Source organism: Drosophila melanogaster, chromosome 3R, assembly GCF_000001215.4.
Source record: "Drosophila melanogaster chromosome 3R".
Taxonomy (NCBI): domain Eukaryota; kingdom Metazoa; phylum Arthropoda; class Insecta; order Diptera; family Drosophilidae; genus Drosophila; species Drosophila melanogaster.
The window spans coordinates 6,239,358-6,473,550 of NT_033777.3; the positions used below are offsets into that span (position 1 = coordinate 6,239,358).

The 234,193-nt window shown below is 42.3% G+C and overlaps 40 protein-coding genes, 1 long non-coding RNA gene and 2 other non-coding genes across 81 annotated transcripts, besides 8 other annotated features; 33 read left to right on the forward strand and 10 right to left on the reverse strand.

Annotated features, from left to right (window-relative positions):
* Positions 1 to 9,636: 9,636 nt before the first annotated feature.
* Osi7 (Osiris 7) lies at positions 9,637 to 12,326 on the forward strand. The gene has a single exon (NM_141369.3). It carries the CDS (start codon positions 9,850 to 9,852, stop codon positions 10,714 to 10,716), a length of 867 nt encoding a protein of 288 aa, NP_649626.1. The 5' UTR covers positions 9,637 to 9,849; the 3' UTR covers positions 10,717 to 12,326.
* Positions 12,327 to 14,763: 2,437 nt separating this feature from the next.
* Positions 14,764 to 14,903: a mobile genetic element.
* Positions 14,904 to 14,993: a mobile genetic element.
* An 824-nt stretch (positions 14,994 to 15,817) lies between these two features.
* On the forward strand, positions 15,818 to 17,245 carry Osi8 (Osiris 8). Its single transcript, NM_141370.2, has 2 exons — positions 15,818 to 16,385; positions 16,679 to 17,245. The coding sequence occupies exons 1-2, from the start codon at positions 15,918 to 15,920 to the stop codon at positions 17,033 to 17,035; spliced, it is 825 nt and encodes a 274-aa protein (NP_649627.1). The 5' UTR covers positions 15,818 to 15,917; the 3' UTR covers positions 17,036 to 17,245.
* A 3,608-nt stretch (positions 17,246 to 20,853) lies between these two features.
* Positions 20,854 to 22,748, forward strand: Osi9 (Osiris 9). The gene is made up of 3 exons (NM_141371.3): positions 20,854 to 21,190; positions 21,253 to 21,508; positions 21,982 to 22,748. The coding sequence occupies exons 1-3, from the start codon at positions 21,056 to 21,058 to the stop codon at positions 22,290 to 22,292; spliced, it is 702 nt and encodes a 233-aa protein (NP_649628.2). The 5' UTR covers positions 20,854 to 21,055; the 3' UTR covers positions 22,293 to 22,748.
* A 1,852-nt stretch (positions 22,749 to 24,600) lies between these two features.
* Positions 24,601 to 26,108, forward strand: Osi10a (Osiris 10a). The gene is made up of 2 exons (NM_001382153.1): positions 24,601 to 25,078; positions 25,448 to 26,108. Exons 1-2 carry the CDS (start codon positions 24,619 to 24,621, stop codon positions 26,041 to 26,043), a joined length of 1,056 nt encoding a protein of 351 aa, NP_001368940.1. The 5' UTR covers positions 24,601 to 24,618; the 3' UTR covers positions 26,044 to 26,108.
* Positions 26,109 to 26,832: 724 nt separating this feature from the next.
* Osi10b (Osiris 10b) lies at positions 26,833 to 28,100 on the forward strand. Its single transcript, NM_001382154.1, has 3 exons — positions 26,833 to 27,300; positions 27,538 to 27,689; positions 27,754 to 28,100. The coding sequence occupies exons 1-3, from the start codon at positions 26,883 to 26,885 to the stop codon at positions 28,036 to 28,038; spliced, it is 855 nt and encodes a 284-aa protein (NP_001368993.1). The 5' UTR covers positions 26,833 to 26,882; the 3' UTR covers positions 28,039 to 28,100.
* Positions 28,101 to 28,233: 133 nt separating this feature from the next.
* Osi11 (Osiris 11) lies at positions 28,234 to 29,400 on the reverse strand. The gene has a single exon (NM_141373.2). The coding sequence runs from the start codon at positions 29,329 to 29,331 to the stop codon at positions 28,423 to 28,425; it is 909 nt and encodes a 302-aa protein (NP_649630.1). The 5' UTR covers positions 29,332 to 29,400; the 3' UTR covers positions 28,234 to 28,422.
* Positions 29,401 to 39,173: 9,773 nt separating this feature from the next.
* On the forward strand, positions 39,174 to 43,138 carry Osi12 (Osiris 12). The gene is made up of 2 exons (NM_141374.1): positions 39,174 to 39,824; positions 42,035 to 43,138. The coding sequence occupies exons 1-2, from the start codon at positions 39,350 to 39,352 to the stop codon at positions 42,445 to 42,447; spliced, it is 888 nt and encodes a 295-aa protein (NP_649631.1). The 5' UTR covers positions 39,174 to 39,349; the 3' UTR covers positions 42,448 to 43,138.
* Positions 43,139 to 44,209: 1,071 nt separating this feature from the next.
* Positions 44,210 to 44,412: a mobile genetic element.
* Positions 44,413 to 45,104: 692 nt separating this feature from the next.
* Positions 45,105 to 45,843, reverse strand: CG15597 (uncharacterized protein). Its single transcript, NM_141375.3, has 2 exons — positions 45,798 to 45,843; positions 45,105 to 45,737 (listed from the first exon to the last, which is right to left on the reverse strand). The coding sequence occupies exons 1-2, from the start codon at positions 45,801 to 45,803 to the stop codon at positions 45,294 to 45,296; spliced, it is 450 nt and encodes a 149-aa protein (NP_649632.2). The 5' UTR covers positions 45,804 to 45,843; the 3' UTR covers positions 45,105 to 45,293.
* Positions 45,844 to 48,375: 2,532 nt separating this feature from the next.
* On the forward strand, positions 48,376 to 50,467 carry CG15594 (uncharacterized protein). The gene is made up of 2 exons (NM_169132.2): positions 48,376 to 49,107; positions 49,746 to 50,467. Exons 1-2 carry the CDS (start codon positions 48,510 to 48,512, stop codon positions 50,117 to 50,119), a joined length of 972 nt encoding a protein of 323 aa, NP_731062.1. The 5' UTR covers positions 48,376 to 48,509; the 3' UTR covers positions 50,120 to 50,467.
* Positions 50,468 to 52,379: 1,912 nt separating this feature from the next.
* Osi13 (Osiris 13) lies at positions 52,380 to 54,132 on the forward strand. Its single transcript, NM_141377.2, has 2 exons — positions 52,380 to 52,815; positions 53,051 to 54,132. Exons 1-2 carry the CDS (start codon positions 52,545 to 52,547, stop codon positions 53,410 to 53,412), a joined length of 633 nt encoding a protein of 210 aa, NP_649634.1. The 5' UTR covers positions 52,380 to 52,544; the 3' UTR covers positions 53,413 to 54,132.
* A 5,638-nt stretch (positions 54,133 to 59,770) lies between these two features.
* On the forward strand, positions 59,771 to 61,381 carry Osi14 (Osiris 14). The gene is made up of 3 exons (NM_141378.3): positions 59,771 to 60,135; positions 60,602 to 60,807; positions 60,862 to 61,381. Exons 1-3 carry the CDS (start codon positions 59,894 to 59,896, stop codon positions 61,218 to 61,220), a joined length of 807 nt encoding a protein of 268 aa, NP_649635.1. The 5' UTR covers positions 59,771 to 59,893; the 3' UTR covers positions 61,221 to 61,381.
* Positions 61,382 to 62,446: 1,065 nt separating this feature from the next.
* On the forward strand, positions 62,447 to 64,296 carry Osi15 (Osiris 15). The gene is made up of 3 exons (NM_141379.2): positions 62,447 to 62,874; positions 63,435 to 63,587; positions 63,646 to 64,296. Exons 1-3 carry the CDS (start codon positions 62,556 to 62,558, stop codon positions 63,816 to 63,818), a joined length of 645 nt encoding a protein of 214 aa, NP_649636.1. The 5' UTR covers positions 62,447 to 62,555; the 3' UTR covers positions 63,819 to 64,296.
* Positions 64,297 to 64,680: 384 nt separating this feature from the next.
* On the forward strand, positions 64,681 to 65,148 carry CG46396 (uncharacterized protein). Its single transcript, NM_001382135.1, has one exon. The coding sequence runs from the start codon at positions 64,685 to 64,687 to the stop codon at positions 64,994 to 64,996; it is 312 nt and encodes a 103-aa protein (NP_001368994.1). The 5' UTR covers positions 64,681 to 64,684; the 3' UTR covers positions 64,997 to 65,148.
* A 741-nt stretch (positions 65,149 to 65,889) lies between these two features.
* Osi16 (Osiris 16) lies at positions 65,890 to 67,009 on the forward strand. Its single transcript, NM_169133.2, has 2 exons — positions 65,890 to 66,228; positions 66,288 to 67,009. The coding sequence occupies exons 1-2, from the start codon at positions 65,913 to 65,915 to the stop codon at positions 66,806 to 66,808; spliced, it is 837 nt and encodes a 278-aa protein (NP_731065.1). The 5' UTR covers positions 65,890 to 65,912; the 3' UTR covers positions 66,809 to 67,009.
* A 517-nt stretch (positions 67,010 to 67,526) lies between these two features.
* Positions 67,527 to 69,673, forward strand: CG46026 (uncharacterized protein). The gene is made up of 2 exons (NM_001316567.1): positions 67,527 to 67,566; positions 67,623 to 69,673. The coding sequence occupies exons 1-2, from the start codon at positions 67,548 to 67,550 to the stop codon at positions 69,602 to 69,604; spliced, it is 2,001 nt and encodes a 666-aa protein (NP_001303496.1). The 5' UTR covers positions 67,527 to 67,547; the 3' UTR covers positions 69,605 to 69,673.
* Positions 69,674 to 70,618: 945 nt separating this feature from the next.
* CG31560 (uncharacterized protein) lies at positions 70,619 to 71,641 on the forward strand. Its single transcript, NM_169135.2, has 2 exons — positions 70,619 to 70,657; positions 70,713 to 71,641. Exons 1-2 carry the CDS (start codon positions 70,639 to 70,641, stop codon positions 71,531 to 71,533), a joined length of 840 nt encoding a protein of 279 aa, NP_731067.1. The 5' UTR covers positions 70,619 to 70,638; the 3' UTR covers positions 71,534 to 71,641.
* Positions 71,642 to 72,414: 773 nt separating this feature from the next.
* Positions 72,415 to 87,951, forward strand: Osi17 (Osiris 17). 4 transcript variants are annotated; one of them, NM_001275379.1, is made up of 10 exons: positions 72,415 to 72,716; positions 75,528 to 77,184; positions 78,417 to 78,650; positions 78,807 to 79,063; positions 81,171 to 81,349; positions 81,490 to 81,795; positions 82,453 to 82,642; positions 84,450 to 84,560; positions 84,637 to 84,815; positions 87,299 to 87,951. In NM_001275379.1, exons 2-10 carry the CDS (start codon positions 76,530 to 76,532, stop codon positions 87,438 to 87,440), a joined length of 2,253 nt encoding a protein of 750 aa, NP_001262308.1. In that variant the 5' UTR covers positions 72,415 to 72,716; positions 75,528 to 76,529; the 3' UTR covers positions 87,441 to 87,951. The 4 variants fall into 4 exon arrangements, with proteins under 4 accessions (NP_001262308.1, NP_001262306.1, NP_001262307.1 ...); NM_001275377.1 differs by lacking the exon at positions 81,490 to 81,795; NM_001275378.1 differs by lacking the exon at positions 72,415 to 72,716 and having other exon boundaries at positions 75,939 to 77,184.
* Positions 87,952 to 90,890: 2,939 nt separating this feature from the next.
* Osi18 (Osiris 18) lies at positions 90,891 to 92,452 on the forward strand. The gene is made up of 2 exons (NM_141382.3): positions 90,891 to 91,435; positions 91,728 to 92,452. The coding sequence occupies exons 1-2, from the start codon at positions 90,994 to 90,996 to the stop codon at positions 92,204 to 92,206; spliced, it is 921 nt and encodes a 306-aa protein (NP_649639.1). The 5' UTR covers positions 90,891 to 90,993; the 3' UTR covers positions 92,207 to 92,452.
* Positions 92,453 to 96,004: 3,552 nt separating this feature from the next.
* Osi19 (Osiris 19) lies at positions 96,005 to 97,839 on the forward strand. 2 transcript variants are annotated; one of them, NM_141383.2, is made up of 4 exons: positions 96,005 to 96,286; positions 96,565 to 96,841; positions 96,923 to 97,104; positions 97,443 to 97,839. In NM_141383.2, exons 1-4 carry the CDS (start codon positions 96,086 to 96,088, stop codon positions 97,581 to 97,583), a joined length of 801 nt encoding a protein of 266 aa, NP_649640.1. In that variant the 5' UTR covers positions 96,005 to 96,085; the 3' UTR covers positions 97,584 to 97,839. The 2 variants fall into 2 exon arrangements, with proteins under 2 accessions (NP_649640.1, NP_001163529.1); NM_001170058.2 differs by having other exon boundaries at positions 96,565 to 96,814.
* A 2,898-nt stretch (positions 97,840 to 100,737) lies between these two features.
* On the forward strand, positions 100,738 to 102,067 carry Osi20 (Osiris 20). The gene is made up of 2 exons (NM_141384.4): positions 100,738 to 101,233; positions 101,300 to 102,067. Exons 1-2 carry the CDS (start codon positions 100,831 to 100,833, stop codon positions 101,737 to 101,739), a joined length of 843 nt encoding a protein of 280 aa, NP_649641.1. The 5' UTR covers positions 100,738 to 100,830; the 3' UTR covers positions 101,740 to 102,067.
* A 543-nt stretch (positions 102,068 to 102,610) lies between these two features.
* On the forward strand, positions 102,611 to 103,516 carry CG17917 (uncharacterized protein). Its single transcript, NM_141385.2, has 2 exons — positions 102,611 to 102,778; positions 102,979 to 103,516. The coding sequence occupies exons 1-2, from the start codon at positions 102,644 to 102,646 to the stop codon at positions 103,477 to 103,479; spliced, it is 636 nt and encodes a 211-aa protein (NP_649642.1). The 5' UTR covers positions 102,611 to 102,643; the 3' UTR covers positions 103,480 to 103,516.
* A 128-nt stretch (positions 103,517 to 103,644) lies between these two features.
* CG10298 (uncharacterized protein) lies at positions 103,645 to 104,442 on the forward strand. Its single transcript, NM_141386.2, has 2 exons — positions 103,645 to 103,793; positions 103,847 to 104,442. Exons 1-2 carry the CDS (start codon positions 103,713 to 103,715, stop codon positions 104,327 to 104,329), a joined length of 564 nt encoding a protein of 187 aa, NP_649643.1. The 5' UTR covers positions 103,645 to 103,712; the 3' UTR covers positions 104,330 to 104,442.
* Positions 104,443 to 104,671: 229 nt separating this feature from the next.
* CG17919 (uncharacterized protein) lies at positions 104,672 to 105,730 on the forward strand. The gene is made up of 2 exons (NM_141387.4): positions 104,672 to 104,892; positions 105,174 to 105,730. Exons 1-2 carry the CDS (start codon positions 104,764 to 104,766, stop codon positions 105,651 to 105,653), a joined length of 609 nt encoding a protein of 202 aa, NP_649644.1. The 5' UTR covers positions 104,672 to 104,763; the 3' UTR covers positions 105,654 to 105,730.
* Positions 105,643 to 106,554, reverse strand: SmD2 (Small ribonucleoprotein particle protein SmD2). The gene is made up of 2 exons (NM_141388.4): positions 106,414 to 106,554; positions 105,643 to 106,279 (listed from the first exon to the last, which is right to left on the reverse strand). Coding segments are annotated over exons 1-2 (360 nt in total). The 5' UTR covers positions 106,416 to 106,554; the 3' UTR covers positions 105,643 to 105,921.
* Positions 106,555 to 106,753: 199 nt separating this feature from the next.
* On the forward strand, positions 106,754 to 108,162 carry CG18048 (uncharacterized protein). Its single transcript, NM_141389.4, has one exon. The coding sequence runs from the start codon at positions 106,836 to 106,838 to the stop codon at positions 108,159 to 108,161; it is 1,326 nt and encodes a 441-aa protein (NP_649646.3). The 5' UTR covers positions 106,754 to 106,835; the 3' UTR covers position 108,162.
* A 1,723-nt stretch (positions 108,163 to 109,885) lies between these two features.
* On the forward strand, positions 109,886 to 111,155 carry Hr83 (Hormone receptor 83; the record flags this gene model as incomplete). Its single annotated transcript, NM_141390.1, has 2 exons — positions 109,886 to 110,510; positions 110,944 to 111,155. 2 exons carry the CDS (start codon positions 109,886 to 109,888, stop codon positions 111,153 to 111,155), a joined length of 837 nt encoding a protein of 278 aa, NP_649647.1.
* A 383-nt stretch (positions 111,156 to 111,538) lies between these two features.
* Positions 111,539 to 122,257, forward strand: Pak (p21-activated kinase). Of its 9 annotated transcripts, none has more exons than NM_001275384.1 (8): positions 111,539 to 111,994; positions 115,557 to 115,823; positions 115,909 to 116,063; positions 117,076 to 117,241; positions 117,393 to 117,983; positions 118,926 to 119,665; positions 119,735 to 119,953; positions 120,025 to 122,257. In NM_001275384.1, the coding sequence occupies exons 2-8, from the start codon at positions 115,664 to 115,666 to the stop codon at positions 120,106 to 120,108; spliced, it is 2,115 nt and encodes a 704-aa protein (NP_001262313.1). In that variant the 5' UTR covers positions 111,539 to 111,994; positions 115,557 to 115,663; the 3' UTR covers positions 120,109 to 122,257. The 9 variants fall into 9 exon arrangements, with proteins under 9 accessions (NP_001262313.1, NP_731073.1, NP_731074.1 ...); NM_169136.3 differs by having other exon boundaries at positions 120,025 to 120,891; NM_169137.3 differs by having other exon boundaries at positions 111,539 to 111,597; positions 120,025 to 120,891.
* A 57-nt stretch (positions 122,258 to 122,314) lies between these two features.
* On the reverse strand, positions 122,315 to 128,931 carry CG42724 (uncharacterized protein). Of its 7 annotated transcripts, NM_001202257.3 has the most exons (10): positions 128,541 to 128,832; positions 126,991 to 128,474; positions 126,597 to 126,930; positions 125,647 to 125,797; positions 125,199 to 125,368; positions 124,805 to 125,081; positions 123,481 to 123,873; positions 123,042 to 123,406; positions 122,648 to 122,977; positions 122,315 to 122,554 (listed from the first exon to the last, which is right to left on the reverse strand). In NM_001202257.3, exons 1-5 carry the CDS (start codon positions 128,726 to 128,728, stop codon positions 125,234 to 125,236), a joined length of 2,292 nt encoding a protein of 763 aa, NP_001189186.1. In that variant the 5' UTR covers positions 128,729 to 128,832; the 3' UTR covers positions 122,315 to 122,554; positions 122,648 to 122,977; positions 123,042 to 123,406; positions 123,481 to 123,873; positions 124,805 to 125,081; positions 125,199 to 125,233. The 7 variants fall into 7 exon arrangements, with proteins under 7 accessions (NP_001189186.1, NP_001287193.1, NP_001189184.1 ...); NM_001300264.1 differs by having other exon boundaries at positions 124,805 to 125,368; NM_001202255.1 differs by lacking the exons at positions 124,805 to 125,081; positions 125,199 to 125,368 and having other exon boundaries at positions 128,541 to 128,931.
* Positions 126,072 to 126,315: a mobile genetic element.
* Positions 128,932 to 129,607: 676 nt separating the features above from the next.
* Positions 129,608 to 131,758, forward strand: CG10286 (uncharacterized protein). Its single transcript, NM_141392.3, has one exon. It carries the CDS (start codon positions 129,660 to 129,662, stop codon positions 131,535 to 131,537), a length of 1,878 nt encoding a protein of 625 aa, NP_649649.1. The 5' UTR covers positions 129,608 to 129,659; the 3' UTR covers positions 131,538 to 131,758.
* On the reverse strand, positions 131,669 to 136,687 carry CRAT (Carnitine O-Acetyl-Transferase). Of its 4 annotated transcripts, none has more exons than NM_001316490.1 (5): positions 136,526 to 136,687; positions 133,945 to 134,023; positions 132,813 to 133,879; positions 132,501 to 132,749; positions 131,669 to 132,441 (listed from the first exon to the last, which is right to left on the reverse strand). In NM_001316490.1, the coding sequence occupies exons 2-5, from the start codon at positions 133,981 to 133,983 to the stop codon at positions 131,880 to 131,882; spliced, it is 1,917 nt and encodes a 638-aa protein (NP_001303419.1). In that variant the 5' UTR covers positions 133,984 to 134,023; positions 136,526 to 136,687; the 3' UTR covers positions 131,669 to 131,879. The 4 variants fall into 4 exon arrangements, with proteins under 4 accessions (NP_001303419.1, NP_649650.2, NP_001287195.1 ...); NM_141393.2 differs by lacking the exon at positions 136,526 to 136,687 and adding an exon at positions 134,457 to 134,668; NM_001300266.1 differs by lacking the exon at positions 136,526 to 136,687 and adding an exon at positions 134,457 to 134,555.
* Positions 135,118 to 137,991, forward strand: CG42564 (uncharacterized protein). Its single transcript, NM_141394.3, has 3 exons — positions 135,118 to 135,343; positions 135,663 to 136,057; positions 137,026 to 137,991. Exons 1-3 carry the CDS (start codon positions 135,122 to 135,124, stop codon positions 137,909 to 137,911), a joined length of 1,503 nt encoding a protein of 500 aa, NP_649651.2. The 5' UTR covers positions 135,118 to 135,121; the 3' UTR covers positions 137,912 to 137,991.
* snoRNA:83E4-5 lies at positions 136,002 to 136,141 on the forward strand. The gene has a single exon (NR_048331.1). It is a non-coding gene; the product is annotated as a snoRNA:83E4-5 (small nucleolar RNA).
* On the reverse strand, positions 137,992 to 140,971 carry CG1024 (uncharacterized protein). Of its 3 annotated transcripts, none has more exons than NM_001144542.2 (3): positions 140,661 to 140,850; positions 139,113 to 140,597; positions 137,992 to 138,822 (listed from the first exon to the last, which is right to left on the reverse strand). In NM_001144542.2, exons 1-2 carry the CDS (start codon positions 140,805 to 140,807, stop codon positions 139,113 to 139,115), a joined length of 1,632 nt encoding a protein of 543 aa, NP_001138014.2. In that variant the 5' UTR covers positions 140,808 to 140,850; the 3' UTR covers positions 137,992 to 138,822. The 3 variants fall into 3 exon arrangements, with proteins under 3 accessions (NP_001138014.2, NP_001262315.1, NP_649652.4); NM_001275386.1 differs by having other exon boundaries at positions 139,049 to 140,597; NM_141395.5 differs by lacking the exon at positions 137,992 to 138,822 and having other exon boundaries at positions 139,039 to 140,597; positions 140,661 to 140,971.
* On the forward strand, positions 138,440 to 138,876 carry CG42537 (uncharacterized protein). The gene is made up of 2 exons (NM_001170059.1): positions 138,440 to 138,547; positions 138,609 to 138,876. The coding sequence occupies exons 1-2, from the start codon at positions 138,463 to 138,465 to the stop codon at positions 138,794 to 138,796; spliced, it is 273 nt and encodes a 90-aa protein (NP_001163530.1). The 5' UTR covers positions 138,440 to 138,462; the 3' UTR covers positions 138,797 to 138,876.
* Positions 140,972 to 141,109: 138 nt separating the features above from the next.
* TfIIFalpha (Transcription factor IIFalpha) lies at positions 141,110 to 143,247 on the forward strand. The gene is made up of 4 exons (NM_079522.4): positions 141,110 to 141,262; positions 141,329 to 142,248; positions 142,325 to 142,912; positions 142,971 to 143,247. Exons 1-4 carry the CDS (start codon positions 141,239 to 141,241, stop codon positions 143,170 to 143,172), a joined length of 1,734 nt encoding a protein of 577 aa, NP_524246.1. The 5' UTR covers positions 141,110 to 141,238; the 3' UTR covers positions 143,173 to 143,247.
* A 309-nt stretch (positions 143,248 to 143,556) lies between these two features.
* gzl (godzilla E3 ubiquitin protein ligase) lies at positions 143,557 to 148,947 on the forward strand. Of its 4 annotated transcripts, NM_001104225.2 has the most exons (10): positions 143,557 to 143,611; positions 143,692 to 143,903; positions 145,624 to 145,901; positions 146,002 to 146,174; positions 146,234 to 146,325; positions 146,391 to 146,584; positions 146,646 to 146,841; positions 146,979 to 147,332; positions 147,397 to 147,544; positions 147,613 to 148,947. In NM_001104225.2, exons 3-10 carry the CDS (start codon positions 145,791 to 145,793, stop codon positions 147,953 to 147,955), a joined length of 1,611 nt encoding a protein of 536 aa, NP_001097695.1. In that variant the 5' UTR covers positions 143,557 to 143,611; positions 143,692 to 143,903; positions 145,624 to 145,790; the 3' UTR covers positions 147,956 to 148,947. The 4 variants fall into 4 exon arrangements, with proteins under 4 accessions (NP_001097695.1, NP_731079.1, NP_649653.1 ...); NM_169139.2 differs by having other exon boundaries at positions 143,557 to 144,164; NM_141396.4 differs by having other exon boundaries at positions 143,557 to 143,903; positions 147,613 to 148,432.
* Positions 148,948 to 149,102: 155 nt separating this feature from the next.
* Positions 149,103 to 149,178: a mobile genetic element.
* A 626-nt stretch (positions 149,179 to 149,804) lies between these two features.
* Positions 149,805 to 166,538, reverse strand: Dmtn (Dementin). 5 transcript variants are annotated; one of them, NM_001144544.3, is made up of 12 exons: positions 166,385 to 166,538; positions 166,021 to 166,303; positions 154,375 to 154,554; positions 153,523 to 153,602; positions 151,948 to 152,631; positions 151,804 to 151,868; positions 151,231 to 151,736; positions 151,032 to 151,152; positions 150,845 to 150,949; positions 150,654 to 150,767; positions 150,401 to 150,576; positions 149,805 to 150,328 (listed from the first exon to the last, which is right to left on the reverse strand). In NM_001144544.3, exons 5-12 carry the CDS (start codon positions 152,234 to 152,236, stop codon positions 150,202 to 150,204), a joined length of 1,503 nt encoding a protein of 500 aa, NP_001138016.1. In that variant the 5' UTR covers positions 152,237 to 152,631; positions 153,523 to 153,602; positions 154,375 to 154,554; positions 166,021 to 166,303; positions 166,385 to 166,538; the 3' UTR covers positions 149,805 to 150,201. The 5 variants fall into 5 exon arrangements, with proteins under 5 accessions (NP_001138016.1, NP_649654.3, NP_001163531.1 ...); NM_141397.5 differs by lacking the exon at positions 166,021 to 166,303 and having other exon boundaries at positions 151,948 to 153,385; NM_001170060.2 differs by lacking the exon at positions 153,523 to 153,602 and having other exon boundaries at positions 166,021 to 166,126; positions 166,192 to 166,538.
* Positions 158,422 to 158,517: a mobile genetic element.
* A 959-nt stretch (positions 166,539 to 167,497) lies between the features above and the next one.
* On the forward strand, positions 167,498 to 209,917 carry gpp (grappa). 5 transcript variants are annotated; one of them, NM_141398.4, is made up of 10 exons: positions 167,500 to 167,734; positions 168,121 to 168,417; positions 197,368 to 198,577; positions 198,823 to 199,406; positions 199,475 to 199,650; positions 200,230 to 203,868; positions 204,082 to 204,294; positions 204,465 to 204,953; positions 206,178 to 206,715; positions 207,103 to 209,917. In NM_141398.4, the coding sequence occupies exons 3-9, from the start codon at positions 198,299 to 198,301 to the stop codon at positions 206,342 to 206,344; spliced, it is 5,547 nt and encodes a 1,848-aa protein (NP_649655.1). In that variant the 5' UTR covers positions 167,500 to 167,734; positions 168,121 to 168,417; positions 197,368 to 198,298; the 3' UTR covers positions 206,345 to 206,715; positions 207,103 to 209,917. The 5 variants fall into 5 exon arrangements, with proteins under 5 accessions (NP_001262316.1, NP_649655.1, NP_731085.2 ...); NM_169144.2 differs by lacking the exon at positions 206,178 to 206,715 and having other exon boundaries at positions 207,103 to 208,650; NM_169143.2 differs by lacking the exon at positions 207,103 to 209,917 and having other exon boundaries at positions 206,178 to 206,639.
* Positions 169,621 to 170,221, reverse strand: lncRNA:CR44017 (long non-coding RNA:CR44017). The gene has a single exon (NR_073986.1). It is a non-coding gene; the product is annotated as a long non-coding RNA:CR44017 (long non-coding RNA).
* Positions 177,457 to 179,707: a mobile genetic element.
* Positions 209,918 to 210,586: 669 nt separating the features above from the next.
* Positions 210,587 to 217,319, reverse strand: CG9727 (uncharacterized protein). Of its 3 annotated transcripts, NM_001275389.1 has the most exons (5): positions 217,241 to 217,319; positions 215,901 to 217,150; positions 215,595 to 215,837; positions 214,947 to 215,382; positions 210,587 to 214,891 (listed from the first exon to the last, which is right to left on the reverse strand). In NM_001275389.1, exons 2-5 carry the CDS (start codon positions 216,662 to 216,664, stop codon positions 212,492 to 212,494), a joined length of 3,843 nt encoding a protein of 1,280 aa, NP_001262318.1. In that variant the 5' UTR covers positions 216,665 to 217,150; positions 217,241 to 217,319; the 3' UTR covers positions 210,587 to 212,491. The 3 variants fall into 2 exon arrangements, with proteins under 3 accessions (NP_001262318.1, NP_649656.1, NP_001262317.1); NM_141399.3 differs by lacking the exon at positions 217,241 to 217,319 and having other exon boundaries at positions 212,196 to 214,891; positions 215,901 to 217,116.
* On the reverse strand, positions 212,194 to 212,252 carry mir-9375 (mir-9375 stem loop). Its single transcript, NR_144674.1, has one exon. It is a non-coding gene; the product is annotated as a mir-9375 precursor RNA (primary transcript).
* A 411-nt stretch (positions 217,320 to 217,730) lies between the features above and the next one.
* Positions 217,731 to 219,465, forward strand: Zif (Zinc-finger protein). Of its 3 annotated transcripts, none has more exons than NM_001275390.1 (5): positions 217,731 to 217,799; positions 217,860 to 218,073; positions 218,136 to 218,752; positions 218,810 to 218,944; positions 219,046 to 219,465. In NM_001275390.1, exons 2-5 carry the CDS (start codon positions 217,930 to 217,932, stop codon positions 219,314 to 219,316), a joined length of 1,167 nt encoding a protein of 388 aa, NP_001262319.1. In that variant the 5' UTR covers positions 217,731 to 217,799; positions 217,860 to 217,929; the 3' UTR covers positions 219,317 to 219,465. The 3 variants fall into 3 exon arrangements, with proteins under 3 accessions (NP_001262319.1, NP_001189188.1, NP_649657.1); NM_001202259.2 differs by having other exon boundaries at positions 217,921 to 218,073; NM_141400.4 differs by having other exon boundaries at positions 217,783 to 218,073.
* A 2,117-nt stretch (positions 219,466 to 221,582) lies between these two features.
* Positions 221,583 to 221,925: a mobile genetic element.
* A 7,154-nt stretch (positions 221,926 to 229,079) lies between these two features.
* Positions 229,080 to 231,659, forward strand: Neurochondrin. Its single transcript, NM_141401.2, has one exon. The coding sequence runs from the start codon at positions 229,316 to 229,318 to the stop codon at positions 231,485 to 231,487; it is 2,172 nt and encodes a 723-aa protein (NP_649658.1). The 5' UTR covers positions 229,080 to 229,315; the 3' UTR covers positions 231,488 to 231,659.
* The last annotated feature ends 2,534 nt before the right edge of the window (positions 231,660 to 234,193 follow it).

Genomic DNA, 234,193 nt, shown 5'->3' on the forward strand with positions numbered 1-234,193 from the left:
CCGCTCAACATATTTAGATCGATATTATTGTCACATTTTTACTTTATAGTAAATTTTAAATGCTCGAACGTTGCGAAGCTTAACATTAAAAAGGCCAAAATTTTAACATTTAATAAATAAAAATCTGTGAATAAAGAAAATCCATTTACATTTTTTAGTTATTTTGTCGGCCAAAAATGTATGTTTTTCATAATTAAAAAAGTTGTGGTTGTTTATTTTTTTTTTTTTTTTTGAGGGGGAATATGGCGAGAAACACATCAGACCCAAAATTCAGTGCGAGCTCAGAAAAGCAGCAGGCATGCTGGGCGTGTATTGCCTATTTTTCTATAATCCACTAACAGGTGCCATTGACAGAGCCTTTTACAATCTGAAAACCAGGTAGGCACTCGTCGGTTGGTGGTCCATGTGGTCTAATCCAACTGCCCAGGCACCGAGAGCTTTTCCGGTTTTGTGGTTGGCACTTTAAATTGGGGTTCGGTGGTTGGTGGTCCGTGGTCCATCGGTGTGGGTCAATGTACACTTTACGGATTTGGTTCCCATTTCACCAAACCACTGAGATTCGGAGATGGTAATCGGCGGCCAGGTGGGAAGGTAGGAAGGTGGGCCAGGTGCTGTGTGTGAAAGTGTTGCAACTGGGCAGTTACACTTGCAGTGGGCTGGTCATGTTCATAATTTAGAGCGGCTGATTCAAGCCGGCTGACATTGAATAATACAATCGTCGAAGATTGGACTGCGGATCTGGGCCTGGGCCAAAAGCCAGAAAAAGTGTTGTTCCCAAGTGGCATTTACAACTTTTCGCACAATGCCGCGGCTGATGTGTGAAAGTTGTCGGCCTGCTGCTTTATTGTCAACATATCGGCGAACGGGGGAACAAAACTCGTTTAATGGAGAGCCGCTCGTTTTGGGCCAACAAAAGAACGAAACGCTGACAACGAAAGTGAAATGCTTCCCCGCTCGATCATAATTACGATAATGACAAATTTTCGTAATGAAACGAAACTGAAGTGCCTTGAAAGTGAAACCTGAGCAATTAATGCTGCCCCTGCCACGCCCCCATTTCTTTTTTAAATTTTTCCTCGAGCTTTCGTTTTCATTCCGCGATCTTTCGGCTATTACACAATGCAGGCGTGGCTGGATATTTGCATTTCATGATTCGGCGGTTTTTGGCCCACCTATACCTGTACCACATATATTTTGTTGACGGGAAAGAAGCTGAAGCCGAATCCTGAGCCAAAGCCAAATGGCAGCCGCAGATGAAAACTGATTATGAAGTGGAAACTCTCACTTTTACGATTATTTTTCTTATGGCTTTCGGTTGTCATGATCTCCATCATCTTTCTTCGGTTTGTTTGCCCATTGTTTTGTCTCTTCGGTCTTCTGTCCCAAGATGATTTGACTTTCAGCCGCTAGAAAAGCGGCATAAAAGTCAATTTTATGCTCACTTTTTGATGCTGATTGGCCAATGCGATCGTGCCGCGGCATCATATGCGGGCCTGTGATTTGGAGCAACACTAAATATCTCAATTAGAAGTTATTGTAGGATTGGAAATGACCTGATGTGGGTCAGACCTTTCTCCACTTGGCTCGAGACCCAAATTCATTTCTCGGCCAGCACAGATGCGCTGCCATTGATATGGAGGTGGGACCCATTCGTCGCAGCCATTCTGACCCATGCCATTCATTCAGCAAAACATCTAATCCAACCCTCTGACAATTGATTAAAATCGAAGTGGCTTTGGTTTTTTGGGCTATGGCCAACTCTGTCGCTTCGACAGACTCTTGCCTGTGGCTGCCACGCGCTCAAAGTCCAGTCCGAACTATTTTTATTTCGATACCGGTTGTCAGTTGCTGTTGTTGCACTCCGGTCGACTCATTCTGTTTTCAATTTCAAACTTTTTTGGGCTGCAGTCACACGTGGAAAAATTCATCATCAATTGAATTCAGCCTTTTCAAATTATTAAATTATATTTGTCTATAGTTACATGGCTCTGTTGTTAATTATGCTTTCTTTCACGAACTTATAAATTACGAGATCCATTTATATGTCATCTATATGTATGTTGCTAGTCAGCCAAATAGCTTTTTTACTGTACAGCACATGACATATTGTTTTAATGGATTTTTGAAATTATTTATTTATTTAGTTTAATAATTAGATTCCAAATAAATTTAATTAATTTTTAATAAAGAGAGATTAGAAAATACGTTGGGAAATAAAATACTCTTTAAGTTATCATAAACGTATTCTTTTCTTTCTCTGCATTTAAGCAAGTCGAAGAAAGTGCCGGTGACTTTGGGTTTGGCTCTGCTCGACTTTGGTTGTTTTTTTGCTATTTTTGTAGTATTTTATTTTTTAGTGCTGGCCATATCCGTTTCTGGCTCGATTTATGCCTTGCGATAAAGTCAAACCGCCGGGCAGACAAAGCGGGGACTTGCTCAGTTACATCGACGTATCGATGACGAGCATCGAATTCGATGGGGCAGCTGCGAGCGCCTTGGGTGAGGTGCGTTATAAATCGGAAAGATTAAAAAAGTAAGAAGAAAAAAGTTTCACTTTCTCAAGAGTTTACAGTTACTCATACAAAAATATGGAAGCTATTGGTGAGCAGAGTTATTGCTCTTTGGCCCGGCCACGATTGGCAGCCGTCTGGCAAAGTGGCCAAAAGGAAATGGCTGTACTAGGCTCAAGAAGAAGCCTGCAGGCCAAATTGAAACCTTATAAAAGACTCTTTGTCAGGGGGTTCTCTCCAATGGGTGAATATGGCTCTGGATTGAAATTAAAATGTTTATTAAATGGATTTTAATTTTACGTATGGCAGAAAAAGAAAAAAAAACCATTAACACTATGCTGGTGAAAATTAAATGCACTACTCTTTAAACTTATTTTATTATTATTATTATTATTCTTATTATTATTATTATTATTATTATTATTATTATTATTATTATTACTATTATTATTATTATCATTATTATTATTATTATTATTATTATTATTATTAATATTATTATTATTATTATTATTATTATTATTATTATTATTATTATTATTATTATTATTATTATTATTATTATTATTATTATTACTATTATTATTATTATCATTATTATTATTATTATTATTATTATTATTATTATTATTATTAATATTATTATTATTATTATTATTATTATTATTATTATTATTATTATTATTATTATTATTATTATTATTATTATTATTATTATTATTATTATTATTGTAGTGTAAACAGGTTTTTATCAACTGAGAATTCATATTTTAAGCATTTAAGAAAATTTACCTCCAAGTTTATTGCAGCTGAAGAGGGGGTTATTGATAAATTTAATACACCACTTTTATATTTGAAATTACGCATATTAAGTGCACATTTGGCAATTGCGTACAACACCTACTTTATTAGGCGGCCAAACACCATACAAAGAAATTCCATTACGCATACGCCGCATAGTCCCGCGTTTATTCAGTTCGTCTATCTGAATGTCAGCCGATGCCATTTAAATTTCAGGCACACTCTTCTTAATGGACAATGACCGCAGTACATTCATACATTCAAACATTCGCTGTTTGACATTGATAGAGCGTCGATTGGATGCAGCAGGTGCAGAAGAGAGTGCGGATGAGCTTTTACCACATCCGCCGCACTGGACACATAATGATTAATGGCCGGCGGAAAGTATTGGCTTAGGTCAGGTGTGAAATTTTCCAGTGTCAGTAGGGGGCTCGAATCATAATCCATTAAGTGGCCCGTGTCAACGCCTCGGAACTGAGGATCTTGCGAGCGAATTTCACTAATTACACCGGAGAAAAAGAAACGATGGCCGTAACAATAAGCAATAACAAACAAACTCGGACAAAGTGTAATTTTGGATGTTGGACCAGCAGCTGTCTAACTCTAATGGGATTTTCGGAGTATTTCGCATTTTGGATGGGGCAGGCTTAATTCGCATTCGCACTTGTGGCCATGGACATAAATACTCGCGTTCGTACAGAGAGTGAGTTTTGTGGCCGTAGCAAAAAACTTTCACTCATGTTGATTTCGAGCGGCTCTGGTTTGGGTTGTTATTGTTGCTCCTGCCAAAAAGCATGCCCATTTCATTATTAATATCGTCATTGCAAAAGCTGTGCCGCAGTCGTGACGAAAAGCCATCAAGTGGTCTGGACATTGACACTTGACTCAGAGCCGAGAGCTCAGAAACTGTTACCCAGTACATTAATGTGGTTAATAATATTTTCGTTAGTGTAGGCTTTCAAGAGGATTAGGCTTTAATTGTCGATTTAATTGGCCATATCGCACTTGACTGAGCAATCAGTTTGCTTCACTGCGCTGGGCGCCACTTTTTGTGTTTTTGTGGTAGTGCGATAGCAGGTCAACCGGAGATACAGTTTTATCGATCGAAGGGTCTTTGATTTCGCGGTATTTTCAGGCTCGGCGTGTCATTACCGTCATTATGATTCCTCTTGGTAGTTTCTGACCGAAATACCATTGAAAGCAAAAGAAGAAAGTTTCTCAGTGCCAGCGAACACATATTGTCTTCTTTATTCACTTGCCAGCATTTCCTCCGCATTCATTGCGAACCAGTCGGTTATGCGCCTTTTTATTTGCCTTAATTTAATTAACAGCGTCGTTTTAAGTAGCCATAAAAAAGTAGTGGAAGAAACAAAAGCGGTACAAGAATAATCATCATCACCAGACCAATGATCATACACGCGCCGGTCACAGAAGTTTCACTTTAAAGAATGCAACGATCGCATCATTCGATCGGTCGCTTCGATCGCAAAGGTTGCCCCTAAGGCCACGAAACTGAAATCGTTGCATTATTTATGCCGCAAAGTGGGGCACAGCAACAAGGGCGTAACTGCTTTCCTGTTGTGGCGGCAACTGCGTGAAAGTTGCGGAAGCTGGAAGTTGTGGGCACCGAAAGAAGCAAGTTTAAGACACATAATGTATCCTCGAGAAAAAGCGAAAGGGCTTGGAGACGGACACACGTGCGCCGCACAGATCGGGCAATAAAAATTGCAATTTCGGCAAGTTTCTCAGGCCAGGAGGAGAAACCCTTTCTCTTTCGAAAGAAAGCGACGGCGGTGCCCCGTTTGCTGCATGTGTGTTCGCAAACAAATTTTAGCGCTCAACTGCACTCGAGGGCCATAAAAGTTTTTCACACGTTATATAATTTTTAACTCCGCCGGCGACTCCTGCTTTCCTTGCATTTCCAACTTTGTGGCATCATTTGCTTACACTGTGGCATCAATTATTCAATAAAAGCGGCATTTAACGGCAAAGAAATTACATAAAAACGAAACGAAAAAAACGCTAATAATTTATTAACTAAATGCTGCAATAAACAAGATATTAACCACACTACGAACATATGCCTGAATGTATCTGATACTTTACCATCTTCTAACATAGATTTATGAAGTTAGGGAAAGTGGAGTAAGATAAAAACTATTACATGCTTTTGGGACAATAATCTTTTAACATTAAGTGAATTAAGTTAACGCACATATAAAATTCAAGCCTTCCAATATAGACAATATGCCCGAAGCCTGTGTGTGACTGTCTCCGAGACATCCGTGCTCCGATTTCGCAATGGATGCCATCGACGACAGCGTCATCGCGCATCGGAATTGGCCTTACCGTTTTGATTATGCCCGCTGAATTAGATAATTTCGAGTGTGGGCCATATCCATAAATGTTTTATTTTTGGCTTGTGTTTTTCGATTTTCAGGCGGCTAGCTAGATGCATATTAGCGCTCCACGGAAAGTGAAAGTGATGAGGCCGATTCCGAGAGCGATTCGTGCATTTATAATTTGTATCTCCAGCGGCGGTTGCCAGGTGGGCCGGCTCAGCGGTTATGCTAATGGGCGTGGCAGGTTTTTCTGCTAAATGATTACAGCACAGACCGCTAATTTGCCTCCGCCTGCTTGAACTGACCTTTCCCCGCGATATGGGGGTCGAATCCGCTGTTCCCATGACATGCGCATGGGCAGCCGAGCCAATTCCCCATTGTTCCAGCTGACAGTGGGCCATAAAAGCAGTCATAAGCGAGGAAGCATGAGCATGCATCTCTGGATATATGGTCGGGTATTGCGACTATGTCGTAAACATGGCCCCTGAAAATTCTCACATTTACACGGCCCTAAACAGCTAAAGAAAGTCAATTACCACTGTATTTGAATGCTACCCGCAGTTGGATACCCAACTCATGTTTATGGAGTTAGTTAAGTGTGTTTGTGTGAAAATTAAAAGCTGTCAATTACTTTGCTAAGTACAACGTTATATATGCAAAACAACCTACAACCTCGTGAGTCATTCAACTGAAGAAATCTATATGGTGGATAAATTTGTTTGCCTTAATAATAATAATATTAATTTTGACGATATCGATTGAGAATAAAAAATGCACATTATAATATGTAATATATACAAAATATTTTCATAATTTACTTATTTCGGTTAGCAAACCCCTGCTTGTATTCATTTGAATTAATCCCTTTTGAAGAGCAACTACATGAGGGTTCGAAAGACGGCTGTCAACTTTTTGCCCAAGCATTTTTGATTTGAACTGGGCCCAAGAAATGACGCCCACTTGACTCTTTGTTGCCGCTCTGTAAGTTAAAAATGAAGATATTAAGTGGCAGTTGCAGTTTGTTTTGCGGTTTCACTCCGTGATTGACTGCAGTGCCATCAGTATTATCATTGGCATTGTGGGAGTTGGTTGCTATTTTTTGTCTCGGTGTATGTCAACACCCACTCGACGGTAATGGCAATGGTAATGGTAATGGCCATGGCAATGGTAATGGCAATTGGTAGTGCTAGGTCCGGCACTCACTTCGTCATCCGTTCATTCATGCAGTTTTGATTTTGTGACTTTGTGAGTTTGTTGGCTTGCATTTTCCAGATGCAGAGCTGCACGCGCGGCGACAGTGATTGTTGTTGTCTATAATGGAAAAGGAAATTTTAACGTGAACTTTCTTTTTTTGTGTACTGCTGCAGTGTCAGTCACAATGGTAACTGCATTATAAATAATATATATATAGCTACATTTATATATTCAAGCTCTGAACTGCTCTGCAGCTCTTTCGACAAAGTCAGATTTCGGCGTTTAAGGTCTGGTGCCGAAACCCGTTGAATTGTTAGGAGCTTGCTCTCCAATTTTACAAGCCATGTGCAAAAGGTAACCTGTTGATATGGCCCGCCACAACAATAGAACATAAAGTGGTTCGCATAGCTTATTCAATCCCAATCCGCTGCACTGTTGGTTTTGGCCTGGGAGGCTGGTGGCCATTCATGTGGGCGGGACGTGGATTCGAGGTCTGCGGGGCCAATGCAGTGAAAGTGTCGTTTTTCATGTTTTCAGCGAGGCAGCAACTCCCAAAGCAGCGAATATAAAAATGTAATCAAATGTCAAATAATTTAACATTTGGCGCCTAGACACATTTGCAAATTAACCAAATTTTCTTGGAAAACCCAACTTATTTTAGCATGCTGTTAGTAATGAAATATGTTCTTTTAAAAGTTATTATTATAGAGTTGGCAGTGGACGGCAAATGTTCTTTTCTGACACATAAATTCTGCCGGCAAAATCCGCTTTAATTTTAAAACTCTAAAAAAAATATTTGTTGAAAATGATTTTTAAAAAATTTTCCTGTGTAAAATAAAATAACAATTGATTTTAATTGATGGGATAGAGAATATTTTGGCATAATTATTGAATTTTTTCTTTTAGTGTCAGAGTCAGAGATTCACGTAATGCGCGGCGATTCCCTCCCAGCATCAGATGCATACGCGATTCGCTTTCACTGGGACACGTCGGTCTGAGCTGAGCTTTGTCTGATCTGGAAAAGCGTTTTCACACCGGTCGCCCGCCGAAGCTGGGGCCCAATTCATAAGCCCATTTTCATTGCATTTTCACACATTCATAACTCTTTAATTAACTATTTTCAACACTTTCGTGGGGTCCGTGGCAATCGCATCCTGCTCGCGGTCATTTGCCGAGATCCGATGCGATCCAGAGGTCCACTTGTATTCGCATTCAGCATTTCGCCTTTGCACACTACAAACTCTCTCGCCCGGGGATGAGAAGATGACTTTCATTTGGCCGGACTCCTGGTCACTGTCTATTTGCGTACTTTTACCTTTCCCAGCCAGTTAGTTAGTCACTTTGGTCAGTTACTTGGTTAGTTTGTGACAGCTATGGGTCGAGCTACTGGTGTTTGCCCGTTGATATCTCAGTCTGCTGGACGCCATCGGTGTGCTTTTCCAGTTGGCCATGGCAACTGTTTGTTTGGGCCGCATCTATTTGACAACGCATATAATTTGCGCATCCGTCGCCAAGAAGGGCAGACCGCCGCATACCACGCATATTTCTCGCAGATGTATCCGCGACTTTCCCTTTTCTGAATGGGGTTATGATTATTATTATTGGCACTGTCACTGCCATTAGTTTCTGTTCCCTGACTTGGTGTTGGCATAGATTCTCTGCCTTCAGAACGTGATCGGCTTCTATTTGGAATATCTTATGACCACAAAAAGAGAAAAATCACACATATCAATATGTCACTGTCATTTTTATTTTAACAAGTCATTTTTCAGCGAACTTGAAAATGATTCCACAATCTAAAAGATTAGCTTAAAGGTGTAAGCGATATTAAATATCAGATAAAGCTCTACTTATTCAAAATAAAAATTATTTTATTGGTTTTTATATTATGTCCGATACGTGTTAGGCAAACTGCTGATAATAATGCAAAATACTTGGTTATATATTCTATAAAATTATCATTGAATTTATTAAGACCAACTATGAATTAGTTAAAAAATTATTAAATAAAGATCACTGTTGCTAAATACGGTTTGTTTTAACAAAAGAATAGAAAAAAATAATTCGATAGTTTAAATAAAGTGATATATTTTAATAAACTTGGTATATTCAAATTGAAATTTTTTGTTAATTTAATAATCTATTTTCAAATTAAAATTGTATGACAATATTATAAAATTAAATTATGAGAGTCGACTAAAATTTAAATATATTGATTTCTAACTGGCAGTAAATTGGAAATGCAAATTAGCCGTTCTGTTCCCCTCAGCCGCACGCTTCCAGCGCTCTACTGGGCTTGAAAGGAAAATGCTTTTACTTACTTTTACAAAATCTCATTTTCAATTAAAGCCCAGACAATTAAGATTACGACTACGATTTTCGGCACTTTTGGCCCGCTCTCTGCAGTCCGGGTAAAAGTAGCTGGTTTTTTGTTCGCTGGTTTCCCACCGGCAGGAGGCTGCGTCTGTTGACAATGTTACATGAACTTCGGGCGAAAGCAGCGCAGCGGCAGCGACAACTTACAAATTACAGTAACAATGCTTTTCCAGCTGCTGGGGTACCGCTGCAGCGCGGCCAACGCTAACGGCGACGTCGATGCCGACTGCGCATTACCGTTGGCCGGCCAAACGAAAGACTTAAGCGAGAAACTTGCACGACTAGTTTAGGGGAACCGCTTCTGGGGGCCAGGGGGCAGGTGGGTCGGAGAAATGCTTTCGCAGCAGATGAGCATGCCGATGCCGAAGTCACTGCCACTGCCGCCGTATATAAATTGTCGTGTGCGGTGGAAAATTGTATCATTCAATCCTTAACCGTCTGAGCAGCTATACGGCAGCAGCAGTCAGCCTAGACCGAAATACACAAAAATACAGTTTTCCATTTAAGAGAAAGTGCGTTCGCCGCCGAACTACGTGAAAGTGTAGTGTGGATCAACAAAAGGATTATTCAAAGAACCCAAATCGTTAAACGTGCAAGAACAAAAACCAACCAAACAAAAACGCATAATGGCAAGCCATAAAGTTACTTTCGGTGTCTTGTGTCTGGTCGCCTTGAGCGCCGCCCTTCCGGCTGAGGAGACGCGCGGCCACGCCCGCAACGCCATCGGCGGCGAGAACGACATTATGGATAGCATCTACAGCGACTGCCTGCGCAAGGACTCCGTCTCGTGTGTCAAGTACAAGCTGTTCAGCTTCGTGGACAAGGTGCTCGGTGCCCGCGACCAGTTCGCCCTGACCGAAGGTGTGACCGTGGTCCGCTCGCCAGACGCTCCCCAACAGGAGGCCGCCCGCTCCATCTCCGGCGATGAGTCGTTCGAGTCCCTGGCCCTGAACCGCATCAGCAGCTTCCTGAACTCACACACCATCAAGGTGGAGCTTAAGGGAGCCGACATTGTGCAGGCTGTTAGCTCCACCGGCCGTGCCCTCGAGGATGCCTCCGAGTCTCTGTTCGGCTCCAACGACCCCAACGCTCCCGAGGAGAGCCGTGGCAAGAAGAAGAAGGCCGCCAAGATCCTGGGACCCATCCTCGCCCTGGTTGCCCTGAAGGCCGCTGCTCTGCTGCCCCTGCTGTTGGGCGCCATCGCCCTGATCGCCGGAAAGGCCCTGCTGATTGGTAAGATCGCCCTGGTGCTGTCAGCCGTGATTGGCCTGAAGAAGCTGCTGTCGCAGGAGAAGCACGTGACCTACGAGGTGGTCGCCCACCCACACCACAGCAGCAGCCACTCGACAAGCCACGACTCGTACGGCAGTGGCTACAGCGCCGATGCCGGAGCCTCCTCTGCCTCGTACGGCAGCAGCGGTCACGGTGGCTGGGGACGCTCCATTGACGCCCAGGACCTGGCCTATGGTGCCCAGAAGCCCGTGCAGGCCTAAGATAACACTGGATCATACCACACAATCACTCAAGAAGCAAAATCAGAAACGCGAAATCACACGACTTGAGCTGCAGAGCTCGCCCGCGACTCTCGAAGAGAAACACACATTATTTATCGTTCGTTTTAATTAATTTATTAATTTAATTTATTTTATTTATTTCTCCAAGCAATGAAAACGAAAAAGAATGAACCACACACACGCAAGATAATGTTAAACCGGACAACACCAGTATCAGAACCATATATGTTAGTTTTTAAACTAATGACGCTAAAGTTAAGTTTGTAAAAAGAGCGGCCAGCGAGAGTTACCCCACAAGTTGCAAATACTCAGCCTTAAGTCTAAGCTCGCACAGCACTTCCAGCACTACCCATCAGCCAATCGATCACCCAACTGCTCTATATCAAGTGCACTCTCATCTGTCAGTTTCTACACCTATACCTCTATCTACATCTACATCTCCATCTGTTTCTGTTTCTGTTTCTGTCTCTCTATTTCTGTGCTTTCATCTAAAACTGCATACTGCCTATACCAAAACTTTGCCGATTGCCATGCAATCGCAGAAAAGTACAAATCCTAACTCTATAATCTATATCTGTACGCTATATCCCTTTCTGTTCTACTATGTTCTTCACATGCAATTCTAGTCTTATAATACAACAACACCAGCAACAACGAGCATGCCTACTATTAGCTTTAACTTACTAGCTCTAACACTATCACTATCTATCAATCTAGCTATCTATCTAACCACTGTCTATCATCTGAGAAACTTCCACATCTTCCTTCAATTTCTCGCCTTTAGCTGAGTCATAGTTTTGGTCATTCGCATGCCATCACTTGCCATAGGTTTTCGAACACACATCGCCGCACCAAACTGCGCTCATTTTCCGGCTCTAACTCAGGGCCACTGCTTCCTCAGTCGACACTCGACACTCGACTTCCACTACGACTCTTCAACTTTCTCATTTCTCCTATCCGCCATCTCTTTCTGCTGCCTTTGCATCTGTCACTTTCTAGCGCTCTACTTTCCCAAAAAAATAAATAAACCCCACTGCCACTCACACATGCACACGCCCAGTGATTCCGCGTAATGTAAAAATATTTTTTTTTAATATTTTAACTCCTTAAGCGTACTTTATGCATCCGAGCGACTCGAACGGCTTGTCGGCCCGATTGGCGTCGGGCTCACCTGCTCTGTGGACCTAAACAGATTTTTAATTATCAACTTAAAAATGCCTCGTTTATGACATTCGGAGAGCCCCCTAGCCAGCGGCTGAAAGTTTCGAGTCGCCAGCACGTCGTCTACTTTAATTTAAGCAAAGTCGTACGGCGATTTCACAACTTTTAACTCTATAACTCTATAATTCCGGCAACAGTAGTAAGATGATGATGATGAAGACGAAGAAGAAGCGTGAAGCTGCAGATGTGGGCAACTCACACAGATCACAAAACTCACTCACAAAAGAATGTAAATTCCATAGATTACAATCCCACTTTCTGTCACATATGCATGTCATTAAACACAACAAAATGATGAAAACAAAACACAAAAAAAAGTTGAAAAACACAGCAAGGAAGATTAATAAATAAAAAATCAAATCAAAATCAAGACCAGTCTCTATAATTTATGGCATACCACGGGGTGAAAGCGAAACGACAAAACCGAAAGCGCTATGCATAAATCCAAAGACGAAAACTGGCCGTTGACAACTCCATCTTGGGCCGAAATGCTTTCATTTCAAGTGAAATTGATTTGCGACCCAGTTGGTCCGGCGAATCTTAAAGATCTGCCCGTTAATTGGTGTAAATAATTATGACTCGAGTCTGGCCAAGACAGGTTAACGAAAACCCAATAAACCTCGCTGCTTTCGGACGGCCCCAGAAAAAAAAACAGTAACAAAAACAGAAACAGAAACAGAAAAGCCAGTTCAACATCGGCCACCGACAGTGAAAGTAAACAGTTAGGAAACCGAAACAGCAACCGACAAGACCCCGAAAACAACCGCGATTGCAATGAAAAGTCTTTGAAATCGCGGCACATGGCCAAGACCAAAAGCGCTTTTCAAGCCGCTCTAAATGTGGCTTTTTCCACCGCAGCCTAGCGAATGCCCGCGAAAACAAAAGACAGGTTAATGCGCATTAATGTTAACAACTCATTTGAGCAGCTGCCAAGCTTGAGCAAACATTGACTGACCACTGTCAGTCTTTTTCTTCTATTTATTGTGGCGAACGAAGAGCTCACTTAATCAACAGAAAATTACAAAAATTTCGGAATACGCTTCGCGTAAATTTATCTCAAAGAGACCGCTTTGATGCCCCCAATCGTGAGTTGGAGCTTAAAAACACCCATACGAGCGATTGTCCGGGATTATGCCTGCTTTTCAGCTTAGCGATGATAATAATACATTTTAGGCAAATGCATACAAAATATCACTTTCCATTAGCATTTTGCGCTTCCACTGCCTACTGTATATAGCCGTTATGTCCCCCAAGACTTACAATCAGTTTACGAAATTGTTAACGTTCTTCGGCTTTTGCCCAGCCTATTTTCGGTTCTGATAGATTTCGTTTACTGCTGCTGAACATGGTAGTATATGCAAATCGACTACCAAAATGAAAGCCCGAATCGGTGATTTGGAGCGAGCAACGGTTGTGCCGCTAGAGAAATTCCGCCTCAGCTGCGACCAAACTGGTGCAGCATCAGCTGCATCTCATCGGCTGCAATTTCACATTCTGAAAACCAGATAAAAACCACAAAATTTGCAATAATTCATAAGAAGAGATAATGGTGATGGTGGGTGGGGAGGGAAGGGGGGGACTTTGGTGGAGAATCGTGCAGAGTGCCCAATTTGAAAGCAATTTCACTGTCAACTGGATGGGGGCAGTGGGGGTTAAAGCCAAGTGGAAGAAATCGGCTGGGCTGGAGGGGATGGGGATGCCTGCAAGGGCGTCGTCGCAGCGCAAAATGTGTGCAAAATGCTCAGCGAAATGAAAACGAGTTTAGGCTCCGAAAGCAGGTCACCAGAACGTACACAACGACAAGGGGCGGTCCCGAGCCAAAGTTGATTGTCGGCCTTGCAGCACTGCGCTTTCCAGCAAGACGCAGCCAGAAACCAGAAAGCCGGCAAAAATCGGCTAAAAGGAAAATGTACGAAGTGAAGAGTCAAAGTGCCTGCCTGACTAATAATATTATTAGGCGCTTGGCATTACTACCACTGCTATAATTTTCCGCTCCAGCACGTTTTTCCCACACTCTATACTCGACAGTCAGACAAAGCACGCATATGAATTTATGATTACACCAATTGCTGGTGGAGTTTTGCTCGGCGGGCAGTTTGATTAATCAACTGAGCGCATTTCCGAGCTTTCATTGCTTTTGATTAATTCAAAGTTAATTGCCCACGAGCACCGCAACAGTTTTGGTCACTCGAGCGTTTTCAGCACGCCTAATTTGCAGTCGCTTCTACTAGAGTCGTTTGTGGTCAATTTAAATTACGCTATCCAGTTAACAACAATCGATCGTAATTGTCCAACAGCCGTCGCATCCCCATCGCCCCAGCGATTATGTTGAACATTGCGTGAGGACTTTGATTAGCAGTTCAATTTGCATTGCAGGTGAGGAACGACTAATTGCTTTCATCGCTGCGCTCTAGAGCGCTCGAGCAGCAAGTGGTTGAGTCGCGTTGTAAACCGCTGATGCCTAAAGTTGAGGTCAACATTTGGGTCCCTTCAGTAAAATTGTGGTCACAACAAATAACTGAATATTATTATGATAGTATTTTTTACGAATTTACACATATTTGCAAAATGCAAATGCAATGCAATGCGTCAAAGAACTGATTGGCATTTTTATTTGACACTCACGCTTTTGGTCATGCGAAACATTTTTAAATTTGTTTTAAATAAACATTACAAAAAGTATAGCTTGTTTGCTATAAAAAATAGTATTATATAAATCGGGTATTTAACAGAAGACAAACGAGGGACCTCATTCTTTGAACTTCTATACGAGAGTCAGTATGTAAGTATGTAACAGGTAAAAGGATTTATAAGTAAAATAAATATTGTTTAATTATATTTTATAAAAAAATTGCGTTTAATTAAGCAAAAAACCCTTAATTTTGACCTTTAAAGTCAAAAATTCAACTTATTTCACGGTGTGTAAACAGTTTCTTGACAAACTGTATATTGTAGATCAGGATCAATAGCCTAGTCCCAATAAGAGCTTTGATCTCAGGAATTATAAAAGCTAGAAAGTTAAGATTAAGCATGCATGCTCTGGAAGGCTGTGGCGGGATTTAATGGGATCTGTGACGGGCTCTGGAGGAGCCTGGGGCGATCAGGCTGAATTAAGAGAGAGATAAATAGCAATAATGACGACACTTTAACATCTCCCACTTCTTTAGCACATTTTTTACAACCTCTACCACTTAATAATTATTTGGCTGCTGCCAATTATTATTTCTTTGTGCCGATTTGACACCTGCTTGCTAATTTTTATCACTTCAATTATTTCAAACGCCACCTGTCGGCCAATTCAGCAAGCCAGATGTAATTAAATATTATGCTCTTCTCTGCTTTCGTTCAGTGCAATCAAGTTCGTGTCTTGACTCTTTCGTTTAAGGAGAAGCAGTTTTTTCTCCAGCACCTAAAAGTAAGCAATAGAAATATGGTTTGTCAAAGTGTACAAGAAAAAAGAAAAGTTATCGCGAAAATTGGGTGACGACAGTGAATCTGCCCCAAAATATTTGCAAAAAACCGAAAATGCATATGTTAACGGTCTAGTAAGTCGGGCGCAGAGACAGAGAAGAATGGCAATGGCAACGGCAGTCACGCACGAGCTCAATAGCTTAGAACGGGCTAAAAAGTGGGAATATAATTGCCAACGAAACTGCATTTCGGCGGCTTCGCAGCGAAATCACGAAAGCGCAGCCCCGCTCGCCAACAGCATCTGGCTAATTGCCGTGATATTTAGACTAAGACAAAGCGTGTGTTTTTGTGTTTTTTAATTTCAGGCAGCCGGCCGACATGCGATTTATCCGCCACAGGTATAAAATGCATAAGACCAACCGGCCAGCACTCAGTTGAGCACCCAAAGAGCAGCGCCCGGCGTCATCTCCCCAGTGTATGCCTCAGCTCAAGGATCGCCCAAGGATCCTTATCTCGTCCAGCGTCCAACAGCAATACCCAGCACAGTCATGATCAAGTACGTGTGGCATGTGGCTGCTCTGATGATCGTCTTCTGTTGGCTCTCCAGTGCCCGCAGTGCCAGCTACCAGCATCAGAACCCGAACAGTCTGAGCTCGGCCCCCAGGCCCCAAGTCCAAAACAGTAACCCCGGAATGGGGTCTACGGGCTTGTGGAAGGACATGTCAATGGTCTACCGCATATACCAGCAGTGCTCGGGCGATAACATGTCCGTTTGCCTAAAGGTCAAACTGCTAACCGGCTTGGAGAAGGCCTTTCGATCGGCAAAGTCTCTCTCGCTCATGGAGGGCATTCAGTTCGTCAGTTCTGGTGGAGAAAGTGAGGAGACCAAAAGAGCGCCCATTAGCGAAAAGGATATTGAAGCCGTCTTGCCGAGAAGTGTGGACGCCAAGGAGCAGGTCCTAAACAACATGATCCTGAAGCGGGTGGGCAACTTCCTACAGGATCACACGCTACAGGTGAGTGTAGTTTGAGACAGTGTGAAGTTATACAAGGATGTAACAAAGAAATATTTTTGATTAATAAAGGGATACTTTTCAAATTTTAAACTAACAAAAATACTTATGAACTAAATACTTTATTTGACTTTTGTTTATTTAGAGAAATTAGAGAAATTGTAATTGCCTTCCGAGTAATTCATAATCACAAAATATGTATAATATATTAAAGTCTATCATTCATATTTTAAGCTTCTTTGTAAGAGTCTTAGTGTTTCTGTTTTATTTAAAATTTGTTTTAAATTTAACTTCAGGTGAAATTCGATAACGAGGCAAATTCGGTGGAGGGTCGCAAGAAAAAGGAGAAGAAGGGCAACGGCGCAATGATCATGATTCCCCTTCTGCTTGGCGGCACCATTGTGCCCCTGGCCTACGGAGCCTTGGCCATGTTGGCGGGAAAGGCGCTGATTGTGTCCAAGCTGGCCCTGGTGCTGGCCTCGATCATCGGAATCAAGAAGCTGCTGAGTGGAGGCGGCGGCGGGAAGGAGTCCTCCCACGAGGTGGTCGTCTCCTCAGGAGGACATTCCGGCTGGGGTCGGGAGCTGGACACCGCCTACAGCGGCTGGAAGCCGGCGGCCAAGGAGTCGGCGGGCAGCGCCAAGAGCCTGTGAGCTCGCATTTGCATTTGGAAACAGAAGTATCTCCTAGAAGGGAGATTCTCGGGAGATTATCGTGGAGAGTGAACCAAAGAATCGAGCGCCGCAAGAACTGTCTGACTAATGTCTAGTTTAATTCGCCTTATCGATCCTTAATTTAACGAACTAAATGTGTGTGTTAGGTTTAAGTAAGCCCTAATTAAATATAGTAAATTCTGCTACCCGAAATTCGCATGAAGATGAGTTTTTTATGGTTTCGTGGCCGCTCCCCAAACATGAATTTATGATGACAATTAAGTTTCATTGAAACGGGCTTACGTGCGTGCCAAAAATGGCTGACGAAGCTGCTTCGCTTTCTACCAAACTCAATGTCAGATGTACGATATAAGGTTGCAACAGCAGTTGATTTTCGATTGGATTTTATATGTAAGTATACCTAAAAAGAAATTAACTAAGTAAATATTAATAAATAAATGTACTTTTAAAGACTTATAACAATTTTCTTTAGACACTATTCTTCGCTTCTCTATTATTGGACAAATATGTTTTGTTTGCTAACATTGGTGAAAGATGATTAACATATTTGAATACGTAGTTTTCCACTTGGATTCCTTCAAATAATTTCCCTGTAAATTCCACAATGCAAAGTTGACTTAAACTGCACATGCAGTTTTCTGTTTTCTGTTGGCCTGCATTTGCTGAATGCAATATTCATAGATAGAAAATTGCGCGCCACTTTCCTGGCTTCTTGGCTCATATGTTTTCCCTCCCTGTCCATTGTTGTGGCTACCTTTTTTGGTATGCGACAATTTCACTTTTGGGCCACTACACGAAATATTAATGAGCTGCTGCCGCTCAGTGTAGAACATTGAACCTGGCCAACGACGTTCCCAAGCCCCTCGCTCACTTATTCAGTTTGTTAGTTGTGGGCGCCCTTTGCTGGCGCACCACTGACGTCATGGGGGGACTTTCATTAATTGAAAATTACCCAAGCGCACCAGAGGCAGAGGCATGTAAACAGCGCCGGGCTGCAAACTAGAGCCGGAGCTGAGCTGGGCTGAACGGAGCTGCCTTAACCCGGAATTCCATTCCAGCCAAGCGGAATGAAAGTGAAACTTTGAAAAGGTGTCAATTTTGGAGATGCCACTGAAAAGGTTTGGGGCGGCTAAGCGGGTGGGGCCGCAATTGAGGATTGTTTGCTTTGAATGTGCGATGCTTTAAGGCGGTTTTATCTCTAGAGCGAATATTTCGCATGCTTATTTGGGTCAGCCAGCGAAATGGCCAACTATGAACGAAGGAGCCATCAGAAGATAGCTTGCGAATTAATTGAGCGCACTCTATTGAAATGACTGGGCTAAACTGAAATATTAATACAACTAGTTGTATTAATATGAAATAAACTGCAATTACTAATACGTTTTAAGAGTATTTAAGAGCTTTTCTCCTCAATAAAACCATAACTTAAATTTTAATGTTGTTTCTATATTGCATCACTCAATGTTTAAAGTGGCGCAGTTGAAGTTGTATAAGATGTTAGCAATTAAATTACTTTTTCACTTTCGTTGCGCACGCACAATGCTAATAACTTGCATCATATTGACTCTTTAACACTCTAACTGGGACACAAAAGACGTACTTCACTGGGTTAAATATTTTGATAATTTTTATGTATATTATAAATATTAAGTGTGAAAGACAGAATAAACAATTTTTTCCATATTTCTCCAATTAGCTTGTGTGTAATAATGTAAGAAATAAACTATTAAATGGTTGTTTTCAGTCCGAAGCTTATGAAATATAAAAAAAATATATATTAAAGGTTTTCTATCAAAGATTTTTCATGTAAAGATAAATATTTAGAAGCATATTTATGCATATTATATCACGTTATTATTATCATTATAGATAAATCTAAAGGATGGACTGAATTTGAAAAGGGCCATTGCAGAAAGGGCATTAGATGAGACACATCACACATCGTGACAGTGGCTGGCATATCCAAATCCAAATCTACATCCACATCCATCCATATGTTCACGTGCACGGCATTTACATATTCCATCAACGGATTTTGGGCTCATGTTGCCGCTTTGGATAATCGTCTGCGAAATGTCGAGTGGCTTTGCATCTAGATGCGAGCTGTGTGTTTTGTGTCTGTGAGGTTGTTTTCGGCAGCATGCAAATTTGCGGCGTAGCTTTCTTTCGGGGCACTTGCTCGTCTAATGCGTGAATTACCGGCTAACGATGAGCGATGGACGCTGGACGATGGACGATGGACGATGGACGGCGGAGCGATGGGGCGGCAGGCAGACGTGTGGCAATTTTTGAGTGCTGCAAATTAAAGCGACATAATGCCAATGAAACTCTAGTGCGACAGTCGCTGTGCATCCGTCGACGGCGATCGGATTGGCATACAAAAGTGCAGATACATTATGCGAGATGCCCGCTGGGGGCACAAACAAACACATAAATAAAAAGCAAAATTAAAGTGAAATTTCCTCCACCGTGCCGCGGCAGCGCCAGCAAACTAGTTAATTTTCTATTTTACTCCAATTCGAGTTGCGGTTGCTTTCGACCATCGCCGGCCATCTTAAATGGCGCTCTTGATTAACCACCCACCGCCCACTCCCGCCGGACTACCACTCGTGTGTGTGTGTGTGCGGTCTGTGTGTAGGCAACTGCAATTTGAAATGAAACCGCTGCTGCCGGCACTTTCTGCTGCACTCGAGATTTACACAGTGCTGAAAGTGTGCCATCATCAGGTGGCGCCTCAAAGGTGCATCAAATACGTTAGCCACGTATTACAGCTTGTTACATTTTACCTGGGTCTGCTGTGTAATCAAATAGTCCAGAACTAAATAACAACTCACAGTCCTTCAACCAAATAAATATGCAAAAGATTTGTAAAAAGTGGAAATACAGGCAAGCGTCTAGTTGGGAAACAAGCGGCTTTCAAGAGCGTATTCTCCCTTTTGCAGTGAGTTAGAAACCTCACATGATTTCAAAGGTGTTGCAAACGTATTGTGTGCAAAAACACAACATAAAAGTAAATATGTAATGGAAAATTCTGTTTATTTTGAGCCTTTTAGCTAAGCTGATCCCAGTTGGAAGGGTTAATTAAATTGAATTTAAGCTGCCAGTTATAATAGCATATGCCGTATTCTAACTCTGCAGTGACCTGCAAAGAAAAATCGCTCCTTTTAAAATGTATTTTGAAAAGCTGGCTGACTTAATCCAGGTAAGGTACAGTTGCACCCTTGTTTACGAAAAGTATTGTTCTAAGCATTACCACATAGGATTAAGATTCTTATAATTCCAAATTTTATTCTTATAAATTTAATTCACAAAGCTTTCCCTTAAAGCGACACGTAATGCAAGAAAAATCAATATTTAAGGGCTGGCCGATCTGTCTATTGGCCCCCTGAACAATTGGCCTTCTCCTTGTGGCAGGCAAACAGCTAACTGCCGCCGAAGTGTGTTGACAAACAACAACTGCCAATCCGACGAACTCTGCCAGCGTAAACGGCGACCGCGCCACCGCGTCCACTTCGGCGCACCTGTCCAGTTGTCGCTGCAGCGCCTTGTATGGCCGGCCACCAAGACTGTGCGACTCCGAGTGCGACTTCGGCTGCAACCTGGCCAGGTTCGTGGTCGGGTTGTTTATTTAAATTCTAAGCTCGGCTACTGTGTGCGATGGGCCAAGCGGGGCAGTCGGGGGGCTCAGACCACTTGCGGAGCGCTAAAGCGTCAACGTTGTCGTTGTCGTCGCTGCTGGCCAACGCTGCCGCCGCTCTGCTGGCCGGGAATAAAACTCGATCCGCGTGCGTCTTCTAGCCACAGTTTACCGGTTGCCTTCTGACCGACAGATCGAACACGCCAATCGAGCGCAGTGCACTCAATCAAGTGAACACACACACACGCATCCCCGAATCGCCAGGAAGTGGCAGGATATCAAATCAGCGCAGCAGTGTCGAGTGTTTGTGCGAAGCATTCAAAAAAAAAATAATACAAAAAAGGAAATACCCATCACGAGCCATGTTCAAGTTCGTGTGCCTTTTTGCGCTGATTGCCTCCACGGCGGCGGCTACCTCGGAAGCGGACAGCTTGCTGACCAGCGCTTTGAAGATGGTCAAGGACTGTGGCGAACGGTCCATGGTCTTGTGCATGAAGGTAAAGCATTTAGTTGCCAGTAGCCCGAGAGAAACCTATCCTAATTCATGATCCACCCAAAGGAGCGAGCCCTGCACTACTTCGATGCCGAGAACGGGGATGTGCGGCTCACCGAGGGCATTGCCCTGGTCAAGACCGATGAGATCCCGGTGGGTCGATCCCTCAACGAGATGCAACTGCCCGAGGAGGTTGAGGCCCGGGAGGCCGAGGTGGACTCCCTGCTGGTGGAGCGCGTTGCCCGCTTCTTCGGCACCCACACGCTGCAGTTCAAGGTGCCCAAAGACTCCATCCAGGACATGCAGCGCGCCCTCGAGGAATGTGAGTATCTGGCTAGTACCCATCGAATCCCACATAAATTACAGTTCTGGTCTGGCCAAGACATTGCCTATTTGGGTTACTAATGCAAGCGACCAGTTCGGGCAGATGGCTCTGGCACAAATCCTGTTTTCACTGTTAAGTCTCCGCCATATCGAGGTCATCCTGTGATGCAGCCAGATGCCCACATAGGCACATGGCCACATGGCCACATAGCGGTGCATTGGCAGCTGGTTATCCAGATAGTTGGCTATTAATTGCACTTTAGTCAGGCAGTTAGCAAGGCTTACTTTCTTTTTGTGCGCAGCGGCTGCAATTTCCGATTTCCAATTTCTATGCGCAGCCACATAGAAAGCGGTCGATCCTGTTCGCTTGCTAATTATCTGTGCTCCAGTTGCTAATGAGCGGACAGCTCCGCTCCAGCGAAAGTAATGCAAATCATATAACTAACTACCAAATCGTTTCTCCCCCTGCAGCTCGCGGCAAGAAGAAGGAGAAGAAGAAGTACCTGATGCCCCTGCTAATGCTCTTCAAGCTGAAGATGGCCGCCCTGCTGCCCCTGGCCATTGGCTTCCTGGCCCTGATCTCCTTCAAGGCCCTGGTCATCGGCAAGATCGCCCTGCTGCTCTCCGGCATCATTGGGCTGAAGAAACTGCTCGAGTCGAAGAAGGAGAACTACGAGGTCGTTGCGCACCCGCACTACGAGCACGAGCACAGCTACGGCCGCTCGCTGCCATCTGATGACTCCCAGGCCCAGCAGCTGGCCTATGCGGCGTATAAGCAATAAGCTGCATGCCAAATATTCTGAATGCTGAATGCTGAGGCAACCGTAATCAGTGCAATACTCGGAGGGCCGTCTAATTTATCTATTTATTTAATTTATTTGTATAGCATAGTTCATGCCAGGCTTACACACTTAAGGCGCCATCAAGAGAAATAGAAGGAAAGGTAAATCCCGAACCCACACAAATAGGTCTAAGGAATCAGCAGCTAGGGACTGCCGCCAGAGGGGAACACCTGGCGTCGTTTAATCTATTCTTAAAAATGACTGCCACTGTCGTATTAATACTCAGAGCTTTATTATTTAAAACTCTACGCTTAACTTAACTTAACTCAACTGAACTCTTAACCAAACTATTAAACTAAACTGCCTAACTCTGAACTGCCGCTAGGCGCAGAAAAAGCCCCCCTGGCCAAGCCCTCCCCCACACAAAACAATAAAAGAAATGCCGCATTTATTCCGAACATGTGTATTGCTGTCTTACTGTTTCAATCGAATATCGCTCATACGCAGCGAATTGCTTTCACTCTTTCACCGGCTAAGGCGAACTAGGCCAGCAATATCAATTGCATGGGCGACACACAAAATCACGGAGCAAGATCGCCGGATTTCACTTGAGCCAGCTAGTCAGCCAGTCAGCCAGGCGTAAAGCGCAGCAGAAGCCTCTTCCTCGGTCTCGGTCAGTTATATATAAACACATATGTATATCCAATGTCGCTCCAGAAACTGGCTCACATCTCGGCATCTCGGGAAAATCTAATGAATGTTGCGACCTGCTTTTTTGTTTTTTTTTTTTTTTTTTCGCACACGCAGTGCAACACGTACGCCCCAAACAAATTAGGTGTGTGGATGAGAGCATGGATTCCAGTTCCAGCTGGGAGCACGCCCCGCGGCTGCAATTTATGGCCGTGGCCTGGCATCGCCATTCGGCATATAAATGGCCAAAGCCGACAAAACCCAAGGCTCAAAATGGCCAAAAGGCCAGGCCGCCGCCTCGTACGTCTTTTATTTTTTGTTGCTAACTATTTGTAAACAACTGCAGGCAACTGGCAGTGAATTTCAAGTATTGGCGGTGAAAGTGTTTATTAATACAATTTCTTTTCTGTCGCTGCGCTTTGCAATAGGAAATTTATTAGCTGTCGGCCATTGCCCGCGACCTGGCAATAAAAGAAAACAAACTTTTGTAAAATTACCAAAGTTTTCGGCGACAACCGCACAGGCTAAACCGTAATTCCAATGCCAAAAATCCTTAAAATTGGCCTCGAATGATCGAATAACTTGGGAGGAGTCTAAACTTCTCGAAACTTTATCTTCTCGCCTGTCTACTCAGTTTTGTCAGGGGAATTGGGGTGTTCTTGAGTTCGCCAAAGGTCTTGGGGTGCTAAGTTATCAGAGACTTTCATAGGGGGATATTCAAATTTCTCCCACAGCATTGACTAGGAAAATACTCACCTGTTTTTGCTGGTATTGCAGTCAAGTCTCTCTTGACGTGCTGGCATCACCAAACCAAAGTCTTAACTCTTACTGGCTTCGCCTAAAAGTTTGCTAGGACTTAACTCTCGAACTCAGGGGATTATTCCACTGATTTGTATGCCGTTTAGCTTCATTGTGAAACTGGTTATTATGGTAAAGGAAACGTACATCTTTGTTCTACAAGTAATAATGTAACGTTCTGAAACTTTTTCGATGTTTAAAAAATACATGTAAATAATATTAAAACGAGAATAGTTATGGAACTAAAAAATGTATCATTATAAACCTTTTTGGGTTCGGGTTTTCCTTAACACCCAAACCAAGTTGATTTCCCAAACGTAAATCGGTTTCCCTCCTTTCCGCTTGTTTGTTTTCTTAATTGACTTGTGGCAATTTTCAAGTTTTTCTCTGTAAACGATTGAACATTACTGGTAATTCCCTAAGCGACTCCGTTCATTTAATGGACCGGCATTAGCAATGGTAATTGTAAATATTCCGCGTGGTCCGAGCGGTGGCGCCTCCAAGTATTTCATAATTCCTGTGGAAATACAATAACTGCTTGCATAATGGGGGAGATGTGCGAAAAATTGGCCACCAGTCGCTGCAGCTTTGGGTCGTGTGCACTGACCATGACCATGCCGGCTTAAATAAGAAGCGGCCCAAGACGAAGAGCCCCTGGTTGGCGTTGATGTACAACAATTTCCGTTATTGGGCCATGTGCAAAAAACAGCGCGTTAACTGAATGAGAGCAGATTTAGCCAAAAGACCAGTCGGTTATTGTATAACAAGATTTGGCGGATATAAAACAGAAGGGTCAGTTGGCCAGCGGGCTCAGTTGAGATCAAAACACTCGACCATTATGTCGCCACTGGATATCGTTTTGCTCCTGGTCAGTTTCCATCAAGTGATTGGCAGTGACTTTTCCGCCATGAGTTTGGAGTTCAAGCAGTGTGTTCGTGGATCACAGAAACCGAAGATCGGTGAATGTTTAGGAAGATCCGCTCTGAACTTCATCCAGAAATTAGATGAGAGCGATAACGTAAAGTTCGTGGAGGATTTTGTGACAGTGAAAAGTGAAACAGCTGCAGTCAGATCTCTATCAAATGTGCTCGACACGGATCCAGTGGACTTCCGCGGTATCCTCGAGAATGCTGGCGCAGTGATGGGTCAACGGAGTATGGAGTGGCATATGGACGGCCTTTATCCTGGACTTATGTTCAAAATAGGTCCCACAGCGGATGCGAATAGTGTGGCCGAGTTCGTCCTCGATGGAGCGGCGCAGGGAGAGCGACAATTTGGATTCGAGGATCCCTCAACCGGTATGCTTTCAAAATCGGTGCAGATAATATTATTAATAGAAACCAAACTTAAGCGAAATATATATTGAAATATTTATTTATTTGAACACTGTATGCTTAACTTATAAAACTAAGCTGAAGTATGGGTATCAGCCATAGCTTTTGGCTGCATATAAATTGATATTGAAATTGATATCAATTTATCAAATTTAAATATTTGACGAAATTTGAGTGTATTTCAAGGTGAAGTTTGCAAAATGTTCAGAACATTTCTTTCAAGTGTTAGTCCAACATTTTTTGTTGTGCTTGGTGAAGAAAAACGTATGCGAGCCAAAGACATTATTAATATACATATATATTTTTTACAAATATTTATTAATACATTTTCAGGTCGCGTCTTGACCAAGCAGTATTTACTGCCCTTTCTTCTGGGCTTAAAGTTCAATCTGGTGGCCCTAGTACCCCTGATATTTGCTGGCATATGTCTGCTGCTCAAAAAGTCATTATTTTTGGTCAAGCTGGCCATATATGTGAGCAGCTTCTTGGGACTGGGTGGAATCGTTGGTGGACTTGGAGGATTGGGTGGTGGTTTTGGAGGTGCCAGCTTTGGCGCTGCAAACTTTGGTTTGGGTGGCTTTAGTGGCCACCGTCCAATCGGCCAATTTCCCGGAAAGACTACGGTATTTGGCAAAGGCCAGGATGAGTTCCACCACCAGTACGATGTGCACGAGACGTCGCCTTATCGTCGAAGTGAACGAAAAGTTCGATTCGAGCAGCCTCGAATGGCGGAAACGCCGGGCCAAGCACCTCCAGTCAACCCCAAACCGCCCACCCAAGACCGTTTCTACGACTTTGAAAACCAACGCAGGCCAAGTAACAAACTATTGGCATCCAGTGTGGAGCAGGAGGGCGAACTTCTGTTGAGAAACTTCCAGGACCCCCACCGAATGGAGGGCTGGCAGGCGGTGGACGTGAGATCGCTATGAGCACATAGTTTACACTTTACAAAAATTTGTGTATATAAAATCATAGTGCGTTGTGTAGGGTATTTAAAATGTATCTATCTATTAGATAAAATATAATTATCCTTAACTAACTTCCCCCACAGACGATTCTTAATTAATAATATATTTAAAAAACGTTGAGATCCCCGACTATCAAACAGCAAATATTTCAATATTAATCGATAGAAATTAAAAAAAAAAGTCAGGAAAATGACATGCGCTTCAGAAGGACGGACAGTCAGACAAACGGACACGGAATGGGATAGAAAAAGGTTCCTTTTACCGTTACATACTTTTTAACGAATCTAGCAAGCCTTTTTACTCTATCACTAAAAGGTATAAAAAGTAATATAGTTTTTGTATATGTATCACGAATTATTCACCACTCCATTTTTTAGGTTTAGTTACCCACTAAATATTATGATTTTCTTGACGAGCATAATCACGTAACTATGTACATTTATTTGTACTAAGGAACCAACAGACATGATTCACAATATTTTATTGATTATTCATAAATACATATTTTTTCTAGTGCATCCAAACTGTAATTAGCGATATGTAACGAGGGCTTTCCAAAAACGAAAGGTAACTTAACAAAAATTTCGGTTTCAGTTTTCGTTGGGTCAGGGTTCAGCAAGCAAACTTCTGAAAACATTTCTATTTGATTCGTATCAAAAGAGCATTTTCGTGCTTTGACAAGCCCGTTAATTGTTACCCCCAAAAATGATTTAGGCACTATAAGTAACAGAGCAGAGCAATTGTCTGGTTTATTTGTGGTTCAAGAAGCGCTGAAAGAGGTTTCCTTATAGTAAATAAATATGTGGCGCGTCGTTTTACTACAGTGCTTTGTGTTTGGTAGTTCAGTTCTGTCTTTGAGTCACAAAGGAAACGAAACTTCTGCTAACGCGTCTACATCCCCATGGAGTCCTAGAAGTCTAGGCAGAATTATAGCCCACTGCATGGGTGGCGCGGATGCTTGGCAGTGTCTAGGCTCTGAGAGCGAGCAATTGCTGGATGGTGCAACCAGGGATAACAGTACCTGGCAGATCACCGATTACCTAAGCATCGAACCCAAGGTTGGGATCAGCAAGCCGGAGACGAGGCGTATGGATATGGGTTTACCCGGGAAACTGTTGGAGCTGGTCCAGGGAAGAGCACTGCGTCTTCAGCTGCCGCGCCAGTTGACCATTTCAAATGCCATCGATGACTTTGGCAGCGAGCTGGGCCTCGATCAAGGTACTTATGCGAGCGTAGATGATAAAGTCGATAAGTTAATAGGAGGATTTGGTAGTTTCGAAGTGCATGCAACATCCTACGATAAAGATAAAGATAAGCAAAAGAAAAAGAAAAAGTCTAAGAAAAAGAAAAAGAAGAAGTCTAAGAAGAAGAAGCCTAAAAAACAGAAAAAATCAAAGAAAAAAAAGAAGAAAGACAAGTATAAAAAGAAAAATAAAAAATGCTCCAAAAAAACAGGTCGCAAAAAGAAGGACAAAGACAAGAACATGGCGATGATGGGCGGCATGATCATGATGGCCACTCTGGCCCAAATGTTCCTCGGCAAGGTCATCCTCATCGCCGGCTCGGCCTTTATTATGGCCAAGATTGCCTTGGTCATATCATTGCTGGTGAGTAGAATCTGTCCCTTGAACAGTTCCGTCCAAATTGTTGGCGCTACGCTTCTCTTCGCAGGGCAGTCTAAAAAAGGGTTCGACTGGTCACAGTGGTAGTGGAGGAGGTAGTGGCACGGAGCACGTGGTGGTTCACTCCAGCCACGAGAGCGGCTGGCACCGCAGCATGCCCACCCACGACACATACTCGCAGTTGGATCAGGTAGAGGAACCACCGTTGGGCAGCCATATGGAGTACTACCAGGCCTACCAGATGGAGCCACTAAAGCGCCGCCTGCATCAGGCGGCGGCTTACCCAGATCAGCCACGTCCAGAGGCCACAAAATCGACTCGGGGCTTTATTTAGATATTAAAATCAAACTCCTTGCGTGTCCATATAATCGAACACAATTATCATACATAGAAATCACTAGCCAATAAAACAATAAGGATATACAAAAAAAAGAGGGAAAAACTTAATATAAAAATATTTCAATTTTTTCAAAATTTTGGGCGTGGCAGTTTTGTGCGGCTTCACCCTTGGCCGAAAATAAAAACCAATGAAATTAAAATTCGTTTCTTTTTAATGCTCGATCTGTGGTAACATAATAACTACGATAACTAAACTTAAACTGGAGGGCTGTCGAGTGTAAATACAAATTCATATAGATTGGGCTAAGTGGAGCTTTTTGGAATCATTCGATCTTTGGTAGTAGAGCTGCTGACCCCGGAAGGAACTCCGCGGCTCCCTTTATCGGGATCCCTTGGCGACGGGCGAAGGGGATGCGGCCACGTGGGGCATCCAGGCCTGGTAAGCCTTGTCCTGCATCATCATCTCGTCGTCGATGCTGCGGTGGTAGGATCCTCCGTCATGGCCACCCGTATCGTACTCACCCTGGTGGCTGGACGAGTATGTGTGGCTCTGCTGCACCTGCGGATGCTTGACGATCTCGTAGGTGGTCTTCTCGCCGCCGTCGTGACCCACAAGTTTTTTCAGACCGATTATAGCACTGATGATCAGCGCAATCTTGCCCACAATAAGCGCCTTTCCCGCTACAATGGCAATGGAGTGGTATGCCATCTTTAGAATAGCGGTCTTTAACAGAACGGCGGCAATGAAGGGTCCCAGATACTTTTTGTCATCCTTCTTTTTGCGACCCTCGCTTTCGCTGGCTGGCATAAAGTAGCCGACCACGTGCAGCAGCCAATCCTGGACATTCCGCTCACCAAACCGCAGCAACCGTGGTAGGTTGACCTGCAGCTGGTGACTATGGACAAAGTTGAGGAACCGCTCCAGCAGCAGGGCGTCCAGACTCTTCCCCGACAAGTGCTCGAGATCGCGATTGCTGAGCTGGCTCTCGAGCAGGCTAGAGCGTCCACTCCGCGTGTCCTGGGTAAAGGATTCCCGCCGCACCAAGCTAACGCCATCCACAATCCCCAGTTGAGGGACCTTCAGAGCCCGTCCCAGCAGGCGAACTCCCTGTATCTTGCAGCACCAGAAAACGTCCTCGCTATATGCACACTGCCCATAGATATGACGCACTGTCCGCAGCAGTCCACTCTCAGTAGAGTTCTGATTATAGTTCGACGGTGCTTCCATGGCCCAGGCCTGAAAGGCCGCCAGCAGCAGGGCGATGAGCAGACCCAGACGCGATTCCATTCTGTGCGTATCTCCAATCCTTGTGATCTCACTCTCGTAGTTATCTCTATGCCGTTTGCTGCAGCTGCTAGGAAATCTCTTGGCCAACTGATCTTGTGCGCCAGATCGTCCACCAAATTTATACACTTTACCTTGCCACAATTAGCCAGGCAGCGTTGCAGTCGGTGTTTCTTTTGCTGCCAACACCAGTACACTGAAAAGTATCTTAACTCTATAAAAATATTCAATTAATTTCATGAAGTGATTTCATAAAATGATCGTATTGAAAAATTAGCTTAGGCAATAAAGGTAAAAAATAATAATTTCTAGATTATATTATTCTATCAACATCAAGGTAAACGCCAAATATTTTGTAAACCAATAATTTCGAAGTCCTACTAGTATATGCAAACGCATGCTAGGTGCCGTTGGTGAGCAATCTCAATCTGATAGCTGGGCCATGCCACCTATTTCTGCTCTATTTTTAGAATTTTTACATAATTTCGTGGTGTTTTTCTCCCAGTACAACAAAGCTGTTGGCTATTCAGAGCGTAGTATGCATGATGAGTGCATGCGGCAGTTGAAAACTACCAGCAAGCTGCAGCACTAAAGCAAAGCTTCGCTGCAGATTTAGTGCAACCGTCAGGCTGGATGCAGGGGGCCAATTTCATTGCTCATTGCCGTAATTAGCAGATCTGGGCAATTATTCCAGTCTTTATATCGGCGGCCCGGCTTAATAATATTTTACACCAGATCCGACGCCCACTTTCATCGGCACAAGCTGTGAAACCGAGGCGAGAGCCGAGATCTTCTCCAGTCTTGTGCTTTCGATTGCGCACGCGAAGATTTGGACATATTGTACATACATATTTAGTAGGCGAGCGCATCGAAACCGAAATGAATGCTGATTGGGTGGAAAATTATAGAATTACACACAGATGTGTCGCCATCAGCAGAAAAGTTAATGAAAGTGCCGGCTCGGAATTATTCTGACTGCAGTTGTAATGAACAAAATCGCTGGAAGAAAGCATGAAATTAGAGTGCCATGAAGGATATAAGATTGTAAGATATGCTCCGAATCGAATTTGTGTAGTTGTCTATTAAAAAGCATAAATTACAATATATTAGTTATGATACCGTGTCTTTTTAAAAATAAATTTAAATTTTAATGTTAATAATGAAAATAAAATAAAATAATTATTGATTTGCCTTGGCACAAATGTGTCAGGTGTATTAATACGAATTTGGACGAAAGGACTATATGCCATTGTGTGCCGAGTTTGCCACGTGAAAATATGGGTTAATTGTTTTAATAAATTAAGTTCAAATTACCTTATAGTCGTGGAAAATAACCTTTGCTTAATTCACGCTAAAACTTAATCCTTTTCTATTGACTTTTAGTCCTAAAGATTAAAAACGTTAGGTGATTGCACAATTCGCAACACAAGCAGACTGCAGGCTAAAGTCCAACTTTATCAACAAAGCCAACTTTATGCATACTTTCGGGCTGACGGAGAAAGGTGAAAGTTTGGCCAGTGAATTTCGCAAAGTGTAGCAACTGAAACAACAAACGTCGGAACACCTCCGCGGCGCTCATGCATAATTTATGCTAGGCGCTCCTCATTTATGACATATTAATTAAAAAAGCCGCGCTGACGAACATCTAATGGTGGGAAACACGTTGCAGATGGATAGTCGGACACGAAAAGTGTTTTTCTTTTTATTTTCCAGCGGGAAAGTGCATATCTCTGCATAAGTTTCGGCTTGTTCTACATAGCCAGCCGGAGGACAAACACTGCATTCTGCGAATGTGAATGCAAAAATGCAAAAAAAAACTTGCCGCTGCATAATCCGTCGGCGATAATATATGATAATGCACGTTTGGTTCACACGCAATCCGACTTTCGACGGACTATCCACTGCTAATAGGCCGAAAACTTCAGCAGCCCACAATTTGCAGTAATTGGCGTTTTGTGTTAACAGCGAGCAAAGCCAATAGAAGAGCTCACACCGAAAGAAATTACTTATTATATCAAGAGCATAGTAAAGCAGTGTACCAACTTGAACGTTCAGGGCTAAATGACTTTTAAACCGGAAGTTGGTTGGTCGCTTTCAGGGACTTTCAGCTCTAAGCCCAAAATTATTGTTAAATACATGCAAGATTATAGAAATATTATGTCTTATCTATCAATGGTCTCTTTAAATACAAAAAGGTGGTTTGAATAATTTTTATTCATAATTGAAGACCGAACATTATTTAATAATTCTTTCTAGAGTAAAAAATATATATATGCTTTCTTCTTATTTTAATAAATTACACTTTCCAATTTTATTTCATTTTCGGCTTAACAAGAATTTTTCCCTCGGTGCAAAGACGAATAACTCTGGCACCGAACTTGGCCAAGATCGTCACGATGCTTTTTCCCCTGTCCCGGGCGATTTATTTGGCCTTTGTCTCTGCGTTCGGCTCGAACTCAATAAGGCAGAATACACAATTCTGCGGCCATGTTGGCTGGGAACCTTTTCGCCACCGAACAATTGCATAAAAGAAAAGCTGTGGTTTTCCGCCGCTGCATTTTCACTTTCACTCTGCGTTGACATCGAAGTTCGCCCCCGCCAAGAAAACCAAGATAGCCAAGCCGAAGATGTGGGCACAGGTTGCGATGGCTGGAGGGCAGCGGCAACTTGCAGGTCGCAGTTCGCAACTTGAAACACGCTCCTCCTCTCCTCAATCAAATTAAGTGCCGCGGGCCAATTACGTTTCACTCTGACCCCCAACAACTGATGAACTGCACCGCAGTTGCCACAGCGTGGAAAGCCGGACCGTGACTATCGTATCCGATCGGACGGACCAACTGCCTGCTGTCTTGATGAATTTATTATCCGCTCGTCCAGAGCTCTTTCCACAAATTATACGTCTGTACGTTTGTTTGTTTTGGCCCTTCACAAGACCATTTTCACTCACCATTGCCCCGCTCAGCTCGACAGAACTCGGAGTCAATTCAATTTCATGTCTGATGATAATTCGCTGGCACGTCTCCTAGTAGGCGGCAAAAATATTCTGTGGCGAATTTCAATTTCATTCGCCCTGCGGCTAGCAAAAAGGAACTCTCTGGAAAATAACGCTTTGCCAGCAAAATTATTCACAAAAATAGGCCTGTCCCTGCTTTTAGGCACAGGAAAAAAATGTTTTCAACTTGGATCAATTAAATGTATAAAACTAAAACATCATTTATTACTTCCAATATTGGCTTTCCAAGTTTATAATGTACTCTTTTTTCAATGTGACAGCAAAGCTTAAATATAATCCATACAATACGTTTGACTATCTCTTGAGCCAAAAACAGTTTCATTTTTAAAATGAATCATAACCTTTTGATTGTGCTATCCCGTTACTATCAGTCTAAAAATAGCTTGTCGTCACCTCTAAATCTCATTCTCGCCTATATTTGTATTTGTGCCCTGATATTTCCTTTGAGTAATTCAATCTGCATTATAACATTTGAACGTCATTTTAGCAATGCTCTTAAGGATTTCAAAAATAACAAGCTTAATTATATCATCTTTCTGTGTTTCCCGTCTTGGTCTGTCCGTTTAAAAAACGTTTTACCGGTTGACCTTGTGTTTTAGCAGTGTGGTTCCCTAATTTCAGGCTTATAAATAGCAGACCCAAACTTGTACCTCCCTAATTTCATGTGCAGCTTAACGCAAAATTACCATATCTTTCGGCATTTTCCCAACAGTATATAAGCGCTAAACATAATTTTATAAAATAACGTATTTCATTGTAATTTGCCCGTGTGGTCCCTGATTTTTCAGTTAATAAGTTCCTTTTTCCTTTTGTGCGGTTCCGAAGACGCCAGTTCATAAATTCGTTTCCCGAGCCATGGACTCTGCGGTATAACTCACTCAATTTGGTAGCACCTCGAGAATAGTCAGCAGTGTTTTGGTAGTTTTGCCAGTGAATATTTGCGGTGAAATTCGGAGCCCGACGCAAGAGTCCCATATGAATGGCAAAGCAGAGTTCACAGCAATGTTAAATGCCAATCAAGAAGGCCAGGTATCGAGGCATCTAGGCATCTAGGTATCGACGATTGCAAATGGAAAAGTCGTCATCTGCTCATCAATCAAGCTGGCATTCAACAGGCCACAATAACCACTCTGACGTGGCCGGTGAAGAAAGTGCTGTGCGAGTCAAGTGATTTTACAGACATCCCCAAAAGCAGCCACATCACATTAAGCACTGGCGCATTTCGCAATTTCGTTTAGTTTGGCCACATTTTAGGTGAATTTAATGCTCTGGCAGTGTCGTTTTCATTGCCAATGCCGTCGACAATACCGGGCCACGGGCGAAGACTTTGAGCCATGACAGTCGGTTGTCCAAAACAAAATTTCATTTCATTGTGCACATTATTATAATTTTCTGGCCTCAGACAAACGGCGCCCGGGGCGGATACTTAATCCTGGGTGCAAATCTCACTTGAGGAATTTGAGCAAATAAATCACAATTTGAATACTCTTTTGGGGCGGGTGGGTCAAAAGGGATGGTCGAATTCGTTTTTTCTGTTTTTCCCTTGCGGTCCGCCAACAAATGACCAGGCTTAACCCCTTGCCAGGCGTACCTTTTTGCCACAAAAACGCTTTTCGACTCCGGTTCAACGGCCTGCATGGCCATCATGACCATCATGGCCATGGATGATGATAAATTGAGCGGCAGGCGAACGTGACAACGGCCGAAAAAGTGAAAGCCTCGGAAGCTGGGACGGTGAAAATGCTGGCCAAGGAATGGATGGTAGGTTTTCGCGCAACCTTTACCACCGCTTCGCTCCAGAGTTCACTGCACAGTTTGGTGCATGTAAACATGTCGAGTGAGATCGAGATGTAGTATAGTATGCCCGCCGCTTGTATCTGCGATTTGCAGCTTGGGAAGGCTGCGTCTCGGCTGGCGTTTTTATTTTATTATAGATACCTTTTTCGATTAGACGGAACTTTCACGGTTCACCACCGGCTTAGGGCGCCACTCGAACTTGACTCTTTAATTGTCAGCAGTCAGTCGCTGCGATTTGATGGCATCAATTAAAGACGGCTCATTGGGGTCGGCAGCTCGACCATTACGCACTTTCGCATTGTAATTGGCGACACCAGAGAATTTAATTGCCCTCGCACACACGAGTGTCCGGTGGCGAGATTCCCTGGTCATCGGTCAGCGGTCAGCGGCTGCGGATGGCGGACTGTGGTTGTCGGGGTCTTACTGTACGGTCAGCCCCTGCACTCGCCGATTGACCGATTAGGGTGAGAGGCGGCAAAGAAAGCGAAAAGCAACGCATAATAAATCCTAACGGTAGAAGTAATGAATAAATGCTTATCCACGATCCACTGAACTGCAGTAAATCTCTATTCAAAGCTGTATAAATTAATGTATTCGTGCATGCAGTCGAATGGCGCAATTATACTGGAGCAATCGGTAACGCCAAAAAGCAAAAAAACATTCCTTTTACAAACGGAAAAACTTTGATCCAAAACTAGGAATATTTTGTGAAAATACATTTTAGCCAATTAAAGAATAATTATATGAATTAAAGATATTTAAAGGGAATTTGGTTATTGCCGTATTTTCATTTTTATTTATTAGCTTATAATAACTATACAAATCAAAGCCTAAGCCATATTTATTGAAAAGCTGCACTCCCATTCAGCTTTTTATGAGTCAACTTAACTTTAACGCTTGTTTGTAAACTCTTAACTTATGGTAGAGCCTTGAAGCCTTACGGCTAACAATAAACAGATCAATTTTACGAGAAGGAAATTTATTTTAATAGGTAACCAACCAACTCACGATACATACGAAAGTGGGATGAATGCGGTCTTCTCGCATTAACTGGCTATCTGACCACGTGACACCCGGCGGATGAATGGCTGTGAAAAATGCTGCTGTGTTTTTCTTATAACTTGTAAAGTCAAGTCCACGGGCTGGCATATCGCTTAAGTAAAATGTTCGCAAATTAAATGAAAATCAGCGGAGGCAAAAAATTGGCTCGTGACCGTCGAGCCGGAGCGGATGTCCAAATGGCTGGCCAACTGGACAGGTGATGCTGCTGAAAGCCGGCGGCTTATCGCACCCGTCGTCGCTGATCCCGTATAAAAGTTAATTAGCGTGAGATTTGTGCGAGCATTTGGCGGTTAACTTTGATTAACGTCAATGCGGCGTCAAAACATGCTATAAAAACCAAAACCAACAGAAACATCTCCAACATGGCTAACAAGCAAACACAAAAAGCACACGTACACACATAAGCGCAGTAAACATTTTCTTTTCGCTTTCTTTCGTTGTGAAAATTGCAATTTTTATTGCACAAAATCCGAGAAGGCAAACAACCCCCACGGCATGAAATAGAAAGTCTGCATTGGCCAAGTGCGAGCCGTGTTCTTAACAGCAAAAACAAAAAGAAAAAAACATCAAGAAACAAATAAAATCGAAAGTTAAGTGGCCTCCCAACTTTAACCCGCCAGAGTTTTTCGCACTCCAAGAATTTAGAACGCTCTTTGGCCGGTTTTATCGTTGCGGTAGGTCGTTGCCTTTTTATATACTTTCTCCGGGAAATTTCACACACATTTAAGCCGCAACGACTTCTATGAACCGAATGCAGCTGGCTGCTGCGATTACTGCGGTTGTTGTTTATTAAAATGCTATTCTTCTCTTAATTTTCTTGTTGTGGCTGTCTTTTGCTTTTATTTGACTTGGACCCCACCGCAAAGTGGCACAGAAAAACTGTGAAAAATCTTTTGGCCAACCGGGAAAAGTGCTGGGCGTGGCGACGCTGCCAACTCAAAAACTTGCCGCAGGCCAAAGCAAGCAGACAAAGTTGAAGCCGTCGCCGATATTGCTGCTGCGATTACCGTTGCTACACGCAGACTTGACTTATTCTTTAAACATTTTAAAATTTGGCAAATTCTTGAATTTAAAGAAGCATAAACACCTAAAGCTTTGACCCGGCAAACTATAAAAATAAATTAATTTATCATAAAGAAAACAAAAATGTTATATTGCTTTATCAACAAAATAATCATTAATAATAGTTCATTATGGGTTAATGCTATTATTGTAAGCAAAAAATTCAATAAGATCCTTTTAATGTTATAATAAAGTAATGGAGAGATATCAAAGGTAGGTACAAATCCTTTAAATGTCTAATATCACAGAATGAACTTTTTTTTACAGAAAAGGCTAGCCGAATTTGTTGAGTGCACTTCAGCTGGCCTTGCCCGCGGAAAGACGTTGGCACGCATAGGAAGGAAGACAATTGGAATTGTTTCACATGCGCATGCGCAGCTCCGCAGATACTGGCATTTGATATGGATACGTGTATATATATGTGTCTGGCAAGGCACATTATACTGGAGCAGGCACAGATGCAGTTACTCGTGGGCCATGTTTTTTGGGCTGCAGCTGCTGTACCCGCATAATAAGATGAAAATCATATGTTTGGAAACTCCAGGGCTCGAATAATGTCCCAGGCTTGATGGACATTTTGACAGTTCGACTTAGCATGGAATACAAACAATGATGCCCATTAGTCACTTTGCTCGGCGAGTGGCATTTGGAAAGACTAGGAAAGGAATCCGATATGAAAGTGTCTAACGAACACAACCGAGGGGATCACATTCACGTCATGTAAACGTGTCGAACAATTTTCAATTTATTCATGTTTAGAGGCAAAGCGATTTATGTGTTCTTATGTAGACATTTCTTGATATTGAGAAATTTAATATGAAACAGCAATATAAACTTATTCAAAATATGAATGGAAAAATGGAACCACACAACTTTATGGTAACCGCATTACCATTAATTTTGCTTACTTTCTTGAGTTTTTTAAACAGAAATTCTCACAAAAACTTAAAATCCAACCTTTTATCTTAGCTTTCCAATCTTCTAAATAAAAGTATTGTTTTCGCTCATAACCCTTAAACAATTTGTTGCAAACATTTTAAGGGACACAAATTAAGTGGCCTCTGCGGCGAATATAATATGTACAATAATTTCAACAGAATTCAAAGGACAGCCGCTTTTCAGGTTCACTGCCTTTCAGGGAAATCCCATAAATTTCCACTTGGTTTGGGACATTTATGACGGCTCCCCGGCGGCCAGTGAACCCAAAACGCTTTGGTTCTTCATTGTTCATTGATCGATGCCAACGCGGAAACAAAGGTGTGTGCAAATAAATACTCTTACGCACCCGAAAGTACTAAATGCAAATCGATGAACTGCCCCTGGAAAAGCCCAGTACCTTTTCACGGACGCTGGGCAGTGAAAGTGGCGTGAAAAAGAGGCGGCGCCGACGAAATCAAAATCTAAGTGAGTGGCCCAGAAAAAACTCGGGTAGCTGGGCATAGACACCCATTCCGAAGTGCCGACATTTAAAGTGTGAAGCTGGGCCAGTGGCAAGTTGGCAGCAAGTAGCCGGCTTGGCTATTAGTGGGAAATGTTTGTGGCCGGCGGGCCATTAATTTGGCAGTTTATTAGTCGAAAATCGCTTTCCGACCCTCTGGGTCCGGCTCATACTCCTTTTAATGTGCGCCTGCCACATAAACCGATCGCCAAGCGAACGCCCCAAAAAAACAAGAATCCGGAAAATGCATTTTCTCCCATGCTTCTTGTGGTTTTTGGACTAAAAGTTTTGTTTTCATAGCAACAATCAAGCCGCAAAAAAAGCCACAATTATACGGCACAACTTTCCTTTCCCTACGCCAATTGCATGTGTGGAATCTCGTTCTATCAGATACAGATTAGTTTATTATTATATTTTGCTTACCAATTTGCCGTTCTAGTCAATGGACCAACACAATTACTTGCGATACTACCCACCTGAATGCCTTTGAATATCCCATGGACACCCTCGCTGCCATTTGCATTACATAAAAAATGGCCATTGGCCACCGTTTAAAGGCTGGCAATGACTTTCTTTACGGCCAAAACTCGTTCTTGAATGGCGAAAACTGCTAAAAGCCAAATTGAAATTAACGTGTCAACGACAACGGCAGCCAGTTGCAGAAATGGTCAAATGCCAAAAAAGCGAACTCCTACCAAAAACCACTAATGCAACTAATATGTTTGGCCATAAACAACGAAAGCTACGGCTGGAAAAACAAGTCGCAACCCGTTGGAAATGCCTTGGCCTCGCCTCCGCCTCGCTGCTGGGCGCCTTGGTTCATTGAGGAGTGCTGCTGCCAATGATCTTGACGGCAATGGCGATGCCAGACTGGCTGTTTTCGAGCCAAATTGGTTTAAGATACTTTTATATTTCGTTATTCATATAATGCTAGCACACAAAACTAATTTTTCACAGTAAGAGCGAGCCTTTATAGCTTAACCCCTATATACATTAACATACTTTTATATATAGCACATATTGTTTAAGAAATTAATTATTATATATTACATTATATAATAATAATATAATATATAATACATTATATATTTAAAATTTGTATCTCAGCTAATTACTGCAAAATAAATATATAAATAAATATCGAAATATAACGAAAACTCAAAGATGTTAAGTAAACACATAACACATTACCTTTAACGTTTATGGTCTGAAAATAATAGACATCAGATAATCGACACTATGAAGCTAAATTTACTTCGGGCTGTGGAAAACTCAAGTACCAGCACTGACGCACTCTTTTTTCCACCGCAATGGAAAACCGAGTGGGAAAAAGAGCCAGCACGAGCTGGGGGCCCGAAGTCGCCGACGAAGCCGAGGAAAATCAAATTGCGATCAACAGGCCGTTGAGCGAGCGCAGAAAGACAGAAAGAAAGAAAGAAAGGTCTATAAAAGAACAAAGCCCGCCAAGGCTCGGCATCAGTTTGATTCGAGCTAGCAGCCAGAGCAAGTGGCTCCCAGTGTCTCTAGACAAGGATTTGTGGCCGAAGGACTAACCACCCACCCACCTGTGTGTAGCACCTGTCGCGCGGTGTGCCGCGAGTGTTGTTGTTGACGTCGTTAGCCGGGAAAAGTGTGAAAAGTGCCTAAGAATGATATTCAAGCAGTGGCCCTGGCAGGCCCTCATCAGCCTACTCTCCGTGTTGTTCCTCGCCAGCAGTTGTGGGGCGGCCACCGAGCAGCTGGGCAGCCCGCCCGGTCCCAGCCCATCCCAGAGCGCCGGGGCACGGACCCTCCTCAGGGTCTACGACGAGTGCACCCGCGCCGAGGCCGGATTCGTGCCATGTCTGAAAAAGAAGGCCATATCCTTTATCGACCGCCTGGCCCCCATCGACGCCATCAACGTGGCCGAGGGCATCAAGCTGGTGCGCCTGGAAACAGCTCCCCGTCCGCCTGCCACGAGCGAGAACGAGCTGGAGTCCTCGCTGCCCCGATCCGGCAGCGACCGAGATGCCAAGCTCACCAACATGCTGATCGAGCGTCTCAGCTACTTCTTCAACGGTCACTCCCTGCAGGTCAGCTTCCCCAAGCTCACATCCGATGAGATTGGACGCGGACTAGAGGAAGGTGAGTGGACTGGGTGGGATTAAGGGTTACGTTGATGGTAAAAACCGAAAAACATACAAACAAAAACATTGGTTTTTAACCAATGAATCGGTTTCCATATAACACATTGACTGTCAGCATGAGGATTTTCGTTTAGAAAACAGTTAGTGATTACTAATTTAAAGTAGCTCAACTTTTATTATTTTACCACTGCCATCAATGGGGGAAATGTATTTTTTAGTAACAGCAAAAGACCTATTAACGTTGTTGACTTATTTTCTTCAATTAGTATCGCAAGAATGTTATTTTACCCTACTGGCTAAATAGCCAGTGATTACATCAGATCTCTTGCCTGCAATTAACCCAAGATTTCTTGGGTAAACAAATCGATCCACCGCACAGCGCCAATCATCACTTTCTGGGGGCAGTCTAATTGCGGTTACCGCTAATACCCCAGTATTCATTGCGCGTAACAGTGACATAATTTGACTCCGGCTATGACTCTGGCCATATCGCCGGCAATTTCCAGGTGCTTATTAGAGCCGAGAGAGCCGTGATAGTGGTCCAAAGCGTGTGTTTATCTCGGCTGGCAGTGACATTCGCAACTGCATCGTCAGCAACCGCTGGTTGGCCCACTTCCTGGCTTATCATTTCTGCATTGTATATAAACAGGGTGAGTGGGCCAGCCTGGGGGTGGGAGAAATGTATAGAAAGGCGGGGAGGAGGAAGAGGTCACATTGTACTGTCTCTGGGAAAATGCGCAATTGTTTTTAGTTTTCGTTATTTTATAACGCGCACACAAGAAAACCCGTTGAGCAACTCAGGACTGACCCAGAAACCTTAACAACGACATCAGCCAGACGGTGGCGACAACGTCGAATATAAAATGTCATGCCAGAATTTCGTGTTGTCCAAAAACAGCCGAAAAACATGACATGCGCTGTAGCTTTGCCACCACGAATCTAAGCCACTCTAGATTTAATTGTTAAGCCAAAATTTATACAAAAATTGTTAGAAAATCGAAAATTAAAAAGCACGTAAATCTTTATTTTACCTAAATGTTCGGTATTACAATAAAATTTAAAAATAATCTATAATATTGGAAGTAAGTGCAAATATCAATTAAAAACCTTGTTTTACTCGGCTATATAGATAATCCAGATTCAAAACCCAAAGTATAATTGCCTTATATTTACGAAAAATTATATTTGAAATTACTTAGCGAATCTCTAGTATACGTGTCCCCCAACGTTAAGGCAAAGTATCTAAGCCCTAAAAGCAAAGAGTAGAACGCTCTAAAAGCAAAAACTAAGCCATGTCTAGATGACATGACCATGTCAAATGCAATGAAAGTGGCGACCACGTTTCTCCGACGAGGCCACGAAAGGAAACTCCTCCAGTGGCATTGGAATTTCCATTTTGAATGCGGGCTGTCGTCAATTACAAATTACAAATTTGACACAAGCACTTAGGCAGCGTCCACATCAAGATCGCAATGCAGGCGATGCAAAAAAAAGTGAACTTACTTTCACGCCTCATGAAGTTTTTCTTTTACTTTCAAATCATTGATCAAGATTTTTAATCGATACGAGGAGCTAGAGTCAAGTTGGCCAACACTTTCTCAATGGCACAGCCATTTTTGGCTAATACTTGCTCGATCGACTGAGATGCCTGTTTAAATCTGGTTATGACTTTCCGATCATTGATCTTTTGGGCAGCATTAGTCGCCATTTTCATTTCAATTTCCATTTTTATGTCCATTTCCATTTCCATGTCCATGGACGTGCCCATGTCGAAATGCAATTTTACCAAACAACCAGCTAGCCAGCCAGCCAGGCAAGTGAAATCGCCCGCAGTGTCCCTAATGAAGGCAGCAAAATGAAAGCCACACACGGTGCTGGCAAATCGGAATGCCAGAGCCTCTTTCAAAAGGCGTCTGAGATTTCCATGGGAAAATATTCCCATGCAGCCTTTGGTTAATTGAGCTGGCACTTTCACCGTTTCTCCATATTTTGCAGTTGTGCCCTCCAAATACATATCAACTTGGAAAATCTTCTGAGATTCAGATACTCGAACTATTGTTTTTGCATGCATTTCCTGAGGGCATTGTTGGAGGATTTACTCATTTCTAAACAAGCGAAAATATTTCTTTAAGAAAATAACATTATTATTTAAAATACTAAATGAATGCAACCACAAATTAACGAATTATCTATGTACATCTTTTGCAGGTCGTGGTAAAATGAAGAAGATGATGGGCATGATGATGATGGGCATGGCCATGAAGATGATGGGCATGATTCCGATTGCCATGGGTGCGCTCTACATCCTGGCAGGCAAGGCACTGATTATCTCGAAGATCGCCCTGCTCCTAGCGGGCATCATCGGGCTGAAGAAGCTGATGTCCGGCAAGTCGTCAGGCGGCAGTTCTGGCTGGTCCTCCGGAGGCGGCGGAGGAGGCGGTGGCTGGTCATCCGGAGGCGGCGGTGGAGGAGGCGGTGGCTGGGACCGACGATCCCTGACCGAGGCCCAGGAGCTGGCCTACCGAGCCCACCACCAGGAGCAGGTGGCTCACGCACAGAGCCGCCCGCAGCTGCAGCATCTGCATCCGAAAGCAGCTGCGCCGCAAGTGACCAAATCGTAGGATGGAAATCCAGATAGACAGGAAAGAGCAAGAGGAGTGGAGGAGTGACCCCAAGTGTTACATAGCTGCATTTATCTTCTGGATAAATCACGGACGGCGGACGGATTGTAATTAGATATACACATAACTCTCTTTTTGCACTTGCACTGCTGGGCAGAAAAGATGACTTGATGCACTTCCAACGGTTCACTCGACGCACTGTGGCACCTATGGGTACATCGGATGAAATGTATCCAGAACGTGCGTTCCCACTGGGCACTGCGGATTTTTTTATAATGATTAGTATTTGCTTTAATCGATTACGTTTTGTTTAATGTATCGCTCTGCCCTGCTCTGTTCTTCCAGCCGGGTTTACTGTTGCTGAGCCCGGCATCTGTATCTTTTTTTTCAACCTGTATCTGTGTATCTGCAACTCACTGTGCTTCAATTCTTATGGCTAACTGCACTTGCTATTTTCAATTACCTCTCGTACTTCCGCTTCTGCAGCCCGTTTCCAAGTCCAACTCATTCCACTGGCGCACTTTGATTAACTCTAGCCTGTCTAACTGTACTTAGCCACTAGGTGTAATAATTTATTTAACTTTATTATTTATTTACCAGCCGTAAGTGTAAATCGCATGTAAGCAGCAAAGTTTTCAAAAAACAGAAAAGCAAAAAAAATGTATACAAATAAAATCACTGATACCAAGCGAAGGGCAGGTTTCTCTTGTGTTGAATGGCCGTGGGCGTGTGTGGGCCAGACTAAAGATACTTGGCCAATATCATAAGCTTCCTGTAACCATTTGCCGGAGACTACTTCCGCTTGCCTTGGACAAATCCCAATAAAACTTGACCAGCTCCAGCTTCCATTAATTCCACTTGTAGTGTCCCAGGGTGTTTGTCCCATATTCGGCAACCTTATGGCCCACGTTTATTGCCCTGGCCCAAACACACAAGACAAGACAACGGAAATTTAAGCGAAGAAGCAAGTTGGTCCACTGTTCACTTGTGTAAACATTTTCCAGACCATGAACACAAGGAGGAAAGTTGGTCTGTGCCAGTAAAAGAACGAGAATTTCCCCTTGACTTTAATCATAAATGAACGCACCAGGAATTTCTAGAGGGAACAATAATGAATTACGCAAAATGAATCATCATCCAATTAGTGGGGTCCTGAGTCGAGTAATATATGTTGCTTACATGTGAAAATCTGTGGGATTGGGCTACGTAAGTTAAAGCTTTTGGCCAAATCAACTTTAATTAAAGATTCAGCTTGTCATTGTATTTCAGCACTTAACGCGAAAGCTCGTTAAGGCATCCTTCATTCAAATTGCCCAACGGCTGACAGTATTGACAATCAATTCCGCATTTTACATAACAAAGTTATATATGTAGAAAAAACACACAATTAAAGAATAAAGTTAAACTGTCCCTTCTCCTATAACGACGCATTTAAAATGTATTTTTTACCTGTCAATACAAAGAGAGAGGCAAAACCAGAATTTAATTTAAATGAATGAGATCGATATTGAAAACTTATCAGTTTGTTCAATGAATAAATTGTCAAACCTCTTACAAAATAAACTAATTATAAGCGTATTGGGTTTCAATGCTAACACAAACATTATGGTAATTTATAAATACCTATATATTGAGTTATGAGAACAAAGATTAATTTTTCTTATAAGGTCCGTTTGTCTTATTACGCATATTTTAAATGAAAGAAAAATCGGTATTTTCCCTAAATTGTCTGTCTTAATATTCTCTCCCAGAATAGTTTTTTTTTTTTTTAAATTAATTTATTTATTAAGGCATTCGGGGAAATCTTGGACCGCCTTTGTGTCCTTCTTTTCCATTATTTCTGCCCAGTTGGGCGCGCCGGCTAACTATAGTTAGCTTTTTCTAGTTTACAATAATAATACAGTACATAACAAACACATATAACAAATAGGTTTTTTGATAAGCGTCAGCTTCTGCTGACCCTTGATTTCCTAATTTAGGTCACATAGCACCCTAGAAATCCGAGATACTTCCAAGAAAATTTCTCACCAGAATTGAAACACCTTCTCAATGGCCAGAAATTAATTAAATTAAATTAAATGAGCCAAATTTTACGTGGAATTCTTCATTTCGTAGCGTTTTTAAACTCTGAGATAAAGACCCAAACTTTAAAACCCTCCAATAGAAAAATTGGTCATCCCATTCCAATATGCCAATGGGTAGGAACTTGTATCTGTTGTGGAAAATTTTTTTATAACAATTTATATATCTTTTTTAAATATGAGCTGCTTAACGCTCAATGATAACGATTGCTAAGAAATTCACAAAATATTAAAATAAATAAGCAGTTGTTAATGCATATTATGAAATATACATAAAAAACAAAAAAACCGGATGGCCATAAAACCCATTTAATAGCTGCGATTAAATCTCAGCGTATGCATTATAATGGCTTCTTCTGAAGGTTAGAAGCCTTCCACTCACAATAAACACATCTAGTTTTAAAAGTCCGAATAAAAGTTAATTTACAAGTTCATATTGGAAAATAGCGATAACAAAGGCATTGTGCCTTACATACATTATGGTAATTAAAGAATGTGTTCCTTACTAATATAGAAGCATCGAGAATGGGAATAATTATTGTAAGGCTTACAAGGTTGAAAAAACGCTCTTTATTTATTTAAATTAAGATTTATTTTTTTTTGAGTTCGCCAAGCAGTCTGCGGATCATCTCAAACTAGTTTCGCTAACTTGGAAATAACTGGCATTAAAGAGATTCGGGTTACTTGGCTATGGAATGTTTTTTTTTCAGGTACATAAACGAGTTTATATCCGGACTACATCTAAAAGGAGAGTGGTTCATCTGCTCACTTCGTCTTCCACCATCCGGACTGACCACCGTAGCCACCAGCGTAACTGCCCCCGTAGCTGCCCGAGGTCCAGCCACCTCCACCGTATCCACCTCCGTAGCCGGATCCGGAATCGGTGATCACTTTAATAATTTTAACAGTGCTGCCACCTCCGTAGCCACCACCGTAGGCACCTCCGTAGCCACCTCCGTAGCCACCTCCATAGCCACCTGCGTATCCTCCGCGGTAGCCACCGCCAGCTCCGGAATCGGTTATCACTTTAATGACCTTCACGGTGCTCTCGCCTCCATACCCACCACCTCCGTAGCCGCCGCCGTAGCCACCACCGTATCCGCCGCCATAGCCACCGCCACCACCACCACCGCCTCCCTTGAGCAGACTGAGGAGACCGGCGTTGGCGGTTGCCAGGATGGCTGTCAGAGCCAGAAGACATACGAATACCTGGATGATATCAGTTTGTGTTAAATCCTTTCAAGAATGATTTTGTCGGGCAACACTTACTTTCATTGCGGACTGCGAACGCTCGAGAGGCACAAGTAGAACTAATGCCAAAAGCCAAGTTTGCTTTCGATTTAAAGCTGCCTGACTGACCAAACCCCATCAAAGGTGGCTTAGTGAGTGGCTATGTGTCGCACACGCTTCACTTCCCTCCAAAAACAAGGTCTTTTGACTCATTATAGTGACTCCGCAATTAAGCAAAAACTTGTGCAGCGCTCTGATAAAAGCCGGTGTGGCCGGGAAGATTCCCGAAATCAAATTTATGATTTCCATTAAAGCTGGGCGTAGGAAGAGATATGCGTTGAACTAGTTTTAATGCTGAGTTGACCAGGTTGCCGCCAATAGAACCGCAAATAAAATGCAAGCTGTGATACAAAATCAAATTCAAAGTGAAAACTAAAAAAAAAAACAAATATATATGAAATAAAAATGTTAAATAGTTGAAAGCAAAAAATGCAGAGCATAATTGAAATGCGATTTTATATATAACGAATTTAAAACTGTAATTGTTTTACATACACTTACATGTAACTAAATTAGATTTAGAAGATTTTTAGAAATAAGGTACAAAACCATATAGTTAATTGGAATAAAGAAATTTATAAGCAGATATTGAGTTGAGAATGAAAAAGAAAGATGGAACATGATCTCAGTGTACAAATCGTCCAAAGATGCAAGACTGTTTTTCCAGTTGTTAGCTAATCATAATCAATAGTCGAAAAAGCAGTCACATGCAAATTAGGCAAAATAAAAAATAAATGCTTTAAATGACTTTAGTTTGATCCACGCTTGATCATCTGTTGCCAGCATTCTCATAGCATACATGAGAAAACCAAACAATGTTGAATGAAATACGAGTTTCGGACGCGTGCAGACAATGAAAGAAATAAGCTACAGTCACTCTCTATTATATTCGTAAGCCATCCGAATGCGGTCCTTTGGCCACTGTCAATCATGGCTAGCCGTTAATGGCCAAGCTCTGAAAGACATTTCAATTGCCATTCAGACTAAGCCACAATTTGCGCCTGCAAATGGCCCATAAGCCCCCATTATCACATAGGCTCGTTCACATATTCAGTACCATAATTCTATCCCATACATCATTCTGAATGCGAATAATGGAAAAACAAAGCCGGAATGGAACTCAACCCAAGATGTGGCTGCATCTGGTTGAGGATTGCATTGAGATTTAGAGCCAAACTCTGGCTCTGGTTCGGAAATGACATCGCCTGTGCTTATTCACTGACGCCAATATGATTTTTTATTTAATTATATCTGCAAATTTAACCGTCGAAACTTGCAACACAGTAAAGGTTACAATTTTTGTATACATTTTCTTGATCAGTATTAACAGCCTAGTCATGTCCTTTTATTTGTTCACGCATGCACCTTTCTTAAAAACCATTTCATTACAGGTAGTAAACCATCGAAACGGTCCGAATCTGACAAGGTATACTATTTAAGATACTTATTTTCTCGCGAGTGTCTTTTCAAAGGTAAGCCCAAAAGTAAGCTTTACAGAAAGGTTTAAGGTAAACCGTTGAAAAATCGGCCACATACGTACCCAACATGTACAAAAGTTTAAAGGTGTCGCCTAATAGTATGTAACAGTAGAAGAAAAGCATTAAGTTAAGTGCAACGGTACAGAGATTGCTGCAAAAAGTCAACCTCTTCCGCCCACCGATTCACCTCTTAGTGCCCATCATCCACTTGAGGATGATTAAACGCACGGCGGCGAGGTGCATACCTCGCTGGCATCTGGTGGCAAGTTTGAAGGTGCAATTAGCACGCACGGACCTGCAATTACTCGAATTTACCCATTGGGTACACTTTCCCAGGGCCGGAAACCTATATAGAATAGTGCAACAAGTGCAAGGCCACCAGTTGGACTTGTGGATACGAACGTGCAACAGGGCATTAAGGTGGCAAGGTGGTGAAAAGTGAAAACATCCAAAACTCGCCTTTAAAGCATTTTTTTCTAATTAAAACCGACATGCCTGAATTGACTCAGAAGCACGTGTTGTGCTCCCTGGAGCGTTAATCTTTGATCTGCCAATGAGACGCCCGCTTTTCAACAGGGAAAATTTACATAAGTGGAAATTGGGAAGTGGTCGGTGGTCGATTCCCTCCACCCAATCCGGTTACGTCTGACGGATTACCATTCTGCATGTGTACACTCCAAAAAGCGTTCATCAACACAGCTTCAAATACTAATCAATCAACTTAGTAGCTATTTGTGAATAATTAATAAGGTGTGCAAATCTTACTTTAATACTTACATTACTTAATAGTAACAATATAGGTTAAATACAGGAACAATCACACCATAGGTTTTTGAGTTTTTCTATTAAATTTAATTTTCAAACCCATTTTAACTGCCCGTTTTCTCTTTGTGTGGGCCAGGTAAAAGTCTTGATTGTGAAAATCTATCTGGGGGATCAACTGGGCGCTTGACCGCAAGTAAGCAAAAGCCACAGCATTTTTCGGCGAAAGGCCGTAAAATCGCTAGACCAGAGAGCCCCATAAATTGTCGAATGGCCCGTAGAATTTGGTCTACAAAGATTTTGGAACACTCACCTCCTCACAGTTCAATTCTTGACGGCGTGCGGAGTGCGTGTGTGAAGTGGCAAGCCCAGCCGAAGGATCCGCAGGAAAATTGAATTAACAATGTGGCAGCGACAGGTGTTGGTGCTCGTCATTTGCGGGCTCATAACAATGGAGGTGGCGAGGTGCAGCGCCAGCCGCTTTAATGGCGCCACTTCCGCCGGCAACCAGAACCCGCAGCTAAAGCTGGAGATGAATGCTTGGCAGCCATTCACCCAGCACAACAATTGGCTCATCCTCCAGGCGACAGCACCCAGTTCCATGCAGCAGCCGGAGCGGGTGGAGATCCGAGAAAGGCGAAAGGAACCGGAACGACTTCCTGTCAATTTCTACGCCTACAACCATCGCTATAACGAGAGCTCCCCAACGCCGGTCGGAAATTACAAACCGAATCCTCCCATCGATCCATCCAGCTATGTTCTGGCCATCAGCCAGCAGATGCGGCGGGGCCAACTCCTTCGCCAGCTGGCAAAAGCGGAGGATGCCGAGCCGGAAGTTCACAAGGTGGCTGCGACTTTAACCCACCCGGTTAATGGTGATGACGATAATAATCAAGATGATGAAAACAGAATCCTTCCCGGGGGACCAGAGGATAGCGAACAGGGGTCACTTCGGGGTGTTGAATCCTACTTGGCGCCCTTTGAACGAGCCCTGGTGAAAGTGCGCAACTTCTGCGACGCCCTGAGAAGCGTGATTAGCGACGAGGCAGGTGGGTAAATTTAATGAAAACTTTATTAAATGTGGTCTAAACCCAGGAACAGTACATGAATTAAAGCGAATTTTCATTCCAAAAGTGTAGTGCGCAACAACATGAATATTAACTAAACCAAACTAAAATTGTTTTCCTAACGACTTCAAATAGTAAATAAACAGCTACCGAAACCTTAAAGGAATCTTGCACTTCCAAATTTATTCCTGGCTTTTCAGATGAGTTTCCAATTTTAAAAACTATTTTAAAAATTTCACTATTTTGAAAAAAGGGGGGTATAATATAGCCCTATCTGAAGGTTTTCAGCTTCATAAATATTCCAGAACAATAGTTGTATGGTTAGAAAAAACTGGACAAGCAACTGCGTTTAGCTTCAATAACCATATACAATATTTTAGAAAGTATGCACTAAAATATTTCAATATTATACAACTTAACGGGTTTTAAGTGCATTACTCATTATACTTGCTATACTTATTAATTGACTAAGTATAGGAGTTTTAAATTCAATGATTCTTGTTTATTTTCCAATCCAACCCATGCGGTCATGCAAGTGACAAGCGACCATAACCTCGGGGCGGCTGTGACTGACCATCTAATTACGTGGCTAACTATTGTTTCCGCTCACCCAATCGCAGATGAGACGGGCACAAATAAATTGGATGCCATCGCAAGAGAAGGAGCAGCAGCAGCAGCCGCAGACCCACCAGGTGCAACTTCAAAGGAGCTCCGGGTTCAAGGTCGCTTTCAACGCCTGGCATCTGCGGAATCCGAGGGCCGCAAGCTCAAGAAACTGAAGAAGAAGATCCAGAAGCTGTTTTTCCCCCTACTGATTGCCTACAAGCTCAAGTTCCTCACCCTCATCCCGGTCCTAATCGGCGGACTCACGCTGCTCGTGGGCACCACGGGCCTGGCCGGCTTTTTCTTCGCTCTCTTTACGGCTGTAATGAGCCTGAAGAGCTCCGGAGGTGGTGGCCACTCCAGCAAGTCCCTCGTCTTGAAGAAGCTCTGATGAGTGGCGCCTTAAAACCCAATCAGAATACCTATTTGCCTAGAGTTGGCCCACTGCTCGGCCAGCATTGATTTATCCGGTCGGTCGGTGGCTATAAACAAGTGACGTCGCCGACTTTCAGCGATAACAACGACGCGCCCGCAAATGAAATGAAGTATGTAAATAACAGCATTGTCATCCTAAAGCGAATTTTAAATACTCTGTCTTAAATACTGGTACCTTAGACGCAATCTTTAATATATATATTAACTATTAGCAGCTCCATGAGAAATTCGAGCTTTACGAAAACTAAAATTTCTTTTTTAGCCTTCTAATTTTTGGATACATTTTTCTTACGTTAAACATAACACGGTTTGGTTTAAGGTTTTTCTCTTCATAAAGTCAAATTATTAAATATTTTGCATAGATGGGCTCTTAATTATAAGTATATATTTATCTTGAAAAAATGATCTTGAAAAAAAACGTCTTTAATTATTTTTTACTAAGCAATGAGAACTATATTCTTCCTAAATTTTTACTATTTCGATTCACTCGCCTATTTATAAATTAATATGAAAAAATTGTTATAAGATTATATATTTCTAAGTTATTTTTTATAATATTCAGGACGTGCTTACCGTTAAATTATTATCATTTAAGTTCAGTGCAAAGTCTAAAAATAAATTTCAAATTAATTGTATGTGTACCCATGCTATTAAACATCAGGTTCATTCCATCTAGAACCCTTAAAGAAAGACGCATTAAACGGGGTTTCCAAATTCCCAATAATATCCGTGCAGCCTAGTGTAACTTTAAGCAGCAACCGGATGCCAAATAAAAGTACCGCTGACACTCGAGCTGCGATACATTCCGCAGACACTTTGCAGTTGGTAAGTCAGGGTTTTGGGCATGAAAAGTGACGACAGCAAACGCGTTAACGAATGTCGACTGCTGACTGCGCTTAGTTCCGAGACACGCGCTTGCATTTGAATGTCTTTGGACGCCCTCTGAATATATAGAGTCTATACTCGTATTGGAGTGTGTGCGACAGGGCCAGAGTTACACATGTGCGGGCCACCCAGATAAGTCCATTTGTCTCGTCTGGGCCACGCCTAATTCAGTTTGGGCGTTATTCAATTTCCCGGCCAACCTGTACTTCCATCTAGGCAACTTGTGTAACTTGTGTAATTGCAGAAGCTGTATTCGCTGCCACCCTAATATTGGTGAAATTTAATTAATCCTATTACATTACATTATATACATTGCAGACCATCAGCCAGCGGGCGTTGTCGGAAATTTACATAAAGACGGGCTCAAGGAAAGCCTTTAAATGGAATCCAAAATATTCTCAAGGCCTTCAATGTTAATGGCCATGTTATTTATGAATTTTTAATATAATTTTCATTGAGTCTGCTCTGGACACACAAATTTGATTGAATTTTGCGGCATCGGTAGGTTAATTTTAAATCGAAATATTAACATTAATTAATAAGGTAAACGATGTGTTTTTAAGTTTAGATAAATATAGAATTCCAAAAATAACTTTTAATTTCACATCTTATCCTAAACCAATTTAATGCAAGAGTGGGATTTTATAGGTAGCTATAAACATGTAGGTAGGCCACTAAATTAAAATGAACTCCTGCGTTTCGAACTTGTTTTTGACAAAGAAACGCAATTGCAGAGCATTTCCCCCAAAATGCCTTTCCATGCACCAACAGCATAGAAATGGAAAAACCTGGTTGCCGAACAAAAAGAGCAAGTGAACCGAAGCGCACCGAGAAAATGCCTTCCAACGATAATGAAGAGTTTTTACTTGTTGATGGTCGGAACAATTGACCCCCGACAAGAGCGGTGCACACAACCCAGTAACAAGCACAGTAAACACAGTTACAGTGAAACGTCGGCGGTGAGCCGTTCATTAAGGCAGGGAAAATTTAATGTGTCCGTTCACGCTCAAGTAAAACTGAATCGGCGGTGCAAAACAGAATCAGCGAAACCAAGTTAGAACACTTGGCAAAAATTAGAACCATAAATCAAGAGTTCGAGTATTTTCCTTAGAAGGTAAGATAATAGATGAAAAACGAATGAATCGTTGGCATTCTTAAAAAATAGAATTACAGAATACTTACAGAGGCTTAAAGCTTTTTTTAAGAGTAGTACCCTTTATGAAATCTGCTCATGATCGGCATATCTGATGTAATAGAATTTACATCTGCTGAATAAAATGTCTCATTATAGAAATTTTTGTGAACTTATGAATTTCTTTCAGTGCAATGGAGAAGCGATAGCGGTACAGAGTGGCCATCAATTGGCCAAGAATATACAGATACCCAATTGAATCGAAATGCAGCGAAGTGCAACGAAGAGAGTGCCCCATTAGCAGTAGTCTGCAGTGGGCGCCCACTTTTGATCAGTCGTCTGAGAACGGTGCAACGGTGTAAACATGTTCAAGTCATCGATTTCAATCGTCGTTCTGCACCTGCTCCTGCTGGTGTCCTTCGGAGGAGCTTACACCCTTCCGCCGGTGGTGCAGATGGGTGGTGCAATCGTGGCAGCCGTGGAGCAGGACGCCGAGCAGGAAGCTGCCGCCGAGGAGCGGCAGCGAGTCGAGCGTCATTGGCTATCGATGGCCGAAACGCAGTTGCACAGCCTGATCACAGACGATTTGAGCACAGAGGAGGTAAACAATATGCTGGAGACCTGGTCTACCGAAGGTGGGTTAAAGTCATCTTCCTCATATATAGAAAGTTCTTTCTTAGTCCACCTTAAAATTTTATTTGCGTTTTCCCTGACGTACACTTATCATTGATCTTCATATAACTGAAACACAAGGACCTTCATGTAAAGGGTCTATCATAACTGGCTTAGGCTTACATTTCCACTATAACAATACATTTATATTCTATATTATATTCATAAATGAACAATTTATTTGTTTTTATTTCGCAGGTCGCGGTAAGCACAAAAAGCAAAAAAAGCTCATGAAAATGGTGTATCCGCTTCTGGCTGCCGTAGCCGTTGCCAAAGTTGTTTTGCTACCCTTGATCCTGAAATGGCTTACGGCGCTTTCGACCTCGTCGTTTGTCATGGGCAAAATCGCTTTGGTCACATCCGGTATTTTGGCTCTGAAATGGATTTTGTCTGGAGGACATGCACACGATCGCCTGGAGATAATTCACTCTCATGCACCACTCGTTAAAGGATTACACGCCAGTGATTTATCCTCCAGCGGAAGCAGTTGGATGCCCATTCGACAGCCCTTTATACCATTGGTCTCCAAAGACCCTAACTTGTATAAGCCATTTTTATAGGTTAGTTTGAAACGAAAGTGAGCGTGGGGAAAAAAGAATCGTATTTAAAATACCAAAACTCAATACCTGCTACACGTTTCACAAGTGAAGGCCACTCTAAAATATACCGCAGCACTTGGTGCAGAAGAATTAATGTAAATAGCAAATGTTAATGTAGCGTTAATTTAAAATCATATGGTATTGACCATTACTACAAACATCAGTTTTCCGGTATAGTGTTGGCCAATTGACAAATAGGGCCACATAACTCCTAGCTTCATCAACGATTAATTAGCACATGACTCGCCTGACTTTGATGACGTTACGTAGCCGACCCGTTGACGAATTCAGCGGCGTGCACGCAGCGCAAAAATTAACAGCACTGCGGTTCCGTTATGCACAAAACGGTTTATTGCGCATGCGCACCGTTGGCCAGCCCTCAAATCCCATCAAAACCCAAACCATCGACCAGTGACCAGTGACCAGAGCCAAGCCAGCAATGTCGTTGCTTTGGCTGCGTTACTTCCGCAAGTGCCTGTTGCAATAAACGCCGACAATCGACTTATGTAAAGAGCACGACCGAAAACCAAAGTCAACAAACAGGTTGACACAACTCAATCATCAGGCTGCAGCCGGTGCAACAAAGAGCAACGATTCACGACTTGGGTGTCCCAAATTCCTTAACTGCAGGAGTGAAAGATAAAATATAGGCACCCTTATCCCTAAAAAAATACAACCAACAAATTAAAATATCACAATCATATTAAACGAAAATACTATATAAAAGCAATAAAATTACATATATTTTCATAAAATTAAACGAAATTAAAAAACGTGAGAGAACGCTATTGTCGAATTCTTAAATTGTTATATATCCCTTACTCCCAACTTTCTAAATCTTAAAGTTTCCGAGAACTCTTCGTTCATACAGACAAACAGATGGGAAAGAATATTTATATCTTAAACCTTATAACAAAATTAAAAGTTTGCACCAGCAAGACTTACTCATTTTCCAGTTATTCTTAAGAACACAAATACAATGCTAGTTAAATGTAATTATTAAATTATTAGTCAAGAACTATATCGAGTCAGTTTATTTGACACGTAATACTAAATTATAAAAGCCTAACAAAAATAATAATAAATGAATTATCATTTGCTTAAAACAAAAATAAGCAATAAGTGCTGATCCAAAAAGAGGACCCCATTACGTGCTAAGGCGTCGTGGTTGCCTGAATTGATGTTAGCAGCCTACGCAAATCGCGCCTCCGTTTCCACGCCCCAAGTGAAAGTTGTAGGGCGCCTAAAGCAAATAGACAATTGCAAGTGTGGCAGGGGCGGTCCACAGACACATCAGCAGTTGGAAGACACGAGATACAAGACAGCAGATACGCGACCCCGGTATGCGCATGCCTGTCGCGTATCTAACAGATCGATCAACAACAGGGCGTATCTTTCTTTCTAAGTGAGACGTTGAAAGTGAAGTTGAGACCGGAGAGCTGGGCAATTAAACTGGGGAAAGGCGGTGGTGGATGCGGAGGGGAAGGGAAAGGCGAAGGCGAAGGGAAGCCGTCGGGCGGTCTTTGTCATCGCATCTCTACCTTGGCTATTAACAACATTCTCAGCTTCGCTGACTGCGCAATGTTTGCGGCTCTCACGAGATTACTTAACCAGGCCATTTAGCATAGACACCGCTTCGTATTTGTTGTCTGCGCATTTGTGTCATCAATTTCACTTTCTTTCGGCCCAGCCAGATGGGTTAAACAAAGCGTTGATACTTAAGCCTGAGTTCGGACTAAAATTGATCCCACAGGCGCACTTTTTCATATTTTTTCAGCAGGAAAAAATGGGTAAAAAACGAAAAATAATGGCAGGCTTGGGAAGTCGAGATTTAAAATACCCCCGTGGTATTTAATTATTTATTTATCTTACCAAAGTTATGTCAGAGCTGCTTCTTACTGTGCAAGCTAAGTTAATCTTGTTACAAGCAAAAATTAATGCAGAAAATTGTATTTTGCTTACTTAGTCATTTAATGGTTGAGATATACAAATTTTACTTTAACTCAAGTTAAGGAATATTAAATTCATATATAATCAACTTTGTACGCCTAGTAAGTTTCATGCAAAAATTCGGCAAATAAAGTGAACAATTTAAAAAATTCTCTTTAGATGTCCAATCGTGCGATAAGCTAGACTAACCCTTGCAAGAGTATAAATAATATATATAAATGTCGCCGTCCCAAAATGGCAAGTGCCCTAGCTCTCGTGGCAAAGTGAATTGAATTTGTTTTGGCTTTGAACCGCAGTGTGCCCGCAGGTAATGGCTTTTTTTTTTAAATGAAAATAGCATAACTAGCGCCAAACCAAAGAAACCTTTAAGATAACAAAAAAAAAAAAAAAACAAAAAAAAACGTTTACGTTTATATATATGCCAGTATATGTATATGGATATATCCGCTCAATGCATGGAAAACGCTTTATGTTGGCGCTGCACTTTCTCAGTCGAGCGACAATGACAGCAACGACTACGCACAATATTGACATTTCATATTTGCGCAAATGAAAAGAAAATCAATTTCACCTGATGGCATTTCAGCGCTTAACCCAAAAAGCTTAAAAAGAAATAATTTGGTTGTGGTTCGGATACTTTTGCGTTTGAGAATAAAGATGAGAATAAATTATGTGTTTGCGGCGGATGACGAAATTCGTGTGGCTGTATCTGTGCTTGACAAAGATAAAAAAGCATCCCCAAGTTAAGAATTCCTTGAACTTGGGTACCAAGGGTAAGCTATACCAGCATTTTAAATCACTAGGAGTAGAAATCAATAAAAGACTTGCCAAGCCACGTTATAGAAACAATTACCCCTGAAAATACTTTCAAATGTTTAAGTAGCAGAAATGTTTAAGCTTCACTCCTTAAACGAAGAGCAAAGAGCTGAGTAAAAATGTATTAAAACACAACTCGTTCTTACACAAATTTCGTGTAGATACCCTTTCATATACTCGAGTTTTCCTGTTTGTCATATTAACGTTTATTTCAATTTATTTTAATTTTAAATTCCACCAAATCATTGGAAGAATGTTTTTGATTTCTTGAAGGCTTTCGGTACAGCGCTCATGTTCAAGGCTTAGAGTTCACACAGTACAACGGCTGCCAATTCCAACTATTTTGCCATTTTGGCATTTGACTCGAACGAAATAAATTTCTATCTCTTACCCAACACAAGATGCGTGTAATTTTCCGTGCTCCGCAGATTTACTTCTCCCCCATTGCGTTGGAATTCCAATAATGCCGCTGGCATTCCGATGGCGCTGATATTCGATGAAAACACACGCAAATGGGTCAGTAGAACGTACGCTGCCCAAAAATATAAAAACGAGCCTGCAAAGCCTCGAAATTCAAAGCGATTCGAGCAGGCTAATTTGAAAAGCAAACACACATGGGCCAAAAGAGAGCTCGACGGATAGCCGGATGGCCAACCTGCCACACCCACATGGCCGGGTGGGAGGAAAGCGGCTATCGATTTATGGCAACTTGTTGCCGGCTAATTGAGCGACTACCAGCAACAAATCTCAAACCGAAAAGCGCACAAATGAAACGGAGCTAATTGACTCTGTGTAAATAATAAATGCCCAACAGGCTGCTGTCAGAAAGGCATTAACAGGGGGGTAAGGTTTCGAAGAAAAAAAATCGTGGGAAATTTTATCAGACAGAAATATTAGTACACCTTATAAATATATTATGTACAATAAAATAATGTATTTCATAATTAATGCATTTAATCGCTAATTGGAGTTATGAATAACGGCAACAAAACGGAAAATACTTTCAAATAATACAAACATTTTACCCTATCTCACCATTATAAGATAGTATTAATATGGTAAAATTATATTAAAATTTCAATAATGAACATTTTTTTTATGTGCAACAGTGACAGTTCTTGGGTACAGTACAGTACCAAAAAACCGCAACGAAGAAAAGAGAAATTGTTTGTTGATTGGCATTTAGAAATTTTGTTTGATTTGACAGTTAGGCGGGTAATAAAACCCGACACATTATTGGCTGCGCGTTGGAGGTCCCCGGGCATTTATCCGCCGATCCATCCGGTTTAGCAGTGAGCACTGCAGATTGCAAAATTTTGGTTGGTTCGGTTTTACGCCGAAATTACATAACTTTCACTCACGAAAACGATGACGCGAATCGCATGAATCGTATGAATGAAGGCGAAAAAGTGGATCGTGTATGAGCCAAGCCAATGGCATGTGGTTTATGATCATCTTCATCACCATGAATGAAATGCCGCAGTGCAATCTGGACTCTGGGGAACTATGCAAATTGGCGCAGCAAGTGAATCATGAGGCAAAATATGCCCAATAAAACATGCCTAGCACACTTTCTTTTTTTATTTTGGCCGCTTTTGGCCGTTTTACGCGGCTAAAACAATAACCGAAAATAAAGGCGCGTCACTCATACGCATCGTGTGACAAGCCGACGCCCGCGGCTGGTATGCCCAGCAACAATCAGCCGGCAATAACAATAACAATAAGCAAGACAAACACCAACGGAAAAACAACAATAGCGCAGCAAAAAGGCGGCCAACAACATTGAGGGCAGGCAACATTTAGTGTCGCATTTCGTTGTAATATAAATGAAAGTGAGTGAGGCCGTTTCTTCCCCTCCGCTGACTGGACTGCCTTTAATAAGCTGCTGCGGGACAATAAAAATACAAAATTTTGTTGCTGCCAAAAATTGAAGTTGTTTCGATTTTATAGAGATCTTTTGGAAACGCAAGATTTTACGATGCAATGCCGGCAGAGAAACTCGGCTAGCAACATTAATGGACACAATGCAGGCCGCGATAGCAGAACGTGACTGGGAAAATCATCGATGGCTGGATGGCTTGATGTCTGAATGGATGAATCATAAAATTCACACTGCCATTTGATGGGCTTTGCTTTGTATAAATGTCTCAGGTCGCTAGAGAAACTATATCGTTTGGGGAATTGAGTGCAGATTTAGTCTTAGATATAATACATTTGCGTGTTGCTTGCAGAATTCCAAAGAAGGCAACTGTTCAAATTCTGCCTGTCCATTCTCACACTTCCTTTAGGTTTTCATTGGAAATTGTTTTTGAGATATAGATAGTGAATTAATACTGATATGCCTGAAGGCATGCAAATGAAATTATCCTTGTCAACTGGAAAAATCGAATTGAATTCTAAGAAGTGCAATTTTTTCCTTACCTTTTTTAATATCTTGTTTTATGTAAATATACTAATTTCACATTCCTACCTTGGTTGTTGTTCATTCTCAGAATATGTGTGTATGTGCTTTAAAAATTAGCTCCTTTACGAATCGATAACATACAAGATAAAGGAAATGCTGTGTTAAGCACCTGCACTAAGGTTATTTATCATTCTGTTAGTGCAAATTCCTTTCAGCTTGTTATATAAATTCTCAATGACCTCCTTCTCCATCCACACAGCCCTTTTAACTTTCAATTATTACAACATAGACACATTAGCCACACAGTCCAGTTCAATCATCGAAGTGCTAAACACTATTTCACCATATCCCAACAATAAAAAAACAACTACGGCAAATAAGACTGACCCATTTAATGCCGGAGAAAGAGAAAAACACATTTTTGCGTTCATAAATGGGCTGCGTGAAATATACGGCAACCGGATCGGTTAAGAAGCGTCAGTAAATTAGCAAATATGTGACTTGGCCATTGCGAGAGTCTGATGAAAGCTGGGCGCAAACGTGAAGCCGAGGGCTCAGACCACCGGTAAACACCAGGGCCCCAGCTTCATTGAAGGCGTGTCCGTGGGGACCCAAAGCACCACTTTTTGGTTTCAATAATCTGAGACTTTTTAGGATTCAAGACAGCCCAAGGAATGCAGTTATAAGTGATACCGTGGACCACCCCGGTTATGTAAGCCAGCTGATTTTTGTCGCTGTGCAGACCTAAGCCAATGGGCCGACTGTTTACTCCAGGGCGCCCCTTTTTGGCCAATGGCCAAGACCAAGACCAAGTCCAAGTACGAGTTTCTCTCTCCGCGACGCCAACGTTGACGGATGACGACGTCGCCGGAGCGGCGCTGCCGAAAAAAAGGCAGACCGAAATGAACATGTTCACTTAACAAACAAGTTGACTTTGTTTCCCCGCCGTTCTCTAGATTTATGCGGCTGCGTCTGTGACTCTTTTTTTGGGCCCTGTCTCCAATTCGGAGTTCGCTCTTTTCGCGTCTTGGCCATAACTTCCGCCGTCTCTCGCCGGGCTTTATTTAATTTACTTTTGAATTGTTTTGTAATGCGCACCGACTGCGACGCCGACCGAGAGGCCCAATATATAAGGCTAGATGTCCGGAGACGCATACATCAAACTCATCTCAGCGCTCCCTCAGAAAAGCAGCAGCCCGAAGCCCAGAATTGAAACCCCGGATCAGCTATATTAGCAAGGATTAACCGCGTCTAAATACCAATCGATCGAAAATGAAAGTGTTTGCCATCGCTTGTGTGACCCTCTTGGCGGCCAGCTGCGTCTTTGCCGCGCCCAGTGTTCAAGACAACCAGGTCGAGGGCGACAATACCCTGGGCCGGGCCGCCCGGTATCTGGGCGCCTGTCTGGAGAGCGACGACATGGCCACCTGCCTGGCCGTCAAGGGCATCACCGCACTCAACCGCGCCGCCAGGAGCAACAACATCGAGCTGGCCAGTGGAGTCACCTTCCAGAGGTGTGTGTTTTTTAACAGTGAAAGTGCCTGGTTCTTGAAACAAAAACCAAATCGAAAGCGAAACTGTAACCAAAAGAAGAACGTGCCCGAGATGAAATCTTCAATCCGTGTTAGTTAAAGTAGTGATTGCATCACAAAAGTTGACTAGGAAAGATACTTAAAATGAAATTATGATATCAAGATATGTAGGCAATTAAAAATAAGTTTAGAGAAATTAGTTATTAGATAGTTATATTCTGATACCCATTTTTTATGGTCTTTATAGATTTAAATGGTGAGCCAAGGCTAAGGCTAAAAACACTTCATAATTAATGTTAATTATTATTGGAATTCTTACATAATTCCAAAAATTATGACAGTAAATTTAAAAGTGGTATAATAAGACATTAGAGGCATTCGGCATATAAGTTGTCATAAAAGTTAAGTAAATGTGAAAATGTATTTATAACTTACAATATCATTTTAGGGATCCCGCCAGTCCCGTTTCCCGCACGGGAAAATCGATGAGCGAGCAGGATGTCTATGCCGAGCTGCCCCAGAATGCCGATGAGCGTACTGGTCGTCTAGTGGATCTGGCCGTCTCTAGTGCCGCCGACTTCCTAAGCACCCACAACCTGGAGTTCAAGCTGCCCGCCGAGACCACCCAGCAGGTGGCTCGTGCCCTCGATGAAGGTGGGTTTTGACTTGGGATACGATAAAACATGGTTACCTAACATCCAATCACAGGCCGTGGCAAGATCAAGAAGATGCTGGGACCCGTGGCTCTGGCCATTGGCGCCAAGCTGTTCGCCGTCATTCCCCTGGTGCTCGGGTTTCTGGCCCTGCTGACCTTCAAGGCCGTGATCGTGGCCAAGCTGGCCTTCTTCCTGGCCATTCTGGTCGGCGGATCCCGCCTGCTGGGCGGATTCGGCAACAAGTTCGGAGGTAACTCCTTTGCCGGAGCCTACAACTCGAACGCATGGTCCGCACCCGCCAGCGCCGGCTGGAGCTCGGGAGCCTCCTCGTCCTATCCCTATGCCCGCAGCATCAGCGAGGATGGGTCCGATGCCCAGCAATTGGCCTACGCCGGCCAGCAGCAGCAGTAGAAGCGGCTGGGAGACAGCTCAAACAGATGTGCCTTCGTTTTGAAACCTTTAGCCTGTAGTAATTTATTCGAAATGTAATTAACTAATTTATTGACACACCACGCACACATCACCCGCAAGTCAAGTCGAATGTATGAATAAAACCAAGAGTATTGCACCCGAAAAAAATATAATCCGCAAATCCACGCACGTGGACAGTGCTCACCTGTGCCCAGAGACTTTCCCAGTTTCCCAGGGCTTAATTGAAATGCTGACAGACCCCAAAACAAATATGTGGAACTTTGCTCGCTGGGCGGCAACAAGTTTGCGGCTGGCAATTAAAACTTGTGGCAGGTTCTGTTTCTGAACACAAAAAAAAACCCAAAAGAACACAGAAAATGTTGAGAAAAAGAGCTGATAAGCTGGGGATTTAGTTTTTGGCAAGTTGGTGGCCTGCTCATAATTGGAGTTTCTAGTGGCCATGTGACGGCCGTTCGGCATGTTAATTGTTTGCCAGAAACTTTCTACTTATGCTCATAAAAGTGTCACTTTGCGATTGAAAAGAGATATATGCGGCGATGTGCTACAATTCAGCTTTCTTTCACAGGCAGATTTAGAAGCAATTGAAATAGAAAACAAGCCACGAACGACAGTTGACAAAGGGAGAATGAAATCGAAAGCGTTGAAAGCGCCAGAGTAACTAACTGGGCCAAATTGTGCATTAAGTCACCACCGGCGGGGCATACCAAATACGTGTGGGTCTCGCAGATCCACCACTATATTCTCCGCTCCATCGTGAGCCCTGATGGAGCTAATGGAGAGGAACAACCGGCCAAGAATCTGGCGCAGGCAATCCCAACACGTAGCACCGGCGACTCCATTGAATGCCAATTAGGATACGGATAACGGTCGAGCACCCGAAATCGGGCCACTTGCTTATATAAAATATATGTATGGTATATACAAAAAAATAATATTCAGCCGGCCGACCACTGGCCACTTCCCTTTCGTTGACATCGCGACGTGCGTGGAAATATGGTCAAGAAACTGCCGGCCAGGTAGCATACGCATATGCTTTGCATAAATTGCTTTTGGATTTTTGGTATTGCCGTTCGGTATTGTTATTGTTATTGCAGCGGCGAGCGGTGCGTTTTGGATTTTTGGCCTGCCACGCGATTTCTAGCCACAAAATTGGTCAATCGACGTCAAATCGAAATGGTATAAAACGCGGGGGCAGTGCATTCAATTAATCACAAAGCGATTCCCGTTCACATCGGCAGCACTCACCAGCTCCAGGCAGCCGTCCCACGGATTATAACCTACCCAAAGTCAAGACACCCCCAAGTGCTAATAAAAATGTGCGCGAAATTCGTATGTGTAGTGCTGCTGGCCAGCCTTGTGTGCGGTTCCATGGCCCTTCCCTCCCAGGACAACACCGAGCGGGACCTGGTCAACATGCTGAACCGCTTAGACAGCGAGGAGTCCGTCGCGCTGTTCGGCGGTCTGAGGATCGACCGGTCGGAGTCGGGCCGTAGCTTCGGTGCATCCAAGGCCGTCGAGTCCTTCGAGGACCGCGCCGAGCGCTACCTGGAGACCCACGAGCTAAACCTCTCCTTCTCCGGCGATGAGCAGGACGAGAACTCCGAGAACGAGTACACCGGACGCGCCATGGATGGTGAGTGATCTTGGTTTCCTTTATTTGAAAAACAGAATATAGTTTAATCCAAAGAAAAAAAAGCTATTTAAGCTACTTGCTTTTAAAGTTTTCATATTGCGTTGAATATCTTAGATACTTAATATTAGGTCAGAATTTAAAAATTTGTATGTTTTTGAGAGACATAAATCGATAGAATGGTAGTAAATACGTGAGTTGATAGCCAAAGAATTTTGAAATAATTTTAAACGAGTTATAAGTTACATTTTTATTAATTACTACAAAAACAGAGGCATTCGTGCGCATACGAGAATAGCTTTGGTAAACCGTCCTGGCTCTCAAGTCGTTCCTGTTCTGTACGGTAAACGAACACTTCAAAGTCTACTTACTAAGGCTAAACGTACTAAGGTCCACTCTGCTGTGCAGAAAGCCAACTGCCAAAAGCAAAACTACTAGCATACTCAGTTGTGCTGACGGGAAGCGAAGTGAAAGCTTTACCTCGACTGCCAGGCCTTGAATACTTTTAGGAGCATGGCTAAAACCCCGATTTCTCTTTACTTTCTCCCTCCCGGAATAAACAGAGTCCCGCAGCAAGCGCATGAAGAAGATGCTGCTGCCCCTTCTTTTGGCCCTGAAGCTGAAGAAGGCCGTCGTTGTCAAGATTATGTTCACCATCATCAAGTTCATCTCGCTGAAGGCTCTGGCCATCTCCTTCCTGGCCCTCATCCTGGCTGGTGAGTTTACTTTTAATGATCTCAGGAATAGCACTTTTTACCCACGTTTCCCGCACAGGTGCCACCTTCTTCAAGGATCTGTTGGCCAAGAAGAAGGAACACATCACCACTGCCTACATCACCGGCAGCCCGCTGAACGCCGACATCGTGCACTCCGACTGGAGCCGCAATGGTCAGGCAGGTGCCGCCGATCTGGCCTACAACCACTATGGTCTGGCCCAGCCCTTCTAAGCCGGAAAACACCCACCGATCCATCCATCCCACTCTGTACTAGCCTCTATCTTTCACCTGCTATATCTTATCCTACCAAAGCGTCTCCCTTCTTCAACTTCCCCCCACTTCATCACCATTTCCACAACCTATCCCTCTAAGACTTTCCTGAAGAATGGCCTAATTCGTAGTCAATAATTATTTAGTTACATTTAGTTAGTTAGCTGCGACATACCAAAAAAAATCACAAAAAAAGAGAACTATTGAAACGGTCCCTCGACTCTTGGCTAGCCCAAAGGACAATGCTTAAGGATACTACGGCCAATCAATGATTGCGCCATAATTATTGCACATTTCCCCATCCACATGTCTCTTGGCGGTCGTACATGTCACTCAGGTTCATCGAAAGCAACGAAGATTATGCCTGCTAAAGAGCTTACTTACTAAGTATTTATTCGTACAACTTAAAGCAATTGAATAAAAATGATTCATCAAATGCAAAACCATAGAATCTTTAAACTTTTTGCCCGAGTCGGAAACTTTGGAAATGTACAGGTATTATACTTTTAAAAAGGCAATGACTTGTATAATTTCCGGCTCAAAGCTTCCTTATTGAGTCTCAAAGGTATTTTCTGAAAAATCACTAGGAAGAGTGTGAGCATCAAGCTGGAAAGTGAAATTAGTGGCTTTTACTTAAACACTTTCCTTGAACCTCTTGCAAAAACAAATCCATTGAAGACACATTTCCACTTAATTATATTAGCAAAGTTGAGTTTGGGCCCGTGGCTTTCTTTGCGTCAACTTCCTAATTGATGTTTAATCAAATGTCCCACTTGGCGTTGGTATAAAAACACCACTCATGCTGACCAAAAGTCAACAGAATCAATATGAACGGCTTAAGCAACAAACTCATTGGCTGTCAGATTAAATTCGCCTTGATTGTTGGCCTTTTGGTATCCTTGGCCTGGGCACTTCCTGTCGAGGATGATGGAAAACCCCTCATAACTGAAGATGATGCTGTGAACACCGAGCAGCCAATCGAAGCTGCCCCTGTGGTTGAGGAAGTGGAAAATGTTGGACAGCTCCGATTCCCGCCTTTCAATAACAATGGAACCAAATTGTTCGAAAGATTTGGAGAAAAATTCAGGAACAAGTGGACCACAACTACAACCACAACGACACAGAGTACATCAGGATAAGCTTCATAAGAAAAATTAAAAGGATCAACACACAAAAGATTGTCACATACTTCACATAAATATTTATTTAAATTCATTTTATTATGCCCGAAATAACTTGTCTTATCTTTACAATAAAAATACAACGTATAAAAGCATATAAGAGTATGTTGAAAACAATATTTTTGTCAACAAAAATGTTTTAATAAAATTAAAAACACTGTTTTTAAGTGAGCACTGTAGTAGTCTAGTAGATTGCATAATCGTTCCAAGCACCCACTATAAGCTCAGATTGGGAAATAAGACACCTGCTAGGCAAAAAGCGAAAATCAAAAGTCGACCAACCAATTGGTCATTAGCACTGCATGTAATCTGAATATTAAACAGGTCGTTCTCGGCGTGGAAAGATAAATTTCTTCATGGCCAATACGAGGAAAGAAAGTAGCGAAACGACGCTGGGTCAGACACAAATGAAAATGAAGTAATAATTAACAATGAGTTGTTAGTTAGTCCCAGTTAGGCAGGCAAAATGTTGGGTCTTAATTTATGAAGGTCCGAGGCACGCGACGTTTATCAGGCACTTGTAATTACCTGAACTCCCGAGTCTGGGAGAGTTTTCTTCTCGGACTCTTGGGGAATTCATTGGCTGGAACTTTTGGTGACAGAATTAGCCGGCCGTTTCGCAAGACCGACCTCCGCTGGCGCAGAGGAAAGCGAAAGTGCCGCCCAGTTGGACGCAGCTGACTGACGCTGGGAAGAATTTCGACCACAAATCGTTTGAGTAATTAGAAAAGCACAAGGGCCCCAATACGGACGGAGTACGGTTTGGTGAAAGGGAAATGCGAATGGAAACCGTGGCAGCGGGTATAAAAGCGAAGGCCTTCAAATCGAGATGATGCAGACTCACAAACAGTCTCCATTGCAGTAGATAGCGAAGATGTTGCTGACCAAGACCGTGAAATATCTTTTTTACTTGGCCTTATTCGCCTTCATGTGCAAATATGCCACGGCTGCCAGTGTCCAGCCCACCGAAGTGCCTGCAGTTGCTCCGGAAACCATTAGAATACCCCAAAGGGCAGAGAGCCTTCTCAGTGGCTGTGAAGCATCTTCCTTCAGTTGGATGTGCCTCAAGATCGAGTTTGTCAAGATCATGGAAAAGCTTGCCGAACAGGAGGAACTAAACGTTTTGCCAGGAATCAGCGTGGTCAAGGATGAGAACGCCACCGAACTCAAGACATCGGAGCTCATGGCAGGTATGTTCTTGAAAACACAAAAATAAAGACAAAAAATTTTAACTTTCGACAATATACAGAAGTTGCTCGCAGCTATCCCAGTGACCCGAGCACTCGCTTGAATGGCTATATAGTAGCCAAACTGGAAAACCTTCTGAGAACGCGGTTCCTACGATTTCGCCTGCTGGATGACAAGTCCCTCGTAGAAGGTCGCAAGCACAAGTTCGGCAAGAAAGGAGGCTTGGAGGCCCTAGTGGCGGCTGGAGTCATGATGAAGGGAATGCTTATGGCCATGGGCCTCGGGGCCATCGCTCTGATGGCCGGAAAGGCTCTGATGACAGCTTTAATGGCCTTGACCCTGTCTGGAGTCCTCGGTCTAAAGAGCTTGGCCGGTGGCGGGGGAAAGTCCACCACATACGAAATAGTGGCTAAACCAATTTACACCTCCAGCCACTCGCACTCGGTCACTCACGAAGATGGAGGTCACTCCCACAGTCCCCACTTTGCCGCAGGAGGTGGGGGTGGTGGTACTGCCAGTGGCTTTGGCTACGGAGGATATGCGAGGTCCCTGAAAGTGGATCAATCAGCGAACAAAATCTAATAATTTTAGAAAAGAACCGACAGTATCATTACCTAATAACTAATTAATTTATTGTACTTTAAGAAACACAATACTCAGCAAACTCAGCATTGTTTTTGTTTTATTGTGTGAACAGAACAGTTAAATAGACGTTGCCGATCTTCCAAATAATCATTAGTCAGATTTTATTTACTTTTAATATGCCCAAGGTTTTTATAAACGACTATTAAGCCCACAAACGTAAAAAAATGTTTTAATTTTTTATTTTGAAATAATAATAATAACTCCTAAGAAGACGAAAATATTCCACAACCAAAATTATTTGGGCACTTATACTCTCACTCCCACAAATTGCAAAACTCATTAACAACCTTAACTCTTGTGATACTTTTATAGTTCCCAATATCTTATCTACGTACTAACTGTCGGTAATCACGCCTAATTGTTTTTGCTGATCAAAAGTATTTACACAAATAATATTGCAAGCAAATGCAATTAATCAAATAGTTTTAACTCGGATTAGTGATTTGCACTACCAATATTAACTGATATTGGAAAACCCTAGAAGTTGAGATTTTATTCACACTTATATACCTAAAGTCTGCATTTTAAGAAAAAAAAGTTTGCTAATATTCCATACATCTATCAATTAGCAGAATTATAAGAAACAGAGTCCAATGACCAACTTTCCAATTTCAGCAAGTTTGCCCATATAAAACGAGAAATTTAGAAAGAGAACTACAGTTGACTTGGAATCACCATGTCGTCGTTTTGTTACGGTACGTAAAGAAATATATATTTTTGTGAGTGAAAAGTACAAAATCCTTTTTTTCAGAAAGTGCCGTGATAGTCTGCATATTAGGAATACATTTTTCTACGGCGGACATCGATCACGCAACTAAAACACTGATAGTTGGTTCCAGTAACCAATTATCAGAGAAAGAAATATTCCGTTCGGAATTGCCCATTCCCATCAAACTAAACTATGGGAATCAACAAATTTATAAAAATGATAGGCTCCCGATTGTAGCATTGGAAAAGCAAAGAGCTACAAACGATAATAAATTGTCGACTGGAGGAAACGTATTCAAGGAGGCAATTTACAAAGATTTTGATGAGCAACCTACCGACTTCGCTCTGAAAAGGTTTTGGGGAAAGTGGAGGAGAAGGAGAACGTCTACAAGGCTCCCAACAACTGTAACCTCAGATCCAGCATCAACAGGGTCCCCGACAACATCCACTACCATACCGACAACAACAGGATCCTCAACAACATCCACTGCCATACCGACATCAACAGGGTCCCCGACAACATCCACTGCCATACCGACAACAACAGGATCCCCAACAACATCCACTGCCATACCGACATCAACAGAACCCGCAACAACATCCACTGCCATACCGACATCAACAGGATCCCCAACGACATCCACTGCCATACCGACATCAACAGGATCCCCAACAACGTCCCCCGCTATCCCGACATCTACAACAACGACACAGACTCCAATTCCAACATCGACGACAACGACAACAGAGTCATCGACAACATCCACAGCGATTCCGCCCTCTACAACAACCACTACAGAGTCATCGACAACATCCACAGCAATTCCAACATCGACGACAACCACAACAGCGTCATCGACAACATCCACAGCAATTCCGTCCTCTACAACAACCACTACAGAGTCATCGACAACATCCACATCAATTCCGACCTCTACAACATCCACAACAGAGTCATCGACAACATCCACAGCAATTCCAACATCGACGACAACCACAACAGCGTCATCGACAACATCCACAGCAATTCCGCCCTCTACAACAACCACAACAGAGTCATCGACAACATCCACAGCACTTCCCACATCGACGACTACCACAACACAGTCCCCAACAACTTCAACTGCGATTCCAACAACTACAACAACCACAACAGAGTCACCGACAACATCCACAGCAGTTCCAACATCTAAAACTACCACAACAGAGACACCGACAACATCCACAGCAATTCCAACATCTACAACAACCACAACAGAGTCGTCGACAACATCCACGGCTATTCCGACCTCCACGACAACCACAACAGAGTCATCGACAACATCCACAGCAATTCCAACATCGACGACAACCACTACAGAGTCATCGACAACATCCACAGCAATTCCCACATCGACGACTACCACAACACAGTCCCCAACAACTTCAACTGCGATTCTTACAACTACAACAACCACAACAGAGTCACCGATAACATCCACAGCAGTTCCAACATCTACAACTACCACAACAGAGACACCGACAACATCCACAGCAATTCCAACATCTAGAACGACCACAACAGAGTCATCGACAACATCCACGCCAATTCCAACATCGACGACAACCACAACAGCGTCATCGACAACATCCACAGCGATTCCGCCCTCTACAACAACCACTACAGAGTCATCGACAACATCCACAGCAATTCCAATATCGACGACTACCACAACACAGTCCCCAACAACTTCAACTGCGATTCCAACAACTACAACAACCACAACAGAGTCATCGACAACATCCACAGCAATTCCAACATCGACGACAACCACAACAGCGTCATCGACAACATCCACAGCAATTCCCTCCTCTACAACAACCACTACAGAGTCATCGACAACATCCACAGCAATTCCGACCTCTACAACAACCACAACAGAGTCATCGACAACATCCACAGCAATTCCATCGTCGACAACACCTACAACCCTGTCTCCAACAACATCAACAGCAATTCCAACTTCTACAACACCCACAACTTAGGGTCCGACATCAGCCACAATGGAAATAACAGTAGAGTATTTTTAAATACAAAATCAAAAAAGAACCAATAAAATGAAACAATAATACACTTTCTATTGAATATCTATTAGTTATTGAATTTTGTTAATGAAACTATGATTATTATGAATTCATGAATTATTTTAAGAATAGTTTATTTGTGGTTTCTTACTTTATATAAAATTTACTTTATATTTAATTTTAAGTTATTAGTACTTTTAATTCAAATTATAACATAAACGTGTCGTATTAATTTCAGCGTTTGGAATCTGGGCCAACAAACAATCTTCAGAGTTCCAAAATTCATATATAAACATTCCCTCTTATAAATTAACGCAATCATTAAATGTAGTGTGTATCGCACCTTCCCAATCCTATCCTGCAATTATAGAAGGTTTAGCAAATACATAGAGAACTAGAAATATCACACATATTTTTGCATTAATTTGCCTTTTAAGGTGGGTTCCTTGCAAATCAGATACAAGCAATGAATTCATATCAATTAACCAAAGAATCTTACTGAACCACCAAAAAAACAGGAAACAGGTGTTGACATCTATGGAGTTTTTAAATGGACAGAATGAATCTATTAAAAAACCTATTTCTTACTTTTAGAATAAATTAATAACCAGCTAAAAAAAACTTTTGAAGAAATGGACGGATCCTTATAACAGATTATTTGTTGAACAAACATCACATAACATTCTGTTTTCCGAAAAGAGCTTCCATTCCTTTTAGAAATTTATTTTAAGAGCTTAGCTTTTAATGCAATAATTTAAAGAGAATTGAATTAATATTTTTAAAAATAGAATCGTATAATGTGCGGTTTAAATTTTGTGCCATTTATAGACAGAGATATCGCATAGTGAATTATACATGTATGTTCTAAGAAAAATTAGTATGTCAATTAGCCAAATTAGTAAGAATTGATTAACCAGTAACCTACTTTCCAATTCGAGGCAGACGTATAAAGACCGAAAAAAATCAAAAATATGTTCAGTTTGTTTAACGTCGCTATGAAGATAATTTTAAGTGGTAAGTAAAAATAATTAAACAGATAACATTTTTATATTTTACTACGTATTTTTAGTGGTAGCCGTTTTCGTATGCCTTACTAGGCAATGTTTTGGTCAATTGCACAGTGAGCAGTTACTGGCAGTGCTGAAAGCTAGCGGAGATGATCCCAAAGCTCCACTGATCGTGCTTTCAAATCCCACAGCAAGGCCAGCATTTGGGGAGTCAATCAAATCGGAACAGGATATGGAGACCACAGTAATTCCAGATTCTGCTACCACTATTTCACTAGCCAGTTTTACAACGGCTTCCACAGAGAAGCAAAATAAAAAAACACGACCTCCTCAGAAGCAGAAAGCTGGCCCAAATTATAAACCAAAACAGAGACTTTCAATGCAGGACCTATTGCTGATGCCCGGAATTTGGGAGAGCTCCCCAATTGTCGACCAGGGACCAATGAATACCCTAAACGCCCAACCAGTTTTCTACCCTGTTCCATTTTATATTCCGTATCCGATGCCCTTAATGCTGAATCCACAGATAGATCTGATGAGGAGACCGTCCAAGGATAAAGTGGATGACCAAATCGCAATGGGCTTCAATGGGATGATGGGCGAAAATCTACTTAGAAACTCTTTTCAGCAGGACAACGGGTCTGATTGGCACAAGATAATCGGGAATCGAGTGAAGCCGGTCAGCCAAGATGGCCCGAAAAAGTGGAGGGGAAAATGGCGAAAGACAACGACCACTACTACTACAACTTCCACAACTGAAGCTCCTATTACAATGTCAACTGAGCCAACAAGATTGCTGTCGGATAGCAGTAACCAAAATGATACTGTGCTAAAATTGATTGAAACCAATGAAAACAATGAGACAACTGCTGCCGCAAGCTAAATTAATAAAATAAAATAAACGAATAACATGAAGCAAAAGAGTCATACCTGTAAGTTTAATTTGTGTAAGAGTGGTTAAGACATTTTAAGAGTCTACTCAGTGTCTCGTATTTCCACTGTATTTAAATGGAAACATAATAAATAAAACCCGTGAAAAACAAAGGTTTTTAAAAGTGTATACATTATTAATTCAACAGAATTATTTACATGAATTAAGATTTAAGATGAATTAAGACCCATGCAGAGGGTATACTTTTTTTAGTCAGAAGTTGGCAACGCAGTGAAATTTGTCCGTCCGTGTCTAAGTTTTGAAGCGATCTGGATGAAACTTTTCCAAAAGTATCCTTTCTATTTCCAAATATAAAATCTTAAAAAATTTACCTTCGTTACTTTTGGTCACAATTTATTCGAATTCTTTGATTTATCAAAAATCTATCTAATATTATATAGCTGTCATAAGAACAACAGATGTATTAATTAAAAACATTATATTCTGTTCTTATTCGGTACACACCAGTTTATTAAATTATATAATTACTTCAAATTTCTTGTCAAATTAAAATTTTATAATCTTTTAAGCATTTTATGCCGACATAAAGGGGCTTAAAAGAAACAGAAAATTAATTTGTTATCCGGATTAGCCAGATTTTACTGCGACTCTTTGTCAATTCATTTAAAAAGTCAGCAGAGTTGTGGCATACTTTCAGGCGGACAGGTGTACTTACTTTCTCTCCATCTCTTTCCCAGCTTGAGAAAGGTAGTTCGTGTCTGTGTCTCGATTCATATGCACCTGTGTTGGTACGAATAAACTCACCTACCAACACCCAAAGTTGGCCGCATCTTTGGTGCGATGGAGCTGCCTCCACATTCAGTTGGTTATCCACGCTCGCCGGTCAGCCACGTTTATCGCGCCACACTGCTTGTTTTTTTATGGGCAGAAGCAAGCGTAAAAAGTGAAAGACACAACGGATTCTGGAAATCAAACTTAACAAATTTCTTCTTGTGAAAAGCGAGAGCGAAAGTGTCTGCCGGACAAATAACAAAACAACTCGCTAATTATGCACCACGCCATGTCAAGCAACTCCGAATCGCGCCCAAGAATTATGAGCCAATGGTGATGATCAGTGTTTGTCGCAGTTACTGTGCGTGTTAATTTCCGGGGAAGCACCGTCGTTGCAAGTGAGGTAAAGTAACGTGAGGTAAAGTCAGAAAGTCGCACATTGCCTCCGCATCGAATGGTCATGCAAATATCTGACCCAGTTTCAGTTGCATGAGTGACCAACAAAACAGAGGCCAACAGCTGGCAAGCCGGTTGCACTTATCAACCGAAAAAAATGGAAACCCGTTTTGCAGGCGAAATGCGATGCATGTCCGTGTGCATTTGGCCCAGTGGGTAAAAGTGAAATTCACTTCGGTCGCTTGGCTCTGCCAGCTGCCTTCGTTGGGTTCTTAAGCTTCTTAAAGACCTTTCGCCGCCCACCTCGAGTTATTAGCGCATGCCAGATGGGAATCTCAACGCGCTCTAATACCCATTAGAATCCCAATTAGTGCTTCGCTGTTGGGCTTGCGTGCTCGGCGGTTGTACGTTCTCAGAACGAAGCAAACCAAAAATAATAGAGTTATTTGCAGTGATAAACAAATTAGGAGCATGCCAGAAGAAAGTAAACAAATGGTCAGAGTAAAAAGGCAATCGCCAATTGTGGTGGTTCGCTCCAAATAATCACACTTAATTGAAAACGAAACCTTTCAGAATAATTTGCAGGCGATAAACCGCAGCCATATGTGGAAGGGGGCGGTGGGCTGGCATTAAGCCTTTTTATTCAGAGCTCAAATTCGTTTTAACTACACTTTTTATTGTCCCTGGGCCAATAAGTGCACTTTTGACCAATTTGTTGCTCTCCCCGACAGATGGATGGATCGTATAAAGTACGTTGAATCCGATCTATTTGGACTTAATAAGCCATTAGTGAGTCAAGTTGGTTAACCGCAACGAAAGTGAGTTTGCTATAGATTTCTCTGGAACGCAACCGAAGAAATGCAGACGGAGTTAAAAAACTTTTGAAAATATTTGCACGCTAGCACAAATCACACCACACACTTGGCGAACTAAGTTACAGGCACGCACAAAGTGAAATTAGCAATCTATTAGATTGCAATCCACATTCACTAGGCGTTCGACTGAAACCGAAAGTCTTTGAGGGGATTGGAACAATTTAATGAAATGCAAATACTTGAAGCTTTACATAACCGCTCGTCGAGCGGAACGATGTTCGGATGCGTGTGTCAGCCCGAGAAATTGTCACATAAAAATGCAATAAAATCTCGCGGAAATGCTGCGACTGATAGTGGCAAAACAAAAACAACTCGCAGGGAAAGCTTGTTACCTTCCGAAAACGTAATCTGCCAGGCCAGCCGAGAGCTGGCCATTTCCAAGTGTCATTAAAATAGATGTAATTGAATCATTATTAAAAAGAGCAGAAAGCACTCGAGTGAAAGCCAACAACAGAACGGCAGTCGTAAACAAATGTCTCTCGAGGGTTGCAAAAATCCCAAAAATTATGCCAACAGCGACAATCCGTTAATATTTAATTTAAACACAACCATTTCATCAAAAAGCAGACATAAAACGATGCCACATTAGCTCAACAAATATTACTTTCTTCATTAACTAACCATTTTCATTCTAATGTGTACTCAAAATATTAAATCGAAATAGACAACCTGCCCAAACTCAGCTACAGTTTGTATACTAAAGTCTTAAGCCATGCTTCTAAGCCGCTAACCTTTAAAGGCAACTAACGGTTGCAGCTGGGTCTTCGACTTGGCTTGAACCCGCAAAGAACTTACATCACATGGCTTTGTTTTTTTTTTCTTCTGGAGAGCGTGTTCTGCTGTCGCCGACTCCCTAAACTTGATTTAGCTGGCCATTATTTTTATAGCAATTGTGTACTCGCTGGCTTATGGCTATCTCTGTTGGCATGACATAAGCCGCCATGGCACTTTAATAAAATGCCTTTAATATGAAAAGCCATAACATCGCGAAGCGTTACATGAAACACATGTCGTTTATGCACATTACGCATACGAACCGTCTGCAGAAAGCAAGTAGCAGCTCGTTAAAAATAATAATAATAATAATAAGTGGTACTCCAGTATGCAGCTGTGCGCGTAATGCGGCCCAATTGATTGCATCGGAACATGATTATAAGCAGCTAAACCGTTCGACTTTCATGTCTAGGCCCAAATCAGCGACTATTTTCGGCTAATTATAATGCTGGGAAGGTCTCAGACGGGTTCAGAGCCAAAGTAAAGCAGTAATAATGCGGTCAGAGTGCCAAGCACTTCTATTGATATCTTGATCATAAATGACATATTGGCTGAAGCACTTTCAATGACTCGGGAACAACAAAAGTCAAAAGGCATACATACATCCATACAGATGTCACATGTATGCCACCACAAATCTTTTGTTGCTCTTCTCATCGGAAGTGTAATGGCGATTTTATTTGACAACTTGATTGCTTTCTTTTGCCGCCCAGAACGTCTTTTCAATTCTGTTCTATATTCAATCGCTGTGAACAAAAGTTAAGCTTTGTCGACGATTATTTTTCAGAACATTTTCATGTATTCGCTAATATTAGTAGGTCAACTTTTGACTCAATCACGTTAGATAAAAATGATAGAAAATATAAAAAGGAATCTTCTACAATTCTTGGGCTGCATAGTTTACAATCGCTTTTCTTAGATCTGTAATAACTTCATTCAGTGTATTTTTATCACTCGACCTTGACCCGTCATAGAAACTTTACGAAATTCAAAGAATATTGTAATTTGACACAATAAAAAAGAAACTTTTGCCGGTCATCGATTTACTAGTCTGACCGCTGCCTATTGACCCATTTTCTTGTATATATGGATTTTAAGTTGCCGGAATAAGTACTTGTTAAACATATTGGCCCCATAAAAACATATTGTAATAAACTTTGTCGTTGTAGGGAAACCCGTTCATTGGACACCAAATGGCCGTGAAAAGCGCCGACTAGGGAAGAGCGTCGCAAAAAGTACAAGGAAAATTAACATCAAACCAGCAGACAAACTGCACTCGAAGCAATCCGAAGCTAAATGGAAAATGGATAAACAAACATAGAGGAGCGAGTGTAGACGAAGCAACTTTCAGCAGCGGCAAGAAATACAGTTAAGGTTTTGCGCGGCGAAAGAATCTAGGAAGAGCGACGTGTGAATGCAGGAGAAGATACCATAAACCAGCTACAAGATACAACCGATAGCGCACTGCAAAAAGTCATCGACAACCGACCGAACCGTTGAGAAGAGCAAAAAACTAGAGAGCGACCGGTCTGCCTTAAGTCTGGCCGTGATCTTGGCCAACTGTTTGGGCCACGACGCGCTCAGTTGTTAACCAGACGCGCACGCATGCGCACACGAGTCGCGCGAACAGGTGATTTGCATATCCACGAGATACAAGTAACTTCCAGATACGAAACCGTTAGGCCGTAGGTGTGTCGCAGTGAAGTAATTGCAGGTAGCTAGATAGCCGACTAGAGCAAATAGAAAACGCGCTAAATGTGACAGCGAAATTCCAAACAAACCAGTCGAAAACAAACACATCGAAGAAAGTACATTAAAATCAATACAAAAAGAATTGAGCTGCTGAAAAAATCCGTCCGACAATCAATGGAATTGAGTTAGCGTGTTAAACCGAGTGCCTCATAAATTGATTTGTCGATTGGCTAATGGTTTCGCCAATAAAGCCGCCTATTGTGTACGCTAAAACGAAAGGTTCCCAAACACGTACCCCGGTGAAATCAGCTAAATAAACTGTTAGGTTGCACTTAAATTGCAGGGCCAAGGTGCACTTCGAATAGGAAAAGACATTGCAATTTCACTTGCAATTGCATTTGCAATTGCAGGTTGAAGGTGTGAAGAAGCCGTCAGCAGTGCTAACTGGCTAGGTGAAACCCAAATAAAACGAAACTGAAATGCCCAACACATACAGTGCTTTGCCCCATAATCGGAGCTCAGGTGAGAGCCAGCAACAGTGGACATCCTCCAGTAGAAATCGCACCTGCCATCCAGTGAGCATGGCCAGATCAACGAGTGGCCACTTGATTTTCCTCCTCTTGATCTGCCTAATAAACTCGGCCGCCAAAGCGGATGGAACGGCTCGGAATGGTCGTCTTGGCCGTCATCTCTCTACCACTCCTTTAAGCCATCCGACCGTGGAATCGCAGCCAACCGAGGAGCAAGAAATGTTTACCGAGTCACCAACGGAATCCCCAGAGGATGTCGAGCTTGCGACGACGACGGAACTACCGCCGGAAGAAGACTGGCAGCCTCTGATAAATGCCACCAAGTTTCCCACGAGGAAGCCGATGGACAAAATGGCTCCCAGTGATTCCCTGCTCCTTAGACTGGCCCGGCGATTCGCCAGTGGAAACGAGCTGTGGGACGGCCTTGTCCGCGATTGCTATCTAAAGCCAGATGTATCTTGCTTCCAAAAGAACGTCTTCAGCTACCTGGATAACGTTCTGGATGTGCAGGACGTGAATGTGACCCAAAGGCTCAAGTTCTTCAAGAATCAAGTGGACTACCAAGTGGACAAGGAGAAGGAGGAGCACTCGGAGGCACGTGCCGGTAAGTGTAAAGGAAATCTAAGTGCTTTTACGGGTTCGATTTTTTGCCTAGGGTCACAAGATCAAATTTAACTGATCAAAATATAAATACCAAAGTTTTATTGGATATGGAATGGATACAGTAGTTTCTACAGAGATGCTACGAATTGAAATGTTTGCTTTAAAGTTTTGCCATTTAAGTTGTTGGATAGTTAGAAATTACTAGTCTCAAAGTAAAACCGCATATAATGTTCCTCTATGCATTGCATATATTTAATTCAAGACAGTTAGCTGACAACGAATTCCTGGCTTTTAAATTAGGAATTTTTTAAGCTTTAGATAACAGCAACTTATGTAAGAGCCCTTGCCTATGCTCGCGTTAATGTGTGCGATCGGTTTTCACATCGATTCTTTTTCTCGTTTTGTATAGCTATGTATACCCGAGCACGTCCAAAAAAATGGCTCTGCCACTTCCAGTAACTTTCACTTGCCGCGTTTTGATTTGATTTTTTACGATTTTAGCTGCGCCAGAGAGCAGCAAAGTATCTGCTGCGGCAACGATCTCCCGTTTATGTGAGTCACGGCGCTTTGACTGCTCTCAATTATGCGGCTATTTACTAGGCATCACATCAGATGTTTTCTTTGGCTTATAGCATGGCCAGCATTATAAAAAGCGGCCATAAAGAGCCATCGGGTCGGCCAAGAATTATGTAAGCGGCTAGAAACCATTAGGAACTTGCTAAATTAGCTAGCAGTATCTCAAGTATCAAAGAATTAAAGCGGTAGAATTAAGATAGATTTAAAAATATTTAGCTTATTTTTAGTGTCGAGTATTGACTAATAATAAAATACAAGGCTTAGGATAAAAAAATATGGGCAGTACTCATTGATTTCTGCAGTTTTTTTGGATACTGGATAAATCTACCAAATTAGCTTATGAAGATGTTTCGGCAATTCACATTTAAGTCTAATTTTAGCTGCTTAAAGTCTGTTTAAATGTTAGCCCCCATGAAAAAGTTTTCAAAGCGGAAGCGCGCAACTTCCACTTTCGCATATATGTAAATAGAAAATTATATTTTAAGTACAACGGAAACTTTAGGATGTGCATATTGACTTCAAGTTGCGCTAGAACATCCTCATCCAGCATGCCGCCGAGTGGTGGAAATCGCTTTCAGGAAAACTTTCATTAACCCAAAAGCGTCACTCATAAATGTTTCACTCTTATAATTCTCTAATACCCCGATTCCCAAGCAGCCAGTGCGGAAACCCCGATCGAGGAAGTGACCAGCGCTCTATATGGCAAGAGCATCAAGTTTGCCATGACCCACGATCTAGAGGTGGACCTGCCTGAGGTTATGTTCAATGGCGCCACCTTTCGCATCTCGCCGCGAGCCATTGAAGGCAATGGAATCATCGCCAAGCTGGAGCTGATTCCCAAACAGGTAGTCAAAGCCCGACTGGCCGGGGCGATAATCCAGAAGAAGATACGTAAGTAATACTCGCAAATTGTTTCCCCATCACGCAGTTGCAGATGCATATGCTGAAGCAGATGCAGATGCGGTTCTGCAGTAGAGGCCGTTTTCACTCTCTGGCCAAACGGCATCCAATAGTCTGATTATTCGATTGCTACTTTCGTTTGTCCAGAAAAATTTCTACGCAGCAAACTGGTGCTGTCATTCCTCGCATTGCTGCTGATCATTAAAATCATCAAGATCAAGTTGTTCTGGCTCCTGCCAATCGTCATCGGAGTTGGTGCGGCCAAGAAGCTGCTGCTAAAGTTCCTGCTCTTCCTGTTCCCAGCGCTGTCGCATCTCTTCAAGCTCTGCTCGCACTACCAGCAATCCTATCACGCACCCGCCAAGTACCACCACCACCATCACCTTATCGATCATCATCACACGGTAAGCGTAAGTGGAAGATGATATTGCACAAATTGCAACTGGAAAGTTGACTGGCAAAATTAGGGACAAGAGAGAACCAAATGATAATTACTTAACTAAGTTTAAAATAGTAACACTTGCTTGCCAAAAATGTAGGTAAGTCTCGGATAAAACCATAGGATTTTTTAATAACTTAAGTATTTCTTAAAACATTCCTTTAGTTCCCAAGTTAGTTTGATTGCAGCTTAAAAGCCCGTAAAAAATCTTTTCATTTTAATTGGCAAAGTTTTTAAAATGAATTTTAATAGTTATTGGTAGTCGTTTTAGTCAACATTTATTGGTTGTTGTGTGTACATTTTACAACGCGAAAAGCGAATACATTGTGATGGCACTAAGATATGACATTCGGTTAAACAAAATTTCTTTGATTCTGCTAACTGGTTTGGGCCGGGCCGCTTATATTTCAGGCGTATTTTTGGAGAAATTTCATTAATAATCTCGATGAGATTCAGTGTTGTCTATAGGCTTGCCGGTCGGAAGTCTCTTTTGTTCGCGCCCCCGGAAATTCAATTAGAAAAGTCTAAAAGCGCGTCCTCCGCCGCCAGTTGAAAAGTATTTCCATTGAAGGTTTCCGACTCCAAGTTGGCATAGCACGTGCCCTGGAAATCTCGAAATGAGCTCACGATGACGCAGACAGCTCGCAGCTTGACATGTCGTCAAATCAAATCCGTATTTCAATTGGGCCGTTAGTGGGGAACAGAAATGGCTAAGGCAGTCGCCACCCGGTTTTCTCACGAAAGAGTGCACACGCGTAGATACTCGTATTTATGAGATACTTATGCTCGCATACGCAATCGAAAATGCCGCTAGGAGTTGAAATTTAACTGGGACCAGGGCCTGAGCTGTCGGGATAATCCGGGTCTCCATGTTTGCATACGGCAATCCTCTCTCGAGTCGGATATCCCCTTGAGTTTACTTCATAAAACGACCGCTTAGACAATTATAATCCTTTACACACGTCGTTTATTGGCGTTTACTACGACAGTTGGAGAAAGTGCAATTCCACGGGGAACAGCTCATCTTGTTCCCCAATGGAATATATGAATTTCTTAACATTTCAGGTGCTGAAAGAAGAAAGCATTGGCGGCAATAAAAAAAAATTTAATATCGATAGGGGAGTAGCTCATATGAATTCCAAGTGTGAGTTTACACCCGGGTGGCCAATGAAATGCGCATATTTTCCAGACAACATGCAGTCTTTAAAACTGCTCGCTGTTTGCCCTGTCTGCTTTCGCACTCTGTGTAAATTAAATTAAATCACAAAGTGAAAGACTTTCCAGCCATGAGGACCCAGAAACACCCACTTAACATGTCGTCTGTTTGTGAGCGTTTGTCAACTCTTTGCTGGGAGAAGTTTTCAGGCCGCACAGCATGAAATACGATTCGAACTTGGCGCACAATAAAAATCTAAAATAATAGCCAGAACTTGAACCTTGAGTCCAATTGCCAGGCAATGACACAGTCGCATACATATCTCCGCATTTTGTTCGTTATTTACGACATTCTGGCAGTCATTGAACCTACTTTCTGAGTTAAAGCCATCTCATTCCCAAGACAAAGTCGCCAAAATAATGCGTATTATTTGGTCGGTTCAAACATGACTATAAATAGCCAACAAGATTTCGAGATTGGGTGAAGCACTCGAAAGGGAAGCCCTCCAGAGCAATGAGAAAAGTTTCGCTGCCGAGTTTATTAAATGTCATGTCGAAGCCTTGTATAGTAGCACCGACTGTTTTATTACACATTATGAACGTTGAGACTCTCTTAGCAGCACTTGCAATACAAATTATAATCCAAATCTCGAATCTATAATATATATCCTTTTTATACTCCGTAGAACAACACAGCTAAAAGCTTTCGATTGTTATTCCTGATTAATTTATGATCAAACTAGATATATTAAGGAAAATTTGTAAATGGAAAAGGTAAAATAATAATTGATACTGGTTTCCGAAGAGGGTAAAAAATATAAATTACCAAGGGTATATTTTCCAGCAAAAGATAGTAAAGTCTACAATTTTAGCTATTAGCGTTTGATTAATATTTTTTATTTTTCTCTGATTCTCAGGTTGTTCCGCCATGGCACAGTGGTGAGCACCACTCGGTTCCGGAAATCATTTATACCCACCCGCCGAAGGGCCATCCGTCCGCCTATCTCCATGGCGCTCCGGTGCACGAGAGCTATGGACCCGGATTCGAGCACTTCGAGGGCGCCTGGGAGAACAGCGGTCCTGGCTTGGGATCCGAGTAAGTTCCGTTTCTCTAGACAGCACTCACGCTTTCCGCATCCGCATCCGTAACTGTTACTGTAACTGTCTGTGTCTCTGTCTTGTTTCTAAACCACTCTCGAACCACACACGCATGCGACATGCATCACCGAACCATAGATACATAGGCGATATAAATCGCGTTGCACAAATAGAAGAGAATGCCCATTTCTTTAAGCCCCACCCAGCGAATGACGCCGGGGTCCTGCATGCTTGGGGCCTTGGCACCACACAACAGGCACAACATCAGACGCACCAGCCTCATCAAAGATGGTCTGTCACCCAGCAGGCGAGACCACCCACCCAACTCAAACAGCAGCAGACGCAGCAGCAGCAACAGCTCAAGCTTCAGATGCAATTAAGTGCTCAGAAAGTACAAGCCTCTAGTCACAGTTTAAACCCATTTCAAAGTCAGGACAAACAAAGGTACATGCCACTCAGGGGCAACCGAAAACCAACAAACAAGTACACCCACGCACATGGAAACTCACTAGCACCGCCACAGAAAAACACTCAACGCACCACACACCCATAAATAACGCCTTAATATAGTCTACTAACCCTAAGGGAAGTCCTCGTATTTTCTGATGTCTTGCTTTACAACAGCCTGCACTGCAAACCAAAATCCCATGCTTATTTTGTTTGATATTTGCTTTTATGTAAGACTTAAATGCTTTTTATGCCATTTCTTGCTTTAGCCTCCATGAAAATATTATCTTTAATATTTATTAATACTTAACAATCAATTTGCCTGACCCTATATGAACTTCTATCGATTTTCTGGTAGCCTGTTACTTATGTTTAAAGACCCATTTCCGGTATCTGTTTGTTTTTTTACCACTCCATATGTCCTTCCTGTTCCCGCTTATCCAAATGTAATTAAAATTCTTTAATGAAAGCCAAACAACGCCCTCCGCTGGTTGGCAATTGTTGCTAAATAAAAAGAGCAGCGAAAAGGAAATTTCATTCAGAGCTCCAATGGCACTATTGCCCCACCGAGGCTGACCCACCCACCCACTTAGCCACTCACTCACCCACCTAGCCACACCTGCCAGCGGCACCTAATTTTCATCGCTTTTCCAGCTCAAGGCCGGCACACACGCAGCACCATCCGGTGTACGTCCCGGGACAGGGACACCATCCGCCGCAAAATGTTCCCGGACTCACGGCAGCCGCACAAATTGCCGCGCAGTACGATCCATCCCGCAACAATCAGCATCCGCAGCAGCCGCCGCAGCAGCCAAATCACGCTGTTCAGGAGCCACAACTTTCGGTGCGTATCACATTACAGACCATTAAGTATGTTTACTACTACATTCCCAGCAACCAAACGGAATTTGTATATGTGCATTTATTGTACATACATAAAAAATAGGACTCTGTGAAATCAGATATCCCACATATGGTTATTGGTGGTAGCAGGAGTTGCGTCATTTCCATTTAAAGCACACAAAACAAAGTCTAATAAAATGGGTTCAGATATACTCCAGAAATTTGCAGAAAGTAAATGGGTGAAAACCGATTCTCAGTTAAATACTGGAAACGATACCAAAAACAAAAGGATATTTTAAAAATTTTTTTATATCTCCGCATTTTGTTCGTTATTTACGACATTCTGGCAGTCATTGAACCTACTTTCTGAGTTAAAGCCATCTCATTCCCAAGACAAAGTCATTTTGTTAAACACAAGTTGGACTTTATGTACTAAAATTGGTATGCAATTTCCACATTTAGATTACTGAGACACCTGCATATTTTTTGGGATAAATATATATATAGCGAGGGAAACAATGTAGCAAACATTCCTAAGGAAAACACCTGGGAAATGTTATATATATTTATTGCTGACTGGTCGCCCGAGTACTGTAACTTTCCCAGCCAGCGCTTTTCCGAGAAGCCGGACTCCACCACCAACTACTCCTGGTCTGGTCCCATCATTAGAGGCTTCCATTTGCCGGTTGTACCTTTGCACAGCTAGACAACAACGCACTCAAGCAGGCTGCTGCATTTTCACTGGCAAACAATGGTCTGGCACATGGCTGTGTTTATTGACACTTTCCTCAAAAGTGCAAATTGTTTTCCTATGATGCAAATTGCCTTGTCCGCATGGCGGACGTGTGTGTATGTGTATGGTGACTCCTTCTCTCTTTCTTTGCCCAGCGACACCACTTCGCAGACTGCAAGCTGTAAACTGCAGGGCTTGCAAGCTGAATGGCTCGGCAAACAGTTTGGCCAGTCCAACAAACCTAAAAGCCGGCTTACTGACTGACTAACAGACTGACTGAGACACGTTGACGGTTTTCACTTTCAAGTGAGCAAAATGCCGGCCATTTGGGCCTGGCTTTCGGGCACTCGGCTTGTCAACGAAGCAATAATTAAAATGCACTTTGCCATTGCAATGCCCGGCAGAGTGCACAATGCTTTGACTTGCAAAACACCCCGCTGTTCAGCTCAATTAAATGAGCACACCTCGCCATAACCAAGTTCCGAATATGATGGGAATTACGAAGTTGTCGGGAAAGTGTGCCAGCGGGTTTAGTTTGGTCCGATGAGCTGTCCGCCACAGAAGGTTAGCAGCTCACGCAAACTCAGCCCTTTTCACACAAGCTGGCATTTGGTGCAACTTCCCACGTAATGTGTAAGCTACGTTTTCGACTTGGTCGCAAATCATGTTATTAAAGCTTATTTATATATGTAGTTTTGAACTTTTGATATAATTAGATTTCACGAAGAAGCTAATCCTACTGTTTTCGAATTACTTGGATAAAATTAAAATAAAATCAGTTTAAAACACTCTTCAAACTCCTACCTGGAAGAAGGAACATTAACCAACACTATAGTCTACAATCTTAAATTTAAATTATATATATTTCCGGTTTCTGTAATCACCATTATTTCATTGTAATATTCATCCAATTCTTTTTAATATTGTTTTTGACAAAGGGAAACCCCTTAATTATTTGGTCGATGAAGAACTTTCTAAAATGTTATATCCTGCAGCCGCTTTTATTATTATTACTATATTTTTTGGAGTGCATAGCTAAGAAATGTTTCTCCTCTTGTCCTCCATTTTTTTCCAGCCTGAAATAGCAGCCCAGCTGAAGGAGGCTATCCGCATTCAGACCGAGCAGCGGCTCATCCAGCAGCAGCAGAAGATACTGGAGCACCAGCCATTCGTGCAGGATGGACAGGTTTGCAATTTCCCACATTCGCCGCTCTCAGCTGCTACCATGATGAATAACTTGTGCGCTTTTTGTGACTTTCCAGCCGCTGTATCCGCTCAACTACGATCCGTTCTACAGTCCCATTCTGCTGAAAATCGACAAAATCATCGAGCAGCTCGGAGTAAAAAACGACCTCTGCAAGGAGCGAATTGTGTGCAGCATGTACAAGGATCCGGCCACCTACAGTCCGCACAGCAATTTCATTTCCGCGGAGCTCAGTCGGTAAGTCCTTCATGGCTATTATACCGGATATTAAACCAGATACCGGATAATAATGGAACGATCATTAAATATATAACATAGTAATAGGTCAGTGTAAAGGATTAACAAGAATGGTATTTAAGGCTTTGTAAACTGTAGTTATCATCAGATACTGAATATGGTAGTTAACACGAACTGAGAGCATAGTATAGTAGTGGTAAAAAGTATCTATTCAGTCTGCTAATCGAACGATCTCTCTTTTGGCCATAAACGCCCGTGTCAGGCCTTATGGCTTTATGTGAGCCGTGAACTTGTCATTTCCCACAAAACGTGTCATTCTGTGCTCTAATTGCTCCGCAGGCATTGCAAATTGTGATGTCAGGCAGTCAAAACTGAGATTCATTTTGCCGCGAAGCTGGCCAAGTTGAATTGCCATGCGTTTTCGCTGCGGGTAAGGGCTTAATGGCCCACCATCGTTGCCTTTCAATTAATAGGCAAGAGCGTGAAAAGAAAGTGGAACTTGGGGCTGTCGGAGTGCAGCTTGTCGTCGCAAGTTCGTGGCTGTCGCATCGCATCTCCTAATTGAACTGCACACTGCACATGGGCAGCCACGTGGAACTGCCTGCCACAGCCGCGTGCCAGCGTCACCATCGTCATCATTGGATGAAGTGAAGCGGAGTGGAGTGGCGTGGAGTTTGGGTGGCTTCCACCCACGTCGGTCACTCAGCGGGCACTCGAGCATATCGCAGACTAGATAAACTCCCATTTCGTATTCATCATATTTCTCATGGCTCATTATCTTTCGGGCCATGCCCATAGACTTTTTTTCCGCGCCGACAACAATGGGTGCAAAATTGTTAGGCCCGAGATAACAGCCTTGACAAAAATGCGAATGACAGCCCGGTGTCCCAGGAGGAATCATCCAGACGTAGTCCCTTATGTTCGTGTGATTTATGAGTCGGCGCGCCCAATGACAAGTCATTAATTGAGTTGCCCAAAGTGTGCTTAATTGCCTTATCGAGACGCCGTATGACAAAGGCTATGAGCTCAGGTTTTCGGTCATCGTAGTTGAATATTAATTAAAATAAATTGGCCTAATGAAAGCCAGTGTTTGTTTAGAGCGTCTCCCGTTTGCAGACATGCCCATCTATAATGACAACAATCATAATTATTCAACTAAAGCGTATTGCTTTCGCGAATTACAATTTAATCGGAAAAACGTAGAACTTATGAAAACAATTTCAGTGACAGTCGAAGGCAATGGTCCTTCTATTTTAATTAGACTTAGTAGTTGTTGTTCCATCAATAACGTAAGGCATTATAACAAAGGGGCCTAATTAAAAATAATACGACACCGGTATGCATATACAAATTTGAAGATGCTGTGAACAATAGAAAGTAATTTAGTTAATCATAACTCTACTGAAACAATGGAAATAAATCTGATCAGACAAGAAGACTATTTTAGGAATACCAAGCAACAAATTCAAACAAATTAAAAGTCCTCATGGATGGTACGCCAATTAAATTGAATTAAAAAACTGGACCTTTACCAGATCAAGTTACAGAAGTTTAGGTCCATTCTGGTCCAGTTTTATTCTGCTGTAGCTATTTACTTGCGTAGCAGAGGCGGAAGATACAGGACGACATACTGGAGCACATTAAAAGACAGACAACACATTCTGGCACCAGGTCACGTCCTCCCATTCTTGCTCGACGGCCAAAGAGCATAGGGAATCAGTTTTATCTTGGCTTATGTGAATGCGATTTTCCGGCCACCACCTTCTGGCATGGCTGACTAGTCTTATGAAATCCATTAGCAACACCCCGCCCACTCAATCAATTACCGCAGACGCCTCCAGTTTAAGAATTGCCGAGCAGCAGGATGAGGAATTGGTGTCGGTGGCTTTTGGCTGAAACACGATGTCTGGCACACAAAAGGCGCGTGTTTGTAAGCCCAAAAGTACGCAAAAGCGATTCGACCTGCTCCCATGAAAACTTTACTGTGATGGGCCAAAGTGGCAAAGTTAATTAGCCGACTTCCTGGCACCCAACAAAAAGGCATTCATGGGCTTTGGCATTGACTCTTAGGCATGCAGCTGGAGGTAACAAACTAAAAACACTCAAAGAATAGCCATAGCCACCTATTGTAGAATAGGTTTCAAAATCAGAAGTATTTCATTGCGCAGGTTATTAAAATTAAATAATAGTAAGTAGAAATTATGGCAAAATGTCGTATCGAATTAATCAACATTTTAAATAATATATCAGCTTTCCTTATTTATAACCTCTGAAGTACTATATGTAGTACGATATTTATCTTGGGATATAAAGGTATATTTTATAGCTTAAAGTATAGAAAATCCAAGTCCAGTCATCAAACTTAGTCATCTAATTTTCGAGTGTATATGAAAAGAAAGATGAGAAGAATCTGCAGAAAATACCATTTAATTAAACACGCGAAAGTTGTTGGGCAAAAGTTTATCATTTTGTGTCTGTTGCAGCGATACCAGCGAACTGGAGCCCGTAACGCATGCGAATGAGGCAGTGCGTCGCTTCTACCGGCTAATTCAGGCTGCCCGGGATGGCCAGGATCAAAAGGACTGCCAGAGCCTGTACCCACAGTGCAATATGCCGGCCAAGTGAGCCGGAGGTCGCCAATTTTCGGGAGAGAGAGAGAGAAAGAGAGACGTTAAACGTGAACGAGCAACTTTGAAGTCAAAATTTCCTTGTTAAAAACCGAACTGTAAATAAGATAAAACACGTAGTCTAAGCTTAATTTATTTGTTAGACTCTTATTTATTTATTTATTTATTTATTGTAGTTGAATGGTAAAAAACTAAATGTCAATTTGCGCTTCTTTGTCACCTAGTCGCTGCTTTAATATTCATTCTGATTTTGTTCAATTTTACATACAAATTATTCACTTCGATCGGCTGCGGTCAGTACACTTTTTAAATTTCCCACCCACTCGTGAATGGCACACGAATAATTCACAGATAATTTACTAAAAATACCATATAATGAAATCAGAATGTTTATTAATTGGCGGCCAGACGGATGCGGCTGCAAATTCAATTAGTCAATACGCAAAAATTGTTATTAGAGGAGTTTTTGTCGCCAGCACATAAAATGGAAAATAAATTGAAATTGTGTTAAATTTGTATCTTTCTAACTTTGGGCAGTCAGGTTGAAGCAAATAAAGGAATTAAGAGAGATTTAATAAATACACGAATATTTGTTCACGAAAATGCTGTCACAAATACGAGTAGAAAAATGGATTTTTTATATATTGAACATAAAAATAATTCTAGAAGCTAAACCACTCTTGTTGATTGAAAATTCAAGTTAAACATATGGTGCACTTAAATGTGCAACACGGTATAAACTAAAATATATTATAAAATAAATTCATTAAATCAACATTTAACTGATTTTCATTTTACTCACAAACATCAATTAAAAGTTTAAATACAGCCAAAATTCTATTAACTGTTTATTTATTGAAATACGATTCTTTTTAACCATCCGTAGCTCAATTATAACTCACGTGAGGCGTAGAGCAACTTGTAATCAATATTTTCGATACTTATTCGATTCATTAAAAAGTTATGAGCAATTTAAAAAGCCCAAGGTGGGTATCGCCATCTCCCTCGCAGGGTAATACAATAGGTACCTGATAGTCTCGTATACTTTTAAGCTCGAATTTAATTTCGACTTGCAATATAATTTCATTAATTAATTTCGTTTGCACCACGCACAACACAATCAATCATAAAAGCAAAGTCGAATTGATTTGGGACCTGGTGTAATTTGGCATAAATATTAATACTTCTTTGATTTAGGCCTCCTGGCTCTTGAATCAGTGCTGCTAATCCCAGGCTATGTGCATCAATATTTTAGAAGGTTATTTTCGAAGCCCACATGCTGGGAATCACTCACTCAGACCAGCAGTTTCGATAATAACATGTTTTCTTTGCATAAATCAAGGCGCTGTGAGCTCAGCAGGAATGGCGTCTAATTGTCGTCGCTGGCAAACAGTCGAAATGGAAGGGAACCCATTTGCATAAATAAATTTATTAGGCAGTGTATTGGCGTTAGGGGCGACTTTGATGTCTCCATGACAAGTACGAACTCATCTGAAATTAATATTTGTGTAAATTCCAGGCGCAATTAACACGCAAATGGCACAGCTTTCACTTATTTTTTAGCATAAGTATTCGGTATTGCCCAAGCAAAAAACAAAGCAAAATGAAAACCAACAAAAAAGGCACAAAAAATACAACAAAGAGCGGAAGCTTAAGTAAGACATTAAGATTCCTGGGCCCAGCCAACTGCACTGACATCAAAACACCGATTGCCAAATTGGCAGCTCATTAAATACCAAAGCAGCCCAAGTACTCCCCCCTGCTCAGCCCTTATAATTTTCTTGGGCTTGTCTAAATTTGGCTCACAATACATTTCCGCTATTCGAAAAATTTTTAATAAAATCAAGTTGCACACTGCAAACACGGTTAATTAATTCAAGTAACATGAGTATTGTTTTAAAAAAAGTTTACCTGCTTTAAGTTCAAGGAAAAATATAATTGGGATGGGAAAGAAGATCATTAAAGGGCCTATTTCCTTTTATTCCTTTATACTCGGTATTCTTGTTTATAATTATACTTACAATTTGAAAATTAGGTGGCACTTTAAATATCAAATAATGACTTATTACTAAAACTAATTTAGGGTTTCTATTGGAAGAAATTAAGCCAATTGGTGTTCACCAGGATATCCTTTTAAGCTCAAATACATATAACAAAAAATTGAGAATTGGTAATTTTCATCTGCAACTACTTTAAAACTACAGCCAGGAAATTATCAATGTTCCGATTGTTTCTCCGATTTACAACATTTACCTTGATCTATTGCAATATCGAACGTTTTAGAAATATATTCACCTAGATCTGAACGTTCAAGAGCATTATTATGTGAATGGGATCTTTCTTTTTCCCATAATTTTAATAATAATAATAATAATTCATCGCGTTATTTGTTGGTACATCAAAACTGCACTGTGAGAGCACTAACATTTAGCACAAATGACTTAAATCTAGAAACTGTGCATAAAAAGGTTAGTAATATTTTTTTAATTGCTTACCGCAGTCCCATTTACGGAGTCTCATGAAACTCTCCGCAGACCATAATGTTTTTTCATTAAGATGCAATTAACTTCAAGGTTCAGTTATTTGCAAATCAATTACAGAAAATCGGTGGTTAACGGCTATTCCATTTTGTGATTTTGGTTACCGATCTATTTTCACTCTATTTAAATCTTCCATACAATTTATTTCGTAATAACGCAGAAGTCATACAGCAGTTTTGATTTAATTTTTGATGCCCTACATCACAGGAGATCCATTAAACAATTAACTTCAAACATATCTCAGCATTCATTCAATTCATTCATTCATTCAATTCTATGCAAATGTTCTTACAATTGGAAGGTAAATATTAATACATATTAAAGAACGAATCAAAGCGACTCGATTCACAATGGAGAATGAAATGAAATGGTATTTCTTCAGCTTCCGTGGTCAGCAAGTGCATTTGACTGCCCCCCGTGGGTACAAACGAGTATCCAATCTGCTGGGTGAGTGGTATTTTAATTGGGTTTCCAGGCACGCACCTCGGATTGCTGGGCACTTGATTTTACGAGCGGATCCCCGGCCGTCGATGCAGAAGAAGCCATCAAATAACTTTCAATTATGTGCGGCCCATTATGGCGCGTATTATGCGGGAAATCGTCGCAATGAGGAATTCCTACTCCTCCCACAAAGAGAACAGCGTGCCCATAAAACGTTCGCCTGACCCAATAGACTAGAGTATCGAAATAGAATCAGAGGCCAGAAGCACAGCTAGGGCCATACCTGCACAAAGGTGAAACTCAGGTGGTCAACTTGCGCTTTCCATGACTTTGACAACAAAGCGAAATGGTCGCTAAAGCTGGAGCCCAAAGCGGTGGGCAGAAAAAGAGCTCCGTGCGTACCTGGCATACGCAATTCAATTAGCAAAGTACCGTCGTATAAAAACCAAGCGGTTCCCATGCGACATTTGCATAACCCGCTGAGTGGCCAACGCGTGCGCACCACCAAACCACCTGACCACCGGACCATCGAACCAGAGTGAGAGTTGAGGACTAACCGTCGTCGAAAGGATGAAGAGCACCGCCGCTTGTCTGATAGTCGCCCTTGCGGCGCTGTCCACCGCCCACTCGGCGCCCACCGAAGGTCAGGTGGCGCCCCAGTCCGCCACGCAACTAGCCCTGGACATGTACCATGGCTGCCTTAAGGACCTCAGTGTTTCCTGCGTGCGTCCCAAGGCCCTGCAGTGGTTCAACTCTGCCCTCCGGCAGCCGGAGGTGCGCATCACCGAGCGCCTGTCGATTGTCCGTACCGCGGAGAAGGTCGAGTCCCGATCCATGAACCCGGAGGAGCGCCTCTTCGACGACATCGACAGCTATCTGGGCAGCCACTCGCTGAGGATCCAGGCTCCGGAGTACTTCCGCACCTCGGAAGCCCGCTCCCTGGTGCCCGACTTCCTCATGTCGAATCCGCTTACTCAGGGAGGATTAGTTCCCCTGGCAGCTGCTAACGAAGGTAAGAACTCAAGATCTAAGTCAGATAAAAAAGTAATGATGACGATCCAAAACGAGCTTACGTTTTTTCAAAATAACATTCAATTCGCAACACAGTGTCAGAAACAAGTGTTGATACTAATTATTGAAATGCCACTCTTGTGTTTAATAGAAATCGTTAAACTAATTTGAATATGACAAATGGCATTATCAAAAATTTCAAAAATGTTTAGGGTTTATGCAAATCAGCATACAAATATTTGGATTTTTACCACTTGTGATAAATCTAATCTGTATTTTTCCTACTTTTCCAGGACGTGGCATGATCCGCAAGGCAGTTCTGCCCTTCCTTCTGGGCCTGAAACTGAAGACCACTGTGCTGGTGCCACTGGCCTTGGGACTCATTGCCCTAAAGACCTGGAAGGCCATGACCTTGGGCCTGCTCTCATTGGTGCTGTCTGGAGCCTTGGTTATTTTCAAGATTGCCAAGCCCAAGATTGTCAACTACGAGGTGGTGCACTATCCCCATCACGTGGATCATGTGGTGCCGCATCACATTGAGCACGTGGTGCCCCACCACATCGAGCACGTGGTGCCCCACCACATCGAGCACATAGTGCCGCATCACATCGATCATCATCTGGAGCACCACATCGATCACCACGTGGATCTGCCCGTGGAGCACATCGAGCACCTGGAGCACCCATCGCCCGCCTGGGATCCTCATGCCTGGGCCCGATCCTCGCAAGAGCCGCAGGATGCCCAGGACTTGGCCTACGCGGGTCAGAAGTGAACATGGGTCTAGAGACCAAAACCCCCCTTACGAAATTCGGCCAAACTGTAACCTTATTTATTTCGTTCTAAGTTAAGTAGCTGAAACACACCGCTCTCGGCGTATTGTTTATTTATTTATTTATTGAGAAGTGTACAAAGCAAAGACCACAAAAAGAACCAAACCCCCAAGGCGTTTTAAAAAGGTACTAAGTGGGAATTAGCTCTGGTGTCCCTTTGTGTAAATATTACTGCAATAAAAACATGCAAAAACGATGTGCCTAATTGAAAACTTTTTTGGAAGTACCAACCCCTCAGCGAAGTGGCTAATTATCCCCAAAACTTTTCTAATGCGAGGAGTTTCACTTTGGGGGTCTGTTGAATTAACCCAGGAGATTCCGGCAAATGAAATGCCACAGAATAATGAGTGCAACTTCTGGCCAAAGTGCCTGATAAAAATGCCAATGAGCACTTTTAGAAAACTCTGCAGAGTAAGGGGAAGCCACAGAGGAATCCTTAATGAAATGCACACATTTTTATATGCCACGTGGAAAAAGATGCTTTGTCCTAGAAATACACTGCGAAAAGAAAGTGTTTCTTTCCTTATTATGTAGCTTTGAAACGTGTACTATGATCAAGATAAGGAATGGATTGCGTTTCCCCATCCTAACGATAGGCTGAACCTTTTCATTAAGTTTTATTATCTGTTTTGATAGAAATGGAAATCCATCTCATTTGTGGGAATGTAAGTATTTCATTTTCTTTACATACTTTCAGGGGATTGGATGCCTGTCGCCACGGGGTACAAAATCAACCTGAAAGCCAAGTGGAACAATTTGTTTATTGCATTCTTTTCTTACTTGCTGCCATTCTGTCCATTCCGGAGGGAAAATCGATGGCCAGTGCTGCGGTCATATCAATTGCCAAGGTCCCCCGGCAAACCGAAGCTCCTCACCTGGCGCAGGTGGTTTGGAAAGCTGCCGCAAACATACATCTCCTGGCCAAAATGTCGGTGGCGATGGCGTGAAACAATGCAAAATGGTAGTGGCGTCAAGAAAAAAAAGGAAATTCGACGTTGAAAAAAACGAGAAATTGAAAAGCAATATCACCATTGAGCGACGACACTTCATTTATATTTAACGGCATGCACTTGGCCGCCATCGCTAGGCTATCGTTTCTACGCAACAATTTGGAATATGAAAAGTTTTCCAATTTCATTGGCTCGAAAAGAAATGCGACCGGAATGGCAAATTGTCCGCCAATGAGGTGGTGAAACTTTTGTCCGAGCCATTGCCACATCGAAAAACGAAAAAATGGCCGAGCGAGTTGCTATCAAATCAATTTTCATGGCGACAAACGCGTAATCAATGCACGAGATTCATATTTCAACCGTATTTCGAAATTCAACGCATGACTTGGATTAATCGCAACTGGGGATACGAGTATATCACATTCGCTTTCGTTGAGGAAAAACACTTTCTACTTCGTTGACATGTAGGTGGTAACTTTTTTGGCAGCCGACCAACCAAAGTCCATTGGGCTTGTCCGCCTCCATGTTTCTTCCCAAATTAATAATTATTATTATGAATTGAGTGCCGTAATTAGTTTGCGCACTTTGGCGTGAGTCGGCCGTATAAAATTATGTGTTGCGTTACATTAATTGCTAGTTTCTGGTGGTCAATAAACGATTTATGACCACTTGAGGTTCCTGGGATTACATCCTGTTGCGAGCAAATGGCTTTAATCCAATAAGAAGGGATGAATACAATGAATACCATGAATACTTCTCAAAGACCCTCAAGTCGATTGTCAGTTTTCAAGAGAGTCCGGAGAAAACACCTTTTTAATGAGAAAACTACGAAGGAGAACTTCTACTTTTTCCGCAACTTAATTGGCTCTATACCCTTTTCCCCTCAGAAGTTTTTCATAAACAATGGAAGTCAGTCTGCTTGCACTAGAGTTTCTAAAATTAGTTTACTTGAGCGAACAACATTGAATCTAGGATCCTAGCTAATTACCAAATGTCTGGCAGCAAGTTAAATTCAATCAGTTAATGGTAGAGTTCACTCCCCATCTTCGGTTTCCCAATGGCACTTCATAGTATAAGCGCAGACCGTTGAATGGCGTTCCTACACTTGGAGAAATTTGACAGATTGTGTTTTCCAAATAATATCTTAACTAAGGAATATAGCCTTTTGATTATTTTAATTTTGATTCCATACCTTAATGTGCCACTTGAAAACCATTTGATTCGTTTATAAATAATAAATAATAAATAATAAATAATAAATAATAAATGATAAATAATAAATAATAAATAATAAATAATAAATAATAAATAATAAATAATAAATAATAAATAATAAATAATAAATAATAAATAATAAATAATAAATAATAAATAATAAATAATAAATAATAAATAATAAATAATAAATAATAAATAATAAATAATAAATAATAAATAATAAATAATAAATAATAAATAATAAATAATAAATAATAAATAATAAATAATAAATAATAAATAATAAATAATAAATAATAAATAATAAATAATAAATAATAAATAATAAATAATAAATAATAAATAATAAATAATAAATAATAAATAATAAATAATAAATAATAAATAATAAATAATAAATAATAAATAATAAATAATAAATAATAAATAATAAATAATAAATAATAAATAATAAATAATAAATAATAAATAATAAATAATAAATAATAAATAATAAATAATAAATAATAAATAATAAATAATAAATAATAAATAATAAATAATAAATAATAAATAATAAATAATAAATAATAAATAATAAATAATAAATAATAAATAATAAATAATAAATAATAAATAATAAATAATAAATAATAAATAATAAATAATAAATAATAAATAATAAATAATAAATAATAAATAATAAATAATAAATAATAAATAATAAATAATAAATAATAAATAATAAATAATAAATAATAAATAATAAATAATAAATAATAAATAATAAATAATAAATAATAAATAATAAATAATAAATAATAAATAATAAATAATAAATAATAAATAATAAATAATAAATAATAAATAATAAATAATAAATAATAAATAATAAATAATAAATAATAAATAATAAATAATAAATAATAAATAATAAATAATAAATAATAAATAATAAATAATAAATAATAAATAATAAATAATAAATAATAATAATAAATAAATATACTTAATTAATTCACAGCAAGCATTTTCAAGGTCTTGTAAATTCTGAAATTGTTGAAAATTTTTGCAAACCAATATAAGGAATTGGTACTATAATGGGAAAAAATGTGTATTGTCTACGTTTAGTTCTTAATAAGATGCGATTCATTTATAGCTTACTAGCGTATATGTAATCAAAATTTCCTTTATAGATGATTTTCCACATGTCTTATACAATAATACAAAACCAGGACAACCAGAACAAACATTTTATATTTTGGAGAACATTTAATTTAAACCATTTTCGAAAATGAAGAGCAGCTTAAAAAGCATCGCAGGTACTTTAGATATAAATTATTTCAAGTGCATCCATTCACCCACATAAAAAACTGTCGGATGCGAGTGGCACGCGTTCGAAATAAAGCCGCATTAAGCATACGACACGTGGTGCGCCGAGGCACGCACACAGGCAAAAATAACAAACTTGGAGCAGCTCTGTCGCGTTCGCTTCATTCATGTCTTCTCCGGCCATTTCTTTTGCCCGGCCATTCGGCAGCGAACGAGTTAAAGATCCAGTGAGTATAAAAATCGTGAACAATAGAAAAACGATTATTAAACGCATTTGTGCCAGCGCAGAGGCCAGTTGTCCGTTGACCAGCGAACCTCGAATTAAAGAACTCGAACATCAAAATGGCCAAGTTGCTCCTTGTGATCGTTGGTGTGGCGGCCCTAGTGGCAGCGGGACAGGCGGCCGGTGGCTCCACCGAAAAGATGCAGAGGCTTATCGCCGAGGAGCAAAACAAGTGCGCCAGTGGCCAAGACTCGATGGCCTGCATCAAAGAGCGGGCCATGCGGTTTGTGGACAACGTGATGAGCAAAGACAGCTTCCAGGTGAGCTTATAACTACTTTGAATTGAGTTAATGAAGGGAGGGATAAATGAAAGAGGAGATAATCTCTTTGTTGTACCTAAAATTAATTAAAATTATTATTTAAATATTATACAATCGGTCCTTTTACTTCACACTTCACTAATTGAAATATTTACCTTAAGTTGGTGAAACACAAAATACTTATCATATTCTGCATGATTATGAGCATATTAGTTAGCATATATAACTTGAGATCGTCATTAAAACATGAATTCATTCTATGTACATCGCTTTAATAGGTTTCCAACCTGGAAGTCCGCTCCAATGGAGAGAAGACCACGCCTATCAACGAAGCTCGTGCCAGCAGTGCCGACGGATTTCTGGACGCCATTGAGAACTATATCCGTGGACACGACGTGAGCATGGACTTGCCCTTGGCCGATGCCAAGGTCACCGTCTCGGCCCGCAACCTGGTTAACAATCAGCTGAGCCTGAACCTCCAGCTGAACGGCGACGATGGCGATGAGGGCACCGATGTCGAAGCCAGGGGTAAGAAGGGCAACATCTTCAAGAAGGGTGGGTTCACTTTCCGCATGCCTTAACGCCACTCCAACTGGTTAGCACCTACTACAACTGGGAATTGTGTGAATTTTGCAGGCAAGAAACACCGTCTCCGCAAGCTGGCCATGCCCATCCTGGTGCTCATCCTGCTGAAGGCCATCACAGTGATCCCCATGGCCATTGGCATCCTGAAGATCAAGGCCTTCAACGCCCTGGCCCTGGGCTTCTTCTCCTTCATTGTCTCGGTTGGTTTGGCCATTTTCCAATTGTGCAAAAAGGTAAGCCGGCGGCCATACTAAAACGCATCTCCAATTGTCTTCCAGGCATTCGCTGGATGTGGTAATTAGTCAGCGTTTTGTGTGTTGGGATGATGTTGGGCGTGGAGTTCAAAGTTCGAATATCAATTTAGAGTCGTTTGTAGTGCATGTATGTATGTATAAGAAGTCGAGAGGGCGGCAGCAGCAGGGTAAGTCGAGCCAGAATCCTCGCCCACACTCTCCCGCTTCCCAACCAAACCACAAAACTGACTACCCAACCATCACTAGCATATCGAATATATACGTTCAACTCCGATCGGATTCTAGGTTTCTAATTCCACGCCTGTTTTGTCCCCCAGATTGCTCATGATCACCATCACACCGCCCACATCACCGCCCATGGTCCTTGGGACGGCCGCACCTTTAGCTCCGTTCCTGCCCCCGTTGTCGAGCAGCCCCAGAAGTTGGGGCAAGCCCTGGCTTACCAGGCCTACGCTTAGACCACAAGGATGAACCCCTGAGAGCCCAGAGGAGCAGTTTGGAGCCAGCTAGTGGGCTCAAAAGCACAGAATCATTTGTTAACTGTTAGGAATATTCGGTGACTTTGAGCCACTGTTTCACACTTCCAGTGCTGCCGCCCACTTCATTAGACTTTAATTATAATATTTATTAACTATTTATTGAAAACAAGACCTTAAGCAAGCAGAGAAGCAAACACCAAAATAAAGTAGACAAATAAATGCCTTGAATATGCTGAAATCGATATTGTTCATTGAAGCCAAAGGTCAACATCTCTAGGTCCAGATCACAGAGTTAGCCCACGACATCCGGCCAAAAGCAGCCTGGGGCTAAGACCGCACCGCTTGAATTCCTGAGCCAACAGGCCTAATTAACGTTTCCACCCCTCGGCGGCATTCTGAGCGTCTCGGCCAATTTCGCTTGGCATACAATATGTATGAGCCATCGCCGGAACAGCAATTGTGTCCTAATTAGCCATATTTAATCCGCAGCAAACGCCGACCCTCGGCGGCCAATCCAATTAAATATTCCACTCAAGTCGTGTTTGAGGCCCGGCTGGAAGAGTCGATTAAATTGATTAACTGCACATAATTTAAAAATTTAAATTTCCTCTTTTCACTTGCGCGAAAGTCGCCAGGCGTCGAAAAGTGAAAGTCTTCCCTACCACCCATAGCTCCAGAAAAAAGGGACCAAGTGCCAATGGATCAGGGCCATTTTCCGATAGAAAAGCGGCTCGCCGAAGCGTATTGTACGTCTTGCTGTAGACATGAATCGATGGGTGGCCCAAATGGAAAATAAAAACTCGCAATAAATCCCTGTCATGAAAGCAAGCCTCAGATTTGTCTACGCTCAAATGCACCGGGAAGCTCCTCCCGGAATTCACATGTGGAATTCTATTTGGACATTCTATTTGAATTCCACTAATTCGACTTTCTACATTAAAGGGCATACTACTATTTTGGATTTTAAATTTTAAAGTAACTATTAAGTGTACGCACTATAAATCAAACATACAAAAAAAAACGTTCTTACATTATTAAAATGTATATATATTGTATTTAATTCACATTATTTGCATTTAAACGAGTTTTCGTAATTTCTCTTCACTATTCAGCATTTTGTAAATGTTTTATATTTAAGTAAAGTCGAGCAATTTAAACTTTCAACTGTTTTTATTTAAACAGTTTATAAGTAAATTCGAATAATTCTACGTATACTTTATATTATGCATACATATCCTTAGGCCCAAATTGAATGCTGTCCGAGGGTCAAGCACCCATTTTCACTCCATGTGTGTTCTGCGTGCAACAAAGTGTGAAAATCGGCATAATATAGGCATTTTCGACCACTGGCCCCTCGCTGTTGGAAATTTTCACAGAATTTAAGCCAATTTAACAGGCGAGCGAACCGAACAAGGATTCTGGTGGTGGGGCAGACACCTGGACAGGTGGCGCCGCTTTCATAATCGCTCGACGCTGTTTTGGTCAGCACACCATCGTCATCATCATTATCATCATCATCATCATCGCCATATCATCATCATCAGCATCGAGTTGAAGCCAAGACACGAGCTCATGGCAATTCATCGTATCGTTTAAATCATTTGAACCTTTTTTTTTGGCACGATCCGAGAAAAAGTGTGGCGCTAGTGAAATAAACATTAGGCTGTCACAAATTTCTTTTATCGTAGGATACGAGTGTTACACATAAAAGTAACATGTTGCTGATAGAAATGCCGCAGAGACACCTTTTGAATTATTTAAACTGACCATTAGGTAATCTGTGATGATTTCAAAGATTTTGGCAGGCGAAAAAGACATAACATGTTGTGTAATAAATCTGGTGTTTTGAAAAATTGGTTCGTAAGTAGTGTTAATATCAAGACTTCCAAGGTACAAGAGTCGCTTCCCATCCTTTTTTTTATGGACACCTAAATTTCAAAATCCCCTTTTAACCTTTTTGTCAAATTTAATCTTCTTGGTAAGTATATTTATTGCCTAGCAGATTTCAATAAATGTCTGATATATAATTTAAATCATTTACATGCAAAATGGTGAACAGGAACCCCCATTTATGTGAATAACTTAAAAGTGTGCCACCTAAATATAATTGACACGAAAAAATCGAAAATCAATTTCGTAATCTGAAGAAAGGCGAACAAAATAATAATTGAAAGCCCTGCAAAATCAAAGTCTTAGTTCCGCGTACGAAACAAATCAAATCCAGTGGGAGTGGATATTGCAACCAAATCGTAGTTGAGTTCCGTACTGATTTCTTGTATCGAAATTTGACACAATACGCCGAAGTATGTACGTGTCTTCGATTTGGCTTTCTTGTGTTTGGCCGCGTAAGAGCAATGGGCCTGCATACTAATGGCCAACCAAAGTTATTTCCATCGAGGCGTCAATAATGCAACTTCGGCTGGTGGGAGGGCCAGGTGGGCTAGGTGTCTGAGGCCGATATGGAAAGCGAGAAAGCTCGAGGGGCAACCCAGTTAACGGAGGAGAGGCTACTGTCTTTCGACTGGGTATGAAAGGGCGTTAAGGGTATATACTAAATATGTTAGAAGATTAATACCATTGTCTGTTTCTTTAAGGTTATATTGTTAAGAAGCCATCTGGATTAAACGATTTGATAGCCTAACTATACCCCAATATCTTGCGGAGCTCATCCAAACCTTTAATGATTTCTTCTCCTTCTCCTACACTTCTTGTACAATATTCGCTTAAATGTCAGAATAGTTTTGAAATATTGTAGTTTCCTCTGCTTAGCTTATTTCAAATACGTAACACATCATAGGTTTACAGCTCAAGTACAGTACAAGTATGGTACAAGTCCTTCATAGATAGTTCAAAACCAACTTGTTGCATGGATTGGTGTGGCAAATGGGAGTACTTAGCATTCATGACACTCGCCCACAGCGTTCTTGTTTTCTTTTCACTTTTTTTGGTGAAAAACTTTGGCCACTTGCTTTCCGTGGACTTGGCCCGTGGCTCGACTTTCGTTGCTCGCAGTGGCGAGTGCGCCGCGTTGGACTGTCCAAAAACCGAGTTGTGCACTCCAAAAAACCAGCACGGGTCTCTTTGGCGCTTTGGGGGAGCGGCAGTATAAAACGCGAACCAAACGGCGAATCATCCAACATTGTCGCCGCATCGACTCCACAGTGAACACTACGCGCTCTGGTAGTGTCAGTAATATCTAGTTGTATCTTTTTCGATTGGAAACACAATGGCTTTCCGCTCCACGTCCTTGCTCGCGTTCGGTTGTGCGCTGCTGCTGGTGGCCTCCACATCCGTGTCCGGTGCTGCCATCGAGAACGCGGTGACCCCGCGGATCCACAGCTCCGACGAGCTGATCTCGACAATTGTGGATAAGTGCTTCCATGCCAATGCGATGCATTGCCTGAAGGAGAAGGTGCTCACCTACCTGGACACGGTAGCCAATGTGGAGGAGGAGGTCAGCGGACGCGCCCTGGGTGACGATGTAATCGACAAGGTCATTGTGGACCGCCTGGGCCGCATTCTGAACACCAACGAGATGAGGTTGCAGCTGCCACAGACCTTCTTCGCTGGTTCCGTGGTGACCTATCGCTCGGATCGCGGTTTTGATCTGGAGTTGCCCAAGGATGAGGGTCAGTAGTCATGCTAAAATCACCCTTTATATGTAATGCGATTGTAATTATAAGTAATTCCTTTAGGTCGCGCTGAGAAGAAGAACAAGGACAAGCTGTTCCTGCCCCTGCTGCTGCTGATGAAGTTCAAGCTGAAGGTGATCATGCCCATCTTGCTGGCTCTGATCGGTCTGAAGGCCACCAAGGCTCTGATTCTGTCCAAGATTGCCATCAAGCTGGTGCTGGGCTTCCTGATCTACAACCTTATCCAGAAGTTGGGAGGCATGAAGATGAACATGGTGCCCATGCCCGCCCCAGTTCCGGCCAGCGAATACGGAGTGCCCAGCACCACCGCCTCATCCTACGATCCCAGCAGCTGGGAGCCCATGAGCGGAGGTCCCTATGCCCGTTGGGACTCGCAGAACCTGGCCTACAGCTCGTACCATCCTAGCAGCTCGTCGTCCTACTCCTCGGGATCCTCGTCGGGATCCTCGGGTTCTTCGTCCAGCTACAGCTCGTCCTCCTAAACGGGGAAAGTCATTCGCCCAATTGTACATACCAAGGAATTTGCGATCCTTCCCAGGAAGGATGGCTGCGAGTCACACAGACCAAATGGAACCGGAACCTGCCCCAGGCCATAATTGTAGTTGTTAGGGTTAGGAACGCGAGAGTTTTAGCCATTCTTCAGCTCTAACCACATCCCCACTTAGCCTGATTTTACCATCTTCTTCATACCATCTTCTTTCTCATTGACTCTTCGTCCTTTTGCCTTCGTTTCTTTGTCACAAAACGACCAAAAACTGAATTTAATTAATATTTATTTAATTTATTAAAAATGCAAAAATTTAAAACATTCATCAACGTTTTTTGGTACGGAAATTGGTAAATTAAATAAGATATAATAACTTAATATTTATTATATTTTGTGCAAGGTCATTTGCAATCTGAGAATGATTCGATCTCGATCTAATTATGATTCGATCTTGGATAGATCGCGATCGTTGACAGCGGGCTTTTCTCTGGGTGTATATAATATAATAGAATTTTAAGTAAATTCATTGATGTGCCTTACTTATGAAGTGCTCTGGGCAATGGCAAGTAAATGAGGGGTCACGTAGCATAATAGTCAACTAAACGAGGTACTAACTGATTTTATAGTGTATGTTTACAGAACTCGCCAGCACGCAACTGCTGTGGGTGGTGGTAGTGAACCATTAATTGGCCTGAGACACGACAATTTGTTTTATGAAGTTGTAAGGAAGTTGCAAAGTACCTTAACTTAATGGAACTGACATCTGTGTTTGCTGCTTAATTGGCCAGGCAGAAAACATATGTTAGATGCAATGGGTATTTAAAGCCAGCAATCAGCCAATTTGAAGTCAGTGAAAGACTTGGTTCACAATGTTGGCTAGCATATGTATCCTACTTTTCATGCGATTCGCGCCAAGCTTGAGCCTCAAATCAACTAGAGGAGTTCATCAGTCGGATACGGAAGTGAGCAAGATCATGAGGTCCTTGGATGTGATACCAGATGTAATACACATCGGACCGCAGGAGTTTCTTAATGTGAGTAAAACACAAATAATGATCTCATAAAGAATTATTTAAGAGATAATATTCGGATATCTAAGAATTTGAATTCCAATTTAGTTTAACCAAAAAAATGTATGCTATGCCCAATTCAACAATTGTATTTCTAGGCAACTGTTCAAAATTAAATAATATACTTTTAATCATATTATGAAATTGAATTGCTCCCACAAAAGGTTACTTACCACGGGCATTTAGCAGCACATTGTGGAAAGGTACTGGAACCCATGCAAGTGCGTGATGAACCCTCCGTAAAGTGGCCCTCGGCACCGGAAAACTACTACGCCCTGCTGATGGTGGATCCGGACGTACCCAATGCTATAACACCCACGCACCGGGAGTTCCTACACTGGATGGTCCTCAACATACCCGGCAATCTGTTGGCCCTTGGGGACGTGCGCGTGGGATACATGGGTGCCACTCCGCTGAAGGGGACCGGAACCCATCGGTTCGTCTTCCTGCTCTACAAACAGAGGGACTACACCAAGTTTGACTTCCCGAAACTGCCGAAGCACTCGGTTAAGGGTCGCAGTGGCTTTGAAACCAAGCGGTTCGCAAAGAAATACAGATTTGGCCATCCGGTAGCTGGGAACTTCTTCACATCCCAATGGAGCCCCGATGTCCCATCCCTTATCAAAGCCATCTCGCACAATGCCCGTCAAGTAGCACACTTTTGAATTTAGAGTCCAGCTTCCAATAAAAATAATTCCAAATATATCTCAGAAGAAGCTATTGAAAGTATGTCCTTATAAGGATATTTAGGTCAGATTACAAGGACACCATTTTTGGAAATATTGGCTATCTATTGACTATCAGCCAGAAATGTTAGAATTAAAGTCGGCGTAGCCTTAAAATACGAAATTTTCTGGCACCTCAAATTTCATTTTAGTTGTTGCCCACTCAGCTAAAAATGTCCGATTCCACCGTGTGCTTCTCTAAGCACAAGATCGTGCCGGATATCCTGAAGACGTGTCCTGCCACTTTGCTTACGGTAAGCTAATACAAATAGCGCCTACAATCGTCCATGTCATTTTGTTGTTCCAGGTGACTTATGGTGGTGGACAGGTGGTGGATGTAGGCGGTGAATTGACACCCACGCAAGTGCAGAGCCAGCCAAAGGTGAAATGGGATGCAGATCCGAATGCCTTTTACACGCTCCTCCTGACCGATCCGGATGCGCCCAGTCGCAAGGAGCCCAAGTTCCGCGAGTGGCACCACTGGCTGGTGGTCAATATTCCAGGGAACCAAGTCGAGAACGGCGTAGTTTTGACCGAATATGTGGGTGCAGGTCCGCCGCAAGGCACGGGGCTTCATCGTTACGTCTTCCTGGTCTTCAAACAGCCCCAAAAGCTCACTTGCAACGAGCCCAAAATCCCAAAAACGAGCGGCGACAAGCGAGCCAATTTCAGCACCTCCAAGTTCATGAGCAAGTACAAGCTGGGAGATCCCATTGCCGGAAACTTTTTTCAGGCACAGTGGGACGACTATGTGCCCAAGTTATACAAGCAACTATCTGGCAAGAAGTAGTATCTTTCTCCTCATAATTAGGCTCCCAAATCCCTACAAAGCATGCTGTAAAGAAAAAGAATCATGTAAAAACAGATAAATTTCTAAATATCTATAATATATATTTAAAAAATATTTTTTTTCAAATCCAGTCCCTTTAATTACTCTATTACCAACTGGTATAATTTGCAAATAATATGAATAAATGTATAATAAATATAATGTATAATAATAATCTATAATCTCCGAAGCGAAACTTTAAACAAAGATAACTTTAATTATTGAGTATATTTTTTCCCAGCTGTTTACTAAACAAAAAGCTTCGAGCTTCGCTTTAAAAGTATGGCATCATGGCAAACTGGTTTCAGTTGCAGACCAACCTTATTCGAAAGCGGAGCTCCTATATATTGGTTTTCTCAAGATCTTATCGTCTACCGAATAATCTCTCCACAAAGATGCTGCGAGTGCTACTGCCATTGGTGGGCTGCCTACTGGCCGTTCAAGCTGGCTCCGTGGAGGAGGTTTTCAGATCCCACCAGGTGGTACCCGACGTTATTCCCGAGCCGCCGAACCAGTTGTTAAAGGTGGGGCCACTAACAAAAGCACACTAAAAAGATCCAAATATATAGAGGATATCTTTGTCTTAATAAATTGGATCCGAATAGTATGTACTCAACTACGTGCTTGCAGACCAGGTTAAAATATTTCAAACATTTAACACCCGAGCTTAATAGAAATCTAGATAAATATCTCGTCACAACTTTCTGATCAAAGGTCAGAAGGTAGCTAACTTAAAGTAAAGTAGCTGATAGATCGCAACAATGTAAAAATCAAGCAAATAACTGTGAAATCGTTCCTATTCAAGGTCACGTACAGCAACAACCTGGTGGCCAAGGATGGAGTGGAGCTAACGCCCACCCAGGTTAAGGATCAGCCAGTCGTGGAGTGGGACGCGCAGCCCGGGGAGTTCTACACGCTCATTATGACGGATCCCGATGCCCCCAGCCGAGCGGAGCCCAAGTTCCGCGAGTTCAAGCACTGGATTCTGGCCAACATCGCCGGCAACGACTTGGCAAGTGGTGAGCCCATCGCCGAGTACATTGGCTCCGGCCCGCCCCAGGGCACGGGTCTGCATCGCTACGTCTTCCTGCTGTACAAGCAGTCCGGCAAACTTGAGTTCGACGAGGAGCGCGTGAGCAAGAGATCCCGCAAGGATCGCCCCAAATTCAGTGCCGCCAAGTTTGCCATCAATCACGAGTTGGGCAATCCCATTGCTGGAACTTTCTACCAAGCCCAGTACGACGACTATGTTCCAAAACTGCACAAGCAACTTTCGGAGAATTGATTCCGTTTTAATCTTAAACAGATACTTTAGGAAAAATCGATTAAAAGATGTTAATCAAAATATAAGAAATTGCGATTACGGATTGTACTTTCGTTATACAAATTTATAATGGGATATGTTACTGGGATGGGATATTTTCCGTCGTAAATTATAGCTCACACTTTTAATTAATGGCACATTTTGGTCCACAGAACTTATTTGGTTGATTTACGGATTTATTAACTGAAGTTGATGGATATTGGTTGCTGTACGCTATCGCTATGGTAGACTACTTGCCGGCCGCCGTGGCCAGGGGATTCCTTAGGACCAGGATGACAGAATCGCCTCGCAGGAACATCTTCGATATGAACCGATCCTTGTTCACGGGCTTCACCTTCTTCTTGCCCTTACCGGTCCGCGGCAGCTCCGTCCACATCTCCTTCACGTTTTCCAGTACCATGTTGCAGTGCCGATCGAAGGCCTTTACCCTGCCCAGCAGCTTCTTGTTGTTGCGGCAGTTGATGAGCACCTGGGTGTTGTTCTTCACGGACTGCGTGAGCACGGACAGCGGGCCGGTGTTAAACTCCTCCTCCTCCTGCCGCGCCAGCTCCTCCGGGGTCAGCTCCGATTTCGGTTTCACAAGAGCCCTGCAGAGAACACAGTACATTAGTATTTCACCCACAACTCGAGCGTGGTGCTAACAATGCAAAATGCCGGCGCACATGCCGCTGCCAGTTACGCCATTTCCGATGGTTTGTCCCATCTGCCCCGGGATACTTACATAGCGGATTATAACTATGGCTTGTTAAATGATGTTGATAGTCTTCTTGTTTCGCTTCTCAGTTGGTTTTCTGCGTTTATTGTTGGCAAAAGTATTCAGCGCGGCTTCGTTTTTTTTGCAGTGTTACCAGCTCTGAGGACGTTTGCACTCGACCAGCCCTGAATTTCAAAGCTAACTATCGGCGTTTGGCATTCGCGTAAATTAAATAAACTATTATTTTGAAAAATCAAGCTCAATTTGAGTTTTTTATTAAAAAACTTATTAAAATATTCAATGTAAGAAGTGTAAACATATTTAAGACCATAGTTAAAACATTTTTGTGAAAAGTTGGTAATAGTGTTATCTAGTGTGCCAGCCTTGGTCACACTGCCTGGCACGAGTTCCGAATTGGGAGGAATTTATTTTGAAAATAAAAGTAACGAATGGAACCTGTGAAAGAGACGATGACCACTGTCAAGGCGGAGAAGCCGGTAACCACCACTTGCTCCTACTGGGTGTTACGCAAAAAGCGCCGCTGCAAGATGACTGCAAACAAGGGCAGTGAGTTTTGTGGAGCCCATGCCTCATCGGCAGCCACCACTGCAACTTGCGATGAAAAAGCTAGAGAAGATTCCTTCCAGGAACGTATTCCCTGCCCGCTTGATCACAAACATACCGTGTTTAAAAGAAAACTAGCCAAACACTTGACCATTTGCAATGCCAGGGATCAGGAAAGTTCACTGCCCTACATTGTAAAAGGAGTGAATTCTGGAGACAATCTTAAGGAAACAGACGAAGATTTGAACAAATTCAATCAAATAAAACTGCACGAACTGGCGGATGAAGAGTTCTACAGTCTGATCGACAAAGTTAAGAATCTGTATGACAAGCACATCAATTCCAGCATACAGGAACTGCAGCTGGAGCACGAATCCCTAAAGGAGGAACTTAGTCGCAAGGACTACGGCCAGGAAACGCTACGCCAGCTCACCCAGACCACTAGCTTGCTGGGCATCCTGGAACACGATCACCAGTTGATGGATCACACGAGCTATATAGAATTCGGAGCCGGAAAGGGACAATTGGCCTACTTTTTGGCCACCGTATTGCAGGAACAGAAGTTGAGTCACTCACAGGTGGTCCTCATCGATCGAATGTCCCTGCGGCACAAGAAGGACAACAAGTTGGCCAACAGGGAGGTGGTGCAACGTATCCGTGCTGATATCGCTGATCTTAAGCTTTCTGCTCTGCCGGAGCTAAAGAAAACCCAACGAACGGTGGCTTTTTCGAAGCACCTCTGTGGAGCAGCTACAGACTTGACCCTGAGATGTATACTCGGTGATGGAAATGCCAGCTCGGACTACGTTCTCATCGCCCTGTGTTGTCATCATCGCTGCTCCTGGCGCTCCTACGTGGGACGCAAGTTTCTTCAGGAAGCTGGAATTGGACCACGGGAGTTCGTTATCCTAACCAAAATGGTCAGTTGGGCAGTTTGTGGCACGGGCTTAAGCCGAGAGCGGCGTAAGGCCATGGAATCGGCTGACTTTCAGCTCACCGAGACGAACACGCAGCGTCTAACTCGCCAGGAGCGCGAACAAATTGGCCAACAGTGCAAGCGGGTTCTGGATTATGGACGACTGGAGCATCTACGATCCCACGGATATCAAGCAGAACTTAAGTTCTATGTTCCCAGGGATGTGACTTTGGAAAACGTGGTTCTGCTGGCCAGACCGACCAGCCCTAAGCTGGACCAAAATAAATGCTGTTGACTTAAGTAAAATGACTTTTCTCCTTCCTTAATTCATATCCTGCTCCTGGATTTAAATTTTTCATTATTTACTAAAAACTAGTGACGATCGCACCATCGCCATAAAAATGTTCTGATGTCATCTTTTGTGACGAAAAATATTTAACTAGGAAAATGCAATGTCATATTTTTATTTCGCTTTATTAAAATATTTATTAGCTAGGAAGACATTTTTATTGAAGCGGTCCGCATAGGTAATTTTTTTTAGTTGTAGAATTAATGTTTTTTATATCGAGCTATTTTGCACAATTTAAATGGTGTCATTACCATAAAATGTTCATGCAAAATTTATATATTGTTACAAAAAAGAGTTACGGAAATGTTGACAAATGACATAGCTTATTTTGAACTTATCTTTTACTATTTATTACATTTAAATTTACCAACATGAACAATATTTTGGAGAATCGGATTATTAGAAACCTATTTGAATTTAACTAAGCGTTTGTTAAATAGTCCCATATCCTTAAAGACTTTGATGTTCTTCAACATCATTGGAATGACCCTAATTTAATCTTTCATTTACTGATGGACTAAATCGAATATAGACTAGATTAGTAAAAAATGCCCAATGTCCTGTCATCCGAGCAACCTCTCTTTTTATGGGCTTGCTTTTAAGAAGATTTTTAGACCAACGTGAGCTAGTAACTGGCTAGGAATGAACCTATTGAAAGGAGTATGGAAGGAATTAGTCACTGACACTGACTAATACAAGTACTTGCATTACAGTACTTTCCAGGCCTGAAATGGTTGGCTAAGGCAAGTTTGAGATCATTCGATTGACTAATGCAATCTTCCACCCGCTCCCAATTGTTTATCAGTGTATATCACCGACGAAGAGATCTAAGCCGTTCTATGACTGAACTCATTATTTAATATATCCCTCTGTTTAAGATGTGATTCGCCTATTAACCTAGAATTAGGTAAAAGTTGCGACTTAAAACAAACGTCTAATTAAACAGTTCGAGAATTTCCGGAATAAGAACTTCTCTAAGCCCAACCCCCAAAGAACGTCTTCGCTGTTTGCCCGAAATGTCAGGACAAAAGGACCTCAACGCGGACACCTCGAGTGGCGAGCGCACGTCCAATCACAGAGCAAAACAATAATTGTTTACAAATTGTTAACACGGTCCGCAATAGTAGTAGATGATTGTCACTTTTGACGCGCCACGCCCCCTGCCAGGGGCGTCTCGGGCAAATAAAAATCCTCAAATCACGCTTTGGCACAAGGCCCTACTACACTGGGAGAAATCTATATCAAATTTTTTTGGATTTATATCTTAACTTGACTACGACTAAATATTTAAATACGAGATTGATATATAACAAAAACTTATCGTATACCGATACTGTTTAATTTTTATCAAACTATATATATTTCTTACACAAATATCTTAATTATTTTAAAAGGTTTCTGGTGCTTGCATTCTAGTTTTGAAAGTCCTAAGTTTGAATAAAATATATTTTAGTGATATTTCGCTTTTAGGAATTTGTTCTTTGGATCCCATTGAAATACAATTTCCATCTCTAGTTAGGAAACATATTTTTGCTCTGTGTAACTGGTTTGCATATCATTTGCGGGTGTAGCACATCCAGGTGGCATATAAAACCGCCAATATCCGGGATGAGCTGATTCAGTCCGCGGCGACTCTTTGGCTCATTGGCAAGCAGTGCCAACCGGTGACCATGTCGAACTTCAGTGCCTGCGCAGTGTGCGGCGATCAGAGCTCCGGGAAGCACTACGGCGTGTCCTGCTGCGATGGGTGCTCCTGCTTTTTCAAGCGGAGCGTGCGGCGCGGGAGCAGCTACGCCTGCATCGCTCTGGTCGGGAACTGTGTGGTGGACAAGGCGCGGCGGAACTGGTGTCCCTCCTGCCGCTTCCAGCGATGCCTGGCCGTGGGAATGAACGCTGCTGCGGTTCAGGAGGAGCGCGGTCCGCGCAACCAGCAGGTGGCTCTCTACCGCACTGGCCGGAGACAAGCTCCGCCATCTCAGGCGGCGCCATCCCCGACGCCCCACTCCCAGGCGCTGCACTTCCAGATCCTCGCCCAGATCCTTGTCACGTGCCTGCGCCAGGCGAAGGCCAACGAGCAGTTCGCTCTGTTGGATCGCTGCCAACAAGACGCCATCTTTCAGGTGGTGTGGAGCGAGATCTTCGTCCTGCGAGCGTCCCACTGGTCTCTGGACATCAGCGCCATGATCGACGGCTGCGGCGATGAGCAGCTCAAACGGCTCATTTGCGAGGCCCACCAGCTAAGGGCCGACGTCCTGGAACTCAACTTTATGGAGTCCCTAATCCTGTGCAGAAAAGGTAAAGCTCCGCCTGTGCGGTAAAAAGGCTTGTTAGGATTTAAAAATAAAAGCGGTTTGAAGCCATCTAACCAATTTTCAATGTTTTTACACATATTGACGTGATTTCTTAGACGAAAATTTAAATCCTATGTACGCTATGTATAGATTTTGCTATTTGATTCTGCATGAAAGAGTACACCCAAGCAGTTTTCTTAACCCCAGAAAAAACGTTTCCGTTTTGGGCTTAATAAATTCAAAAGAAAATTTTCCAGCATGTGCAGTTGGTTTGTTTGAACCAACCATAAAATTTGATTAGATTCAAGATTAGAGACAGATTTAAGACCTTTTACATCGTTTTAATTTAATTAAGAGTTTAATAGGAAGTCAAACCACCATTAGTATATCCCATTTTAATACTTTTAATTGCTTATATCGATTGCATGTTTTTACAGAATTGGCCATCAATGCGGAGTATGCCGTTATCCTGGGAAGCCACTCTAAAGCCGCCCTGATCTCCTTAGCCCGCTACACCCTGCAGCAATCCAACTACCTGCGGTTCGGACAACTGCTCCTTGGTCTGAGGCAGCTGTGCCTGAGGCGCTTCGACTGCGCGCTTTCTTGTATGTTTCGCAGCGTGGTCAGGGACATCTTAAAAACACTTTAGGCTCATATCTATCTTCATCTTTCAAAATTAAAGAAAAACCTAGTCTTAAAGAGGGTACTAGATAATGGCTGTTTTTCTGTTCGCCAGTTCAAACATCTAAAGTAACTTCGCTATCTGAAGTTTCAACCCATATCTAAAAATGCATTCATTTCTGTCAACAATCGTTCATGGAGGCATTTAGACACGCCCCAAACTTTATTGGCACTATGCAATTTGTTGGAAATAAAAATATTTGGAACAAAGAGATTATTATGAACTCAAAATTTGATGTGGTATTTTTTGAAAAACACTTTTTCAAAGGTCGCCAATCACAATACAAAAAACTCATCGATATGTTGTGAAAAGTCACGGAGCGAATATATTCGTTTCTGTTCGCTATCGATATATTGATATATTTTTGCCATCGCTACATTGTCTGCTGCGGCCGTCTTGTCGTCTTTCTGTAATTATTTTTCGTAGTTAACAAACCCCTGAATAATGTAAACCAATTAGTGGGTGATGCAAGGACCGAAAATGCGCGCGCGTTGCTAAAGAAGCTAGAAAGCGAGAAAGTTTGCGGAGCGCCATAAGATTGCTGCGCTTTAACTGCTGCTGGTGCCTCTCGTCCGTCGGCCATTTATGACACACACCAGAGAAAACTGGAAAACAATACAGTGTGTGTGCGGTTTGGAGTGTGTGCGAGTGCGGCCAAGTGTTGTGGGCTCGGAAAACTCCAAGAAGCCAGTGGAGAAGTGGTGTCCACGCGAATCCGTGAATCGCAAGCGTTTCTTCTTCGACTGCAAGCGGCGTACAGGGTGCACCGTGCAAAAGAAAGGCAGCCAAGGCATATTGTACTTGCAGTGAGTTCAAGTGGAGAGTGGTGGCCGAGTGGAGCGGGTAGAATGGTCTTGTGGAGAGCGGGGCGAGGGAGTTTCATTCATAAAAAGAGAGTGCACCGTTAGTCCAATTGGTCTGGCTTCCAATGCACAGACAAGCACACACACACCGCCTAAGGAGAGGTTGCACACATTGATTTTTCCAACTCACGTGTGTGTGTGTGCGTGTATGTGGATTAAAGGAAAACGTTTCAAGTGGTTTCCACGCCACATTATTTTGGATTAGCACATTGCTGCTCCCGAATTTCCAGCCCAAAAATAAAGCAACCAAATGTCAACAAGCTGGAATGCCCCAATGCCCCTTCCCCCGCTATTAACACACGTGACACGATACAAGACATTTACATAAAGCTCTAATAACTAACAACATTTCGCAGTCGATTTGGCATTTAACAGTTACCGCTCTAACGGCACATGTCCAGTGCGCCAGTGCACCACCCCCTTCCTTCGTTCAACGAAAAACATATTTGCTTAGCACGGTCACAGGTAAAAGCGGAAGGGACAGGGACGCGCGGAAGCGGTCGCGGTAGGGAACTGAAAAGAGGAATATAAAAGGCATAACATTTCCGCCTGCTGCTTTCGGCTGGCGTCCGCAACCAAAATAGACAACGTCGGAGCGGCTGAGAGTCTCCGTCGCCAGCAGTTATGCGTGGCAACTCGCTAAATATGCACCGACCATAATCATCGTATCATTTTTAATGCTTACATTTTGTATATTGATACTAAGATAACTTACTTAAAGTCTTCGGACAGCAGAAGGTGATCTTCGTCATGTTTTGGCTTCATATTTATACAGCAATCCTCGGAAAAATTGCGTAAAATGAATTCCATGAATAAATTCTTAAGTTTAGTTTTAATAGAAAGTTAACATAAAGCAGTCGTCAAAGTAATCAAGAAGCTTGATCACAAACTTTGGCTCCGCGTAAACGTGGCGAAGAAGTATGCATATGTTTGTGGCTTCTTTCAGCTCTTGGAGCGAGCGCCACGTTTGCGTCGCTGTTGTTGCAACATGCACCTAGGCCTGCGTCACTTTGAATGTCCTACCCTCCTCCCTTCCGCTCCCCTGCGTTTGACAACCCCTGTCGCTAATTTAAATGCCGCAAGTGTTGTCGAGTTTCCTGTGCCTACAATGTGTGTTTTTCTCATTAGGGAATAATTTTGCATGGGCCCCTGCAGAAAGAAAAACATTTTTTATCGATTTTACCTAAAGTTCGACCGTCAATGAAATCAAACACAATGCGGTACATCGTTAACCCAGTTCTGGGCGCCCACACGCTCCCGAAAAGTTTGTTCTTGCTTGATTTAAAAACGAATTTTCACCTATGTGTGTATGTTTGCATGCATATTATATGTACATACATATATACGTTTATAGATCTCTGGGCAAGCAGCCAGTAAACCAACGTATGCCCATAAAGCCTATAGTACAGATATACAGTTGCGGTCAAGAATATATCACACAGCAAGTTTACTACTTTCTATTTGTCGATACTCCTTTACTTTTTATCTTAAATTCAGTATGTATCGACATACATACATATGTAATTGAAATCAACGAGCGTATCTATTGAGTAAACAATCTACTTACATCGGTGAATTTAAAAACAATTAGCAAGAAAACATTGCACTTGATAAATTGGGGTAGAAAGGTAATGTCGGAATGAACCGCATGACACATAATGATTTGGGTATTTTATCCTATGATTCTCTTATATACTTATGTACACATATATGTACATATATTGGTCACTAAGAACCCTTTTTTCTGATGATTCAAAAGTTGGAGTTGATATCTTATTAGATCCCCGCTATGCTATTAAGTTGACCACAGCTGTTGGAACTGTATGTTAATGTTTGTCCAACGTTTTCACACTTCGCCACCCCCTCGTCCCAGACTCTCCGCCTCCCGTTAGCTGCATTGACTCTTGACGCCTGACGATGATAAATGAATCATAAAAGCAGCGCAGTCGACGTCGCCGGCAAAGCAGACAGGCGCCAAAGCCGCCTTGCTCTCCTCGCCACTCTGCGCTCCCACTCCTTTTCGCCCTCTCGCTCATATGTTTGGCTGCGATGCCGCCCACTCGAGTGTGTTTATGTTGTTGCTGTCCTCGCTGCTTAATTTCCTCATTTGTGTTGCTGTAATTCCCAATGCGTGAGCTGCTTTGTTTTTATTATGAGTGCAATCGAAGCCACTCTTGTTATCGCAACGAATTTTTTATGGCTCTCGATCGTTTACGTGGGCGAGAGCGGAGCAACTGAGGTAGAGAGGATACCCTTAAAGTGTGTTGTGTGAGAACAGTGGTTTGCGTCTAATGGAAACTGAAATTAAAATATAGTCCTTTAATGATTATTCCATTTTGGGTCATATTTTTTAACTCCATATGCTCTATAGGTGCTCCAATGAATATTTAAAATAAATGAACTAAAAGTGAATAGATGTGGGTATACAATTATGATCAATGCACACTTAACTTAAATAGGATAATATTTTAAGTTCCTCACATAGATGCGCAATAATTGCTGAATTGAAATGTATAGTCTCAACTAATTTATAAAATTAGCTTCGGAGAGTATACAAAATTCGAATACCCATATCAATCAGCTTTTAAGCAATGTAGGGGAGGCACTCTCGCGAGCTGGGGTGCTCGAGACAATCTCTTGGAGCGATGTATGTTGTTTGTTGCCTTTTGCAGCCTGCTCTAGTGGCAGTGACACTCGAAGGTGGGAGACACGCTGACGGAACAACTGAGCAGCGGGCCCACAGTCCGAATTAGTTCGCCGGACGGCCTATATTGATAAATTTATAACTGCGGCTATATGTCTCCTCTCCTGCTGCAGCCAACCAGTGTGTGTGTGTGTGTGTGTAGGTGTTGTGTTTTTGAACATATTCAAAAAGCAAAACAAAGTGCTTTCCGCGTGCCAAAAAATCTAGAGCACACAGTATTGACGTGATCTTCATGAAGATCGGTAAAAAAAAAATAATAATCAAAAGCCAAAAATGAATAACTTTGTGCAGAATGGTGTGAAACACACAACGCCAAAGTGTTCGAGAAAAATATATGCAAACAATCTATCTCTTGTAGTTGTATGACAAATTTGTGATTTTGTAGAAGCATATGACGCGATTGCAATACGTTGGGGAAAGAATACAGAACGAAATATATACTAAGATAAGCTGCGGAACACTTTTCGCGATAGATAACAGAAGGTTGGCACCCCTGGAATACTCCAAGCATTAAATCATTTCTGCACTGTTCCCAATTTCGAACTGTGTTGATGAAATCACCAGTTTCTAAATAATTTGCTTTAGAAAACATCTAGCACATATTACATTTAAAATTATATGTTCTTCTTGGAAAAAGCACTTATTTAAAAAATGTATAGTCTTTCTTAGTAATATAAGAATTGAAAATATATCAATGATACAAAATCGTTAAGATAGTTGTCTCATATTTAGTACATTTTAGTTAAGGCGAAATACTTAGTTATGGCCAACATACTGATCCCTTTCTCCCACTCTCGACAGCTGTTTTCTGGGCGTAGAACAGCTGTGCATAACGGGGCGCTAGACGAAGCGGAGGAGGAGGAAGCAGGAGCTAACCAGAAGAGCCAGAAGCACACAAAGACGAATCCATGTCCAGCGAGGAAGACAAACCGCCGGCGCCGCCTGTGCGTCTCACCAGCAACCGGGGCGGCAATGAACGATCGGGAGGAGGAGTGGGCGTCGGTGGCGGAGGACTGGGAGGTGGCGGTATGGGAGATGTACCGCCCGACATGCGTCCGCTGCCCAAGGGTGAGTACATTTCGATTAGTTGAGCACGGCATGTGAAGACCTCTGGTCCGCTTAACAATGTGCTTTTTTCTCTTCTCCCAAAAAGAACCCGACGACTCCGATCGGAAGAAGAAAACGCTGAAGAGCAAGATCAAAGGATCGAAGCCCTCGCACACGGACTCCAAGCCGAACATCTCCTATCCCACGAACTTTGAGCACACGGTCCATGTGGGATTCGATGCTGTCACCGGCGAGTTTACCGTGAGTTTTCTATTATGCTCGTCTATGGACACCTTCAGTCGCGTTTGCCTCGCCATTATGCCTACGGCTTTCTGTCTAAGAATAGCAAGTCGGAAATCTTCGGTTTTCACTGCTTATGTCCTCTATTTGATAAGCTTTTGTACACCAAATTTATATGCAAAAACACAGTCACCAAAGACTTAAAGTTTCGTTTGCAGATTACATATTACATTTTTGGGTGACGATAGTAATTGCATTACAATTTAATGTGTGGAGTTATTATAAACGCCACGATCTTGGACCATAAATTGAGCAATTATTAATATTCCAAATTTTAAATTCGATCCGAGATTGTAATCAAACCGGCGGCCTCGATCAGACCCCAAACACTGAACTGCATTTCGGGTTTCTAAATATTAAATTTAATCAAGTAAATATTGCTCACCAGGTCACCCAAAAATTTGTTAATATATTTTTAATTTGTTTTGGCGCTCACCATATATACATACATATAAAACACTGTACTTCTACATACATTCTGTTGTCTAAATCTATCTCTCGCGATTCTTGCTCTATATCAATTTCTATTATTATTCAAGCTGCCAATGAAAGTAAGTAAACTTCTCGACTAACTTCTCGGAACTTGCCTTCATTAGTTTCTCAATAAGGTCTCATTGTGCTCCTTTGTCTGTAGATTTTGTCGAGTCGGTGTTTGTTTCAAGTTCGATCGATATTACTTATAGTTTTGTTACCCTTTGTTTGTTACTATTGGTTCATTCTTATCTTCGTACTCTTACAAAACTCCTACACTAGACCATACGACATTGCACCAACACAGGCTGCCCGGAATTCGTAGCTGAAAGGCCTCTAGTCGCTGGCTCTTCATCATTCTCCGATCACAATAATTGGCCGTGCATCGATGTACCTAAAAGCCAAAAATATTTTTTTACCCCGCGCCTTCTAGATGTTCTCCCATCGCAGTAAATTGTTCTATTTAATTCCATCTAACAATCTAACCTGTTGCCTTTTTCAGGGCATGCCGGAGGCATGGGCGCGACTCCTGATGAACTCCAACATCAGCAAGCAGGAGCAGAAGAAGAATCCCCAGGCCGTGCTGGATGTGCTCAAGTGGTTCGACAACACTACCAAACAGAGGCCAAGTTCCAAGTACATGACAAATGCCATTACGACGCATTCAGGTTGGTCACTCAGTCAGATTTAAGATCTAGGATTGCAACATAACACAACATATTTTGTTAGTTGATTTGAGATTGCTTTAAGTTCCGCCATATTTAGAAAATTTATGAATATAGCTTATTTGTAATATTGAAACGCTCTCTCCTTTGCCAGGTTCATCGCTCAGCCGCGTCAGCAGCAGCAGTCCGAGCAGCACGCCAACAGACTCGGAGCTGCACGGCTCCAACAGCGGAGGTAACCTGATTGGCGTCCAGTTGGGCAGTATGACTCTGGGTCCCAACGCCAACAACGTGGCCGTTGCTGGGCAAATTCTGGGCAACCACTACCAACAGCAGCAGCAGCACCTCCTTCAGCAGCAGCAGCCACTTTTGCATCAGAACCACAACCAGCATCACATGGGCATAAGTCAATCGCACTCGTACAACTTTGTCGGACACACGGTCTCCTCATCCACATCGCAACATTCATCCGCTAACGAGGACGATATGCTGGGACCACAGCACCCGCAGCAACAGCCGCCACCTCCACCGGTGGCCTCTAGGCCTGAGCGCACGAAATCCATCTACACGCGGCCAATCGAGGATCTACAGCCAGCCATCATCCCAATGCCAGTGGCGCCAGCAACCACGCCTGCAACGCCGCTGCAAAATCATAGGACGCCAGGCGGAATATCAGCACCAGCGGCATCGCCAATGATGCACAACAATGCCACGACGACGCTGGACAAGAATAAAAACAATGCAAGTGAGTGCCGCTCTAGGATATGTGGATCATAGCTAGTTACATCTACCTTACAAAGAGCCATGGCAGCAAGTCATGCGAAAACTATTATCAGCAAAACTCTAGATCGACAAGTACAATTCTGAATCCAGTTATTAAAAATTCTGTACTCACGTGCAAAAAAATTTGTTGTCAAAAAAGAATTTCGTAGTCTCTTAAAAATGTTTTCAAAATACAGAAGATAATGTAAGTTGGTTAACAAGTAGTGCAATTAACCGAAGCTGATTAAATATTCAGTTTTTTTTTTCGATTACACTGTTAGTTTAAGATAACTTTTCTATATTGCTAACATCTAATTTGCTGCCGGGGCTCAAAGGTTGCGATGTGTCGTGATAGTTTTTCTATGTTGCTATATAATCAAACACTATAATCCTTTTGTGGTGCCGATTTAATGAATGTGTATTTTGGTATTTGTATCGCCTCTCTGTGTTCTGTTCTGTTTTGTTCCGCTTCTAATTGCTGCTAAAAAAAATAATTAAACAACTGCGACGACGCCAGCTCCAACGTCCCCAACAACCACAAAAACAACAGCAGAAACAGAAGGCACCGATGCAACATCAACTCTTTTATCAGCTACTAATCCTAGTTGTTCTACCACTCCTACTACTGATCCTGCTCCAGCTGCACCTCGTGGTAGTCTCGTCGAGACAGCAACAGCACACGCTACCACTGCAGCAGCGACAGTAGCCACATCAACAACGACTAATCACCATTCCTCTGCTTCCTCCTTTTCATCATTTCCTTCGTTCCACGACGACGATGGCACACACCACGCCTTGCCAACGATCCATTGTCCCACGCCGACGTCTTCCTCTCGCAACTCGACTGTTTCGTTTCCTGTTGCGGTTCCCCTACCGCCCATCGTTACGCCCGCATCGCCCACACCCGCCTCCATTGAATCACCAGATCTGTACACACCGGAACCCACGGTAGCCCAAGTGTCAGCCGGTGGCCCAAGTTCTCAAGTGGCTGGAAACCAAATCGCCGTGCCCCAGGCAGCTGTGGCTCCGGCTGCAACGCCCAACACGAGGGCAGCCAACGCCAAGAAGAAAAAGATGTCCGACGAGGAGATCTTGGAGAAACTGCGCACCATTGTCTCTGTGGGCGATCCAAATCGAAAGTACACCAAGATGGAGAAGATTGGCCAGGGTGCCTCTGGCACAGTGTATACTGCAATTGAATCCTCGACCGGCATGGAGGTGGCCATCAAGCAGATGAACCTGTCACAGCAGCCTAAAAAGGAGCTCATCATCAACGAGATCCTTGTGATGCGGGAGAACAAACACCCAAATGTAGTCAACTATCTTGACAGCTACCTCGTGTCTGAGGAACTGTGGGTGGTCATGGAGTACCTGCCCGGCGGCTCTCTTACCGACGTCGTCACCGAGACCTGCATGGACGAGGGCCAGATCGCAGCTGTTTGCCGAGAAGTGCTGCAAGCTCTGGAGTTCCTTCACGCCAACCAGGTTATCCATCGCGACATCAAGAGTGATAACATTCTGCTGGGCCTTGACGGCTCTGTCAAGCTGACTGACTTTGGTTTCTGTGCGCAAATATCGCCGGAGCAATCCAAACGCACAACGATGGTAGGCACACCCTACTGGATGGCTCCCGAGGTCGTCACCCGGAAACAGTACGGACCCAAGGTGAGCACTCTCACGAAACATTTGAATATTTAAATATTTCAACATTCTAACGATGCTTTTCCTATCCAGGTGGACCTTTGGTCTTTGGGCATTATGGCCATAGAAATGGTCGAGGGCGAACCGCCGTACCTAAACGAGAATCCGCTTAAAGCCTTGTACCTCATTGCCACCAATGGCAAGCCAGAGATTAAAGAAAAAGACAAGCTGTCCTCAGCATTTCAGGACTTCCTCGACCAGTGTCTGGAGGTGGAGGTGGATCGGCGAGCAAGCGCATTGGACTTGCTAAAGGTGAGTCTTTCAGTCCACGTGCCAAGGTGACTTCCAGCTTATGGGGTATCACTCAACTTACTCCATTGCAGCATCCCTTCCTAAAACTGGCCCGTCCATTGGCCAGTCTGACTCCCTTGATCATGGCCGCAAAGGAGGCTACCAAGGGCAACTGATTGACAACCAAGAAGAAACCGCTTATTTAACCACTACTGATGAATTACTACTGCAGAAAACAACAAGAACAACAACAACAATAACAACAACAACACCAACCACAATAGCAACAATAACTGTTATGCATACGAACAGATGATGAATTATTAATGATTATGAGTACTATTATTAATTATTTATATAAACGTATTATATGCGCATATTATTATATTATATCTATTCTAACGAGACAAACAGCAAAACTAAGAATAACTGCATATGGCAAAGAGACACGCGTAGTTCAATTTTCACAAATCGGTTTTCTGTTGATTAAATACAGTAAAAAAAATCACACGTTGCTTTGGCCACCACATCATCGAAACATGTTTTCAAAATTTGTTATACCAAAACATAAACTTAAATTTGTATAGATCCAAAATTTGTTTTGTGCATTTTGAATGCTTTTCAAATTATAAGCCTAAAGATCATGTAAAATGAGTATACAAAAAAAACACACACACTATAGTTGTCAACATTAAAACATTAGAATTTGTAACTCTTGCATTTAAAGGAAATGAAAATATACATACAAATTTTTACATTGTATAAAGCACTTCATTTGATTTACTTCGTCATTACATTACATTTCTATAAGAAAGCTTACAAAATAATGATATGAGAGTATGAACTTTGGAACGCTGTTACTAACCCTATGACTTGGAGTATTATCGCTGATTTTAGTAAAAGTTTCATTTAGTTCATAAACTGCTTTATTTAATAAAAATATATTTTTATATGATTTTAAAATTTGGTTTATTTTGCTCGATATTTTCGGTTCTCTCGCGTAGACTAAAATCCGAGTGGAATAAAACTCATCCTTCGCTGTAAACTGTAAACACACATCCTTTCTACATCCTTTACCTCCACCCCTTTTCGCTAATTTTTTTTTTTTTTTTGTCAAAAAGGAACATTTAATTGTAATAGAATATACAGTTTAGATTAGACACATATAGAATACACAAGGACACCTGTATTTTCCATATGACAGCAATTCAATGTGGTTTGCACGACAAAAGACAAGAACAAACTAGCAATATGTTAAAATTTAAATGTAACGAGAGAGAATTATAGGAAAACCACACTAACTGTTCAATAAATTCGTAGTACCCACTAAATATAACTAGAAAATAAATGAAAATGTGTAATAGTGCAACATTCGATCGTGAGCCATGATGAAATGAAAACCAGTTACTTTGTGCCTAACCGAAACAGAAAAATGAAATCAATAAGAGCAACAACAAGTAAATATTTACCAGATAGTAACTAGCAGTTGTAGTGTAACATAGAGAATCGAAATTCTAGATCGTAGACCAGTCAACTAAAACACCAGCTAAAATAGTTAGATGCTTGAGTGGGTGCGTGTATATTGATTGGACGGGTGCTGAATGGATGGGAAGAAATAAGATTGTCTACCTTCTTTACTTTCAATTATTAATAACAACATGACTTATCTTTTGTGAAAAAGTTTTTTTTTTGTTCAGTCACGTTTAATTTTAAATATTTTTCATATTAATTGGGCATTTCGAAGAATACAAATGCACAAAATTGTAATGCTTGAATCCTGAATTATTTAAACTTTTTTATATTAACATTACTCGCAATCTAAATTTGTTTGTCGATTTTGTAATCTAATGGTTAGAGGTGTTCAATTGAAACATTTTGTAACATCCAGAGCCTGCATGATAAATCATAAGCGGAAACTGTCTTGCTATTTACCGATCGTACCCATTATCGACGTGCTATTAGGTTAGTTGAGCTCGTCCTAATATGTTAAAACACCAAAAAAAAGGGATTTTTATACAAACGAGAGGAAAAAGATTTGTTTGGGAGACATTATTTTCAATATTAGTTCCTAATACTACAACAATTTCCATATGGATGGAAGGAAGTCTGGCTTTGAAACGAATAACATTACGGATTATTGTATTTGTATTTATTTTTAGGCATTAGAAAACTCGGCTACAGTGCAGCAAGAATGTGTATTAAACAATAACGGTCACGTTTAGGCGAACCGATGAATGGGTAAACAGAACATATAGAATTATATAGGATTGCAAAAACAAATGGTAAATTAAGATAAATACATAGATGAAATCACAACTCTATCATAACGTATGATCAATAAATATTTATGAATGAAAAATCGGTTATATGTCACTTTCAAATCGCTTTAATGTGTGTATTTTATTCAATTAAAATATTCGAAGATGCGGAACTTCGTCTTAGTATAATAATTTAATTGTTATGATTTAATTGATTAGTTTATTTAAAATGCCACTCTACTTGTTGCGGCGCGTTGACTCAGATGCTGTGGGTGGTGGCGGCGGGCCGCGTTTGTTGAGCTCCTCCAAAAAGCCGAGCACAATAGTGTTCCTCTCCTCCTCCATGTGATCGAGCACCAAATAGCTAGTAAGAATCACAAGATGAAACACAAAATGTAATTAGCAAAGCTCTAAAGTTATCGCAGTTTTGACAAATATTGAGTTTATTTCTATTTACCGCTTGTCGTTCTTCAAAATGTCCTGAATCTCTTTGAGATGGTTTGGATTTTCCTTGATGAGATCGCTGCTCTTGTGAGTAATAAATTTGCACTCTTGCAGGAGTTCCCGAAGAGAAGTCTTCGCTGTCATCGTTTTATCTTTGATGTAGTCCCGGAACTCGCGCTCGCCCTTGTCCGAATTGTATTTTAGGTATCGCGGATCTTCTTTGATCAGCTTCTTAATCTCTTTCCAAGTGCTAGTAAGCTGAAGAGTGCTAATCTCGTCGAGCATTTCGCGGAATCGCTCCCTCTTCTTCTTCATCAGATTGTCAATGTGCTCGTTGAATTTTCTGCAACGATATTAAATTTATTGAATATAAATAAATAGAATTTTTAACAATGTTAATGCCTTACCGCTCGCGATCCTCGCGATCAAGGCTTTCTATTAGTTCCCAGCGATGATCCTTCCGCAATTGTCGCTTGACCTCCTTCCACGTGAAGTCCGGCGTTCGCACCAGATCTGTCAGCAAAGCGGTAAAGTGACCAATGCACTCCTCGCGCATGTGATGCTCGCGCTCCTTGTCCCGATCCCTCAAATGACCGGCCAGGGTTCGCTGCACCTCCTTCTCTCGTTCCCTTATACTCTGCTCTACCCTTAGCTTCTTCTCGCGTTCCTTCTGCTTTTGCTCAGCCTCGTTCTCCCGTTGGCGAGCCACCTCGCTGTCGTCGCTGCCGGCTCGTTCTTCCCTTTCTGACTCTTCACGATGTTCACCCTCCTCCTATGAAAGGCAAAAAATTAAAATATGCTGATTAGAATACCGATCTAAAACGCTTAAAACGATTATAGACTCACTGGGGTGGTATCTCGTTTCTTGCTTTTCTCCGACTTGCTTTTTTCCTCCTTGTCTTTATCCTTTTCTTTGGATGACTTGTGCTCGCGGTCCTTGTCTTTCGAACGGCTGCGTCCTCGATCCTTCCGACCCTTGTCCTTTTCCTTGTCCTTCTCCTTCCGATCAGATTTAAGTTCGCGATGTCGCTCCCGTTCCCGTTGCTCACGCATCTCCCGCTCCTTTCGCTTCTCCTCCTTCATAATGTGCAGGTAATCCTCGAAGTACTCCTCCCGGTACATGGAGTCCACCATACGGTAGCGTGGATCCGACTCAAACTTCTTTTTGATGTCGTACCACCTGGTGTGGCGCTCGATGTCGTGACGCTCTCGCAGCATATCCAGAAAGTCCTTGCGGATCTAGAGTTTTAAAGTGTTTGTGAAAGTAATATTGACATGACAGCCATGCGGAAGAGAAGAGAAATGCGACAAACAGATCGAATTAGAGGGGTCTCGAATTGTTGCGGCTTCACTTAAAACTCTATGCTTAATTGCCTAACTTAAGACTTAGACTTATTTTTCTTAAGCTATAGAACATAGTTACACGATTTGTGCCTGAAAGAGAGCGGGTTTGGTTAGCGATTTCAGACTTAACTGGAAAAGAACGTTGGATTAATTCAAGTCCTGCTGGCGTAGAGAATTTGGGTCTGTCTCAAGCGACACACAGAAAACAAATTTGGACATCTTAAATCAAGTCGATTTCCTCCATTATCAGATATCCCTAACCTATCTGAGTGGATTACGGGTACAAGTTTTACGAATTTCATGTTTTGGCATCGACAAAAATCATCCAAAACTAATATCAAATTTCCAGCTTTTTTAGTTTCAGAGATCTCGTCGACGGACACGGCCAGATCGAATATTTGTTATGTTATCTTTTGCTACAAACATTTTTTATAGATGCAGAGGAGAAAGCAAAAATTATAACGAACGGACCACCTAACCCATTAATTTCTCTATACAAAAGCAGGCCTTGATGTTCAGACTTCAGCACGGCCGAAGGGTACAATAGTCAATAGATCTACAGTAAAAATATGGTAAATGGTAAGAATATGGGGCAGAGAGCCTTCCAGCGACTTGGGCCGCTGCCTAGACCTGCCAGAGCAAAGATCTGGATATTTTGGCTTTAGATAGCTTTAGAATATCGTTCGTCTTTGGTCTGTGCAGGTGGGGATGGGGCTGAGTTCGGTTCCTTCGGCTTGCCTCGGTCAGGTGACAAACTGCTGAGTGTGTACATTATTTGTAAACAAAACGAAAATAGTGGGTTAATTAAATTAAGTATTATTCATACTGTTTGCTTAGCGCCGCAGACACCTGCACACGAACTGCAGTCGCTCCGGATCTCTGGAACAATCCCTTTCTGCCTGCTTCCTGCTCGGCGACATCCCTCCGAGAGCCCATCGCGAACTTCAAACATCATCAATCATGATCCCAATGCCAATCACATCATCGCAACATCCTCTTCATCACATCACATCGCATAAAACATCCGAGAGGGGCGACGTGGGGCGTAGTTCGGGAAGTGGAAATCACACCAACGATTATCAGGTAATTTTCAGTTTGGCAACCTTTCGATAGTTTTGTTTATATTGGTTTTATAATTGTTTTTTTTTTTTCCAAATTTGTCTCTTATTGCAGAAAAACAAATTTAAATGTTTTTGCTTGTTATGTTTCAAGTAACTCACCACACAGATTGCAAACATGTGCGTGGTCAAGTAGATCAGTGGACGGCGATGGCAGACGGCGGGCGGAATAGACCGTCGAGAGTGTTGTACAGGTGGTTCTCGATGCTGTTGCTCTTGTGTATTTTGGTGTTTTGGGTGGTGCATTTGTGCTGTAACCTGCTAGCTAGTGGCTAAGGTATCGGGTGGCAAACCACCGGAACCCAACACATTGAGGGATAATGCATTCGGTCAGGGTTCGGATTCGGTTTCATTTTCAGTTTGGTTTGTTTCGGTTTCGATTCACACGTTGTTTATGGTTTAAGAGTTAACAGAAAATCAATCACATTATGTAAATACGTTTGGCATACGGGTAAGTTATTAAATATATATATAAAGATATGCATTTATGTTTAAACATCAAGATACGTAAGGTGATGGGGTAAGGGGCTCCAGCATACCCTAGGCCTACCTGCTCTTTCTTCAACAGCTTGTCCTCCTTTTCGCGGCGCCGCACCTCCACGATGTACTCGTTGAAGAGACTCTCTCGTTCGCGAACCTTCTCGATGGCCCGATACCGTTCATCCTTGGCGTTCCTCTGGCTAAACTCCGAGAATGAGGATCTGAAAGAGTTTGGAATTCAAAATATCAACGAGAACGTTTCATGAACAATATACGAATAAATATAGGATTACAATCCTACCCAGTAATAAAACATCATCTCGTTACTCATCTAGTGGGAAAATTATATTTCACTATTTTAGAAATAAAAAAATCAAAGCATTTTTTAAAAGTGGTGGGGTCACTTCTTCTTGAGGTTTCCGGGCGTTGGATCTTCTAAATCTTCTACATCTTCTAGAACATACTTGCGATGCGTTTACGTCTCTAAAATGGGACTCGGATCCCTCCGAATTTGTGTTCCACCTCGAAGGGATTACCGGACAAGAAGATATTGCCGTGCACTAAGTAAACAACCCGGTTTACCGCTTGCTGCTGATCTATAGGTCACAGCACCCTAGTTTTACGCACCCGTTACGCCGTAAATCAAAGATCGACATTACAGGCGATATGGGTACCAAACCACAGCCACCACGAAACTCCCGGTTGGTCGACAACCTTAATGAGTAGCAACTTGGAAAGCAAAATTAAACCTTTAGCTCCTACAAGGTCGGTTAGGGCCCCCTATGCGAAACACCAGACGTAATAAGCCAGGAAAAAGGAAGCCAAAGAAAACCTCTTCACATCCCAACGGCGGCGAAGTCAAGGGCAGCTCGTTTAGTGATCCTGTTCAAGAATAAATATACCTTATAGGGTCGGAAACGGTTACTTCTACTGTTACATACTATTCAACGAATCTAGTATACCCTTTCGGCACTCTTACGTAAAACCTAATAACCATAAATGATAGCCGGCAATACTCACTTTCCGTGCAGCCTGGCTTCTTCCATTAGGCTGCGGAAGTCCTCCCGCTTCTGGCGCATCTTGTTCCGCTTCTCCTTACGCTCCTCCTCGGCCCGATCCTTCACATACTTTTCAAATACCTGTTTGCGTTCCTTCGAAGTCAGCAGAAGATACCGCGGGTCGAACACGATCTTGTGAAGCTCCTTCTCCCAAGTGCTGAAAGCCGATACGTCCTTCTCTCGAAGCATTTCCTTGAATTGGGTGACGCGCATTTCTAGTGGTACTAAGGCCCGCTCCTTGGCCGCCCGCTGCTCAGCCTCTAGGGCGGCATCCTCTGCCCGCTTCGACTTGGAAACTAATGATACGAAAGGTGTGACAGGTATCCTTTATATGATCACAACCGCCCGTAACTTACTCATTCGAACTCGTTTGGTTGGCACCTCTTCCACACTAGACTCAGACTCTGTGCGTATCTTGATAACCTCGTCGTCGTCATCATCATCCGCATCCACCCTCTGCACCTGATCCAGTTGCTGGGCTTGAACTTGCGATTTAGCCTGCTCTTGATTTGCTTCCTCGCCGGACTTCTGTTCGGCTTCAGCCGACTTCTCTTGCGGAGTCTTCAGTTGCTCCGGACGTTCGTTTACCGCTTTGTCAACGTCCTCACGATTCAACAAGTCCTCGGGGCGATCCCAAACCGAAGTCCTAGTTGACGGATTGTAAAAGAAGACGCGGGAATCTCCAGTCCATACGACACACCATGGCGTTCCAGCGATGGGCGTACTTGTCACAGGTCGACTCTTGTCCGTTTGCTTGGCTGATGCCGCAGCCTTCTTCTGCTCCTCCTCCTTTTTTCGCTTCTCCTCCGCCGCCTTTTTAGCCTCTTTCTCCAAAGCAGCTGCCTGTGCAGCCTTAGTGTTTTCCGAATTGGCTTTCATTGCTGCAGCAGCAGCCGCAAAAGCAGCATGCGGATCAAATCCCGGCGGCCCTGATCCTGGTGGCATATGCATCATAGGGTTGGGTAGCAAGTGTGGTGGTAGTCCCGACGGAGCTGTTGCCACAGCGGGCGCAACGCCCGAGTGGGCAGCCATGCGAGCGGCCTCCATGTCCCTCAGCGCCTGCGGTTTCTCCCAGACACTCTCTCCTCGACCGGCGTGGAAATAGTACGGTCTTCCATCGGGAGCACGATGCTCTGACCACTCTGCTGCTCGCGCTATAACCGCCGGATCGATAACACCCGGCTTAATGATTAGCGACTTGGCTGGCTTGTCTTGCATGTGCTGCTGTTGCTGCCAAGGCGGAATGCCCACGCCCCAAGGTGCCCCAGCTGGTGCCGGTCCTCCAGGAAATCCGTAAGTTGGAGGTGGCATACAAAACGGCGGCTGTCCGAACCCAGGAGGCGCCTGCATTCCAGGTGGCTGGAACATTGGTGGTGGCTGTTGCCGTACATTGGGTGGTGGCTGGGAAAGCAGCGGTGCTGCCGCATTGGGTGGTGGCTGGCTCATCAGGTGCGGCGGAGGTTGTGAGGTAAGATGTGACGACACTGGCGGAATCTCGACCGACGTCTCGCCTGCCTTGGCTTCCGTTTTCGCGGCCTGGGCAGGTCGCTTGGCCATCTCCTCCACCTCTGCCTGGGTCATTATCTTGACAGCGGGGCCATCGGGTCGAGACCAAGTGGTTTCCCTAGTTACCGCATGGTAATAATATGAGCGACCGTCCTCCGCCTTGGTTTCCACCCAGATTTCCGGGGGTCCTGTGACTCCATTTGCTCCGGAAGGAGCTTGTTGCTGCGGCTGCTGTGGCTGTTGTTGTTGCTGCAGTTGTTGTTGCTGCAGCGCCTGCTGCTGGGCGGTGTGCTCCCCGATGGGACGACCACTAAACGCATTGAAGGGCTTGCTCCTGTAATTGGGTCAAGGTAAAACAACTTTATAGCATTAAAACACCGGATTTTCCATGACAACGCACCTATGGGCCTCGCTGGGTTTTTCCTTGAGTATAGCAACGCCATAATTTGGGGTCTCCTGGCTGGTACTACCACTACCACTGCCGTTTCCATTGAGACCCGCTTCTGGCGGAGATTCCGTTGCCTCCGTCTTGGTAATCGGCGAACTGGCGCCATCGCTATCCATGCTCTCCTCTAAGCTCGCATCCATGGCACACAAATCTAACTGTACGCAACCTCTTACTTTTCGTTTTAAAAACCCCTGAAAATTTTCTACACTTTTCTGCCGCTAGAGATGTGAATACAATCCAGTTTACTCGACTTATCGAATTATCGAATAAGAAAGGCTATGTGGCAGCACATGAATGTCGTTGCCAGTCCGCTACTAAGGGACGTTATTTTATCACGTTTACAAAGAGTTACATTTTGCTTAGCAATAAATATGAATATATCTGATCGTATTTTCAAAGTCTGCTTTATAATTAGCTCAGCATGACCCGATCGGGGCAAGAGTTCAAATCGAAGTGTTTCGGTACTATCTCTAATCTGTTAACGAGAACACTCGTTGCTAATAACTTCTCTCTCCCTTGCGCATCTAATCGTCACTCGCCTATTATGCCACTCTTTTTAGACCTGGGAGCACTCTCACGCTATTTTGTTACCATCTAGAGGAATCGCTTAACTCAACGATTCAACTACCAAATAATTAAACGGTCAGCAGAAAAAAAAATTTGTTATTATCATACACGTTTATTTTTCCAACAAAAGAAGAGATACATATATGTATAGGAATATAAAGAAATAAATTTGTAAGAAATAAATATTTATATAAATAAATTGGAAATTTCTTAAGACAACGTGCAGCAAAAGACTCATATACTGTTTTGTGCCACATATTTTTTAAATTATGAGGTGGAAATAAAAGACAATACATCCATGTAGCTATTGTAAAAGTTTTTTATGGAATACCTGTGCTCCTTAACGTGACCAGTGATCACTGAATGCGAAATGCATAAAATGAAATCGATAAGGGTAGGCAAATGTTCGATGCTGCCAACTATCTGGAAACATCGATAGCACAAAAAGCCGCCGCCTTTTGTTCCAGCCCCATTAGTAAACACGTGCAGTTGTGTTTTGTTGCAATGGGAAAAGTTCGAAAAGTAAAAACACGGACGCCATCCGGCGTGGACACCTCGGCGGAAATCGATGTGGAATCAGCGGGCGAAGCGGAGGGCTGCGGACCCATCGAGGCGATTTGCGTTCACCTGCAGCAGGCGAACGTGGAGGAGAAGCTGAACGGACTGCACTCATTCGCCGTGCTGGCGCTGCGAAAGGAGAAGGTTCCCGAAATACGCGACAGCGAGTTGGTCCGGATTGCGGCCCCCCTGCTGTGCGATAAGGAGAGCGCCATCCGGAATGCGGCGGCCGGTGCCTTTCGGAATTTGTCGGTGTTTGGCACGGAGGTGTGCGACTTCCTCGTTGAGAACGACATACTGACCGCCCTGCTGACTCTGGTCCGTAGCTATGATCTGACAAAAGGTGGATTCGAAAACGAGCTGCATGCGGACACCTTCCAGCAAGCAATCCATCTGCTCCGAAATCTGTGCGAGAGCTCGCCCACCGCCACAGAAGCACTAAATCAGGCCAACTTTCTTTCCAGCCTGCTGCTGGGCTTCGACTACAGAAAGTTCGGACTCGAAGTTGCCATTTCAGTGGCCCAACTCGTATTGGTGGTGTCTGAGAACAACTCCAGCTCGTGGAACGTCCTGGCCAGCAGTACAATACTACCTGAGCTTCTTGTGGCTCCCACAGAAAGTCACGCGCAGCTTTACCTGAACGCCTTAGCTGCTGGTATCCTATGCAATGTACCCGCATGCGCGGCCGCCCACACTCGGGAAATCCTGAACAGTCTGGACAAACTACTCTCCATAGATCCACAGGCCCAGCTGCAAAGCTGCAAAAGCGAAATTCTAAATGCAAAGTCGAAGAACGAGGCCCCCGTGCTGGAAATCTCCATGGAGACAGAGGATATGACGGAAACACAGAGTGCCAATCAGTCGAAACCTAACCAATGCGATGCCGAGGTAGCACTCAAGAACCTCGAGCACTTGCTAGATGCCCAGCGCCTGGTAGCGGAGATTATAACCAACCTGGGCTCCAGCGATGAACAGAGCAACTGGGATACAGATAGCGAGCATTCAGAGTCTGAGAGCGTGGCCGATTACGACATGGAGGACGAGACAGCTGACAGTGGATCGGGGGGACTGCCCGCCAACTTCTTGGAGACTATCAAACAAAACAAAGTGATCGAGAAACTATGGCAAAAGGCTCAACCACTGCAACCTGCTGTGGAAAATCTTGTGTCCCAGCAAGAGAATATCAAGGAGAAAGTGGAAAAATTAAGAGTATCATACTTGATTTGCCTCCAGAACCTATGCAATGTGCTGCCCCCTGAAGATTTGGGGGGCTGCAGCAACCTCTATAACATGTGGATGATCTTGGGTCAACAAGCATTTAGGGGAAGTGAAGATGTATCCGTTATGGAGGCCATTACGTCACTAATGCGCTCCTCGCTGAGTTTGCTCAAGTCTCGCAAGGATCTTTTCGGCCAGATGACCGAGAATGATCTCAACATGATTATCGAGGGCGCTAGCAAGTGCACAGATATAAATATTCGCGTTAACTGGAACCGCATGCTGGGTACGCTGGGTTCTCTGCTCTCAGAGCCCCTGGTTAAGGCAATAGTGCTCTTCCTATTGACTTACTGTGCCCAGGAAGATGACCTGTGGGCCCTGTCTGAAGGACTAGATGCACTAATGGACATTTTCGCAGTGGACGACTGGCCGCAGATCATCGCGGAGTTGGAGATGTGCGATCGTGTCCAGGCACTAGAGGAGTTGTTCAAGTCTAAACTGCGGCAGCAGCGACGGGAGCTAAAGGAGCGACGAGCCACAGTGCAAACAGTGAAGACTAATTTTTCACGCTTTGTTTTTTATCTTAATAAGAACTGTAAAAAATAAATTAACATGACCACTAATTAAAGCTATTGTCTAGTTTCAGAGAACAATACTTTTAGTTCTTAAGCATGCCAAAATATTTGTCGACGATAATAGAAACAGAAAAAATCTGTTAAATTTGTAACTTCCTAATTGTCATGTCTTTTGTATTTATTAATATTCGACTAACAAGTTTTCCACTTAAAAAAGCGTTAATAGATCGATTGATTCCATAGCTAAAATGTAAAGCATATTTAGTTTTCAAGTGCAGCAAGTGTTTGTCCATTCTAGTCCAAATCCTTTCATCTGTTAAATCAAGTCCTTCAAAGTTTGATCCCTGCTAAATTTTATTATTCTGGTACATTTTTACAACTTCGACTTAGTCTCAGGCGGGTTCTTCTCGAGAACATTCTTCATTTCGAAAAAGGATTGCTCGAGGGTCTTAACGAACTTCAAGTGATCCGTTATTGGGCAATGGCGCCAAGCGGATATGGCCAATATGATGTCATTATCCCGAGGATTATAGCAGCATGCATAACCATCGTCAGTCGCCGGGCCGTATCCCATGAAAGCATCGTATTTAGTGGCTACCTGTGAGGTGGACATGCGGAAGTGACTGGACTTAACAAAGCCCGGCGACTTGAAGAACTCGGGAATTGGCTTGCTGTGCTCCAGAGCCATCAGCTTCAGTCCAAGCAGGTGACGATCCACACCCTTTCCCTGAAGAGCCAGCTTAGCATACGTCTGATGAGACACTACTGCCTCACGAAGCTTGGCGGCGCGTTCCTGATCGGTAACGTTTGGGTCCTGCATAGCGCGGGAAAAGGCCAGGGATTCGTTGGAGCAAGAGCGTATAGTTTCGGTTCGTCCGCCGTCGAATATGCGCAAGTGCGCCGACTCATATTGCGCAGGTGGTTCCGAGTGCATTCTGCAAAACGTAAATGTATTCGGCTATATTGAAAATCTGTAGGAAGATCATCTAGTTACTTGTAGAAGGCGAGCTGCAGCGCCATCTGAACAAAGCTGTCCGGACCCAGACGCTGTTTCTTTATGAAATCCTTTCCAAAGCCGTTGAATTTCAGAACCTTCATTTGGAGAGCATCGGCAAGTTTATCCACGTTTTCCTGGGCGACGTTCAAAGATTTCTCTAGACTTTTATTGCTCGAAGAGAACTGTATTTTCTGTGCAGGAGCAAAGTCCTGTGAGCCAGATTGCCCGAAGCTAGGGTCTTCCTTCCTAAAATAATATAAATTATAAATATAAAGTTGTTTTTAACCACATGCGCCCTATTCAACTTACATCTTTTGCACCACGTAGTCCATCATCATCGCAATGGGCTGGCCCTCAGCCGGCGAGTGCTCATAAGTGAATCCGACGTTTCCATTGGGGTTTACCACCAGCTGAATAGTCTTGTCCATCCAACGGTTGCCGCTGTTTATCTTGCTGCCACTGCCATGGATCAGCGATAGGATAAGTTCGTCGGTCTCTTCGCCTTCCTTTAGGATAGTACCCTCATCGAGTGAGACGGTGAACAGAGCACCCTGAATGGTCTTGAGGGCATCCCGGTTGCCAGGAGTCTCAACCAGATATTCGTAGGCCTCCGCCCAATTGTCCCTGGAGTCGGTGGTCAGAATACCATAAGGAACTCCCACTTGCGTTTCCTTCAAGACGATATTCTCGAGTTGAGCAGCTAGACATGGTGCAGCAATGAGCTTTCCCTCCTTACTGTATATCTTCAGTTGGTAGAAGTGATTCTTGTAGATCACCACCACATAATCGGAGTCGGGATTGTACACGATCTCGTCGGTGCCCCTTCTGGGAATCCGACATGTGCCGAATACCTTGCCAAACTGGCTGTTGTCCAGCTCGTTCTTGCCCATTTTAACGATCGGAATTTTGTTGGCGTGCACCATGTCGTTGAATTCTCCCAGTCCATAGATAACCCTGGCGGTATAGTCCACGAAAGCACGTGAGTCCCTGAAGTTTTGCTTGGGAAAGGTCATGCCAGGACTCACGAACACGGTGACTGGATCTCGATAGGTCAAATAGGCAGCCTTCAGCCAGCGGTGGGCCAGCCAATTCTTCTCCTTGCTGCCGGTTTCTTCCAGGAGCAGCTGCAGTTCGCGTCCCTGCTTTTTTAAAAACTCGGAGGTGATTCCCTTTTGCCGTTGAAACTCCTCAGGCGTCAGGAGAGGTTCCACAGTGGTCATGAAGCGGTTCAGCGTTTCCTCCAGCGGCAGGACGTGGTACTTCAGCAGATTCGGCTGCTCCAAGGGAATGGTCTTCTGGACGGTGCTGTAGCTGCTAGCGGGCAGCACTTTCTTGGCGATCCCATTTGGAGACTGCTGGGCCAAGGAGTTCTTGGTCTGGAAATCGAATGGGATACAGATTACCGAACGGAGAATCACAAGCATTCCATATGGAGCACTACCAAATTCCACAAAAGCTTTCCATTGCCACGGAACTTCATCTCGGCTTCGGTTTTCTCGAGGATTCGCTCAGACGTTGGGCTGCAAAACGGAGAAATGGTATTCGAGTGTTACTTTAAAGTCCAACCACCGGTTGGTGTGCCTGTGGCACTGAATTAACCTTTGATATTTGTACATAATCTACTTCTAGCTATAAGGAGCGATAAACTAATGGCTCACGATTAGCAGCCAGCGGAGGAGGCAAGTGCAAGCAAAACGGCAGTTGCCAATCAACTGGCCATCGAAAGAGCAGTCCACGTAGGCAGAAGGGTGGGAGTGGAGTGGAGCCCAACTTAAATGCTATCAGCGACCGGTTTATTTACTTTCGCTCTCCCAAGAGTGCGTCTCTTAATATCCATACCATACCAGCGAAATACACGATGATTACCATCTAGATATATAACCACTTTTTATATAATCCTTAACTGGTTCGACTGTCCTTGCCCATCAGTTCAAATAAAGAATTTAAGTTTACCTCACTCTTGTTTTGCTCCGGTTAATTAACATCTATAGATTCTATATAAACATATATGTTTATATATGTTTGTATGTTCAAATCAAAACAAGAAACAGCTGTTGTCAAACAGCAACAAGTAAATAAGCACTCCCTGTTGTTGGTTTAACTGTGCTATCAATAATGGATAACAATCGATTAAAATCACAAGCAATTCCAAAACTTCTTTAAAGCTAATATTTAGAAAACAAGCAATACTATTAGTATGCAATATATGTTCATGATAAGCTAGCGTACGTTTTGTGAATAATATCGATGAATTCCCAGCTCTAGTATTCATAAAAAACTAGGGGGGTTCTTTGCAGAAAAATTACTTTAGTAAATTTTCGGCACGAATGATAATCTCAAAACGTTAATATTATTAAGTAGAATAACGTGAACTTTTAAGATTTCAATTTTTTTTTTTTGGAAATCCAAAATTAAGCTTTAAAAAACTTTGCCCAATAATTTGTTCCGGCTTTTTATGAGACGAACCAAACTATCAATATAATGTTTAATCTGCTAAAAATTCTACCATTGGTTTTGCTGTATCATTTGATCTTTGCAAATTGTGATTTCACAGTCCGAACCGTTTGATCTACGTTTTGAAAAACTAACGTTAATACGCCACGGTCTCTGGATGAAAAATGTTGGCCCTTGTCGTTTTTCTGATTGCCAGTTGTTTGACCATTCAAACGGCAGCCACTACGACACCAAGTCCAGCGGTCACCGAAGCTGGTCACCCATCTCCTGGAGGTTCGCAAGGTCAAGAGGAGCCAGGAAACAGCTCCTCAACGGAACTACCGGACTACTGCGATCCCTCCTTGTGCCACAAAGAACTCAAACATGTGGCTTGCAACGCATCAATCGTAAGTTACTAAACTAAAATGTGTGCCACGTGATAACAACCAACTAATTCAAATTAACAAAACAACATTTTTTGTTCGCATACACTATATAAGGTATAAATGGTTGAAAGAAAGCCAAATATAAATTAATTTAGGACTTTTTCAAATTTTCAATGTCATAAAATTTGTTGATAAAATTGATTAGTGACGAATATTAATTTCGAATTGATTGGCTTTTGAGAGGTATACCTTCGTTACAAAATGTCATACTAAAAGTTCTGGGTTATTTTTGTTTCCAAAATGCGTTACTATCCTAACTTGTTACCAATAATATCTTCAGGAACTGCACGACAAGTGCTCTCTGGACGCTGAGCTCATAGTGATAAGCCCAAAGGTGGAAAGATTCCTATTAAGGCGATTTAATGAGTTGAGGGATAGCGTGGCCAAAGGAGGGTTCAACGGACTGAGTCCTGCCAGTCGGATGGGCACCTTGAAGTGGAACCCGGAACTGGCCTACCTAGCTGAATTCAATGTGAGGGATTGTGTCCTGAGGCACGACGAGTGCCGGAACACGAAGTTCACGCAAAACGCTGGCCAGACGGTTGGGTATCGAGGCATTAAAGGAAAATTGCCAGAGTTGGAGGATATCCTTAGGGATATCATAGGGGTGTGGTTGCGGGAAAAATCCAGAACTTCGATGGTGAACATCATGAAGTATGTCGAGCAGGAATCTCAGTGAGTACCACTTAAGGAATATATAGGGTTGTTTACTCGGGCGTCCTTACGGGATTTGGTAAATATTTCAACCTGAAATGATTATTATTTATTTTTTAATATTTTGTAATCCTTTCTAAATCTTATCTAAATTTATAAAAAGACCGAAAAATTGTACCTGTTGTTATTAGGAGACAAAGTATCTGAATGTTATAATTCTGTCACTTTTCTTCTTAAATTAAAAATTAAATTTTTCAAAATTACTATAAACACCAATTGATTATATTTTGACAACATAAATGTTGATAATATAAATATTTTTTTTTGTTTCTAAAATAATATTAGGGCTTGCAAAATAATGGACGCGAGTGTGCGACAAATGCCTTTTGACAATTTTACATGAACTTTTAAAGGAGAGGAATCCATTTATTTTCATGACCACCCGCTGGAAAATTATAGTAATTTAGTCTTGATGTTGATTTCACTCACATTTTTTTTATTGATATTAATATTTGATATGATATAGTTTCTTTTAACAACACTCCGTTATGAAATTCTTCTTATGTTATATGCGGCCGTACGCTTCGCGATCTTCTCAAGAATAAAACGATTGCATGTGGATTCCATTGGGCTCTCTTCTCTGGCGAGGGATTGCATTCTGCCGGATGACTCTTGCAGATGATATTGATTGCAATTAATTAAGAGGGGACTTACCTTAGTTTATTTATCTTAGCTTATTCCATAATCCATATCCATAACGATTGTTTTTTATAAGCTTTAATAGAAGAACTCAACCCCATGAACTTATCTTTAGAAAGTTTTAATTATTTGTTGGTCCGAAAATTAAATATTTTATATAAAGATTCGCTTGTAAATTTCCAGGCTACATCTAAGAACATTCAATACATAAAATAAATGTGGGTTTCATGATTTATTACTATATGAAAAAACGGAATTAATCAACTTCAACTTGTGTTCCCATCTATCAGGTCGCCGAAGTACAACTTTTTACAGATCGTGCTGGAGAACGCTGAATCCGTGGGCTGTGCCATCGTTCAGCAGTCCCGGCATGGCTGGATTCAGACGTTTTTCGCGTGCAACTATGGCCACGCCCCGGTTGTGGGCTCGCCCGTCTACGAGCCCGGGAAAAAGGCGGCGGAGTCCTGCAAGACCGGAGCGAACCCGAAATATGCACATCTCTGCGCCGAGTCCGAGGTCTACGAGAAGGTTACGCCGAAAGCAGGAAACGCGTCCAGTCCCGAAATTAAAACTAGAACTCTTGGAAAACGGGACTTCGTCATGCTCAACGGCGAAAACGCTGATGGAACGCCGCCAGCTGAAGGTGGGGCACCAGCACCAGCAGCCGATGGAGCAGCAGCAGCGCCTGCCGCCGAAGGAGGAGCAGCTGCACCTGGAGAAGCTGCAGCCACTCCAGCAGTCGACGGAGCAGCGCCAGGAGCCACTCCAGGAGTCACCCCGGTGGAGGGAGAAGGCTCCACTCCTGCACCAACAGCTGGAGGGACACCCGCTTCCGAATCGCCAGGAGGGGAAGAAGCTCATGCCGAAGGGCTACTGGAACCCATGCCAAAGCCTCTGGACAGGGCTGCGCTGGAGAAGAAGTTCGCCCGCTTCCTGGCGCTGATAAAGCGGGCTGAGATGTTCCATGGTCGCCGGAAGATCGTGGTCATATCCAGCAATCACGAGGTGGATGATGACCGCGTGCAACAGGAAGGCGCAGAAGGCGACGCAACTATTAGAACCATGGAAAGGGCTTTCTCCAGACGCAGAGCAATAATGAGACGCTCGATAGGTAGCCACATGCGCAGTCGTAAGCCAAGTGGCTTTTGGGCTCCGCAATGGATAGCTATGCCTTGAAGCTTACCTAACTGAATAACAATTGCTTTAAAGTGAAATGTTTTAAATTAAACATAATAAATAATCGTCATGTTAAATTTAATCCTTAATCTGATTTATAAAATGAATTAGTCAGAAAAGTATTCCTCGTATTAGTAATACAAAGTGACTAACGAAAAGAATGTTAATTAATTGGGTAAATATAATTCTGGTTAAATCATATTTACATTCAGCACAAGTGTTTTTGCCCTGATACGAAATCAATAGGATTGAGCGAAAGATCGATCTTGCAGCTTTTTTTTTTAAGTTAAAAGTGGAAAATACATTTTCATTCCAGCAACGTTTTTGAATGGTTCATCCCACATCTTATGCCTTTAAAAAGTTTAATTTAAGCCCCTTTTTTATACTATTATCTGATAGCCTCAAAACATTTAACAATAGAGTCGATTGTCAAGATGTTTTTTACTCGTTCTAGGGAACTGGGAAAAATGTTGGCAGCCGCCCCTATATAAGTCCATCGTTTTACAGATCAGTCATATCAAGTCGACCCTCCAAAGAGCAATCCGTTGAAAATGAAGTTACTTTTGGTTCTAGCTTGCGTTGTGCTCTACGTATCTCTCGCATGTGGCCAGAATCGCTGCGATGGTCGTCCTAGGGGTATGTTTAATAACAGCATTTAGTAAGTGTACTTTTATAGCTGATCTACACTTTCACACAGGTCGTCTGAGTTGCGAAGGCGGCAAGAACGAAGGATTTGGGGGAAGGCATTGCCGGAGAACTGCCATGGACGAAATGTGGTACTATAACCAGAGAACCAGGAAGTGCCTCAAGATGAAGTACCTCGGATGTGGCGGCAACCAGAATCGCTACTGCTCCTTGAGACACTGTCAAAGGTCGTGCCCATGAATTTAAATGCCTTTATCGATCCTGTCCTATAATTCACAGCAAAAAAAAAAAAAATATAAATGTACTTCTTGAAAAACATATTTATGAGAAATGGATTTAAAATATCTATATATTATTTAGTTGTATACGCTATATAGTTAACATATAACAACTTAAATGCAGATTGATACATGTTTCATAGGCATGTAAGTCGTATGTGTTAATTATGATCTTTTCCTAGCACAATATTTGCACAAGGATTTGAAAACTTACGTATATTTTACACTTGATGATATTTGCAAAACGATGGACCGACTTAACTTTAACTAGACTATACCTAAGGCTTTTCACGTTGCATCGTCTTCCAGATGGCGTTCATTCGCATGTGCCCTTCTCGCAGATGGTTCAACAAGGCTTCAACGGTCCCTTCGACTGACTTGCCAGCTCCAGATCTCCTGCAAGAGGCAATGTGTCGTTCGTAGCGCCATTTGCTCCTAAAGACTCTGTCACAGTGCTCGCACACAGCTTGCTCGCCCTGATCGTCCTCGGATCCGGCGTCATCCGCCATGGCCGCTTGACCGGACTTGTTGGGACTGGCCCACATGGGCTCCGGCTTAATAAGCAGCTGCGTCTTGTTTTTACGCTGCAGCTCCTCCTGGTGGTTGTAGCGAATGTGATTGAGGATCTTTGAGGTGCTGGTCTTGGTGCGATCGCAGAGTGTGCACTTGAGGTACGACCGGTAGGGCAGATGCTTGAAGCAGTGCTTCTGCAGTTGTGAGCGCACGGTCGTTGGTTGCACCTCACGGCACTGCAGGCACATGGCCTTGCGCCCGGACTCCAGGATCTTAAAACTGTTCTCGATTATGTGCTCGAAGTCGTGCTTCTTGAATACGTGTGCCCGCCAACCGTCCATCGAGGCGATTTCCTTGCCGCACTTCGGACACAAGTACGATATGAGCTTCGTGAGGCCGTTGGTGGACATTTCCGTGTCTGAGTCGCGGCTGGGCGTCGTAGAGATGCGTCGACGCTTAGTCGGTTGACTTATTGGGTCCGACTTCATTTCCTTCTTCAGCTGGGCCACTTCCTCCTTGCCGAGTGCATCGATCTCGATGATGACCACCTCCTGATTTCCTTGCTGCAGGTGCGCATCGTCTTGCTGCTGCTCCTCATTAGCTTCTCCTTTGCCGGCGGAGGGGCCATCATCAAAAAACTCCTTGCAGAGCGCATCCAACTCGTCGTCATACTTCGGCACCACCTCTTTCTCCTCCTTGCGCACGATGTCCTCGTAGGCATTCAAACACCGATCTAGATTCAGCTCGCTGACATTTGAAATGGGCTTAGGTTCGTTTACAGGAGCCGCTAGTGCTGTCACTGGGGACTTTTCCATTTCTGTGTTCAGATCAATGTCCATCAGCGCCTTTTGCAGCAGATCATTTTGCTTTCTGTTCGTGGAACCTTTGGGACGCCCACGCGGCTTCACAGCCATCGGCTTCTCTGCATTTCCAGCTGGTGCGGCCGCTGTAGTGGGTTTCGCCTGCTGCCGCTTCATCTGGCGCAGCTTGTTCTCGTACTTCTCGATCTCCCGCATGTGCGTGTCCAGTAGGTGGACGTTCAGAGCCCGGCGCCTCGTGTACGCCATGCGGCAGTGCACGCAGCGGTAGGTTTCACTGTGCTCCAGATGCATAAAGTAGTGGTACTGCAGGAGGGCGATTGTCTTGTGGGCATTCTCCACCCATTTGAAGCACAGCTGGCACTCATGGAATCGCTCGTCGATCTGGATGAAGTTGAAATCTGAGTACGTCTTCTTTAGATAGTCGTGTTTCTGTGGGCACATTTCAAACCATTATTAAAGCAGAACTTGATTTGCACAAAACCCGCAACTTGCCGTGTTCAGATGCTGTCGCCACTCCGCCTGAGTGCGGAACGCCTTGCCGCATTCCGGACATATGTAAACCATGTGCGCCTCCAGACGCGCATTAAGCCGACTTTGTTCATCCGAGAGCGTCACGTTCCGCGACATTTTCCCTAACATTTAAGCGACAAACTGCAAATGAAATCCAAACAAACTAGACAGCGCTTTGTGAATTTATCGTTATTTGCTATGGCGACAATCGTTTATCTAAAAAGAGGTAATCGATAACCGTGACTGTGAACGGATATCGGCTGTCACTTTATTTTGATAGAACATTACAAAACTTTGAAGTTTTTAAATACCTTGTAGGGCTTGAATATGCAATCTTATAATATCTACTTTTCCAATTTGTTTATCAAAATCTCTTGGAATAAATATTATTTTTCTGCCCAAACGATACGATACACTTGCTTCCAAAGAATAACTGCACTTCTGTTATCGGACATCGCTAGAAAATCCAACTTTTCTGCCCGCGCCGCGAATTGTAAGAGTTTGGGGAAAAGTATAAAATATCCAGATAGAAGCAACATATGATTAGCAAACATTAAGCCATGTCGAGCGCGTCAAAGTCGACGGTAAGTCTTTACCCTGCCGCTTCCGGCGCCAACACTTATTTGCGGTCTTCGCTTGATTTCATGCAGCCGAGCGCTGCCAGCGGGAGCTCCACGTCCGCAGCTGCCGCCGCCGCAGCCTCTGTCGCCTCAGGATCCGCCTCGTCATCCGCCAACGTGCAGGAGTTCAAGATCCGCGTGCCCAAGATGCCCAAGAAGCACCATGTGATGCGGTTCAACGCCACGCTCAATGTGGATTTCGCGCAGTGGAGAAATGTGAAACTGGAGCGGGAAAACAACATGAAGGAGTTCCGGGGCATGGAGGAGGATCAGCCCAAGTTTGGTGCTGGATCGGAGTACAACCGGGATCAGCGCGAGGAGGCGCGCCGCAAGAAGTTTGGCATTATAGCGAGAAAGTACCGTCCAGAGGCACAGCCATGGATCCTTAAAGTGGGTGGCAAGACTGGAAAGAAGTTCAAAGGCATCCGCGAGGGCGGCGTAGGCGAGAATGCAGCTTTCTATGTGTTCACCCATGCACCAGACGGCGCCATTGAGGCATACCCCTTGACCGAGTGGTACAACTTCCAGCCTATTCAGCGCTACAAATCGCTGTCGGCGGAGGAGGCCGAACAGGAATTTGGTCGGCGCAAAAAGGTGATGAACTACTTCTCCCTTATGTTGCGAAAGCGTCTGCGCGGCGATGAGGAAGAGGAGCAGGATCCGGAGGAGGCTAAGCTAATTAAGGCAGCCACCAAAAAATCCAAGGAGCTCAAGATCACTGACATGGATGAATGGATTGATTCCGAGGATGAGTCGGATTCGGAGGACGAGGAGGATAAAAAGAAGAAGGAGCAGGAAGACAGCGACGATGGCAAGGCCAAGGGAAAGGGCAAGAAGGGCGCAGACAAGAAAAAGAAAAAGAGGGATGTTGATGACGAGGCCTTCGAGGAGTCGGACGATGGTGACGAGGAGGGCAGAGAAATGGACTACGACACCAGCTCCAGTGAAGAGTATGTGCCCCAAACGATTCTGATAATGGCAATACAATTTGGACCACATCTACTAATTTCTTATACCCTATTCTAGCGAACCAGATCCAGAGGCAAAGGTGGACAAGGACATGAAAGGCGTGGCCGAGGAAGATGCGCTCCGCAAGCTGCTTACCTCCGATGAAGAGGAGGATGATGAGAAGAAGTCTGATGAGTCGGACAAGGAGGATGCCGACGGCGAGAAAAAAAAGAAGGATAAGGGCAAGGACGAGGTATCCAAGGACAAAAAGAAGAAGAAACCCACAAAGGACGACAAGAAGGGCAAGTCGAATGGCAGCGGTGACTCGTCCACAGACTTCAGCTCTGACAGCACAGACTCCGAGGACGACCTTAGCAACGGACCGCCCAAGAAGAAGGTCGTCGTCAAGGACAAAGACAAGGAAAAGGAAAAGGAGAAAGAGAGCGCTGCGAGCAGCAAGGTCATCGCCAGCAGCAGCAATGCCAATAAATCTCGCTCGGCCACTCCAACGCTCTCGACGGATGCCAGCAAGCGCAAGATGAACAGCTTACCCAGCGATCTCACCGCTTCGGACACAAGCAACAGTCCCACCAGCACGCCAGCAAAGAGGCCTAAGAACGAGATTAGCACATCGCTGCCCACTTCCTTCTCTGGCGGCAAAGTAGAGTGAGTAAAGCCGTGATATACTGGAATTCCTAATTCTAATTTCATGTATTTTGTTTAGGGACTACGGCATCACCGAGGAGGCGGTGCGTCGGTATCTTAAGCGAAAGCCCCTGACCGCCACCGAGTTGCTCACCAAGTTCAAGAACAAGAAGACGCCTGTCTCCAGCGACCGTTTGGTCGAGACCATGACGAAAATCCTGAAGAAGATCAATCCCGTCAAGCACACCATCCAGGGGAAAATGTATCTCTGGATCAAGTAGCCCGCAGTCATGTGATTTTAATGTTTCATAACTCAAATGCATTATTGTTCAACACAAAATATAAACGCACCACTGAAAATCGGTTAATTTTCTTGGTTAATTCGAAAAGGCAAGTAGTATTTTGCACAGAAACTGATTTTAACCAATTCATTGTATTTGTACTTCTAGAATCTTAAAAACTAGTTATTAATGCTATATCTTAGTATTATATTTCTATATGGTTTCAGGTTCTGAAGTTGAGAATTCTAAATTCTGTACAATGATCTGAAACAGTTGCTGAGAATACTGGATTTTAATATTTTTAAAATTTTAGTCGATAGCTATCGAAATATGGGAGTAATCGATGTACGAAAACATCGCCGTCAGGAAGCCAGCAGCAGCTATACATCGATTTAGTTCCAGCTCTAGCCCTGTATATGTGTCTGTGTTCGGGTGGGATGTAAATTCTAATATCCGATAATTAGAAAAGTGAACCAAACCCAAAGCGTTCTTATCGCGACTGTCATGCTCTTTTCGCAGCCACTGCGCTGTCCCCGCTGAACCACGACCACCAACTAAAGGAACCCGAGGAGTCCGAGCCCCAAAAGGGAGCAAAACAAAGTACAACGCAATACCAGTGCGATGGCGACGAGTGAGGAGGCGAGCGAGTGCTGAAAAAATAGGATTGGATACAGGAACTGGCCAGAAGTCGCTCCAAACGGTCAACTAAGAGCACGAGAAGCCCTAATCAAGTGAGTGACCAGTGGATTTACGCGAATGGGCGTCGGGAAAGCAAAAGGAAATCGCTCAGCTGCTTTGTTGTTGTGCTAATTGAACGCACACAAGCACAGTAGCAGGCACGCACACAGAGGCGCCTAAAAAAAACAACAAAAGCGAATATACGAAATTTAAGTGCAATAACTTGTGGGCTGCTGCCTCCAATCGAGGCCGCTTTTCACCTGTAACCCACCGTTGTACACCATTCAGGAAACACCTGCCTAGTGCCTATGTATGTATGTATGCGTGTTTGCGTGAGCGTATGCCCTCCCCCAAAAAGGAAAACCTTGAAACCACACTCGTGCCTTGTAAAGTTCAAGGTGTGTGTGTGTGCGCGTGTTTGTGTGTTGGTGGGTGGGTGCTGCGTACGCTGTGTAATGTGTAAATTGATATCGGCCTTCCAAACAAAGCGAATTAACGCGAATTGCATTCCTCGTCGCTAAACATTCAATCCGTATGTCAGGATTGTTTAAAACAATCCAGTCAATACATATGTATCTCTACATATCCAGATAGCTACTCTAGCTTTTTTGCAAGCGCTTTTGCAAGGAAAATTATATACAAGTTTTGAAAATTGCGAAATGACCATACTATTAATTGGCAAAAGATCGCCAAGTTGCTAAAAAATTGTGTAGAAACATATGCGATAGTAACCAACATTTTAATAATTTGTTGAACTACTTGTTTGTCAAAGGAATAGCATTCTAGTTGAAATCATCTTAAAAACAAACTCCTTCTACACCGTAGTCGTTTCTTTATAACATGCCATGAAATGGAAATAGAATGTTACATGGTAGGATCACCAACTCATACCTGAATGCAAAGACTGTTGGGCAATCCGTAGGGCGTAATTCTATTAAACGCACGCGCCTCCCCAGATTGAATTTCTCATTGGAACAACGAATGTCGGCCTCCCATTTATTGTTTAACCATCCAATAAAAACAAAGTCACGTTCTCATTGGAGCCTTTGCTCCGATTGTCTACCGATGTGCTAATGCCAGTGACGTTTTCTTTGTCAAATCGTAACTTTAATAAACATTTTGTGACATATTTGCACACCTCCCCTCGGCTGTGTATTAGCAGAATTTGTAATATATGTACGAATAGAAACTTTCCACTTTTTCTGCCCCAACTGTGGACCGACGGTGCGTCGACGCTAAATAGTTAAATGTGCATGCGGTCTGGGTTCTGGTTTTAGCATGGAGCGGTGTTCGTGACTCATCAACCTATTTGTTCCGACTACAGCAGCTGCCGCCCAAGATCTCGGCCACTATTATTTGATCGCGATAAAATTAATTGATGGCAAATTGAGTACAATAGCAGCCAAGGAGCGAAACGCGTTGATTTTTCTGTTCTGTTTGAAGTAACCATTAATGCATTCGCGAAAACCCGAACGAACCGTCGTCTGCCTGACTGTGTCAACAAACAAACCAGCTGTAAGTGCAGCGTGACTGAAGAAACGCAAATTTTTTCAGAGTAAGCAAATCAACAATACCCCCAGTTGGCCGTTTATCTTATCAGCTGAGCTCTTTGTTGCCATGGCCTCGTAGGCGGAGAGGTTTACGCCTAGGTTGACTACACGCAGGATAATACTCGAGTTGCAAAAATTATTATTATTATTTATATAAATAGTTATAGCACCCAAATAAATAATCATTCATAATATGTTAAAAAACATTTTCTTTTGTTTTAAGTCCGAAGTCCAAGCGCACAGAATCGCTGGCGGTGGGACACAGATGAGACATGCGAATGGTGCGGATGTTGAAGACAAATCGCTACAGCACTGGACATAGCGGACTAGAGCAATAACAGTACAGACCAAGTCCCGATCATCTCCAGAACGTGTGTCCTCCGCGACAGAATGTCCAAGAGAAGTTGCCAGATACTCACCCTGTTGGGCTTGTGCCTGGTCTGTCATGAGGCGACCTTGGTCGGGGGCCACGTGCTGGTTTACCGGAAAGCAACCAGCCAGGCAAGTTCAATTAATGACAAGTTTAACTTGCTAATATTTTAGAAATATTATTACAAATTGCAAATACTTATTACGCCCATCGTATATTGTTTACTCACAGTTGATCGAGGAGTTCAATGATCTGCCAGCTCAATTCGGTCCCAATCTGCCTTCAAATGGTCTCAAAGTGTATGTGGTTCCCGCTAGGCGCCCTTATTACGGTTGTGATAGCCTGGACAGACCACCGCACCTGAAATACCCACCCTCAGCCAAATTTGTGGCACTTGTAGCGCGGTAAGCTATATGTGGTAGATATAAACACTTCAGTTCGACCTAACTCAAATCTTTTGTAGTGGCGAATGCGTCTTTGAGCGTAAGATACGAGTGGCCCAGAATGCGAGTTATTCTGCTGTGATTGTTTACAATAATGAAGGCGATGACTTGGGTAAGTGATTACACATAGGTGCTCAGGTCTAAATATGATTTGTTTAAACCCATATTCAATTACAGAGCAAATGTCCGCCGAAAACATAACGGGTATAAGAATACCCTCGGTTTTCGTGGGCCACACGACGGGTAAAGCGCTGGCCACTTACTTTACGACCGAGGTGGTGCTAATCATCAACGATGAGCTGCCCTTCAATATCAATACACAGTTAATATTGCCGTTTTCCATTCTGATCGGTATGTGCTTCATCATAATGGTAAGAAATCTGGAGTTTTAACGCTGTTTTACACAACTGAATTGCTTTGATTGCCGAACAGGTTATCTATATGATCTACAAGTGCATCCGCGAGCAGCGCCGCTTGCGTCGCCATCGACTGCCAAAGAGCATGCTGAAGAAATTGCCAGTGCTCCGATATACCAAGAACAACGCAAACAACAAGTACGACACCTGTGTGATCTGTCTGGAGGACTTCATAGAGGACGATAAGCTTCGCGTGCTGCCCTGCTCACATCGTAAGGGATACAGTCTTGGTTATTTGCTCAGCTTTAGTAGTTTCAGAATATATCATATACAAATGCTTAAACTAATATGACATCGCCAGAAAATTCTTTAATGCAAAGACAACATATTAATTCGTTATTACTTTCAGCCTATCACACGCACTGCATTGATCCATGGCTTACCGAAAACCGTCGGGTGTGTCCCATTTGTAAGCGCAAGGTTTTTACGAAGGGCGAAGCGCGTGCAAGTCGGAGTCGACAGCCTTCTTTGGATAATGTCACGGATACGGATGACGACACAACGCCGCTGCTGCAGCAACAGCAGTCCAATGGTAGGCAGGTGGGTCAAGTGAGCTCGGCTTCTTCGGCTGGTGGAGCAGCTGGGAGCAGCTCAAGCGTTGCGGCGGCGGCTGTCGCTGGAACCACGCGACATGGAACCTTCCGCCGTGGTCACGCCGGTCGAAATCCGTTCGAGGAGTCCCAAAGCTCTGACGATGAGAACGGTACGTCTGCTGCCGAAATATTTTTTTTGATTTTTTTAAATAACACACCCTATTACTTGTACAGCTCTGCTGGCCTCTACTGTGCGCCCGGCCACGTCTTCTGGAGCACATGAACGCATCAATCCCTTTGATCGTGCTCCGAATCTACCGGCCCACCTAGCCGAACAGTTAACTGAGAGTCGTCGCTCGGTCTGGTCGAGAATAAATTTTGCGTAATTATATATTTGTGATGAAGCTCACTGGTAGAAGGTGCATAACTTCCTGTTTTTACTGCTTTTAGCTCGTTCTTCCGCCGGCAGCCAGCTGTTATTAGTGTGGCGGCGCCACCCTATCTGGAGCGCGTTGAGTCCGGTACCAGTGCCATGGGTCTGCCGGTGACGGGGACAATTGCTGTAGCCTCGCCCGCATCGAACAACATCCTCAATCCGAATTTAAGCGGCTCCTTTAAGGACGAAGACGATATGCCACCGCATCGTTCGATCTACGAACCGATAGCAATCAGCACGCCTGCAGCTGACTCAGCAACAGTCGACGATTCGGCGTTTCTGCAAACGCCCACGCAAGGCGGCATAGGCGTGGCCGCCCTGCCGCACAGCGCATCCGATCGCCAGTTTCTCATATGAGGCGAGCTAGTTCGCCGCGAGTCCTTAGCCTGTAGGTTGTAGGTGGTCGTCGATCCTTGAGAGATGAGACATGAGCCCAGCCTGGGTACGAGTTTTTCGTTTGGGTTCGCGATCAGCGCTGTGGCTGCCAGCTTCTTTGTTTTAAACAATTAACATATGTTTATTATTAATATTAATAAATATGTAGCCGAACCTTGTGTTGGACTGTGCGCTGTCCCACTTCCAGGGCACCCACCCACAAAAATCCACACAGACACGATACACACACACGCGTCATTTATGTGCGTATAGAAATTGTGATTTATTTTATATACATTTTACAATTAACCCAATAATTGGCAAACGAAATACAGCCTCGCCGGCAAACTCCCAACCAAAAATGTAAACGATAGATGGAAGAGAAAAAATACCAAGTTACCACATCTAAGATTAAATTGTTTACCTGATTCGCATGAATCTTTGATTCAGTTGTTCTACAAAATAAAAAAAAAAACAAAATATTAAAGCAACACTCAGCACACCTATTAAACTGAATCACGAACATAGTTACGTTTTAGCTAAGATCGTCTTTTTATTTCGATGTTTTTGAGAACTGCTTTTCAATACTATTACAATGAAAACAATTAAATCAAATGATTGAGAGGCACTGGCCTGTATATTGTACATTATTCTCGTTTTAACTAATTTTAAGTTTACTGTGTAGCATATGAAACTGAAATCCATTGATGCAATAGATTGTCAACTCATCTTTTCTTTGAAGAGCAGAGTCTTTAAAATATGATCAAATTATATTTCAAGTCAAAACCGATGCCACACTCACACACATTTGTGATTATTTTTTCCCAAAAATAATTAATTATGCAACAAAAATGCTGTTCCCATAAAAACGAAATCAATTAGGGCATAGATGCAAATATATATATTTAAAAATGCTGTGGCAGTGTAACCTAAATTTAATTTACTTTCAACAAAATAAACGTAATGGACCTAAGCTAATCAATCGCTGTTTCTTATTAAATTAAAAGTTCTTGGCTGTGGTATATTTTATCTTTTATTTTTTTGTAAATAGAAACTAAATAGGATCCAGGACACGTAGTCTGTCAGTTTATTTCAAAACGAAAACAAAGGGAAAACGGAACGGTATCATCGACTATCAGATACCTCTTACTTAGCTATTGTGGGTGCGGGGGATCAATTCAAAATTCTTATGGAATCTCGCTGGAAATTTGCATAACATTTTTAAATTGATTCAAAAAATAAATACTTCTTCCAAACTGTGTTAAAATAGTATAAATTCAAAATATTTATAGAACAATAGGGTGTGACAGTTTTTGGCTATCGATAGAATGATATCAACAAAATCTCAAGACTTCAAAATTGTGGCCTTTACGAATTTAGTATAACATTTTACTCCACGAGGAATTGGTATAAAAAAGATATCATATTTAAAGCATACTTTTCGGATATGCGACAAAATCGGACGAAAACTGCTTTTTCAATTTCGTGGTTAAAAGGCTAACGGTAACATCGTAAACCTAACAGAAAATTGGCAACATATTTGGAACATTGACTAACCGACAGATCAATGTCCACTTACCTTATTTCTTACTGTATTTGAAGTAATGTATGCACAATAATTATTTCTTTCAATTTTGATTGTAGTCTAGGAATAATATATTTTTAATACCAACTGGGAACGTATGCAGCTGTTCGAATAAACACAGCGCAGTATATGCTATAGTAATAGTTATTTGATTGGTAATATAAGTAAATCATTTTACTCAACTGTTAAATGCATAGGGTCGGACAGACTTTAAAAAATTCCCCGAAATAAATTAATTTCCGATTTATACAAACTTTCTTTTTATATATTTTCAATTATTTTATAGTAATGTAAATATTTTATATAGGTAATACATAAATTATGTATGTTCAAATATAGTGAGTAATGCACGGAGACATGTCAGCATTTTCAAGTTATTACATAGTTTAAATCAATTTTGCTAGATTTGATGCGAGAGTGTGGTGTGATGATTAGGTGTGTGTGTGATAGGGTATATGAATATTTTGTACAGTTTCTCGGGTGTGTTCGTGTTGATAATTGATACAATTTCAGTTAAAAATTATTGTTATAATCGTTATCGATAAGCTATATACAACATATGCACTTTAGAACTTAGGATACATAACTAAAGAACGTGTCAACTACCCGGTAGATGAGACGGTGGCCACCAAACCCACGTAGTTTACTTCACCACCAGCGATTGCTTGAGATGTCGCACCAGGCCGGATCCAATGTCCTGGACATCCGGCCACTGTCGTATCACAAAGATGACGAAACAAATAGACAAAAACGTTGTGAGAACGCGAACCCTGGAAATATAATAAATAAATAAATATATATATAAATATGTTCAACGTGGAATCAAATTCACAAGTAGCTACCTCGTTTTGAGAAAAGGCATTATGATGCCTGCAGCGGTGGCCACAAGCAGGAGCACCACTTGCAGTATCGTTAATACCACATTGATGAGTTTCACAACCAAGGCCCGCGCATTCGAATTATCAATGCCCTCGACGGTGACATATTGTTGCTGCGACATGTGCTCCATTTTTGATATCTGTGGAGGAGCTCGCTTAGAATCGGTTTGCATTTGGCGTGGATTGGGGCTGGAATCCCCAAGCGTTCGAAACTTACCCTCGTTTGACAGTTCTCGAGCACTTCGTTGACGTCACGTAGTCTTTCATCGCTTTGGTATTGTACTTTCTCCTCCATGTCGGCAATCGTTTGTTTCAGATTCTCAATTTCATTCTGTCGAACAAAGGCGGCAAAGCATGAGCACGAATGTCGGGCAAACTGCCAAAGCGTCAGCCAAGTGAACTACGAACCTGATGTAATTCCGTCAAGTCATTGATTTGCTCCTCGAGTCCCTCGGCACGATAGCGTTCACTTTCGAGTGTGGCGGTCAGATTGTTGAATTCCTTTTGGCCCGTCTATCGAACATAGAAAAGGAGGTTCGAATATTAGTGTTAATAACACAGGGGTTCCGCTGGCTTTTCAATAGAACACGCGTACCTCGAGTCGTTCGATGCGCTCCTTGAGCTTCTCGTTTTCGGCCTTTCGCTCGGCCAGCTCTGTTAGCAATGTCTTGAGCACTATGTGGTATTGGCTGGCTCCCGACTGGCTTTTACCAGACCTATAAGCAAATATAATAAGCAAGTTCGTTAGGATCGTTCCCATCTTTGTCTGTGATCAAATTCTGAGATGCTCTTACCCTCCCGGTATGCTTTCGCTCGTTACGCTGCTGCATTCGCTGCCATTGTCACTGTTGAACTTTCCCGTCCCGCTTCCCGCTCCGCCGGTGTTGTTGTTCTGCCCGCCGCCGCCTGAGCCCGTCGAGGTTCCGGCTCCAGGCACTTGCTGCAAACGCTCGCTGCCCAAAACATCGGCATTGGCAGACTGCATGCCCTGTAGTTCGGCCTCGCTCATCTGGTTGATGTTGTCGGCGCTGCCAAACTTGTTCTTGATCAAGTGCGCAAACTCCCGTGGCTTGGACATCACCGAACCGGAGAAGCCGGTGATGCCATCGCGGATGTTGCCTCCCACGTTGCGCAGACCCTGGCCGACATCCCGCAGCACCTCGCGCGGTTGACGGTGCTGGCTCTTCGTCTGGAACTGGTGATTCTGCAAGTCCTTGGCCCGCTTCGTGTAGTTGTCCAGCTTTTTCTGCAGCTGCGAGATATTGTGTGCGCTCTTCTGGTTCTTTTTCTCAAAGACAGCCTGTCAAGGAGTATCACATTAAAAATAATTAATTAATTGTTGCAAAGAGATAAGTGATTGTGCATACCTTGATGCGCTGCAGCTGCTGCTTGTCTGCACTGGCTGCCAACTTAAGATACTCGTTGACATTATCTAAATTAAACAATTATTCAAATTGTAATTCTGTTGTATAAACTTTATACATTTTCCAGTCGATTGATTATCTACTCACCGTCTCTGGCAGTTTGCTCCTGTCGGATGGACTCCTTGGTGCATTGGATCTTCGTGTTCAATCGGTCGATGGCCTGAACGCTGGAGCTGCGTTCGTGGCAGCGGCGATGGACCTTCTTGCTGCTGTCAAACTCGTCAGAGACGAAGGACGAGTAGTAGTCCTCGTTGCCACTGAGGCGGGAATCCTCCAGACCACTGCCCGTGCCGGCGCTTCCACCACCACCACCACCGCCACCACCACCACCGCCACCTCCTCCTCCGCCCTGCTGTGGACCCAAGAAATCCGTCATGTCGTTGACGCCAACGAGACCGCTGTAGGCCAGCAGACCGCCCTGATCAGAGCCATGCGTACGTCGCTGGCGCTCGCGACTCCTCCGCCGGTGGGTGGGACTGTGGCTGCGGAAGCCACGAGCCACCACCCCGGCGCTGCCCAAACTTCCGGTCACCGTGTTGCCGCCGCTGTAGACAGCCGCCTGTGCAGCTGCCACTGTGCTGGATGAGGCCGAGGAATTGCTGTTCGTGTTCGCCGAGGCTGTTCCGGATCCGGACGTGGCCCCTCCAGCCGTTGTCGTCGCTGCTGCAGATCCTCCCGCAGTTCCTCCGGCTGAGTGGGCAGTTGCTCCTCCCGCTGTGGCTGCTGCTGTCTGAGTGGCTGCCGCTGCCTCGCTGGCTCGCTCCCGGGACACTGGCGAATTGTGGCGCATAGAAAGGTACGACTTGGGTTATTTTGTAAGAATTATCTGCGTTTTTTGTCTTTGCTCAAATTTTGTTGATCATGAGGCGCGTGTGAAGCAGCACAAAAAAGTTCAGTTATTTACGATCATTGTGTGGTGGGATGGATGGTGATGTAATGAGTTATCTTTAAGTTTAGCTCTTTTGTTTTATATGTCTTAATTTCATATACATGTCTTGCTTATTACATTTAAATTATTTCATTTGAAAATAGATTTATTCTACTTTTGTAATGGTGCAAAGTTTCTTTATTTAGAGTTTATAATAGTTTTAGTTAAAATGATTTAAAAGAATTTGATAGATTATCTTAATGATGCGATTCCGGCTGGTTATTCCATTTTAATTTAATCACAATTGATTGTAAGAATTGCTTGCTCATAGAATTTCTATGAACGTAATGTTTTTTTAGAGCACGGTTTTATAAAAATAGTTTTTAGTTTCTTTAATCGAATTATTCACTCGATCTTTTGAGCTTGAAAATGTGTAGTTGGCTCACACACAAGCGCTGATTTATGGTTTAGCTTATTTGATGAATGTATGATGAATAAGTGTTTAAAAGAGTTATTTCAGTTTTTTATTGACAGCTGGACTGCCTGTCTTTGAGTCGCGGAAAGAGACAGACAACAAAGAAGAACAGAGACAAAAGAATCAGGGAGAAGAAGAAGCAGTGGCAGGCAGTTTAAGAGCGTTTAAATCGCGTGTTTTCACTGTGAATAGAACCAAAACAAAAAAAAAATAATTGAAATGTTTATGTGAATGAGTGCGTGAGTGTGGTGGCGAAAGTGCATGGAGTGTGCAGGTTACTTGCAAAACAAATTGAGTCTTATAGTACTGGTATACCTACATTTGTCAATGATTCTGATTGGGTTTGCTTGATTTGCAAGTGTAGCTAGTTAGGCAGGCTAACATTCAACGGTTACAAAGCTAAACAAGGAAAATATAAAAAGATACAAAGAAACAAAAATATGTAAAGTGCGCAATCAAACAAATAACAGATGTTAGACACAGTCAAATGAATAATACAATGACCAAGGCACTCAAAAGTGGGCTATACTTTTTGATTTTGATTTATAAATAGCTGTCCGTAATTTTCTTGATGCCAAACTCGTGAATACATTGCAAATAATGGGCGTATAGGAGGTGTTGGGGCGGTCTTTGGATTCTGGAAGATGAGTCATCGCTCAACCACAGCCGGGGGTGGAAATTCATAATGGAATGACATACAGTGAACCCCAAAGAAAAAAATGCCGAATTAACTAAGTGTGTAACACTTATTTTTGGAGAGTACGAATGGCCAAACTTAATCTAATACGCCAAGGTATACTAACAAAACATAATCATATTACCCAATCATATATTATTTAGATGTATGATATGAAACCCCATTCTCCTTTATACTAATTCTGCTGTAGATCTACGGCTGTAAAAACTAGTTGATAGCGGAATTATAATAGTATATAAAGTAACACTGATAGCCAGCACTCCCCATCGAAATCGAGCTGGGCCATCACATCCAGACTCCCAGATTAACATAAGCCCCGCTGATAAGATGCAGGAAGCTCCGGCTTTAACACGACGCAATTATTCCCAATTAAGCGACTGACTAATGGACCAGAAGGAGCCCAAGGAGGGGTTGGTGATCTGGGTGGTTTGGGAGGAGGAGTCCGGAGGATTGATAATCATAATTGATAATTACTTTGCTCGGTGCTGCGGCTGGCAGAGGGTGAGCGACTGGCGCGCAGATTCGAGCTGGAACCGCGGGATGGACGCAGGGGCTTCAGCGTTACGAAGTCCCGATTCTGGTTCGGATTAGGGGCCGCATTAGGCGTTGTGTCCATTATTGCTGGCTGCCATTCAATAACCACGATTTCGCTGACTGCAAGAAAACAAGAGAAGCGAATAAATAACAATATTTTCATAACGTTTTCTAGGCTAAGTGGCAAAGTCTAAAGGTGAATCAAGCCAGTCAGCCAGCTGATAATCCGTGCATAATCGGATTATTTCATATATGTGTATGTGTATATATACAAGTGTGAAGAAAATTGGAGCACATGGAATAATACATTTCTATACATTCCTGGCATTTCTTGGCTGATGGAAAGCATCTTGAAAATTCAAATATTCCAAAAATAGTGTCAGCGCTGACACATTTCAAGTGCTCTCCTCCAGATATGTATACAATCTATTCTTAACCAGATACGGTAGTAATTTGTTGAAGATACTACACCCCCCTCTCTAGCAACTAACCGAGTGTATCAGAGAACCATATGGGGACTGATTATATGAGTTCACCGCCTGAAAAGTGTAGAACTCAAGTGTCATGGGCGGCATGCCAATGATGTTCGTTTGTGGGAGGAGGGTCTTCAATAAAGACAGCAGACGCCTCATCATTATCATTGTGCGGACCGAGATACGAATTGTTTACTTGGTTATAAGCAGCCTTCTTGTCAGCACACCCATTTGAATTCTCCTTCCATTAACACGTATATAATTCACTGTATTTAATCAGCCCAAGGGAATATTTTGAATTCCATTACCATTTATGCTGCTCCTCAAGTGAATCGGTAAGTTAGTCTGCACGGATGCCGTTCCAGATCGTAATCGGCTTTAATGGATATAACTTTCACGCCCACTGAAGACCTACCCCATTGTTACTTCACTTGAACCAATTGAGAGTCCACAAGCAGCACTTTCCACTTACGTTCCGCTTTTTCTTTATGCGCTTTGCATTTTTCGGATAATCGGGTAATTTTCCGATCGGTAAACCCCTTTAAGCATATCCCCACACTCGCACTTCTCCAGACATTTTAACAGTCTAACACACTTTGCATGGCAAACACTTGAACTGGTTTATAGCTACATATAAACATTTATAAAATTGCAGTAAATATGAAAAACATTTACAATGAATCTTAAAACCAATAAGAGGGTATAGAGCGGACCTATAAGTTGTGCACATAGAGGGACTGATTGAACTTATAAATATTATTCTGTTTAGAGATTAATCAAGAATTTTAACTGCAGAAAAGGCATCGATAGTTATAGAAAATTCCTTGTTATTGAAGGTTTGAGTTTATATTTATCTTTACCTCAGATACGTCTATGTTTATAATATTAAGCCTTTGCCATCTAAACGACTTGGATCGCTGTCAATGACTCTTAAAGTCGTTGCATGATGGTATAGGTACTTTCCTTGTAAATTCATTCTTTATAGATCTGTACCGAGAAGCCAGTACAGGAAAAGATATGGGAGGACAGTGATGGAGAAATAAAGATGGACCTACTCAGTCCGTTGCGCTTTCAACCCAAATGCTCATCTGCACTTGACTGCGCCACAGCTGATGGGTTTGTGGAGAAAGTGGAGGTCTGGAGGGATGGGATGGTATGAAATGGGTTCGGAGCCTTCAGCTACAACGTTTTGCTGTGTGAATCGAGCATAATCATTTTCTTTGTGCCCCTTTCTTTCAGTTTGTTTGTGAATTTTAATCAACGTATTTTGTAACCTTTTTCTGTTTTTCGTGCTTTGTTTGTTATTCCGCGACTCGCTTCCCATTCGCTTTCTTGCACAGTTGTTTAAACAGAAAACAAAACAATGACAAAATAACAATGAGCGCATTGATATTACATATATATCAAGCGAAGCAAAGAAAGTCCGCGACGAATTAGGAATGCCCTATACTCAGGCTAAGGACATTTATGAGCTAATTACGAATTACGAAGTTCTGTTGTATTTTATCTTTAGAGTTTTAAACCTATCCATTGTATTATATTGTTGATTAGGGCACCATACATACCCTATGTTATACATTTGAAAGAAAGGCATTTCAAAGAAAAATTCAATTAAATATACATTGTAAACCCAACTCATTCAAAGTTAGCTTATCAATCCGTCTACTGAGCGAAACACAAAATGCTATGCCATGCAAATTGAAAAAGATTCAGGGTCACTGCACTCACGACTTTGAAACTCAAACGATGTCGCACTTCATATCTCCTCTCGTGTTAACCTCTTTCTGTTCTTCAATTTCTGAGATGATTGTATGGAACAAGTCGCAATTTGTGGTGATAAGGAGGCGCAACAGGCCAGTACAACCCGTCTGCAGAGAATGCCAGTTATCAATAGTCTGTTTTCGGGTGCATATGAACCCGGGAGATCCAGCAGTGGAAAAACGAATCAAACCGGTTCCGCATTTTTATCACTTAGTAGAGAGGGTGGTTCTGGTTCAAAGTCCACAGATAATTGATAAAGGCACAGACCTATGACACAAGCTAGGGCATTAGCATAAACCAACAAGCAGTCATATAATAAACTTTTTTGGGCATTTGTTATATAAAATACAATTTAGGATTAGGATACAAGTAGGATTAAGATTAAGTTCTGTCAAAGGTTGTAGCCACTTAGCACCAAGAGTGCTAGAATTTTTATACCAAACATTTTAAAAGCATTTGATTTTTTATAGGAAATCATCTCCAATTCTGAAATCATTAAGCCTTTCCATAACAAAGTGTACCAGTTGTACAATTACCAATCTGTCCATGTATTTTTGCATACTTAGAATGCAGATTCAATTATGCCAAGACATTTGCTAATGACCCGCTACTCACTGAATAACAACCACATCCACATGCCACGTTCCGCATGCAAAATCTCAGGATTCCGACTCGGCAGCGCAGCTGGTTATCTTTTGTGAAGGTCGCCGCGCTTGGATTATAAATATAAAGAACCGCATTAAATTAAAAGTCGTATGCACAGACAACAGCGAGCAAGTAATTACAGAACTGACTCTCGGTCATGTTTGCATTTTCACCCAGTCGGTCTGCCCATGAAACGTGCCTCCATCCATTGCATCCACATCACCCTGTGAACTGTGAGTAATTTTATCATTAGATGGAATTTTGTGGACTTTGCTCCGCATTTCTGCCACATAAATAATGCTGCAATCGACTGTCTGGAATAATTCGAATTCAAATGACCTCACGGCACACAGCTTATTCCAATTGCACGGCACTAATTGATTCCTTACGTCTCGAGACGATGGAATATTGCACTACTCAAGGATTACAACAGACCCTTGCATTCTTATCCTTTATAAGGAAAACTGATCTTTGTTTTATATACATTTGTAGAAACTGTAGGTCTAAATATTTATTACATTTTTCCGAGTGTGTGCTTTGGTTTCTTATCGCAAGTCACAGCTTTGACGGAATGTCAAACTCTTTTTCCATTTCGGCTCGATTATATAAGAGCTGCGAAAACTGAAGCGGACAGTATCATAAATGTTGTGCAGGTCAGGTTGTGTATGGTACATACATATGTATGTACAGCAGCAGCAGCAGCAATTGAACTTTTCGTGAAGAATTGCAAAGTTTGCCCAACAAAACCCGTAAAAGTCAAGAAAAGAGGCCAAAGAAACATAAACAATTGTGACTCAACTTTCGACTGCTGGCCCATTACCTCAACAATTTGACAATGTATTTTATAGATGTTACTTTGCCGCCGTCGTTGTTTCAGCATTTTGCGTTGTGTTTTATTATTGCAGGTGTTTAAACTGCTGTTCGAGACAAGCCAAAGGTAAGTTGTAGCCAGCTTGTGCTTTTTTCCCCCTTTTCTTTATTTACGGGGGACTGACGACTTTGTTCTCATTCGTTGCCAGATACAAAATGTGGTGGTGATGGAAGGGGGTAAGGTGGGTGGCAGGTGTTAAGTGCGAGTCGTGATTCATGCTAAATGTACATAAAACAGGGGAGAACGCTGTGGTCGAGTTGCTTGACTATCAGATACCCACTACACTACTCAGTTGCAGTGCAAGGGAGAAACTTCCAAATTCTTATCGATAGAAGCGGATTAACAATAACTTTGTTAGAACAGCTTAAATCTACATCTGCTTAAATCTCTGCATTATTGTTGCACAAAGAGAATCTACTTGCTGTATGTTTTATTTAACATGTAAGCTTTTGTGTGGTTTAAAAATAAAATGAAGCAGTCACATATTAAATCTGAAAATCTAAGCAACCTTAGAGAGGGTACCAAAAACAAAAGAGCTGCGCCACAAGTTGTCTTTGTTGTTTTTTGTTTTTTTTTTTTTGTTTTAGATAAGCACACTGGAAACCGTCATAATCGACAACCGCAACCACAAAAAATAAGCGGGAAAAGAAAGGAACGACTGTGCTATTTTCAATAAGCTTATTATCGCTGCAATGGATACCCATTGTATCTATTTTCAAACTGCCACCGAAAGACATCAGCCATTGCAATGGTATTTTAATTACAAACCGTATTTATCAATCAATCAGCCCAAGGGTGTTGTGTAAGTTGGGAAAAGTGAGTGGGAAAACTTATTTCACTATCAATCCATAATTAGTGGGTAGCACGGGTGCAAATCGAATCAATGGCTCTTTGATAACGATAAAGAACAATCCACCGACTTTCTTTGCCCATTAGCGAATTGTATAAGTATACCAGAAAAAATATCTAGACAGCATTTCTCAGGTGTATCTCAAAACATAAATCTTTCTGTGAATCATTGTCTTAAAACATAAAGATAAAACATGATTTAATGCCTAACAGCCATTTACTTACTGCTTTTAGAAATGAAAATAGTTAAAGAATGACTTGGCAATTTCCGGCAAGTAGAGATTCCCAGTTAAGCAAAAGTAACTCGGAAAATTTGTTTTCTACGATAATATGCGATAAATCCGAATGCACAAAATTAAGTCATTAGTCAATTAGAGGTAAAACTATCTAAGTAAATATCAGCTCTATTTGGGAATGCTTTAGTTTAGAAATAAAAAAAAACCCTACAAAATATACGCAGGACAAGTCAATTTGTTGTTACTCTGACTCACGTGATTTCCCTTTGCTAAATAATGGTTTTTTATGTTTTGGAACTTTTCGCGAAAAGATTGCCTATCAATTGGTCGTGCCTCGGCCTTATCTAATGTCCCCAAGAAGCCCACATACACCTGACACTAATCAGCCCTCAGGTGTCAGCTAAACCCACATCCAATTGGCGTCACATCGAGTGTGTAAATATAAAATTTGATTCACCGCCTTATTAATCAGGGGACAACAAATGAAGGAAACCTGATATCGTTACCTCTATATGCAGAAGGCGGAATCGGAGCTGGAACGACTCCCACAACACGTCATATTGTTGACCAATATGCAAACTGTATTTATCTATATGACTATATGTGGACAAACCGTTTCCTGTACAAAACAAATGCATTCTGCCTCTGCAATTTTTAAAAATGTGTCACACATTTGGTTATAGTTATCTTTGCTTGTTGTATTCAATTTGCTTGTATTCAATTTTTAAATGAAATCCTTTACACATTTCATTTATCTTTGCTACATTTTATAGACATAGGATCGTAAATACTACCTAATTATCAGTTCAGTACATAATCTTTATTGCTCTGCAATCGCTGGCCATAAATTTTCGTGCTCTGCCACTAGAAAGTAGGGTTTTAAAATGTTACCAGGAGGGCAGGCAGCGAGTATCCATTGAAAATGTGGTAAGTACTTTCGGATCGGTCCTTTCGACATTTTCTCCGCTCGCTGCGTTTTTCGTGTGGTTTTTGTGGTGCGGAAAACTTTTCCAGTTAACAACAGAGTAGTCTGCCGGGCAATTACCTTTATGACAGTTATCCAATGCCTTATGCTACAGTCTGCGGTACCAATTCTCTCTCCATTTTCTCTCTGCGGGACCAGCTCTTCCGCTGCGGCTTCCCATTAACGCAATTGGTTTGTGCCACTTTCTTTGAGATACTCGCAGCACGAGTCCAGCATGTGGGGCCAACATGATGCTGTTGAAACTTGGCAGATACTTCTAGTCGACCAGAAGATGTTTCGCCCATAACTCATGGCACATTGGACACTATTTTATGGCTTGTTTCTACACCAAAAGCAAGCAGTTGTGGGTGTTTATTTTTTTTGTTTTTTTTTTATAATTTTTCCCCACGCTTTGTGTTGGGAGCGATAGACTATGGATAGACATCGAAAGACTGAAACCTTGACCCCGCCCACAGGTGAAGGTTGCGCTACGTTGGATAATCGAAATGTTCTTGAAATGAACTTATAAGTTGCAGCCAAATTCATCAATCAAATGAACTATAATTTGTGTTAAAATAAAGCGACTAAACAGCGATCTTGCCATTTATTCGGTTTTATTATTAGAGACATTAAGAGTTATTTATCATATTTTAAAATGTAATTAATTAATTTTATGAAATTGTGCATATGATTATTTTCCACATATTGATCACGCTCCAAAGCCAATTGTTTCATCGTTCAATTTTGGGCAAAGCGCCTAATTGACTCTCGCCGCGGGTCAATAACACTTGCGATGGCAAACAGAGGCGCGGAAAGAGGAGAAGACCCAACGAGGTTGAGTTGGGTTCGGACATCAATTTTATGGTGTCATGGCATTTGTCAAATGAGCCACTCCGAGCTGAACTTTAAGCCGGGCGGACCTTGGAGCTCCGCTCGTCTCGAGAAACCCGAAACAGTTAGCGAGGTTCAGGCAATCTTGGTGACTCAATGCTGCTTCTTGGTAAATTATAAGAAAATTCGACACTTTTGCGAAAATATATTATAGTAGGTGTGTCCCGTAATGAAGAAAGACAGTCCTGTTGCAATGCACCTTGATTAATATTTTGGCAAATACTTAATATTCAATTGATAACTTATTGCTCATTTTGTGAGCTGCTTCTGCAGTTTTTTTATTGACCAATGAGTCGTGAGGCAGATATTAAACTGATTAGCACTGATTATTCCGGGAAAAATACTTGCGACCAATTTCTGAGCTATATGAGACTTAGTGACATACTCGTCTGCTTTCGCTAGAATCATTTTGATCCTTTATAAATAAACCCGAAATGATTAAGCTTTTCCCGCAACCAATTTTCCACGTGTCTTCCGATTCATCGCATTGTGTAGAATTTTGTCACAGCTCAGACTGTCGTGTTCAGCTGTTGTTGATATGTTGATATTACTCATCGAATATTCGGACAAAGATCAACCTGCTTAACATTTTTACACTGAATGTTCAATGAATTGACCGACGAGCGAGCGTCGTCGTCAGCAAAAACTCGCATGACTGAAATGCAAATATGAACAAATAAAGCAAATAAATAAATGCTATAAACAAATGAGACGCTGCGAGTGGCGTGCTTGAAATACAAACCCATGAAAACCGAGAAAACCGGAAAGGAAAGGAAAAGAAAACACAACGCACGCTGCTAACTTGGCGGCATACACACAAATGCAAAATTATATTTGGCCATTGTTTTTGTCGAGTGGTGTGTACGTAAGCCAAAACCAAAATCCAAAACGAAAACTCACAAAGAAAACAGATCGGAACACGTTTTCGAAGGAGCCAGATTGGAGCAGAACAGCATGAGGTGAGCGGGGGCTTCAATCCCCACCCACTTTTCAAGTCCCAAAGCGGAATGATTCACGTTTGCCTGTCGCTGATGCCAAATCGCATTCGGTTGATGAATTTAAATTGTTCAGAACCGAATGTGTACACTACAACCAAAAAGGGGCAGCATGTACATACATACATATGTACATAAATATGTGCATTTTAGCAAAAAAAAAAAAAAGCCCCTCGAATTTCATAATCGCTTTAGCAGTGCCCAACTATGCCGTGTTTTCTTAATTCTAATTGAATAATTACCTTTTACTTGTGACACTGCAAAAATTGAGATATTATCATCAAGTTTGGTATGTTTATAGAGAATGGGCTTAGCCATGTTTTCACTATATATTTATTTTTATTTTACTTTAACAATTCAATTGAGCAGCGCTGATACTCGACGCACCTTAGTCATCAAAACCACATTTATGCCGCTTTCCATCCATCGCTTGGGTGCGATGCTCAGTTTCCTGCGAATTGTTGTCGCCTCGTCAAACAAATATTAAATTATTGATTGACAAGTCCTCAACCCCTTCCATTTTCCATCATTTTCCCACTTTTGCACCGCCATCAGCGGCAAACTGAAAAGGTGAAAGTGAAAACTGCCATTTCTATTGTCGTTACTCTCTTTTTGTTTGTGCAAAACAATTTAACAATTTATGTGTAAATTTTCACAACGGAAGTGGTTGAAACTTATGTGTAGGGGCCACCAGAGCGGCAACGGCAAAAATAACGAACAAAAGCTATAGTTTAGTTGAACTTATAAGGTCATTGTCATATTTGGTCATCTGGTCGAGCATATTTGTAGTGGATGAGTCACTGCCAAACAGATACGCTCCTTTGCTAAAACACTTTTCCCAGAAACCAGAAATGTCTAGAGACATCTCTATATATATCTATCGAAATCTTTTTAAGTGTATCTAATCGTTTCCGAGAAGATTTGCTACCTAAGTGTTAGGTATATGGCACCAAATCAGAAGAATTTGATGAATAACCTACATAGAAACTGAAGTCTAGCCAAAGGTATGGGATATAAGCGTTTAATCTAAATTAGCATGCCTGACATCATCAGCTAGCCTGGCAAAGCCATAATCCGAGGCTCACCTTGGTAACTGAACTCTAATCTGCGAAAGAAATTCCATTTTTGTGGCACTCCCTCGCCCATTTCTGCAGAGTTCCGCTGAGAACTTAGCGTTTCAATGGTCTGTGCTAAGTAAGGAAACATTGGGGAACAAATTGAACATTCCTTTATAAGTCAATTATGATTAATAAACCTAATCAGCCCGATTAGTACGGGAGTGGGAAAAAGTTCGCAGACGAATCTAATCAAGATTTGGTGACCTCAGGTAGTAAGAGTACCATGTATTTTTCAAAAACAGTACATTATTTGCTGATTAAATGTCTTCACAGGCGGAAATGCGATTGTTTTGGGTTATCTCTGGGGTGAATTTTGAATTACTGACCAGCGGCGAAGGGCTCTAGTGAAACATTTCGTTTGGGAGCGTCGCTTGTTGCCAGGACAGAAGCCATTTGCGAAGAGCCGGTTCACACATGCCTCCCTTTCCCCTCACTCCCTCTCTCTCTCTCACTCTCTCTTTGCGTCTCTCTCTTTTGGGCACACGCCCAAGACAATAAAACAGCAGATAATAAACAGAACAGAAAAACAAATCGAATCGAATCGGTTGGAATCGGTTCGGTTCGCGGGAATTTCAAGAACAAAATAAAAGCCAGCAGCACCATTTAACTCTGCTTATTTTGCGGTTGCCTTTGCCCATCAAACAAACTTAATTAAATATGCAAATAATTTGCGTGCTTTCGTGCTCTTTTTTATGCTTCGATTGTATTGCATAATGCACAAAATTCGGAGATTAATGGATTTGGGAAGTCTCAAAAACTGGGACTCGGTCGAATCCGAAAGTAATTTATCGCAAAGTTTGTTGAAAACTGTTTTCGATCTCGGCTGTGGGAATTGACGGGGAAGCGGGAAAAGAGAAAGCCCATTTATGTGGATAACAAATGGCTAAAGCCGAATTGATCAGTCATTGAGTGATTGACAGTCAAGCCGCTTCAGCATAAAGAAAAGTGGTAATTACGAAATGCGAAAGATCATGGTGGAAATTAATTACTTTACAGAAGGGGAATATTGTATTATTGTTAATTTCACTTCCCAAAAGAGCATAAGTTCAGATTAACACTTTAATTAAAAGAAAAGAAAACAATAAAATGAATACTCAGTATTAGTGTTTACATTATTTATCTGGTCCGAATACTATTACTTCCCTATATCAACAGGAATTAAATAAAAGATTTCGTTTATTTCGATTAAAATGAATGCCGTGATTTTCAGTATTTTGTATCATGCTAATCGCCTTTTTGATACCCCTCTGGCTAGATAGCAAGTACAATGCCCTAGTCTGCTCCCTCATAATCCAGCATTTTTATACTCCACCCACCGGCCACCTGCTCTTTGACGTCATCGCAGACCGAAGTCTAGGTCTTCGCACTCTTGTGGGCTTTCGGAAACTCAAAATGTATTCACATTGGTGGCGGGGTGGTATTCAAGTGTTTTGGCGCCGTTGGCAACAAAGTGAGCAAAAGCAAATACTTTTCCATGCTCGTGGCCGTTTTTGAAAATCAAATCAAATGAGCAAACAGAAATGAGAGCGGTTTAATCATTTGGACTAACGAAATATATTTATCTGAAATTTTTAATATGCATATGCGAACGATGCGATCCCACAGAATCATAAATAAAATCATCAGTTGTCACAGGCCAAAAGAGATTAGTCGAGGGAGCGGGGGGAGGAGGCTGATCTGCACACGAAATTAAATAAATAATATAAACACTGTGCCAGAAATAGCTGACAAGCAAACGAGACCAGCGACCAAGAAAGCTACACTGAACAAAAGTGGAATTTACATTATCCACATTATATCACACAATAACTTTCAGTAAGTAATTTAAGATATTCCAGCTTTATTGATTTAAAACTTTATTAAATTCCACAAGCCCTATACTTTTCGTTCTGTGTAGAGATAGCCTCGCTATAAATGCCTATTCTTTTCATTTTCCGTCCGCTTACATTTATCATGCCCGCTGAATTTAATTCAATTGCTGACAAAAACGTGTTGTTGTGGATTCAACCGTGCCTGTCTCCGAACAACAACAACAAATGCAACCAACTATGATGACAACAAACAGGAAGATGAGCCCATAGAAAGCCAACTTGCCCAAGACGATCTCACACACAAGTGTGCAGCTAAGTGAATTGATCAACGGGCGCATTGGAGGAGGGGGAAGTGTGATTGTTGCCAAGCCACAAGACGCATTCCCTGCTATTATGTACTGAATTGAAGTCGCTATTAACGTTAATTGTGTCATGCATTTGTCGATGGGGCGGGGGGAGTCGGTGGCTTTAACAAATGGTAATCAAAGTGCAATGACAGGGAAAGTCAGCGATTTTGAGGCGCGAATTCAACTGGCGAGGTGATATGACAGCAGAGGCCAAACTGGTTCTGTTTAAGTAATTACCAAAGTAAAATATTTCTTAATAACTTTATTCTTTCTCAGATGTTTGTAGCTGAAATGAACAAAGGCTCCCTACAGACATACATATGTACGTACATATATATTGGATTCACTTTTATCTGCTGACCAGCTTTTATTTAAACCCATTTCGGTTCACAACAGATATTAATGCCTTGTGGGGCGAGCCAAAAATGAGGTTCTTGAGGCCCGAAAAAGTTTGGATCAATGTTTTTTCCGCATAAAAAATAAGCAGGCAGGCCAACACACACGCACACACACGTTCGTGGGTCGCAGGTACGTGCGGGCGTGTGGTTGTGAGTGTGTTGGCCTGGTTGAGAGTACACTTAAATAAACAATTCTGAACCAAAAACAATATTCGGCACGCACTCACCTTTGCAACAACAGTTATGAAGGTGCAGCAGCCACCCGCTCTCTCGCTGACCGCTTTGCACGCTCTCTGCCTCGCGCTCTCTTCTCGCTTTTTGGCTGCTGCAGCGCTTGATTTTTATGCACACATCAATTTTCAAACTGCGACGCCCTTTTTTCCGATTTTCTCTCTCACCTATAAAACAACAACTGCCGCACTCAGCACACACACGCACACACTCTGTTAACAACAATTTGGCTCTTCACTTTTTGTGTATTAGATTTTCCTCTTTGATTTTCCTTTCGCTCTGCGCACCTCGTGAAAAATACTGTTACTCGGCTGGACAATCAGCGATACTTGTTGTAAAGCAGCGGACGTCGCTTCTTACATTTAATTGGCTGCCCTTTCGACTTGTCTGCGCTGCCAGTTGCTGCACTTTACTTTTGTTTGACTTGACGCCTCCGTCTGCTCTTCGCCTTCGTCTTCGTTCCGCTTTATCCGACACACGACCAACCGCCGCTAAAAATCAACACAAAGTAAGTGTGGTCGACGCCTTCTTGACGAAGAAAACCAGAGTCCGAAAGTGTCAGCAGCTGGTCACACCGCCAAACGGTCCCGCTGGCTTGGAACCGTGCTGCCAGACCGTTTTCATATTTTCATATTGATATTATAATATTGATATTGATAATATAAATATTTTATTCATAGCAATCAAGCTATCATCCATAGTACACATCAGCTTTATCAGTTCTTTTTTATCTTGGTTTGATATTTTCGATGCATTTTGTTTACAACCTAAACAAATTTTTATTTCCATTGATACCACGGAAATAATTTGAAATTTAGAACTTAAAAATAAAAGGAAAAATAACTTGTAAGTTGGAATAAATAAAGCACGGTCTTTAAAGCAAGAAAGTGTTAAATATATATATTTCAATTTGAGTCTATGATTAACGCTAATTTATGCTTATGGGTCCACTTTCGATCACGAGTTGTTCACACTAATGGATACAATCGCGGAATGGGCACACTGAATATTGTTTAGCGGACAGTGGACCAAAGCCAATTCGAATCAATGGAATATCCTGATATCAGGCATATGTTAAAACTAAGTAACGGAATGGTCAATGCGTAAATTGCTTTCGTATGTGTGTTTATTTTACGCCCTTACGTCGCTAATTTCTGAATTAAATAGCTCAAAAATATTCATATGTATCATGTAAAAATTTAAAAAATCTGCAAATAGATTGCATGTATCCCGTTAAAGATAGTAAGAAGTCCAGAAAAGAGAAATGCATTCAGCGATCAATTTTGCATGGACTTACCAATGTCTTCCACAATTTTATGCTTTTATTTTTTAATCGCTTTGAATTATTTCTCAAGTAACGCAATTTTGAGAAAAATCACACCATTAAATCGTGGTGAACAATCGAATATTCGATTCCATTTTAGCGTTAGGCATTTTTCCGCCACCCGTTAGGGATTCTCCGTTTCCCTTTTGTGTTTTTGTTTCTTTCTTTCGCTGGAACATAACGGACGTGTCGTTGCGTCGTCTTCCTCGTCGCGCGCGTGTGTGTGTGGTGTATGTGTGTACTGAAACATTTTGGGGTCGTAGCAAATCGGAGAAAAATTCTTAATTATACAATACAATACTCGTGCTTGTTCTCGCAGCGAATCGAAGTGATCCAATTGTGAGATTTGGCTGCAAAGGAAGAATACGAAAAGTTAGCTAAATTACGTGAGTAGCCAGAGTGTGAGTGTGTGAGCCAGAGCGAGGCGGCAAATCAGTATGGCGTGAAAGAGCTGCAAAATGTAATTTGCTGTGAATACCTCTGTGTGTTCGTGCCTGTGTTTAGTGTGCATGTGTGCTAAAACAAATGCCTAAATTGCAACAAAGAAAATTGTATGAAATATACGAAGCGAAGAGCAGAGCGAAAGCGACGATGAAAAAGAGGCTGCTGCTTGAAAAATAAGAAGAGGTGGAGGAGCAAGAAGAAGAGCAGCAGCAGCCGTCGCGAGTTTTTTACACGCGTGTGTTAGTGTGCATACAATTGTGTATGAAAAAGAATAAAAGCTAATCTAAAGTGTCAAACGTAATCTTGTATATCTCCGTGTTTCTTGCAGCGCTTGACAACGAAATTTATATTACATAGTAAATGCGAAATACAACAAAGGTTAATCATATTGCTTAATCAGAGTACTGCGGTTTCAAACGTCTTCGTCTTCCCCATCTTCTAAACTGGAATGCAACCAACACCAAACAACCAAAACCCACAACAACAACAACAAGATCGAATGGAGTAAAACAGAAACCAAGAACCTTTAAAGAGAGCAGTGAGAGAGAGGCGTCGGCTAACGGCTAATCAATTGACAAAGCGCAAAGAGAGAGGGAGAAGAAGCAGAGCGCTGAGTGCGCGAAATGTGAGTAATATATTTTAAACCGAACGCGAAATAAGAACTTAAATCAGCGAAGAACTCTTCTGAAAATGTGTAATATTAACGGCGGTGTGTTCACTGGTCCTACTGTTTGCCTCTCCGATAAGAGCGGAAGTGTAATATTATACTCAGACGTTGTGAAAAGTCAAACGTATTTATTTATCGGTTTCCCATGTGCCGGATACTCCGCAATCTGGGCCAGTTAATTATAACGTGTGGGAAGACAGTGGGCGCTCGCCCTTAGACAAGTGTCATATAAGGGCTATAAATTTAAAGTGGATATTTTATAAGCAGTCGTTTGACAACTATGTTTATTTGCTTCAAGCTCACAAGTATTAAACGCAGTGTTTAGAACAGATTTTGCAGATTTTAAACAACGTAAAAATTTTTTTGACACGGTCACAACGTAACTTTGTGTCAAATTAATAAATATAAGATCTTAGTTTGTCAGAATGTTGTAAACATTGTTGTTTTTAAATGATTAAACTGGTTAAAAATGATTTCTCATTTTGTCTACTAATATGATTAGTAACAAGGTTTTCAACTAAAATGCTCATGTACTGACTGAATTATGATGAGAAATGGGTTGCTAATGAATAAACATTGCCATTTAAATAGTCATGCGAGTTCCAACAGGGCTCACTAATTTACCAGTGATTTCTGTGATTTTGGTTACGTCCATAAAAAGTTTTAAATGCTGTCAGTGGTAGCAAACACAATCCAATTAAAGGAACATGCAAGACCCGAAAATAGGAAAAGTGCCAAAAGCTAAGTTAGAGGGGTTTTTTCTTGTTGATTACAGGCAAAAGGATCGAAAACCAAAAACCAATTATTAACAACTAGTTGAACCGGCTAAACATTTGTATTTGTATGCATGTATGTGCATACATATGCATGTAGATTTATGCCTAGAGGGGTTTGGGAAACATGCGTGCCATTTGGCTACTTCGACCATTTATCCTGACCGCAAGTTTTCTGTCAATTAAAAGTTGTTGCAACAGCATCGACTGACTTTTGTCATTCACCTATGTAACTTTTTTTTGCTAACTCAAAAAGCGACCAAATGGGATAATAAACGAAATATGCACTAGTCAAATTCCCAATAAGCTTATCTATTTTCGAAACGATTTCGTCTCTGATTTGACTTGAAAATTTCAACGTTGTCTAAAAATGTTACGAAATAATAGCAATTAAAAACAATATTAATAGTACACGCGTATTTATTCCAAATAGTGTGTATTACAAATCACTGTTACTCTGTTAAGAAGTTACATTTCTCCCTCAGCACCCCAGTTAACTTTAAGAATTGTTTAACTCTTGCATACTTGTGTTTTTACATCTTTTTCGAGTCTCTCGGTTCACTGTACTTCGATTGTTGTTTTGGTTGCCGCTGCTGCATTGAATACACACGCACACATAGTCGCAAGTAAGAAAAACAGGCATCTTTGCTTCCCACTTTATCTCCTGAGTTTGTTGTTGTTTTACTTTGTTGTTGCCATTGCACTTCGCTCTCCACTTCGCCTACTGTTTCTTCCTCGTTTTCTAGCCCGCTTCTTGCTCCTCTTCTTCTTCCTCATGGCAGCTTTTGATGCCTGAATATGTACATATGTGGGTATGTAAAGAAGAGATACCGTTGCCAGCTCATGCTTCTGTGTATTGGTAACGTTTTTTCTGTTTGGGTGCTTTTCTTGTCTTGCTGCTTCCCTCTTATCTTCCGCTTCTCTTCCTGGTTGATTCTTCTTCTTTCATAGATTACGATGTTGCTTTTTGGCGCTGTTTCTATAGTCATCAAAAGAAAACTAATTTTTTGCTATTACAAATCAATTTCGATCGGTAGAAACTAAAAACTAAAAGCCAGCATGTGTTCAGAAAACGAATTAATATTATTTTGAAACCAGAAAACTTACTTTTCACATTGTTCGATTATAAAAATATCCTATGAACAATTTCGGTTGCCTGTGTCACGGCGTACACTCACACTAATGCGAATTGGCTGTGTATCTATGTGAGACAGAAATAGTTGCATTTTGGAGGTCTGCACTTTCATGGCGGAAACTCGAAAGCGAAACAATGCCATAAATACAACAAACACACACACACACACACTCACGGTCGCCGAAACTAAAATAGATAAACAAATTCGGAAAGGAACAAGGAAAAACTTTTACAGAATGCGAGTGCAGAGGGAATTCGTGAATAAAGATGAGGGGATTCTGTGGGGGGAGTAGCCTGCTGAAAAATGCTGTTCACTGTTTAGAATTTAAACTTAAATTTAGAACAAAAAGTTCGAGAGCAGCTGGCGGAAAATCGGGAAAGTTACATAAATACATACATATATACACGGGAGAAATCGAATATGAAGGATACATAAATATTTAAAATGTTGCAGGCAAAGAAGAAGCTCCAACGATTAACTTTACATCTTTTGTATGCACGTCGTGCGCTTCGATCTTGTTTATTCCTCTCTCTTTTTATTTGTCTATCTCTGCCCCTTTCCACGTGTGTGTATAGTGCTTTTTTGACAGTTGAATGAACCCAAGCATTTATTAAAAAAAGAAAAACAAAAAACTAAATAAAAGCTATCACATACAATAACAAACAGAAAGAGCATGCAAGATAAACGAAAAAAGCTACAGTTGAGGATAATGCTGTAGTTGTACTTGGATACAGTTGGGAAAAGCAGATGGAGACAAGAAAATGATTAACCCATTTGTTTGAGACATTTCATTGTAATTTAGTAAAATAAATATTCAGCATTACTGATACTGCATTTTTCCCCAGATTGATCCCCACAATATTATTCTTTTAATTGGCCGTTTCCCTAAAATGTATTTAAAATGTTTTAGCTTGCTTTGAAATGGAGTTTAACCCGTGTATTATATTTATACAGTTGTTCATTTGAATTCAAGGTTAAACATTACGGAAATTTACGTTCGCTGTGTTTGTCAATCAATTCAATTACATTTTTGACTACGCACTTATTTTGTTGACCTCAGTTGTAGATAGATAGTGAGAGGAAGCAGGGCAGATAGAGAGGGAATGAGAGCGAGGTAAAGACGAAAAAGCGAGATAGAGAGACCTCACCAGTCAAGCCACAAAAAGTAATTTTGTGTTTGAGCTAGCAAAAAAGAGAAAAACAAAAACAAACTGCGTACAGGCCTTTCAATAAATGGCGGCATGGTCGGTGGAATGGGTTGAAGAGAGGGTGAAAAGAGGAGCCCCCTCTGAGGTGTTGGTGTGGAAGGGGGGAGGGAGAGAGAGGAATTGGGGTCCACAGCCAGACAGTAAATGAAGTTTACGTGGAGTTGTTGGCCGGCAATGTTTGCTAGCTTTATTTGTTTTGTTTGCCTCTCTTATTTTCTTTGTTTGGTGCCGTGCAGCTTTTATTTTATTTTTATTGTTCAGATACGCTGGATATGCAACTTTGTATGGGACAATAGATACAGGGAATCGGTTTCTGGTCACTGAAATAGCACAAAATGGAAACTTTGCGCATTTTTGGAATGGCAATTTGACTAAAAGAATTTAAGAATTTAAAAATATGACATAGTTTTGATTATTTAAAAGGATATCATTTAAAATTACTGTATTATTTAACTATAAAGATGGTAACTGAGTTAAGTGCAAACTACTTACAATGCTAAATTTAAAGAATTTAATATTGGGATGGCCATAATCGCCTGTCCACGAAATACATAAATGTGAAAATGATTTTTTCTTTGAAATTTCAGAGATAGATTATTATGGTTTCGCTTCAAGACCTCTTCGTGCGCTGTTGCCAGTTTTCAGTTTCTGTATGTGCCCAAAGCCTAATGTATTTTCACTCTCCTTTGAAGTGGTTTTTCGAGATTGGATGTGGGTGGATTTTTTAAGTTTTTTGAGTATGCATAGTTTGGGGCAGAGGGACGTGGAGAGATCCTCATTGATTCTTCATGGTTGCAATGGGATTATTGTGGTCTTTGGTCTCACCGGAACGTCACACAAACACAATTCATTCATCGAATGTGGGCTCCAATCAGTTATATAAATTGAGGTCGTTCTTTGGCCTCTTCATTCCCTTTTCCAATTTTTCGTGCTGATTCGTCGTTTAATGGGCTTCGCTTAAAATCGAATGAGCCTGGGACACACAAGCTTATATATATCTATATATAATATATATGCATGTACATTGAAACCCCCTTTTGGTTCGTTGGCAATTTTTTGGCGCTGTTTTTCCAGCACGCATGACGCGCGCGTTTTTCGTGCTGCTCCAGTTTAAGCTTTAATTTTTCGCTTGGCACATAAATCGATAAATGTTTGCTTAAATCTTTTCCTTTTTTCCTTCCTACGGCTCCATCGGCCACACCTTGTGCATTTGCAGGATGCGAACAGCGTATTGCTTTTTGTTTTCCGCCTTTGTTGTTTCGCTCCAGATTTCCCTGCTGCCTCATTTTCCACTGTGGCAGCAGCTGCCAACGAAAAGGCAAAACAGCATAACATGTGTTTGAAAGCGAAGCCAAGACAAACTGGCACCGCCTGTCAGAGTGAATAAGTTTTTTTTTTTTTTTAAAAAAAAAGCAAAAAATAAGGGTCCGATGGATCCTTCTAGGGTTAAGACGAAAATTCAAGAAGGCGGCAGCTAAGAAAACTAATAAAATGACTTCTGCTGTTGTCTGCCAAAAAAGGTTTACCAATTCCCTATCGTAGGGCTACTTCGGATTTGGTACTTCAGTCATATTCAATTACTAAGCTTAAAATTTATACCGAAATATGTATAGCAAATTCGAAATTATTTGAGAAAAAATGAAAGGTTTTCTTTACTTTAAGTACTGCTTATTTAAATATTTCGCGAACTGGCAAATGTCTGTATACTTTTATACATATGTACCTTTATATATTTATTTATAGAGCGCTAACAAATACTTATGTTAATATTGATACATATAGTGATAATTATAGTAATAATTAAATATAATTTATTCAGGGTATATAAATGTCTGCCTAAACGAGAATAAAAAATATTTTTGACTTCTTTGTTGATGTTTTTACTTCTCTTCTCATATAGCCAAAAAAAAAAAAGCTGCAAAACTTGTGTATTTTCCTTAGCTTTTCCTATTCCTTGCAAACACGTTCGAGCTTCTTTGGCTTCCATTTGGAGCCGTAATCTTTGATCAAATGGCGTGATTGACTGATTTATCAAGAATTTTGGCATGTGCCTCCGTGTCAGAGCAGGCTGTTGCCCATTTCTTATTTGTTTGCAGTGTGTACAAGTGATGAGGATTGGAATGGCACCAAAAGAAAATATATCTTTTGATGTAAAATTCGAACTATGATCAATTAAACTTAAGCTAGAAGCACAAGTTCACGTTGTATGAACACCAATATAAATCGTTGACACTTTAAATCGCAACATTGTTTCTTTAAGTTGGTCCCTCAACTGTTGGATAATTCCATCAAATGTTGACAAATTACATTTTCTTTGGGTTTTGCCGATTCAAAGACCAATCCCATAGATAAACAAGATGGATGTCAGCGAAAAACAACCATAATTAGTAGTAAGGAGGATTGGGAGGGAATAAAATGGAATAGATAAGGAATCCTTAGGAAAACTTTGCCCTTTTCTAGCCGTGGCATAAAATTACATTATTTCTTTCATTCACGGCTCTGTGGCACGATGAGAAGTACAGATAGGTAAAAGTTTCTGGCAGATACACTGCTATTGCTTTCCAGCCTTCAACCAAGTTTTTGTATCTATTGGTGTTTGGTTGTAGCCAAGATAATACATTCGACTTTCGCACAAAATGAAATGGCCTTGAAATTGCAAGTACTAACCCTATCCTATACCATTTACCTTTGAACTTCTGTACCTGTTAAATTCAATAGTTTAATTATTAAATTAACTAAAACATAATTAGTCTGATAGATGTAAAATTTATTAAACAAAAAGACTAATAATAATAATAGCTAATCTTAAAAAAAGTTCCTATGTTTTTCCATCTCCATATCGATTCGCTATTATTTTGCTCGCCACTGTGTATCTTTGAGGTGCTTCGGCATCCGTTGCTGTGGATAGATAGATGGACTTACTTAGCTGCTGCCGTTATGCTAAAATGCCATAAACATAAACAAGGCACACACATGTACTCTGTACCTCATCTGTATTCCCGGATCCCCTCAGCCTCCCCCGCCCCCTTGGGCCACATTCCTCTTACATGGCAACAGGGAAAATCGATAACAATTTACGTTGCGTTGTGTATATATACCCGGGCATATAACTTATGTATTATGTGCTCGCCGTACATGCGCAAAATTCCACAGCCAACACACACACACACACACACACACACACACACACACACACACACACACACACACACAAACACACGCATACAACTAAGTGCAACTTTTTCTCGTAGACAAAACAAAACAAAAAGCAACGAACAAAAGCTGAAAATCCAACACACCACCTACTTTGCCACCCCAAAAGGCCCACTCAAACGCCGCCCACACTTTTAACACCCCCTACTTTTTCTTCTCCGTTTTGGGCTCCTCCGTTTGCCGCTTTCCCTCCCATTTTCCCAACCTCTCTCAGTCAACGCTGTCATTATTTTCATTTTCAACTTTTTCTTGTGCCATCTAAGCCAGCAGAAAAGCACCCACTCCCCCAAACCCCACCCACCGTTCGACCTCATTCACACAGTGAAAAGCTCAGCACACTTTTCTCAATCCCCACGCCGTTCGGAAAATCCCTTTTCCCCCTAACCCCTCGTGCCCCTCTCACATGCAGCTGGCGACGCACATTTTGATAACATTTTTGATAAAAATAATGCGGCAACAACGCCCCAAGCTCAATTTTGGCTGGGATGGGGTGCCGTTGGGTGGCACTGTCTGCTGAGGAGGCAAGGTGGGTGGAGGGAGGTAGGGAGGTGGCCCTGGAGGACGGGGGAGACGTGCCAGGTCAGTGGGTGGCGGTTGGGTGGGCTGGCATCTTGTCTGCAGCTGTAGCTGTGCGTTTGTGTTTGTGTAACTAGTTTTTGCGCCCATTTTTACTTTGGCATTCTTGGCGCTGCGCTGTTGCCGCTCTTCACACACAGAAAGAAATCTTGCATTTAAATATATAGATTCTTTATAATAAAAATGTTATTTTTGATCACATTTAGCTAGTAGACTTTTTAAGAGATAGTAAATAAACTAAATGATGAATAATGAATATTGATGAATAATGAATATTACCTAAACAGTTCTGATTGTAATAGGTTTATGATTATGCATTACAAAGTAATGAAAAGTTTATTTATTTATTTATTCAGAACTAGAATTGTTTTTATAGCCTTTTTGTAAATAGTAAGCTTGAAAATTAGCTTGCCGAATTATTCTGTGTGGATTCTGGAATTATTTCTGTGTGCACAAGCTCCATTCTCTAAAGGCTTTTCGTATAAGCCATCTTGCTCTTGTTCACTTTGATGCTGATAATTTAATTCATTGAATATGAAGATAAATTGCGAGGGCTTCGTTTTCTCCAGGCCAGCATTTTGTTGAAATTTAAATTACTTCAAGTTTGCATAACTTGTATTATGGCTAACATGGCTTGTAACATGGCTAGTTAAGTTATTGCTGGCTTAGCTTCTATTCTGCCCGCCAGTTTAGATATTAAAGCCCAAAGTCAAATGTTTGCAACTTCTCGTGATACTTTGTGGCGATAACATAGCGAAAAGGCCAACAGGATGAAATACGAGCGAGATTGTAGACAACATCCTAATGGCCAATTAGATGGCTTAAATTGTGATAGCTTATCCGTGAAAATGAAACTTCGACTTAGCTAAAGTTAAATTTAAGAACGATTTGATTTGATTTAAATGGGAAATGATGTATTGTCCAATCTGCAGACCCATTATTTTAAAGCAATTAATTGTGATGCCTTTAAAGAGAATCAAATTTAATAACCATGTTCATGGCTTTCCACTTAAAATTCAATATATTAAAGTTCTTGCCTTAACATTTAACTTGAAGCACACTTGTAAAATGGAAAAGGACGACGAATAAGGAAAATTTGCCACGCCCATCTCTTTCCATTTGCTGGATCACATTACAAATAACAAGAAGGGCCATCTCGAGCCCAATTCCCAAGACACCGCCACCCCCTCCATCCTTTAACATTGACATTTTCACATTAATTGAATGCAAAATCAACTTAAACAAAGAAAAGAAAATCAAATAACGGGAAACTGCCCTGACGTCCTTGCCAAAAGCTTCAGGGAAATTTAAATGCAGACGCCATTTTCTATTAGTCCACACATTAAATTTGATGGCTCGCCTTCTTATTTCACAGCACAATATCCTGCCAGGACAGCCGCACCCACGACACCCTCGTATCCGCTCCCAAAAAAGTTTTTGCGAGCCCAAAATAAAAGCAGGCGAAACAGAAGCCGCTGCTCCTTGCTCCTGGCTCCTCCAGCTGCTCCGTTTCAGCCACTTCGTCCTTTTGGCCATCTTCGTCCTTCTGCCGCTGACAGCGCCCAAAATCAGGCAGACACGAAGAAAGCGAAATGGAGAGTGAGCAGGGAGCATCTCCCCATTGTACAGTTCGGGACAAGTTTATAGAGCTTCTAAGCCGTGACTTGGTCCATTGATGTGGTAAAGTGCATACATACTTTCAGTAAGTGGCACATGGCATTACTTCATATACACATTGGAATACTGAATGAATTTCGACACTGGTAATGAACTAGTAGTGCTAGTAACTTGACCTCGGCTGTGCAACAAAGGGCCCACAACCTCTAAGGGCTCTACTTTTTCAGCTGCTGCTTTGCAATTTGAAATATTTTGCCAGGCACCGCCCAAAAAAGTTTCTTCGGGATTTAGGGGAGGTGGTGATGAGGGGATGGTCGTTGAGGGAGTAACTCCGCAAAATGATTATTTTTCATGCTTTCTCATTTCGTTTTACTGCCTCCGTTCGCACACATACACACACACACATACACACACACACACACATACACACACACACACACACACACACACACACACACACACACACACACACACTGTTACCAAAAAGCTAAGGAGGAGAGCGGCAACCCCATCCGACCCGGGGGTCCTGGCTAACATAGTAGGGGAGCTATTCCCAAAGCAGACCACACTATGGAGGCCAACAGAGGCAGCCCCTGCCCCAGATTTTCCGTGCGTCACAGAACTTGAAGTCGCCGAGGCAGCCAAGCGCATCAAACCCAACAAAGCCCCTGGACTAGATGGTATTCCTGGAGCTGTTATAAAAGCAGTGGCGCTGGGTAGACCTGAAATCTTCAGGGCCACCTTCCAGCAATGCCTTCTGGACGGAATCTTCCCAACAAGATGGAAAAGCCAGAAGCTAGTCCTGTTGCCGAAAGGCAAGGGACCAGCACATGCTGCAAACAGCTACCGCCCTCTATGCCTACTGGATATAGTAGGAAAACTGTTCGAACGTATCCTGTATACCAGAATAGAGGCAATCACCGAGAGCATTAACGGCCTGGGAAGCCATCAATATGGCTTCCGGAAAGGTAAGAGCACTCTGGACGCTCTTTCGGCCGTTTGTAACATCGCCAAGACCGCTATTTCTGGTGATAGATGGTTAGGGGGCAGGAAGGAATACTGCGCAATTGTGACTCTGGACGTAAGGAACGCTTTCAACACCGCCAGATGGCCCGTAATCCTCGCGGCCATGTACCGTATGGGGATCCCGGAGTACCTAAGGATAGTCGTTGGCAGCTACTTTAGGGACCGGGTCCTATGGTACGATACGGAAGATGGCCCAAAAAGATACCGAGTTTCGGCAGGTGTTCCCCAAGGATCGGTACTTGGACCAATCCTATGGAACATTATGTACGATGGGATCTTGGGCATCAACAGGCCCGTAGGAGTAGAGCTGCATTGTTTTGCTGACGATGTGGCAATCACAGCTGTCTCGAAAACAATCGCAGGGTTGGAAGACAAATGCAACTCTACGATCGGTGCTGCCATCAGCTGGCTCGAGAAAGCCGGGCTAGCAATAGCGGCTCACAAGACCGAAGCAGTCCTACTAAGCAGCAGGAAAAAGGTGGAGAACATGCTGGTCTCCGTCAAGGGTACACAGGTGACCTCTCAAGAGTCCCTAAAGTACCTGGGGGTAATGATAGATCGCAGACTATCGTTCAAGGACCACGCGAGCCACGCCAGCAAGAAGGCAGCAATCACAGCCTCTTCGTTGGCGAGGCTTATGCCCAACGTCGGAGGCCCAAGACACCCGGCCAGGAAACTGCTGGTGTCAGTAGCAAAGGCTTCGCTACTATACGCTGCACCAGTCTGGAGCAATGCCACTGGCAGGGTCTCATACCTGAAAGGAGCTCGTTCGGTGCTACGGTCAATGTCCCTGAGGCTCATTAGAGGTTTCAGGACCATATCCGAAGACGCGGCGCTAGCGCTGGCAGGCCTGCCGCCGATTGATCTGGAGATCAAGGCTCTCAGCCTAATGCGGAGTGGCGCTTCCAGGCAAGAGGCACACGAGTGGCTATTAGGTGAATGGCAGAGTAGATGGCAAACGTCGCGACGGGGGAGGTGGACTTATCAGCTCATCCCAGAGATGACGGTTTGGGCAGAGTGCCAACACAAATGCTTGGACTACCACCTAACCCAGTTCCTCACGGACCATGGCTGCTTCCGGGCCTATCTACTCCGGTTCCGTCACGTAGAGTCAGCCCAATGCTTGTTCTGCGTCGACGGTGAAGAAACAGCAGAACATGTGCTAATGCACTGCTCCAGGTTCACGGCGGAGAGAGAGCAGCTAAAGACGCTGTCAGGTTCCCCGTTCAGCCCTAGTGGCTTGTTCGCGGCTATGCTGGCGAACAGGGGGGCTTGGGAGCGGGGACACAGCATTATCATTAATATGATGAAGCGTGTCCGATCAGACGAGATGGCCAACAGAGTGGATGTCTAAGCCCAAACTGGTGTCCTGGGTGACGGCGGGCGAAGAATTCATCCTCAGCGTCCCCGGCTCGTCGTAAAAGGCGACTAAAGGGTGGAAGGAGGAGCCCCCATGGACTACACTGAAGGAAGGGAGTGCGACCTGGCCTCACATCCTGCTCACCGAAGTCATACCTTGACTGGCAGTCCCGGTGAGCGAGCAAGGACTGTAGAGCACGCGGAGGTTTTTGTTTTAGTACGTAGGCATAATTCCAATAGGGCTTATGAATCGTGCATGCCACCTACGGACAGTAGGTGGTATCTTTAGAAGATTTTAATTTTCCTACCGTAAGTCAAATAATAAAAAAAAAAAAAAAAAAAAAAACACACACACACACACACACACACACAAAGTCAAACACACTCTCGCGCAGTCGGAAACTTTCACAATAATGCTGCCTTGGGGGTTGCTGTCGCTGCCAGCAGAACGAACACCACCCAACCCCGGACGGCCACCCACCACCCACCAAAGGAGGCAGAAGAAGGAGCGGTCGCCTCACGTGCGCTGCCTTCGGCAGCAGCGACGTCGACAGCGGCATCAGCATTGTCTGCCCTTGATTTTATCGATTTTGCACCGCCCCACCCCTCGCCCTTTGGCCTTTTTCGGCTGTTGGCAGCGACGTTAGCGCCAATCGAATACTAGTGCTGCCCACTGTGGATTACCACGTAAGTCCGCGGGATAAGATTCCATTAAATCGGCAGATGGTAAGCACACATGCTTTATTTTTTCGAGCGTTTTGGTGTTTTTCAAAGTTTCAATTCCTCACACGTTTGTAAGTTAAACAAATGTGTGAACAACTGGTTTTTTTAAACACAGCCAAAAGTGGAAATTCAATATTAGTATGATTTTAGATAAGCAAGATAATTCCAATACTTTACTCTTAAATTTTAGGTAATTCATTTGGAAGGGCAGAATTGTATAAAATTTGTGCCGTGTTTCAAATAGTAATTGTATTATTTTGTTTATGTTGTCTAAGCATTAGCAATAAAACTTTCTCAGTACTAGATGGATACTAATTTTAATTAGTTAAGATAATGAAAAAATTAATGACAATTGAGCAGCACTTCAGTTACTGCGAATATAAAATCCAAAAATAGCCAAATACATATAATCCTTGAATTTAGCCAGATTTGTCCGAAAGATAGCTAAACTTGCCACACATTCATTCATTCGCTCGGTGCGTCCTTCTCTGTCCCTCATGCTCGGGCATCTCTTTCCTACACACATAAAAGTGGCGCACAGAGGCTAAGCTTTTTGCGAGTGTTTTTGTGTATTCCCCGGCCGGCTCTTTCTCTCTGCCTTTCTCCGCTTCTGACAGTCTCGCTCTTCCTTTCTCTTCCTCTCTGTTTTGTATATTATGTGCCTGGCTTGTATTTTATGTGCTGACTGCCGCCTGTTTCGTTATTTATGGCATTTAACCCCACACGGACGGCGGTGGATGTGCCACCCACCTCCCAACCACCCAGCCACTCACTGAAATTGCTTTATTCAACCCGATACACAGACACACACTCACGCATTTACATGCGGCTAGTGAGTATGTGTGTGTGCTTTAATCTTTTGCCGGCAAAAATGCTTTGCAGCGTTTTAAATTCATGGCGCTATCGACCATTTTTGGTGCATTTAAGTTTTCAAATTTTTCCGTTTAAGTGACCAACGCCCTCGTTTCCTCCACTGTCTCGCTCTCGCTCTCACTCTGTGTCTGCCTCGCTCTCTCACTTTCTGAATGCAAAATGTTGTCGGAGGTCCGGTCTAAATGGCTTTTGCAATTAATTTTCAAATGCTTTGCTAGTTTTATTTGGTTTAAAGTAAATACATATGTATATACAATGCAGGTGCAGGTGCATTTTGTGTGTGTTTTTCTAGCCAGTCTGTTTAATTTATAGCTATTGTGTGTTAAAGTGAGCCAATCAATTGGGAAATGGAATAGTTAAAGCGCATATTTAGCAAAATTATTAAATCTACTCAACAGTCTACCTAACTAAGCTATTTAAAATTACATTTTCTGGACTTGCATTTTATTTTTAATTCATTGTCGGTTGTATTCCTTTATTCTGTATGTAGGTCAAAATATGTCATATTTAGTGAGACTTTAATATAGTTGTTATATTATCATGAACTCTTACCCAAATTATTTAAAACGTAGCTAATAATATTTTGTCCAAGGTCAAGGATTTCTATACATTTGCTAGCAGATAGCAGATAATATAAGTTAGTTTATTAAATAAACTACTTTTTTTAAACTGAGAAAAAAAAAAGAACTTATATGTAAATTGCATTTACATCAGGCGAATTGATTGTTTATCTAGCTTCTTCCAGCCATACCCATAATTTCTTGCCTGTCTCTGATTTCCCGGGGTATTTTTGCTTATCGGATCGCAACTTTTTACCCTCTTTGAATGAGTGTGTTGCCAACCCCCCCCCCCCCCCCCCCGCCTTGTTTAGACCCGCATAAAACAAAGGCTAAGAACACAAACTGTCTACCGAACACGCCAATTTTTGACAAAGGGCTATTAACACTATTAAACGGTAAAGCCGGTAAAGACGAAGACAGGGTCTTCGGTCAGACAGAAACAGTTCTATAAGTTGGGTGTGGTTCCGGTTTTTCACCCGCCTCCCGTTAAAACTAAATGCAGCACGCCTGAGTGTAATAAAATTCGAGTCGCGTGCTTCGTTGTCATAAATATAAAACTCACAGGAAGGAAGACGCAAGTTAACCCTTCGTAAAACCCGCCCCTGACCTCCCATTCGCTGCTCATAAAATTCCAAGGTAATGTTCTTAAAGTGCACAGCACTTGAAGTCAAATGTAAACATGACAAACATGTCCTTAAACTTTTTGCACACACTTTTGCGCTAGCCGTCTCTTTCTGCTGCTGGTCTGCTGTCTCGCTCTTGGCTCAACGCAACCCAACTCAACTCAGCTGAACTCATTCATTGCATTTCATTCCACTCGACGTCGCGACTTGCCGTTGACAAGCCCTTTTTTACGCGTTTGCACTTTTATTTATGCGATAAAAATAAAGCGATAATAAATGTGGCGGGACAAAAGCGAAAAGTTATTGCACTCTACTCGTCCCGCTCACTGGTGTGGCCGTCTCTTTCTTGAGCAGCAACAGCTGTTCAACCTAAGAAAGTTACTGCAGCAAAAGTTCAATTGCCTGCCTGGCTAACCAACCCCTCCCTGCCGCACTGGAAAACCCGTTCCTCTCCGCCACTGCACTGAACTTGCATTATTTATTAGCTGTGACTGTGCTTCGTTTCCATTTTGCATGTGTTGCGTAATATCCGCCGACTCTGTTATCAAGAGACAGCAAGGGGTCAGATATAAAAGAGATGTAGAGAGGTAGGTGTAGGTCAGGTCTAAAATTACAAATCAAATTACAAATGAGGTAAAAATCGATTTAATCCCTGAACCCAATGCTTTTGCATTTGCACGTACTTCGCTAAAAAGGAAAATAAGATTTAATTTTGAAATACACAGCTTTTTTTTTATAAGTTAGGAATAACAAAAAATGTGATCAAATATCTTTCGTGTTTCGCCTCCAGATATCATCATACAAAACCATTAATTAAGTAATCAATATTTAATGAATAAACTATAAAGTTCTTCCCCGCATAAGTCAAAGTTTTGATATTTCCCTCGATTTGAATATAGAATCAGTTTAAATTGTGACAGGCGTTTCCCTTCGAGTATTTTAATGACAGCAGATATAATAATAATACCTGCATCATCGATTAATGGGCAGTTGCAAAGAGCAGCTGGATGGATTGCCACCTTTTCAATAACAAATACCGTGAATTACTCAAGCGATAAGAAGTGGATTCAGTTCAATAGAACTTGGATATACAATTACGAGTTAATTACTTACTTTCCATTTGCACATCTTTGCAACCACTGTTTAACTTTTTTTTGCTTCACGATTGTTTTTAGCTTTTGTTTTCACTGTATTTAGCAAAATCAAACGCAATGGATTGTAATTTATACGATTAAAAAGTATCAGTATGTGTATTAGAAAAACCACCTCCACGAGCGATTAATAATAATACCTGGAACTGCATCGGTATTTCTAATACTTTTTTGATATTTTGAAAATTTTCCATGCCTAAAATGATGAGTTAAATCAAACTTACGTTTAGCAAAACTTGAAGTTGAATGTATAAATGTAATTTTCGTTATATTTATTTTGTGCATTTCCCTTCCCCAAAAGTAATAATTAATTTGATCTTGGAAAACATTGTCGACTCCACCGAAGAAAAGCAAAAACGACGTCAGTGAATATTTATACTCATTTAACACATAAATAAAATCTGTGTCAAATAAACTTGGCATGTTTATGGCGCGTTCGTTCTCTTCGCATGGCAATTTTATTATTATTTTTTTTGCTGGCGCTTTTTGTCTCATACATACATTTAGGGGAAGCGAGATGGAAGGAGCGGTTGACCTGCTTTTTAAAGCGGCGCGTGATTCACGAAAGCGGTACCAAGTTCAGGTGGTATAAAAGAGCAACGAACAAGTACACAAAAATAAAACCGAAGCTAATGCGTATAAAAATTGCATTTTTACCAGCAGATGGCGCCACATTGGCTTCCGTGGGTGCGTGCAAAATGCGATAAAAATCGCTCACGAAGCATTCTGATGAAAAAAAGACGCGAAATGGGCATTCCAAAAAATTATAACAGAAACAAGAACTGACGTGTCTGTCATTCGTTGTTGCTACTATTGTAAGTTATTACGCCGGGATATAACGGTACATTGTATGCGGCTATTACAACACAGACACAAACACACACAACTCGCGTGGACAGGTGACTTGCACGTGCGAAAGAGATGGCGTTAGAGGAAACTGAAAATTTGCCACCGCCGCTTGCACTTTAATTGGAAAACATGCCAAGGCGAGAAGAAAAATTTACATAAATAAAACCAGAAAAAATTGAAGCAAGCGACGAGCAAAAAAAAATGCCAAACTAAACACGAGTGTGGCAGACAGGTTGTTGCTAAGCGTGTGTTTGTGAGTGCGGGAAAGAGGCTCAAATGAGACTCCAACTCGAAATTATTAAATTGCAGACGACGTTCCACATAGTCCGGCGGGGGCGTAGGGGGTCAACGTCGGCGCAAGGAGCGTGGACGTATAGGGGCGGCATGCAAGTTACGCACCAAACGAGCGAAGAAGGCGAGGCAGCAACCCTGAGCCAAACGCGGACGAAGCGAGAGAAAACAGGGCCGAGAAAAGGCCAAAACCGTCTGACTGAGCTGGAGTTACAGTCCTACCTGGATAAGTCTTCCACAAAAGTTATCCTTATACATTTCCCAGCTATGAATTTCATTTGATTTTTACTAAATCACAATTGTCAAATTGCAATGAGATCGGTTTTGCCTCTTTTCGTCTAATATACTATGAAGTGTCTCATGGTAATTCGTTCGCTAAGAACTTCCAATCACCGAAGTCGCACTGTGGTTCGTTGGGCTCTTAAAATGAGTGAGCGAGTGAGCAGCAGCAGCAGAAGAAGAGCAGTCCAATAGGAGCGGTTGTGGTGTGTGTGTGTGTGAGCGTGAGAAGGGTCGTTGGCCAAGCAACGGAGACAACAACAATGTTGCCAGAGAACGGGATACAGCGAAGTATGAAGAGAGATAGTCGTACAGAGAACACTGGCGATGAGCAACAAACACAGGGAGACTACGTATTTAGCCTAAGGGCATGAAATGTATTGCAGGTTTGTGTTTGTCAGTCGCTAGATGTTATTGCTGCGTTCTCTGTTGTTTTGCTGTCCTGGTGGGCTATGTATAGGCCGCGTCGCCTTTTGGTCGCCTGAAAAAAAACACGTTTCCTGCAACAACAGCAACTTCAACAACACCAACACCCCGAATAGGCAAAGCCAACAAACCCACAAAACGCAGACGGCGACGAAGGAGACGGAAAGAGACGGGCGGAAAGAGATGGTTTGTGTTGGTGTGTGGGGCAGCCTTTAAGGCCATATCAGAATGGGACTGCGAAGTCGTAGGGCTTTAAATGCCCATTATGAGCCCATTATCCAGGGCGACCAGTGAACGTTTCGACGAGGAACGTGCCAGTGGGAGTCCAAGTTCAAGCTAAATTGCAAAATACTATTTAAATACTTTTTACCCTACTGCTATATAAATTTAAAAGTTAAAACATATAAATAACAATTAAATGTGTAAATGTGCAGTTTTATGATCTCTAGAACTTCAGTTTAGGCAATCTAAAAATTGTTAAAGCAATTGGGCAAAAGAACCAAGTGAGACCTTGGAAAAATGAGTAATTACTAGTTGCCAGGGGCACTAAACCACTGCGATTAGCTCATGCGAAGTCTTCTAACCAGCGGGGAGCTGAACAAGCCCAAGTTAATAACCAAATTCCGCTGAAGTTGCAAGTTCAAAGCTGAAATTAATGTAGCCTTAAGGCAAACACGCACACTTCAGCGACGCTAATGCCAAATACTTTAAGCAATGACCTTTAAGTTCCCGCTGCCAGAGTTGAAACCGTAAAGTGGTTATAAATAATAGGTTGTCGTTGCGATAGAGAAACACCAAGGCGAAATGCATTGCATAATCGAGGCAGCGTCAACAAAAGTAGACAAGTAGAACTTGTTGTCATTTCCTTATTTAACGTGACACTTGTTAACAGCGTTTGCAGTGAATTGCATTGAAATTGAGAAGCTCTCCATCTTTTCCCTCGCCCTGCGAATGAAATGAAATGAACACCTGCGTTTGGTTTGGTTCGGTGTGGGTTTTGTTTTGGTTTTGTGAGTAGCTTTTTTCGGGCCCCACTGTGAGGTGTGTGGCGTACGTGACTATCACTCAATGCAGTTATGCTGCTATTACGTAGTCTGTGCACTCACGGACACCAACGCCAGCACAGCCACAGATACAGCTGCAGATACATCTACAGATGCAACTGCAGGCACGCACGAACGAACACCTGTCACGAACACACACTCAACTCGTTCACACAATCGGAAACCCACCGTGTAAGCGGCGTTCTAACGCACATCGCCTTACAGCACCGGGTACCATACTAGATCCTTTACTCTTTCTCAAATAAATATAGTACAGAAATTATTTATTTGTATTTTTCAGATTTTATGAGCCTTTTAACCTGTTTTTCGATTTAATCTGATATTCCTAACTCATTTTGGGCTTATTTGAAACCGTACTATGTACTTTTAAATTTTTAGTCAGGATAAAACTCTTGTAGTAAATACGAATGAGAACAATGAATGTGTATAAATGCCCCATACGTATAAATATCAAGATAAAATACACCTTGATTGCACTTTGCCATATTTATTACATAAAGAGAGATACCTTCGATTCGTGTTACACCTGGCTATCTGTGTTATTGTTCTGACCACAATTGTGGTCTCTTCTCAAGCAGCTGCAGATATTTTTGTGCTGCTGTTGTCGTTTCACTTCTCAATCGTTCCTGTCTGACGTTCTTCCTCCTTTGTTTTCCTATTGTTGCTGCGTCACGTTTTTCATATTAAAATGTTTGAAATTCTGATTGGAATTCTGCCGCTGGCGGCGGTGAGCAGAGCTGCCAACAGCTTTGTTTGTTTGCTTTACATTTTTCGTTAGTTGCGTGAGCGCTGTTGCCAAACTTCAGGCAGCAGCCAGCCACCGAATCTTGGCTTCAATTAAAACAGGTTTTCCATGAGACATTGCTCAGAAATAATCATGATCGGAATGATAGCCCCTCCCCTCCCCCTTCCTGTCTGCTCTCCTCTCCGTCTTACATGGGGCTTCACTTGTTGTGTCTGTTTTTTTTTTTTGTTTTCATTATTATTATTATTGTTAAATATGTTCACTGACCTTTGCCGAATTACCAGTTTCTTTTTTGCGTAGAACGTACTTTTGTTGATCGCGTATGGCTGATTTTTGGCTCGAAAAAGTTTTGTATTCAAATTAAATACATAAACAAGTCGGCATATTTTCTTTGTGCTCATATATACACACACTGTGAATCGAGAGGTCGACCTTCAACTTGATTTTTAATTAAGTTCGGTTCAATGAACTGAAACTGTCAACGTCTGCTCTGCTGTATGTTTATTTTAATGTTTCCTTTTGGGCGGAATGCAAACACAAATGTTTTGCAAACAAATTATTTTTCTTTGTTGTTTTTTGGTGGTGTGTTTTTGGTAAAGGCATGCATAAAAAATACATTAAATAATTAAAATGAACTAAAAACAAGAAACTTAGCCTCCGATTAATGTATATACCAACTGCAATATTAAAAAGAGTTTGTTTTTACTGTTCAAGAATATATACATAAGCTTCATATGGAAACTTCTGACTGATATCAATATCAATATATCCTCTGCAAGGGTACAATAGAAATACCTAATCTCTACTGCTTCGAAGATTTTGCCAAATTTCAGTAAGAAATTTAGTTACAGCTTCACTCGCCTTAATACTTTCTACACTATGCTTTCGTTTTACCTATCGTAACTCATCGCGACTTGCAGCTTCCCATTCAATAGTTGTGTGTGCTAGCCATATTTCATGAAATTTAATCGCTTTTCTCAACTTACTTTGTACCTAGCCTTCCTCCATTTAACTTTTTTTTCAGCGAACATTTCTTTTACTTTAGTTTATGGCTTTTTCTCTGGCGTTTCACCATAAATTTTCAGCCTCAACCTCAAACAACAAATTTTTTTCAATTTATATTTTTTACCATATTTCATCTGACGTTCCTCCCGGAAACACCAGCCCCTTTTCTTTACACACATTTATTTTGTTCTGTCACCAGGCGGCAACAACAGCAAATGTTTCAAGAGCGCTGCCATACCACCCACTCACCCACTTCTGGTCTGGAACTCCAGACCATCAGGTTCCCTAACACAAACCCTGAGTACAGAATTCATGCTCTAACTCAACCCGAACCACCCAACAATTTTAGACAGATTTTATTACGGCGCTTTTGCTACTTATCCGGAAATACTCGTCGCACTCTTTCCACATCCGTGCACAGAGAACAAAGAAGCAGCGTAAAATCATCGATATTATTTTAAAGAATTAAGAATTCTGTTGAATTTTGCATGATATTGGTTTCTAGTTAAGGTGATTGCTTACTTGTTGTATAGTTTAATTTCTTACTATTTAAAGATAACAAATATTCGCGGGATATTGTATATTTACACTTTTCTCTCTGCACTGGCATTAGAGCATTGCACCTCGACCATCCCCTTGGGGACAACAGCGAAGTCGCTGTCATTCCTTCCTGGCTGGCAACCCTTGTGGCAGGTTCTTCTGCTACACACACCATGGAAAATTGTTGCACTCCTGCCGCTTGCCCAGGAAAAACCCCGACCCGCACGCCGCTCAGCCACCCCGTGGGTCAGCATTGTTCGGCTTTTCCCATATAAATTTCATCAGTAGTTTGGGCAACCACCGACCTGACAAACGCTACCCAGGAAGGATGTTTCAATTTCTATTTTGTTTTATATATTTTTGCTCCGTCGTTCGCTCCATTTTTATCGGTCGTTTGAGCTTCTGAAAATGGCAGGGCAACCCTGTCTGTGCTTGGAATGGAGAAAATTGGCAACATCGCTTTCTATTCTTGGGTTTTCATTCAACTCTGCCCGTTGGCCCTTTAGATTTTGTTGTTCTCCATCTGGGAGTGTGTATGTTGTCGCTGTTCTTTTGATTTGGGTTGGGTTGTTGGTTTTCTTTTCTTATACTTTTTGTTGGTTTTTTTTTTGTCGTTTCTGCCTCACGTCGTTATTTCGCTCTACATTATTTTCTTTTAAGTCTGTAATTTAGACAGGCTTTTCTCTTATTTATTTAAGGCGTTCTGCAATTTCCTTTGAGTTCCCTGTTGTATTTTCAACATGTTTTAGTAATGTTATTGGGCCCAACGGTTACTTTTGGGTTTGCGTTTCGCTTTGATGGAGTTGACTATATTGTTGTGTGTGTTACGTGCATTGGAACTTTCCTTTCAAATGTAAAAAAAAAAAACAAAAAACAAAAAAAACAATGCAATCGTTTACACTTTTATGGAGCCACACAAATTTCGATTGAATTTGTTGAGCTATATAAAACATAACTAGTGCACCAAACACAAATATATTTCACTTTGGAATTTTCCAGCACACATGTGAAACACTGTTTTTCGGTAAACAAAGCACGAGAATTGCTCGTTATCTTTAAAAGCCCTCCAGCATTCGGACAGTTTTCAATTAGTTAGTTATTCTCCCTTGCTTTGATTTCATATATTTTTTCCTGTTCCAGATATGTCTAATTCGCATCTACTATCTTGTTCCCGACATATTAGATGGACATTTCTTTTTGCGTTTTTATAGCTTTTAACAATTGAAGCCTGCAGGCGATGAGTTTTAATTACTGACCCATTTCCAGTTGTTTCCTCCTACGTTGCGCTGTTGCCACATTTCACTTTAATACGTTGAATGTTTAAATGCAGCAAAATTGGTTAAATGGCATTATACAAATATTTGTAAGTAAACGCGAATTGTTGATTGGTTTTTTTATTACTGCTCATATATTTATCAATTGGATTGAAAGCAATGGCAAAATTGAATATGATCATAAAAAAATAGTTTCTTATACTTGCTCCCTTACCAAAAAGTTTAAAAAACTAAAGTTGAATTTGAGTTAGGTTTTTGTCAGTTAAAGTTAGTTAAAAGTATAATAAAAATGTGTTGATTCCTTGTAGATTTTTATTTGTCTGTTAATATGTAAAGCATTTATAGAAATATATTTCTTTTAAAATACAGTCTTATGTTTTTGAAATAATTTCAATTATTTAAAATATGACCTACTTTATTTTCGCTTTAACTTTGAACTAAGTCGACTGCTTAATTTAAGGAGGGAAATATTGATATTTACTTTGTGCTCGTGTTGGGTTTGGTATGGAGTTCGTAATTATGCAAATTTACATTAACATAACCTACTAACTAAGCACGCAATTGAAACAAATGCAAACGACTGCCGCCCACAAATCCGCGTGCCCGCCGCCCCCTTCCACTTGCAGAAATAGTTGACCTCGTTTTCTAGGGGCTTTGGCTTGCACACACTTTTACTGCAATTTTATTTTTTATACTTTCCTGCTTCGCTGGCTTATTTTTTTTATTTTATTTTATTTTTTTATTTATTTATTTTTTTTTTTGTGAATTAACCGAGAAGTTTTTGTTGAGGCGCCGCCTGGCGGTCTGCAGCTGTAGCTTTTATTGCTCTACCGGCGTTGAACTCATTTTGCATTTTGCATGCATTTCTGTGTTTCTTGTTTTTTGCTGCTCTGGGATGGCAACTCTGTCGCTGTTTTGGTTTTTCCGAGTGGGCGGAAAATGGGTTGGCCTACATTTGCCCTCTCCGATGCTTTTATTTTGCTTCTCTCCCGCTCCATGTTGTTTGCGAACCTTTTGAAAATTGCGGCAGGTGCATTTTTTCCGCTTTTATTTCGCCAAAGCGGCATTCAGCTAGTGCATTTTCTTTCCACATTTTCCACTGCCTTTTCTTTCTTCCTTCTCCGCCGTCGCCCCTTTCCATCCATCTTTTTCCAGTGCTCTTCGTCGCATTCATTCACAGTAACCAAGGCAGACAGCTAGAGTGCGAAAGAGAGAGCGCGCCAGCTTTGTTTTATTTTCCACGTCCTTGTGCCAAAAACAACAACAGGAATGGGGTGGGTGAGTTGGTGGGTGGTTGGTTGACTGGTTGGGTTGGTGGGTGCGGTGTTTGCTTTGGGGGAAACTCTTGGAAAAAATCAATAAAGCAATTAATGCCAAACGAGTGGCAGGCTCTACCAATTTCCACCTACCCACGGAATCGGAATGGGAACGAGAATCAGAGAATCGCCAGCAGAGCAACCCTGTGCGGAAAAATAAACACGATGATGACGTTCTCGATGGCGAACGTTGGACGGCAAGAGGTCGGGCGGTCGAGGAGAGAACCATAGCCATAAACAGAAGCAGAAGCCAGGGCATAAAAGACGACTAGTCGACAGTCGTCTGTGTTAATAAACCACCGCCCCATGACCACCAAGAGCGGCACCATCCCGTCATCAGTTCCACGTACTCTTCTGCCCAATGCGAACCCAAACCACCCGCATTCCCAACTCTTACTACTTGCATGCCCTTCGAATGGCGGCTGCCACATAAAATTAAATTTAATTTAGTTAATTGAGGCTTTTATTAATCAGGGGAAGTCATTAATCTCTATTAGCTACATACACCTATTTAGAGAATAAATCGAAAAATATAGCTCAGAATTTCAAATAGATAAAAATATTATAATCGGTTGACAGTAAGCGAAATTTGTGTATGATTACCCAACAAATTATTAATTTAAGTAATCATAAAATAAGAAGAATTCTTGTCTTAGCCATTACATTATAACAACTCGGATATGCACTTTTTTTTTGTATAACTCAAACTGTTCTTGATATGGGTCTCATCACAAGCATATAGGAACATAATTTGCTGTCTTAGTTATTATTTATTTATATACTATACTTATGAATTTTAATAATATAAAAATTGAAGTGAAAACCATTTCCATTAAGTATGAACCAATACTCTTTTGCTTTGCCTTCTAGTCGAATCATCTTGAAATTACCCATTGTTATTAGCTTATGTTAGGCCTCAAGGAGTGGATGCCTCTTCCTATCGAATAAAAGTGCATGCTTGAATATGAAATTTCTAAGCGCAATTTAGCTCGAGGCTTATCTGTGTCTTGCGAACATCGTTGATTAAACTTTATTATTTAAGGGCCCAATCGGGGGGATCATGTTGTTAATCTGCGAAGTAGATAAAAAGTGAAACCATTGATATCTGAGCATGGCACAAAGGAGATGCAACTTATTGTTTTGGATCATATTGTATACATTCCTTACTTATATAACAATATTATAATTTATAAAATATTGTACAATATTATAATATAATATAATATATAATATAATCGGTAGGTCTCTCAAAATGGCGATGGTATAATGGATTTTGTAAAGTCTTAGAACTCGCATTCCTCGAATTCCTAAACCAAAAGCCATCAATAACATATTTGTTCGCAGAACAGCCCAGTTTTGTGTTAATGTGTCTTTGATGGGTTAACTTTTCAACGGCTCTTTACGTATTTTTTGGACCCAAAGTTCGGGACACAAGTTCTCCCGCCCCCCTCCCCCTACACCACAGCATATTTTATAGATTCGGATTTATTACAGCCCATGCCTTAGTTTAGTTTAGTTATTTTTCATTATTTCCTTTGCCTTTTCATTCCCTTTAGTCATGGCTTTTGTCATTTTCCACATTTTCCGAGCGCTTGGGGATGATATTTGGGCACTGGTGATGGCTTTTCCAACTCAACCACCCGCAAAGGATGTAAAAGTCGGGTCGAAATGACTTTTGGTTGGGTCTGGGCCCAATTCCATCACCTCCTTGTTCAACTTTCTGCTTCTCATTTTTATAGCTGCGCTTTAAAATCATTTAAAGTTGAAAGTGAAGGCTTTGGTTTCGTTTTTTGAGCAAGTTTTCTTCGACAAGTGCTTTATGGTAATTCAAAATCGATTACTGCCAGAGATCTTGTCTAAATTTGTGCTCTTCCTTGGAACCTTTGTTCACCTTTGCTGGCAGGCAGAGAAAACAACTTTTGTGGGTGGGGTCGCAGTTGCTCCCTCTTTATTTTTTGTCTTTGGTTTCTTGGGGCTTTTTTTTTGTGCATTTCAAGTTCTGGGTGTGGCAGCTCCAAAATGCGTTAATGGTGTGTATTTGGGTGAAGTTTGGCAACGGTGCGAAGAGGGAATTTAAAGGTTCTTGACTGTCTTTTTCAGTTTGCTGCACGCAGCTTGAAAGTTTCTGACCAACGTTCATGACCATTCACAAAAAAGAACAGCAAAAATGTAGCTATACTTTTGAAATTATAAACATACATTAGCTATAACAGGTAGCATATGTGATTCTTAGGTTCCGTCCTTTTCAACATTATTTCCCATTTATCGACAGCTTAATATAGATATCCTCCTCACTCTATGTAAATTTAATTACAGTGCTTGCTGGCATCTCTGGCAAGTGGCTACGTAAATATTTTGCACACTGCGTTCTCGTGTCAAAAGCTCTGAACTTACTTCCCCAATTCGCCATGTGGCTTCAGATGCAGCTGCTGCTGCTGGAGAGGAAACCGCAGGACAAGAAATTATGTATGTACGAGTATACGCAATGCGATTGATGACCTTCCTTCCACGCAGATCTCAAAAGGGGAGCTCGAGAAAAAACAAAAGAGGGGAATTCCCCGTGGCACGTACCAAACTGAAGTACCCTGGAGATCCCTTGTCTTTTCGTGGCAGGTGTTTGACTTGCAGTCTGGTTTTTGAGTTGCATAAAACAAAAAAAAAAAAAAAAAAAACAAATATGCCACTTCCTTCGCTGCGGTTTATATGGCATAACACATGGTTATGGCTTCGAGCTGTATTTTATTCGCTTTTGTTAATAAAAAAAAAAAAGCATTTATAAGTAGGTCAAATAATTTCGTATCTTATCAGCAGTTTTTTTTTTGTTCGCTTGCGGGCATAGAACCACCATTTGATGGCCTCACATGCCACAGGTTGCGCTTTCATAAAATTTATTTACTCTTATCAGCTGAGAGTAATAAAAATGAATCAAAGTTTTGCCAGGCAATAAAACAACATTCCTCATGTGTTTAATGGTTTAAAAAATGCTCCACTTTCAAGCAGGAAATAAAATGCAAAACTAATGGATAGTAACAAATGTTCACTGCCAACCATTTACAAAATTGCTTGACTTTTTGTGCATTGCTTTACCAATAATTACCGAGCGTTAACTAATTTGACCTTCGTACAGCAACAACAATAGCAAGTGCAAGCGAAAATAGATATATGTAGAAAAAAGGTTGTTGAATCATAAAATAGGAAAAATTATAAAATCAAATGTAGAAAACGTAACAGAATTCTAACTGTGCCAGAATGTTTAACTTGTTTGTTAATTGCTTGCCACAATTGCTGACCTTGACACACAATCGCAATCAGAATCACAATCTCCCTCAGCCGCTCGAAATATTCATTTCGAGAACGGTTGCCGCTCGAATTTTATAGGTTATTTGTTTTATTATTTTAGTTTGGGATAAACACAGTAGTTGTGTGGAGGGCGAGCTAAAACGAGGCAGACAGCGTGGCAGGCAGAGCCATAAAATAAACAAAAAGGAAAGGCGAACGCGGCAAACACACGCAAATAAAAATAATATTGCAAAAAAAAAAAGAGAGAGAGAGAGAAGAGAATAATAATAGTAACGAATCGCGTGGGCGTTGTCAGCTTTTACATAGAAAGAAAAACGTGAAATCTAGTTAATGTGGTTTACCTAAATGTGACAATTTTAAATAACTATACAAAATAAGTTTGTAATTAATTTAATATAACTAGCTCATATTTCTTTAAAAAAAAAAACTATAAATTAAATTTTGAATTTAGGTTTTTCTTTTTATGTAAGTAGAATATAAAAGACAGCGTTTTAAGTTGATTAAAAGCGCGATGTTGGTGGCCATATCCCCTTGGATGTTCCATAATTGTGCCAACTTTTCTCAGTATTTGTTTGTGTATACTAGAGTAGTGGAAATGTGTGTCACGCCTCCACGGGCGTGCGAAAAATATGGAAAAGCATCTTATAAATAGCGCAGTGGTGTCTAATAAGCTGTGCAACTTTGAAATGAATACAGTTTATAGCTTTCAATTTGGGATGCATTCGAATGTATGTATGGGGGTTGATATTGGAACAGAATATAGTCTGAATATATTGTATCGAACTCCTATGCACGTTGAGCACTTCCCTTCAAACATTTTGCTGACTAATAAACTTGTTTGTTTCCAATGTGTTTTCAATTGCAATATGAGAAAGTTAGCAAATCTTTTGCGGCTAGACAGTAGCCATAGGATCAAAGGCATGCTACATAGGCCACATAATGGGATTCTTTGCCGTCTGGGAGAATTTTCCCCGAATGAAAATGGAAATATGTCTTTGTGATTTTCGATTGCAAGCCGTAATTTACGATTGCTGCCCACAATCGACAACAAATATTTTTGGCGGCAGACCGTAAGTTCAATGTCTGTTAAATTGGTATGATTTGTATTATCGCCAACCCTCGGTCTGGACTTTATATACACAGTAGATATGACTGAGTTCTATAACTAACCATGATGTCATTGGCAAGAACAGGTTATTATTTTAACTAGTAAAAATGTTACTTAGAAACTGCTAGTAATTTAAACCTTTAGATTCATTTATTTAGGAAACGCTTTTTGATTTATTTTAGTGACTGAAGGAACTGAAGATTGTTTATCTTTTGCTATTTTTACCTGGATCTAACAGTTTCTTTACGTCCTTATCACTTTCTCCTCACTCCTCTGCGACTTTTCATTGCCACGCGCGCACATCTCTCTTAAACTGTAAATGACCGGATGGCGCTTAAATACTGAAAATAAAATTCATTGCCCGGTTATTGATTAACAATAAATTTGTTGACGTCGTTGTCTCTGTCGCAATCGTCGTTATAGCTCACGTTGTGGTTTGTCGGCTTGACCGGCGAAATGGGCGACCTGTGGGGCGATATATCTATGGATGTGGGCTTTTGGGGTGGGGCAGTGACCAAAGGGGTGGAAAATCGGCGAGGAGACAGATGCCACATGGAGCTTTTGTCTGGCTGTCTGTTGGGGCTGTCATGGTTGCAGATACGTATGTATGTATGTACATGCATATGTTTATATACATAGATACGGATACACACGCACACGGGATGTATGGATACATACGCCGACGTGGAGAGTGGGGAGTAGGGAGTAGGTTGGCTGCCTGCGCACACGTGCATGCATAAACAACAACCGAGCGATGGTACACAGCTACACTGGTTTACATAATGTACTGCAATTTTGTTTGCAGTTGCCGCCAGACGTAGCTAGAATACACATATCTATATATACATATATCCAAAGCTATCGTCCGAGTGTGAGTGCAGGCCAAAAACCCATTCAATTTAATGTGGCGCTTGTCTAGCCAAAAATGTTAACGCTAGACTGAATATCTGCCTCTCTATATGGGTTTACTGAAGCTTAAAGCTGCAACTAAGCCGCCACAACGGTGATTTTCACAGCTTTAATTAGAAAATATCGGAATGACGGTAATTTTCAGTCATTCTTTAATTTGAGGCTCAGACCTTGGGGGGTTGGTATCGATTTTCCGCGGCTCGCTTTTCCCAACGCCCCCTCCATACTCCGCGGAAAGCTGTCGTCAACGCTGTTTATGCTAATGAAGTCACATTGTAGCTGACTTGTGTCTACGCCCACCCAAAATAGAAGGAGCAAAAATGAATGGCATCGCATTAAATACAAAATGAAAAAAGTTTATGAAAAAAAAATCCCTAAAACGTGCCTTGCATGACTAATTAGCATAATAAACAACTATAACGAAAGCCACCCTGAACACAAAAAAATATAGCGAAACCCCCAGAGAAAGATGTGCTGCATATCAATGATGAAATGTCTCAATGACAGGCCAAACAAATTTCAGTATGGGAATTGTTTTCAGTTACTTTTAAAGCCTAACAATGTTTTAAAACATTTCCGAATCTTGTAAAAACGAATTCATAACCCGTAGCTGATATTGCACCCCAATAATATAGTAAACCTTTAGGCATTCATTTTTGAATTTGGAGGGCGAAAGTCTAAAAGGGATAAGGCTCCTTAAAGCTGCACCAGTGAACACACTATTAGTGAATAATATTCTATTTAAGGATATATTGGGGTAACCATATGATATAAGTAAATTTAACTCAGTATAACTATTTTAAACCCATCGAAATCTTTGGCATTGAACTGCATTTTCAATACTTGGCAACCATACAAATCATCGAATTCTAAACCCTGCATTTTTGATTCCGCAATTTGTTTTGATTATGTTGCTTATTTATGTTTTTACCATTCTCTTTTCTTCTTTTCTCTCTTGTTACAGACTCAAACTAACAAAACACTTTTAAACTGTACATAAATTACGGCGCGCGTGTTGTAAAGGCGTAAAGATAGCAGATTCCACTGAAACACTTGCCAATACTGGACAGAGTTGCGTGCAATATGTGCAACGGTTTTCGGCAACGAGCGTGCGCCACGAAACGCACTGAATCGAAACGGAACGGTGGGAATCTATAATGCAACAGCAACAGGAAGAATTCGATACAGAAACAGAAACTGTAGGGGGAAAGGAAAACATTTGGAAAATGTTGTTCCCGAAAACTGAAGAAAATGCATCGTTTTCTTAACATCCAGCAAAATATCAAACTTCGCAACTATCATCAGTTACTTTTGTATTTTGTCGCTGCTGCTGGAGGAAGAGCGGAAGTGAGAAGAGGAAGACGGACCGGAACCGGAAAGAGAAGCCTTCGCAAAGGAAGCAGAAAAGGAAGCAGAGCAGCAGCAGCAGTAAAAGTAACAGTTAAAGTAACGTTTAGAGCAACGTCGAGAGTAGTTGAAGCATAATATTATTCTATTAGCCCAATACGTTAACCCAACGCTGCCACTGTTCCTAAGACACTAAATTTGACACAAAAAAGAAGAAGAAACCACTTGAAATAAACGTAGACCATAGTCGTAACCGTAAAACGAAACGCCAACGCCTCTACACAATATACGCTACTGAAACACGAATCCTATGCCAATTTTTGATCATCAAATCGCTTAGCACCTATCATAGACTCCCATAAACGCCTCATCAAACGTCAAAATCTCAAACGACAGTGTCGCAACTAGACGTTGTTTTCGACAAATACCCAAAACCCCCACAAAAACAACGCCGATCTCGCCCCTTTGTCACGCACACCAAAAACACAACAAAATAGACAAAAATAATAAAAAAAAAGGCTGGCTAAGGCTAAGGAAAGCGGAAAAATATGGCCACACCCCAAGTCAAGGACTTGGTGTTGCGCTCGCCCGCTGGCTCCTCCGATGTCATTTCCTTCGCCTGGCCCCTGCAGATCGGACACGGACAGGATAAGCACGACAATGGCATCGACATCATCGACACCATTAAGTTCGTCTGCGATGAACTGCCATCGATGTCATCGGCCTTCGAGGAAACCAATCTCCACCAAATTGACACTGCCTGCTATAAGACTATGACCGGTCTGGTCGATCGCTTCAACAAGGCCGTCGACAGTATCGTTGCATTGGTGAGTTGATTTACATTGTTGTGGTATCGAAAGCAAAAAAAAAATTAGTCATGAAAGGGAAATCAAAGCAAAGGCCACTAGATTTTAAAGATTTTTTTTCTTTTAAAGATTTAAATTAATATCATAATGCAATATGCGGTCTGAAGATATAATTTATTGTAGTACTTGATATTTTTCTTTGCATCAAATACCCGCTAATATTAGCACACATGAACTTGTTCCTAATGTGTTCTCTTTGCTCTTAGGAAAAAGGAACTTCACTGCCCGCCGAGCGCCTGAACAAGTTCGCTCACCCTAGCCTTCTAAGACACATATTGCAATTAGTTTACAATGCCGCCGTACTCGATCCGGATAAACTCAACCAGTACGAGCCCTTCTCGCCAGAGGTTTACGGCGAGACGAGCTATGAGCTGGTGCAGCAGATGCTTAAGCACGTCACTGTCAGCAAGGAGGACACGTTTATCGATCTCGGCTCGGGGGTGGGCCAGGTGGTTCTGCAGATGGCCGGATCGTTTCCCCTGAAAACCTGCATCGGCATCGAGAAGGCCGACACGCCGGCGCGATATGCGGAACGCATGGATGTTATCTTCCGCCAGTATATGGGATGGTTTGGAAAACGCTTTTGCGAATACAAGCTGATAAAGGGTGACTTCCTGGTCGATGAGCATCGTGAAAACATCACCTCATCGACGCTGGTTTTTGTAAATAACTTCGCCTTTGGGCCAACTGTGGACCATCAGCTCAAGGAACGGTTCGCAGATCTTCGCGACGGAGCACGGGTCGTGTCCTCCAAGTCGTTTTGCCCGCTGAACTTTCGGATCACAGACAGGTTTGTTGTTACTAAGATGACCAACTGTTTTTTATACATTTATACTTACTCAAATTCAATTCTTGCAGAAACCTCAGTGACATTGGCACCATTATGCACGTCAGCGAAATTCCGCCCCTCAAGGGGTCCGTTTCCTGGACCTGCAAGCCCGTTTCGTATTATCTGCATGTGATCGATCGCACCATATTGGAGCGATACTTTCAGCGCCTGAAAACTAAGGGCGGCAACGATCACGAGAGCGTGGGTAAGTTCTGAAAACCAGTAGACGACTGAGTTGAAGGATGCACTAACCGGAAATCAAACACAAACACACACACAGAAACAGTCATGTTCGCCACCATGAAATATTCCCAATCAATCAATCGCTGTCATGATTTTTCCTTTGATCAATCATTTGGGATAGAAAATGTATCAAATCAAATTCTTTTGTATTTATCATATCATATCAATGAAATCATCAATTGAAGTTTGGGATGATAAATACGTTTAAGTAATGATAACCTGAAAAGGAATATAACTGAATATGTGTATATTTAGTATTAGACTTTGTGGATTGTTAACGATTTAAAATGTGAAATCGTAAAGAGGATTGTCCGTATAGGAGGGGCCTCTTTTATATTTGCTCCGTCTATTTAATCAAATCAAATCATTTACCTATATTTACAATATTCAATGGATTTCTCAAAAATGAGTTAAAAAAAGGCACTAAATCCATTCTAACGAGATAGAATACTAAAATTAATTAAGGGCTATAGGATAGGTGCACACAAGAGAGCATTCTTATTTGAAATAGATATTAACTGCTGTTTCTTTTTTTTTTTAGGAACTGTTCGCACCACACGTGATCGCGCCAAGCGAGAGGCAAACGTTGGCCAACATCATCACAACAATCATCATAGCAACAACCACGCCAACAGCAACAACCATCAGAGGGATCGGGAGCAGTCGAACGGAGCTACCGCAACTGCAGCTCATCAGCAACGGCATCAGTCCCAGTCGCCAGCTAATGTAAGCGGTGCGGGAATAGTACTTGCAGCTAGCGGGCAACAAGCAGCTTCCAAAACACGCCAGCAACTGCAGCATCAGCATAACCAGCAGCAACGCAGCTTGGACATGGAAAGCAGCACGGAAAGCGATGGCGACGCAACGAATGGCAATGGTGGCAATACCACCACTGCCACCAATACCACCTCCGCCTCCAATGGCCCGATGACTAGGAAAGTTTGGTCCGACTGGTGCAGTTCCAAAGGCAAGAGTTCGCAGTCTGACGACGAGGAGAACAACAACTCGAACAGCAATGGCGGCAGTAATGGTGGTAGCATTGGAGGAGGATCAGTTGGCCGACAGGCTCGGGCTACAACCCAGAAGAAGCGCAAAAAGTTGACTAGGAAGGCTGCGATAGCCAGCAAATCTGCTGCCGCTGCCCAAAGGGAAGCGGAGGCGGCAGCGGCGGCGGCGGTATCCGTACCAAGCAAGGAGTCCAGTTCCAAAGAGGATCCACCAAGGGCTGCTAGCGCCGGACCTGGTCGCAAAGGACGCATGAAGAAGGGTGCGCGCGGCAGGAAGTCTTTAAAGATTGTTGGACTAGAAGCTCTGCACAAGCAAACAGTGTTGAGTACCTCCTTGGATACCATGACCAAGAAGTTGCCTGCAGCTCCTGGAACCGTGGATCAACAGCTTACTGCTTTGCTCACGGAAAACATGTCGCATGCAGAGTTGGATATTCCAACGGCGCCACAAGACACGCCTTATGCCTTGCAGATCCTTCTAGACGTGTTCCGTTCGCAGTACACATCGATGATCGAGCACATGAAGTCAAGTGCCTATGTGCCTCAAGTTCAGAAGCAGATTGCCCAAGAGCAGGAGCGGATGGCCAGGCTGAAAAACAGAGCCAGCCAGTTGGATAAGCAGATAAAAGTGCTGATCGATGACAGTGTGGCTTTACTTAAAGTGCGAATGAACGAGCTGGGCATCCATGTAAACTCACCAAACGATTTGATCGCCCAGGCAAAGGAGATTGTGGGTAGACATAAGGATCTACAGCACACTGCAAGTCGAATGCGAAACGAAGTAACCTTCTATGAGGGCGAACAGAAGCTGCTCCTTAACAAACAACTAAAAAATCTACCCGAGTATCAAAAACTCTGTGGTACTGTTAATGGAAAGGTCAAGCTGGAGGTGCCCCCGGAACTTTCCGAGACCACGGCCCAGGAGCTGGTGCTAAAGGAGATCGCCAACACGCTAAGTCAACGAAAGAAACTTTACGCCCAGGTGTCCACCATTGAACAGGAGACTTCGGTTTTGCAGAAGACAGCAGAGGAAAGGTCCACGGCAGCGACGCTCTTGGCACAAGGAACAAATATGATTGTGTCGACCGGATCATCTTCCTCCTCCTCTACCACTGTTTGTGCAAGTGCAGTTACGGCGCAGAGCAACAAGTTGAACTCCGTGAAGAACTCTCGTCGCAATCGCGAGCACCGAGCGCGTTCCCAGGAGTGGCCAGAGGTTCCCGAAGTGGGTAAAATCCAGGAAAGCAATCCCGAAGTGCTGGCACAGAAAATAGTCGAGACCTGCCGCCAAATCGAAGCTGGCAAGTTCCAAGGAGCAGGTGCGCCCTCATCGCAAGTGAATGGCAAGAATAAAGCAATTATAGAGGTCCCACCACCTCCGGCCACTGCTCCAGTGAGCATTAAATCCTCGCCTGGGCACCACTATAAAGACACAACACTGATGCCAGCACCCAAACAACAACAGCAACAACAGATGACGCTTTCCCAGCTTCCGAAGTGTGAGCTGCCCGGACTATCGACTAGTCGCAAACAGGAATCTCCCAAGGTTGCCAACTTTGAGGATCGGTTAAAGAGTATCATCACCACGGCCTTAAACGAAGATCAGGAGCAGCGCAGCAAGGCAGTGGAGTCGTCACCCTCTCCCTCACCTCTTCACAGTCCAGCACCCAAGCGATCAAAGCAGCATCCGGCTGGAGCGATAAACCCTGCCCAGTCGCTGCCCAACAATCTGCACAACATCATCACCGTCTCCACGCAGGGTTTGATGCACCTTAATGCCAATACAACAATATCCCCAATAACACCACCACTGCCGGGTCCAGGTGCAGGAGCAACCGCATCCACTGCGCCGCCTCCCCCAGCGAATCTTCCTTATGGGGCTTACGGCGGGGCAGTGGCAAAGACAACGATATCGGGGAAGTACCAGGCAGCTAAGGAACCGAAGTATTCGCCAGTTAGACAGGCACCATTACCTCCTCCCCCCTCCCACATGGCATCTTTGTATCCAGCTGGACAGCAGACTACTCCGGCGGACCTAGGTTACCAGCGGCGACGCAGCTCTGTTAGTGCCACTAGCTACGAACACTATATGGTACAGCAGCAGCAGCAACTCCAGCAACAACAACTCATGCTAGCAGCCGCTGCTCATGCGGCCCAGCGTCAACAGATGCGCGTAGAAGAACAACAGCAGCAGCAGCAGCACCAACACCACCACCACCACCACCACCACCATCCCCAACACCGTCTGCCGCAGCATGTGCAGCATCAGCATCCGCATCAGCATCATCCCAATGAGTTCAAGGCACCGCCGGCTGATAGTCATCTCCAGCGATCGAGCAGTCGTGAGCAATTAATAGTGGAGCCCCCGCAGACGCAACCGCTGGAGCTGCTGCCTCGAGCAAGTTCCGCCAATTCGGATTACAGCGGATATCGCATCCGTCCGCCAAGCAGGCCAAGCTCCAACTCCTCGCAACCAGATTACACGCAAGTTTCACCCGCAAAGATGGCTCTGCGGCGGCATCTGTCGCAGGAGAAGCTGAGCCAACATGTCACGCCCCAGGCCACACCGCCGCTTCCTGGTCACGGAGGAGCACCCACATCAGGGAAGACCATTGGCGATTTGGTTAACGGGGAAATCGAGCGAACGCTTGAGATTTCGCATCAGAGCATCATTAATGCGGCTGTGAATATGAGCACTAGTGGCGCTAGCTTCATGGAGCGGGCCTTCCTTAATGAGCGCTCCAACGATCGTTTGCTGATCAACTTGAATGCCCAACGACCAGAGAGAGTTCATGTTCGTCCGCTCTCCGAAGAATCGCAGGATCCACAGCCCACCAGTTATGCTCAGGAGAGAGGACCTGGTCTAGGTGCTGGTGGAGCAGCAGCTGGAGGTAACAGCAATCTGGCCACTTTGGCACATGTAGCCTACGCCCAAAAGGCACAGGGCGGCGCTCGAGCCAACGCAGGAACGGCACCACCCGCAACCCACTCCTCCTCTGCTCGTTCTGGACGTGACTATCAGCCTGTGGCTTTGCCCCGTGCTGAGCTTAAGGGCAGCATTGAGGCCTATTTCCACGAGGAGCAGCAGCAGAAGCAGTCGAAGGGCGCAGGATCAGCAGGATCGTCCTCTTTGCGGGGACCGCGTCTTAATGGTGCCAATCCTCCATTGGAAGGTAAATTGCCGCTCGTTTTTGTCCGACGAGCTTGGACCTTCTAGGCGAATCAAATTTTATACGTTAAAAATATTAGCCTTTTTGAAATTTCTAGAAATCTGTGCTCCAGTAAATTTTAAATATGTTTAAAATAAGAGTGCTCTTCTCAACTTTTATTGAATGCAATGTTTCTTCTTCGAACTGGTTTACCAAACATATTTTGTATATCTGTAGGTCTAGCAGCATCGCTGCAGGATCATGTCCGTGCCAGAAAGTACAAGGAGGAGACCGAGGAGCGTCAACGACGTGCAGCAGCCGCTGCCTCGTCTTCGGCGGGACCGCCTGCTGGCATGGAACTGCCAACGCACTATGCTCATCAGGCGCCTCCAGCCCACAGCTACCACCACCATGGTGCAAGCATCAATGGAACACCGCACAAAGTAGAACGTAAGCATTCCGTTGATTGCAGAAAAATTACTTGAAAATATAGTAAGGCTTTTAGCTCTAGTAACTTGACAAATTTACAAGGCCAAAACTACGTTTTTTTCGTTGTTCCATGATACTCTAGCAGAAATTTGAAAATTCGATAGTTTCTAAATACCTTAATTGTGTTTCAGTGGGAATAAAACGCAGCTCACCGCTGGCGCCGCATCAGCAACCGCCACGTCCCTCGAAATTGGCACACTACGAGCCGCCAACGACGCAGCAGCAGCATGCCCATGCCCACCTGTACGCCAACGGACAAGTGCTACCTCCGCCTCCAGCTCATGATGCGACCACGCCCTCCCCGACGCCCTCGTCATCTTCATCGTCCTGCGGACGTCGAAGCAACAGCAACAATGGAAAGTTGCTCGTGGATCCACCTTTGCTAATGAGTCCCGAGATCAATTCACTGTTGGGCGACGAAAGGCCTTTGCAGCTGTCGCACCACCAACAGCAGCAGCAGCAAATGCTGCATCACCATCAATCGCAGCAACAGCAGCATCTGCAGCTGACCCAACAGCAACTGCGTGTAGCTCATCTTGGACATGGTCTTAGTCACGGTCACAGCACCATGCCCACTTTGGGCGGACAACGCAATGGCAATGGCAATGCCGCCGACGATGGTAAGCTATACGTAGACCAAGCAAAAAACTCGACCAGGGTATCTGTACCCAAATATGCACCACAACAAGCACCACCACCTGCACACGTAGCATTCCCGCTAGAGCCACATATTCTTCACCAGCACAAATACCAACGACTAGCCACCCAAACGGTGGCAGAAGATCTTACCATGAAGCGAAAAGAGCAGGAATCGGATTCAGAACTCGAGCCGGAAGTGGTTGCTGCGTTTGTCGAAGATGGAGGTTCCCATAGCGGATCCTCATCGTCGAGTTCCAGCTCGCACTCAGGATCTGATTCCAGTTCTGACGTGCCATGAATTGCTTTTAAAACGCTTTATACATACACACACACACATACATCTGAACATAATTATACATTTATACATTTTGTAAATACAACATGCACAAAAAATGATCTTTTCTCACATCTCGTTCATTTTAATTGTTGTTTGTTCTATCTAGTTTGTTTTTTGCCCGTAACACTTGTAGTCCTCAATGTAATTGTTGCTTGTTTTTGTTTTAGTAGATTTGCTTTTTTTTTATTTTGTTATGATTTTTATTAATGCTTCTTGTATATATTTTATGCCATCCACATTGAAATTTGTAAGCTTCAAAGGGTGAAATCTGACGGCGATCATCAATGAATTTTACCAAATGTAAATGAATAAATCTTATAGTGTATCGCGAGTGAAATTTGGTTACATCTTCTAAAGCTCTTAGTTGGGCTTTACGTACATTTTCCACAAACCTCAACAAACATTATAGTACAATATAAAAACGTAAACGACCATAAAATCAAAGCCAACAACATTCAACATGCTGAGATAAATCGAGCTCCACTATTATTCTAAGCGTCATGCCAAATCAATCATCTATCTATACCCACTGCATATAATAGTCACTCAGAGATATCAGCAATCACACAAAAAACCCGTGTAAAGCGTAAAGGCTCTCTTGTAAAAACCATATATAAGAATACAACACACACACACACACCCCCATAAGCAAACATTTATTTCAAAATTAACCCAAAAAAGCAACTCCTGGAATGTTATTAATGCATAATTAATTTTCAATTATACTAAAATTCGAAGAAATCTGCAAATGCAAATTGGTAATGCTAAGAACCAAACCAAACAAATCAAACAAAAATATGCCCCCCCCCCCCCCTCATCTTATCCAGCCTTCTTTATTATCCCTTCTATTATGCTCTACTCCATACAGTTAACGATTTGGCAACGCAACGTACTATAACTAATTACGATCCCAGACGTCGCCTTCGCACGACTTTGTCTGGCCCAACGAAACTATCAGCTGCCCATAGTAATCAAAATCTGAACGGATATGTTATGGCCGATAGTAGTAGTAGTTGCCCCACAATACCCCAATAACCAATGATCGATTGCATTGAATTGACTTGCATTGAACTGAATTGAATTGAATTGAATTGATTGATTGATTGACTTGCATACCTCAAAATTCCTCAAACAAACTAAACAAAAAGCAAAACCGAAAACATGTTTGTTGTTGGGCGAAGATACGATCTTGTAATAACCATAAATAATAAGCAGAGTACAAAAAACCTGATGAAAAACAAAGATTTCAAATCAGAAACAACCTACAAAAGACAACTTTTAATTTTTGCGTTTAATAATTTACCTACTAAAAGTACAGAATTTATATGCCAAAAAAAAAAAAAAATATATATATATATATACTTAAAAATCCCGAACAAAATTTATGAAAATTTAACGAGCATGAGGTAAGTTCTGTTGCGCCTAATTGGTTTCTTTCTTTTAATTATGATTTATATATTTTACTTTCATTACGTAACTCCTTTGTTTCAACATTCAATCACCACACTAAACAAATAAAACACAAAAACACCCATTAATACAAATGAACACAAGAACATACCCTCCTGCACGCAACGCGCAATGCAGCTGTACCAAAAAGATAATGAAATATGAAAAAAGCTTAGGACAACACGCGTTATCGCCAGTGTATCGTTATCACCCTTTCCAATTGACTTTTCCAAATATCCACTCAAACTCACAATATCACCATCACCCAAACGAAATCTAAAAATCGCACTAGTATTGGTCGCGTTAGCGAGATAAAACTAATATTTTATCCTAATTCTTCACAGACGATGTTATTGCCGCTGATGATGAGACCCACTGGCAGCATCGAGTCAGCTCTGGTTTCGACCGCCTCGTGGCCTTCGCCAGCACTGAATTGGATAAGACCAGGCGAAGCATCGATGGCGATACCGTGCCGGCCTCGATTAGTTGCAACACGTCTCCGGACTCGGGCATTACGCACAGCAGCAGCAACTCAGATGCAGTGCGCACATTTTTGTCCACCTCGTCCAGCTCCTCGCAGCTGGAGCTGCCCATAGGAAGCGGTGGTAGTAGCTGCAACAGCCTCTACAACCATCATGCCCAGCACAACAACATTGGCATTGGCGGCAGCGGAGGCAGCCACCCACATCAGCAACAGCAACAGTTGCAGGCGCAGCACCAACAGCAGCAGCACCATCTTTCCGATCACATGAGCGACAGTAGCATGAAATCCTCGGCATCCTCCTCGCTGCATGCTGGTAGCTCCCTTAAGACCGTGTCGCCAGTGGATCCCAGTGCCATCGAGTCGCCGCCACTCTCGGACGTTGGATTGCCCAGAACTCCCAGTCCCAGTGCAGCCAGTGTGGCCACTCCACCACTGGCCAGTGGACCACCCGTGTCCGGGGACTTAGGTGGTATACCTCTGAAGTACCAGCGCAAGTCCAAGACCAGTTCGGAAAAGCACTACAAAAAGAAGTTCTGCGAAAGAAACTGGGAGTACGACTGTGATGAACTGCTGGCCTACTCCAACTCCAGTGCACCGCCGACGGCAGCAGATGCAGCGGGCAATGGGCCACTTAACTTGGATGCTCCCAATACTGTGGGCGGAGCACCTGCACCGCTCTTGGGAAAATCGGGAAAGTCACCCAAGGAAAAGTCTTCACCGCACCACACGGGCTTAAACCATCAGCAGCAGCACCATCACAAGTCATCCAAATTTCGGCCAAAGGGCAAGGACTGGGACTGGTCAATGGACAGTCGGAGCCAAACGGGCGAGCTGCTGGCCGCCAGTAACAACATGAACATTAACAACAACTCAGCCACCACAACGAGTAATTAATTTAGTAAACTAATTTAGTTCAATTTGCTGAATGGAGCGTGACAGAGAGAAATCCAGAAAAGTATGCAAAGCTTTCATGCTTTTAGCCAGATTATTTGTAAATGGGTCCAGACGGATCGGATCCCGGATCCTCGGAATTGTAATGTATTTGATAAAAGATTTTTTGTAATTTTAACTAAATGAATTGTGTATGACTAGCTAACTTATTGTAAGGCCCAGCTCTCCAATTGCCTTGTTTTATTTGATAATTACTATCCAACAGCTCCCCTTTCACCAGTGTGTTTTTATTTCATTAATAATTCTAATTAGTCTAGGGACGTTTTTCGTAATACTTTATAACGTTGAACCGGAAAAACGCAACTGCGCTGATGAACAATGTTACTGATTTCTTTGTACCGATTACCAATTACTATGATTATGTATTTAATTTGAACTATTGTTTAATTACGTTTGTCCATAAGTTGAATGTTTTGTCTTTATTATTTCAAAATAAAATTGTAAACTAATTACACCGATTTAGTTTTGTGTTCATTATTTCTTCTTGTTCGCTTGGTTTTGTTCTAGAAAAGTAAAACAAAAATGCTGTTCGAGTTTCGCGAGATTGAATTGGGACCAACCCTAAAATTCCAAACCCTTTCCAGTTTTTGAGACGACGAGATAGATTGAAGGGAAGTTGCTTCCATTAATAAAATGTACATAAGGATAATAAAAAGTCAGTGTAGCAAATATTTACTTTGCGCTAAGTGACTTAGCGATGTATTTACATTTTTGAGCAGCACGTTTACGATACAGAAAGTATATCCAAGTTTGGCACAAGCAATTTAAAGTTATCTTTAGAAAGTTTTTAGGCGTTTTTATTACTTTTAATTTTTTTATATTTCAGCTCGCGTGTAGAAAGATAGGTATTCGATGTACTGGGGTGTTCAAGTAGCAAGCAGTGGATATACAAATACTTTAAATAATAATCGCAATACAATAAAACTAAACTGAAGTAGTGGAATTAGTAACGTATACAACCAACATGCAACATGCAACATGCATTCGCAACCGCAACAGCAGCAAAAGCAGAACGACAAGTAACCTTATAAATTAAAGAATTTTCCACCTCAGCGAGATAAACAACAATTTTATAAATTATATTATATTATAGCAGGCATATACAAGATATATACATACATATATATTATATACGAGCAAGCAGTGTGGGAGCTAAAAATATCAGGAAACCAATTAAGCCGTAAACAGAGAAATAAATGATTTACAAGCATTTAATAAACAAGCATAACCCACAAATATTTAGCAAAACATAAAGAACTATAAAACTTATATGATTAACAGTACTTATAGCGAATAAAGGGAATTTCAAATGTGCTATTAGCGTAGTGTAATATATATGAATAATAAAAGAGTAAATAAAATAATACCTACATACAGTCAAGACAGAAGTTTGTACATCAAGGCGCAAAATGATTTTTATACGTAAATTATTATACTGATCCCAACAAAAGTTGTAGGAAATGAAATATTATTGTGGCGCTATTGAGCAAGTAAATAAATAACATGTAAAATGCATATAAAATAATATAATCTTAAATAGTTAAATTTACATGTAAAATGTATAAACCGGCAAAGAAAGAACGTAACAGTAAAACTCTCGAATGGAGAAGAAACAGTGGAAAACATTAAGTGAGCACACACACGCATATTACAATTAAAGGTATTATTATGTATATTTAACAAATATTAATTGCATATTATTATTTTAAACCTAAACGTTTAATAAAAAATATTAACATATAATTAACGAATATCCTGGTGTATGCTATGTGGGTCGGACTCGAAGATAAAAAAGGCTTAATAGTTGCCAATAGATCGACGTTCATACGGACCGACAAACGGACGGAAAAGCGGACGGATATGGACAGATCAACTCGCCTTGTGGTTTTGATCAATAAGATTTAGAAACTTTTCCTTCTAGCTGATAAATACTTGTACCTTTTTACTCTGCGAGCATCGGGTAAAAAAATCTAGAAAATTCGCCTCAGATGAGACTTCATTTTTTGAAATCCGTTCAAAAGATAATTCAAGTAACTGGTATAAAAAGCCGCACCTTATACTATTTTAGTATTATATTTTGTATAAATTTACTTTTAAATTCCAAACATTTCATTTTAATCCTTCTGCATGTCGTCCTGGTATCTTTTAAATTCGAAATAATTTCAAGCTTGTGAGTTGCAACAATGAATGTGTTTGGTTATAGAATGAATATCCATATCCTTACAGCTAAAAAAAAAAAACAAGACATTTTTCCAAGCCAATAAATACTCTCATTTTCGTTTCTGTTATCTGTATTTTATGTCATTCAAATATCTTATAAAAAAGTACAGTTTTGGTTCGTTTAACTTGAATGCATTGTTTCTGTATAATTGCATATATCTCCTCTAAAGTGTTCCCGGTGACAATATGTTTTACTTATTTACCTTAGGACTATTGCTATTGTTACTCGTATATTGTTGGTTGTTGTTCAAAGCGGTATGCGGGGTAGGTGGCGCTGCTTAAAAATAAATAATCGTTAAAAGTTTTGCTTTTAGTTTTAGAATTCAGCTGACAATGTTTATTTTAGGCTGGGTGCTGTTCTGGTTATTGTGTATTGGTATTCCTGTTGACTATAAATATGCATTTATTGTTTAATCTGAGGTTCTAACGAATTTATTTGATTCCCTATCCTTGCCTTTTGTAAATGAGTGTATATTTAATTATACTCGTATAACGTTCTAATAATCTATTTAAGTGTGTATACGTAGCTATCTTTTTATTTTTAATGCATCTTTGTATGGTTGTATCTATATTTTTGTTGTGGTATATAATTGTTTTACAATAAAGCCTGAGGCACATTTATGATTTATTTTCTTTACATTTTTAAAAACATCTGGTCACAGAAGCGGAATCATGTTTTAAAAAAACAAAAATAGCTTAGCGGTAATGTTTTACTTTGTTTTACAAACAAATTAACATTCATTTGCAATGTGAATTATGAATAAGAAGATTTAAGGCTAAACTTTGTTCAAAGCGCTAAAACGAAAATAAAGACTTTAGTAAACTGGGCACAAGAAACGACATTTCAACAAGAAATTTAGGCATTAGAAGACTCGAATTACACATGTGCGAAATTCATTTACAGGACAACTAAAGTACTAAGCGCAGATCGGACCGACCAACGCGAATTAAACAAATACAGTAAACAGTTATAACAAACAAACACTTACAACTAATAGAAGAATTAAATGTTTTCAAGATTGACAGATAAAGATATAGTGTAACAAATAGAATATGTCGATCGGAGTTGGATAAGAAAAATCAAAGGACTACACCTAGGAGCCCAACCAGTCGATGAACAATTGACGAAGCTCGTTATTCTCGATACCTTACAACACCATACAAACACACATTTAAATTTGACAATTTTGAACTGAGTCTAGCTCCCTGCGATCCACTTTAAAATCCATGTGGAAATCCCTCTAGAAATATATAGATATATATACTTATATATGTACAACCGAGGATCGCAGGAAGACAAACTCGTCGAGCGCCGAGGTTTGGTTCTATAGTTCTAGATGTACATTCGTTTACAGATACATTTTGTAAATTTGTTTCGTTTTTAAAACCGCTGCACACGTTTCCTTCATTCAGACTTTAAGTTCGTTTCATTTGTAATGTTGTTCAACAATAAAACTATGCACTACATACAGCAGGGGCAGCAACGGACTGGCTGCCCCACCATCGTCATCAGCGTGTTAATGTTATTGTTTAGTAATTATAACAATATGCCAATTGCATACATACAACAAGGCCTGAGGGTAACGTTAGATTAAAGAAGTCGGCTCAAGCTCACACCTCTAATGATGTTGGACACTTTTGAAACCAATAAGAGGCACAGTTAAGCTGTTGATTAGTTTAAACAGAGGGAAGATTGGATTTTGTTGAGGGTTTCTTAGCTAGCGCGTGGCACGAAGAGAAAGCTCATGTGCGGGGGACGTCAAGAGGCTTATGAACCAGTTTCTGAATTATATCGAGTTTCGGTTCATACTAGGCAAAACAGAAATTCCATATACTCGGAACAGGAACAATAATAAAGGACTACTTAATATATAACACACAAACTAATCAAACGAGACATCAATACGGCAGTAGGCGGATGATAGTGGGATTTACAATTGGTCCACATGCTGGAGCAGACAGGCCACCACATTGGCATCCTCTTTTGCAGCTGACTGAACCTCGTTCTCCTCCACCGCATCCGGCTCCTGCTGCTCTGATATTTCGATCTCCCCCTGGGCTTTCTCTTCATGCAAATTCTAAAAATCGTCGAGTATGCCTGTGACACCAATCATGGCCTCAACCACATCTGCACTGCTCGGGGCACTGTCGTCGATGAGGGTGTCCGTGCTGAGTGCCAGCGTAGGATCGGTCGGAACAACTCCTCCTGCAAAGGCAGATGACGGTAAGCTATCGATGGTGTTGCCATTTATGAGGAAATCGCGGTGCACCTCCGCCGGACTGTATCGGAAACGTTGAGTTGCAATGGGCGTCGTTGGCATAGACTTGGATATGTCTAGTGAATTGCGGGCACTGTAGGAGTGTGCGTAACCCAACTGACTGTTATTGGACGTAGATCCTTCCCAATTAAACGAGTCAGAGATGGTGAAGAAACCATTTCCGACGCCACAGTTGCCCCCATTTCCGATTCCCATGACACCTCCTCCGCTGGACGCTGCACCACCGCCTCCATTCAACGATGTGAGGCTATTTTGCTGTTGATGTGGCAGTGGAGTTGAGGGCACTGATCGCGAAACAATTCCCGCAGAGCCGCCACTACTGTACCCGGAAGATGAGCCCGCCGAGGAGCTGCAGGTTGTTGCTGTTTGCTGGGTTATGCTGTTAAACTTTCTGGTGAAATTCGCTGAGAGAAGCGAGTCTACTTCCACTTCCTCGTACAGTAATCCTGTTTCTTTTAGAGGCGCAGACTGCTGACTGTTGCTGTTCTCCGAGTAGAAGTTCAAGCTTGGCGATTGTTGGCTGCCTCTCCGTTGCAATTGTGACAACGGCACCGATTGTGAGCGCTGCATCTCCGATGTATCTAACTCATTTTCTCCCGTGAGCGCCAGACTTGTCTCCAGGTCCATTGAGTTCTGATTGACCAGCGGATCAGCACTGTGGCTGCTGTCTGCAAAGCTGGATATATTGCCGCCTCCTAGCGACCAGTTTCTACACATCCATTGGGGAAGAATCGATGGACTCGGTGGTGCGGAGGCAGACGTGCTTGTAGGGTAGCTGTACACATATCCTCGACCCTTGCGATGAGCCCCTATCATGGGATCCCGGTTGTCGCAGTCAAGTGATTGCTGCTTGCTCAACAAGTTGGGTCTTTGCTTCATCCGAGTCAACCCGGGACTAGCGAAGCAATTTTGACTGGGATTCGACGACCCTGTGGCTGTTGGTGTAGTCACTGATCCATTGGTGTTTGGTGAAATTGGTAGGAAAATGCAGTTCTTGTTGCTACCATTGCTGGAGGCGTTGCTGAGGCTGATCTTTCTCTTGTTGTTACTGATAAGCGGCAGCTGCTTGGAACGCTGCAATTGCAGGTTCTGATGCTGGTTCTGCTGTTGATGCTTTTTTGACATTAGGGCCAGAGACGCTGAGGCAGAACCCACTCCTGCCTGTGCGGGCAACATCGAAGGTGCCGGCACCGGCGCCAGCATCGCTGCTGCAGCGGCGACGACTGCTGCTCCGCGTCCGGGGGCGGGCATCGCCTCCGGTGCAGAGCCCATCGTCGGTGGCTCTTGTGGATTCTTGTTCTGTTCGGCAGCATCCAAGGAATTCAGTTGTTTTTCCTCAGCGTCTCCCATCTGAAAATATTGGAGCAGCTCGTTGTCGGGCTCCTCGGAGTTCTCCTCGTCCTCGCCTGGTAGAAAGTAGTCATCCAGCTCATGCTTGTCCATGTTACAGATGCTTATCACTCGCTCCCTGGGCAGTCCCAGATTCTCAGGCAATCCAGAGTCTTCGGCGGCTGCCAAAGCGGCATTTTCCGCTGCCATCAAACGCTTGGCTCTCAGAATCATCATTTGGTTTCGGGAGGCCACTTTAGGTGTGGTGTCCACAGTGCTCGACGGACTCACCGAACTGGTGCTCATCATCTGTGAGGGTGGGCCCATGGAAAGTCCAGGTCCCGGAACCGGGGATGTCTCAGAGTTTGGCGGTGGCGGTGTGGCCGAGGTTGTAGTGATCGTAGGTGGAACCAGTAAACCAACACCGCTCGTTGTCCCACTGCTTGGAGAATTCGCCCAGAATCCCTTTGTCTGCTGCGCCTTCAAAACCTTCTTGCAGAAAATATTAGAGGTGTAGTCCTCCACCTCATCTTTTATGACGATGCCCGTGGGGGATACCTCCTGCTGGGTGAGTACTACGGCCGGCGAGCCCATCTCCAGGATTTTGGGCGTGAGGTTGCGGACAGCGCTACTGCTTCGCTGATCTGTGGCTAGGTTCATGGGCGTTACCTGCTGTAGATAACCTATTGGAGGCTGCTGGGGATGAATGGGTGAGTCGATGATCTCCTGCTTGATCTTCAGTATCTGTTCGTCGCTGGCCTCCTGGCTGCTACCCGCGTCTTGGCCAGTTACCAATTGATTGCAGCTGGACTCCGAGGACGTGGATCCCTTGCGTTTCTTTTTGCGCCGCTTTTTCAAAGGTCCAATGTCCTGTTAAAGAATACTGCATTAGGACTCTCTAATTAGGGAATATTTTAATACTTACTGCTAAAACTCGCTTTTCCTTGGGCTCCCGAGGAGTGTATTTTTTTGTAGAAACTGTTGCATTGTTGCTCTTGATACGGGAGCTTAGATCCGCAACGCTCTCTAGCTTAGTGTTTAGCAATTTTTCTGCCCAACTGCGCACCACATCCCAGCACTCAGAGTCACCTCCTGTCGATGGTAAGCCACCCAAACTGGAGGCACTAGTTAGCTGACTCGGGTCCGAATTGGAATCACCCGCTACGATCTGCTCCGTCTTGCACAGCTGCGGCAGTTGCGGGGGCGTCAGCTTGGTGGTTTTCCGCATTGCCGCATAACAATAGCGAGAGTTTCCACGCGTCCCTAATCTCCGAGGACGAACGCCCGGAAATACCTGCTTCATCACCTTGCCGAAGTCTGCTGTGGACAGAGGTTTGATGCTGAGGCGTTCGCAATAAGCTCTATAAATGAATGGTGAAATAAACCAATTATTAATTTTAGGGCTATGCTAAAAAAAAAATGCTAGTAATAGTATGATTATTCAACTGATTTGCAGCATTTTTGTATATACAATACATATTTAGACTTCTCAAGCGAAAAATGAATGAAATACATTTTCACTGTTACCGTCTTAGTTTCAATAATGCTTTGAATAAGAATGAAAAGAACTCACATGTAATCATTGTACACATCCTGTTTTGGTATGGAGACCTGTGCATCGTGCTCCAGATGGGAACGCACCCAATTAATGGTATGGTTAATCTCCGAGCGCGTTCCTAGTGGATTTTGTGGCTGCCTCAACGGATCGGTGTCTGCGCATTCGCCAGGCAAACGAAGATAGAGGAATAGCTTCTCAATGGGCTTTAGTCCCGAGACACGCTCTAGAATCTGTGAAATCTGCAGCTTCGCATTGTCGCTGAACGGGAAGACGCACACAAATTAGCAAGGATAAACATAGGATTCTTCAAACAACACTTACTCCAAGCTGGTCTCAATCACCTGCAGCACCCTTCTCATCTTCTCCTCACTGGGAACTGATCCCGCTGAGTTGGAGTTGCTCAAAGCATTCATTACGTTTTCAGCAATGGTGGAGTTTATCACTCCACTGGCCGCTGGAACGCCCTCGTTCGGATGCCGTGGACCAGCTATTGTTGGGGTCGAAGGAGCAGCTGTCGCTGGAGTCGTGGTGACTGGTACTGGCGCCGATGGCACTCCCGCAGTAGCTCCGCCCATAGCGTGCATGATCTTGCCCAGACCCAGTTGCTGGGCTGTGCTAAAGCTGAAGGCATTGGCAAAGGCCAGGCCAGCAGCATTTGCACTCGCCGTGGCAAAGGGATTCGGAGTAAGTACGGAAGTGGAGACACCTCCACTGGCGCTGGTGGCATTGGAAAACGGAGGCGGCACAAAGCCGCTGGGCGTGGCTACAGGTACAGGTACATGGGTGTGACTCGTGGGCGAGATCTGGGCAGAGGCAGGTGCTCCGCCGACAGGGCCCACGGGCGTAATGGTCAAAGGAGAGCCCTTTGCATGGATAGCAGGTCCTTGAAATCTGGTTGCGCTGTAGACTATATCCGCGGGCTGTAGGCTGCAGTTCCCATAGGGATTGGCGTTGGGTTTCTGGAGGGGTAGTGCCACAGGGATCGGTTGAGGTATGGGAATGGAATTGGAGACTGGTGCTGTTGTTGCTGCTGGCGCCGCTGATTTCGTCCACTGCGCACCCAGCTGGCCGTGCTTCTCGGACATGTTAGGTGCTAGTGCTAGCGGCGCCTCCGTTTCCCTCCGCCTGCTGCTGCTCCCTCGTTGTTTTCTGCCTGCTGTGGTTTCTGGCCAAGATTAAGGGCGCTTCCGCTGCCAGGTTACGTAGGTGGCTGCCTGTGTGAGTGCTGGACTGCGTTCTATTGAGTGTGTGTGTGCCTTAGGAGATGGAGATTGCCGAGTCGATAACTGGCGCGACGAACATTTTGACGGCTGCGACGGACGAAGATACGGATGCCAGATATAGTTGCTTTCCCATTTTCCCGTCAGGCGGGAGTGCGCTGGGCGTGGGACGTGAAAGTGCGTGGCGTTCTTTACTGCCAACGAGCATGCGATTTTCCCAGATACGCACCGATTGAACCGAAATAATCCATTTTTTAACGAGAGATAAGAAAATATCTTGCGTTCTGCGTCTCGAAAAATATGTGGCGTTGCCAGACGGCTGCATTAAGAAATGTGCTTTTTTTGCCAGAGCTTTCGGATGTAAACACGGTGTTGTATTTGCGATTTCGCATAAATAAATGAGTAAATTACTAATAATTTGTATATAATTTGCAGATTCACCTTACGCAATGTTAGCTTGTATATGATAAACATGCAACGCTAGTCTTTTAGTGATCTTGCTGTCATCGTTATCGCCACTGGTCAAAAAAATGAGCCATAGAGAACTGGTTCCTAGCTAAATTAAATCTTTGGTGAGATGTATTGTCAGTATTGGACATAATATTTTCTATTGATAAGGCAAATTTAAGCGCATTAGGCCTTTTTTTAAATAATATTTAATGTAAGACGTTGGTATTTTTATGATTGAATTCTTTACTCTATCTAAATATACGTAAATATGAAAGAAATATATAAATATATATATAATTGTTTTCATAATATTTGAATATTTGAAGTATTAATATTTTCTTTCTCATTTTACAAGTTGTTTGTGTTTATAGGCACACTGGGGAATACTTTCAGTTATCATATCATATCGTTTAGCCATGGTTAAAGGAACAAATATTTCCAATGTATTGTCACAAGCAGCAAACATGTTTATCAGATATTTAACCAAAAATCCGCTTCCCGGAACCAGCAAAATGAACCACATCGTGTTCGCCGATGCTATGCAGCCCTGGTAAGGAAAATGGCGATGTCTTTTCGTTTCTTTTTTCAGTCGCTTTACACAACACTTTAGCAACACAAATTTTAACACTACAATACTACGCGAGCGGTTCTTTAAATTAAATTTCGAGCAGGATTCCAGAATGCGCGTCGAGCTTACCCCACAGACGTGCCGGGTCTGCCTGGCGCAGAGTGAGCGACTGCAGCGCCTAGACGAGATCCGCGAGGAAGGCGAGGAATCGCCGAACGAGATGTTGATTCAACTTTTGGGAGTCTCATACAGCAATGTAAGTGAATCGCTAGAGCTGGCAATGCGAACTGACCATTCATCCATCCATCCCTCATGCAGCTGAACGACAGAGAACACATACCCGATGGCATCTGCAAGTCCTGCAAGGTCGAACTCAACATGGCCTACCAGTTTCGCGAGAAGGCGCTGCGCAAGCAGATGGAGATTGAGGAGTACTGCCGGGAACTGGGCTTGCTGGACGAATCAGATGTGATGATGATCAAGGAGGAGGACGGCTCGCAGCAGCAATGCGACGAGGAGATGTACATCCTGGAGGAGACCACCACCGGGGAAGAGGAGCACCAGGAAGAAAAGGGGCACGAGGAGTACTTGGAAGTGGACACCAGCGATCAGCAGGAGTGCATTGGCGACACCATCGAGTACTTGGAGGACAACTACACCATCGAGATGAACTCCGATCAGACCGAGATCGTCCTGGAGTCTGAGAAGCAGTACGAAGAGACACCATCGCAGCAGTTGGCGCTGCAGGAGGCGGCCAAGGCAAGCCTGAAGGCGCGGCGCGGCCGGGTTCGTCGCGGATTAAACTCCCTAACAACATCGGACGGCACTGAGAAGGGTGGCTATATCTGCGACGTCTGCGGAAACTTTTACGAAAAGCGCGGCCGGATGATGGAGCATCGCAGACGCCATGACGGCATCTGCCAATATGCATGCGAGTAAGTCGAGTCGGTAAATTTCATATTAAAGCGATAACCCTAATCCCGCCTTCACAGACTATGCGATGCCAAGTTCCAGGTGCGCGAGCAACTGAGGAAGCACATGTACTCCCACACGGGCAGCAAACCCTATAAGTGCAGCTTCTGCAGTCGTCAATTCTTCTACGAAAGTGTTCTCAAGTCTCATGAAAAGTGAGTAGAAATGTTATTCTCACGGAGAGGCCTCAAAATGGGCCATTTAAATATATTCCTAGTTCGGGACAGAGATAACTAACTTTTCTTTTTCCGATCAGTGTTCACCGTGGCATCAAGCCCTACGTGTGCAAGGTGTGCGACAAAGCGTTTGCCTACGCTCACTCCCTGACCAAGCACGAGCTCATCCACTCGGACATCAAACTGTACCGCTGCGATTATTGCAACAAGGACTTCCGTCTGCTGCATCACATGCGCCAGCACGAGGAGACCAAACTGCACCAGAACGCCGTAATGCTGGCCGAGAGCATGAAGGTGGAAATGGTGGCCGAGCAGGGGGGCGGGAACGAGATCCGAATTCAAGCTCACTGACGCAATCAAATTCAGTAGAGTATACTGTCTTATTTCCAGATATAATCCCTTATAATCAGTAATACTAGCTTAAACGCTAACGGATAGCGTATTCATAGTTGTAAGAATGAACTTCATACGTAAATAAAGGTTATTTTTGTTAAAAATAGAATATCAAACGTATGTGATGTTTTAGCAGCATGTGGAATTTGGTTCATAAAATTAATTTATTTGATAATTTGAATACATACAATACAATACAATACAATTTGAAATGTAACACGCCCGAGAAAATCTGGCAATCTAGTTGTACGCTAGTTGGTAAAAGTCACAACTGGCCGTAGTTATTTCCACAATCAATGTTCGCAATGTGTGTGCGCGGGAAGCTATGCTGAAAATTATGCAATAAATATGGGTGGCTTCATGACGCCGTGGGTATATAAAATGAAATTGGAAAAAACCCAATTTGCACCTAGCGCATGCAAAGCACCAACAAATGTACAATATCAAAGGAAGTTCCGAAATTACATGACTTGAATGCGTTTTTTTTTTTCATTGGCCGCTTGTCTCCTTTTTTGAACTCCCCCGTGTATCATATCATCATTTTAGCGGAAACAAAAAATGTTCTTATGGACTGGTAAAGCCTTTCGGCCCCTGGGGCTTTGTATTTGATTACGGGTGGTGATACACTGCAAGCAAAGCTGGGTACAATAATTCAAAATAGGTAACCAAGGCGCTAGTCATATTATTTATTCCAAAATTTGGTTTAGAAAAGGAGTTTAAAACTTATTTTCTGTGATATTTATAATCATGACAAATTTCTAAAATTCAAAATGGTATCCAATATTTTTCCTTTTGAAGCTGCTATGATATTTTTCCTAGTGGCGAGATTGCGGAATGTGGAAGCTTGGGAAAACCAATTCTAACAAATTTGCACGCGATTTGACATGTCGAATCCATAAAAGCGCTTCAAACGATTGGATTATGGGTGTGAACGTCGAGCCACAGCCGCAGCCATCCAAACTCAATTGCCAAATTGAGATTCGGCCCTTTTAAACTGATTACGAGCCAGTCCAGGCTATCAATTGCAAATTTATTTCCCCCGCACCAGCCAAAAAAAAAAAAAACCCTTTTCAGGAGCTCACCTCCGTCCTTGACCTGGCCCTGACTTTGCATTTGTGGAAATCGAGTGGGAAAGTCGGGACTTGACTCATCACGCAAGTCCCGCCACCTTTTTTGTGGCAAACAAATCAGCAAGTTTACGAGCTGAATTGCAAATTCCGCGTTGGAAAATCCCAACGACTTCTTGCTTACGAAGCAGGTGAAAAGTCGAAGAACTTTGTGCGTTAAGCTAAGGCTTAAGTAAAAGCAAAAGTATTAACAAATAATTTAAGAAACTGCCTGACCGGTTGACAAACTATTGTAAGCATTTCAAAAGCATACTTTGCCAAAGAGTTATGCCTGATTCCAAAAAAATCACAGAGATAAGATAACAATTCATAAGAAGTACAAAATGACAGTATGTTTTTAAATTGTATAATTTGGTTTTCCAGTTTTTGTGTCAATGCCAAGTGGCTAAGGAGGAAGTTGGGATTTCGTCTCGGAGCGACTCGTCCCTTTTCCACAGTCACTTTCGCCCGCTCCCATCGAAAATTCTGCATAATTCATGTATTTTATTTAAAGAAGATGCAAAACCAAGAACACCCAATTCCAGCCCCATTCAGCCCACTCGTTCAAAACTGGGGCAGTGCTTGTCAAATGGCAGCTGTAAACTAAATGCTTTATATTCATTTATTCCGGAGCATAAACAATGTGAACATCCTCGACAAACCGGAAGACTTGATGAGCTCCCTGTGCCTGTATATGTGCATAGTATGTATGTACATATGTATGGACATTCTCGTATGCGGTGCAGCACTGAGTGTGTGTGTAAGTTAGCATAATGTCGTGATGCCATGGTTAATGCATGTGCAACAGGATGCTCTTCCATTTGCGGTTGCCTCATCCGAGGAAATTAGTTGCTCATAGTCGAAGCATCCGCCAAAGAACGAGGATGGAGGTGAGAAGGCGACATCGTTTTATTCCATTGGTAAATTACACAATGAAATATATTCGATTTGAAGATTAGCTGTAATTACCCAGAAGTTCCATTTAATCGCTACGAAAAAAACATCGTAAAATCATCGGCCACGCCAGCAGAGCGGCTGCACAGCCGACGCTCTTCCGAATCTCTCGAGCGCGATCTCTCTTCTAAAAACAAACGGAACATGCAAAGACAAAAAATGTACAGTTTGTCAAGAAACTGTTTACACACTGGGAAATAAGTTGAATTTTTGACTTTAAAGGTACAAATTAAGAGTTCTTTGATTAATAAAACGCAATTTCTTTATTAAATATAATTAAACAATATTTATTTTACTTATAAATAAAAAAAAAAAATTTTAAATAAAGAAAATAAACAACAAATTCCAAGTTTACACACTTTTGAGACTGTCAAGAAACCCTTTACACAAAACACTAAACCTAAGTTTAATCCTACATTTTTAAATTATTCTATTACAATTTTAAAAGTTTTAGTATGCAGTATGGTGGATATATATTGGCTTTCGCTGCAAGTTGAAGCCATTTTTATCCGATTAAAAAGAGGTAAAAAAGCGAAGAATAGAGCGATGGCATACACGTTAAAGTGCGCTTAAAAATCGGTGATTAAAAGCGATAATTTTCGCTCTTTTAGCGGTGTTTATGTGATTTTTTTCATATCTATGATTGCCTAGGTCATGTCAATGTCAAAATCATCGATTGTTGTCATACAAATTAAGTGGGGATTAGCGCTCGAAGTTTTTGTTTAGCGGTGATTCACCAGTGAATGCAGGGTTATTTAAGGCAAATAGTTTTCACAAGTATGTCCATATAACTTTTAATAAATGTTCTATATTTCCTATATCTTATCATATGACGGGTTTCTTTAAAATTATAACACTTAATGCCTAACAACAACGAAGGGCCATTTTTATATACTTTTCGAAAATCCTGTTGCAGAAATATATTGGTCCTATCCAATCTATACTACTTTTGGGAAAGTATCAACAAGTTTACTCTGAAACGGACAAGGCTATATCGACTTTGCTGTTGATCAAGAATATACATATATACTCTATATGGTAGCAAACAGTCGAATAGAAATATGAAGAATGAATATAGAAGCAATAGATAGTACATACATGTACATATGTATGTATATACTTTTCTTGGACCAAATGCCTTACATTACTGACTGCAAACTTCTGACTGGAATCAGAATACCCTCGGCAAGGGTATTAAAACTCCCGTCCTGGTGCTTAAAAAAGACTCAAATAATAAATAAATATATATATATAATGTATATACAAATAATAGTATTAAATGGAGTTAGATGCTCATTTTCTGTGTTGTGGATTTTTGAGAAAATAAATACATTTTTAATTGAACTTTTCACAATTCGCTGATCAAAAAATCGAAATGCAATTTAAATTGCTTCAACTTCTAATCGCACCCCTGACAAATACTAGGCTTTGAAAAGAGAAACCCATTTAAATGCCGAGAAATCCCCTTTAATGTAGCGCAACATACACGCTTGACAGCCACGCAAAAACAAGGGCAGCAATCAACGGTGGCGGGGGGAGGAGCTGGAGGAAAGGGGTCGGGATGGCAGGAAGGATGCTCCATAAACCAGGCACGCCACCGCCAATCAATAAAGCCCGAAACAACTGACGCTCTGAAGCATCAAATATTTGTAGGTCTCGGCCAAAGTTAAGATGTGGAAAATCCCCACGAAAAAAGCCGTCGAACCATTAAAAGTAAACGCTGTGGAAAACGAACGATGTTTCCTTCAAACATGGCCCGACATTGGATGAGATTTGGCCGTAATAAACGCAAACAAATGAAATAATTTCGACTGCAAACAAAAGGGCATAAATTTATATATACATATGTACATATTTACGTTTATGGCTGTATACATTATACTCGCTTTCGGCCCAAGAACTCTAGCTTCCCAAATATCTATACGTTCGCGTATCTATGTGAAATTTATTAGCGAGAAGGGCGGGGCACATAGTCATGGGGCGTGGAACTGTGGCCCAGTAGACCTTGTCCAGTCCGCTTAGCCAAATTACGCATACGCACAGTTGTGCCGCTTGCGGGAGGCGCAATAATTCATGACACACGACAATCGGCGCACGACTCACGGATACGGATTCGGATGCGGACCCGGTCCCGTTCCCGGTCCCGATGAAGACATCGGCCACGTAAATTGGTTTAAGCTGCCGGCAACCGACAGCCCACCCAATCTCCATGCCTCCAGCATACCAGCCATCCAGTGGCACACCGACTTTGACCTATTGCCCGACCACGCAAAACTTGCACAGGAACGGTCGGCCGCAGAGGATGCTAAGAGGTGCGGAGGGGTACACGGAAAAAAGTTGATATCTTTATATTCGCTTATTATTAAGCTTTCTAATTTTCAGACATTTAATGCACATTTTCTTGAATTTCTTATGTTTATGTGTAGCTTCTTGGAGAAACATCTATAGCAGGTGTTTGGGATTTTACTTAATGTTACGGTGAATGTAATGTAATTATTGTATTATAAACTATTAGATTTCTTCAGTGTATCTGAACAAACAAGCAGTGGCGAATAGGGTTCTTTGGTCCTGTGGCGCTGCCTAAAAGGTTATGCCAAATTACGAGAATTTTTGAGGCTCAGCAATAACAGGCGCGTTGCCCCGGCGTCTGTAGGGGATTTCTGTCCCACCGGCTTCATCACTTCCGCCTCGGCTCCTTTCTCTCTCTCGCTTTCTCCTCTTTAGATATAAATCATTTAAATTAACAACTTTTGGTTTATTAACAGAATTTATTGGCAGCCGTTTCTGCAGCCTCAGCGTGCCGTCCGTTGTTACTCGTACTGCTGCTGCTGCCGTTGAGGTGAGCACGTTTCGGGTCTCCCGCCAAAGAATGCCACCTTGCCCCCAAGGATAACGGCCGGTTGGCTGGATGATTTGTTATTTGTTAGTGAAATGATAATGGCAACAAATGAGCTTTTATTGTTCCAGTGACCGGGGCCTTAAAGCCGCGTCGTCATTGGCCCTCCGTTTCGATATAAATTCATGAAGGATAAGCCATTCAAAAGGGGATTTGCATAATTTGTTGCCGACTCCAGCCAGGACCCCCAAATTTCCCATAGAGCCCCGCCCACTTTTGCTACTTCTCTTGTTGCTCACAATACAACTCCAGTGAACAATGGGGCCGCAATTACAAAATTTCACCAGGATGACGATCCACCACCACATCACACTCAAAATTTGTTTGGTCAAAAGTGTAATTCCCTAGAAAATCACTATAAATTAAAACTTATTTGGAGATTAGTCTTATAAATCTAAGTATGTAAAAAATATAATTCACATTTACTGTGATCTACAAAAGAGAACGCAGTTATTATTACTTCCAACCATTATTATTAATTTCATGTTTCGATCGTAAATAAGTGTGTTTCTTCAGGTGCACGGACTCGGATTCCTTCTGCCCGAATGTCAATCTGTTCGAAGACGTTCCGAGTGAATCGGTTTACGTGCTGAATCCTTTAGGAATCTACGCTCCTTCCGCAGCTGCCTTTCGCTCCCATTAATCAGCCATTAATATTGTGTAAACCAAAACCGTTAGCAGCCGTCAGATGCTTTTCAGAAAATATGATTGTTTTCAGCCGGCGTTTGAAACTTAATTCTATTCAGTACGCTGGAATTCTGATTCGGTTTTTGCATTCAAATTTAAATATAAATTGACACGTGCCAGCCTTCGCAAACAATCAGGACACGCTCTTAGCCAAAAAAGGTCCGAAAGTGGGGAAATCGAATCTGCAAACAGGAGGAACAACGATGTGCACGTGTATGACTGATTATTTTGAACTCATTTCTGGGTGGTGCAGATTTCTTGCTGGAGAAGTGGTTCACTTCCGTGTGCTTGGGCACAGCTGTGGATTTCTTCTCATGGGGTTGCAGACAATTCAGAAGCGAAAGTGTCTTAAATTTTCTTAGCTACCAAGAAAATTTTCCAGCAACGTATACCACCGAGGAAAGACAAGCGTAATTTTTTGTAGTGTTTATTCTTGAACATGTTGTTCCACTTCGATATTTTAAATGTCCTAAAAAAATAAAGTGTGCACATTTGTTAAAATCAGTTCTTTCCTTATTTGTTTAATAATAAAATGTGTCATATACACAAAATGACCTCATAAACCACACTTATTTAATATTACTTAAAATTACAATTTCCCATTAACGCCTATTCTTTTTTTTTCCTAAGGCTTCCTTTCTTAAATAATTCATTTAGGTTAACATAATAGTTAACATGAAATTGGGAATTCAAATCTGATAATGATAAATTTAATAAATATTTGTATTAATAAATCGGAACAATATTATTATTTTGTATTTACCCAATCGTCGCCTTAAGTTGTTCAATTGTTAAGAGTATAATGAGCGCTGTTTGCTTTTATAAAATGGTAGCGAATGGTATGAAGATTAATTTCCGTCAGCCAACACTTCGGTTAACTTAAATGGGGACTCCGTCTGAACCCAAGCTCATTGAAAGGAAAATGATTCGTTGACCAACTTAAAGCTCGTAATGACAGACAATTTATTTTTGCGGCCTCGTGGCTGCAAATTGGACCAGTGCCACGCCCACAAATAAACTTTCCCTGGGTGGAGCAACACTGATGATGACAATCATTCCCATCGAAAAGTTGAAATCAATGTTGATGATCTCTAGGCCAGCTAAAAGTCGAAACTTCAGCATTGTTATCTATGGGATTTTGGGTTGGGGTATGGTGATAAATGCGGCGATGGGGAGGTGGCGCCACCGAAGTGTCGCCAGCGGAGGCTTCGATGAAATGGAAAATATAAACAAAATCATTTGTCAAAACATTTCGAAACAGCTCTGCAAACGTTAGATTGTGGTCCGAAAATCGATGCTCGGAGCCTTCGATTTGCACAGAAGAAGGAGGATTTGTGAAGAAGGAAGCGAATTTGGAAGCGGAAGGACTATTAAGAGTGCGATTGAGTAGCTGTAGAAAAATTGGTGTCAATCACTGTTGTTCGTAAACACAGAAAATCAACCCAGGATTATAATAGAATCTGTTGTTTTAAAGTCGATTCTAAATACTAAATTCCTTAAGTGAAGAACACTTCTAATTGTCATACTGTTTAATTATAAGAATGGGGTTAAGAATGGGTTATATATACTTTTTAATAGATTCAATTGCTTATGGTAATGCAAAAGCTCTACCTTTGCCTTTTTTAATTCCAAACTTTCGAATCAAATATTATTTTAAAATAATTACTAATAATGTACTGAGTTCTTGTATTATTTTTATAAGCATTCTAAATATTTTATAGACTGTAGAAGTCCAGAAAGATAGTAAAAAAGACGTGAGATGGTCAGATTTTCCTGGGTGTACAGTTGGCAACCTCATCGACTGCTGGCTCCCATTTTCCTTTTCTGGTTGGGTTTCGTGATTAGTGATAAGATAAGAGTGTATTCGTTTTTGTCCTGGTTTCCTCCTTTCCGATTTTGGTCCACCTTGTGTGAGCTCTCTGCCAGTCAGTCCGGTTCCCAGCATCGTTTGTCAAGCGATTTATTTCAATTATTGATGTTGATGTTGCCTCTTCCTGGTTATGTACCGAGCTAGATAAGCCAGCAGTGGTGTGGCCGAGCAAGTTGCCAGTTTGTGGGACACTTTTCACTGTAGTTCACTGCCCTGTTTCCACATTAAAAGTGTCTTTTCACCGCCGCCTTGAAGTAGGCAACTGGAGTGTGGCAATCGAATCATCCACACAAGAGTGCAGATGGGCCAGCATATTTCCGTTTATAATTATTATTATAACAATGGCCGGGGATTTGGCCGGTACATAATTAGTGAAATGTAAAAATTAATCAATTTCGTTATAACGCAATTATTGAAATTGCTAGCAACGCAATTAAGCCGCGTTTGCCCAAAAACGGTCAACAGACCACATTCAACGACCACTTGGCCCATGTCGCTGGCAGGACCGCCAATGTAATAATAGCAAAGGCAAACAGCAGCGATATGGGATCCGATTTGGATCCAATGCGGGTCGAGTGCTGGTGCATCCGCATCCATATGTGGACTATAATATATATGTACATATACATATATGTAGATATATACATATGTATATATGCATACATGTTCTGGCAACTAGAATCAAGCAGGGCTTCCCTGGTTCAGACAAATTTGCATTTTGTGTGATAGTAAATAGTCCAGAATGGATAAAGTTTTTCATTTGCATTATGACCAATGGCGCCCGAATAACCGACTTTTCCGCGCTAAAGATTTAATGGCTATATGTATGTGCATGGGGAGACCGGAAAATGTCAAGAGATTTCTCTCGCCATTGAGCAGAATTCCGTAATTTTGTCAGATTCTATGGCTCATTAGCAAATAAATATCTAAAAATTTTGCTAAGGAAATTAAATGCCGTGAGAATAAATAGACGCATGATGTCTTTTTCGGCTACGTTGTCAGTGTAAGAACAGTTGTATATAGAACAGCTGTTTTTCTCTTTTGCACAAAAACATGTAGATATATAATTATTCATAATAATGAATACATTTTTCGATTGTATATGACTAATTATAACTATAATTGGTATTCGACTAACGTTGATGCATAAATGTGTGTCATTTGGTGGGCATAAATATACAATAAATCAGCATGTGTACATTTAAAAATAACTATATTTTGAAATTAATGTCATACAAATAAATTTAATTTTAAACAAAGTGCAATGTGCAATTAAATTCATTGACCCCAGAGTGAAAAGCAGAAAGCATTGCACTTAAATTAAATATGCAAATTTTCGATCCACATACGCGTAAAACAATGTGTCTATATAACTAAGTTAATGTATAAATTATGCGTATAAAAATATGTGTATTTTGTTTGCTGTAGCACGCTCCACGGAGTGGTTTATTTAAATGTCTGGACATTGATGCCGACACACCTATATTTATTTCAGATACACACATATATATATATATATATATATGAAATAAATACATATATTTCAATGGATATTTGTGGCCACATACGCTGCGGAGAATGCGAACACGTATTCAAAATATTCTGGAAGAAATGCAGCCGGCAGCGAACATTTCACAGTTGACTAAAATGTAAACACGAAGAAGTCGGAAAAAAGGAAAATCATTTTCTAAATATATACAACGGTGCTCCGAAGAGCGCAATGCGGGAGGAAAATGAGCGAGAGTGGAAAAGCGGTGTGAAAAGCCGAGAACAAAGAGCAATGCATTGGTCATTCGTTTGATTTCAAGTGATTTTCAAATTCTATAGGCTGAAGTCATAAAAAAGCTTTTGCTAAGAATTGAATACCCTTCCTAAGCAATATGAATTCATTTTAATTGATCACTACTATCGATAAAAATCTAAATCTAATTAAAAACCCAAATCACCACACTTGACCATGAAAATTGTAATAAATTTAACCAAATACAAACATCATTATCTAATGGACAGTCAAACCATTTTATATAAACAATCTTCAATTAGGTCACAAGACTTGTAGACATTCCCCAATCCATGATCCCTGCCTGAGTAGTAGGGTGTAGAATCCGTGTATAAATAAATTGTGTGTAGGTTTTCCCGTTTGAACGGCAACAGCTGCATAGCTTTTGGAAAATTGGGAAAGCCACTCGCGAGTTTTCCGCTGGCGACGATCAGTGTGCGAGAGTGCGTCGACGAGCGAGGACACAGAACCAGAAGCCAAGAAAATCAGCGGAAAACGTATCCGGCGGGAGAAGAACCAACGGGAAAGCTGCAGCCAAGTGAAAGTGTGGGGAGATATTAATAGAAGGCCACGTCGCACACATATATCCGAGCAGCGGATAAATATACAGACCGTTCATAGGCGGTCCGTGAGATACACACCCGGAGGAGAGACGGAAACCAGGATGACGGACGTGCCGGAGCCCGTGCGCAAGTGCGCCAGCCTGTTGAAGGGCACGAAGAGCGACACTGAAAAATTCGCCGCCCTCTTTATGGTCACCAAGCTGGTCAAGGGCAAGGACTGCAATGCGGCGGGCAAGAAGCTGCTGTTCGAGGCCATAGGGTTTCCCTTCCTCAAGAAGCTGCTAGTGTCCAAGGATCTGCCCAACGATTGTCCGCCGTTAGTTTACAAGAGTGTAGCTCTCTCGATCCTCACGTGCTTTTGCCAGGAGGAGGAGTTAGCCACCCATAAGGACATCATCGACGCCATACCCACGCTCCTGGAAATCGTTGAGCAGGCCGATGACGAGGACTACGAGGATAACCTAATCGTGGTCAGCGAGGCGTATAGTTGCCTCAAGAGCATCGCCAGCCATGAGCCAGGCCAGCAGGCCCTTCTGGCCACCGGAGCCATCCCCAAGATGTCGCAGATATACTCCGCCCAGAGTTTCCAGACCGATGAGGCCTTGCACCTGATCGTGCTGCTTGTTAAGCAGTTTGGAGTGGTATCATGGCCCGAGGATCCCACTGCCTTCCATGCTCTGATCCAGAGGATCGCTTTGGACATGGAAACCGATGACACGGAGAGAAAGTACGAGCTCTGCCGTATCTTGGCTGATATCCTTATTACCTGCCGTCGTGAGATTGTGATTAATTCTCTGGAGGGTCAGATCTGGCCGGAGAGCTTGTTCAAGGGCTGTGGAGATATTCTGAAGGCCAAGATTGGCCCCAAGCAAAGGGATCCTGCACTGCATCTAATAGCCACCACCTTGCATGTGCTGGGCATCCAATGGGCCTTCATGGACGAGCAGAAGACTTTCTTCCTGCAGCTCCTCCAACTGGGAGCTATCGAGGTGCGCATGCAAATGGATGAGAAAAAACTGGAAACCACCTTCAAGCAGGCGGAGCTGCTCACCTGCTGCTTCTCCATTCTGGAGCATTGCATTGAGTATATGGCTACGGATCAGCTGGATCTAGAGCCCAAGGAGAAACAGACCACTTACACCGCTCTCAAGGGCGCCTTCAACCAGGTTCTGGCGGTTTTGACCCGTGTTAGCCAGGACAAGATCAGGGAAAGCTCTAATCCCAAAGATAAGAAGTTTGTGTTTGCCATCGTGAAAGTTCTGTCCGCCTGGCTAGCCCAGGAGACAACGGCCATGAGACCGGCCATCTACAAGCTTCTGCCCTTCATGCTCAAGGTGGCCAACGAGAGTTTCCAGGAGCTAAAGACCTGGAGGGCAGGAACTAGGGAGGGCGAACCACCCATCGATGTTCTGCGGATCATGCTTCCGGCTCTCTGCCATTTCGCAGTGGAGGAGGAGGCCAGGAGAGTGCTCTTCACCCATAAGCAGGATGAAGTGCTGCTGGAATCCTTGGAGTTCTACTTCAGCATTGCCCATTGGAAGAGGCCGCCAATACCGCGCGCTGAGCGTTTGAAGCGCATGAATGAGCCCGATCCGGTTCCGACTCCGGAGCAGCAGGCGGAGATGAAGGTGGCCAGAAGTGCCATAGTGGCGCTCTGCAACATTTTGATGAACTTCACCGTCTTGGAGCCGAAGAAGGCTGAGGATGGACCGACTTTCGCCAATCTGCTGAAGTTCGTGGTGGAGAATCTACCCGAACTGAAGGATACGCCCGATAACCTGGTCATCCACGGAAACCTGGCTGTGCTGGGCCTTCTACTGCTTAAGCAGCAGTCCAAGAAGGTGAAGCAGAATGACTTCTCCATCTGTCGCTACATCCAGGCCACCATCCGCTTCCTCTGGGATGCCTACAACATCGATGAGAGCAACGATCCCACCGCTCTGGTGGTGTCCATTGCCTACAAGGGCTACTGGTCGGATCTGTCGGAGCTCTGGTTCCTGGGAATGCAGACCATGTGCGGCGTGCTACCCCTGGTGCCATGGCTCTCCGAGTTCGCCCTGGAGTCCGGCTGGGCAGAGGGCATTGTGAAGACCCTGAAAAAGGTCAAGATCGGCACCCTGCCGGCTAACGTTAAATCCGCGTACGAGGACTTCCTGTCCCAACTGGTGGACGTGAACGGCGATGTCCAGGCCGTGCTCAAGAAGGCCGATGCTCTGCGGGTCTGCCGCAATCACAGGATGATGGATCTGGGCAAGAAGCTCTTCGGCGACTAAGCCAAGCAAGGCACTCACTGTTTCTCTAGAGGCATTTTTTGTGTGTGATTTGTGCGCCAGCGAAAAATGGAAAATATTTTGTATGGATTATATTCTATTTTATATGCTCTATTTTAATGACTAAATACCTAAATTTATAAAAAAAAAAATAATAAACCAATTTTAAAAACACATCCGGATATAAATTTCGTTTTTCAGTTTTGGCTTCTCTCATCAAAATGTTTTGCCATTCATTCGTTCTCGTTTTCGTTTGTTCGGGCCAACTCAGCGGAATTAGTTGAAACTTTTGCTTGTTTTCATTCTTGTTGTTCGCTTTATTTTCGAACAAAAGCAATATGGTACGGCCAAAACACGTCACATTCGTATATATACGATATGCTGCGGAGTGAAAATAAAACACTAGCGTTAAACAACGATGACGAGTGCAAAGGCTGACCGAAAATAATACTAATAATAAGTGAAATTTAATTAAAAACATGCAGCTAAACTTTTTGTTCGCATCGGAATGGAACGGAAGCGGCGAATTAATAATGTGCTGACGTGAAGTGACAACTTTTTTGGTCAACAATTGTGGAGCGGGAAATGCATGTAACATTTCGGAGGACAACATGCCCTTTGTGCCGTGGGATGAGATATGCAGATAAACCAACATAATTTTGCAAAATTAAACATTGAAGGAAAACATCGATTTCGGTAATAAACTTCGTACGCGAGTTTTTATTTTTTCAGTAAAGTAATTAAAATGAAAGCATTTTAGTTTATTAGAACGGGCTTTATTAGCTGAGCACAGTTAATTAAATTAGATATTGCAAACTATCAAAACACGGTTGAATATTTGTTTATTTTCCCCAAAATCACTGCTTCTGACATTTTGAAGGCTTTAATCAACGTGAAAGGCTTTTTAATTAGCAAGAGTTTTTTTTCCAATTTAGTTGATTTCAGCCTGCAGTAATAAGGAAGTGCACATCCTTCATTAAACTACTTTCAAATTAAGTTTACCCTTAATATATTTCATTCACAATATCATCAGTGATGGGCCAAAATTTAATTTTTATTTAAATAATTAATGCTGCTTGTTAGTATGTTCTCTTGAAACGTCTGTCGTTAAAGGGCTTATCGGCTGGCTTTTGGATTTGGGACGACTACATCCGCATCTGAGCGGATTTTCCCGCTGCGAGGCTAAATTGCTTGTTAGCAATGAATGAGAATAGAGCTGGAGCCGCAGAAGATGGTGAGGCAGCAGCTGCTAACCGAAGCAAAAGCCGGGCATAAATCTCCAATAAATCTTAAATACATATTGCGCCGCCTGTCGGGATGCTCCGCTCCTGCTTCTGGCCCAAGGAATACGATACATATTATGCGAAAGTATCGCTCAATCGTACTATCTGCTATCCACCATGGGAGTCCTGCGCCCGCTCAACACCTGCCAGCCATTTCTCTTCCATATCTGAGGGCTGGGCGCTGGGGTTTTTATTACGATATAATATTTTATTGTGTACCTTCAGATGCTCGGATATTTGGCTCTTCGCTACATTTGAGTTTCAACCCTTTTCGGCCATGGCCACCTCACTTTTGGCTGGTCGGCAGTCCACAGAATGTGTAAATTTGCCTGAGCCGAGCCGTTTGTTGTGTTTTGTCACCGGAATTGCTTAGCTGTGCCAATTCGGTGGAGAATCGGAGGAGTGTGGGTGGGACTAGGGTGAGGTAGGTGACCCGGCAGTGGCTTCGGATTTTCGGCTATTTGTGCATTTGACAAAGGTAATAAAAGGGGCCTTTGGCTTTTGAAGCATCGTCGCCTGCTTGTTGATTTTGTTGCTCTGTTTGTTTGGCTCAAAGCTATAAAATATATACAAATATATATATGTATATATGTGTATACGGGAGAATGTATTTTATTTTTATTTTATTTTTTTGCTGTTTGTTTACCTCATTTTTTGGGCGAGCAAACATGCGCCGGCATTTTGCGTTTCTGTTTGTGTTCTGCGGGCTTAAATGTGTTTGCTTCTAATTAAAATTAAAAGGTTTTTGTGGCCGACAACTGCGTAAAAGAAATTACAAATGTCGAGTGCATATCTATGACTTAAAGCCCTGGTTTTGGGTGGCATTGCGTCACGGCACTCAATGATCCATTAATTTTGCCAGTGAACTCCTCAATCAGCCCCGGAGAAAGTGAAAAAGCTGGGAAGAGCTCATGTGGCACTGGATTGAAGAGGTTGTTGCAGCAACAAGTTGAAGGCACCTTGATTGCAATTAGTAGCATTCTCCGACTTTGTTGCCACCTTAATGAAATGAAAACAAAGTTGGAAAAAAGGTAATGAAACGACGAAGCGAGCAGAAATTCATGCCAAGTCCGCACTTCATGGCAACGCTTTGAGAGGAGTCGTTGACAAGGATCCCTGTCCACAAAGCAAACCTCTTAAGTTGTAAGCTTTGTTTCGCTCTGTGGAATGGGCCAAATATGTTTATACAGTCGCTGTCGGGATCATCAGCTGGTTTTATAAGAAATTAAAATTTTAATTACCTATTCTCACTATTCAGGACATCGGATAATGTTCTTGTGGTCTATATTACTGACTCCAGCATTGCAGAACATTGTTTGCCTAATACTAATTTATTTTATTCGAAATATAAGGCAATCGAATGCCATTCGAAATGCGGGAAATGTGTTTTCGTACATCTTTCAACGAGAACAATTGAAACCGCATG

Coding starts and splice junctions, on each gene's coding strand:
- Osi7 (NM_141369.3), top strand. CDS start 9,850: ATGGCAAGCCATAAAGTTACTTTCGGTGTCTTGTGTCTGGTCGCCTTG.
- Osi8 (NM_141370.2), top strand. CDS start 15,918: ATGATCAAGTACGTGTGGCATGTGGCTGCTCTGATGATCGTCTTCTGT. Junction 16,386..16,678: donor TACAGGATCACACGCTACAG/GTGAGTGTAGTT, acceptor ATTTAACTTCAG/GTGAAATTCGATAACGAGGC.
- Osi9 (NM_141371.3), top strand. CDS start 21,056: ATGTTCAAGTTCGTGTGCCTTTTTGCGCTGATTGCCTCCACGGCGGCG. Junction 21,191..21,252: donor CCATGGTCTTGTGCATGAAG/GTAAAGCATTTA, acceptor ATCCACCCAAAG/GAGCGAGCCCTGCACTACTT. Junction 21,509..21,981: donor GCAGCGCGCCCTCGAGGAAT/GTGAGTATCTGG, acceptor CTCCCCCTGCAG/CTCGCGGCAAGAAGAAGGAG.
- Osi10a (NM_001382153.1), top strand. CDS start 24,619: ATGTCGCCACTGGATATCGTTTTGCTCCTGGTCAGTTTCCATCAAGTG. Junction 25,079..25,447: donor ATTCGAGGATCCCTCAACCG/GTATGCTTTCAA, acceptor ATACATTTTCAG/GTCGCGTCTTGACCAAGCAG.
- Osi10b (NM_001382154.1), top strand. CDS start 26,883: ATGTGGCGCGTCGTTTTACTACAGTGCTTTGTGTTTGGTAGTTCAGTT. Junction 27,301..27,537: donor CGAGCTGGGCCTCGATCAAG/GTACTTATGCGA, acceptor CCAAAAAAACAG/GTCGCAAAAAGAAGGACAAA. Junction 27,690..27,753: donor CCTTGGTCATATCATTGCTG/GTGAGTAGAATC, acceptor TTCTCTTCGCAG/GGCAGTCTAAAAAAGGGTTC.
- Osi11 (NM_141373.2), bottom strand. CDS start 29,331: ATGGAATCGCGTCTGGGTCTGCTCATCGCCCTGCTGCTGGCGGCCTTT.
- Osi12 (NM_141374.1), top strand. CDS start 39,350: ATGATATTCAAGCAGTGGCCCTGGCAGGCCCTCATCAGCCTACTCTCC. Junction 39,825..42,034: donor TGGACGCGGACTAGAGGAAG/GTGAGTGGACTG, acceptor CATCTTTTGCAG/GTCGTGGTAAAATGAAGAAG.
- CG15594 (NM_169132.2), top strand. CDS start 48,510: ATGGAGGTGGCGAGGTGCAGCGCCAGCCGCTTTAATGGCGCCACTTCC. Junction 49,108..49,745: donor CGTGATTAGCGACGAGGCAG/GTGGGTAAATTT, acceptor ACCCAATCGCAG/ATGAGACGGGCACAAATAAA.
- Osi13 (NM_141377.2), top strand. CDS start 52,545: ATGTTCAAGTCATCGATTTCAATCGTCGTTCTGCACCTGCTCCTGCTG. Junction 52,816..53,050: donor GGAGACCTGGTCTACCGAAG/GTGGGTTAAAGT, acceptor TTTATTTCGCAG/GTCGCGGTAAGCACAAAAAG.
- Osi14 (NM_141378.3), top strand. CDS start 59,894: ATGAAAGTGTTTGCCATCGCTTGTGTGACCCTCTTGGCGGCCAGCTGC. Junction 60,136..60,601: donor AGTGGAGTCACCTTCCAGAG/GTGTGTGTTTTT, acceptor ATATCATTTTAG/GGATCCCGCCAGTCCCGTTT. Junction 60,808..60,861: donor GGCTCGTGCCCTCGATGAAG/GTGGGTTTTGAC, acceptor ATCCAATCACAG/GCCGTGGCAAGATCAAGAAG.
- Osi15 (NM_141379.2), top strand. CDS start 62,556: ATGTGCGCGAAATTCGTATGTGTAGTGCTGCTGGCCAGCCTTGTGTGC. Junction 62,875..63,434: donor CACCGGACGCGCCATGGATG/GTGAGTGATCTT, acceptor CGGAATAAACAG/AGTCCCGCAGCAAGCGCATG. Junction 63,588..63,645: donor CCTGGCCCTCATCCTGGCTG/GTGAGTTTACTT, acceptor TTTCCCGCACAG/GTGCCACCTTCTTCAAGGAT.
- CG46396 (NM_001382135.1), top strand. CDS start 64,685: ATGAACGGCTTAAGCAACAAACTCATTGGCTGTCAGATTAAATTCGCC.
- Osi16 (NM_169133.2), top strand. CDS start 65,913: ATGTTGCTGACCAAGACCGTGAAATATCTTTTTTACTTGGCCTTATTC. Junction 66,229..66,287: donor GACATCGGAGCTCATGGCAG/GTATGTTCTTGA, acceptor GACAATATACAG/AAGTTGCTCGCAGCTATCCC.
- Osi17 (NM_001275379.1), top strand. CDS start 76,530: ATGCCCAACACATACAGTGCTTTGCCCCATAATCGGAGCTCAGGTGAG. Junction 78,651..78,806: donor GATAATCCAGAAGAAGATAC/GTAAGTAATACT, acceptor TCGTTTGTCCAG/AAAAATTTCTACGCAGCAAA. Junction 81,350..81,489: donor GGTCCTGGCTTGGGATCCGA/GTAAGTTCCGTT, acceptor ACCGAACCATAG/ATACATAGGCGATATAAATC.
- Osi18 (NM_141382.3), top strand. CDS start 90,994: ATGAAGAGCACCGCCGCTTGTCTGATAGTCGCCCTTGCGGCGCTGTCC. Junction 91,436..91,727: donor CCTGGCAGCTGCTAACGAAG/GTAAGAACTCAA, acceptor CTACTTTTCCAG/GACGTGGCATGATCCGCAAG.
- Osi19 (NM_141383.2), top strand. CDS start 96,086: ATGGCCAAGTTGCTCCTTGTGATCGTTGGTGTGGCGGCCCTAGTGGCA. Junction 96,842..96,922: donor GGGCAACATCTTCAAGAAGG/GTGGGTTCACTT, acceptor TGAATTTTGCAG/GCAAGAAACACCGTCTCCGC. Junction 97,105..97,442: donor TTTTCCAATTGTGCAAAAAG/GTAAGCCGGCGG, acceptor TTTGTCCCCCAG/ATTGCTCATGATCACCATCA.
- Osi20 (NM_141384.4), top strand. CDS start 100,831: ATGGCTTTCCGCTCCACGTCCTTGCTCGCGTTCGGTTGTGCGCTGCTG. Junction 101,234..101,299: donor GGAGTTGCCCAAGGATGAGG/GTCAGTAGTCAT, acceptor TAATTCCTTTAG/GTCGCGCTGAGAAGAAGAAC.
- CG17917 (NM_141385.2), top strand. CDS start 102,644: ATGCGATTCGCGCCAAGCTTGAGCCTCAAATCAACTAGAGGAGTTCAT. Junction 102,779..102,978: donor GACCGCAGGAGTTTCTTAAT/GTGAGTAAAACA, acceptor CTCCCACAAAAG/GTTACTTACCACGGGCATTT.
- CG10298 (NM_141386.2), top strand. CDS start 103,713: ATGTCCGATTCCACCGTGTGCTTCTCTAAGCACAAGATCGTGCCGGAT. Junction 103,794..103,846: donor GTCCTGCCACTTTGCTTACG/GTAAGCTAATAC, acceptor TTGTTGTTCCAG/GTGACTTATGGTGGTGGACA.
- CG17919 (NM_141387.4), top strand. CDS start 104,764: ATGCTGCGAGTGCTACTGCCATTGGTGGGCTGCCTACTGGCCGTTCAA. Junction 104,893..105,173: donor CGCCGAACCAGTTGTTAAAG/GTGGGGCCACTA, acceptor TTCCTATTCAAG/GTCACGTACAGCAACAACCT.
- CG18048 (NM_141389.4), top strand. CDS start 106,836: ATGGAACCTGTGAAAGAGACGATGACCACTGTCAAGGCGGAGAAGCCG.
- Pak (NM_001144541.2), top strand. CDS start 115,664: ATGTCCAGCGAGGAAGACAAACCGCCGGCGCCGCCTGTGCGTCTCACC. Junction 115,824..115,908: donor CATGCGTCCGCTGCCCAAGG/GTGAGTACATTT, acceptor TCTCCCAAAAAG/AACCCGACGACTCCGATCGG. Junction 119,954..120,024: donor GCGCATTGGACTTGCTAAAG/GTGAGTCTTTCA, acceptor ACTCCATTGCAG/CATCCCTTCCTAAAACTGGC.
- CG42724 (NM_001202255.1), bottom strand. CDS start 128,728: ATGGATGCGAGCTTAGAGGAGAGCATGGATAGCGATGGCGCCAGTTCG. Junction 126,931..126,990: donor AACCAAACGAGTTCGAATGA/GTAAGTTACGGG, acceptor TCGTATCATTAG/TTTCCAAGTCGAAGCGGGCA. Junction 122,978..123,041: donor GATCGCGAGGATCGCGAGCG/GTAAGGCATTAA, acceptor ATATCGTTGCAG/AAAATTCAACGAGCACATTG.
- CG10286 (NM_141392.3), top strand. CDS start 129,660: ATGGGAAAAGTTCGAAAAGTAAAAACACGGACGCCATCCGGCGTGGAC.
- CRAT (NM_141393.2), bottom strand. CDS start 134,488: ATGTTAATTAACCGGAGCAAAACAAGAGTGAG. Junction 133,880..133,944: donor GAAAGCTTTTGTGGAATTTG/GTAGTGCTCCAT, acceptor TTCGATTTCCAG/ACCAAGAACTCCTTGGCCCA. Junction 132,750..132,812: donor GACTACGTGGTGCAAAAGAT/GTAAGTTGAATA, acceptor ATATTATTTTAG/GAAGGAAGACCCTAGCTTCG.
- CG42564 (NM_141394.3), top strand. CDS start 135,122: ATGTTGGCCCTTGTCGTTTTTCTGATTGCCAGTTGTTTGACCATTCAA. Junction 135,344..135,662: donor TGGCTTGCAACGCATCAATC/GTAAGTTACTAA, acceptor TAATATCTTCAG/GAACTGCACGACAAGTGCTC. Junction 136,058..137,025: donor TATGTCGAGCAGGAATCTCA/GTGAGTACCACT, acceptor CCCATCTATCAG/GTCGCCGAAGTACAACTTTT.
- CG42537 (NM_001170059.1), top strand. CDS start 138,463: ATGAAGTTACTTTTGGTTCTAGCTTGCGTTGTGCTCTACGTATCTCTC. Junction 138,548..138,608: donor CTGCGATGGTCGTCCTAGGG/GTATGTTTAATA, acceptor ACTTTCACACAG/GTCGTCTGAGTTGCGAAGGC.
- CG1024 (NM_001144542.2), bottom strand. CDS start 140,807: ATGTTAGGGAAAATGTCGCGGAACGTGACGCTCTCGGATGAACAAAGT. Junction 140,598..140,660: donor GGCGACAGCATCTGAACACG/GCAAGTTGCGGG, acceptor ATGTGCCCACAG/AAACACGACTATCTAAAGAA.
- TfIIFalpha (NM_079522.4), top strand. CDS start 141,239: ATGTCGAGCGCGTCAAAGTCGACG. Junction 141,263..141,328: donor CGAGCGCGTCAAAGTCGACG/GTAAGTCTTTAC, acceptor GATTTCATGCAG/CCGAGCGCTGCCAGCGGGAG. Junction 142,249..142,324: donor GACACCAGCTCCAGTGAAGA/GTATGTGCCCCA, acceptor ACCCTATTCTAG/CGAACCAGATCCAGAGGCAA.
- gzl (NM_169139.2), top strand. CDS start 145,791: ATGTCCAAGAGAAGTTGCCAGATACTCACCCTGTTGGGCTTGTGCCTG. Junction 146,326..146,390: donor TAATGAAGGCGATGACTTGG/GTAAGTGATTAC, acceptor ATTCAATTACAG/AGCAAATGTCCGCCGAAAAC. Junction 147,545..147,612: donor TGGTCGAGAATAAATTTTGC/GTAATTATATAT, acceptor TACTGCTTTTAG/CTCGTTCTTCCGCCGGCAGC.
- Dmtn (NM_001170060.2), bottom strand. CDS start 154,516: ATGGACACAACGCCTAATGCGGCCCCTAATCCGAACCAGAATCGGGAC. Junction 152,632..154,374: donor CAGCCGCAGCACCGAGCAAA/GTAATTATCAAT, acceptor ACAATTCGCCAG/TGTCCCGGGAGCGAGCCAGC. Junction 150,577..150,653: donor TCGAGAACTGTCAAACGAGG/GTAAGTTTCGAA, acceptor GCTCCTCCACAG/ATATCAAAAATGGAGCACAT.
- gpp (NM_169144.2), top strand. CDS start 198,299: ATGGCCACACCCCAAGTCAAGGACTTGGTGTTGCGCTCGCCCGCTGGC. Junction 199,407..199,474: donor AACTTTCGGATCACAGACAG/GTTTGTTGTTAC, acceptor CAATTCTTGCAG/AAACCTCAGTGACATTGGCA. Junction 203,869..204,081: donor TGCCAATCCTCCATTGGAAG/GTAAATTGCCGC, acceptor GTATATCTGTAG/GTCTAGCAGCATCGCTGCAG.
- CG9727 (NM_001275389.1), bottom strand. CDS start 216,664: ATGTCCGAGAAGCACGGCCAGCTGGGTGCGCAGTGGACGAAATCAGCG. Junction 215,838..215,900: donor GTGATTGAGACCAGCTTGGA/GTAAGTGTTGTT, acceptor CTTCCCGTTCAG/CGACAATGCGAAGCTGCAGA. Junction 214,892..214,946: donor AGGAAAAGCGAGTTTTAGCA/GTAAGTATTAAA, acceptor ATTCTTTAACAG/GACATTGGACCTTTGAAAAA.
- Zif (NM_001275390.1), top strand. CDS start 217,930: ATGCGCGTCGAGCTTACCCCACAGACGTGCCGGGTCTGCCTGGCGCAG. Junction 218,074..218,135: donor TGGGAGTCTCATACAGCAAT/GTAAGTGAATCG, acceptor TCCCTCATGCAG/CTGAACGACAGAGAACACAT. Junction 218,753..218,809: donor ATCTGCCAATATGCATGCGA/GTAAGTCGAGTC, acceptor CCGCCTTCACAG/ACTATGCGATGCCAAGTTCC.
- Neurochondrin (NM_141401.2), top strand. CDS start 229,316: ATGACGGACGTGCCGGAGCCCGTGCGCAAGTGCGCCAGCCTGTTGAAG.